General features: G+C 40.6%; 3 protein-coding genes and 2 long non-coding RNA genes across 7 annotated transcripts; 2 read left to right on the top strand and 3 right to left on the bottom strand.

The window, feature by feature from the left end:
- The first annotated feature begins 30,462 nt into the window (after window positions 1–30,462).
- plk3 (polo-like kinase 3 (Drosophila)) lies at window positions 30,463–45,655 on the top strand. 2 transcript variants are annotated; one of them, XM_060830523.1, is made up of 15 exons: window positions 30,463–30,714; window positions 33,354–33,461; window positions 35,181–35,297; window positions 35,583–35,712; window positions 37,215–37,302; window positions 37,732–37,827; window positions 38,683–38,881; window positions 39,466–39,601; window positions 40,614–40,723; window positions 41,486–41,585; window positions 41,978–42,061; window positions 42,623–42,791; window positions 43,096–43,225; window positions 43,463–43,579; window positions 43,969–45,655. In XM_060830523.1, exons 1-15 carry the CDS (start codon window positions 30,577–30,579, stop codon window positions 44,170–44,172), a joined length of 1,926 nt encoding a protein of 641 aa, XP_060686506.1. In that variant the 5' UTR covers window positions 30,463–30,576; the 3' UTR covers window positions 44,173–45,655. The 2 variants fall into 2 exon arrangements, with proteins under 2 accessions (XP_060686506.1, XP_060686507.1); XM_060830524.1 differs by lacking the exon at window positions 30,463–30,714 and adding an exon at window positions 31,695–31,753.
- Window positions 45,656–52,780: 7,125 nt separating this feature from the next.
- LOC132818529 (dynein light chain Tctex-type 5) lies at window positions 52,781–53,482 on the bottom strand. Its single transcript, XM_060829588.1, has one exon. The coding sequence runs from the start codon at window positions 53,480–53,482 to the stop codon at window positions 52,781–52,783; it is 702 nt and encodes a 233-aa protein (XP_060685571.1).
- A 13,260-nt stretch (window positions 53,483–66,742) lies between these two features.
- LOC132818790 (uncharacterized) lies at window positions 66,743–82,892 on the bottom strand. The gene is made up of 3 exons (XR_009645022.1): window positions 82,670–82,892; window positions 69,327–69,382; window positions 66,743–66,774 (listed from the first exon to the last, which is right to left on the bottom strand). It is a non-coding gene; the product is annotated as an uncharacterized LOC132818790 (long non-coding RNA).
- Window positions 82,561–234,116, top strand: LOC132818789 (BTB/POZ domain-containing protein 19-like). 2 transcript variants are annotated; one of them, XM_060829872.1, is made up of 8 exons: window positions 82,561–82,818; window positions 91,090–91,315; window positions 98,570–98,623; window positions 143,085–143,144; window positions 199,839–199,907; window positions 206,323–206,454; window positions 208,625–208,750; window positions 233,744–234,116. In XM_060829872.1, the coding sequence occupies exons 1-8, from the start codon at window positions 82,727–82,729 to the stop codon at window positions 233,876–233,878; spliced, it is 894 nt and encodes a 297-aa protein (XP_060685855.1). In that variant the 5' UTR covers window positions 82,561–82,726; the 3' UTR covers window positions 233,879–234,116. The 2 variants fall into 2 exon arrangements, with proteins under 2 accessions (XP_060685855.1, XP_060685856.1); XM_060829873.1 differs by lacking the exon at window positions 233,744–234,116 and adding an exon at window positions 212,527–212,655.
- On the bottom strand, window positions 83,078–85,106 carry LOC132818788 (uncharacterized). Its single transcript, XR_009645021.1, has 3 exons — window positions 85,067–85,106; window positions 84,853–84,946; window positions 83,078–83,318 (listed from the first exon to the last, which is right to left on the bottom strand). It is a non-coding gene; the product is annotated as an uncharacterized LOC132818788 (long non-coding RNA).
- Window positions 234,117–265,331: the final 31,215 nt, after the last annotated feature.

Below are 265,331 nucleotides of genomic sequence, written 5' to 3'. Positions count from 1 at the left end.
AACATTGCCCCTTAGGACCCTTTTAAATCTTTCCCCTCTCACCTTAACCAAGCCTTCTAGTTTTGGACTCCTGTACTCTGGGGAAAAGACCTTGGTTATTCACCCTATCTATGCCCCTCATGACTTTATAAACCCCTTTATAAACCCTCAGCCTCTGACACTCCAGGGAAAATAAGCCCTGCATATTCTGCCTCTCCCTATAGCTGAAACCCTCCAACCCTGGCAACATCTTTGTAAATCTTTTCTGAACCTTTTCAAGTTTCACAACATCCTTCCAATAAGAGGATGACCAGAATTGAACATAGTACTCCAAAAGTGATGAACCATATCCTGCACAGCCTCAACATGACCTTCCAACTCCTATGCTTAAAACATTGACTAATAGAGACAAGCCTACCAATTGCCTTCTTCAGTATCCTGTCTACCTGTGACTCTATTTTCAAGGAACAGTGAACCTGCATTCCAAGGTCTCTTTCCTCAGCAACACTCCCCAGGACCTTACCACTAAGTGTACAAGTCCTGCCCTGATTTGCCTTTCCAAAATTCAGCACCTCACATTTATCTAAATTAAACTCTATCTGCCAATCCTTGGGCCCATTGGCCCATCTGATCAAGGTTCCATTGTACATTGAGGTTACTTTCTTTGCTGTCCACTACACCTCCAGTTTTGGTGTCATCTGCAAACTTACTAACGATACCTCCTATGTTCCCATCCAAATCATTTATATAAATGACAAAACGGAATGGACTTACCACTGATCCTTGTGGCACACCGCTGGTCACAGGCTCCAGTCTGAAAAGCAACCCTCTATCACCACCTTCTATCTCCTACTTTCAAGCCAGTTCTGTATCCAGATGGCTAGTTCTCCCAGTTTTCCATGCGATCTAACCTTGCTAATCAGTCTATCATGCGGACCCTTATCAAACTCCTTACTGAGGTCCATATAGATCACGTCCACTGCCCTGCCTTCATCAATCCTCTTCATTATTTCTTCAAAAAACTCAGTTAAGTCAGTGAGACATGATTTCCCACATAGAAAACCATGTTAAGTTAAAATCCCCAACTATTCCAGCCCTATTATTCTTATATTTTTGATATCTCTCTACATATTTGTTTCTCCATTTCCCAATGACTACTGGGGGGCTTAGAGTACAATCCCATCAAGGTGATCATACCCTTCTTAATTTTGAGGTCCACCTATATAACTTCACAGGACAATCCTTTAGGAATATTCTCTAAGGAGAATAAAGCATAATGTTTTCCTTAATCAAAGGCACCAATCCCTTCCTTTTTTGCCTCCCTTTCTATCCTATCTACAGCATCTAAACCTGAGCTCCCAGTCCAGTCCCTTCCTCAGCCATTTTTCTGTAATAGCAATGATGTCCCAGTCTCATGTTCCCATACAAGTCCTGAGTTCATTGACCGCTTGCATCAAAATAAATGCAGTTTAATTATTTTCACAGAATTGAATCCCTATAGTGTGGAAGCAGGCCATTCAGCCCATTGAGTTCACACTGACACACTGAAAAGCATCTCACCTATACCCACCCCTCCCTACCCTATCCCAGTAATCCTGCAATTCCACGGCTCATCCACCTAACCTATACAGCCCTGGACACTATGGGCAATTTATCATGACCAATCCACCTGACCTGCGTATCTTTGGACTGTGAGAGGAAAACGGAGCACCCAGAGGAAACCCACACAGATGCAGGGAGAACATGCAAACTCTGCACAGACAGTCATCCAAAGGTGGAATCGAACCCAGGACCTGGCACTGTGAGGCATCAGCGCTAACCACTGAGCCACCTTGCTGTTCCTATTCTTTAGAGTTACCTCATTTTCTGATTTGGTCTTGCCTGCCTTTTCTAATTAATTTGCTCATTATCATCCATCTTTCTATTCTCACTACAACTGAGGATATACACACACACTCTTCCAATTAGATCATGAGATCCCAATGACCTAAAAATCTGAATGCTTGCAACCGTTTCCTCAGCCATTGATTTATCTGTCCTATTTTCTTATTTCTACTCTCACTAGCACATGGCACTAGACATAATCCAGAGATGACTACCTTTGAGGCCCTCCTCTTTAACCTTCTCCTGAACTTCCCATATTCATTCTGTAAAGCCTCAACCCTTTCCCTAACTATGTTGTTCTTCCCCATCGGTATGCCAACCTCTCACTCTGCCCTTTGACGATATGGTGCAACTGCTTTGATCCTGGTATCAGGGAGGCAACATACCATCCTGAATTCGTGCTCTCTGCTGCAGAACCTCCTGTCTGTGCCCCTGACAGGACAGTCCCTCATAACAATTACTGCTTTCATTCTTGACAAAAGCCCACTTAACATAAGATTCATTCTTAAGTGTCTTCTGTGTGCTTCTCAGTGGCTCTCATTGCCTTCCAGCTGATTCAAAAGATGTGATATGAGACAGATCAAAACACACTTCCTGCAGACATAGTCGCCAGGCACAGTCAACTGTTCTCTAATCTTCCACATCTGATTGGGGGAGCATACTACTCCAGAGACTGCCATAACCGCCCCTTAAAGATTTGTTCATGTGGATTTGCCTAAAAGGACCCACACTTTTCTCAAATCCAGTGTTTGTAGACTGATTACAGCTGACACACTATGGTGGGAAAGCCAAAGCTATAATTCTTTTAAAAATAAGTGCTAAAAATAACCTTTTTTTTAAAGAAAGCAAAGTACCTTTCCCTTTTCCACAGTTTTAATTTTAAGCATGCGAAAGACAAAAAAAATTAAAATCTTAAAAATCGAGCACTTAATTGAAACTCCTGTAAACAAAAATATCCTTCTCCTCAAATCCTGCATCCATGGGCTCTCAGATCTCCGGATCTGAGTAAAGGAATGTTGATCCCTGATTCCCGATGTTATTTAATATCAAAACCTCGACAAATAATTTGGAAAGGATAGGCTTCTGAGTTCCGTGAAAACAAAAACAAACACTCTGGAGCCATTGAGACCTCAACAAACACGTGGACAGGCCTCTCCCACAAACTTTGTGTAATTGAATCTCGTCTTTAGAAATATATTGCTGCTCCTTCACTGTTGCTGGGTCAAAATTCTGGAATTCTCTTCCTATGGCATTGTGGGTCATCCTATAGTGGACTGCAGCGGTTAGGTGTTCTCCTTTTTATATGTTCATAGAAGCTCTTGCTGTTTGAGTTTACATTTCTTGCCAATTTACTTACATAATTAATTTTCTTTTTTTTTTAGCTCTTTAGTGATCCATTCGGGTTGTTCATAAAATATTTCCAATCCTTTGGCCTGTTACTAGTTTTTGGCACTCTGTATGTCTTGGTCTTGTTTTTTGATTGACTTCTCTCCTTGACTGCCTTTGTTAATCACAATCTTCCTCTTTGAGTCCTTGAATAGATTTTTGCTGAGCATTATGATCTACCTGTTTAAATGTCTACCACTGCTCATGTACTGACTTCCCCCTTGATTTATTTTCCTAACCTGCTTTCGACAATTCTTTCTTCATACCTCTGTAATTGCCCTAATTTAGGTTGAGGATAATGGTTTGAGACGTGAGTTACTCTCCCTTAAACCAAATTTTAAATTCTACCATGTTGTGATCACTATCCCCTGTCCCCCCCAAACATCCTTAACTGTGAGATCTCTCCTTAATCCTATTTCAGTACACATTACTAGATCTAAAATATCCTGTTCCTGAGTAGGTTGTTCATAGATCATAGAATCATATGGGTGAAAGGGAAGGCTGGTAGGTAGAGGGAATGCTGGATGACTAAAGAAATTGAGGGTTTGGTTAAGAAAAATATGGAAGCATGTGTCAGGTATAGACAGGATAGATCGAGTGAATCCTTAGAAGAGTATAAAGAAAGTAGAAGTATATTTAAGAGGGCAATCAGGAGGGCAAAACGGGGACATGAGATAGCTTTGGCAAATAGAGTTAAGGAGAATCCAAAGGATTTTTACAAATATAATAAGGACAAAAGGGTAACTAGGGAGAGAATAGGGCCCCTCAAAGATCAGCAAGACAGCCTTTGTGTGGAGCCACTGAAAATGGGGGAGATACTAAATGAATATTTTGAATCAGTATTTACTGTGGAAAAGGATATGGAAGATATAGAATGTAGGGAAATAGATGGTGACATCTTGTAAAATGTCCATATTACAGAGGAGGAAGTGCTGGATGTCTTGAAATGGTTAAAGGTGGATAAATCCCCTGACCTGATCAGGTGTACCCGAGAACTCTGTGGGAAGCTAGAGAAGTGATTGCTGGGCCTCTTATTGAGATATTTGTATCATCAATAGTCACAGGTGAGGCGCTGGAAGACTGGAGGTTGGCAAACGTGGTGCTATTGTTTAAGAAGGGCGGTAAAGACAACCAGGGAACTATAGACCGGTGAGCCTGACCTCGGTGGTGGACAAGTTATTGGAGGGAATCCTGAGGTACAGGATGTACAAGTATTTCTAAAGGCAAAGACTGATTAGGAATAGTCAACATGGCTTTGTGCATGGGAAATCATGTCTCACAAACTTGATTGAGTTTTTTTGAAGAGGTAACAAAGAAGATTGATGAGGGCAGAGCAGTAGATGTGATCTATGTGGACTTCAGTAAGGCGTTTGACAAGATTCCCCAAGGGAGACAGATTAACAAGGTTAGATCTCACGGAATACAGGGAGAACTAGCCATTTGGATACAGAACTGGCTCAAAGGTAGAAGACAGAGGGTGGTGGTGGAGGGTTGTTTTTCAGACTGGATGCCTGTGACCAGTGGAGTGCCACAAGGATTGGTGCTGGGTCCTCTACTTTTTGTGACTTACATAAATAATTTGGATGTAAGCATAAGAGGTACAGTTAGTAAGTTTGCAGATGACACCAAAATTGGAGGTATAGTGGACAGCAAAGAGGGTTACCTCAGATTACAACAGGATCTGGACCAGATGGGCCAATGGGCTGAGAAGTGGCAGATGGAGTTTAATTCATGTAAATGTGAGGTGCTGCATTTTGGGAAAGCAAATCTTAGCAGGACTTATACACTTAATGGTAAGGTCCTAGGGAGTGTTGCTGAACAAAAAGACCTTGGAGTGCAGGTTGATAGCTCCTTGAAAGTGGCGTCACAGGTAGATAGGATAGTGAAGAAGGCGTTTGGTATGCTTTCCTTTATTGGTCAGAGTATTGAGTACAGGAGTTGGGAGGTCATGTTGCTGCTGTACAGGACATTGGTTAGGCCACTGTTGGGATATTGCGTGCAATTCTGATCTCCTTCCTATCAGAAAAATGTTGTGAAACTTGAAAGGGTTCAGAAAAGATTTACAAGGATGTTGCCAAGTTTGGAGGATTTGAGCTACAGGGAGAGGCTGAACAGGCTGGGGCTGTTTTCCCTGGAGTGTCGGCATGGATAGGATAAATAGACAAAGTATTTTCCCTGGGGTCGGGGATTCCAGAACTAGAGGGCATAGGTTTAGGGTGAGAGTGGAAGGATATAAAAGAGACCTAAGGGGCAGCTTTTTCATGCAGACAGTGGTACATGTATGGAATGAGCTGCCAGAGGATGTGGTAGAGGCTGGTACAATTGCAACATTTAAGAGGCATTTGGATGGGTATATGAATAGGAAGGGTTTGGAGGGATATGGGCCAGGTGCTATTAGTTGGGACTAGATTGGGTTGGGATATCTGGTCGGCATGGCCAGGTTGGGCCGAAGCGTCTGTTTCCATGCTGTACATCTCTATGACTCTATGACTTCCCAAACACAAAGCCAGTAGAGAATAAGTAGCAAATACTAAGCTGGAAATAGTTAATATTTCTGTCAAATAGCACCAGTGATGGTGGTGTGTGGGGTGGGGTGGTGGTGGTGCCTGCTGCTGAACACATGTTCAACTGTTTGCACTTAAGAAATAGCAGAGGCAAGTTTCAAAAAGGGAGCAGTAAGTCAGCATTATACATTGTACATTTCATTTTTGGGACTTGCTGTCGAGTTTAGTCCAGACTTTGATGCATGTTCCTTTTCATTCATGATTGTATAAATTAAGCAGATCTGAACTGTTTCATTCTAGCGATCAGATATGCACAGTACAAAATTGCCCACAACGTACATTATCTGATGCTGGATGATTCAGAGGACAGATTGTGTGGGAAATAGACATGTTAACTGATCCAGTAGGAAGTATGTTTCTGAAGTTGAGACTAACCCACATTATTCATGTTGCAGAGACAGATTTAAAAGAAACATTTGTCATCCTTATTCATTCCTGGACTTAGAGCACTTGCTGCTGATCTTGGAGGAAAAAAAATTAGAAAATAGTGAATTCCCCGAAGCACGGATCTTTTAATCAGGCTGACACAAAACCTCACCAAAAGTTAACAAATCAAAATCTACATCAAGTAACAAATTCTTAATGGTAGTTTCACTATTTTATTAATTTTACAAATTATTTTCCTAATTATTTAATTTCAACTAATTCTAACACATAGCATATTTATTGCTGAGTTTAGATTTGCATTTATTCATGAAATTTGAGATTAGGAAGCATCTTTAGACTCCTCTGCTTTACTAGTTTCTCATTGCCATCCAACCTGACCAATTTTCAGCTGAGTCTTCCAGTGTACCCTTCAGATTGATCTCCAAGGAATAAGCAGTCTACAAAACACCCTCATAATTGAAATCGCTTCCTTAACATAATGAACACATCTTTGATTTCATACAGTATTTCAACATAACCAAAAGAAAGAAGTTAGCATTTCAGTGGGCCTCAAAATAATGGTCCCACAGGTTACTTGTATCGTTAAGAAATTCAGGAAAACTTCACTAATGCCTACATTCAATTTTAGCAGATGTATGGCTTTTTTTTGGAGAGTGTTATATTGCTTTGGACTACAGAAGATTTATGCGTATCTGTTTTCTGTTAACTGTAAACCGCCTTAGAGAGTTATTTGTCACTCCAAGTTTTGAGCTGTTTTGAATTTCTGCTGCCCATAACCTGGAATATGCTCTCTTCGCTATCACCCTGTAACCTACATTGGTTTCCAGCTGGCAACACCTTTATTTTTAAATTTCTTTCAAGTCCCCTCATGGTATCATTCCCCCTGAATCTCTGTAATTACCTTCAAGTATACAGCTTCTGAGGAGAGGCAATGGCCTAGTGGTTTTATTGCTGGACTGTTAATCCAGAGACCGAGGTAATGTTCTAGGGGTCTGGGTTTGAATCCTACCACAGCACGTGGTGGAATTTGAATTCAAAAAAAATTTGGAATTATGGGTCTAAGTGATAACCATGAATCCATTGTCGATTGTCAGGAAAAACCCAACTGGTTCACTAATTTCCTTAAGGGAAGGAAAGCACCCTCCTCACATGAACTGTCCTACGTGTGGCTCCAGATCAAAAGCAATGTGGTTGACCTGTAACTGCCCTCTGGGCAATTAGGATGGACTGTAAATGCTGGCCCAGCCAGTGATGCCCTCATCCCATGAATGATTAAAAAAAACTACTGTCTTACCAGTTTAGCCTCTGGCATGTCCCTAACTTTTGTTTACTTTGCAATTTTTTTGCCACCTATTCGCCTATTCTATTATCTCTCTTTACCACATTTTGTTTAATAATCACCCTGTGAAGCATCCTTGGGCATTTGATTATGTTAAAGATGCCATGGAACTGCAAATTGTTTTTGTAGATTTCTGCGGCTGCAATGATATAAAGTGACCCACTGTTCCCACTGACTGACAATTATGGAAGCTCCTTAAGAGTGTCAAAATTCATTTAGTCAAAAAGTTTAAATAGTTTATAAAACTTAAGTACCAGTGCCTGAACATTCCTTGGTAATTTGTGGTATAGTGCTTTGATATGCTGATGAAATGTAGGTTTTGTGTTTATGTTGCTGGGGTTCCAACAGCATTATTCTGAAAGTTGTAATTCCCTTTGTGTGGGTCTTAGGTCGACCACTTCTATGATTTCTTCCAGTTGTTTCCAAACCTGTCTTTGTCAGTAGTGCTGGCCTGATTTTGTGATCTGCTCCAACTCAGATTAAGCCTCCCCATATCCATGAGTTAGGCGCTACTCTCCCAAGAACACAAAGAGAGAATTATGGTGACTGTTGTAGTGGGAGCTCTTCCCTCTAATTTGAATTGGTTACTGGCAATGGGAAGGAACCTGTCCCACACTTCCCACACAGAAGCTATTCCAAATCCAGTGAAGTACTAACTCTTCATAGAGCGTGAGCTCACCTTAAAAGGGAAGCTTCTGAGCTGGCAGAAATTTTGATTTTCTTTTATCGAGCTGATGTGTGTGGCCAACATTGCTGCCAGTCTGCAGGAGATGTGGAAAAAGTTGGTTGTTGTATTTGGGGTTGCCTGTCATTCTCTCCCAAAGAAAGAAGTACCAAGTGCCAAGAGAGGGTTGGTAGCTGAGTCAATATCATCAGTCAAATCCTTTACATATGGCTGAAAGTAAGTGCTCCCTGTTAACAGAACCAATAAAAATAGCAAGGAGTTACTCAATTTTGCACCAAGTTCTTGAGTGATCATCAAGTTTGACACAAAATGACTCAATGTTTGAGATAACATAGAGTTATAGAGTCATAGAGATGTACAGCATGGAAGCAGACCCATCGGTCCAACCAGTCCATGCTGACCAGATATCCCAACCCAATCTAGTCCCACCTGCCAGCCCTGCCCATATCACTCCAACCCTTCCTATTCATATACCCATCCAAATGCCTTTTAAATGTTGCAATTGTACCAGCCTCCATCATTTCCTCTGGAGCTCATTCCATACACATACCACTTTCTGCTTGAAAAAGTTGCCCCTTAGGTCTCTTTTATATCTTTCCCCCTCACCCTAAACCTATGCCCTCTAGTTCTGGACTCCCCGACCCCAGGGAAAAAGACTTTGTTTATCTATCCTATCCATGCCTACATGATTTTGTAAACCTCTATAAGGTCACCCCTCAGCCTTTGACGTTCCAGGGAAACAGGTCCAACCTGTTCAACCTCTCCTTATAGCCCAAATCCTCCAACCCTGGCAACATCCTTGTAAATCTTTTCTGAACCCTTTCAAGTTTCACAACATCTTTCTGATAGGAAGGAGACCAGAATTGCATGCAATATTCCAACAGTGGCCTAACCGCTGTCCTGTACAACCGCAGCATGACCTCCCAACTCCTGTACTCAATACTCTGACCAATAATAGAAAGCATACCAACGCCTTCTTCACTATCCTATCTACCTGCAACTCCACTTTCAAGGAGCTATGAACTTGCACTGCAAGCTCTCTTTATTCAGCAACACTCCCTAGGACCTTACCATTAAGTGTATAAGTCCTGCTGAGATTTGCTTTCCCAAAATGCAGCACCTCACATTTATCTGAATTAGACTCCATCTGCCACTTCTCAGCCCATTGGTCCATCTGGTCAAGATCCTGTTGTAATCTGAGGTAACCTTCTTTGCTGTCCACTACACCTTGTTACTTTTTGTACCAAATGCTCCTGGAATGGTGGTGGCGAGGCAGCTATATTGATGGCAGAGTGGGGACTCCTAGCTTTATGGGCCTGCTGTGTGGACTCCTCAAATGGTGGCAGGGCGTCGGCTGCAGCAATGGCAGAACAGGGTCTCCTGTCTGAAGTAGGCCTGGTGTGGGACCTTGCAGAAGTCCTGGAGCTGTGTTTGGGACCCTGGCCAATTAAGATGAACTCTATTTAAGAACTTTTTTTGTGGTGACTGACACATTTCACTGTATCTCCCCAATTATGTGTGAAAATAAATACATCATTCAACCATTCTTTCTCATTGACTTTTTCATTGGTCCTAATCTAGATGGCACACTTCTTTTGAAGGTTAAAAAAAATCAGCATTCAGATGTAAAGCATCCTTACTAAGGTGCTCTTTTCCAATTATGTTGTCAGTCAGGGATACCAAAAAACTGTGTTTTCTCAACAGTAATCTTCAAACTATGTGGATTCTTTTAAATGCCACAACATTAGAAGCTCCCTGGATGCTTAATGATATTTCTGTTGTCTGACATCACCTGAGCAGAGACTAAGTGTAAATGTTTTCCAAGCTCTTATGGAGTGAAAGAGCTTGATATAAATAGCTATGATGCCACACATGTACCATGGGCACTGGAGGAAGACTTGCTAGTGACTTATCTGGTGAATTCTAATGCCAGTTGCCAAATTAAGGGGGATTGTAGCTTGTTAAACACCTTATTGGAACGATCACTCATCTCATTAATTCCCAGTCTCCTATCTTACTAAATGTACCAAAGAACTAAGTATTTTGATAATTCTCAACATGGAAGTCAAAGTGGGTGCCTGGTAAATTCAGCTCACTGCTTGGTCCAAAAACCCTCTATGTACTTTGTGCCAGGCACACTCCATAAGCACTGGCCAAAAGTAGACCACATTCAAGACTTTGGCTCTTGATGTGCCAATCTGTAAGAACTCTCATGGCCCATCTACAATCCACTTACACTAACTGCTTCTGTAATTCAACACTGCACCTTGGGCTTGCACCAACAACCAGGATTATAATGTTGCAGTACACTCAGGAAGACACAGCGAAGTCATAGACTGGACTACCTGTCTCTCCAGCCTCTTCGCTCACTCTCACAGTGCTCACTCACTCTGAGTAAAAAGTGAGGACTGCAGATGCTGGAGATCAGAGCTGAAAATGTGTTGCTGGTTAAAGAGCAGCAGGTCAGGCAGCATCCAAGGAACAGGAAATTCGACGTTTCGGGCAAAAGCCCTTCATCAGGAATGAGGAAAGGTCAGGAAGAAAATTGCAGGAATCTCCACCCTACCTTTTATCCCTACCTTTTATCACTCACTCTGAGCCTACCTAGTCACATTGCCTTACCTTTGCCTTTTTACAATTTTCCCCCTCAGTAGTACAGACACATTGTAGTAGGCTGGATAGTAGTAGAGTAGAGTAGAGTAACTTTATTTGTCGTTTCTATCATATACAGCTGGTACAATAAAAACAAGACAGCGTTCCTCCAGGACCAAGGTGCTATATGAACACACAGACTACATGAGGGTACAGTTAGACACAGGGCAACATAAGCTGCAGGGAGAAGTGCAAAACACGTAAGACAGCACAGTAATTCCTGACAAGACAAGTCAGGAGGCACGGTGGTGGACAAATTACAATGTAATAATGAATGTTTATTAATGAAACATTGTTTTAGCAATAATTCAAAAAGTCATCTGAAAATTGCAAATGGAATAAAGTGTGGTCATACAGTGTTAAGGAGGCTGATGGCTTGGGTGAAGAAACTATTGCACAGTCTGGCCATGAGAAACCGAATGCTCCGGTTATCTTCTGCCAGATGGCAGGAGGGGGAAGACTTTGAATGAAGGATGTCTGGGGTCGTCCATAATGCTGTTAGCCTTGGGGATGCAGCGTGTGGTGGAAATGTCTGTGATGGAGGGAAGAGAGACCCTGATGACCCCCGTATAGCCATGTTCATTAGCACAGACATAAAGCTTGTCATGGTAATCAGCAGTCCTCAGTCAAGTCAAGAGAGATAACCTTCGTTCAGGGGTCCTGACACAGTAAGACAATGACAGTCACCGATACCAGTCTAAGTGATTAGATTTGGTCAGGCGGTTGCTTAGGGCAGTCTGAGTCAAGATTTTCTCTACTTGGGGTGAGGAGACACTTGTCAGGCAACCCACCACCTGCTTTGACTCTTTCTGTCCTGCAGGGATCTGTTTTCTTCCTGGAATGAGAGAGGAAGGCAGGTATTAAAGGAGATGAAAGTGGGTAACACAACTGTAACTGTTGGTGTAAGTGTGGAGGCTTCCCAAGTGAGTGAGTAGGTAGTGCAGAGGCTACGCAGAGTAGGCAGCATCGGGAGGGGTGAGAATGAGTGGGAGAAGATGTTGCAGGCAATAGTGAGAGTGAAAGACCATGAACCTTGGTGAGAGATTGATATAGTAGTAGAGATAGAGTGAGTGGCACTTACACTGGCAGAGTGGTGAAGGTTGACCTCCTTCCTACATTACTGTGCCTTTCTTCCCAATGGCTGAGACTCTACTAAATCAGGTGTTAACCTAAGGGCTGGCTGGCATATCCGGGGATCATAGCTTCCTCTGCTGATCCTGGGAGAGAATTGGTTTCACTTAGCCTAAACAAGTCAATGTCAGCCCTGTCTGTCCCATTCCTTACCTTGTGAGGCATGGGGCAGAGGTTCTCAAAATTGCCCCTTACATTTTCTGTATGAAATAGGTAGTTCTGGCTTGTGATTACCTTAGTTGTGAATATGTTGTTTGACAGTGTATCTTCAATAAATTTGTTGTGTTTTGTGTGAATGGCTTCTCATTTAGGGGTGCCATAAACCAGCCTTTCCAATTGTTCTCTGGAGAAAGCAATGAAAAATAGGTTCCGGTGTCAATGTGATATAGTCAAATGAAAATTGCTACACAATGTAAACAAAATGAAAGCGGATAATGTTACACAGAAGCCAAGCCATTTGAGGTTACAGAACATCTTTCTAATTATTATATTACACTTGTTGTCGGGTCAGCTGCAGGCCACAACATGTAGAAATTGAAAGTACTGACTTACATTTATACAATACCTTTTTATCTTCTCAGGATGTTTGGAAATGATTAACAACGAACAAAATTACTTTTTAAATTGCAGTTTTCATAAGTTACTTTGTACACAGCGGGCTCTCAAAAGCAGCAAGTGAATGGAGGTCTTTATTTTGGAAAACACTTTGTGTTAATGCTAATGAATATCATACATCGAGCTGAACAGACAGTTTGATCCAAAAGGTGCCACTTTTGTTCGTGTTCAAAACTGCACGGGGGTTTAGCCTAAATTATGTGGGCAATTTCATAGTGAGGCTTGAACTCAGAATCTTCTGACTGTAAGATCGGAGTATTATCAAATGTGACAAGCTGATATAGGAGGGAATTTACTGGAAACACCGAAGTTGCATCAAACATCAACTTCTTTCGGCACAGCGCTTGCCACCATGGACTATTGAGATAAATGTATTCAGAATAGTTTTCTCCTACACTGATGCTCCCACTGTGATGAAAGTGTCCGCTGGATTAATATTATTATTTGGAAATTTGGGTTCTACATCCAACAGAACCGGGTATAGCTTTATGTTCGATTTGTATTTCTATAATTTGTAGTCATAATTTAATTTTTGAATTCTGTGAGTTATCTAGATTGACTGGAAATTTATTTATCTACACTTAAATGAGGTGAAAAGTTCAGTGCTTTAGAACAAGAGTAGAACAATGAAAATAGTTGGGCAGTGGCATGCAACAAGGTGTTCAATGACATTGGGAAACAGTCAGAATCAATCCTTTTAGAAAGACAGAACAATCCAGAATGTCAGTGAGTGTGCAGGTTCATTTCAGAGGGAGAAGCAGGCCATTCAGGAAGAAAAAGGGCCTAAAATAGCATTGGTGCAGATTAGCAGTCCCCTAAACAGTCAGAGCGAAAGAAAAGAAGTCCTCATTGTTTAAAGTTATTAGGAGAATGCCTCAGAAACAGAGAATGGTAGAAGATGAACTTAAGGAACGCATATTAGTAAATAAGTGGTGTGTTATCAATTAATTTAAAGGTGTCAGGAAGAGAAATTAAATAAAGGAGTAGATTAGGTCACTGCAGCCATTTGCCTAAAAGAAACAAATTACAGCCAATTGAACAAAGAACTTTAAAATGGAAAAAATACTCTTACCTGAGGTTTGAGTATTTGCAAGGTTGTTGAGAGTAAGAGGGTAGAATCTTTATTTCTGATATGTGTAGTACCACCATTTATACTAGTTCTTATATAATATAGTTAGTTTTGTTACTCTTTTAGAGTGTAATAAAATTTTATATTCTTGTGTCAAAAGTACATTAACTGCTTACTGTGAATATGTTCCATGACAGACCACTATAGTAAGTAAAGTATAACAGCAAAACTCAAGGACTATTGAATCAAGCTTCACTCTAGTATGTGACTTGTCCAGTGTTACTTCAGCTGAGACCACGACACTACATTGAACCATAATGACTCATCATATCTTTCCACCAATTTGGCTAGTGACAGAAGACCAGCTTCAGTCTTTCCATTCTTTCTAGAGATCATGGATTGATTTCCTCTTAAATCACACTGAGCAAACATGGCATAATGATTCCTTCTCAGGGGTTTTTCCTCATTTGAGGGAATTACTTATCAGCAGATGTCCTTTACAGTCATTTGCAAAGATTCTGTGGAATTGCAGATGAATGTTTGATAATAAGATGAATCATTCCTGTCGGACATGTTCTGCAAGTTAGGCTCCAAGACAGATTGTACCTCCAGTGAAGTTAGGTCTCCACTACCATGTACCAGTATATGTGGCACATTTGTATACTTGACCAAAGCAATATCAGCAAGTTATGTACAGCTGTCTTTGTGGTTCATGTCATGGTACAATATCAAACAGAATTAAAAATCACACAACACCAGGTTATAGTCCAAAAGGTTTTTTTGGAAGCACTAGCTTTCACCTGCGCTACTCTTTCATCAGGTGGTTGTGGAGTATAACACAGAATTTAGAGCAAAAGATTACAGTGTCATACAGTGATATATAAAACAGGTGATACAATATGCAATAGATTCCATCCTCTGAATGTTCTTAGGTACTCCTTGTACTGGTGAAGCTTTTGGCCACTTTAACTCAATTGCAGCACAGTAAAAGCAATGCATGTGCAAAAACATTATCACCAACAAAAACTGTAAGATAATTAATGTGCATCCTTGAACATGCTGTCAGGGAAGTAAATACATTAAACCAATATTGTGCCAAGAGTAACAGCAAGGCTAATAATATCTACTTTATTGACCCAAGTATATGCCCAACTTACCAAAAGCTGCATGTTCAAATCCTCCAATAAGGTTTTGACCCATGCCACCTATCTATCTTTGTCATAAATACACTCAATGCCTTAGTCTCCACAGCCTCCTGCTGCAATGAGTTCCACAAATTCACCATGCTCTGTCTGAAGAAAGTCCTCATCAACTTAATTCTAAAGTATCATCCCTTCACTCTAAGTACGCTTGGGTCCTCGTCTCTCCTATTTGTGGAAACATCTTCCCCATGTCCACTCCATCCCCAGGCCTCCCTGTATTCTGTAAGTTTCAATCAGATGACCCATCATCTTTATAAATTCATTGAGTACAGGCCCAGAGTCCTCAACCAATCCTCAACATTTTGAAGATGCATGATCTTAATCACTCCTTTACTGGTGGCTATGCTTTCAGCTGCCTGGATTCAAGTTCCGGAATCTTTGTTACTCCTACAAATGCATTTTAAGGCCTAACCATTTGTCATTTGCTCTAAATGTTGGGGGTGGGGGGTGGGGGGAGATGTTTTGTTTCACTTGGTGAAACATAATGTTCCTGTGGAGTTTCTTAGGATGCTTTATGATGTTAAATTTGTTATATAAGTACATATTATGGTTCTTATTTACTGCAATTAGGCTATAAATTTACTATTTTTACATTAATTTATTTGATCATCAGTAATGTCTGTTTCATATTAAAGCCCTTCCCCATTCATCATCCAACATCAACCACTCTTTTGGCAATGATTATACCACACTCTTTGACTCCAAAGCATAAAATCTTAGGCTTCTGTTTGTTCACATTGCCTTGCATGATTCATCACTCAAACATGTTCATTCCACATTAATCATTAATCAGCTGATTGCATTAATACACCAATTAGAACATTCTCAGTTATTATCTCACCCAGTACTTCCCAGGTTGATTGCTGTGCAAATTGTGCCATAAATCAATAAACTTTCACCTCCTGCTTGACCTTCCTTGTGATAATATCTATTTTTTAAAGGTCTTCAAGATAATGTTTTTCTCATGCCTCTACAAACCATACAGCTATCTTTCACCCTGTCCTTTTAATGTCTCCACCCTCAGTATTCACATTGAACAGAAATAAAACACATTTAACTTTTTTGTAGTTGTTATGTACTAAAAGAAATACTTACAAAGGTCGTAAAAGAGGATGAGGGTGGGTAGTTGTGATTATTCACTTCACAACTAAATTCAAAACATTTCTGTTATCGATCAACAGGGGGCAAAATACAAATGTACTGTTTATTAAAAGTTACTAAGTAAAGAGTTTGCATTAGAATGATGCATTTTATTATCCTAATTAGGCTAAAAGACTTCGCTACTAATGAACTAGTTACTGAAGTGCAGTCATTCCCTCAGTAATGCACTGAACTGACAGATATATTTTGAGTTCAACACAGTAAATTAGGATATAAATTCCAAACTTTGGATTTGATCTGAAATGTCAGCCAAAACAGCAGAAGAACTTCTCTGCTTTTCTTCCAAATACTGTATGTTTTTCAGCCTGAGAAAGTAAACACAGCCTTAATTTAAAGCTCATTCCAAAACAGATTGTGACTGGCTCAGTATTGCATTGAATAGTCAGTTTTGATCATGTTTCCAGCATCAGCATTTGGACCCAAATGGCAATGCTAATATTGTTCGTGACTGATGTCCCTAGTTGAAATAGTCATCACCTTACTTTAGATTGACAGAAATGAAGTATTGATAGTCATTTCTCATTTTTCCCTGTACAGATATCAGTAATTGGCTGGTAAAATAATATAAAGACTTGTTATAATCTATAACCAGAAGGTGGCATTCAGTCACAGTCAAAAGTCATTGCCTGGAATATTATCATCGCCACTAGAGGGTAGGCATGAGACATTCCAATCAAATAAATGGTATAGAAAAAGGTGATTTGCACAAAGCTATAAAATGTCCGATACTTTATATTGAGTGATCTTTTACAATTTTTAATTACTTTTGGATGTATTTCCATTTTTAATTCATCAACTTGCTCTCTGACATTCTTCCTTAAAAAGAAAAAAAGTATATCCGTGTATGGAAATAGAGTCATAAAGGTGTACAGCACAGAAACAGACCCATCGGTCCAACTCTGGATCAGTGGTGCTGGAAGAGCACAACAGTTCAGGCAGCATCCAAAGTGCAGCGAAATTGATGTTTCGGGCAAAAGCCCTTCATCAGGAATAATGAAGGGCTTTAGCCCGAAACGTCGATTTCGCTGCACTTTGGATGCTGCCTGAACTGCTGTGCTCTTCCAACACCATTGATCCAGAATCTGGTTTCCAGCATCTGCAGTCATTGTTTTTATCCCATCGGTCCAACTCGTTCATGCCGACCAGATATCCCAACCCAATCTAGTCCAACCTGCCAGCACCCAACCCATATCCCTACAAACCCTTCCTATTCATATACCCATACAGATGCCTTTTAAATGTTGCAATTGTACTAACCTCCACCACTGACAGCTCATTCCTCTGAGTGAAAAAGTTGCCCCTTAGTTCTCTTTTATATCTTTCCCCTCTCACCTTAAACCTAAGCCCTCTAGTTCTGGACTCCCACCCAAGGGAAAAGACTTTGTCTCTTTATTCTATCTATGCCCCACATGATTTTGTAAACCTCTATAAGGTCACCCCTCAGCCTCCGACAGTCCAGGGAAAACAGCCCCAACCTGTTCTGCCTCTACTTATAGCCCAAATCCTCCAACCCTGGCAACATCCGTGTAAATCTTTTCTGAACCCTTTCAAGTTTCACAACATTTTTCTGATAGGAAGGAGACCAGAATTGCATGCAATATTCCAACAGTAGTCTAAAAAATATCATGTACAGCTGTAACATGACCTCCCAATTCCTGTACTCAGTATTCTGACCAAGAATAGAAAGCATACCAAACATCTTCTTCACTATCCTATCAACCTGCGACTCCACTTTCAAGGAGCTATGAACCTGCATTGCAAGCTCTCTTTGTTCAGCAACACTCCCTAGGACCTTACCATTAAGTGTATAAGTCCTGCTGAGATTTGCTTTCCCAAAATGCAGCACCTCACAGTTATCTGAATTAAACTCCATCTGCCACATCTACCACTATGCCCTCATCAATCCTCTTTGTTACTTTCTCAAAAAACTCAATCAAGTTTGTGAGACATGATTTCCCACACCATAAAGCCATGTTGACTATCCCTAATCAGTTCGTGCCTTTAGAAATACATGTACATCCTGTACCTCAGGATTCCCTCCAATAACTTGTCCACCACTGAGGTCAGGCTCACTGGTCTATAGTTCTCTGGCTTGTCCTTACCACCTTTCTTAAACAGTGGCACCACATTAGCTAACCTCCAATCTTCCGGCACCTCACCTGTGACTATCGATGATACAAATATTTCAGCAAGAGGCCCAGTAATCACTTCTCTAGCTTCCCACAGAGTTCTAGGGTATACCTGATCAGGTCCTGGGGATTTATCCATGTTTATGCATTTCAAGACATCCAGCACTTCCTCCCCTGAAGTATGGACATTTTTCAAGATGTCACCATCTATTTCCTTGCATTCTATATCTTTCATGTCCTTTTCCACAGTAACTACTGATACGAAATAATCGTTTAGTATCTCCCCCATCTCCTGCGGCTTCACACAAAGGCCGACTTGCTGATCTTTGAGGGGCCCTATTCTCTCCCTAGTTACCCTTTTGTCTTTAATGTATTTGTAAAAACCGTTAGGATTCTCCTTAACTCTATTTGCCAAAGCTATCTCATGTCCCCTTATTGCCCTCTTGATTTCTCTCTTATCCCAAAGCACTTTTGATATTTGATCATTATTGTATTGCAGGAAAGCCAGCAACCAGTTTGTGTAATGCCCAGTTCCATGAATTCTGGAAATTCGTTGTGTGCAAAAATGTATTGCAGGAACGGGAATAGCTTTCCATGGGGAACTTGAGACATAATTGAAAATAAAATAAAATAAAGCATGATGAGAAAAGCAGGGTGCAGAAAGAATTGGAAATTTGTTTGAAAGACCAGGCTGAGGTACAAAGGGCTGAACAGGTTTCTTCAGTGATGTACATTTTGATAAAACATTCCAAAGACAAGTGTTACATATGGAGGGATGCACTAAAAGTTGGGTCAGCTGCTGCAAGGTGCAATGGGGAATGACCACCTTCTAAGGTCTTTCTGCAGAAATTTAACAAGGGTCTGTACAGTTATCTTACCCTCTCTTTGCCTCCATGTAATCTCCTGCATGCGTAAGAATAGCACAGCACCCGCTTAACATGTGAGAGGCAATGGGATTGATGCCTACATTCTGGGGTGGCACAGTGCCTCAGTGGTTAGCACTGATGCCTCATAGTGCCAGGGACCCAGATTTAAACCATAAGACCATAAGACATAGGAGTAGAAGCAAAGCCATTCAGCCCATTGAGTCCACTCCGTCATTTAATCATGGCTGATGGGTGTTTCAATTCCACTTACTACACTCTTCCCATAGCCCTTAATTCCTTGTGTCTCTGCCTTGTAGACACCCAATGTCCCGGCCTCCACTGTGCTCCGTGCCAATGAATTCCACAGGCCCACCACTCTCTGTCTGAAGAAATGTCCCCTCATTTCCATTCTAAATTGACTCCCTCTAATTTTAAGGCTATGCCTATGGGTCCTAGTCTCCCCACCTAACAGAAACAACTTCCCAGCATCCACCCTTTCTAAGCCATGCATTATCATGTAAGTTTCTATTAGATCTCCCCTCAACATTATAAACTCTAATGAATACAATCCCAGGATCCTCAGCCTGCCATTCCAGGGATCATCTGTGAATTTCTGTTGGACACGCTCCAGTGCCAGTATGTCCTTCCTGAGGTGAGGGGCCCAAAATTGGACACAGTATTCTAAGTGGGGCCTAACTAGAACTTTATAAAGTCTCAGAAGCACATCGCTGCTTTTATATTCCAACCCTCTTGAGATAAGTGACATTACATTTACTTTCTTAATCACGGACTCAGCCTATAACTCAAACTTTAGAGAATCCTGACTAGTACTCCCAGATCCCTTTGTACTTTGGCTTTATGAATTTTTCACTGTTTAAAAAATAGTCCATGCCTGTATTCTTTTTTCCGAAGTGCGAAACTTCGCATTTGCTCACCTTGAATTTCATCAGCCATTTCTTGGACCACTCTCCTAAACTGTCTAAATCTTTCTGCAGCCTCCCCACCTCCTCAGTACTACCTGCCTGTCTGCCTAACTTGGTATCATCAGTGAACTTCACCAGAATGTCCCCAGTCCCTTCAGCCAGATCATTAGTATATAAAGTGAACAGCTACGGCCCCAACACTGAACCCTGCGGGACCTCACATGTCACCAGCTACCATTCCAAAAAAGAACCTTTTATTCCATTCTCTGCTTTCTGTCAGACAGTCAATCCCTAATCCATCCAGTAGCTCACCTGGATTTCATTCCAGTCTTGGGCAACTGTCTAAGTTGCACATTCTCCCTGTGTCTGGGTGGGTTTCCTCCAGCTGGTCTGGTTTTCTCCCAAGGTCTAAAGATGTGGAGGTTAGGTGGACTGGCCATGCTAAATAGCCCATTGTATCCAGGGCTGTGCAGGCAAAATGTAGGGTTACAGGGAAATGTGGGGTGCTGTTCCGAGGGTTGGTGTGGACTCAATGGGTGGAATGGCCTGCTTTCAAATTCCAAGGAATTCTAAGAAATACCTTTAGTTTTTGCAACTGAATATCAAACTCCGTTCGATTTTGTTGTTACGCAAAGACTGTATCAAACTGTTTTAGTCTACATAAATCTTCTCAAATCTTGCATACCCCTAAATGTAGATAAAGTTTTTTTATGAATAAAATATATTTTTTGCAATAAAAAAATGAATGTTTCTGTGATTAATCATACTAGACAATCTGCTTCATTGATTTTGGTTGAGAAATAAATTTGTTTTTGTTATTGCTAGTCAACTGTTGAAAAGTCAACACAGAAAGGTGTGATTTTACTGGAGATGGTGTGAAGGAGATACACCAGCATGCTGCATTGGTGACAGCATCTTAGCTATGAAGAGAGGCTGGATAGACTCAGGTTGTTACCTGTAGAGCAGAAGAGTCTGAGGGGGGACCTGATTGAGTTGTATAAGATTATGAAGATCCTGGTCAGGGTAGATGGGAAGCAGCTGTTCCCCTTAGTTGAAAGGTCAGTAACAAGGGCATAATTTGAAGGGTAAGGGCAGGAGAGTTTGAGAGGAGTGGAGGAATTTCTCTTTCACCCACAGGGTGGTGGGAATCTGATCTGCAGTACCTGGGAGGGTTGCAGAGGCAGGAAACGGTACAACCTCTAAAACATTCTTGGGTGAGTGCTTGAAATGTCATAACATTCAAAGCTGTGGGCCAAGTGCTGGGAAGTGGGATGTTAGTGCAGACTCAATGGGCCTCTTCTGTGGTGTACGACTCTATAGCTCCCCTGTTCTTCTTCTCAAAATGGGATATTTTACATCCACCCGAGAAGATACAGCACTTTCACAACATTGCACTGAAAGTCAGCTACAAATGTGTCATTAGTTCTGTGCGAGGGTGCGACAGTAAATTTATACCCTTTTGATGTAAAGGTGAGGCTGGTACCTTCAAGCCAGTAATAACTTCTCCTAGATTTGATTCATTCTACGACAAAGTAGCAATCTTTTGATATGACATCTATACTATTTGTATTTGACATGTAAGTATGACTAGATTATTTATCTTAGCAGGTCCTGATCTTGTTTTTAATCAATGACCATTCATGCTCATTTCCAGTTAATTGAATTTTAAGCATAATTTTCACCAAATTAATCTGTGAATATTGCTATGATGTGTTGTTCCATTATTGCTTCTTTTCCTGAGACCAGTTAACTCAGCATGATCAGATAAAAACTGGTATTTTCATTACCATTTTCATGGATTATCTTACAGCATATTTTTCAACTATGCCTCTGTTGCCCCATGATCAGGAGGAAAGCTAAAGCCCTTCACTGTACAATCTGTCTTTATTATTGGGAGCTACATGCATGCAGTCCAGTAGCCAGCTTTGAACCAGCCAGTGATTTTTCCATAGGGAAAAGAAATGTAATTCACTTGATACTTTTCCCATTATAGGAGAAAGTGAGGACTGCAGATGCTGGAGATCAGAGCTGAAAATGTATTGCTGGAAAAGCGCGGCAGGTCAGGCAGCATCCAAGGAGCAGGAGAATCGACATTTCGGGCATGAGCCCTTCTTCAGGAAGGCTTTTCCCACTATAAACTGAATTAATTTGTGATGTAGCACTTCATAAGTACTGGCTATGATCCATCAATTCTACAACAGAGCATGGAGGAACCCAAATCATTCTGTCAGCATTTGACCTCTATTCTTTTTTGATTTAAATTGTATTTTTAAAAAATCGATACCGAAATTGTGCTTGACAAGTAAAAGGTTGGCATTATGGTATTTTTCTCAAAGGAGAAAAATAGCAACCAAAAGAGTTGCAGTTACATCACACTGCAAATTCTTGCTATAAATTCTGTGTTACGATCGAGCCACTGATGAAGGAGTGTCGCTCCGAAAGCTAGTGCTTCCAATTAAACCGGTTGGACTATAACCTGGTGTTGTGTGATTTTTAACCAAAAGAGGGCACTCCAGAGTTACCTATTGATATCAAGAAAAGCGTGTATCTATTTAAGTCTTTAATACAGAATAGATCTCAAAGCAATCCAAAGGAGAAAGCAAATTGATGCTGAACCTTTGTGTGTGTGTGTGTGTGTGTGTGTGTGTATGTGTTTTTGGAGAGGTGGGGAGGGTTGGTGTGGTTAGCAGAGGTGACCTAAGATCTGGCCAACAACAGGCAATTAGAAAACTAAACAGTTGGACCTTGGAGGGATGAAAGGCAGATGTATTTAAAAGGAAAGAGTCCAGAAAATACAGGCAAGATCGCTGAAAGCTGAAAACTCTTCAACTAACGATGGAACAAATGGAGGAGAAGTTCTCCAGAGGCTGGGTAAGAGAACAGAAAGACAGCTGCAAAGACACTGTGGAGGGAGAAGTCGAATAAGTGGATGATCAACATTACATAAAATATTAGCTTACATTTAAGTAGCACTGTATGATTTTCAAGATATTTACCTTTTAGATGCAGTCACTGTTATATAAGAAAAAAACACAGACACATTGGATGCAGACAGATTGCATATATTAGAAAAATAATCAAATAATCATTTTTGATATCAATTTAGGATGGGATTTATTTGGGATAACAGAAGTAGATTTCAAATAATACATGTGTTTTGTACCTGAAATGTTTAATATCTCATCTGAAAGGCAATAATTCTGACAATGTATTCAGTGGCAAGTGAATGTCAGATCAGATGATGCAGTAACTTAACGGGGCTGAGGTCAGTAGTAAAAGATCTCTTCCATCATTTATTTATTGGATTTTCTCTAACAGCTCAGCTTGTTTGGTCCGTGAGTAAATGAACCATAAAGACCTTGGAAGATCTGAGTTTCAATGTGATTCCTGTACTGTACACCCCATACGTGGTAAGTGGCCATATGTATGAGAATGATACACCCTGTCCGTGTTCAGTTAGTTGATATTAAATATGGTAGCAAAGTTGGCATCAAAATCTTAGGGTGCTGAGGGAAGAACTATTTAGGTACACCTTAATTATCATCAAGTGAATCTTTCTGAAAGTGCCTTTGAGTGTACACTTGGGAAGAAGAGATTAGATTATTTCTTCTTTGGCTCATATCTAGGCCAGAATCTATTGCTCACTGCTAATTGCCCTGGAAAAAAATGGTAATGCATCGTCTTCTTGTCCTTATTATTCCTGATGAAGGGCTTATGCTCGAAATGTCGAATTCTCTATTCCTGAGATGCTGCCTAACCTGCTGTGCTTTGACCAGCAACACATTTGCAGCTGTGATCTCCAGCATCTGCAGACCTCATTTTTTACTTGTCCTTATTACTGTTGTTCATATGGTGCAGTTATACTTACAGTGTGTGAGTGAGGGAATTCCAAGAGCAGTGGCTGAGACCTTCCTTACTTTTCTAAAGCTTGTGAAGGCACGTCTCTCCATGTCTCACAATTTGCCTCCATTGGTCAGTATATGGAGTATATGAGTTGAGAGGTCATATTGCATCTGTACAGGACCTTGGCAAGGCCACCTTTAGAATACTGCATTCAATTCTGGTCTCCCTGCTGTAGGAAGGAAAGATGTTGTTAAACTTGAAAAGGTTCAGAAAAGATCTACAATGATGTTGCTGGGATTGGAGAGTTTGAGTTATAGGCAGAGTCTAAATAGGCTGGGGCATTTTTGTCTTGGAATGTCGAAGGCTGAGGGGTGACCTTATGTAGGTGTCTAAAAAATCATGTGGGACATGGATAGGATTAAAAAGCCAAGGTCTTTTTTGTTCCCAAGAGTAGGGGAGACCAAAGGTAAAGGACATAGGTTTAACATGAAGGGGGAATGATATGAAAGGGGCCTGAGGGGCAACTTTTTAATGCAGAGGGTTCTGTATGTGTGGAATGAGCTGCCAGAGGAGGTTGTGGAGGCTGGTACAATTACAACATTTAAAAGACAACTGGATGAGCAAATGAAGGGGAAAGATTTAGAGAGATATGGGCCAAATGTTGGCAAATGGAAATAGATCGGTTTAGGATATCTGGTCTGCATGCCACAAGTTGGATTGAAGAATCTGTTTCCATGCTGTATAACTCTATGACTGTATTTGACTACCTTAAGAGCCTTACTTATAAGAGAGTTCAGAATCTTGTCCTTGGGGCTTCGTGTCAGGTATTTCACAGCAGAAAGGCAAGAAAGGAGTGGGTTTGTTTCCAGGGCCAACTTGCCCAAGTTCCTGATGAAGGGCTTTTGCCCAAAATGTGGATTCTCCTGCTTCTCGGATGCTGCCTGACCGGTTGTGCTTTTCCAGCACCACACTCTCCAGTCTGATCGCCAGCATCTGCAGTCCTCACTTTCTCCTCTCTCCTCTTGTCACCACCTCCAATGAGGGGAACATTCCACCAATAAGAATTATGTGTAGCTTGGATGCTGTTGAGTAGTTCCTAATGACCATTGTCTACATTAACAGAAACATAATGATCACACCAGAGGGTTGTTGCCATTTTTAGAACAATACCCCAGCATTTTCAATTTTGTCAACAGAGATGAAAATGGGAGAAATTGGGGGAAATGTACAATTAAATAATGGCAACGTTTTCTATGACAAATTCAGAAATTGCTGGAGAGACGTCAGAACTGAAGATGGAACACTGGACTCCAAATGTTGATAATACTTTCTATCCACAGTTGCAGAGTTTCTCCAGCAATTTCTGTTTTTTGTTTCTGTGTTGGTTTCAGATCTTCTGCATCTGCACTTTGTTTTGTTTTCATGTTTTTCTAAGCTTGCTTTCTGTTATTTTTCTGCATCCATTCTCCACAAGTTAGCAGCAGGCCACAATATCTAGATATGATTCATAAACCATTCTAATTTAATGGATATCAGCTAGGTAGCAATAGAAGCACTATATTTTGGGGTGAGGGTGGGAAAAATCAATTGCTATTAGTAATTACCTAGTGACAACACCTTATAGGATTTTCTGATTATAATCTGATTGGGTTCAGGTTTTATACTTCTCGTGGTGAAATAGCATTAATGATTAACACTGGGACTTGCATCAAAAAAATCAATGATTCCAGAATTGAGTTGAATTGTTAAAATCAGAAAAACTTTTTCCAATGAAAAGGAAATCATTTCATCAGATCTTTTGGCTCAGGCCCAGGCTCTTTGTTAATCACGTGCATAGATTACTTTGTGGAATTCAACTAACAGTCAGTTACAAATGTGTCTACTAAAAACAAGACCAATCTACATGCTGATGAGGTATTATGAATTAATAAAGACAAAGGAAAAGATTACTGTAAAATTTGTTTGCTTTTTCGATTAGATTACCTACAGTGCGGAAACAGGCCCTTCGGCCCAACAAGTCCACACCAAGCCTCTGAAGTGTAACCCACCCAGACCCATTTCCCTCTGAATGATGCACTCACACTATGGGTGATTTAGCATGGCTAATTCACCTGATCTGCACATCTTTGGACTGTGTGAGGAAACCGGAACACCCAGAGGAAATCCACGCAGACCATTGTCTACGTTAGCAGAAACATAATGATCACACCAGAGGGTTGTTGCCATTTTTAGAACGATACCCCAGCATTTTCAATTTTTGCCTTATCTATGCCATTCATGATTTTAAAATCTCCGTTCTGGGGAGGATTAGCCCAGCCTGGTCAGCCTCTCCCTGTTGCTCGGACCCTCCAACCCTGGCAACATCCTCGCAGATCTTTTCTGGGCCCTTTCAAGTTTCACACCATCCTTCCTCTCGCAGGGAGACCAGAGTTGCACGCTGCCTTCTAGCAGTGGCCTAGCCAGTGTCCTGTGCAGCTGCGGTGTAGTCTCCTGGCTCCTGTGCTCAGTGCACTGACCAATAGGGGCAAGCATGCAGTGCCTTCTTCAGTATCCTGTCTGCCTGTGGCTCCACTTTCAAGGAACTATGAAGGGATGTGCATGGTAGGTGGGTTAGCCATGGGAAATGTAGGGTTTCAGAGATTGTGCAGGATGATCTAGGTGGAATGTTGTTCGGAGAGTTGGTATAGATTCGATGGGCCAAATGGCATGTTTCCACACAGAAAACGTTACAATTTCACCAAGCAAACTTATGAACTGAGTTAAAAAACTTCCACTTGAGACCTTTCGTTGAGGATGGATGTCTGTGAAGAGGGAAGGATATTCAATACTTGATTGAGTTTTTTTTGAGGAAGTCACAAAGAGGATTGATGAGGGCAGAGCAGTAGATGTGATCTATATGGACTTCACAAGGCGTTCAACAAGGTACCCCAAGAGAGACTGTTTAGCAAGGTTAGATCTCATGGTATACAGGGTGATCTAGCCATTTGGATACAGAACTGGCGCAATATTAGAAGAGTAAGGGTGGTGGTGGAGGGTTGTTTTTCAGACTGGAGGCCTGTGACCAGTGGAGTGCCACAGGGATCGGTGCTGGGTCCTCTACTTTTTGTCATTTACATAAATGATTTGGATGCGACCATAAGAGGTACAGTTAGTAAGTTTTCAGATGACACCAAAATTGGAGGTATAGTTGACAGCGAAGAGGGTTACCTCAGATTACAACAGGATCTTGACCAAATGGGCCAATGGGCTGAGAAGTGACAGATGGAGTTTAATTCAGATAAATGCGTGGTGCTGCATTTTGGGACAGCAAATCTTAGCAGGACTTATACACTTAATGGTAAAGTCCTAGGGAGTGTTGCTAAACGAAGAGACCTTGGAATGCAGGTTCATGGCTCCTTGAAGGTTGAGTTGCAGGTGGATAGGATAGTGAAGAAGGCGTTTGGTATGCTTTTCTTTATTGGTCAGGGTGTTGAGTGCGGGAGTTGGGGGATCGTGTTGTGGCTGTACAGGACATTGGTTGGGCCACTGTTGGAACATTGCATGCAATTCTGGTCTCCTTCCTATCGGAGGAGTGTTGTGGGACTTGAGGCGGTTTGGGGGGATTTGCGGGGACATTGCCAGGGTTGGAGGGTTTGGGCTGTGGGGGTGGGGGGAGGGGGGAGAGCTGAGCAGGCTGGGTCTGTTTTCCCTGGAGAGTTGGAGGCTGAGGGGTGACCTTATAGAGGTTTACGGGATTATGAGGGGCATCGATGGGGTGAATGGGCAAGGTCATTTCCCTCGGGTCAGGCGGTGCGAAACTGGAGGGTGTGGGTTTGGGATGAGAGGGGAAAGATATAGGGGAGACCTATGGGACAACTTTTTCACACAGAGGGTGGTATGTGTATGGAATGAGCTGCCAGAGGAAGTGGTGGAGGCTGATACAATTGCAACATTTAAGAGGCATTTGGATGGGTATATGTATAGGAAGCGTTTGGAGAGATATGGGCCGGGTGCTGGCAGGTGGGATGAGACTGGGTTGGGATATCTTGTTGGCATGGACTGAAGGGTCTGTTTCCATGCAATATATCTCTGTGACTCTATATCTTATCTTTTCCTTGGAGGAGTCCAGAACGAGAGGGCATAGGTTTAGGGTGAGAGGGGAAAGAAGAAATATTTGTATCATCAATAGTCATAGGTGAGGTGCCGGAAGACTGGAGGTTGGCTAATGTGGTGCCACTGTTTAAGAAAGATGGTAAGGACAAGCCAGGGAACTATAGACCAGTGAGCTTGATGTTTGTGGTGGGCAAGTTGTTGGAGGGAATCCTGAGGGACAGGATATACATGTATTTGGAAAGGCAAGGACTGATTAGGAATAGTCAACATGGCTTTGTGTGGGAAAACATGTCTCACAATCTTGATTGAGTTTTTTGAAGAAGTATCAAAGAGGATTGATGAGGGCAGAGTGGTAGATATAATCTACGTGGACTTCAGTAAGGCATTCAACAAGGTTCCCCATGGGAGACTGGTAAGCCAGGGTAGGTCACAAGGAATACAGGGAGATCTAGCCATTTGGATACAGAACTGGCTCAAAGGTAGAAGACAGAGGGTGGTGGTGGAGGGTTGTTTTTCAGACTGGAGTTTGTGACCAGTGGAGTGCCACAAGGATTGGTGCTTGGTCCACTACTTTTTGTCATTTACATAAATGATTTGGATGTGAGCATAAGGGGTATAGTTAGTAAGTTTGCAGATGACACCAAAATTGGAGGTGTAGTGGACAGTGAAGAAGATTACCTCAGATTGTGATGGGTTCTTAATCGGGCCAATGGGCTGAGAAGTGGCAGATGGAGTTTAATTCAGATAAATGCGAGGTGCTGCATTTTGGGAAAGCAAATCAGAGCAGGACTTATACACTTAATGGTAAGGTCCTAGGGAGTGTTGCTGAACAAAGAGAGCTTGCAATGCAGGTTCATAGCTCCTTGAAAGTGGAGTTGCAGGTAGATAGGATAGTGAAGAAGGCGTTTGGTATGCTTTCTTTTATTGGTCAGAGTACTGTGCACAAAAGTTGGGAGGTCATGTTATGACTGTACAGGACATTGATTAAGCCACTGTTGGAATATTGTGTGCAATTCTGGTCTCCTTCCTATCGGAAAGATGTTGTGGAACTTGAAAGGGTTCAGAAAAGATTTACAAAGATGTTGCCAGGGTTGGAGGATTTGAGCTATAAGGAGAGGCTGAACAGCCTGGGGCTGTTTTCCCTGCAGTGTCAGAGGCTGAGGGGTGACCTCATAGAGGTTAATAAAGTCATAGGATAGGATAAATAGACAAAGTCTTTTCCCTGGGTGGGGGAGTCAAGAACTGGAAGGTATAGGTTTATGGTGAGAGGGGAAAGATATAAAAGAGACCTAAGGGGCAACTTTTTCATGCAGAGTGTGGTATGTGTATGGAATGAGCTATCAGAGGAAGTGGTGGAGGCTGATACAATTGCAACATTTAAAAGACATTTGGATGGGTATATGAATAGGGAGGATTTGTAGGGATATGGGCGGGTGCTGGCCGGTGGGACTAGATTGTATTGGCCCGAAGGGTCTGTTTCCGTGCTGTACATCTCTGTGCCTCTAAGTTGCAACTGATTGGAAATAGTACAAGTTTTCAAGCTGCAACAAAAGTCCCCTTCTTTTAGCAGCTTTCATAAGGGAAGACCTCTGAAGAATTTCACCCGCATGAAGCCCCTCACTCCCATCACCGTAATCTGTCAAGGTTAATTCCTTTATTTAGCCCAATGACTTCAATTCACAATTCTGATCCCCACGTCCAAATATTCCGTGACCCACTCCTCCAGGTCTAAATGATTTCCAGAATTTCACGCACGGATATTCCTGTCCATCTAACAACGGGCTCCAACTTGATCGTTCAGTCGGCAACTAAACCTCTCTGGAACTTCCAGCTGCTTTGTCATTGTCTCGTTGTTTTCAAAAGTCCCACATACTGTCTTTCATGGTTCCACTTCGGGTTGACACCTCCGATTTCCCGCTGACTCCGCTGTCTCTCGGTTGATGTACAACACCGAACGTCAATGCATCCTGCTTAGGAAAACAGCGAATAAAATGTTTCAGTCGCTTAACCTACCAGAGCAACTTCTACAACAGTGTCCAAATTAAACGTAAGCGCGCTTGTGGTAGTTTCCCTACCTCTTGGTCAGAGAGTTTGCTGATCAAACTGATTAAAAATATCTACAAATTAACTCAACCAGGTATTGTATCTTGCTTCCGAGCAACACAGCTGTGTGTGTGTTGTTCTTTCAACCGGTCGAAATGTGCCGAAACATTCGTGACATTGAGAAGGGCATGAAAACCGGAGAAACCCATACTGACAATAAAAGATGACTATCGTCACGCGGGCATGGCATTTTTGTCGATGATCTAGTGGCGGTCCATATTCTTTTCCCCGAGGCAGAGCGAGGAAACTTCACGTTGTTGCATTTCAGCCGCAAATGCCAGGGGTTGCCATACACACCATTCACCAGCGAGTGGCGCTGCCGGCCGCTGACCGAGGGACCAATCAGAGCGCCGCCTGTCATTAAGCCCCGCCCCAAGGGGGGCTATCCTGCCGTTGTGACGTCAGGCAGCGAAGTCCCGCGCTATAAAGTAGCGCCCGGGATTCCCTGGCCACGTGTCTGCTCTCATTGTCTCTGCTGTGCCGTGGCAGGCATTAGTGCTGCGGCGGTCCGGGCTTGCTTTTAAACTAGAACCTATCTCTCACTGCCAGTTACAGTCGTTTGTACCATGAGTTCGGACGTTCAAAAAGCTTCAAGTGGTGGTTGTCTTCACCCTAAAATTACCCGGGAGAGAACGGATTTGAACCGGATGGTTACCGCTCCCAAGACCGGCAAATGTTACTGCCGAGGGCGGCTGCTCGGGAAGGTACGGTACAGCTCTGTCAGAAAACCTCTTGCCTCGTAGTAAGGCTGTTTGGAAATGCTGTTGCTGCAGTGCACTATCGTGCGTGTGTGCGCTTTTTTAAATTAAAATCATACACATACCTCTTTATTTCGCTCCAAGGGTTGAAAGTTCGCAGATTGCGTTTGATTTTTTTTGTGAATGGTTATCGCCTATTTCTGGACGCCCTCTTATTTAATTTTCTGAATTCCGTGCTTGGAGTATAGATGTGATGATGGTTATCAATAGGACAAAGGTTACCCGAGGGCTCTTCTATTTAAAACGGTTGTGTGACCTTCACTTTGCTAGCTCACTTGCATGTATTTTCATCGAAAGGGATATTTGATTCATTTTTAACTGAATTCAAATGCTGTCTGTGCAAATAACGGGCAAGATTTACGTGACTGAAACGACAATGAGCATACAGTTTTTTTTTCCACAAACAACTGTCGAGTAATTTATACCTGGTATTCGAGCTGAAGCTTTCTGACCGGTCATTCAGTTGACTGCATCTAAGGCTGTTAAATGAGCTAATTCCTATGAGTATGGGTCGAAGCTTCTAATTATCAGCGTCATTTCATTTCGTTTCTGTTTCGCGTTTTAATTTCTCAATGGAAACACTCGATGGGAGTTGAGTGGATCATTCCTGGGAGGGGATGGCGATGGGATGAAATACCGCTTCAGCGGGCTCCGAGGCTGTGTTTCATTGGTTCTGGCTGGTTGAATTTCTGAATCTGCATGATTCCGCATGACCTCATGTGAATGCTCTATGCAGGCAGGGGGAAAGTACGGACCTTTTTTCTCGGGTGGTGGTTGAGAATCTTTCGCGTCCAAGTGGAAATGCACATTGAGGAAGAGTTGCATCCACTCCGTTGCGGCAAGCTTATATTGCCACGTGTGAATTTCCGCAACTGGAAGCGGAAACCCCCTTCCATCACTTTTATTTTTACATAGAATGAAGAGCATATCTCAGAATATTCCTGTTGGCGTAGTATTAGACGCCTTAGACATGGCTGTCTCTGAGGTGAAAAATAACAGTTGTTTAATGCTTTTGCCTCAACCCGAAGTTGTTATACCACCTGGATTCGAACCTGAAGTTATCGAGGGTGAATAATATCATCAACTTGCATTTGTATAGCCCCTTTTTTAGAAACAGTTTAAAAGCCTTCAAGATGCAGCAGGGGAGCATTATCTGAATGAAATCTGTTTTTCCTGGGTTGACTTGCATTTGAATTAGATGTTCACAAGGTTGTTTTATTTGAAGTCCAGGCATGATTTTAAAGTGGGAGTGGGGTTGTTTGATTAGGCACAAGTGCTGAATTGGGTTGTTGAGTTCAAAGGCTTAGTAAAATCTTAGATTGCTGTACAGATCTGCCTGAGGTAAAAGGAAATTGTTTGCAATAATGAGTGAAATGAAAATCGTACTGTAGTCTGGGAAACCTGAAAATTGTCATTTTTTTCCCCCCTTCATTCTTAATCAATATAATATCGAAGATGTCAACTATTGTCTCTTGACTGTTGGGCTCTCTGAATATTACGATTGTTGATGTTTGTCTTTTAAGTGGCAGATAGCATTGCACCAGCGTCATGGTTTGGAACTGTTAGTGGGTGTACCCTGAATTTTCAAAACTTCCCTTGAATTCCCTCCAATCTACCTGCTTGTGTAGGTTGCCTTGTCGAGACAAAACACAACTGACTCTCAATGTTAGCACAGTGCTGATGACTCTGACTTTTTTTGTATTGCCTGATCCAAACTATATTTATTGATTTTTGCCAAATGGAAAAGTGCATATAAGTTGACATTTAATACAGAATAAATACTTGTTTGCATTTAACTGCAGCTTTAGTGATGTGGTCTTGCTCTTGTTAAATGTACACCCAATATTAAATAGTGGGAGTCAGAATCATGGGGTTTATTATCGCACAATCACACTTTTAATCCCTGGTGTATGCTCACACCAATATTATTGAAGAGGAAAACACTGTCATCCCCATTCATTCCTGGGAAATTTAGTTGTATCGGGGGCTGCAGGAATGTGTTCTATATTAATTTCTGCTTTTAGAATCTCAAGTCTTCCAAGGTATCCCACTTAGTATTAATAATTCAAAGTCAAAAATGAAGTAAATGAATTCATATATACCTTCTGAAAAAGAGAGTGTAATCTGGTATGGTGGATTAGTTGTCAAAGCTTTTCTTCTCAAGAGTAGCTAGTTTTAAGGAGCGTGGTCGTGATGGTAACTGTTTTAATATACCCTCCTGCATAATTCTGTCCAAACTAATGCTTTGCAGTTTTGATTTTGTTCTGATAATGCAGTTCTTCCACATTCATATCACTTTTGCCTAACCTTCAGTAATAACTGCAGATGCTGGAGGTCAGACTCTAGATTAGTGTGCTGGAATAGCACAGCAGGTAAGGCAGCATTCGAGGAGCAGGAAAATTGATGTTTTGTGCGAAAGCCTGTTAAGGGCTTTTGCCCAAAATGTCTCTTTTCCTGCTCCTCTGATGTTGCCTGACCTGTGCTTTTCCAGCACTACTCTCTCTGAAGGTTGGCCAGTTTGTGATGTGAAGAGGTTTGCACTGGATTTGCAATCTTACTAATTTTTGTTTGTTTTCATAATTTAGGGTGGATTTGCAAGATGCTACGAAATGACTGATCTCTCCAGTAAAAGAATATATGCAGTTAAAGTTATTCCACATTCCAGAGTGTCCAAGCCTCATCAGAAAGAGAAAGTAAGAACTACTTTGTCCAACATCTCTCTTTCTTTCTCTCCAACTCAATATACCATTTGAGGGAATAGTTTGATCTAATTAAGCTCCCTCTTGAAGGGAAACTTATGACTTACCTGAATTGGGAGGCTGAAAGGAACCTACTTAGTTTTAAGATGTATACATTGAGGGACCTTAATTGGTGGATGTGATGAACCCTTTTTTCCGTCCGACTATGGAGAATTGATTTCTGGTAGGAGAATTATAAGAAAGCTGAGGAATTTTTTTTTGTGACTTGGACATGGGGATCTGGGACTCGACTGAAATAGCACTAGAGGCAGAAACCCTCCAGTGTGCTCAGCCACGTACCGGGGGCACAGGACCTCCCCAAGGATATGGACCAAATGCTGGGAAGTGGATTCTGGCTTGGTGGCTTATTTTACAGCTGGTGCAGACAGCATGGATAGACTTTATTTTTAAATCATTCATGTGATGTGGGTTTGCAATTTAGACCAGCATGTTTGCCTGTCTCCAGTTGTGGTGGTGAGCTGCTGCCTTGAATAACTTGCAATCCATTTGATGTAGGCACTTTCTCAGTATTTTGGGAGAGTTCTGAGATTATTGACTCAGTGACAATGTTTTATTTTGAGGTCAGGGTGGGTGGCTTGGTGGGGAACTTGCAGGTAACGCTTCAGTGCATTTGCTGTCCTTGTCCCTTTGAAATGATTATGGTCATGGGTTTGGATAGTGCTGCCTGAGGAGCCTTAGTGAATTTCTACTATGTGTCTTGTTGATGGTGCACACTGCTGTGAACTGGCAGTGGAGGAGTGTCAATGGGATCCAGAAAATCAAATGGGTTGCTTGTCTTGGATGGTGTCAAGCTCCCTGTGTTGGGGCCGCATCAAGGCAAATAGTTCTCATCTCACTGACGTGTGCTTTGTGGATGATGGATAGGCTTTGGGAAATCGGGATGTGTAGTCACTCTTGCTTCTCTTACCACCGTAGAGGTATACGGCACTGAAGCAGACCTCTCGGTCCTACTTGCCCATGCTGACCAGGTATCCTAAATTAATCTAATCTATTGGAACTAGAATTGTTGATGGGATATCTCCTCTCCCTCCTTGACCCCCCCCCCCCCCCCCCCCCCCCCCCCCAAACCACCACCACCACCACAACCTCATGATCAAAAGACTGAAGTAATTTCACTGGGTTAGATTTGTCCTGCATTTAATGTTCAGGATATGCTCTGGTAACTTTCTACATTGGGTAGATTCCATACTTCAGCTGTACTAAAGCTGCATGAATTAGAATTCTAATGTCAAGGACCGATAGCATTTGCAATATATGGTGCCATTGGCAGAAACAGCCATATCACATGGAGTGAATCAAATTGATTGACTACATTGCAGACTTCATGGAGACTGGGATAATCATCCACTCTGCACCTAGGTGAGCATCTCCTAAAGATGGAGACATGCAGGGGAGTATCTGTGCATTATTTACTCTTCCAAAAGAGCCTGCACAGAATTGATGGGTTGAATGGCCTTCTCTGTTGTAGCAATTGCTTAAAACTTTGAGCTTCTGTCCTAAACATACCAGATGTTTTGAGGTGGGCCTCCTTGAGCGGCCTGTGAATCTTAACATAGTTTTGTGTCCTGGCAAATGGTATATAAATGAAAACATTTTCATTTGAGCTATAACTACCTCTGGAAGACTAAATCAAGTTTTTTGTTTTTATAATAGATTGAAAAGGAAATTGAACTTCACAAATCCCTGTCCAATAAACACATAGTGAAATTTTACCATAACTTTGAAGATGATGAAAATATTTATATCTTTCTAGAGCACTGCAGTCACAAGGTGGGTAGAATTGTGCTGGCAATCATGTAGTTATACTGCATGTTTACTAATTCTTTATACATATAAAGTGTGCAAATCTTTGAATCTTTAAATGTAAACTCTATTATCAATTCAATTGTCAACAATAGTTTGGAATTGCACTGAATATGTAATCTCTACTTTTATTAAAGTAGATTTTTAAAATAACAATTGCTATCTTCATTTTATTATTTGTATTGTTTCTGCTAGTTTAAAACGAAGGAAAAATCTGTGCAGTTTTCTTAGTGTTACTCTGTTGCCTTTCAGTCATTAGCGCACATCTTGAAAGCAAGAAGAACATTAACAGAGCCAGAAGTCCGGTATTACCTCAGACAAATTATCTTAGGCCTAAAGTATCTCCACGTTCGGGATATTCTTCATAGAGATCTCAAGCTAGGTTTGTATAATCTAAGTGACTTTAGATTTGATTTTTAAAAAAATTTTGGGTGGATTTTTTTTTTCCCTGAAGTGATCGGTTCAACTTCAAGAATTATAGAATCCCCAGTGTAGAAGTAGGCCATTTGACCCATCAAGTCCACACCAACTCTCCAAGTAGCATCCCGCTCTATCCCTGTAATGTTGCATTTTCCCATGGCTAATCCACTTAGCCTGGACACTGAGCAATTTAGTTTGGCCAGCAAATCTACCTAACCTGCACTTTGGATGTGGGAGGAAACCCATGAGACGCTGGAAGAAGTGCAAACTCCACACAGTTCTTTGAAGCCTAAGTACTTGCAGTTCACTTTAGTGCTTCTGGCTTGGAGGGGAAAAATTGGTCTGATATCCAATGACTAAGTGTGTGCATCTGAAACTTTACTGTTTTCTTTTTTTAAAAAACTTGCATTTTCCATCTCTATTCTGGAGGTGTCACTTTGCATGAACCTGGGCACTAATCTTGGTCAATTAATGACAATTTTGGGTTAGATGAGGGAATGTGAATAATTCCTGTTGAGAATCCCTTGTTTTCATGCCCCTCACCTCTTCAGAGACCAATGCCTAGAGTCATACAGCGTGGTAAGACATCATTCAATCCAACTATTCCATCTGAACCATGTTCCCAAATCAAACTAGTCCCATTTGTCTCTTTTTTTTTTCCCCTTATTCACTAGCTTTATCCAAAAATCTTCAGTTGCAACTGTACCTGTATCCACCACTTCCACTGGAAATTCATTCCCCACACAAATCACTCTAACGACACCAAAAAGGTGCCCCTCTTCTCCTCTTAAATCTTACCACCTTCCCTTAAATGTCTGTTAGTTTTTTTTTTGGAGTCTCCCTCATATAAATCTCCAAGGTCACCCCTCAACATCCTATGCTGCATTGAAAAAAGATAACTCAAACCTTTCATTCCTGGTGAATATTCTCTGGACCCCCCCATCACACCCCATCCCAAATCCATCTTATCGCCCTTCCTATAGCAGGGTGGTAAGTATGGTACACAGTATTCCAGAAGCAGCTTCACTAATGTCCTGTACAATCTCAGCATGATGTCCCAATCCAAATATTCAAGGTCTAAGCAATGAAGGCAAGCATGCTAAATGCTGCTTTGACGAGTCCATTCTTTGTCTACATATGATGCAAATTTCAATGTACCTGAACACCTAAGTCTGTTTAGCAATATTACCCGGGGCCCTACTCAATATAAATCTTGTCCTTGTATTGCATTTTGGTAAAATGAACTCCAATCTGCCATTCCTTGGCCCAAGCTCACTATTGGCCCGAGCCCAAGGAATGATCAAGCCCATTATTGTATTTTCTGGTCATGTATTAACCAGAGAGAAATCAGTATCACATTGCCTTTCCAAAGGAAGTAGAAAGATTTTGGCCTTGTCTGAGGTGGGTTTTAGTGCACTAAACCTGTTTTGGAATAAATGTGATTGCATGTTTTTACTTCTATAGGTAATTTCTTTGTCAATGAGAACATGGAAGTAAAAGTTGGAGACTTTGGTTTGGCAACAAAGCTTCTACCAGTTGACCAGAGGAAAAGGTGTGTGATTTTTGTTTGAATGAGTTGTATGGGATTATTATACAGTTAGGACCTGATCAGGCCAGTCCAGGTTTGGGGCAGTTGGAGAAGGGATGGTGGTAAGAATTACCAACTGTGTATATTTACAATTGGTCAGTAGCACAAGGAAGTTCTTGTGGTAAGCTGTAAAAGCTAGTGCATGCAGTTAGGATCTGTCTTTGGAGCACTGATCTTGAATGTGGCAGTTATTTGACCTAGAAATGTTTGCTGGATGTGCAGTGCTCTTTCAGGCCTTAACTCCAGAAAGACAAGTCCTGCAGAAGAAGAAAGTGTTTGTTAACTGGCTTTGCTTTAAGTTTTGAAAGTTAAATAAGCTAGACGTGAGTTAGTCAAGCTAGTTTGATAACTATTTATTCTTTATAATAATATTCTGGCTTCCTTCTTTTTCAGGACAATCTGTGGTACTCCAAACTATCTAGCACCTGAAGTACTAAACAAACAAGGCCATGGTCCTGAGGCTGACATCTGGTCTTTGGGCTGTGTAATGTAAGTGCTATACAAATAAAAAGCAAATCAGAAGTTATGGAAAAAGTGGCAAACCGCTGTAGATAATTAAGGCTATTTTTAACAAATGTAATCAATTTGGAGCAGGCATGGGGTTTATTTGTATTAACAACAAAACCGCTACTTCCTGTGCAACAAGCCTCAGTGCTGACTTAAACATCAGTTAAAGTGGTGATGTCAAGCCTGAAATGTGAGAATCTTCAGCAAACAAAGGCCTGGCCTGGCTGACTTCAGCAACATTTTACTGTTTTTTCTGATAATGCAACTTTCAGCATTCAATTTTCTAAGCTGATAAATTCCACGGTCTGCATCATAGTTCAGCTCAATATGCAGGAAACTCACCAGTAGCACTTCCTAGCTGTTCAAATCCTTCTCGAGCAGAGACTAATCTTATTTATTTTGTTAAATTAGCCACTGATACGGATTTCTGATGAAGGGCTTTTGCCTGAAATGTCAAATTTTTAAAATTTTTTTTCTGTTCCTCTGCCTGACCTGCTGCGCTTTTCCTGCACCACTCTGATCTCCAGCATCTGCAGTCCTCACTTTCACCCAGCCACTGATACTGTTGTATCTTGCTGACCGTTTGATCCTTGTTCTTATTGAGCTCAATTTGTGGAAATCTGCATATCTGAACAAAGTTGCTATGTTGCACTTAAATCAATCTCTTGTAGAAACAAAACTTGAGACACTTCACACTTTCATCTTAAGAGCATGAAGGCCTCAGTTGCAAACTATGATGCAATTGTAAATTGTTTGCTTCTCCTATGTCAATTTTACATGCTGTTTTTAAAATGGAAGATATTGCTGGGATATTAAACTGTTTTCTTTGGTTCATAGGTACACCATGTTGTCTGGCCGGCCTCCGTTTGAGACCTCTGACCTCAAGGACACCTACAGATGCATTCGAGCAGTTGAGTACAGCATGCCATCCTCCTTTTCAGCTGCTGCAAAGGATCTTGTCAGTAGCATCCTAAAGAAGAATCCAGAACAAAGACCTACGCTAGACGCGATTATGCACCATGACTTTTTTACAAAAGTAAGGATGCTTCTCAGATTGGGCTGATCATTCATGGGGGGGAGATAATAATATTGAGTCAGCTGTATTTGAGTATCAAGAGTCTGTCATCAAACATTTTTTAAACGGTTTAGAGACTACCTTTTTTGAGCATATTTTGCAATGGTTGCTCTGCAATGCTTCTCTCCAATCTTTAATATGGTTACTTTAATTTTAGTAACATTGGGAAAGGATTTACCTTTATAAAAGCAAATAACTCCATGTTACTTCCTGTATCCTGTTTAATTTGCAAAGGGAATCCCTTCAGTGACACTTGCTACAGTTGCCTGAACCACTTGTATTTGTGAATATTTTGAGTATTACTAGTCATTAATATTGTAATGGCTATTTTGAAGAACAGGATTTTTGGTTACTTTAGTAATTTTCAATATAAACTAAATGTGAATAGGAGCAGGCTGCTTGGTCCTTTTTATAGACTTCTCTGCCATTCAAGAAGAGATTTATATATAATTCTCAACATCAACTAGAGTATTTGGTTTGCTTTTGGATTTTTCATGTTTACATAAACACTTTTTTTAATCAAGGAATTTTTTTTTTGTCTGCAGGGCTTTATACCTGATGCACTCCACCCAAGCAGCTGTTTAATGGTTCCTGAACTGAATATCCCAACTCCCACTAAAAACTTCTTGAAAAAGTTCACTGAAGCTTTGTTTTTTAGGAAAAAAAACTCAAACTCAAAAGGTTAGTGAAATGACAACTTTATAATGTTGCTAAAATTCCTGGAGAGCTAAAATTAGTCTTGCTGTTTTTCACTATTACCATAAGCCTGATTGGCTGGTCACTTGTAGCCATGCAATCCTGCAGCTTTGAGATGGTTAACCGTGGCTGATAGACAGACAAGGTTAAAAGCTTTGTCTCTAGCATCAATTTTTAAAAGTACTTTGGATAACTCAGCTGCTTTGAAATAGTCTTTGTAGACACTTTTGAAGTCAATCATTATATTCCATCCTCTCCTATCACATGATTTGATTAGATTAGATTACTTAGTGTGGAAACAGGCCCTTCGGCCTAACAAGTCCACACCGACCCACCGAAGCGCGACCCACCCATACCCCTACATTTACCTCTTACCTAACACTACGGGCAATTTAGCATGGCCAATTCACCTGACCCGCACATCTTTGGACTGTGGGAGGAAACCGGAGCACCCGGAGGAAACCCACGCAGACACGGGGAGAACGTGCAAACTCCACACAGTCAGTCGCCTGAGTCGGGAATTGAACCTGGGTCTCAGGTGCTGTGAGGCAGCAGTGCTAACCACTGTGCCACTGTGCCGCCCATGATTTGGGATGCATGTAATTTAAATGGCAAGTAACAATACACTAAACTTTATTTTTTTCTTCCATATTACATAACCTTACATCATAAAGATGTTATAATTTGCTCATTCTTTAGAAAGTTAATTTGATTCTTGCACCTAGACTCAGCTTTGAAAAGCCATGTAGTCTGTAGCGATCATCATACCATTTCTTTCTAATGTGGGAATTTTTTAGCACTAGGGGAAAGCTTTTTATTTCTAAAATCAGTATTTCTGCTGAATCAAGTCCCTTGCTCTAATGGTTCAGCTTGGCCTCGATCTCTGAGCAAAGAACTATGTTCCACACAGCAATCTCTTGCAATCCTATATTAAATAAATCATCTAGTATCGTTTTTACATAACTTCTTTAGTCTAAAATTTGCATCTGGATTGCAGATACTAAAACCATTTGTGTGGAGAAGGATGATATTTCCAAGCTTGCTGCAGATCTTGTAAAGACCTCCATCCACAGACAGACCAGCTATAAAACGGAGAATGCAACTGAGGTAAGAATGACGAGACAAAAGTTTAATTGAAGCACTCTATTTCCGTTTTTCCTCCTCTCCAGATAAATGGAGTCTAATTCCCTTACATTCGTATGTTGGTTCCATCTGTTTTTAAACTCTTGCTTTGTTCCAAAATGACCATTCAGGCCTTTTCTAAACTTTTTTTCTAGCCTCTCTAATTGTATTTCTTTGTATTGTAGTAATATATTTGCATAATTTGGTAAAGGCTTTTTGCATTTATTGAAGTCCAAAATCCAATTGTAGCACCGTAGTGTCATTTCATTTCTGAATAGGAAAGTAACAAGAGTTTGATGCAATTCCTATGACAGGATATTAAAAATCTATTGCAAATATTGCAGTTACAACAGCAAATGTCAAGTGCAAAATATCATGTTCTTGAGGTCAAATGACTCATAGAAAATTTGATATGCAGGAGGAGATGAAGGAAATGCGTTCCTTTTTTATGTTGGAATCATTGTGGCTTCCTGCATTTGCACTTAACCTACTTAACTGATGTTGATCGTAACTGTGTTGCAAACAGTTTCCTGTTCTTGCATGAAGTCCTTAATCAGTGTACTTTTTTTAGTTCTGTGCAAACGCTTTTTGAATTTTCAGACTTGGATGTTGTTTCTAATGATAGCAATATCTTTGCTTCTTGAATATGCCCAAAATATTAACATAACTGTTTAGATGTTTCTGATATTGAAGAATTCTCTTTTTTGCTTTTTATTTACGCATGTATTTGTATTGTTCTATTCTTAGCCTACATTTCCAACTGGCCAAACAGCAAACACCTTTCCACGAGGAACTGAAGATGATTCAAAAAAGTTAATCACTGAAACCGAAGGTGCTAATTATGAAAGTGAGTTGGTTGCTTTAATTTTTCTTCCATATCCAGAAGTGCTCTGGCACGCCAGTGAATGGCACCACCAAATCCTGTCTTCACTCTTTAAACAGGCACCAGTACATCACTAGCTAGCTGTACAATCTTGGCTCAGTTGACTAGACAGCTGGTTTGCAATGAGTGCACCAGCTGAGGTCGTAATGAAGGACGTACCTCAACATTTTCTTTTTCCCACCCCCATGGCAACCCTCTGGTTAAACCTCATGCTAATGAGTGAGCAGTCCCATGGTCTGCTAAAACTCTGGCAACTTTAGCTTTTGTAATCTACCAACTGAACTACATCGCAATGATCTATTATGACTCTAACTGAAATAAATCCTGGATGTTGACAATATTCTTTTATTTTGTAGCTGCTGAAGATGGGTCTGTAGCTCAGCAAATGGCAGATGCTGCTTCCCACGTTCTCGAAAGCTGTCTTTCAGCCATGCCATCAGGTACCTTTTTTTTGTCTGTATTTGCATTTCAGTGGAGTTTAAATAAAAATCACTAATTGGACACAACACTTTAACGATCTCTTTGTTTTTCAGAAAATAATTCAATTTCCACCCCCCCCACCCCCATCACTTTATTTTGCACTATTTTCTATTTAAATATTTGTCTTGCATCATAGCAAGTAGTCTTTAAGTAGCCTCCTAGAAAGAAAGGAGATCTTATCCTTCTATTATGTAATTTTATAGCCAGTAAATTGGCACTAATTGCACATGTCAGAAGTCCAGCAGCATTAATAACCTGAATCACAAAATTGATTTTGAGGATTGTTTTTTTTTGTTTGCCAGGAAACATGTGTTCAATTCTAAGTTTAAGGGAACTTTTCTTTGCAGTCATGAGGGAATGATCCACAAAGTGTTGTCCCAGCTTGATGCTTGTGTGGGCCTGAGTGCTTCCCCTAAATTTTCAGTGGACAAATGATTCTAATAAACCAAAGCTACTGAACTAGATACTTGTGTTTTTCATTAGTCTAGATATACTAATTTTGTGGGTTTTTTCTTTTGCAGTGAAAAAAAGCCCAGTTGGACACAGCCTACATAGGTCCAAACCCTTCTTGTGGGTTACCAAATGGGTTGACTACTCCAATAAATATGGCTTTGGTTACCAGTTGTCTAATCGTAGCATTGGTGTCCTGTTCAATGATGGAACTCATATGAGTCTCTCTACAGACAGGAGGTGAGTCCCATTCCTTAACTTAAATTATGAACCACTTGCTGAAGATCTAAGCAACCTCTTCTCTACTCAGCCCAGGTACAGAAAGTCCTAATGGAATGAATGTAAATGTTAGCTTTGACACATTGCTGGCATCCTAACTTTCTTTAGAATCTATCAAGAACCTTTTTCTTCCCCCACCCCCAACTTTCTGAAGCATGTGTTCATCAAAGTTTACTTTTTTTTTGCATTGTCATCTGTGTGGATTTTAATTAAGCATGATTTCCCAGATACTGAACTTTCTTTTTTCCCCTCCCTCTTTTCACAGGAGTGTGTATTATTACCTCAATAACCACCAGCATTTTTCCTTCTCTGCCTCTGCAATTCCAGAGCAGCTAGTGAAACAGATGACAATTGTCCAGTATTTTGCCAATTACATGGAAGAAAACTTAATGGAGGTGAGATATGCAACCGCTTTGATATTACTGCATACCAAAACTCCCAAACACTATAATTTAACTAGTTTTTTGTGATTACCAGTTTTTAAATCAGCTAAAATTCTTCAGAAACTGAATTCCGTTCTAGATCTCTCAAACTTGTCATGTTTTGTTCTAATTTTAAATATAGACATACAATATATTGCAAATTTCAAAGGAAAAATGATTATATTAGAATTTAATAACTTTTTTTTGCAGGGAGGCAACTTGCCCAGAACATTCCTTGAAGATTGTCATGATCCATCTTTGTTCCTGTTGCAGTGGGTTAAAACTGATCATTCCCTATTGATGCTGTTCAACAATGGTACTTTACAGGTAACCTTCTTTTCCAATTTTTAAAAAGTTTGGTCGATCTAGTTAATAGCTTCCTTAGCCAATTCCTCCTTTATCCTATACAACTAAATTTGCCATTGAACATAATGCGTCATAAATATACTTTTGGGCTGCTGGAATCTGAACTGAAAATGAAAAAAGTTCATTAAATGTTAAATATTACTCCCACAAACTCATTCAGAACAAAGTCCTGTTCTGAAACTAATGAGCATTGAAAATATCTGTCCAGTGATGTAACCTCTGTTCTGATTTTTAAAACTTCTGTCCCTGGGACTAGAATGATTTGATTGATTGATTGATTGATTGATTGAACTTTTGTACATGAATATTATCAAAGTATATTAAAATTTTGTTTTTTGTTGTCTTAACAGGTTAACTTTTATCATGATCACACAAAACTTATTCTGTGTAAAGCAGACCATTCTTATTTACTTACTTATATCAACAAAGATCGTGTTGCCTGCACATACAAATTGAGCACTATAATGGAACTAGGCTGTTCACAAGAACTCCACCATCGTCTGACATATACTCTGAAACTGCTGCAACAGCAACAGAAGGCAAATCACATATGAATCATTCACTGTTTTGAAGAGGAAAATAACATTACCTCTACTATGGACTCTTGGTGCAAACTATTGAACCACCTGGCAAGAAAAGCTGCTGTTTATTTTGGAGGTGTGGAGTCTGAAGTCAGACTATTGGTGGTTTATAATCTTGTCTGTTTTTTAAATGTCACTAATGAGAAGGATATGTTCACATAAGTGAGCTGTTGTTGAAGTTATTGTTTTGTTTTTCCACTCCCTCCATGCTAGAGTTTGAAGAACTTCGGTGGGAAGTGAAATTTGCCACAGCTTCCTAACAACCCCCCCCCCCCCTCCCCCTTAAAATTGACTTTTATAAATTTTAAGCTGTTCTTCTGGTGCAGCAAAGGTTTTTTCAAAATCTCCCCATTTTTACTGGTATGGAAAGCAAATCTTTATCTCCCACTTATCGCCTGGCAAGCTTTTAACTATTTGGCTTTGAGTTTGCTAAGTCTTCAACCTCACTAAGAAAACCATGCTTCCTCTATATTGGTAAGAATGTTTCAGAATGCAGTGGGTCCAGATCCATTTCAAAACAATCTGACCTAAGTTAGCCAATGTTGAAAATGCTAACACTGGGAATGGCAGATGCTTATTGTAGATGGAGTGCAGGATAATCCATTGTTCGTTCTATCAAGATCTGGATAGACCAGAATGGATCAACCTACATTGATTTGGTTCCTTAGTGCCATGAGCAGTGTGTTGCTTTTCCCTTTTTCTTTAATGAAAGAAAACTCTTCTCCGTTTTAAACTAATCGATATGTACAGACTTCGGTTACTGATTTGTTTGTTTTTAAAGCTAGGTTCAAAATCAAAATCCTGGTTTGATACATCTGTGTAATGACCTGCATTTCCTGATTGTGTCTGGCAACAGCAGTACGAAAGTCAGAAATAATCTAAAACAAGCAATCTGCTCTGTTCCAGTAATGTCCATTTTTTTTTGTGTGGGGAGTCTGAGAAGAAGAGACTTGGTTATGACCAGCCTGGTGTTTGGTTTTTTTTTCCCCCCAGACTCTATACAGACTAGGTGTACAGCTTGTTAGGGTAAACTTTGCAACATGGAACCACAATTCCTTTATGAAGTGTGAGACTAAATTCTTACACATAGCCGTACCAAAAAGGCAATTGTAGCTGAGTTCTTTTGTTATCTTAACAACTACTTTAAGCTTTTTATTTTTGCCTGTTGATGGTTGGGAGAAGTAAGACTTCCTAATATCCAGCAGATTAAAACCAAAACTTTTTTATCCCACTGGTGTTCCTGGAAACTTGTTTCATATTAATAGAAAATTTATAAAGTGGAAAACTTAAAATTATTTGCTCTTTCAGGGTAGTGGAGAAGGTGGTACATAATGTGGTACAACTTAAGATTTAAATCTTAACGTTCAGCTCATTCCTTTATCTAGACCTCTGGTGAGGTCTCTAGATTCAAAAGTATTTAAATTTGATCTTATTTATGTTAATGAAAATATTGAATGAGCCTATTTATTTTTGTATTTATTATTTATTTCCTTATTTTTAAGGATAACAATGCAATTTAAGTTGTGAAAAAGGAGTTGTAAGACTCTTAATTATCAAAATAAAGTTCTTTTTCTTTGAATCTTTGTTTCTATGTCTTTGTGCCAATGGCTTTAGTTTTCAATGAGCACATGCAAACCATATGAATATGGATATGTAACTTGCTCTGAGCATCCATGGTGGTTTGAGTGGTTGGAGAAGGACCGAGACTTGCAGCTTCTGTGATTCCTCATGCATCTTCTGTGTCCCCTTTTACAATGACTGACTAGAAAAGCTGAGAATCAGCAAAGGGAAATTCCTGACCAGATGAATACATAAAATAAAAGTCACTTAAAAATTGAGTAGCCCTCTGTCAATACCTAGTGAGGTAGATGTGAGACTTTTCTCCCAATCAGGCTTGTTTGTTTATTTGCACTACATTTTATTCATAGTGTGTTTATGCTATTTCCATTTTAAGAATTAAGAGTAGAAATAAGCAATTCGGCCCTTGTTGAGTCGTGTCCACTCTGCCATTCCACATGATCATGCCTGATCTGATTTCAATTTTCCTTCTGGCTCCCCATAGCCCTTTTTTTTGTCCTGCTTTTCATCAGAAACACATCTATTTCTTGATTCCTCTTCCCACTGCTTGCTGGGACAGTGAGTTCCACAGATTCTCAACCCTCAAAAGTAATTTCTCAAGTTTTGAACCAAATTTGTTCTATGACCTTCCTTGTTCAAAGTGCCTGACCAGGGGGATTGTGTGCTCACCTTCTCAAATACTTTTGGCACTTTTTTTAATATACTTCCAGATTACCCCCATTCTTCCCTGCCCCCCACTGACTCATGTCTTTTTAAATTGTAATAACACTTTTTTTATATATAATCCAATCCTTCAAATAAAAGCCAAGATTCCATTTACTTTATATGCTGTACCTGCATACCCACTTACTGTAATTCATGCAGAAGGACAGCCATATCCCTCTGGACTGAGGCTCTTTGAATCTGCTTCCCTTTTAAATAATTTGCCCTCTTTTTTTAAAAAAAAAATTCCAGCCAAAATTGGTGACCTCTCATGCACATTTAAACTCCATCTGCCAGATATTGGTCCATTTTTCCTGGTCTATCAATATCCATTTGTAAACTCTTCACCTCCCCTTCACAGCCTGCTTTCCTAATTATTTTAATATACCTTAATGATTTAACTTAATATAGTGGTCTTCTGTCTGTTTCATGTAACTCTGACTCTAAGACTTTCTAAGTACTGTTCCTGGAAATCTCTTCGCATGTTTCTGTTAAGGCCTTGTCCTTCAATTCTCAGCATACTTTTGCTTTACAGTTATGGAAAAAAAAGTATGTTTGAATATACACAAATCAGCAGAATAAAAATTGAACTATCTGTACACCCTCCAGTTTGCTCTTTTTTTTTCAGAGGTATGAGCAAGGAAAGAACCAATCAGCAGTTGATCACTTGCTGCAATTTAAATGACTTGGCCGTGCCGGCAGGTACTTTGGGCCTGACATTCCCCTTTTCCTGTTTTTGCAGGATGGAGAAAGCGGTCATTCCTTTGCCCTAACTTGAAATGGTTGTCTTTGAAAACCTGCATGAAGTGTTTGTGCTCCAGTGATGGTTGCTGGTATTTAATCAAGGTTTTTTTTAGTGGTGGTGAGATCAGACTTTCAAATGTGCTCTAGTCAAAGAGCAGACACTTTTTTCTTTCTCCTTTTTTTTGTATAAATGTCTTTTTCAGCATAAGAATGCAAGGCAGTCGTGGCATTTGCTAATCATGCTTTCCAAGTCTCTCACATTTTAGGATCATTTGGTGTTTGCTTGATGGTTTAACCTGGATTTCAATATTGGGTTAGATGCATTGGCCTAAATCAAATTGATTTGAGGCAAAGTTTGTCTGAATGTAATAAGCACCCACTACATGTACAGCTGCAAATGTATGCTTTTTGCTCTCTGTATCAGTACATGTCAGAGAACCATGTCCTTTTGCAAATGACCACCTGCCACTTGTCAATGATGTCAATACAGGTTCTCTCCTCAACTGCAACATTTGTCTCTCATTTATTTAAACTTACGGGAGAAACCTGAAGGGTTGTTTTGGAAAAGCTTGTGGTGAGCTCACTACTGTGTGTAAGCAATTAAACAGTTGATTTTTTTTTTTGCATGGTTTAAAATAGGACAATGTAATTGGGTGAATGCTTGTGGTATTGCTCATGTACAAGCCTTTTGAACTGATTTTTGACAGGCAAAATTCTTTCTTGAGTTGCTCAGTACTAGAAACTCAGTTTCACCTGGAATTTACTGTTAAATCTTTGTATAGCTCTTCCCCTGTGGATAACTTGATCTGGGCATTTGATAACACCTCCATTTATAGAATGTTAGATTGGTAACGTTGTGATAGTTTGTGGTTAGTGACTAAGATATCAAGATTATTTGAGTCTTTGTTTGGTTCAGAAGAATCCTTTCTGAATAAGGAGCAAAACAAAGACAACGTCTGTCTGTCTCTCTTTTGACTAGTCACCCTAAAGTATTGTGAAGTTCTAAACCAAAGTTCAATGTTTTGTCGAGCACTAAAATGTAATGTACGATATTTACACTAGCTTTGTGGCTCAGTGGTTAGCACTGCTGATCCAGGAACTCTGGTTTAATTCCAGCCTCCAGCAACTGTTGCTGTCGAGTTTGCGCATTCTTAATGTCTGCGTGGGTTTCCTCCCACAATCCAAGATGTGCAGGTTAGATGAATTGACATGCTAAATTTTCCACTGTGTTCATGCATATGTGGATTAGGTACATTAGTCAGGGGTAAATGTAGAGTAACTGGCTAGGGAATAGGTCTGAGTGGGTTACCCTTTGGAGGGTCAGTGTAGACTGTTGGGTCAAATGGCATGTTTCTACATTATAGGGGGTCCATGAAAGTTTGCTGGTTAATGATACGGTATTTGTCTAATTTTTACACCTTTCATGATCTAGCATAGGTAAATTAACTCCACTGGAAACCTTGGTATGAAGCCATTGGTAAGATTGCAGAAATTGACATGATTGGTGTAATTTCTGCATCACGCAATCCAGAAAATTCATGATTAGCTTTGACGCAGACTATACTGTCAACTCTATTAGGAAAACAAAATACGGGAAATTGTCAGCAAGTCTGACAGCATCTGTGGAGCCTGACCTGTGGTGTCACTGATTTTTGTTTGATTTTCTAAATCTTCAATTATCTGCATGCTAGCATTCCTGTTATGTGGGGCTCTCATTCTTCTGTGGATTAAACTATTTTAAGTGTCAATTTCCTCTCCTGATTTTAATGCTGCTAATCCTACGTCTCATCTCTTTGTAGTGTTCCCGCTGCTGGGATACACACATTTTCAATTTAGAACAACAATCTAGTTTAAAGTAGAGTTGTGAAGGATAATTATTGTTTAAGTATCACAATTCTGCTGAAGATAATACAGTAATGCATTGGTAGGTGTTGTTTTTCCATCTTTAGAGAAATAGTTTTTTTCATGCATTGCTTAGTGTAAACAAGATCAAGATATAAAATTAGTCAACATTTTTTGTTAGAAAATAAATCTGAGCCTTCATTACTAGAGTTTACATAGTGATAAAGTAACCTTCAAATATCTGAAGTTCTGACACTTACATTCTGCTTTGGGTAACTGAGGGGGTCTCATGACCAAACTGAAATGAACAATAGAATAGACTAGCATACAAAAATGCACATACATTTTTATCAATTGGTGATATTGCATTTCCTTCAACTTTCTTTCATGCACTGATTCTGGCTCATTAAATAGAGTTGGAGTGCTGATCAGCTATGATCTAATTGAATGAACTGCTTAGGGAGGTGAATGGCCTCCTAGACAAAATGCCTGCATACACTGGACACATGGTAATGGTCATATCTTTTGTTAATTGTCTAATAATGACTGAGTTGGAGAAGTGAGTCTAGCCAGTTAAAGTTGAGCAGCATCCCTCTTTCATTTGGGAAAGATTGAAATCACGGAGTCAGCATGCACCATCATTTCAGGACAGTTTTTCTGTGGAGGGTGGAAGTTTGAAATGTCAAATGCAGAAACTTGAAATGTCATTTTCAAATAGATGGTTAGATTGTTTCAGAAGCTCGTGAACATGACGGTACGTTTCAATAGTCTGGTTCTAACAAAGAAATAAAACTCTGCAGAAGTCCTGTCTCAGGCAAAAAGTTCAAGTGCAGATCTATCAAAATAGACAGGTTCTTTTGATAAAATATCAAGTTTATTTGGGAACAAAGGAATGGACATGCACTTGTCTACATGTTATACATTGGACTCATAAAATCTACTTTCAATGTAGATTGTGATTAATGTTCTGATACAATTTTTTTTAAACTCTACTTTTATATACCATCTAGAAATATAATACCAGTCATACATTTGCAGTTTCCCAGATGGGTATTCTCAGTTTCCAAATGCTATTAGTTTGAATATCACTATATATACAATATTTCATTAAAGTTCAATCTTTTGAAAAGATTGCTAATTTTGATTCTTTACAAATTTTGATGTAAAAAAAATTTCACTGGTAATACATACCATGTCTGCTAAATAATTCAAAAGAATTTATTCACCAAATCAATTAAATTCAACCTATGCTTTCTTCCCTCAAGGTACTTTAATGGCTGTTAGTATTACGTCTGGCTAATGGACATTTCCTTTCATTAAAGTAGGCATTAATGCCTTGGAAACGTTTTTGAAAATTGTCTATGCTGTTCTACATGGCCAGTGAAAATTTGAATCAAGCAATAAGTGTAACCACCTGGTGCTTCTCAATTGCATAATTTTAGCAATCTTCCCCTGCAGACACATGTAATAATCTTTACAACCTAATGTTAGAATATATAAGCATGATATACAAGGCACTTATTGTAACTAGTTGAGAAGGGTATATGATTGAACTTCTTGTCCAGAACTATTGTTGAGCAGTTTGAAGCTGTGTTGCTTGAGGCAATTTTATGTTTTAAATTGTCTGCTGTTCCATTAGGATGGGCAACACTTAAACTCAGTTGGGATCTGTTCTGGCAATTCATACAACTACGGAATTAGGATTGGGTGGGGGTCACATGATAGGTTTAAAAAATTGAAGACAAGTATACCAATATGACAAGTTAGATACAGTTAAGCAGAATTTGTCAGGAAGGGACAGACTTTGGTCAATTCTTGTTAATCAGTGAATAAGGTTCATATAAAGAATAGTGCTGGAAAAGCACATCAGGTCAGGCAGCCCTTCCTAATGAAGGGCTTATGCCTGAAATGTCAATTCTCCTGCTTCTCGAATGCTGCCTGACCGGCTGTGCTTTTCCAGCACCCCACACTCTACTCTGATCTGCAGCATCTACAGTCCTCACTCTTTCCTCATACAAAATAGTAGGTTTATTTATTTTAAAATAAAACTAAATGCTGTACATATGAATGTATAAACCTTTTGTAATAAGGTCAATGAGGGACTGGTTTATTGCCATTACAAAGACATATTAGGAAAACCTGTCAGGAAAAAATGTGCTGGAGGAACTCTGGTCTCTCAGCCTTTGTGCTGAGAGACACGGTCAATGTTTGGAGGCCAATATGATTTCAGAAGTAGTACTGCAGAGTTGTACTGAACTCAATGTTTCTGCCTCCAGATGCTGCCAGCCTTCTGAGTGTCTCTAGCACTTCTGATTTTTGGTTCAGATCTCCAGCATCTGAAATACCTTGCTCTTATTTAAGTGTCAAAAAATGTTGGTTTGAGTAATTTGTTGAGATTAATTTTATAGGACTCTTCACAGTAATTGTACCATTGGATGGTACATTAAATAAATTATTATAGCTTATAAAAAAACATTGTTCTAATGATGGGCAACTTGAATGTTCATATAAGTTAGAAACTTCTGATGGTGATCCTAATACAACTGCATATTAAAATCATAGCACAACTGCATTCCATATTAAGTTTGAAAACACCGTACCCCAATCCCCAAGAAGAATTTAAATTAAAACAAAATCACTTACGTAGGTATGAGGTGTGAGCTGGTTAATATGGGTTAAGTAGACTAAAATATATGATGGCAAACAAATGGTAAATATTTAAAGAAACAATTCAAAATGTACATTAAAATATATGCCATTAAAATGTTCTAAAAAGCTAAATGAATAACATCAGTGATTTACAAGGTAAATTGAAATATTAGATTATAAGATCAACGATCTTGCAAAGATTAGTTGTAAGCCTGAGAGTTTAGAAGTTTGGAGTATTTCAGAAACCCTGGGGACACAGCCACAAAAATGTGCTTTAAAAAACAGAATGAGGAAACTAGCCAGGAATGCGAAAAAAAAGGGTTGTAAGATTTTACAAGTACCTAGAGAGAAGAGCTCAAGTAAACATTGGTCCTTTGGACAGAAATTAGCAAGGAGAGACGAAATAGGAGAGACATTAGACAAAAGTATAGATGCTACAGGCCAAAATTAAAGGGTACCTAAGGGCCAAATAATAGTAAGGAATTTAAGGTAATTAATATCAAGAGGTAAAAGGTATTGAGAAATGTATGGAATTAAAAGCCAATAAATCTCCAGCACCTAGTTGTTTGTATCCTAATGGAGGTTAAAAAAGGTAGTTGCTGAGATAATGGATGCATTGGTTATAATTTTCCCAAAATTTTCTGAATGCTAGAACATTGCCCAACAGATTGGAAATTAACAGGTGTAACACCTCTAAAGCATTCAAGAAAGGAGGGAGTTAGAAAAACAAAACTGAAGATTAGCTTTGGAAAAAATGCTAGATTCTGTGAACCATTTCTTAGCAAGTTCTTGGAAATTCAAAAATCCAACGTGGTTTACTCTCGCTGAGGATATGTGCATAGCTGTAGCTGAAATGATATCACATTGGCTTTGTAAGCAATTTAAGTCAAACAGTGATTTGCTGTGCCGTTCAGTTGCTTATGTAACAAAACAGTTGCATAATAATGCAAGATTGGGTCACATGAGCATTGCAATTATTACCATCTAACAATCACCACTGACATTAAAGACTTTAAGCAACTCAATAGATCACTTTAATCAAACGGTATAAATTCAGATAAATTAGTTATTCAAAATATATCCCATACACAGTTGCAACAGCAAAAAGTGAAGTGTTTTTAAAAGTAGCTGTTGCATAATTGTCAGTCAATGTGTCCCACAGACAACGGCTCACAATTAATATTCCCTGATCATTGAGCTGGCCCAGCACCACATTGCATACTAGCTTGTATCTCGGGATATTAATATCCTTCACTTTCAACCTGATATGGTCTGTCAAACTCTGCACTAACTGTACACTTGTTACAGGATTATAGCTGTTGTTGGCCAAGTAGTTTGAAAGAGTTCCCTCCAAGACCTTTTGGACCTTGTAGGGATCAAACTTGTAGCCTTCATCTGGCTGGGATTTGTAAGTATTTTCACATTTCACTTCCCTAATAGGTTGATATAGGGGCAATCCAGAGAAACTGACTTGACCAGAGGTCATCCAGCTCATGGAATGTCTTTTGCCTTGCATCATTGAGCTTTTGCGAGAAAAAGACGCATTGACATTATTTATAATAGAGCTTCTCCTGGAAGGAATATGAGGTCTTTCATCGATGTTCTTCAGCTGCAGGTGATGTTTGCTGGCATGCATGTCCACAGACTGGGAACTTCTGCGAGTGGAAATGGAGTTTGCACAAGGGCACTGTCCCAAGTTGTGCCCAGATAAAGCCTGATTGAATCGAGCTAAAGCTTCTTGTGATAAAGGCATCTGCTTGGCGGTCATATCAAAATGAATATTGATCTGTGTAAAGGGAAATAGATAAATCAAATTTCATTTAGGTCAAAGGCTTTAACCAACTTTTACTTTTAATGCACGTTTATCTCCTGTGATATTCCAAATCTGAAAGAATTGTACTTTGAGATTACTGTTAACACCACTCGGGTCTTTGTTTGAAATACAATGTTGGCATAATGTGAATCACTCTCCGTTGTCTCCACAGACTTAACCTGCATGTCTGTTACAGGGTCTGGGTTCAGAGCGATCCTAATTTTTTTCTCTCACTAGCTTCGAGGTTTAAAGAAACAAGAAACAAGATCCAACTAACCCCCACCCAGAAAAACTGCAAAGAAAGATAGAAAAATAAGCCAGAGGACAAAGAATGCATATTTGAGGGCAAAATTTTCTAGCAAAACTGTTGACTCTTATCCATTACGTGGTATGGTACTGTATAATATAGATTGGAAGGTTGCCAAGTTTGATTAATTTGATCAAAACCAATAACTGAAATGATCAAATAACCCTCTGTGCCCATGGGTTAAGGGGAGGAAGTAGAGTAATTAGTTAAATGCATTTTCTGCTCTACATAAACATTGCAACAGTTTTCATTAACAAAAGTGAGTTGAGGGTACAATAAGCTTCTTGTCATGATGACAGGGAGGTCTTGTGTCTCAATGGTAATATCCATTGCTCTAGTTCACAACCATTGGGTTTGAGTCACCCCCAAAAGGACACGTTGGCCATGCAATACGCATTTGTAGCATAACTAAATGGGTTGATTGCCATCTTGTGTATCCTTCCAATATGCCTGATGGTGTATGGTAAGGGTGGGAGAGTCTCCTGGTCAGCCCTCCCAAAGAAGGCAACAGGAAACCATTGTCTCACATTTCCAATAAATTATGGACAATTCAATGGCCCAGCACTTGGAAACATGGATGGGAGAAAAGACAGATAGATATTCGTAGTGACATGGCTGAGTATCTCAGCTAATGCTTAACATCAGGAGTTGTAGTGGCCAACAGGATAAGACTACTCTCCTTCCATTTGAGTAACAGCGTTGGGACCTTTTAGGTGAGATTAGCAGTGCTTAAAATCAACAAAAAGAATTGCTGGGTCTTTAAAAAGGTTAGAATATGGGGTGGAAGTTGTCTCAGGAATGATTCTTGGTGAAATATCATTGTGTCAGCCCTGGTGCAGTGACAATTCTTTCATCTGAGACTCAGAAACTCAGATTCCTAGTCACTTTCCTCTTGCATTTATCATGAGGCAATACTGCATTTGTTTTCATGAATGAAATGTTAAACCACAGAAAGTCCTGCACACTTCTCAAATGAGCATAAAATATTCTATGAAGTCATCTGAAGATACTGAAGAGAAATTCTCTTGGTCAGCATCACTCAAACTTCACCAACAAAAGCAGATCATTTTTCCTTTCATTTCGTGGCACTTGCAAATTGACTTCTGTATTTGTTGTCAATGACGATATTTCAAAAGTAATTCATTGGCTGTAACACACTTTAGAATATCCCAAGAATATTAATGGTTATAGATAAATGTAAGTTTTTTTTCTTTCTATCCATCTTTGGTAGCTGTTGGAGTGAAACAAGTATTGCATAAAAGTGATTTAGGTGAATACAGTATGTATAGAGACAGATATCAAAATTTTAAGCCCTGTTTTACAACTGGGAGCCAACACAACAATTGTGGCAGAGGAGAGAAACTATTGTTAGCTGTTCCATTGTTGCTTCATTCACTTCAAAAAGTGGGAATGCATGAGGCCTACTGATGATGGGAACCAAATTCATAACTATGCATGTGTTATGTAGTGACTTGAGCAGATCGATATTGTCTCTCAGATTCTTTCTTCCTCTTATTTGTTTTTAATTATTCTTCAACAGTTAATCTAGCAAAACACTCCTCCACTAATCATTTCATGTGCGCTTTTATGTTTTGGAGTAAACCAGTTGATACAATGCAGATTGTCTGAAATGAGAATGTGGTTTGTTGGATGAAGGAAGAAAGTTAATTCTACAGGCATCTTCAGGATGTTTGGCAGACAAACATAAAAGGATACATTTATAATGGTTTTTGTTATCTAAAATTGCATTAAATTTTTAGCTTAGAAAAATGCACAGAGATGGGTCATTATTAGAGCAAATGAATTATGCCATCCATAATGTGTACAAAACCAATAATGAGGACACAAGTAATTTCCAGCCCTAGAAATTGGGCTGTATATTATCCATCTAAGTTTGACACTCAGCAGTGTTTAAAGTCTGGTTGAAGATTTGTAGCTCGGGTGTCCGTTGTTGTGGTTCTGTTCGCCGAGCTGGAAGTTTTTGCTGCAAACGTTTCGTTCCCTGGCTAGGGAACATCATCAGTGCTATTGGAGCCTCCTGTGAAGCGCTGCTTTGATGTTTCTTCCGGTATTTATAGTGGTTTGCCGCTTCCGGGTGTCAGTTTCAACTGTAGTAGTTTGTATGTGGGGTCCAGGTCGATGTGTCTGTTGATGGATGTTCTTGCCGCTTCCGGGTGTCAGTTTCAGCTGTAGTGGTTTGTATATGGGGTCCAGGTCCATGTGTCTGTTAATGGAGTTTGTGGATGAATGCCATGCCTCTAGGAATTCCCTGGCTGTTCTCTGTCTGGCTTGTCCTATGATGGTAGTGTTTTCCCAGTCAAATTCATGTTCCTGGTTGTCTGAGTATATGGCTACTAGGGATAGCTGGTCGTGTCGTTTTGTGGCTAGCTGATGTTCATGGATGCGGATTGTTAGCTGTCTTCCTGTTTGTTCTATATAGTGTTTTGTGCAGTCCTTGCATGGTATTTTGTAAACTACGTTAGTTTACACTCAGACAACAACTCACTAGAACAAAGGACCCAATAGCCAGCACGAGCCAAACTAACGTAGCCAGGGAACGAAACGTTTGCAGCAAAAACTTCCAGCTCGGCGAACAGAACCACAACAACTCAGCAGTGTGCTGCTGAAATGCCAGAGGGGATCTGAATGAAGTCCTTCCCAATCTCCTCAACAGATCCATTAATTGGCAATCTGTTGTTGCCACAGTTCACTTGGCTCTAGCATCATATTCAGAGGCTGAAATGTGTTTGGCCACTAATCCAACATTGACTTTCCCCATTGCCCTCCTCATCCTGCTTCCCAATCCACCTTCAAGCTCTGATAAGGTTTCACCCAATGACAAACTGACAAATGTTCTTACTTCCATCATGTGACATTTTTTGCAAGTTGCTCTATGGTTGTAAAATTGGATAGATTTCCTGAGATGGTAGATGTAGTCTAACTTGTCTTCAACCATATATTTACACATCTACCCGAGTTTTCTGGATATAGTCAGACTTGTAAACCTGACCAAAATTATCTTCTACAATCAGGCTTGCTGAAGTCAATTAAAGCTGTCTGACTGCTGTTTTAGTTAAGGTCAATGTGCTGAGTACAGATCAAGGATTGAACCTAAGATTCAATTTCCTCTGCGTTTGCTTTATTGAGTTAAAGTTTAAAGGGTTGGCGAGAATATCACAAACTTGGATATATCAAAGGAGATTAACATGTTCCAACAGGTATAGAAAATGCCTTAGTAATGTTTTAACTTGTTTATTTGTTCAACAACTTCGAATTATTCATTAGAATTTAACTGTAAAAAGTCTCCAGCCTAGCAATTCCTGCCAGACCACTATACTGCTGGAACTGTGACTGGGGAGAATGTCAAAAACTGACCCTGATGTCAATTCTAATGCAAACCCCAGGTTTGGTGCATTTGTGCACTGTGAAATGGGCAGGCAACATGAGAATGAAATGTTGCCTTGTGGAATAGTGCAAAATAGAGCAACACCAAATCCACAGTCCATTTTAACAATCCACCTGATTTCATTCCTGTTAAGAAGGTAAAACACTTTACACTTTGTGATCATCCATTTTATACTCTCCAAGATCAGGAGGGTTTGAGCTATAGGGAGAGGCTGAATAGACTGGGGTATTTTCCCTGGAGCTTCAGAAGCTGAGGGTGAACATACAGAAGTTTATAAAATCATGAGGGGTATGGATAGGGAGAACAGTCAAAGTCTTTTTTTCCCAGGATAATGGAATCCAAAACTAGAGGGCATAGGTTTAAGGTGAGAGAGGAAAGATTTATATGGAATGAGCTGCCACAGGAGGTGGTGGAGCTGGGTACAATTGCAACATTTAGAAAGCATCTGGATGGGTACATGAATAGGAAGGGTTTAAAAGGATATGGGTCAAATGTTGGCAAGTGGGACTAGCTTAATTTAGGATATCTGGTAGGTATGGACAAACTGGACTGAAGAGTCTGTTTCTGTGCTGTACTTCTCTATGGCTCTAAGTTCATGCCTCCTGAGTTGCACAATGAGGGGAAGGAAAATTTGTTGTGAGACTAAGAGAGGCCATTCCATTCCCACCTTCCTGAGAAACTGAAAGTAGAACAATGGAAGGAAGCATCAAGATTTAGGAATAGAGAAGTGGTGCAGCTGCAAGCTCCAGATCTTTCGTTATTCTTGCATGCAATATGAATGTTGCTGACTGGGCTAGCATTTATTGTCCATCCCTAAATGTCATTGAGAAGCTTGCCTTGCTGTTTAATGTGACAATGGTAGTAATCACAGAGGAATTGCATGTTAGAAGAAAGGATGACAGAAAGAGTGACATGCAAGTTTTGGGCAAACAATTCTTCTGTATTTTACCTGGATATATCCCAAAGTAGGAGACAACATTCAAAAATGCTCTGCACCTTATGAAGTGAGTGCTATATTGCTGACTGTAAGTGTTAAAGAGTCATAGAGTATTATAGCATGGAATCAGACCCTTTGGTCCAACTAGTCCTACTTGCTTGTGTTTGGCCTGTATCCCTCCAAATCTTTCCTCTTCATGTACTTACGCAAATGTATTTTAACATTGTAATTTTACTTGCATCTACCACTTCCTCTGGCAGTTATTTCACACACTAACCACTCTTTGTGTAAAAATGTTGCCCCTCATTTCTTTTTAAACCTTTTCCCTCTCACTTTAAAAATATTCCCCCTAATTTTGAATTCCCCCACCTGAGGGAAAAGACATTTGTTATTCACCTTATCCACACCCTTCATGATTTTATAAACCTCTACAAGGTCCCTCCTCAACCTCCTTTACTCCAGTGGAAAGAATTCCAGTCTATCCAGCCTCTCTTTATGACTCAAACCCTTCATTCCCTGCAAAATCCTGGTAAATAGTTTCTGAAAACTCTCCAATTTAATAATATCCTTCTTATAACAGGGCAACCAGAACTGCACACAGCACTCTAGAAGTGGCTTCACTAACATCCCTTACAATCTCAACGTGATGTCACTACTCTTATACTCAAAAGTCTGAGCAATGAAGGCAAGCATGCTAAACACCTTCCTATTCCCCCCCCCTCCCAACCCCCGTCTACCTCAGATGCAAATTTCCAAGAACTATATACCTGAACCCCTAGGTCTTTCTGTTCTACAACACTACCCAGGGCTCTATTATTAATAGTATAGGTCCTGCCCTTGTTTGTTGCAGAGAAGGATGACTATTCAGCTGTCTGAAGGCTGCAGTTGGATAAGGTAACTCCTTTGAATTATTCATTTATTGTGTTGTAGCAGACCCACACACCTTATCTTCAAAATGGTTAAGGACTATAAAATCCAACAGCAGTCTTTGGTACTAATCACTCTCTCAGTGCCCTACATGTACGCAGATTACATTAAAGCTGCAATTTGGCCGTTGGGCCCTGCAAGCCTGTATGCCCATTCATTAAAATCTGACCTTCTACCTCAACTCCAACTTCCCATATCTATACCCCTTTCTTCCCCTTCATATCTAAAAATCTCCAACTTCCCTCTCAAAATATACAAAATATCCATAGCATTCAGGAATAGAGAATTTCATGACTTCATAGCCCCATGAAGACGGATATTTCTCCTTCTTTCAATCTTAAATTTCTAACTTCTTATCCAAAGACTGTGGTTTTGATTTGGAGGTTCCCTAGTCAGGAAAAAAAATTCTTGCATCTTATATTCTGTTTAGATTTTATACCTTTTCAAAGAGATCGCCTTTCAGTCTTCACATCCCCAGGGAAGACTGACCTAGTCAACTTGATCTGTCTTCAAAAGCCAATCTCTTCATCCCAGGAACCTGCAAACTGAATCTTTATCGCATCCCTTTTGGCAAGTATGTCCAAACTTCAGATAAGGTGGAACTGCACACAACTCTTCCCAATACCCTTTCTCCTATGCACTAATCATTTTGCAACAAAAGTTAACCTGCCTCATTTGCCTTCCTAATTGCTTGTTGTACCTCATTGACCTTAATTTAAGAACAAGGATACCCAAGCTCCTTGAATGAAAGCATTTCCCAGTTCCTCACCACTTTAAAATATTCTATTTTTCTCAGCAGAATGGATAATGTTATACTTTGCTGCTAGGCCAAAGCTTCTAATCTTTGTTGGAATCCCTATCTCCCACTCACATCCGTGTCAAATAACACAGTTACTTAACTCTGGTATTTTTGGGACTATATTCTAACAGCAATTTCTCTGGACCTCAGTAAGAGCAGCAATCCTCAATGGGAACTGTGCAGTAAGTTTTTGTAGATGCCATGCTTCCTATTTATGGCACAAGCTGCTATGTTCTAGCAGGTAAACTTACAAATGGCCAAAGTTATGAGAAGGTGAGCAGTATGATAAAAGGGTGAGGGGGAAAGGTGGTGGTGGGAGTATTATTTGGGTCAGGGATGGAATGGGGTAGTCAGGGGGTTGTACGATTTGGTACCAGTTAGTTCAGTTGGCTGAATGCTGGTTTGTGTGGGTTTAATTCCTGCAATGGCTGTGTTGACCATCAGGGTTCTGCCTTCTCAACCTTGCTCCTCACTTGGGTGTGCTGACCCTCAGATTAAACAACCGTCTCCCTAATAAGAGAGGTGCTGTATGGTCCAACGAGACAATGGTGACTTTACCTGAATGTGGTCAGGTCAGGACAATAGTTGGGTCAAGAGGAGGTGAGTAGTGGTGGAGTTCATGGGTGGTTGGTTTGCAGGCATCATAAAAGGGTAGTTGTAGTGTTTGAGGAGGTTGGGTTAGTTGTATAGTTACTAAGGAGTTAGAACTTTATCCGTGTAACATTTCACAGGTAATTATCCAGGTAAGTGAGTTGGAACACTTCAAACTTTTCTTATGGTTTTAGATTCAGGATAATTCTGATCAGAAATTCAAACCTGCCCAGCAATTCCTACATATTCATTGTGTTGGGACTTAAACCTCAAAGTGTCTTTTGTGAGGTACAATCCTCTCTGACTATCTGAAGACCAAAAGATCCAAGTCATTGCAGAAGATCTACTGTGGTCTTGCTTAGACATCCAATTTGCTTATATCCTTCTGCAGCCTTTTTGCATTCTCCTCGCTGCTGTTCATCTCACTAATATCGGCAGTCTTGGATACATTATATTCAATCCTTCCATCTCAGCCATTAATATAATCTTTAAATAACTGAGACCCAAGTATTTGCTGATCCTTGCAGTACCTTCATAGTCACGGCCAGCCAATCTGAAAATGTTAATTTTATTCCTACTTTGGTTTCTGTCGTGATTTTCTAAGATCTCTATTACCACATGCATAATAATGAATTCTAATGTTTTGCTTACAATCTATGTTGGGCTAATGTATACACCCCCATTTTCTATCTTCCTCTATTATTAAATATCAATTGTTAAATTATGTTTGCGAAATTCAAACCCTTCAGAACTCTTCTGGAATCTAAGGATTTCTGGAAGATCAGTGTATCTCTGCCACAGCTCAAAGTGAAGGTCACCAGGTCAATGGGATATATAACGACTTAGTCCCATTAATTTATCCAGTACTACTTGTTTAATTATACCTCTTTAAATTTTATTTATTCTTTTGTGGGGTTTGGGCATTGCTTGCTGGCCATCATTTATTAGCATGGTACTGGAAAAGCACAGCAGGTCAGGCAACATCCGAGGAGCAAGAAAATCAATGTTTTGGGCAAAAGCCCTTCATGAGGAATCCTTCATCAGGCTTTTGCCTGAAACGTCGATTTTCCTGCTCCTCAGATGCTGCCTGACTTGCTGTGCTTTTCCAGCCCCACTCTAATCTTGACTCTAATCTCCAGCATCTGCAGTACTTGCCTCCGTCCGGCCAATATTTATTGCCCATCCTTAGGTGCCCTTAAGAAGGTGATGATGAACTGCTGCAGTCCATGTGCTGTAGGTAGACCACAATGCTGTTAAGCTGTTAGGGAGTGTATTCCAGGATTTTGGCCAGGAGCTGTAAAAAAAAGGGTTATATATTTTCTACTCAGGATGGAGAGTGACTTGGAGGGAACATGCAGGTGGTGATGTTCTCCTGTCTCTGCTGCCCTTGACCTTCTAGATAGAAGTGGTTGTGGGTTTGCAAGGTGCTGTTTAAGGATCTTTGATGAATTTCTGAACTGCATCTAGCAGATTGTGCACACTGCTGCTACTGAGCTTCACTGGTGAAGGAATGGATGCTTGTTGATGTGATACCAATCAAACAGGTTGCTTTGTCCTGGATGGTGTCAAGCTTCTTGAGTGTTGTTGGAGTTGCACTCATTCTTGTAGCACTGCAACCATGATGGTACCTACTCCTGTCTTTTCAATGTGTCTCTCTGGAGCCCCTCCTGGTCCCTTGTCCACTCTCTGTATCAAAGCCTCCATTGCTGTGTTGGAAAATCTCAGAGCACAATTTTATTCTGTTGCACTATTTTCCAGAGTTCATCTTATGGAAAGGAGAAAGAAATTCTGTGAGATCCCTTCAGGTGTGGGAGAGGCATAGTCATATTATTGTGAGATTATTAATCCAAAGATCCAAGCAATGTTCTGAGGACCTGGGTTGGAGTCCATCATAGCCAATGGTGAAATTTGAATTCAATGGAAAATAAAATCAGGAAATAAGGTACTAATGACCATAAAACCACATTGTCAATTGTTGGGAAAGTAACTGCCTTCCTCAGTTGGTCTGCCCAACATGTGTCTCTGGACAACTAGAGATGTGCAATAAATGCTGGCCTAGCCAGTGACATCTACATCACTTGAGTGAATTAAGCCTTTCTGAAGAAGGGCTCATGCCCGAAACGTCGATTCTCCCGCTCCTTGGATGCTGCCTGACCTACTGCGCTTTTCCAGCAACACATTTTCAGCTCTGAATTAAAAAAAGATTGTTTTATCTGAGTTTCAATCCACCCATCAGTTATGCCCTTCTCATGTGTTCACCAACTCTGAGACAGAAATCCACATAGGAAAAGAGAAATGGTATCATAGTTTGACACAGCATTGAAGGAAGGCATTTGCAACAACTTGCATTGTTTGGCTTCCTAGTTTTCTTCAATTAATACTACTACCCTTTTTTCCCTTCATGTATTATCCAACTCACCTGAGAGAGTTAATATTGAATTTGCTTCCCCCACTTCAATGCTTCAAACACGCATTTCAGACAGTACTGCACAAAGATTACGTGTTTAGATTAGATTACTTAGTGTGGAACCAGGCCCTTTGGCCCACCAAGTCCCCACCGACCCGCTGAAGCGCAACCCACCCAGACCCATTCCCCTACATTCACCCCGTCGCCTAACACTACGGGCAATTTAGCTTGGCCAATTCATCTAACCTGCACATTTTTGGACTGTGAGAGGAAGCCGGAGCACCCAGAGGAAACCCATGCAGACACGGGAAGAATGTGCAAACTCCACACAGTCAGTCACCTGAGGCGGGAATTGAACCCGGGTCTCTGGCGCTGTGAGGCAGCAGTGCTAACCACCGTGCCGCCCAAAAGATCTATTTCTGTATGTCATCTGTTGTTCTTTCAGTCACTTAAATCTCTGTGTTCTAGCTAATTGACTCTTCTATCACTGCAAACAAATTCTTCTTGTTTATCCATCAAAACCATTCATAGTTGATCACACTATCAAATCTCCTCTTCATCATCTCTGCTTTCAGAAAAACAACAGTGTCCATTTTCCTCTCTGTAATTTAAATCTTCATCACCAGTACCATTCTAATAAGTTCTCTGCATCCTCTCCACAGAGTTAACATCCTTCTTAAAGCATGGTACCAAGAGATGAACACCATACTCCAGAGATACCTAACAAACGTTCTACAAAATACCTTGCAAGAACTGTAACAAACACTACATTGGACAAACAGGCAGAAAGCTAGCCACCAGGATACATGAACATCAACTAGCCACAAAAACGACATGACCCACTCTTACTCGTATCCGTACATACAGATGAGGAAGGACACTACTTCGACTGGGACAACATATCCATCCCAGGACAAGCCAAACAGAAATACACACGAGAATTCCTAAAAGCATAGCATTCCAACTGGAACTCTATCAACAAACACATTGACTTGGATCCCATTTACCACCCCCTGAGAAAAAGAACAGGAAATGACATCACAACCCAACGAAACCGAAACACACATATAGTGAGTGGGCTATGCCACCAGTGCTTCATCCAGAGGCTCACTGATGATTTCACCTAGTATGGTGATGAAACGTCTGAAAACAAACCTTCCAAAAAGCCAGGCGTAACTTATAATCAGAGACGTATAGCACGAAACAGACCCATTGGCCCAACTCATCCATGCTGACCATATATTCTAAAATAATCTAGTCCCATTTGCCAGCACTTGGCAAATATCCCTCTGATATCCCTTTCTATTCATATACCCATCCAGATGCCTTTTTAATGTTGTAATTGCATCAGCCTCCACTACTTCCTCTGGTAGCTCATCCCATACACACACTCTGCGTGAAAACATTATCCTGTAGATCCCTTTTAAATCTTTCCTTGTTTTTGAACTCTATTTCTCTATTAATAAAACCTAGGATAATACATGACTTTTCAACTTGTCCTGTCATCTTCATGCATACACTTCTGAAATTTTCTGTTCCTGTGCCCCTTTTAAAATCATGCCATTTATTATTAAGACACGAACACAAGGGAGATGGATGGAAGAGTGAAAACACAAACTTTCTGGGTTCAAGGAATGTCAGCCGCAGGTAAAAAACATTTCTCCAGTCTCAAGGATTGCGCCCTGTATAGAAGAGTGTTGACCAATCCCATGGAGATATGAAGGCCAATCTCAGAGGACATGAAGCAAATAGTATGGGTCATGGTGGAGTGTAATGCCATCCATTTCAGCCTGTATATTTAATTGGAAAGAGACAAGCCAAGGTTACTCAGGCAGTTGAAGGAGAAGCCTAGCCTGCCATAGACTTGGCTCAAAAAGATCCACAGTTACCTAAACCTGGCCTTAACAAACCCCAGTTTTAATCGATCCTCTACTGATGACGTAACTACAACTATCAAGGCCTGATGCTGTGGAATTCGCTCCTTGAAATTCTCACAATCTCTATTACTCTTTCCACATTTAAGATGCTACTTTAAACCTGTTTCTGTGACCAAGCTTATGGCCACATGGCTTAATATTGCCTTATGTGGTTTGGTGTCATATTTTGCGATATAATGGTTTTATGCAGCACCCTGAGATGTTTTATTGTGTTGAACGTGCTAGGTAACTATGAGTTTTGTTGTTGTCTCAAGCAGTGAGTCACTCAGCCCAAGGCATGCTGTATTTTGAAATGCATTTACAGTTATATGGACAAATACAACACTCAATTTGCACACAGAGTAAGTGAAATGCATGACTACAATCTGCTTTCATGGTTTTGGTTAAAGCAAGATTGTACTCGATGCAAGCTGTTAACTTAAAATGCAGGAATAACTGACCAAGAATGGCATGATCCACCTTTCTTCCTTCTCACTCCCTTTCCGACATGACCATCTTTGGCTTCCTCTATTGCCTCAACAAATCAACCGCAAATTGGAGGAACAACACCCCAACTTCCACCTGTCCTGCATATAGCCAGGAAGACTCAACATTGAATTCTCCAATTTCAAATAACCTCCCTTCTCATCACCCTCCTCCCTTCCCAGCCCCTCCTCGTTCCCTTCCATTCTTCTCATCAACCTTTCCTTCCAGCAACCAACTGGATTGATTCCTCCTATCGACCAACCAAGTCCTACCCTTACCTGTGTTCACCTATCCCTACCTTATCAACCTGCCCCACCCCCACCCCCCCACTTTGTCTTTAGCTCCCCTCATCCCCACCTGCAGTCCTGAAGAAAGTTATACCTGAAACGTTGACTTCTCCACCTCCTGATGCTGTTTAGCTTGCTGTGTTCTTCCAGCCTCCTGTCTGTCAAACTTTCTTTAAGCATTTATGTGCTATAGGACTTGTCTCACTGAATTCACTTGACAATACATGGATAAGTTCATGAATAGGAAAGATTTGGAGGGATATTAGCCAAGTGCAGGAAGGTGGGACTAGTTTAGTTTGGGAACAGGGTCAAGGTGGACTGGTTGGACACTAAGCTGAAAATGTGTTGCTGGAAAAGTGCAGCAGGTCAGACAGCATCCAAGGAACAGGAGATTCGATGTTTCGGGCATAAGCCCATCTTCAGGAATTATGCCCGAAATGTCGAATCTCCTGTTCCTTGGATGCTGCCTGACCTGCTGCGCTTTTCCAGCAACACATTTTCAGCTCTGATCTCCAGCATCTGCAGACCTCACTTTCTCCTGGTTGGACACTAAAGTCTACTCCCCTGCTATGTGGATCCATGACTCTATCTGAGGTTCAGAACATGGCTAAAATGTAGACAATAACAATAACAAAGCACCTTCAGTTTATAATTCTCAATGTGTAACTTTTAAGAAAATATTTACATTCTATTTGAATGTCTATAAATAGTTTGTATACTGCAATATCAAATCTGTTACAACAAAATTAAACTGCAAAACAAAAGCAATTGTATTATTCATCAAAAGAAAATGCATTTTACTTCAACTGCACACTAGAGATAACAACAACTTTTCAACAAATGTTTATGAACATTTTAATAACTTCATCCACTTGGAGGGAAATTCATAATCTAAGAATAAATTCTAATTGGGTAGGAATTAAATACACAACAATATATTTAAACAGCTTGAAAAATATGTTTACCATCAAGGGATGTAAGCAGTCTTACCCTAGAAAGAATTCAAAGGCAACAAATCTCTGATAATTTTCTGCAGTTCAAGGTAAAACACCATCAAGACTCTCCTACAACCGTGCTTGCTTTTGTGACCAAGGTACAAGCAGTCCTGATGAAAACTTTGACTATAATGATGTTTTACACTTCCATGGGGATGTTATCAGCTCCCTTTAAGCCTTTAAAAATGACTGTAAAAGGGAAAAATAAAAGTTTAATCATTCTCCCAGTGCCTTTACCACCTGATAAATGACTGACCATTGATTGAATGGCTTATTGCACCACTGCACTACATGAAGAGAAGTGTACTCAAAACTATTAAGGCAGCGCAAATCTGGGCAGCTTGCCGCCTGTATATGTTTCTATGGTGACAACTTCCACCCCGTGACAATTTTTTCAAACAGTATTAACTTCTGTTAGAGACCAAGGTATAAACCTTATCACGGCTAACATGTTTGATACCAACCCCCTTGTGCCTTTGAAGGATATAACTACTTGTTAGTTCTTGGTATACTTAGGGAGTTTGAAAAACACCTCATTGCTGAGCTAGTTTTGTTTCCTCAAAACATTAGCTACAGTCAATTTTTAAATAAACATTTTAGTCATAATTTAAGTTTCTCACATTCTTTGTAAATTTGTCACTGTGCCTCTCCTTGCCAACAGATGGACAGAATAACTTTTTTTTAGCACTCAGTAATGCTGCACTATAACTGGTGTCTAATCATGTCAAATGTGATGTGGAGCAAAGCATGACATCTGTCTCATATGCTTCCAGAGGTCAAGAACTCACTTTTCCAAGAATTATAGCTCACTAAATTACTTTTCATTGGCATGTCTAATTACTGAGTTTTGGCAGACCCTCCATGATAAGAATCCAGTCCAATCCTATCCACAACCAGTCTTCACAAAGATTTACCTTCCAGAAGCACTCATTGAATAACAATGATGAAAGAGCCTCATAATGTTAAGGCCAGGTGATATACCGTTATTGTTCCCTCAGCTGAAACCTGCTAGCTCAACACATATCTTAATGCATAATAGTGTTTTCAGAGTCTGTTTCTGACTGGCCAATCCATTGCTCTGGGCATCTTTTGTATGAAAGAAACAACTAGGTTGAAAATCTATAGTTGATATCTGCATATTACTATAGACTTGATTTTAATGATTCCATTAAGTAGCACTGAATAATACTTGTAATATGTTTGCAATTTAATTTAATCACCGTCCAAGATTTCAAGGAGAAGGAATTGCTTTTCTGTTGATTGTTAATATTGAAAATTCTCTCTCCAGCGAGTAGAATAGGTTGTGTCATTGAATATATTCAATGCTGAGTGAGACAGATTTGTAATGATGAAGGCGCATTAAGGTCACTGTTAAATCAACTATGATCTTAGTGAGTAATGGTGCAGTCTTGATGGGCCAAATGGATCTTTGCTGCTCTATCTCTTATGTACTTATGATCTACTACAGGTCCAGATGCACATTCACTTGAATTTTTTCAGAATTCCCGAGACTTGAACATAAATACCAAGGCTCAATGGGAGGAAGGAATATGTATTTCTAAAACTATTTTTGCTAGGTCAGTCATAAAATACTTTATGGAATGAAGTATTGTGCAATTTCACAACAGCACTACTTTTAAAGCAAATTCTTATAAGGCAATTAAATACCACACCAAATACACTAGTCTCCTCATTGATAATGCACAAAAGATTTATGATAAGATAAAGACTGAACAGCAGGCAGAAAGGTCTACTCTTTGAATTTGGACACGTTTGAAGGCAGTCTTACAATCTACTGCTAAAGCAGTAAACTAGATGGCAATATTTTCTCTGCTTGTTTTTTTAAAACTTCCCTTGCAGACCGTGGGACCATTGACTTCCATTTATTGACTGTCTCTAATTGCCCTTGAGAAGGTGATGCTGTAGGTAGACTGACAATACCTTAGGAGGGAGTTCTAGGAATTTGAAGGAAACTGTGTGTGTAGTTAAACATGTTGAATTTTGCTGCAGTGTTCAATTTTCCTATAGTGTGTGAACTGAACAACAACTTTCTGCAGGTGCAATTGCACATCCATATATTTTCCACTATGGATTCAATATGGTTTTAAACATGTCTACCAGTGTAAAACATGTGCTAATAAACCAACTATAAAAGATCGGATCCAACCAAATGAAACAGCAAATTAGTTCTGGATATTTTACTTATTTACTTAAAGAATACCTGAAGCCAAACAAGAGCCTCTTCATTATTTTGTAGAGGGAACATTCTTCACTAATTTGTGGCATTTGATATTGAAAAAGTATATATAGTATCACGTTCCTAACAGGACAGTGCACCTTAACTAAACTACACTATTTCACAAGTAATCACAATTCCTAACTTTTGGCTGTTATTTCAGATAAAATAAACTCACATCAAGTTTCATCAATAAACAAGAAATGTTTACAATTAACAAACTTACCCTTTAACAAGTGAAAAAACAGATGATTACTTACTAGAATGCATACTTAAACTATATCCCCTTTAAACCCAAACATTGTTTCACAGATGGGTCATACAAGACTGAGCACTTCTATGGAAATATCATGGCTGGAAAACATAGGCAAAAAGGAACAAATTCTGTGGATTAACATTCTAATCAGAAAGGCCAAATGAGGTGACTTTCTCATAAGTCGTGGTTATGACATCTGTTGTTGACCTCAGAAGATCTTTAGCTCAGTAGTCGGTCAGTTGGACCTACCTCTTTGTCAGAGGTAGAAGTTGTTGTCCTCAGAGTCATTGAATGCTGGTTTTCTTCTGTTTACCAGGGAAAGAAAAGAGAGAGATATGTTTGGCTTCCAGGTTCTCCTGAGCTCTTTTGGCAAAAGATATAGCTTACTTTAAGGGAAAGTAAATAAATACAACCTTCCTATTTCATGCAGAGAAATGAGCCATTTGGTTAATTTCATTACATAAGATTATTTAATTTATAATAAATGTCTTATAAAAATGCAAAGAAAATGGATAGCAAATCATTGTGGTTTTTTTTTTCATATATACTATAAATATTTTAATGAACTGCGGTGCCAATTTTGTTTGTCTTATATTAACTAATTGGAGGTCTTGTGGTTCAGTGAGTTGTGTCCCTGTCTTTGAGTCCAAAACTTTGGATATGTGTGCAACCCAGGTCTTTATGGCTTAGGGACTTGCATTTGTAACGTGACCAAACAGGTAGAAAATTAAGCTGCAAATAATAGCAACAGAATCTTTCGATCAAATAACAATTTCGGGGGATCTAAGATGGCGGCGATCTGAGAAGATCACACTGCAGAGCTTCGCATCGCAGCGGGAGGAGGATCTTTAACCCGCCCAACCCAGGTCATCAGGATTTCTTGGGGCATTGGAAAGATTGTGGAGCCCCAAGAAACATTTAAAAATTGACTTAACTGTATTTTCAGATGTCCAGAAATGCCTAAAAAGAGAGGAGGAGCATCTGAGGCCGGGCCTGCAGCTCAGCCTGCAGAAGCCTCGAAGCCGATTACTCTCCAGGACCTGGTGAACCAGCTCTCGAAATCTCGCAAGATGTTGGGGAAATAGATTGAAGAGAAGCTGGCTCCAGTCCCTCTCACGCTGCAGAAGCATGAGCAGCAGCTGGGAGACCTGGAGAAGAGGACGGATGAGGTGGAGCACAGGTTCACAGTGGTGGAAGCTGATGCCAGTTCATTTAAGGAAGAGATCCAAGCCCTGAAGATGTAGGTTTGTAATTTGCATGACCAAGTGGATGATTTTGAAAACAGGGGCAGGAGAAAAAACATTTGGATCATCGGTCTGCCTGAGGGTAAGGAAGGTGAGCGGCCTGCGGAATTTGTTGAAGATTGGCTTCCGAAATTCCTTGACTTGGAGACTGGCATGAGAGGATTGAAGATAGAGAGGGCTCACTGGAGGTCGGGTCTGAGTCAACGCCCTCGTCCTTTCCTGGTGCAGTTCCATCATTACCGGGATAAAGATAGAATCATGGAGGCTTCCAGACTCCAGGGAAAGGATCCAAAGGCCCTAATTTACGAGGGGTCTAAGATCAAGTTTTTTTCAGGATTTTTCAGCGGCGGTGATCCAGAAACAAAAATCGTATGATGGTGTCAAGAGAAGATTGAGATATCCGGTCGTGCTTCAGATCACCTTAGATGGATCCATGCATCTCTTGGACACATCGGAGAAGGCAAGAGACTTTGTGGACAAACTAACCTAACTTAAACAATTGTAGTATGTATAAATATTGTTGCTTGAGTATGCGTTTATCATTCTGTAAAAGAAATGGAGGAAATCAGGTTGGAGCTTTGTTTTTTCCCCTTTTTCTCCTTCTATTGATTATAATTTGGTTCAAACTATGTCTGGCGGTGGTTAAGATGTACATTTTAAATTTCTAAGTTAGGACATACCAAAGGATGGGTGGGGCATTTATTCCACTATGTTTTTATAAAAGAATGTTTTTTTATTCATACTGAGATTCTATGGGGTGTTTATTCTTTTTAGCGTGTGCTTGCGATGTGGCTCTAGCTGGGAGAGGTGAAGGTGGTTGAGATGGTTAGATGCCTATTTATGGGCAGTTCGGGATGGGTAGTTGCCCCCTCCGGGCAGGGGGTGAGTTCCCCTACTCAGCGTTATTGGCACATTATATGTTGGTTTGTTTTCTGGTTTTTGTTGTTTTTTATTTTTAATAATTTTGTATGTTTGTTTAATGTAGTGGTTTTAGTTTATGTAGTTTTTATATTTGGTGGACCATGCGACACTAAGGCTCAGCAATTTGTAGTTCGGGTTCTTCCTCATTGGAATTTAAATGTAATTGCGGAAGATTATGGCTAATGATTTGATTAAATGGTGTACCTGGAATATCAAGGGAAGTCACTCACGAATTAAGAGGAAGAAGGTACTCTTAAGGCACATTTGGATGACAAGGAGCATCTGAAATTACAGCAGAATGGCTTTGATTGAGTTTATTTTTCATCATTTAATACCAGAAGTAGGGGAGTGGCTATATTGGTAAGGAAAAATCTCTCATTTAAATTGTTGGAATGTGATAAAGACACATACGGGAGGTTTGTAATTCTTAAAGCAGTGATAAATGAGGAAGAATATGCATTGTAAATGTTTATTGTCCCCTAGCTCATCCTCTTAAATTCTTGGTAGATGCTTTTTCTAAACTGGTAAGACTCAAGTCTCGGCACATCATTATAGGGGGAGATTTTAAGTGCCTCATAGACCCCACAGTAGACAGATTGCCTAAAGGTCCCTCAATACCCTCTGCACAAACTAAACAGTTATTGGATTTGTGTGGGGAATTAGGATTGGTGGACGTCTGGAGGTGTCTCCACCCTACAGGTCAGGATTTCACGTTTTTCTCCAATCCACATAGATGTTACACGAGGATTGATTTTTTTTTCTGACCCCTACGGTAACCCTGGATCTGGTGACATCCTGTACGATTGGTAATATTGCCATCTCTGATCATGCTCCAGTGTACCTCATGGTTAAAATCAAGGATGTTACAGTGGAGTCAAGGTACTGGCGAATGGACCCCTTTATTCTCATGGACAGCAAGTTTGTGGAGTATTTCTCTAGGGAATTTCGGGCATTCCTCGACATTAACATAGGCTCGGTTGATAGCTCATGTGTTCTCTGGGAAAGCTTGTGCCAAAGAGTTAGTTATTTCATATTCCACAAGTAGGAAGCGGCAGAAGGGTGAGCAGCAACGTCTCCTTGAAGCATGGTTGAAGGCAGCCGAGAAGGCCTACTTTGACAGACCCCTCGTTGGTCAAACTACAGAGGATTATGGCACTGCGGTCGACACTAAATTCCGTGCTCATGCAGACGGCAAAGAAGGAGCTGGCTTTTGCAAAGCAAAGGTTACACGAGCATGGTGACAAGCCAGGCAAATACTTAGCATACCTTACCAGAAAGAGAAGTGCCCCACAAACCATTACAGCGATTAGGGAAAGGTCTGGGAACCTAACAAGTGATTGTAAAAAGATTAATGTGGTGTTCCAGAGATTCTACTCTAAGTTATATCAGTCTGAGAATTGTGAGGAGGGGCAGGCCAAAATGGAATCCTTTTTTAGAGATCTGAAGCTCCTGGGTGTGACTCCCGAACAACAGTCCTTTCTCAATGCCCCGTTATCAGAGCAAGAAGTTCAGGAAGCTGTGAGGCAGCTTCAGAGTGGAAAGGCACCCGGTCCTGATGGACTTCCCAGTGAATTCTATAAGGAATTTATAAGTATACCTTCAGGCCTGATGCTGAATATGTTTAATGATTCATACAGTCATGTTTGTCTCCCACCATCTCTGAGAGAGGCCAATATTTCACTTATCCTTAAAAAGGGAAGGATCCGGAAGACTGTGCTTCATACAGGCCCATCTCGCTCTTAAATGTGGACTTTAAGATCCTCTCGAAGGCCCTTGCATTAAGGCTGGAGACTGTGTTACCCATCATTATTAAAGAGGATCAGATGGGCTTCATAAATAGTCACAGATCCTCCAATAACTTTAGGAGGCTGCTTAACATAATTCAAGCATGCCAACAACAGTCAATGCAGGGATTGGTGATTTCTTTAGATGCAGAGTAGGCATTTGACCGAGTTGAGTTGCCGTACCTTTTCAATACTCTAGACCGGTTTGGTCTGGGCGATGTTTACATAAGATGGATAAAGGTTCTCTAAAGTGTACCTCTCGCTGCGGTTATTACCAACAGGGTATGATCAAGCAATTTTAATATTTCTAGGGGCAGCTGGCAGGGCTGTCCCCTTTCACCATTACTTTTTACGTTGGTGATTGAACCGTTGGCAGAGGCCATTCGTGGGGATCTCAATATATCAGCTCCAGAAGTGGGATCAAAATTACATAAGATCTCGCTGTATGCAGATGATGTTCTAATTTTCTTAACAAATCCAGCAGTCTCAGTGCTTTGCCCGATACAATGCATTCACGCGTTTGGCGCTTTTTCAGGGTATAAGACTAATTTTACTAAATCAGAGGCTATGCCTATGGGTGGTCTTACGAAAAAGTTGGCTCTTGAGAGTGACTCTAGATTCCCATTTAGGTGGTCACAGGGAGGTTTTGTGTATTTGGGCATATTCATTACTCCAGGTCTGGATTGACAGAACCAATGGGGTTCTGTCCTGGTGGTGATTGGAGGGGCGGGGCTCAAGGACGGAGCTCAAGGACGGAGGAGCAGGGCGGAGCCCCGCCCCTCTAATCGCCACCAGGACAGAACCCCACTGGTCCTCACCTACCACCCCACCAACTTCCATATACATCGTATCATTTGTCGTCATTTCCGCCACCTCCAAACTGACCCCACCACCAGGGACATATTTCCCTCCCCTCCCCTATCAGTGTTCTGAAAAGACCACTCCCTCGTCAAGTCCACACCCCCCATCAACCCAACCTCCATTCCCGGCACCTTCCCCTGCAATCGCAAGAAATGCAAAACTTGCGTCCACACCTCCCCTTTTACTTCCCTCCAAGGCCCCAAGGGATCCTTCCATATCCGCCACAAATTCACCTGCACTTCCACATACATCATTTACTGCATCCGTTGCACCCGATGTGGCCTCCTCTATATGGGGGAGACAGGCCGCCTCCTTGCGGAACATTTCAGAGAACACCTCTGGGACACCCGGACCAACCAACCCAACCACCCTGTGGCTCAACACTTCAACTCCCCCTCCCACTCCATCAAGGACATGCAGGTCCTTGGACTCCTCCATCGCCAGACCATAGCAACATGATGGCTGGAGGAAGAGCGCCTCATCTTCCGCCTAGGAACCCTCCAACCACAAGGGATGAACTCAGATTTCTCCAGTTTCCTCATTTCCCCTCCCCCCACCTTGTCTCAGTCAAATCCCTCGAACCCAGCACCGCCTTCCTAACCTGCAATCTTCTTCCTGACCTCTTCGCGCCCACCCCCACTTCGGCCTATCACCCTCACCTTGACCTCCTTCCATCTATCGCATTTCCAAGGCCCCTCCCCCAAGTCCCTCCTCCCTACCTTTTATCTTAGCCTGCTGGATGCACTTTCATCATTCCTGAAGAAGGGCTCATGCCTGAAATGTCGATTCTCCTGCTCCTTGGTTGCTGCCTGACCTGCTGCGCTTTTCCAGCAACACATTTTCAGCATTGGCTGTTCAAAGCCAATTTTACTCAATCATTTGAAAAAATTAAACAAGATCTCCAAAGATGGGAGGCACTTCCAGTCTCATGGTTGGGTCGGATAGCGCTTATTAAGATGAATATTCTCCCTCGTTTGCTATACCCTATATAGATGCTCCCCCTGATTTTCAATAAACAAACATTCAGGAGGCTGAACAGTTGGTTCAGCTCCTTTATCTGGCATCATAAACGGCCCCTCATTAAATTAGCCAAACTGCAATTGCCTCACAGATTGGGGGGAGTAGACCTTCCGGACATTAAAAATTACCAATTAAGCTCACTCTTGACCTACGTAAGTGATTGGGTTTGTGGGGACCCTCTTTCAATATGGCAAGATATCGAAGTCTCCCAGGCAAGGTGCCCCTTACCAGTTTGCTGTTTTTGGACAAGGTGAGGACAGTTAGGGAATATTGCCATAACCCAATAGTCATCAATACTGTTAAAGCATGGAGGGCAATTCAGAGGAGAGAATATTGGCAAAACATCTTTGTTTAGACCTTTAATGGGTTTGCTGAGTTTTCACCAGGTATGATAGATTCAGGATTTAAACTTTGGGCAGCTAGGGGTATATCTTGCATGGGTGATTTATTTGAGGGAGATGTAATGATGTTCTTCGATCAGTTAGTACGGAAGTACGAGTTACCTAATAGAGACCTCTTTCGTTTTTTTCAAGTTAGGGATTTTATTCAAAAAAAGACTACACTTTTGACTGATCCCTACAAATCTGACATAGAAAGAGCGGTACTAAAGGCTAAGAGTACACTCTCTGTCAGTACTCTATATCACCAATTGGGGGGTGCCACCTCAGATGAGTCTGATCGACTCTGCAAGATGTGGGAAAGATAGCTGGGTGTTGAAGTTTCTTCAGAGACATGGGAGGATATTTGGGAGAATGTAAGGAAGGTATCAATTTGCGATAGGACCCATGCTTTAGAGTTGAAGATTCTCCACAGGGTCCACTTAGGCCCAGACCGTTTGTCAAAATTTAAACCAGGGGTATCTTCAGCATGTCCCAAGTGCAAGGTCTGTACGGGTACTCTTACCCATTGTCTTTGATCTTGTGACAGGCTTCAAACACATTGGAGTGCTGTGGTGGGTACAATGGAGAGGATTTTAGGTGTAAGGGTGGAGAAGGACCCCATTTCACTCCTTTTGGGTCTACCCATTGTATTTCCTGTAGACTCGCATAAGGCAAAACTATTCAATATTCTTACATTCTGTGCAAGCTCGAATATTGCTGGGTTGGATATCAGAAAACCCCCCTGTCAGGTTGGCGGAAAATTGTTATGGTGCATATTCCCCTGGATTTTCTCACAAATATGGTACACCATAAAACTGAGCATTTTTAAAAGACATGGCAACTCTTTTTGAAATACCTGGACACACATTTATCTGCCACACTAACAAGGGCTTTTATGTAGCCATAATGATTGTGTTTCATGAATCCAATGTCCATGGAGGAGGAACTGTGAATGTATGAGTGTTTTATTTGGCTGGGCTGAGTTATTACTATTTATTTGTTTGTTGTTAGGTATTTATTTAGTTTGTTAAATAGCTAGTTTAGTTTTTTTTAATTTTATATTTCTCTATATATGTTTATACATTCGTATAGGAGGGTGAGTTGGGGAATTTTTTTTATTACTTGGGTTTAGTTTTGTACTATTTTTGTACTGTTTTGAATTGCATTCTTTTGTATTGTTGTAATTTTAAAAATCTATTTTTTCTTAATAAAAATATGATTAAAAAACATTTCAGGTATTTACGAACAGAAGAGATTCTTGCTCAGCCATGTGATGAAAATGAAAGTTGGAGCTTCCGCTCTCACTATCCACTGCTCCAGACTACAGCATGCATGTAAAAGTGTATGTTGTCACAACAACTCCGATTTCTCAAGTGGACTGTAACATAACTAATAATTTGAAGAATTACAGTTTCCTTATGATGTCAGATACAGTATGGATTGTTGCTAAGCATCTGGAGTTCCTATCATTCAGAGGATCAATTTAAAGGATTCCATGTCAAATCTAAATCAACATTTGTCCTTAAGTCATAGTCTGCTACAGAATTGTAGAATGGTCACAACACAGCTCTGTTTTCATGCCAGCTCTGTGACAGCAACTAATGTCATTCCACTCCTCACCTTTTCTACATATCTCTGCAGATCTATTCTCCAAATAATTAGTCAGTTTGTTTTGTTCATAGCCATGTTTGAATCTACCTTCACAATACATTCAGGCACTGCAGTGCAGATACTCACTACTCACTGTGTAAAAACATTTAGAATCATAGAATCCCTCCTGTGTGGAAGCAGGCCATTCAGCCCATCAAGTCCACACTGATCCTCTGAAGAGCAACTCAACCAGCCACAACCCCCTTCCCTATACCTGTAAACCTGCATTTCCATGGCTAAACCATGGACACTATGGGTAATTTAGCATGGCTAATCCATCTTACCTGCACTGTAGGAGGAAACCCATACAATCGTGAGGAGAATGTGCAAACTCCACACAAACAGCTGCCTGAGGCTGGAATCAAACCCATGAGGGAGCAACGCTAACTACTGAGCCACTGTGCTGCCCAACTTTTCTTTATTTTACTGACAGATTTCTTGTCATTCACCCTAAATTAATATCTCCTGTTTCTTGACGCTTCCATCAATAGCAGCAGTTTCTTTCCCTGAAGTATGTCCAGACCACCTCATGATCTTGAATACCGCAATCAAATATCCTTCCAAACTCCTCTGAAAATAGTCTCAGATTCTCCAAATCCATAATTTAAGTCCCTTATTCTGTTCTTGTGAATTGTTCTTGTGAATTTTTTGTCATCTTTTTTATTCTTTCACACCCTTTCTAAAGTGTGGTACATAGAATTGAAAGGAAACGCCACTTAATATCAAACCAATGTTTTATAAAGATTCAGAATAATTTCCTTGCTTTTGTACTCTATGCCTCTATTTACATAACCCTGGCATTCCTGTGCCTTAACCAGTTTTCTCAATCTCCCTGACACCTTCAACGTCCTGTGCACATTTAGCATCAGGTCCCTCTGCCTCTTCACCCCTTTTTAAATTATATCCTTTTTTATATTGTCTCTCCTTGTTTTCCTTACCAACATCTATCAGTTCACATTTTTCTCCACTAACCTTAGTCTGCACTGTTTCACTCACATCATGAACATAGTGCATTACAGTGCAGTACAGGCCCTTCGGCCCTCGATTATGTGCTCACCTGTTAAAACAATCTGAAGGCTGTCTATCCTACACTATTCCATTATCATCCATGTGTTTATCCAATGATCATTTAAATGCCCTTAAAATTGGCGACTGTATTACTGTTGCAGGCAGGGCATTCCTTGTTCTTAATACTCTCTGAGTAAAGAACCTACCTCTGACATCTACCTTATATCCTAGGAAAAAGGCTCTCACCGTCCATCCACCCTACCTAATCCTCTGAACATCTTGTATGTCTCTATTAAGTCACCTCTTCACCTTCTTCTCTCTAGCGAAAACAGCCTCAAGTCCCTTAGCCTTTCCACATAAGACGTTTCCTCCATACCAGGCAATATGCTGGTAAATCTCCTCTGCACCCTTTCCAATGCTTCAGATCCTTCTTATAATGTGGCAATCAAAACTGTACGCAATACTCCAAGTGCAGCTGCACCAGAGTCTTGTACGGCTGCAACATGATCTCATGGCTCCAAAACTCAAACCTTCTACCAATAAAACCTCCCATACTGTACGCTGGCACCCTAAAGTAAGATCCCACCCACCCCCAACAGAATTCAAAATGGTACACTTGTTATTGAGGGGGACAGCCATAGGGGATCCCTGCACTGTCTGCCTTTTCCCTTTCTGTCCCCTGCCTATTTATCCAATGTGTGCAGGAAGGTTTGCTGACACAGTATGTAGATAGGCCAACAAGAGGTGAAGCCACATTGGATTTGGTAATGGAAAATGAACCAGGCTAGTTGTTAGATTTGGGGATAGGCCTGGTATGAACCCATGTCCTCTTGAAATAACTATCCACATCACAGTTCACAATACTTCCAATTTGGTGTGATCTACAAACATTGAAATTGTGTCCTGCAAACATATGTCCAGGCCATTAATATCAATCAAGTACAGTAAGACTCCAGGAACAGAGAATAGTGAATACCTCCCACAAGTCTGAAAAATAGCCATCAACCATTATGCAGTTTCCTGTTACTCAGTCAAGCTTGTACACATGCTATTATTGCCTTTGGAGGAATGGAGGGTGTCATGTGACCTGTTCTGAATTCTACCTGACATTAAGGCTAGGTGGCTTGGTTACTATGGGTACAAGTGGGGCCCACATCAAGAGACTTGGTGAGAGAGTGCAAGATGTTCACAACCACGGGCAACAATAAGAGCATTTCTGTTTACTATGGGGAGAAACTCTTCAAGTCTCATAGGGAGGTGACAGGCTTTGTAAATTGTTATATTTTAAACTGTCTGATTCTGAGATAAAATGAAGTTAGGTGTCGAGAGGAAAGCGAATTCGAATTTCTCCCCAGATACAAGCTTCATGCTGATCCACATTGCCATATGAATGGGTTATAGGAAAGAAAAGGTCATTGAATGCTAATGTGATATTGGGTTGCAGATTTTTCTGTGATATCCCTAAATCTCTCAGTTACAAGTCAAACTGCAATAATCTGAGAGAGAAAGAGAGAGAGAGAGTGAGCCAGAGAGAGAAAGAGAGAGAAAGAATATAAAAATAGAGGCAGCTTGTCCTAGCTTCGAAGCATAGAAAAGACTTACTTTATTATTCATCATGCAGAATTAGAAGCCACGCTCAGATTGAGGAGACCAAGTACAAAAGAATTTAAAAGCTGGAATTTTGTCTCACTTAGATTAGAAAATAAATTGTATCAGACCAATAGGAATGGTAAGTAACGTGAAACACATTGAGACAGTAAATCCCAGTTGACCACGATCAGATTCTCCCTCAGTAAATGCTAACAGCAAGCCAGGACACTGCTGCCAATTGGATTCACATTTCGCTGGTAGCTGTTCATTAGGGTGATATTACTAGCCCATACTGGTATCTGGGAGCAGGCTTTTACTTTGTGCTTTGTACCATTTTAATTTACAGTTTTAATTTGATTGTTACCCCAAATTGATTTTCAGCTTTACATGCCTTTTAAATGTTGATATAAATTTTAAACTTTACCAGTGAATTGGAATAATAGAGCACAGGCTTAAAAGGGACAAAAGAGAATTAAAGACATGATTCGTGTCGCTTTTCTTTTTACACTTTTATTAAGAAACAAAAAACACTGAATTACTTATTCACTGGAGTTTAGAGAAATGAAGGAGGATTTCATGATAAACTATAAAATTCTAATGGGACTCCATAGGGTAAATACAGGAAAGACATTTCCAATGGCAAGGGAGACTTGAACCAGGGTTCACAGATAAAGACATGAGATAGGCCATATAGGACTGAGATGAATAGAAATTTCTTCATCCAGAGAGTTTCTGTCACAGAACACAATTGAAGCTAAAACATAAAATGTTTTAAGAAGGAGTTAGATATATTTTGTAGGAATAAATGGATCAAAGGATACATGGAAAAAGCAGGAACAGGGTACTGAGTTAGAAGATCAGCCACAATCATAGCACACACAAAGAGCTGAATGGCCTACTCTTAATTTCTATGTATCTTTATAACTCAACAATACCTGAAATATCTCCATTATGAAGGCAATCATAAATTACAGATTTATTTGCCAAACCTTGATTTTTACTAGCCTAAATATTTATCACCAATCACCCTCATTAACAAATTCTCTCCGTGCCAACGTGTAAACAAAACCAAGGGTTTATTAGTGGCACAGACTATATTCAGTCAAGTAACCTCTGCCTTGAAGCTTCCAAGTATCCCTTTGTAGATATTGCCAGAACTAAAATGTTCAGATATGTTGTTATACACAGGTGGGCCTTGAACCCAGGTCTCCTAGTCCAATGACAGGGACATTACTGCTGTACCACAAAAGGCCTCTAAATCAGCAGTTATTTGAACATGTCTATTTAAAGTAGAAATCCTGAAACACTTGTGACAAGAGTTCACTTCTCCTGGAGGTTTGGATTCAGTTGTCCAATCCTGGTGATTCCATTGTCTGTTTCTTTCTATGACTTAGTTTGAAACTGTCTTCCTGACACCACCTCGTGCATGAATAAGGTGTCCAGAACCAGGCACCAGATCACCTTCCCACAATATCTCTTTGTAGATATTTTCAATCAATCTGTTCACAAATGTTATACACCTCTGAAACAGGTGGGACTTGAAATCAAGTCTCCTGCTCAAAGGTGGATATATAATCACTGTAACATTTCCTGAAAATGCCTTTGCAATTTTTTTGATCAAATTGTTTTGCAAGGATCAGTACTGGGACCTCAGTTGTAATAAAAATAAATGATTTGGATTAAAATGTTGGTGGTCTGGTTAAGTAAGCTTATAGCCAACATGACAATTGGTGGAGTTGTGGGTAGTCAATGGGCGACACGGTGGTACAGTGGTTAGTACTGCTGCCTCACAGCACCAGAGACCCAAGTTCAATTCCCGACTCAGGCGACTGACTGTGTGGAGTTTGCACATTCTCCCCGTGTCTGCGTGGGTTTCCTCTGGGTACTTCGGTTTCCTCCCACAGTCCAAAGATGTGCGGGCCAGGTGAATTGGCCATGTTAAATTGCCAGTAGTGTTAGATAAGGGGTAAACGTATGGGTGGGTTGCGCTTCGGTGGGTCGGTGTGGACTTGTTTCCACGCTGTAAGGGCCTGTTTTCACACTCTAAGTAAATCTAATCAAAGGATTCAATAGGATATGGGCAGATGGAAATTTGGTTGGAGAAATAGCTGATGTGGTTTAATCAGCACAAAGTGTGGTGATACATCTTGGGAGGTTAAATAAGAGGAAAGTATACAATAAATGGCAGGTCCTTAAGAGCATTGATAAGCAGAGGCATCTTGAAGTGCAAGTCCAAAGCTCCTTGAAAATGGCAATACCAAATGGATAAGATGGTAAAGAAGGCATATGGTATGCTTGCCTTCATTGGTCAGAGCATTGGGTATAAATTTAGCAAATCATGTTGTAGCTGTATGAGATTTTAGTTAGGCCAGGTTTGGAGTATTGTGTTCACTTCTGGTCACCACACTATAGGAAGGAGGTTGAGGCTTTGGAAAGGGTGTAAAAGAGGTTTACCAGAATGTTGCCTGGATTGGAGTGTATCAACAAAAGGAGATGTTGGACAAACTTGGATAGTTTTTGCTAGAGTGTGGGAGGCTGAGGGCAGCCTGACAAGTGTATAAAATAATAGGGGTGTGTTTGGGGTGGATAGTCAAAGTCTTTTTCCCCAATGTCAAACACTAGGGACTGTAGGTTTAAGGTGAGAGGGGAAAGGTTTAAAGATATGCAAGGCAAGTGTTTCTACACAGGGGGTGGTAGGTACCTGGAACACACTAGAAGCAGATTCAAATGCGATATTTAAGAGGAATTTAATTAACACACAAACAGGCAACAAATAGAGGGATATGGACCATATACAGGCAGATGGGATTAGCTTAGAATGGCATCATGGTTGGCACGTGGTGGATGGAAGTGCTTATTCCTATGCTGTTCTATGTAATCAGGGAAAAATGCAGCAATAAAACTAAAAAGTCTGCAATGTAACAAAGGATATTAACTTTTTGTGCACTGCAAATTTTTTTGCCCCCTTTTCATGCTTTATGTATGTTTTTTTTCTCCTAGAGCTTCCTTCCATTTCCTCCTCCGCTTGTTTTACTTAAACTTTTTCCTCTATTATCTCATTCCACCCACCCCCTGCTCTTAACTCCCATTCTTTTAAACTTCTTCTCTCCCTCGCTGAGTGTGGGGGAACTCACCTCAGACTAAAGGCGCCCCCAGTTAGTTCCTCCTGTGACCCGCCGTGGTTCAGAACCATGTCTAACCCTTTCCACTCCGCTTATCTGCGGGGAAGCTTTGGCTCCTTCGCCGCCGACATGAGGAAAATGATCAACGCGCCGGAGATGAGGTGAGAGCGGCCACGGAAAGCAGGACATTCCGGGGATTGGAAGAGTACAATAGGCCCCATACGGGCAGTCTTCATTTCGAATTTGAAAATAACAATAATTACGGATAATTCTAGGAGGATATGCTTAAAAATGTCACAATAGCTTGCATTTTGATATAAAATCAGTACAGGGAAAAGTTTTCTTTAAAAATACAAATATATTTTACAAACCTCTTTTCAGTTATGAATAACCTTTAAAATAAAAGCCTGTTTTTCTACACGTACACTTCATAAGTACTTTCATTGGCTGTTTCAGGAATATGCTGGATTCGAGAAAGATTCTAACGACTTGTAACATTTAATTGATACTTTGTGAACTGCCAAAGGTGCATTACTGGTGTGTCTTGATTGAATGATCTTGCTGCTTCGGAGTTGAATTCCTGTAGAAAACTTCTTTCCAAATTCAGCTGCAACATCTCACTTTTTGATGGTCACCGTCTGGTTTTTGAGTCTGGAAATTTCTAAACATGAAAACCAGTGGGGAGTCAGATGATGTAATGAAGAATACCCAAATTCAACAGTTTGTAAAGTTTCGTGAAGTACGTTTAGGTGGTAGCCAAAGTCTAAACAGTAGAGACGTGCTTTTTGCTTACCTTTACTAATTTCTAGAAGTGCTGTATGAGTAATGATTTGATCAATGCAGTTTTGCATTTTTAAAAAATCCCAAAGGAAGTCTTTGGAACAATCACAAATTACTGTCCTGACAAATCACTTAGTTTAACCTATTTAATAAATGAAACAATAGCTGCAGAAAGATATTTTACAGATTTTGCAAAAAATTAAATTTTGACATTCCTCATTAGAACTTCCATCATGTTGCAACAAAAAGTGGCATTTTCTAAACATGAAATGAAATCATTTACATTCCCATTAAGGTGACAAGGGTATCTTGAAGTCCCCACTAATCCCTAGTACATGATGCATTGAATGGTTAATGGTTGTGGTGGAATCAAGGGAACAACAGCTGATAATTGTAAAATCAGGCACAGTGCACACTACAGTGAGGGATGTGGAATATTTATCTTATCGAAGACCTGCTATTAATGGATGAAATCAGTGAGGGCTGCAGACACAAAAAAATCCAATTAATTCAATTTTTAAGAGAGGAAAGTGAAATTTTGAACTCACCACTGTTTTACTGCAATGGCTGAGGTTGCATTGCCTCAGTGAGCCTTCCTATGTCTGCTGGCAATGAAGATGTTGCTACTGTAACTGTTACTCCAAAATTTTACCCGTTAGTCTGGAATGCAGGCCTTTCTTGGCCAGAGAAACTTCTGAAAATAACTGCTCACTGCTTCTCTCAGTTTCCTGTCACTCAGCCAACTCTTGAATGCATGCTTTTACAGTCCCCTTTATTCCACAAGTTATAACTTTCCTTTAAAAGTCTCTTGTCCAACGCTATCAAATGCCTTTTAAAGGCCATGTAAATCAAATCATATCATAGCATTGCCTTTATTGATCTCTCTGTTAAATCCTCCTCAAAACTGAACAATATGACTGAAAATAAATCTCAAATGGATCAATCATTTGGGAAAATTGCTAATCTATCTCTGTTACCCACCTATTTTTGCCCCACCCCCTTTCCCATTCTGCCTCTTGCTGTCCCACTTTTTTCACTATTACTGCCCTTACCCATTTTGGCTGTTTCCCACTTGCTTTCCTCCTTTTCCAAATTTCCCACTCTCGCCATCTCTCCTTTTTCTAATGTTAGTTTTTCTCTCTTTATCCATTTCCTCACTCTCATTCCAGGACAGATGATAGAGCCCTTGGTTCTTCCAACTGAGTGATACAGGTATTATGTCAATAGTCCAGTATTGTATTCTGGGAACTCTAAACAGACAGTTCCAAACAAATGGAAAAGAAAAACTTTGCACCTCAGGTAGACTCTCTATCTGGAAACAATGTTTAGTCCCTGTGTGCAGATTCAAACTGGTTTGATTTTTCACTGCCAGTTCCCCCACCCCCCAACATGCTCACTACAACCCCAGGTCTTACCTTTCTGTGAGGTGTTCCCTTCAGGTGAATGGCTCATCACTTCAGGCAATTGCAGTCTGCAACAAATCCAGTACGTGTGGAAATAACCTGACAACTTTAAACACATAGTATGTTGAGCTAAACCGAACAAAACAATGTTTCTGAATAGAACCATTCACACATTTACTGGATTTCAATTGTTATCACTTTCAGAGAAACTTGCACTGAAACTTACAGGATGGTCTGGTTGATTTGCTGCTGTCTTTGCCTGGCGCTATAGATACAATGCATCCTCAGTCTTGCACTTTTATGATTAAGCTTTCCTGTTTAAACATAGTAGTAACATCATCTGGCAGTTTGAGAGGCCTTTACTGAAAGATGATATACTGCACCATGCAGGCTCATGGCACTTTTTAATGTATTGCAGTCTAATAATAGCCCTGCACTAAATTACACAAGAACCAGCATTTGGCAAACTTCAAATGAGACTGGAAATTAAAATTTCCGTTGATACATCTAATTTCTAATCAAAAACAGTTACATTAATTAGCCACCTCTTTAGAAAGTAGCTGAAACTGCATTTGTTTACGACAGGAAATAAGGATATAAGGATAGATAACCTGACGCTATACAAATACACTGTTTCAATCAGAGGAGCAGGCAAAAATTGAATTAGGATTCAGCAAAGCAAATTGTGATGATAGTCTACATTAGAGTGGTGCTGGAAAAGCACAGCAGGTCAGGCAGCATCCGAGGAGCAGGAAACTCAATGTTTTGGGCAAATTTCAAGTTAATTACCAGCAATATTTTTGTCAAGTGTGTTGGTGTGGGGGGAATTTCTCTTTTTGCTAACCTCTGACTATTACTTGCCAACATGAAACTGAGTGCCCTTCATGTTAGAGATCACATCCTTCTTCTGGAAGGAAGAGGTTTGATAATTGAATCACCTTTATTCATTTGACAATTATTTTTTGACTGTGATATTTCCTGGCTGTCAAATTTCCAGTGACGTTGTTAATCATTTGAGGCCATGCTATTATTATCATTAGCAACAATAGTAACAACCCACATTTCTATGAAGCTTCTTGTTTGCTGCAAGCTATATGTATAATAAGGAGGAATGTGATTTGGATGTGGAAATTGGGAGGAATAGGGAAACAGGAATGGAGACCAATTGAAGAGGAGCGGTTTGGGGAGATTCTTGAAAGCAACATGTTCAGAATTGGGAAGATATCTGACGAAGCAAGATTGGCAGCTCATGTTAGTGGATATTTACAATGGTCAACTCATCCAAAATTGACTCAGAATTCTATTTGCTTCACTTCTGAACCCACAGTAATTACATCTGGTGACTTCCTCATATCATAAGCAAAGTATGCTTGCAACATTTGTACAGTCTTTTAACAGTCGATGTGTTGATGGGAACCATGTTTGGCAAGCCTACCTGCATTCTCTGGTAGGAATTTGTCTTTCTGTTCAATGATCTCTGTGTCTAATGGAGCATCTTCAGATTATCAGTCACCAAAAGAATCTTGGAAGCAGTCCAACCGACATCACATTTTAAAATTATGCGGCTGCTGAGGCACATGAATCAGATTTTATGTGTATGCATCATTCAGATCTTTTCCACACACTAACTCCTTTTTAACTTTGAGAGTGCATTCCTGATGATTGCGGCTTTAAGTGAAATAACTATGTGAAGAATGATTTCCCATAAGAGTCGGTGTTAAAACCAGAGTTGAATTCCCGCGGATGTTTCTTGCCTGGAAAAACTAATATAGGAGTAAATGTGCATTCTTAACTGAAGTAACTTGCAAAACATAACAGAAACATTGTAAAAATTCAGATTAGACAATATTCACCCATGGCTCAAGGATGACTTGCTTTCTGTGTGGCTGCTGAGTACAGTGTGCACACTGTAAACTCTGCCATGTGTGGCAGGTGTTGCTTGGAAAGTCAGTATCTGCTTGTGTTGGTACCTTTCCAGTAACAGTTAATGGTGTTACCGGTTCTTCTGTTCACTCTGGCACTGTGTGCTCTCTTTGTCATTTCCATGAAGGTTTCCATCACCTCTTCCGTGAGTTAGATATTCTTGCCAGTTTTTCCCTTGACAAAATGTGAGTGGATTCGGTTTCAATGCAGTGTTCCTCTTCAGCTAGAACTATGTGAAGTTCATGTTTGGCAATTCCACTCCATAGGTTGAAAGAAATTCAACCAGGTCAGCCTGATTGACTTTAACTTCTCTTGCCAATGTCATATTAAGCCTCAGGAACAGTGTAATGATATTCTTCTTGGACACTGACACATTCAGGCCACAATCTCTGCCATACATTGTCCACACATGTTGATGTGATTTCATGCAAAGCTTCACCAGTATTGTTGATGCCATATCAAAATCCCTTAACTGATGCTTTCTAACAATTTGTTCCCTTGATGTGTTGAGAAAAGGTACAATGGAGGACTTGAGTGGTGGTCTGGTATTACTCCCTGATCAATGAAGTCAAGTGGGTGCGGGAAAAGCAGCTTTACGTTTTTAGAGACTTCATCAAGGCTGATGGAAGGATTTACATAGTTATCCAACAGGGGCAAGATGTTAAAGCCAAGAATCTGGCACAATATGCATTCAAGTAGGATTGACATACAGTAAGACATTCCTGAAGAAGTGACCCCATCATCTAGGTTTTCTTTTTGAGTACCAAAAGAGGTATAGATGCTCCTGGGAGTAAGCCCTCAATGCCCTTTGGTGCTTCACTCTGGTACACGACTAAAAGCTTAAGCCTAAAATCTCCTGCAACGCTCCATGAGACCATAAGATGTAAGAGCAAAAATTGTCTATTTGGCCCATTGCGTCTGCCTACCATTCGATGAGATCACAATTAAGCAGAAAATCCTCAACTCCATTTTCCTGCCGTATCCCCATAACCCTTGGTTCCCTTGCTGATTACAAAAATCTGTCTGTCTCAACCTTGAGTATACTTAACAATCCAGCATCTGCAGCCATCTGTGGTGAAGAATTCCATAGATTGACTACTCTCTGAAGAAGAAATTTCTCCTTATTTTTATTTTAAATGTGTGACCCCTCATTCTGAGATGATGCTTTCTGGTCTCTGACAAGAGGAAAGGACTTCTCAACTGCCTGAGGTTGACAGGCATCTACTCTGTCAGGCCCTCTGTGAATGTTATCTATTTCAGTAAGGTCTCCTTTCATTTTCTAAACCCCTACACATACAATACTGACCTACTCAGCCTCTCCTTAAAAGAAAATCCCTGCATCCCAGGCATTAACCTAGTGAACCTTCCCACTAAGTAGAACTGTCAGGCGATTTTTGGCAGCTTGTACTTATTGCCTTTGTCTTCTCTGGCAAAAGATATGTCTTTTGAGGCATACCTTTACAAAATAAGGCCTCCTGCTCAATGATACTGTAAACTTGTTTGGCTGAGTAACTACCATCTTCAATGACGCTGTTCAAATGGGAAGGGAATTCATTAAATGCTTCTGCATCAGTACTAGCTGCCTTGCCTGACATTTTAGTGTTGTGTAAACAGGAGCACTTCTTGAAACTGTTGAATGACGGTCTGAAAAGTCTCACCTTACTAATTGTATTAGGCTTCAAACAGGCTATTGACTTTTTCTTGGATTTCCATTAAAGTTAGAGGCACCTGGCGCTGGTTTTGACCTTCGATCCAACAAGTCAGATGCTTTCCATGTACTCCGCGATACTGCTTCTGGATTGACCCACTCGGCTAGCATTTAAAGGTGTAATAAATAAAGAAAGAAAGACTGCAGAAAGCTACAAAGGGATTTGGGCATGAATCTCAAAAAAACCTAGCATCCAAGTTTAGTATGTACCAGGGAAACAAATGGAAAATTGGCTATTATTTTAAAGGGAATGGTGAATAAAAATAGAAATTATTTGCTAAAACACAAGGTATTAGTCAGACCACAGCTGGAATACCATGAACAGTTTTGAACAAAGAAAGTTACAGCACAGGAACAGGCCCTTCGGCCCTTCAAGCCTGTGCCGATCCAGATCCTCTCTCTCAACCTGTTGGCTATTTTCTAAGGCTCTGTATCCCTTTACTCCCTGGATCTGTCTAGATGCACCTTAAATGATGCTATCATGCCTGACATTACTGCCTCTGTTGGCAATGCATTCCAGGCACCCACCACCCTCTACATAAAAAAACTTTCTATGCATATCTCCCTTAAACTTTTCCCCTCTCACCTTGAACTTGTGACCCCTGGTAATTGAATCCCCCATTCTGGAAAAAGCTTCTTGCTATTCACCCTGTCTACCCCTCTCAACCTCCGTCTTTCTAATGAAAATAATCCTAATCTGCTCAATCTCTCTTCATTGCTAATGCCCTCCATACCAGGCAACATCCTGGTGAACCTCCTCTGCACCCTCTCCAAAGCATCCACATCCTTTTGGTAATGTGGTGACCAGAACTGTATGCAGTATTCCAAATGTGGCCAAACCAAAGTCCGATACAATCGTAATATGACCTGCCAACTCTTGTACCCAATAGCCTATCCGATGAAGGAAAGCATGCCACTTACTTTCTTGACCACTCTATCGACCTGCATTGCCACCTTCAGAGTACAATCAACCTGAACACCTAGATCTCTCTGTACATCGATCTTCCCCAGGACTTTTCCATTTACTATATAGTTTGCTCTTGATTTGGAACTTTCAAAATGCATCACCTCACATTTGCCCAAATTGAACTTCATCTGCTATTTCTCTGCTCAACTCTCCAATCTATCTAAACTTGACACTATCCAGGACAAAGCAGCACATTTGATCGGCACCACATCCATAAGCATCCACTCCCTCCACCACCAACATTCAGTAGCAGCAGCATGTACTGCCTGCAAGATATACTGCAGAAATTCCCCAAAGATCCTTTGCACAAGGGCAGCCAGTACACAGAAACATTCTCTTCCGAGCCACTCACCATCCTGACTTGGAAATGTATTGCCGTTCCTTCACTATTTCCGTGGCAAAATCCTGGAATTCCCTCCCTGATGGTATTGTGGGTCAACCCACAGCACATGGACTCTTAACAGTTCAAGAAGGCAGCTCAACCACCACCTTCTCAAGGGCAACTATTAAAATTGAAATGGTATTCAGCAGGTTGACTTTAAATTAGGATTTAATGGATGTAACAATAGTATAATTCATTTAAAAAGAACGAACTATTGGAGGTCAACGACATTTTAATAGCACTTTCAATATTGTAAAATGTCCCAAAGTATTTCAAAAGAGCATTTGATCAGATAATAAGCAGACAAAAATCAAGCCAAAGAAGGAGACATTAGAAAATATGGATCAAAGGCTTAGTTAAAAAGCTTTTTGGCTGTCTTTGTTGTCATTGCATCTTTGTGTCAAAGCATAATCTTATTTGTTTCATTTCAATCTCCTTAGACTACGATCAATGCCAGCAGAACTGTAGGATGACTGTAATGCTTCTTAGGAGCTGAACTGCAGACTGAAAGGTCACATTTTAGCACTAAATATAAGAAACACATGGCAATATCTGGCTGGTGAGGTAGGGTAACAGCTGAATGTTGGATTTGAGCAGCTAATGCTTTGTAAGGTTTTGTCATTTGTGGTTGCATGTTGGCCAGAGTTAATACATGGTTCAGTGTTTAGCTTTGTATCTTTTAAGGGGAAATCATCCACTCCTGAAAACCCATTGTCAACATCTGCTGACAATATTAGCATATATACAACATGTGGTGACCATTAGGCTTGTCAGTGAAGCATTCTACAGTTGAATAGCTTATGGAAAGAGAGTATTTCAGTGTCTAACAGTGGAATTAAATCCCTGTAAGGAATCAACACTATCAGAAGTGTAGAGGAAGGGAGAAAATTATTGTTACCTAGTGCTCCCTTTTCCTGTTGCATGCCAATAATTATAGTCCTTACTTTGTTTAATTTCCAAGTTTATGAAATTTATAAACACAATGGAAAAGTTAATAACTATCTACCAAACTATTTTGAGATACACTGTGCAGCAATTCAGATTTCTAAAGGTGCAGTTATGATATGCCAATTCTATGCATTTTCTGATGAGTCATAGGACTCATAACATTAACTCTGCTTTCTTACCACAGATGCTGCCAGACCTGCTGAGTTTTGCCAGCATTTTCTGATGTTGCTGTGAATGTTCTATTTGTTCCCCAGGATGAGCATTCAAAATATACTTTTGTGTTGTGATTAATTTTGTTTTTATCTTTCTTTTTGTAACCAGTGATGTAAAATTCATTGTCGGAGAGGAGCAGAAAGTGGTGTATGCTCACCGCTGCATCTTAGCATATCGCTGTGAGGCATTTAGAACAATGTTTGCCCAGCGAGTTCTGTCACGTGATGCCAAAGAAGCCGAAGTTCCATTTGTTCTTTCAGATGTGCAGCCAGATGTCTTCCTGGCTGTGGTTGAGTTTCTCTACACAAACTGTGTGATGCTGAGCCGCAATATAGTGAGTACGTTTGTTTCTGGGCTATGTGAAGTATTTTTAACATGAGAAGCCGACTGGTTAAGTGAACCAGCCATTTACGCCTTGTGTAGCATGGTCCAGGCCTTATTTAATGACAATACATGTACCACAGATATCAAATAGACATTCAATGCAGTTTATTTGTCATGGGATGGGCAGTAAGTTCAGTCTTGACCAGGGTGGTAGCAGGGCTAAGGACAAAATGGGCTTGTGATCACAGTTTAGGGGTTGGGTGGAGATGGTGGTGGGGGTGAACAGAGGGAGCTTACTGCATTATCTTTATAGGACTCTATGCTGGCTCCAAGAGAATAATTTAAAAGTTACCTTTTCATACCTGTTAATCATACTGCCACTAAGCTAGGAGGAAGCATGCATCAGGTGTGTTCTTGTCTGTTTTTAAGTGGTAGTCACTTTTCTTGTTGATGGATGCTGATTTTCATGTTAAAAGGAGCTTATTGCCTCATTTTAAAACAAAAGGGCCAGACCAGCAGCAGGCCCCTGTGATGGTGGCAATGTAATTGTTGGTTTCCACATGAAGGTAGGTCTATTGACGCTAATGTGATGTCTTTATCATCCATTAATGTTGATGTTAGCAACTTCAAATCACCTATTAAATATCTTTGGTATCAGTTAAATTATTGTTGTGGATTAATCCAGAACACCAGCTGGAAACATGTCTATTTTTAACAGTTGTCTCCCAACAGTGGAACCTTTAGGTCCATGTCATGAATCACATCATTAATCTAGAATGTACTGGTGACTAGCATTTTCCCAATTGCCCAGAATTCTGATGTTAAATCCCTAGTAAAATCCAACCTTCCTACAAGTGCATCACTTTTTTGTACTCCAGGCTTGAGCTAAGAATACTCCACTAGTGCACGCATATGATTTTCAAAATTCATCAATCACTTGTAATGTTGCAAATGGAGAGGGAAGATCAAGTGTAGTTTTCCAGGAAATTTCATTTGGAGGTCAGTAGAGGAGTTTACTCAAACAGTATTTAAAAAGTTACACTACATTATTTCTATATTTCCTTCCAAGATTCCTGTTCTCATTTATAATAAAGTTTTTCTATGTAAGTTTGTTATGGTATAAGTACATCATCCCTTTGGCAAGCAGTAAGTGATGATATAAGATGTTCTTCACGCATTTTGTGCATAGCTTAAAAGCAACTGAAATTTGGAAAGTGTTAAATCAAAGTTCGTTGGAATTGAAGGGGTTTTCCTGCAGTTCAAGATGAAGAGCTAAGAAACACAAAAATAAAGCACTACGTGTCAGCACTGCTGGAGGGTGCAATCACAGTATGACCAGTTTCTGTAGACAAGTTAACAGTTTCATTTATTGTTGTGGACATGTGGACATAGTGGAAAGAGTAGGACGGAAATGCACACAAATGTAAAATTTCCCTTGCATTTTAAACATATGTTTCTAAAGAATATTGTGGACAGAACTGGTTGATCGAACAAAGCTTTTCTGTTTTTGGAAGTAGTGAGGTCTATGAATCAAAATAATGCTCGTAGTTCCTTTCAAAATTTCATTTAATGCTGTGATTTAATTCCAAGTGTCATGGTTATAACTGAAAATTAAATATTGTATCAAAGAGAGAAATAACCAATAACAATAATATTTCCGATTGAGGCACTTAGTTTTCACTGTTTGTAATCCCTGTTTCAGGGCTTTTTTTTTGGATCAATTTCTGAGTCTTGATATGACATTGGAACTTTAGCTCAGATCATCAGGAGAGCTATATTTAACAGTGAAATCATTCAACTCAGAGCATTTGGTTTGCAACATACTACCCAACATTGTACTGTGAAAGATTCCATATTTATCAGTTTAAAAAACAAAATATTCTGTTTGATAAACAGATGATGCTCAGCATTTAACATGTTGCAACTTGTTTTATTTCCAATGTGCCACAGGATGTCTGTAGGATTCACACTGTACTGAAGAGAGTCAGAGTCATAGAGATGTACAGCATGGAAACAGACCCTTCACTCCAACCTGTCCATGCCAATCAGATATCCCAAACCAATCTAGTTCCAACTGCCAGCACCCGGCCCACATCCCTCCAAACCCTTCCTATTTATATACCCATCCAAATACTTTTTAAATGTTGCAATTGTACCAGCCTCCACTACTTCCTCTGGCAGCTCATTCCATCCACATACCACCCTCTGTGTGGAAAAGTTACCCCTTAGGTCTCCTTTATATCTTCCCCTCTCACACTAAACCTATGCCCTCTAGTTCTGGACTCCCCGACCCCAGGGAAAAGACTTTGCCTATTTATCCTATCCATGCCCCTCATAATTTTGTAAACCTCTATACGGTCACCCCTCAGCCTCCGACGCTGCAGGTGTCTTCCAAATCAGAAATTCTAGCTTCAAAACTTTAATTTTGTACTCCTAAAGAAATACTTTGTTAGTGTAATAGATATTTCTTTGTTGATTTTGAGATCAGGATGTCTTCTTGCTCGAAGGGTTGAACAGACTGAGAGAGTTGGAACTCCTTCAGCATTTACAGCAGAGGAGGGAACATCTAATGTGATATCACTCCTTACAGATTGCGCCCCAGAGGGAAGAAAATCAGTATAGAGTTTGCTGCATTATCCATTTTCATGGGTGTGATTTGTAGCCATTTGTTTTGTTCATGTCCTTCCCTCTTCTAAAGATGATGATTCAAGTCGGTAAGATTTTATGAGCACTGGCATCCCCTGGAAACTTTGCTTGTGTGGCCATTCTTCACCTGTGTATTTCAACATTGAGATGGTTTGTCTGTAATGACATTATAATCAAACCTCATATCATCCACACCTAATATCTGTTCCAGCATACTGTGAAGCAGGGAGAGAGATGTAGTCAAGGAATAACATTTATGTGGCATGTTATTCCTTTCCCTGCATAACTATTCTATTACACAGAACAGGAGATGAATCTGAGACCATCTCATTTGTGTAGTTCAATTACATGCTGACTTTACCAACTGAGTTATCTAGGTTAGAAAGATGCTAGAAAACTATGTTCTTACCTTTCAAAATCTGAGCAAATGTAACTCTAACAAGAAAACATGAATTAAAAATCACACAACGCCAAGTTATAGTCCAACAGATTTATTTGGAAATACAAGCTTTTGGAATGCTGCTCCAAAATAGAATGCCAATGGGACAGGATCATAGGACACAGAGTTTATAGTAAAAGATCAAAGTGTAGTACAACTGATGCGATGTATTAAACAAACCTAAGTCTTTAATCACTTAGACAGGTTGCAGGTTTCGATTCATTAGTATGCAAATCCCATGAACATTTTTCAAGTCACATTCCCGAGATAACTTAAGGTTTTATATTTTAAAAAAAGTGACATCTCAGCTCAGACAATGCATTAATGGTGTGAGGTTAGAGTCTGTCTATATTCCAACCTTGAGTCAGACTGGTTCTATTTCCAAAGTAGGAATTTATAAAATGTCACATGGACTGACTGACTGATCTCAGATTGTGTGCTTTTTGAACAATATAGAATGTATCTGTAAATACAAATCTGCAAATTCAAATTCACCCCCATAGACTTATGTGTGTGTGTGTGCGCCTGTGTGTGAGGGTCCAAGTTTGCATGCCAATATGCCGATATTTTCACGCACAAGTTTGAACAAGACTTCTTTGATGCACGGACCTTCAACCAATCTATACACCAAATATATTGATGACATTTTCTTCCTCTGGACTCATGGCAAGGAGTCACTGAAACAACTATACAGTCATATTAACAAGTTTCATCCCACTATCAGACTTGCCATGGATTAATCTTTAGAATCAGTCTCATTCTTGTACACGCGCATCTCCATCAAGGACGGACACTTCAGTACGTCACTCTACCACAGGCCCATGGATAACCTCATTGTGCTTCACTTCTCCAGCTTCCACCCTAACATATTAAAACAGCCATCCCCTACGCATAAGCCCTACGCATACACAAGGCGGCACGGTGGCACAGTGGTTAGCACTGCTGCCTCACAGCGCCAGGGACCTGGGTTCAATTCCCGCCTCAGGCGACTGACTGTGTGGAGTTTGCACATTCTCCCCGTGTCTGCGTGGGTTTCCTCCGGGTGCTCCGGTTTCCTCCCACAGTCACAAAGATGTGCGGGTCAGGTGAATTGGCCATGCTAAATTGCCCGTAGTGTTAGGTAAGGGGTAAATGTAGGGGTATGGGTGGGTTGCGCTTCGGCGGGTCGGTGTGGACTTGTTGGGCCGAAGGGCCTGTTTCCATACTGTAAGTAATCTAATCTAATCTGTTCAAATGAAGAGGAATGGGACGGACATCTGAAGGTTCTAAAGGATGCTCTGATAAGAATAGGGTACGATGCTCAACTCATTGCCAGTTCTGATGTGCCACAGTGAGAAACCATAACGACTCATCAGGAGACAGACAAGGGATATGGCCGATAGGGTGCCATTCATTGTCCAGTACTTCCCAGGAGTGGTGAAAGTGTACCATGTTCTTTGTAGCCTGCAACACATTATAAGTGAGGACGAGCACCTCGCCAAGACCTTGCCTACACCTCCATTTCTCACCTTTAAACAACCGCTAAACCTTAAACAGACCTTTGCTTGCAGCAATCTGTTCAGCCTTCAATACAGCACCAATTACAACACCATTCAACCCTGTCATGGCAACCATGCAAGACGTGCCAGTTTGTTGACGTGGATACCACTATTACGCACGGGGACAGCACCCACCACGTGCGTGGCAGATACCCATGTGACTTGGCCAGCGTTGTCTATCCCATATGCTGTAGGCAAGGTTGCCCCAAGCCATGGTACATTGGCAAGACCAAGCAGACACTACGACAATGGATGAATGGACACCACACAACAATCGCCAGACAGGGATGTTCCTTCCCAGTTGGGGATCACTTAAGCGGTCAGCGACTTTCAGCCTCAAATCTTCGGGTGACTGTCCTCCAAGGCTGACTTTGGGATACAAAACAACAGAGTTGCCGTGCAGAGGCTGATTGCTAAGTTTGGCACCCATAAGGATGGCCTCAACCTGAAGTTTGGTTCATGTCACACTACAGGTGACCCCACTACACTATATACACACGCTCTTATGTGATCCCACTCACATGCTCATGCAGACAGTCATTCATACACACGTTCTCTCTCAGACACACACCCCCACATTCTCTCACACACCCTCTCACAGGCATGTACTCCATCACACTTGTGTACACATGCACGCACATTCTCTCACTCCCTCTTCCATACTCACACGTGCACACACACATAAGTCAATGGGGTCAATTTGTATTTGCAGATACATTCTATTTTGTTCAAAAAGCACACAATCAGTAGTCAGTCAGTCCATGTGACATGTTATAAATTGCTACTTTGGGAATAGAACCGGTCTGATTCAAGGTTGGAATACAGACAGACTCTAACCTCACCCCTTTAATGCATTGTCTGAGCTGAGATGTCACCTTTTTTTAAAAAATATTAAGTTATCTCTGGAATATGACTTGAAAAAAGTTAATGGGGTTTATGTATTAATGAATCGAAACCTGTAACCGATTCTCACTGATTAAAGACTTAACAGCAATCTAGGTTTGTTCAATACATTGCATCAGTTGTGTGACACTATGACCTTGTGCTATAAATTCTGTGTCCTATGATCCTGCTCCACTAGCTACCTGACAAAGGAGCACTGTTCCAAAAGCTTGTACTTCCAAATAAACCTGTTGGACTATAACATGGTGTTATGTGATTTTTAACTTTGTCCACCCCAGTCCAAAACCGGCACCCTCACACCAAGGAAACATGAGTGATGCACACCAAAGTGGCTAATTCATTTTCTACATTCCTTATCAAAACGCTTACACAGAGATGGAAGATGGTGTGTAATTGATGAATATTTCATTACTGCAGGTATAAATATCTATTCAAGATCAGCTACTAAATTTGCAGGAGGATATTATACTATTGGAGTGATGGCATATGAAATGATAGGGAACCACATCTGACCAATCCAGTGAAAGTTACACAGGTTTTGCAATTTGTATTGTTGTAAAAAGTCTAGATACATTTTAAAAACATTTTTTCCATTTCTCTTGAATATTTTCCACCGCATTGGCTTCTCCACCCTGTTGCTATCCACCAGTCTTAAACTTTTTCATGAGCACTTATGAGGAGGCATTTTGGTAAAATGATTTGCCTTTTGAAATTCAGAGAAACTTGTGTTTTCCCAGTAGTTTTTATAATAACATTTTTAATAAAAAATCCATTGAATCATTCCAAAAAAACCATTCCACAATCATTATAGCCAAATGGAGCATATTTTAAGGCCACTTTTGGAATACAGTTCTGGTCTCCTTGCTATAGTAAGGATATTGTGAAACTTGAAAGGGTTCAGAAAAGACTTAGAATGTTGCCAGGATTGAAAGGTTTGAACTATAGGGAGTGGCTGAAGAGGCTGTTTTCACTAGAGGGTCGGAGGCTGAGGGGTGACCTTAGAGAGATTTATAAATTCATGAGCGACATGGATAGGGTAAATAGACATGTCTTGTTCCCGGGGGTGAGGGAGTCTAGAACTACGGGACATAGGTTCAGGGTGAGAGAGGAAAGATTTAAAAGGAACCTAAGGGTCAACCTTTTCATGCAGAGGGTGGTACATGTATGGAATGAGCTGCCAGAGGAAGTGGTGGAGGCTAGTACAATTATGATATTTTAAAGAAATCTGGATGGGGTAATGAACAGGAAGAATTTAGAGGGATATGGACCAAGTACTGGCAAATGGGACTAGATTAATTTAGGATATCTGGTCAGCACGTATGAGTTTTCATGCTGTACACTTCTATGACTCAATGTGATCATTATGTATTTTCAGAAAATATTCTTTTCAGTATCAGTTGAGCATCTTTGTATCCTTTAGCAGGGGGAATAAATTTTTTGTTTTGAGATATTCCTGTGTAGTCTGTCAACGCTGATGCTATTCCTGCCAGTGATGTGGAGTGAATATCCTTCAAAGGAATTTGTATAGATGTTTCATTCTCGGCAGTGGAACCCAAAACCTCACATGGAAACTGGCAGAAACGTGTTGAAAATGAGTAACACTGATATATGTGCACATCATACTTGCTTCAAGATTAAAGCATCCCTCAAAATGAATAGATGAATAGTAATCCATGATCACGATTAAACCCAAACATTCGTTTACTTGAGCCTTTTGATGTCTTTCCTTTTTTTTCAGGCTCTGGATGTACTTACATCAGCAGTGGAATATGGCCTGGATGAGCTTCAAAGGGTAAGACTTTTGATTAAAATATCAGGTTGACAAGATCAGAAGGATAACATTGCTTGTTGTGGTGGGTATGTAGAAACATAAAATATGTAGTTGACTTAACACTGGGATGGGCAGTGATTCATAAATTCTTTCACAATGCAACTTCCTAATTTCGTAATACTGCCTGCTGTGAGTCATACTTGATTATGGAATTTGCAGTGAATTGGAGAAGGAGAAACACTCCAATTTACGTTGTATTTGTAATCCGATTATTTTGGAGCCTTCTGATAATACATGCATATATACAAGATAATTTTTATCATTCTTTACATACCTTTCAGTGGATCATTTTAAATATAAATTTTCCTTCCATCAAAGAATTGTCCTTTGTCTTTTGCTTTTTGTTGCACTCTGATTCAGTTCATCAATGTATGAGGGGAGCTCTAACAAGTAACCGAGTTTATTTTGCTTTAAACCTTTCAAGTAGATGAATTTACGAGTTGAGAAAAAAGATGCTGTTATTATTTGAGAGGAAGTTGTATTGATTTTAGACCTGTGAGTAGCATAGAGCAGGAAATGTCTTCATCTGACAATGACAATATAAATCTCGGATATAGAATTAAATGAAAACCCTGCTGAAGTGAATCACCATGGTTTTGTGTCATAGGTTACAGCAACATTGAAAGGCTACTGGGATTTCTCCTCAATTAGCTATGCTAATAGTTCTAATTACACATTCCCATCTTGTTCCAATAAATGTTAATTCCCCTGGCAAACAAGAATCTATCTTCCTCTGGCTTATATACATCCAGTGGCCCTGCCTCCTACAATTTCTGTAGCAATAAGTTCCAAAGTCTCATAACTCACTGGAATCAAGATTTCTCCTCATCGCTGCCTTAAAGGGACAAGCCTTAGTTTTCACCAATTTTTGCTGATCCACAAGATGAAAACATCCTTTTCATGTCTGTCTTGTCAAGAACATTCAGGATCTTATCCACTCCAGTCAAGACTAAAGCCCTGAAATAATACACGCTACAGGCACTTTAATGATTTCATTGGCGTGTATGCAGAAGTTACAGTAGGAATTGGTAAAATGGTCTGCCAATCTGTATTGCTATTTACAGCCTTCATGGTCAGCAGTAGGATGATGATCAGTCCAGCACAGTGGTACCTTCTTGGGGTGATCTTTCCAACAATATTGAAGGGCTGATGCCTAGGGCAGCTCTTATATTTTGGAAAGTGCCATAGTGTAAATTATCTTTTTCTTAATTCCTTTATAGGATGTGGACATTTATTGCTCATCCTTAATCACATCCCTATCCTTGAAGCTGATGCTGTTTCTTCTGAAGGGTACTGGGAAACACACACACAGGGTAGTTTGCCTGAACTCCAAAGCTTTGGTGTCACAGTTGTGATTCCACCACTTCCTATCATTTATTTTGATTTGGATAGTTAACAGTGCAATGTTGTCTTTGGTGGCCCATTTTGTCATGCATAGTCATTGTGGAAGAGCTTGAGATTAAATTTTGTACATTACACCAGTAGCAGAGAATCTATCCAATTTATCCCCTATGCAGTTGGGTAGTTTTGAACGTGGATGATTTTATCACAAAGAGCTTTCATGGCCGACACTATAACATAATTTAAAAGGGATGTAGATAAAAGGTGTGGAGAAAGTGCAGGGAATTTTCTAAATTCCAAATACTGTTGCATGTTAAACTTTGTTCCTAATTAGTGTGAATCATATAGTACAAAATTCATTACTTCTAAGTGTAAATGTTATCTTTGTGATATGGTTCAGGCTAGTTTCCAACCTCAAAGGAAATATATTTTTCATTTCAACACCATGCATCCTGAATGTGTTTCAGTGATATTTGAGACAGTGGTAAAGGAACTATTGAACTTTGACAGAGCTTCTCAAATGGGTTTATTGTCAAAAAAAACATTTGTAGTTACACGGATACATAACCTTGGCAAAAATGAGTTGCAAGAGCTGTTTGCATGAAGATAACTGATAATTATGAGTCCGATACATGCAGTGGAAATGCTGCCAGTCTATGTTTAGCCTTTGACCTCTTGGTACAACACAAATTCCTTTTTATTCCACTTGTAATTTTGATGAAACTATGCCTCACACTTTCCCTGATATTAAACCCCCCCCCTTCCCCCTGCCTTCAGCTATAATGGTTACCTTTACTTTTCCATTTTATTTTTGTCTTGAAGCAATTGCATGCTTGCTGGGGGAACTCTTCATCAGGCATGCTTAATCTACAACTTTTCTTAAAGTGATTGTTCTTCGCCTGAAAACCTAGATATTGTCAGTTGTCATTTGCTGATAAGTGACATTGCAACTGAGCTGGAGCATCTTCCACACATGCACTCCATCAAAACTCCATTTATGCTGAAAGCAAGTTTTTTTCCCTTCCTAAGGGGCATTGACATGTGTTGCCTGACTGACTAAAATCTACTGATTTAGCACTGTGACGATGCTGCTGATTTAACAAGGTGATGCTGATCTTGGCTTTGTTTCAGAGAGGTCGTAAATGCAGCAATTCAGAAAAATCTAGGTGCAGGGTTTTAGGGTCAGTTTGATTATAGCTAATAGATGCTGCCTTAGTCAAAAGGCTTTCAAGTTTTAAAGAAAAACACTTATTCAAATGAGAGGGTTGGCCAGTTCTCCCAGCTCAGCTTTTCTTTGGTTTGGTTTAGCAATCTGGCTGTTCAGTCAGTTTTGAGGCTGTTGGTCCAAGAAACAGCTATATGGCAGGTGGCGTTCCATGCTGAATCTCGCGCTCTCTCTCGCTCATGCTCTCTCTCTCTTTCTCACGTGCTCTCTCTCGCGCTCTCTCTTTCTCCAGAACCACATTGCTGTGGGTCTGGAGTCACATGTACAGCAGAGTAGATAAGGATGGCAGTTTCCTTCCCTAAACAACACTAATGCACCATAGCCTTTTCGTCAAAATCAACAATGGTTTCACGGTCGTTATTAGACTTCTAATTTCAGATATTTATTGAATTCAAATTCCGCCATCTGCCATGCCAAGATTCAAACCAGGACCCCTGAATGTTACCAGGATCTCTGCATTAACAGTCTAGTGATAACTTCACTAGGCCATCACCACCTCATCTGCAATTTTAAATTTTATTAAATCCTTTATAATGGATTTTAATATTTTCCCAATATCAATGTCAGACAAACCCATCTGTACATCTCTGTTCTTTTCTCTTTTTATAATAATTGTTATATTAGCTACCCTTCAAATCATAGGGACTCTTCCAGAGTCTATACAATCTTGAATTATAACCATCAATGCACCCACTATTTCTAGAGCTACTTCATTAAGTCTGGGCTGTAGATTTTCATTCCATGGTGATTTGTCAGCCTTTAATCTCATCAATTTCCCAAACACTGTTGCCCTACTATATCTGATCTCCTTCAGCTTCCCTGTCTCACTAGAACTTGTGTTCTCCAACAATTTGGGACATTATTTGTGTCCTCCATTGTGAAGGCAGAATCATAATATGTGTATAAATAAGTTGCCATTTTTAAGTTCCCCATTATAACTTCCCCAGTTTCTGATTATAAAGGACCTACTCTTTTCTTCCACTAATCTTTTTCTCTGCTCATATCTATAGAAGCTTTTGCAATCAGTTTGTATGTTCCTTGAAAGCTTACTCGCACTGTATTTTCCCCTCTTAATCAATCCCTTTGTCCTGTGCTAAAATCTAAACTGCTCCCAAACCTCTGGTCTGCTGCTTTTTCTTTTGGGGAAATTTGTATGTCCTTTGCTCCCTAGTTTCTCTTGTTAGCGACAGTCATATCACCTCCCTTATTTAAAGTTAAAAATCACGCAACACCCGGTTATAGTCCAACAGGTTTAATTGGAAGCACACTAGCTTTCGGAGCGACGCTCCTGCATCAGGTGATAATGGCGGGCTCAATCCTAACACAGAATTTATAACGAATTTACAGTGTGATGTAACGGAAATTATACATTGAAAAATTGATTGCCTGTTAAGCCTGTTTAAGCAGTGTTTACATCACACTGTAAATTCTTGCTATAAGTTCTGTGTTAGAATTGAGCCCTCCATTATCACCTGATGAAGGAGCGTCGCTCCGAAAGCTAGTGTGCTTTCAATTAAACCTGTTGGACTATAACCTGGTGTTGTGTGATTTTTAACTTTGTACATCCCAGTCCAAATCATCCCTTATTTAATATTGTTTTCCTGTGAGGATTGTAGGAGTCTGTTATTGATATGTGCGGGTGGCTGACTTAATCTCAGTGATGTGCATGGCACTGTTGCTTGCTGGTTATGGACTTGATTAGCTGTATGTTCTCACACAGCAGATTCTGGAGAGTTTCAACAGTATGCCTGTGCTTCACACTGAGTCATATGCACAGGGTTTGTCAGCAAAGGCAGTTTTCCTGTCTCCAAGTCTTATTGGAAAATGGTCTCCGTATATGAGATCTATGTCAGAACCATTTAACAAGATTGATCGTTGTACCCTCAAAGAACTTAAGCAAATTTGTCAAACATGGTTGGTGGGATCATTGATGAGCAGGGTGGGAGCATAATGAATGAATAATATAAAGAATATTAATTGCTATGGTGATTAAGGAATAAATCCTGAATATTATATACAGTCAAATCGAAGACAAGAAGCTTAGAACTACAGAATTGTTGGTGTGGAAGAAGGCCATTTGGCCCATCATGTCTGCTCCAGCTCTCTGAATGACCATCATGACAAACAATTTTCATTCAAGTTTCCATTTCTTAATTGAATTATGCTTTTGGCTTCAACATGTAGGATCTCTGATTCAAACTAAAATTTAAAGACAAAGATCCTGAGAACAAAGTCTTTGACCATCTGATGGGACTGAATGCAAACAAGTTGCCAGGACCTGATGGCCTATTTCCAGGGGTTTTAAAGGAAGTGGTCACAGACATTATGGAGGCATTGGCCCAAATATTTTAGCACTGAATTCTGGGAGGTTTCCAAAGAATGGAAAACTGCTAATCTGATGCTCCTGCTCAAGAAGAGGAGGAGACAAAAAGCAGGAAACTATTCGCCAATTAGCTAAACATCTGTGGTTGGGAAAATGCTTGAGTCCATCATTAAGGAAGAAATAGAAACACTTAATGGACGCAAGCAGAGTCAATATGATTTGTGAAATGGAAATTATGTTTGACATATTGCTCAAGTTCATCGGGGATATAGCAATGAATCTTGTTAAATAGAAACCAGTTTTTGATTTGATATAGTTCATTTGGATTTCCAGAATGCATTTAATAAGGTTCCACATAAAACGTTGTTGGACAAGGTGGGACCTCATGGTATTGGGGATGATATATTAATTAAGACTGAGGATTGATTAACACACAGAAGACTGAAATTCAGGATTAATTGGTCGTTTTCAGGTTGGAAGTTGTAACTGGTGGAGTGCCACAATATCCTCCTCCCCACCCCCATCTGGGCACCGTGCAGTCCATGCCCACTAAATATTGAACAATGAGCATCCGGTGCTATTTCACGGAGATTGGGGAAAAAAATCAACACTCTCCTCTTTGGAAACGGAGAATGCTCCCACACTACCACGCTGCTCCCCCTTGCCACCCCCTGCACCATCCCCTTCCTGCTGCTTCCTCCCTGGTTCCAGCCTGCCTCCCCACATGCCCAAAGATGAGCCAGACGTGGGCTCAACACCTTGAGATCTCACGTTGATGAGTGAGATGGTGGATTCGTCGCTCTCATGTGTTTTTTCTTGCAGTAGCTACACGTACACATACAGGAAGGCCAGATCCTCCCAGCCAGGAGAGGTGTCCAAGAAATGGAACTTGGAGCCAGACAATGCCAGCAACTACAGGAAGAACGCTTGTGTTTGAGGGTGTTCTCCCCTCTGATGCCTTGACACTCTCTGGTGCATGGGCTTGGGGTGGAGTGTTCCTTACTCTGTGGGGGATGGCTATCTCCTGTCACCATACATGCATCCACTTCCAAACCTCGTGAGATAGGACTGGAGTGAGTTTTTTTTATCTCTCTCTCTCTCTATTGCCTTTTGCTAAAAATATCTGATCATTGTTTCTGAAGGAGCTTCTATATAACCGATCGATACAACATGATTCAATGCGTGTCTCTCTCTCTCTCTCTCTCTCACTCTTTCTCCATCCAACACTTCGCTGCGACCAGTGAAGAGAAACCAGACTTAATGTTTCAGGTCCGGTGACTCTCAGAACAGTCATCCTTACCTAGCCTGGCCTGGCCTACATGTGACTCTAGACCCACAGCAATGTGCTTGACTCCTTTGGGCAGTTAGGGATTGGCAATAAATGTTGGGCCTAGCCAGCAACGTCCTCATCCCATGAGTGAATCAAAGAAAAAATGAGCAAGACTTCTATTTTCACCCTCTGTGCTTTGAGAGGTGACAAAATGAAATCAAAGTTTGTGGTTGGTGGAGAAAGCAGAGGTGAAGGCAAAAATGGATCTTATCGAATAGTGGAGCAGACTCAAAGGGGCCGAATGGCCTAATTTGCTTCTTGCTCCTATTGTGAAAGCAAGTCGGTGTGAAACATGCCTGTGATAAAAGATCAGTAGCTAATTTTCTCTGTGCTAATCAGTGACTGTATTACGCACTGATAATATCGATTGATTAGTTCTAATGAGATCTGGAATCTTGTATTGCACTTCAGCCTTAACAATTGAAAGTGAGCTATTGTCTCCCTGATTAAACCCCCCCCCCCATTTGTAACGATACACAAATCTCCCACAAATGATCTCCAGAGTGCGAGCTGATTAATTGTTCTGTGTGACCGAGCATAGAATATTCTTCTGAAATGCTCAGCAAATTCACTTGTAAACATGGCGCGGGAGAGTGAACTTGTACTTTACTCTCTCCTTAATAATAATACTGTCCGAATCAACAAAAAATGTAATCGGGTTAATAAGACTGCATCCAGGCTCATTAAACTTTTAGAGCTGAAAATGTGTTGCTGGAAAAGCGCAGCAGGTCAGGCAGCATCCAAGGAACAGGAAATTCGACGTTTCGGGCATAAGCCCTTCATCAGGAATAAGCCCTTCTTATGCCCGAAACATCGAATTTCCTGTTCCTTGGATGCTGCCTGACCTGCTTTCTCCTCATTAAACTTTTATTAAAGTTCACTTCCAAATCCGGCAAGAGCTTTATGTGGATGTTTCGGGGTTGTCTATAATTGTGGGGTCTCCACGTTGGGAATTTTGCATTTTATTTGGGACGAGGATAAGTTCAGTGGTGTGTTTTTGTGTGTACGGGATGCCACAGAAAGGTACAGATTCCTTGGTGAGCGCTCTGGACTTTGAATCAGAGTTCAGATCCTCAGAGTACCTTGATTGCTGCCGCATCAGCTGATGGAAATTTCTGAATGACCCTGATTAATAAGGAACAAACAGTTCAATCCTTGTTCCGCTGCCACCTCAACCAGCTCCTCATATGATGTTCAGTCAGGAGCTCAGCTTGATCTGGAGCCCCTCTGCACAAATGCGTCACCTCATAATTGTCCTCATTCAGCCTCCACCCCGCCACTTATGAGACCACTCTTTGCTGTCATTTCCACATCCCTCTTGCCCTTTGCTGTCAGTGACTTTGGGTTCCACAGCCCTGTCAAGAAATATTTTCGCAGCTTCTTGCCTTGCACTCATCAGGACCTTTGCAAGCATGCTGATGTACGAGAAGAGAGTGACACTATTATATGGTGTTCACCTTGAATTGGTATTCTTGCACTGTCCCGATAACTGCAAATTGAAAATGTGTCTTTTGTCAGCAATACTGAAGACATTGGTTCAGCCAGTTTTGGAATACTGCGTATGATTCCTGTCTCCGGTGGAGGTAGGTACAATTACAAAATGTAGAAGGCTTCTGTAAGTAAGAAGGGTTTAGAGGGATATGGGAACTCACAACAATCAGAACTAGAGCTTCACTTTTTTTTTACATATTAGTGACTTTGAGGAGGGGGCAGAATGTAATGTATGTAAATTCATTGATGATGCAAAATTAGTTGGGAGGGCATTTTGTGGAGAGGTCATAAGGAATCTACTCAGGGTGGTAGATAGCTTGATCTTGGCAGGTGGAGTTTAATGCAGGAAAATCTGTAGTCATGCATATTGGTAGGAAGAATCAAAATGTGGACTATTATTTAAATGGAGAGAGGCTCTAGAAAATTGCATTGTCTATTGTTCCTGTGCATGGAACTCGGACAGTTAGCAAGTAATTAAGTAGGCAGATTGAATTTTGACCATTATTGCTAAGGAGTTGCAATTTAAATATTGGGAAGTTTTGTTACAACTGTATGGACTGTTGGTGAGGTTGATCCTGGAGTATTGTGTACAGTTTTAGTCCCTGTATTTAAGAAAGGATATACTGGCAATGGCAAGTGTTCTGAAAAGATTTACTGAGCTGATTCCTGAGATGAGGAGGTTAACTTATCAAGCATGGCTCAACAGATTAGGCCTCTATTCATTAGAGTTTAGAAGAATGAGGGGCAATCTTACTGAAGTGTGCAAGATTCTGAGGCGGTTTGACAGGATATGTGTTGAGAAAGTGTTTCCACTAATGGAGGAATGACTGGTAGTTTCTGGTAAGGTGGGATTTAATAGTCAAGGGTCTCTGCTCTTATTAAACCAATTGGCTTGTGATCCAGAGACCTTTCTGTGTGGAGGCGGAATTGAGTCAATGAACATGCCTGTCACTACATTTAACTTTCAGGTCAGAGGCTAACCAGCCAACAATTTTCATTCAAGTTTCCATTTCTCAATTGAATTATGCTTTTGGCTTCAACATGTAGGATCTCTGATTCAAACTAAACTTAAAGACAACGATCCTGAGAATAAAGTCTTTGACAAACTGATGGGACTGAAGGCAAACAAGTTGCCAGGACCTGATGGCCTGTCTCCAGCATGCATTTGTAAATATGTCTAACTGGCTACGATCACTAATGATTAAACTCAATGAAGTGTTTGTCAATATTATTTATCTTTGCAAAGATTTGGTGACTTGAAATATGAAGCTTGTCTATGTTGTGTGCTTCTTGCAGGCCTGAACCTGCCTCCTGAACATATTCCAGCAGTTCACATAAGCCCAGGGTATCGTGACCTGAAGGCTTTTAAGAGCATCCCTCATGTCAGCCAGGATGTCTTCATAAAAAAATCAAGAGACATCTTTCATTAAATGGTTGTCTGTTCAAAACAAGTGAATGTATGTTATCGGAAAGTGTTTTGAGTGAAGAACATACGTATTGAGCTTGCTGCAATGAATGTTGTGGCATATGTTGGAAATATTTCAAATGTAAACTGTTAATGCAGGATTTGAATATATGCTGGTAAGAATGCAATGGTTGGTTGGCCTCCGATCTGAAAATTAAACGTGGCGACAGGCATTTTCAGTGACTCAATTTCTCCACACAGAAAAATTGCAAGATCACAAACTTGTAATTATTATCTCTTTCCACTCATTGCACTCTGCTACAGATTGCAAACTTTATTCATTTTGCTATGTCATTTGGTGTGACAGACTGCTTCGCTTCAAAATTGGGAGTTACTGTAGTTGGAAATTTGCTGTTTTATTTTACATGGCTTCCTATAGCACTGCAATGCTGCTAGTATTGGTGCTGACTACCACTTTACAGCCACAGACTGGTTGACTGGATCTGGAGATGTGTCCATATATCACACCAGTGACCTTAGTATATCATGCACAGTATGAAAGGTCACAGTGACAGCATAGATGCAATTAATATGCTGTCTATTTTACTCTTAATTTAAAGAGGAGTTTTTTTTTGGCTCTCACCAGTGAATTTTTAAAACAAGTCTATTTTAAAGGTCCTTGAATTTCGCTAGTGGAGGAGAGTGTCCAGATTGGGATTGGGTTAGTATGTCAAATATAACTCTACTTACATATTCATGGCCAAGAGACAGTTTGAGAAAAAAGCAAACTAGCAGGAATTTAGCATAGTCCTAATTGACCTGGTGTTGCCTTGGGGCAGCATGATCTAATGGGAAGCATATTCATGGGAAACATTCCATTATGGAAAGCTTTCAGAGGATATTTTCTCACCAACATAAGAGGATTTCTGAAGTAATCATTACACCCTTTAAACAATTGGCAACAGCTGGGTTTTATTTTAAAATTAGTCACCATTAGACATTTGTTGATGTGCCCAAGATCAAAACTAAGAGTCAATAGGTCAAACTTTCATCTTTCTACACTGTGTATGCACATGTGCTACTTCACTGCAGATGTACATCATTTATCCTTTTCTTTCCGTTCTGAAATGCACGTCCCTCCTTGAATCATGTATATTTTGTGCTTGAGAAGTTGGAGTGAACTGTATTCTCCAACCCAGTGGTGAAGCTCATAGCTTCTCACAGGTGAAAGAAAAAGAAGAACTCATATTGATGTAATGTTTTTCCTGATAACAGGTAGTCCCAAAGCCAACCTTTGATATGAAGCTGCTAATGTAGTGTCAAAAAATACAGCAGCTGGTTCACTCACATCAAAATCTTCCACAAGCTGGAATGAGATAAATGACTATGTGATTCATGGCAGAGTGGTTGAGAAATAAATGACTCCAACATTGAGAATTCTCTGATCTTCTTATAGTGCTATGGGCTCTTTCGTATCCACTTCAGAGAACAGAGTTTTACTTTATTGTCTTCCCATCCAAAATATCTCATCTCCAATAAGGTCAGAAGTCTAGTCTGAGCTTTTGGAGTGGAGCTGAACTTATGACCTACTGACTCGGAGGCATTAATGCAACCACTGAGCCAAAGCTGACATGAAGGCAGATTAATCATAAACACTTTGTGCTTTTATATTACTCAATTTGCACTCTGCAAAGCTCTGTTTAACATCTTCATACACTGTGTGCCGGAAGTTAAATACTCTATTTATTGGAGCTTCTGTCCATATCTCTTTATTATGTTGTATTGTGCATCAGTGCTGCACAAATCTTTTCTTGATGCGAATTTTGATGTTGTACAGATATATATTACTAAAATTTATATTATAAAGAAACTAACCTGCTAAAAGTTTTTAAGCTAAGAAATATTTTCTCTGCACGTCTCCATTTTCAGATCCTTGCTTACCACCTCTGGCTGTTTTACTTCCCATTTTTATTTTCATGAAGCTATTGTCCTTTCCTTATGATATGGATCTGTAAATTTTGTGAAGACATCTTGTTTCATTTACAATTTATCACATTACTTGTGTTCACCTCTTTTGCTATCACCATGATACTTTACTCCACATTGGAATATAGCTCCACAACTGACAGCTTTCCTAGCTCAGGTGGTAATTATGAATGTGTGAATTTGAGGATGGGACAAGAATGTCTTGCCACAACAGTACAAGGCCATGATGAGATCACTCCTGGAACAGTTTTAGTCTTCTTATCTGAGGAAGGACGTTCTGGCTATGGAGGGAGTGCAACATAAGTTTACCAGACTGATGTCGGGGATGGCAGGATTAACATATGATAAATGACTGGATAAGTTAGGACTACATTCACTGGAATTTAGAAGATTGGTGGGGGTTAGGGATTTCATAGAAACTTATAAAATTCTAATGGGTCTAGACATGATAAATGGAGAACGGATGAACCCAATGACTGGGGATTCCAGAAGCAAGGGTCATGGTTTAAGAAGATGGGGTAGGCCATTTAAAACTGAGATGAGGAAAAATTTCTTCCCCCAGAGTATTAAATCCGTGGAATTCTCTGCCACAGAAAGTAGTTGAGGTCAAAGTATTGAATGTTTTCAAAAAGAAGTTGGATAAAATTCTTAAGACTAAAGGGTTTGGGGAGAAAGTGGGAACAGGGTACTGATTTGGATGATCAGCTTGATCATTTTGAATGACAGAGGAGGCTTGAGGGGCTGAATGGCCCACTTTTACTTGTATTTTCTGTGATTCTGTGAAGCTAAGTCATAAAAATTGGGAGGATGGTGGACAGTTGATCGGTCTTTGCAATTGAACCTGTATTCTTCACACATGCATGTGGCTTTGTTCTTTCCCACACACCCTCATGTTGCATTAGGCAGTTATTGAGCTGTGACCCACATTGAATTCTTGATTGATTTTTCCTATTCCAATTCATGATTATTGTGACCAATGGCATCTATGCCACTGTTTTTCTCCCAATTGGCTAAATTCTTTGGGGATCAAACTTTGAACTTCTGATCTGCCTGGTATAGCTAGATGTGCAGTTAGTAACTGAACCACTTGAGTGTTATTGCAGATTGTTTATTCTGTATTTTTCTGAGTCTGTTTCGTTTTTTTGCAGCAAGGGGGTTACTCGGGCAAATGTTGTTGAGCCATATTGATGTTGCTTTGAAATATTCATTGTTACTCAACCCTTGGACTTGGAGCAATTTATTACAGCTAATTATTTGAAAATATATTTAGAATCAACCTTCCTTTCACATACCACATTTTATCATCAATGAAACATGCCTTTGTGTGTTAAAATCCGAGTATGGGCAAAAGCTATTCTAGAATTCATTGTAGCAGGAAATTTAAGCAACATTCTTTCTATGATCCATTGATTTATTGTGTGTAAAAATAGGAGAAGAATTTTAGCCCTTCAAAAGGAAAAGATTGCTAAAATTATTTAATTTAAAAGATCTTCTGGCAGTGGAAATGTTTGATCAGGAAGCCATCAGGTGGAAATATAAAATACGGCTCACTACATCTTTCTTCCCACTCCACTGGGAAACCTTTTAAAGTGCTGGAATTTGTCTATGTGGCTTGTTATGGAACATTAAATACAGAATCTGGAGTTTCTTCGGCAGCTAAGCCATTGGCAATTCGAATAAATTGGTGTTTACTTTTTTTAAAAAAAATATGAAATAAGGCTACTTTTCTTAACTTAAAGTCATTAACTTTTTTTATTGACTTTTACATGTTTTAAATAAAATTATTTGTTCTTTTTAAAATTGTTTTCCTTTTCTCTCACTGGGCCAAATTAATAAAAATGTAGATTTGTATTCCCCACAGTAAGGTAGGTCTTTGTGTTAATCCTTTGGATGATATGGATGAAGATGGGTAACATTTGATGCTTTTGAACCTCATGGATTGTGCCTAGTGGGACTTTACACCTTAGGGCCTAGCTATTAGCAATATATTTGAGTGACTGGGATGAGGGCGTAAAATGTAAAATTTAAAAGTTTCCAAATGATGTATAACTAAATGGGAATGTGAGTTATAAGGAGGATGCAAAGAGGCTTCAAAAGGAGTTGGACAACGAGTGAACGTGGCAGATGGAAAATTATGTCTAAATGTGAAAGTATTCACTTTGGTGGGAAAAATAGAAGTGTATTTCTTGAATCATGAGAGATTGGGAAATGTGATGTCAAAACCCTTGGAGTTGTGTGCAGTTTTAGTCTCCTTAATGGAAGCTATACAATAGAGTGGTCACAACATTGCGTTACCAGGTTGATCTCTGGGATGGTGGAATTGTCCTGTAAAAAGAGATTGAGGATACTGGGTCTATATTCAATAGAATTTGGAAGAAAGAGTGGTGAACACATTAATGCATTCAAAATATTTACAGGATTGACCAGCTAGAAGCAGGAATTATATTTTCCCTTGGTTGGGGTAAGATGTCTAGAACCAGGGACAAAGACTCAGAATAAAAGTTAAGAACTGAGATGAACAGGAATTTCTTCATTTAGAGGGTGGTGATACTTTTTGAAATCCCGACTCCAGAGGTTTGTGGAGGCTCAGTCATTAAGTATGTTCACAACAGATCAGGAGACTTCTAGACATTTAAGAGATGAAGGCATATGGGAATAGTGAGGGAAAATGGTATTGAGGATAGTGTGGGGAAAGTGGTGTAGAGATAGAAGATCAGCCAGGATCTAGATGTTGGCCGAACAACTGGAAAGGCCAAAAGGTCGACTCCTCCTTCTCTGTGCACTATTTCACACTGCTCACTGATATTGTCAGAGTTTGAAAATGGCTTTTGTGGATTATTGAATGGGTTTGCTCACTTATGTAGAATCTTTGTAATGTTAGATTTAAAATGAGGACATATGGTGACCTTTTTGTTACGGGGGAGAAAGATATCATTGTTTTAAAACAGTCGAGGCGATTGCTTATTCAGTTATTGTTTTTTTAAGTCTTCTATGTAATGATTCACAGTATTCAACTAAATAACTTTGAAGTGAAGTGAAGTTAACATTAGCAAATGCACAATGGTCAGACTGGGAAAGCTAGTCTTAACGATGGTGACTGAGACAACCATTGTTGATTGTCATAAAACCCCATGTGCTTCACTAAGTCATAGAGACATACAGCAAGGAAACAGATCCTTCGGTCCAACCCATCCATGCTGACTAGGTATCCCAACCCAATCTAGTCCCACCTGCCAGCACCCAGCCCATATCCTTCCTAATCCTTCCTATTCATATATCCATCCAGATGCCTTTTAAGTGTTGTAATTGTCCCAGCCTATCACTTCCTCTGGCAACTCATTCCATACACGTACCACCCTCTAAATGAAAAAGTTGCCCCTTAGGTTTATTTTATATCTTCCCCCTCTCACCCGAAACCTATGCTCTCTAATTCTGGACTTCCCCACCCCAGGGAAAAGACTTGTCTACTTATCCTATCTATGCCCGTCATGATTTTGTAAACTTCTATAAGGTCATCCCATAGCCTCCGACACTCCAAGGAAAACAGCCCCAGCCCGTTCAGCCTCTCCCTATAGCTCAGATCCTCCAACCCTGGCAACATCCTTGTAAATCTTTTCTGAACCCGTTCAAGTTTCAGAACATCTTTCCGATAGGAAGGAGATGAGAATTGCATGCAATATTCCAACAATGGCCTGACCAATGTCCTGTACAGCCACAACATGACCTCCCAACACCTGTACTCAATACTCTGACCAATAAAGTGGAACCTTCTTCACTATCCTATCTACCTGCGACTCCACTAGAAAATCTACTGTCCTTACCTGATCTGGGCCCACGTGACTCCAGACCCACAGTGATGGGGCTGACTCTTAATTGACTTCTGAAATGGCCTGAGTGAGATACTAAGTTCCCAGGGCAATTAGGGGACGGCAACAAATGCTGACCTTGCTACTACCACCCACATTATCTGAAAGAAAAAAAATGTGTAAAATTGCATAGAACACATGACCTTGTTGTGGTGTCCTTGTTCCACTATGTGTGATATGTTGCGCCTTCCATGACCATTGAAGTGCTATCCTAGAACCTGAACATGCCATTTCTGGCTTAAAGGTGGGGATGCCAGCAGAGCACCATAAGAATCCTCTCAAGAAGAGAGACATAGAGTCCTTTAGCACAGCAACAGGCCCATTGGCCCAAACTGGTCCTTGCCATCCAAAATATCCATCCATGCTAACCCCATTTCCCTGCACTTATCCCATATCCAACCTTTCCTATCCATGCATTTGTTCAAATGTCTTTTAAATGTTGTTAGATTACTTACAGTGTGGAAAGAGACCCTCCGATCCAACAAGTCCACACCGACCTGCCGAAGCATAACCCACCCAGACCCATTCCCCTACATTTACCTCTTCACCTAACACTACTGGCAGTTTAGCATGGCCAATTACCTAACCTGCACATTTTTGGATTGTGGGAGGAAACCGGAGCATCCGGAGGAAACCCACGCAGACACTGGGGGAATGTGCAAACTCCACACAGACAGTTGGCTGAGGCGGGAGTTGACCCCGGGTCTCTGGCACTGTGAGGCAGCAGTGCTAACCACTGTGCCACCCAATGTACCCCCTTAACCACTTCTGCTAGCAGCTTATTCCACATGTGAATCACCCTGTGTGTAACAAAAATGTTGCCCCTCAGGTTCCCTTTTATTCTTTCCCCTCTAACCTTAAACTGATGCCCTCTAGTCCTCTCTTCCTAACCCTGGGAAAAAGACTGGGTGTATTTACTCTATCCATGCCTGTCATGATCTTATACACTTCTAAATGGTACCCCCTCAGTCTCCTATGCACTAAAGAAAAATGGCCGAGTTTGTCCAAACTTGCCCTATAACTCAGACCCTTGAGTCCTGGTGACATCCTTGTAAATTTCTTCTGCACTCTTTCCAGTTTAATAACATCCTTCCTATAGCAAGGTGACCAAAACTGACCACAGTACTCCAAGTGCGGCCTCACCAATGTTTTGTACAACTACAACATAACTTCCCAACTTCTATACTCAAAGTCCTGACTAATGAAGGTCAGTATGCCAAAAGCCTTCTTCACTGCCCAATCTGTCTGTGACTCCACTTTCAAAGAACTATGCACCTGAACTGCAAGGTCCTCTGTTGCACTACACTCCTTCAGGCTTACCATTCACCGTGAAACTCCTACCTTGAACTGACATTACAAATGCAAGACCTCATACTTATCTATATTAAATTCCATTTGCTATTTCTCATCTCACTTCCCCAGCTGGTCAAGGTCCTGCTGCAACTTCTGATAACTTTCCTCACTGTGCACAATACCACCTGTTTTAGTGTCATCTGCAAACTTATTAATCATACCTTGTAAATTCTCATCCAAATCATTCATATAGATACCAAACAGTAATGGGCCCAGCACCGACCGCTGAGGCACTCCACTAGTCACAGGCCTCCACCCCAACAAACATCCTTCCACTATTACTCTCTGCTTCTTACCATCAAGCCAATTGTGCATCTTGAGAACGTGAGGGATACATTATATGGAATGTCTGTTTAATTCAATGTGCATAGCTGCATGAAATGTAAAGCATTTCCTATTGAATGGCCAAATTGTTTATTATTTAGAACATTTCACCTTTTGAGAGTCTAACCTTTCATTTGGTCATATCTCGGCTGAAACTGAAACCAGATAATGGATATGAAAGGCATTCCAAATATTCTCTAACCTGAAAATTTAATGATTAATTTTAATTAAAGAGCAATCATTAACTTCTTCTGTGTCTGTCTGTCAGTATGTGTTTTATTTTCCAATGTATAGTTCGGTTAATGTTACAATTTAGAAGGCAACTGACAGATGCTAGACTTTATATAAGGTTGTTTTTGTTCAATGATGTTTCATTGTTTTAAATGCTTGTTCGTCTAATCCCATGATTGGGTGTGGTGTTTTGCTGTCTGGCAGTTTTATTCTGTACTCTTTGTTCCTTCTGTATTGCTCCAAGGGTGCCAAGTTTCGGTGATACTGACAAGCAGTATGATTTCTGCATCATTTATTGAATGGATGTTTCTTGAACATAGCTAAGGGAAGGCCCACAGAGAATTGCACTGGGAGCAACTACTATCCTGCAATCCCAAATGTAATATTCTGCCTGCTCAGTATTTTCAATGTTCCCACTGGAAAATCTTTCCTCTTGGCATATCTTTCACTTGTGAGTTAGTAAATCAGAAGGTAATAACCAGATTCAGATATATTTGTTTGTGGGTACAAGTTACACCTTTGTGCTAACTGCCATGTTTAAGTAGCAAAGCTAATTTCTTGGAAATCAGTATTTTGACAATAGCTTAGTGTTTGATCTTTGAAAGCAGTTGCAATAAGTGGATACATTTTGATTATAATGTAAAAGCAGCTGGTGTGAAATTCCATCCAAAACCAATTCCAAAATCTATACTTAAAAAGCAGCTGTGGTGCTGAAGTAGTTGTTTTTTTGCTTCAGTGTAGAAATATACTGTTATTCTGTTTATTGCTTTGATCCTTTTTTTCCCTTGCCCCTTAATAGCCTCTGCTTGTTTTTCTTCTGTTCCTCCCTCACGATTTATCCATCTCTCATTAACTCTCCTTCAGCTCATAATTCCTTAGCTTTATGACCCTCACCTCTCCCATTTGTTCTATCAGTTATTAACTTTATTCCCAGCCCATTTAACTAACAGGGTTGCATATGCCACTGTTGTGTGTTTATTTTCGTGATTATGCAATATTCCTGTAGGTAGTTTCTTTCCAAAACTCCCAATCTCAAATTCCATAGCATTACCTTGCATCAGTAAAGTGATTTACCTAAAATGGGTATGAAACATGCTCATTGCTTTTTAGATCATGCCGGGACAGGATTATTTGACAAATTCCTGGTGCAAAATGTGGCAAAATAAGGCTGATGTTTCCCACTCACAGCAGCATAATAAATCATTTTGTAAATTGTGTTTATGGATAGGTTGTTAGTATGAATCAACTATTAAGGTAGACAAAATCCATATTAGGAAGAATGCTATGATCTAAGAAGAGTGAAAGCTGAGAGTCTCTGACTCAATGTGTGGTATTGTCTTGCTGAAAGGTCAGAGATGTTAAATGAAAGAGCAGCTCCTGAGGGGTCTGTCTTGAATACTACAAGCTTTGATTAGAAGTGCTGTTCCCTGATCTTGAACAATCCTTCAGACGCTTGAGAAACTGCAGTGATTCTGCTTGTCTGAATTGTGACCTTCAGTGAGTCACAAGGAATTTTCACAGAATTGAATTAAATTTTTAATAAAATGGGCTGACGTAACAGCTCAAGTACCGAGATCACTGATGCTAGAAGCTGATTTACCTCAAAACCAAAACATTCAATTCATTTTTTTTTGTTGAAAGAAAAGAATTTGAAGTTTTTCTTTGAAACTGAAGGCTTTCATACTTTTTGCCCTTTTTACTGCAGAATCACAGACTTGTTTGACCCCAAAGGGAAGCCTTTTGGCCCATCATATCATAAAATCAGAGAGATGTACAACATGGAATCAGCCCTTTCGGTCTAACTTGTCCATGCCAATCAGTTATCCTAAATTAATGTAGTCCCATTCGCCTGCATTTGCCCCCATATCCTTCTAAACCTTTCCTATTCACGTACACATTACAGATGCCTTTTAAGTGATGTAATTGTACCAACCTCCACCACTTCCTCTGGCAGTTCATTCCAATGCGTGAAAAAGTTGCCCTTTAGGTGCCTTTTAAATCCTTCACCTCTCACCTTAAACCTATGCCCTTTAGTTTTGGACACCCCTACCTTAGGGAAAAGACCTTGTCTATTCACCCAATCTGTGCCCCTTATGATTTTATAAACTTCTACCCCTCAGCCTCCAACGCTCGAGTGAAAACAAATTAGCTGATTTTATTAATAACTTTCTCCTGTCTCTCTCTCTCCCTTGAATCTGCCATAATCAGCCTTTCGGTCAAAAAAAAAACCTCTTGATATTCAACCTATTATCATGATGACATGAAAAAGTTTGTTTTTCTCTGCAGAATAAAGGTGTTCAAGAAACAAACTGAATTCAGGAGTGTCATGTTTATTTACCTATCATGATGTCTGAAAATGGTTTTATTAGAATTAATTAGAAAGTTAATTTCTGACACTGTAACCAGTTTGATAGCTGGAATTGAAAGCACAAAGAATTGTTAAGAGTGCAGTGTATTTCTGTGACACTAGTAGTTATTTTAGCTCAGCCTATGGATTATTTTATTGATCATAAATAATGTAATTAAACTGTGCCTATAGAAATTCTATCTATGTCAAGTAAAAATATTGTTATCCTATTCTTTAGTTTGAATTTGTTAGTTATGTATTGGAACTACGGTTAGGTCAATGAAAGGCCTTTCACAATAATGTTACAATTTAAAATGGCACTTTGAGACCATATCCAGACATTATTTTGTTATATTCTTGCCTGACCTATTATTTAATGGTTCCACGGCAGTGCACAAGATACGGATAATGTGAAATCAAAACATGTTGTATTGTTCTCTTGAAATATTTGACTTTCCATGTCACTTTGCTTACAGTGCAAGGTAAATGTAGTTTCGGGTGTATCTTTATGCTGAGCATAATTTATTCAACATTACAGGCATAATTAACAGCATTTTCTTCTGTTTGTGTAAAACTTTATAACTCTACCATTTGAATTTTCCTTAAATGTCAGATGGGATTGCCTTCTGATAGCTCTATAGCTTCCACAAACTATTCTAGGAGTTGTCCAAAGTGTGTCTTCGAGCTGATGAGGTTTGTTAAAGGGATGTCAAGATGTGTTCCCTTAAATGCGCAATTCACTACAATCTTGTATTTGCAAAAACCAGAAGGGAATGCCATGACAGGCCAGGCCGCTGTGCAATTGGCATATCTGATTTACAGCATTTCAGCTAAACCTATTGGCACAACATTTACTGGAGTCACATTCACTGCACAGCATCATTACAAATGTTTTGCAGATTTCAGCACATTTAATAAAGAAAACCTCTGTGGTAGCATTATTGCAGGTGTGTTCTGAATAGCTTATTAAAAGCCGAGTGTCCCAAACAAACCCATCTCACAGGCCCGCAGAGACCAACATCTGGTGACAGATACAAAGAGGGGACAAGGATCTGTGCAGCTTTACCTGACTAAGTAAAAAATATTATTTTCTCACTGAAAACATGGCAAAACCTTTTGTTTTACTCATTCGCTGGATGTGGTCTCACTGGCTAGATTGCCTACACCTAATTGCCCAGAGGATAGTTAAGAGTCAGTACTGTGGCTTTGGAATCGCACACAGCTCAGATTGGGTAAAGATGGGTTATTTTGATAAATAGAATTTTTCATGGCTGTTCTCCATATCCTCATACTACCTGTAAATGTCAGTTTCAGCTGACTGTCCATTATTATTATAAATAGAAACTTGACCTGAGATATGAAATATCTGGGATAAAGGATAACCAATAAATCCTTTTAACTTTGAGAAATTGATCATCAATCAAAGTACCATGGGCTTTATATTTCTAAACTGGTGGAAAATGGCATTATCTTTTAATTACTTGCAGGATGTGGGCCATAGAGCCAAAGAGTCATATGGCATGGAAACCGACCCCTCAATTCAACTTGTCTGTGCCGACCAAGTTTCCCAAACTTAACTAGTCCCATTTGCCTGCGTTTGGCCTCTATCTCTCTAAATCTTTCCTAGACATGTACCTGTCCAAATATCTTTTAAATGTTGTAACTGTACCTGTGTTGAAATGTGTGGCACTGGAAAAATACAGCAGATCTAGCAGCATCCGAGGAGCAGGAGAATTGATGTTTCAGGCATAAGCCCTCCTGATGAAGGGTTTATGCCTGAAACGCTGATTCTCCTGCTCCTCGGATGCTGGATGACCTGTTGTGCTTTTCCAGTGCCACATATTTCGACTCTGATCTCCAGCATCTGCAGGTCCCCACTTTTTCCTTAATTGTACCTGCATCTACCACTTCCTGTGGCAGTTCATTCTATATACAAACCACCCCCTGCGTGAAAAGGTTGTCCCTCAAGTCCCTTTCAAATCTTTTTCCTCTCAGCTTAAATCTATGCCTCCTAGTTTTGAACTCTCCTACCCTCTGAAAAAGACCTTAACTATTCATTTTATCTATGCCCCTCATTATTTTATAAACCTCTAAAAAGTCACTCCTCAACCTCCTAAGCTCTTGTGAAAAAAGTCCCAGCTTATGCAGCCTTTCCTTATAACTCAAACTCTCCAATCCTGGCAACATCCTTGTAAATCTTTTCTGAACCCCCTCCAATTTAATAATGTCCTTTCTATAGCAGGGTGACCAGAACTGTACATAATACTCCAGAAGGTGCCTCACCAATGTCCTGTACAACTTCAATACAATGTCTCAACTCCTATTCTCAGTGGTCTGAGCAATGAAGGTAAGCATGCAAAATGCCTTCTTAACCTTCCTGTCTACCTATGATGCAACTTTCAAAGTTTCCACTGGCAGGTGAAACTAGGACAAGAGGCCATGGCCTCAAGATTACAGGGAGCAGACTTAAGACTGAATTGAGAAGAAACTTGTTCACTCAGAGGGTTGTTAATCTTTGGAATTCCTTTCCAGTGAAGTACTTCAGTATTGAAGTTTAGTCTACTTCAGTAAACGTTTTTAAAGCTAAGGTAGACTTTTTTTAACAATAAAGGAATTAAGGGATATGGTGAGAGTGTGGGTATGTGGATCTGAGTCTACGAAAAGAGCAGCCATGATCTTATTGAAAGGCAGAGCAGGCTCAAATGGCCTGACGGCCTACTCCTGCTCCTAGTTCTTCTGTTCTATACCCGAACGCTAAAGTCTCTTTGTTGTACACTATGCAGGGCCCCATCATTAACTGTATAAGTCCTTCCCTTGTTTGTTTTATCAAAATGCAATACCTCTCATTTATCCAAATTAAACTCCATCTGCCACTCCTTAGCCCATTGGCCCAATTGTTTAAGATCCGTTTGTAATCTCAGATTTTTTACTGTCCATTACATCACCAATTTTGTGTATCATCTGCAAACTTACCAATCCTCCTATATTCTCATCCAAATTGATTATGTCAATGACAAACAACAGTGAACCCAGCACTCATCCCAATGGAACACTGCTGATTGCAGGTCTCCAGTCCAAAAAACAACCCCCCCACCACCTCCTACCATCAAGTCAATTTTGTATTAATTTGGCAACTCATCCTGAACCCAATGTGATCTAACTTTACTAATCAGTCCGCTATGCAGAACCTTGTCAAAGGCTTTACTAAAGTCTATTTGGACAATGTCTACCACTCTGCCCTCACCTATCTTTTTGGTCACATCCTCAAAAAACTCAATCAAGTTTGTGAGAGACAACTTTCCACACACACAGCCATACTGACTATCCCTGCTTAGTCCCTGCCTCTCCAAATACATGTACATCCTGTCTCTACAAATCCCCTCCAACAACTTGCCCACCACTGATGTCAGACTCACCAATCTGTGGTTCCCAGGTTTCTCCTTACAGCCTTTCTTAAATAAGGATACAACTTTACTCACCCTACAGTCTTCTGGCACCTCACCCATGGCTGTAGATGATACAAATATATCTGCTAGGGGCTCCGCAATTTCTTCCTTAGGTTTCCACAATGTCTTGGAATGCACTTGACCAGGTCCTGGAGATTTATCCACCTTCATGTTTTTTTTTAAGACCTCCATAACTACCTCTTTTGTGATGTGGGCTGTTTTCAAGACATCAATATTTATTTCCCGAGTTCCCTCGCCTCAATTTCTTTCTCCACAGTAAATACTGATGCAAAACACTCATTTAGTATCTGTCCCATCTCCTCTGGTTCCACACATAGACAACCTTTTTGATCTTTTAGAGGTCCTGTTCTCTCCTTGGCTCTTAATGTTCTTGTAGAATCTTTTTTGGATTATCTTTAACCTTATCTGCCAAGGCCATCTCAAATCCCCCTTTTTCCCTCCTGATTTCCCTCTTAAGACTGCCCCTGCACCCCTTATACTCTCCAAGAGTAACATATACCTAACATTTGCCTCCTCATTCTTGACTGAGCCTCAATATATTTTTTCACCAATTGTCCCTTGCTCCTACCAGCCATACCTTTCACTGTAACAGGAACGTATGGGTGACCAGCATTTATTGGCTGTCCCTAGTTGCCCTTAAGGTAGTAGTAAGCCACATTTGTGAACTGTTGCAGACATGCTGGAGTTGATCTACAATAACTTTACGGAGGGTATTCCAAGGTTTTGACTGAGCGACCAGTGAAGAAATGATCATGAGTGGCTTGGAGGAGACTTGCATTTGTCCTTTTCGATGGAAGTGGTCATGGGTTTGGAAGGTGCTGTTTGAGGCTCTTTGGTGAATTTCTGTAGTCCATCTTGTATGCATTATTACACTAGTATACCCTGACAATACATACTGCTGCTACTGTGTGTCAGTAGTGGAGAGAGTGGACATTTGTCGATGTGGTGCCAATCAAGCTGTCTGCTTTGTCCTGGGTGGTATCAAGCTTCTTGAGTGTTGTTGGGACTGCATTCATCTAGGCAAGTGTCACACTCCTGACCTATGCCTTGTAGATGGTGGACAGGCTTTGGGGAATCAGGAGGTGAATTACTCATTGCAGTATCCCTAATGTCTGACCTACTCTTGTAGCCACTATGTTTATATGGTGAGTCTGGATGTGTTTCTGGTCAATGGTAACCTCCAGGATGTCGATAGTGGGAGATTCAGTGATGGTAACGTCATTGAATGCCAAGGGACGGTGGTTAGATTTGTCTCTTGTTGGTGATGGTTATCGCCTGGCATTTGTTTAGTGTGAATGTTACTTGCCACTTGTCAGTCCAAGCCTGGATATTGTCTAGATCTTGCTGCTTTTGAAGTATGGATTGCTTCAGTGTCTGATGAGTTGTGAATGATGCTGAACATTGTGCAATCATTTCTGAACATCCCCACTTCTGACCTTATGATGGAGAGAAAGTCATTGATGAAGCAGTTGAAGACAGTTGGGCCTAGAACATTACATTGAGGAACTCCTGCAGAGATGTTCTGGAGCTGACAAATCTGACCATTCTGCCAGATCAAGCAGCCAGACTAAAAAACCACTTTGTGCTGAAAGCAAGAATAGACTGGTAGATGAAGAAAAGCAAAGTGCTTTAAATGTTCTTGAAAAGGATTGCAGTTTAGCAAAATTATAACTGGGGTCCCAGCCTTTTTATATAAATGATAACTTTCTCAGTGGTTATTTTGTTTTTCAATCACAATTTCTGCAAAAGAGCTGTGATAGCACTGGAGGGCATTTAAACATGTTTTCATTCTGGGTTTCTTTAGCAGAATAAAGAATAACAAGTGCTTTATATGCTCTTGAAATGGATAGCAGTTTAGCAAAATTATAACTGGGGTCCCAGCCTTTTTATATAAATGATGACTTTCTCAGTGGTTGTTTTGTTCTTCAATTACAATTTCTGTAAAAGAGCTGCGAAAGCGCTGGAGAGCATTTTAAACATGATTTCTTCCTGGGTTTCTTTAGTACTCTGCTGAAATTGTGTTGGAAGAGTCCGGTAAACCATGTTGAAATTCACCCCTACATCCCTTACTGTTTCAAATGACTAATGAAGTTATTGATAGTACTCATCCTAATTAATCAAACCTGGTCCTCTTGAACTATATATTGCAGAAGCCAGTCACAGGAGAAGCTACAATTTTTGGCTAACAAGAACTGCATTTCCTGATATAAAATTTGACTCCATTAGATTGGCCCTGAGCATTTTGTGTAGTTACCTTTTGCAAATCAGAAGCCAATTAAATTTTAGTTGATAGTACTCAATTGAATATATAATTTAATAGATTATATATGTTATACCTTGCTTGTGGGCCATCAAGCTAAGGATTTTGATCAGCAAATCTCACAACAGCACTTCTAAACTTTCCTAGACTCATGAGTGGAAACTGAATTGGTTCTGTTGATTGAAGTTCTATTTGTAATGTCGCTCTTAATTTATCACTTTGTGATTTATGGGTTGTCCTTTTTGCTTCATATGTGGAGCTAATTTATCTCTGCAGCCTATGACATGTGTTTGATTCAGCTAGTAAATGCTATTTTTTCCTAAATGTAAATAACGTAACAAATTTCACCTGAAACATTGCCCTCAAAAATCTTTGAGGGCAGAGTTTTAAAGCGGGAAAGGAATGCAAAAGGAGTATTAGAAGTGTGGGCATTTGAAGGCATGGTCATCATTGAGAGGAGCCAAGGAATGAGGGGACGGTGGGCGGTGGGAAGCGTTAGGATTCTTGGGATTTTACATCAATGGAACTTCCATAGCAGAAGCACAATGTTTGTAAACAGGAGTACAAACCCGAACTGAGAAGATGGAAAGTATTGCATTTCAACTATTTTGTATTGAGGATTATGAAGGTTTGGAACAAACTGTCCAGATTCAATGGAAATTCAATAAACTATAGGAGCATTGAAACAGGAGTAGGCCATTCAGCCCCTCAAACCTGTTCCAATATTCAATTAGATCATGGCTGTGGTCCAACTCTATATACCCACCTTTGGCCCACATCCCTTGATACCTTTGCTTAACAAAAGTTTATCTATCTCGGATTTAAAATTAACGACACAGCAAGCATCCACTGTCATTTGTGGAAGAGAGTTCCAAATATCTCCCATCCTTTGTGAGTAAAAGTGCTTCCTAACAGATCTCCTGAATAATTTGATCCTAATTTTTAGACTCTATGCCCTTTGAAAGAAATTACTGAAAGGAGATAGAAGAAAGAATATAGTATCTTTTTCTCAAGCTTGGCATTTAATGGTTTTTCTTGTAACTTTTGACGTTCCTTTTTTTAACCACTGGTGACCATCCAACAAATTGTCTACCAGTCTTTAGGCATGCCCCACCCTTGAGCTTTGCACACCAGTCATGAGCTCTGTACAGTATAGGGCAAAATAGCTTAATTTAGCTGTGGCTGATCCCTCAATATAAGCAATTGCTACATGGTGATCAAGAATCTTGGGCAGTGTATGTGTACTTCTAAAGATGCTGATTAACTCGGGCTTCAGAAATAGAATTGCAGGAGGAAACAAGCATTGTATTGTTCTTAAATAATACAACTGAACTGTGCTTATTGATTGTAAAAATTTTAAAAAGAAGCCATTTGTTTCTGAAATTAGACTGCTGAACAGCATCAAAAAGAGTTCAATTTAATAGCATCATAGACACACAGACATATCGGAATGGAATCAAGTGAACGGCCCAATTTATTTTAAAATAAGCCATATCAGTGATATGTCCAACATTAAATTTGGAAGTGTAACCTGATGAAGCCTTGACACTCTTAGCAATCAGTGTTATTTTCTATCTGTGCCTTATTTGGTCAGCTGAAATAAGTTTTAGTCAATGGAATAAAAATTAAAATAAATATTATGCATATATAAGGCTTGTGATAATTGTTTGTTGAAGTAGGTATGTGAACACTATTTTGTGCAGTATAAGAGAAGTCTACTTTCTCAGTGTAAAAGATAATCCTTTCTCTCCAACTTCCAAAAGAGATCCCACTGTTCTGTATCCCAAAGTATAAATGTTCTTTAAAAATTTCTTGTTAAGAGTAGTGTAGTCAGAAGTCACATGATACCAGTAATTAGTCCAGCAGGTTTTTATTTGAAATCGCAAGCTTTTGGAGCAATAGTCCTTCATCAGGTGAAGTGATGAAGGAGCAGAGCTCTGAAAGCTTGTGATTTCAAACAAACTTGTTAAACTACAACCCAGTGTTGTGTGACTTCTGACTTTGTCCACCTCAGTCAACACTCAGTACTTCCCACATCAAGGGAAATGTAGGTATGACTGAGGATAATTCATCCTGTCTCCTGGAGACATGTGTTCTTTCTTTGGATGTGGACATTGCTAATAAAGCTGTCAGTTTTTTTGCACCTCTAGTTGCCGTGGGAAGGTTATTGTAGCACTGCAGTTCATATTTACGAGAAGGATCGTAAATGCTGAGTGACTTGTTAAGCCACTTCAGAAGAGAGTTAAAGGTCACTGCATTGATGTGGTCCACAAAAGCCAGACCAGATAAGAGCAGGCAGTTTCTTTCTGTAAAGAGCAATAGTGAACTAATTGGGGTTTGTCAGCAAACCAACTGCTTTGTTGCCACTTTTGCTAATACTGGTTTTTTTACTTCCAGAATTTCAAAAAAATTCAAAGTTTCAAAAGTGCCACGGTGAGATTTCACCTGCAGCACAACAGAGATCTTGAATTCAGTGTGTGCAAACTTCTCACCAGTTTGAGGACTCGTTACTTGGATGTCAGGATTACTGGTTATTTTGTACTTCTTCTTATCTACTGTGCAAGATTCATAATTGTCTGTATTCATTAAATTATTTGTGTGGTCACGTACTTCCACCTAGCTTCTTGTTATAATTTTTGATCATTTTATGGTAGTGTTGTTGTAGGATCGGCTGCAGTTGGCAACAAGTTTCTGACACTCCTACTCAACTCCTTTATGATTTTTAATATATTAAAACAATGTCTGTTCATCGGCTGACTGTGTAATGTTGTGGACAGTTTCCTAGTGAGTAGAAAGTGGTCCTTATGGTCCAGATGATGCTATTCTTTTCTTTAATATTCTTGCAATGATACATAGTTGAGGCATAAAAAGTTAATCCTCTGATAGTAATCTATCTGTTTAATTTAACATTTGTCTCATGCATCTTTTTTAAATTGTTGGTATTACAACATGGATTGAAATCTGTATTTACAAATAAATTATATGAAGTATAACAAGGAAATACCAATGAAATTAAGAAACTCGAGTAAAGTAAGCCCTTAATGAGCAGCTCCAACTTCTAATTGAGTTAAATAATGAACAAATTTGTTTCAACAAATATGATTCATGTGCTCAAATCTTCAGTATCCCTCCGGCACATTGATTTTATCAAGAACTCTGGGTGAAAGTACAATTTTGCCAAACAATTTGAGTGTAGTTTCAAATATCTGCCTTTTAAATCCATCAACATCAAAATTAACACTAAAACAAAGAACTGTGAATGCTGAAATTTGAAACTAAAACCAAAATTGCTGGAGAAATTCAGCAGGTCTGGCCACATCTGTCGATAAAAGCAGAGGCAATGTTTTGGGTCCAGTGACCTTCATTAGAACAGTTTGCAGTTTGAAGTAGTTTTCTGGGAAAGCTATTCAAAATTACTTTATCTAGTAAGTGTCCCCTTTATATGTCATTGTGTTGTAAGAAGAAACTAATAATGAACCTATTCCTATGTTGATGGACTTAAAAGGCAGATGTAACTTGGTCTTGATGGAGGTGGAGCTGGACATGAACCAAAGGAATAGAGTGAACTAGATGGGCTGATCAGCCTTTTCTGGGTATTACAGTATACTTTAAGTGTCCAAAATATTTCTTAAATTTTACATATCATTTTTTCATGAAATTTGATTGCCTTCGATCAGTGGTATTTGTTGATATTATTGACAGTGTTGCTCTTAAAAATATATTGCCGTAGCGTGAACTTGCTTGGTAGCTGATCGTCGTTGTTTGTTGAAGTGACGTTCCTGATGAAAAGCTTATGCTTGAAACGTTGACTTCTCCTGCTCCTCGGATGCTACCTGACCAGCTGTGCTTTTCCACTGCCATGCTTTTTGACTCTATTCTCCAGCATCTGCAGTCCCCGCTTTTGCATGGCATCATGATTTGGATGCCTTTGGGTGATTAAGCAGGCCAATTCTAGAGCGACAGAACTTTGGGTAGAAAGGGGAAGAATTGCATTGTGGAAAAGGAGTGGATTCATGAGCCAGCATTCCATTCCCTGTCCTATTAGTTCCGTTGCTTCTTCCCAGTAGAGTTCATGCAGTTTCTGATTGTGTTGTGCCTATGTGATACAGTTTCTGGCAAATTCATTTCTTGTGCTAATGTCAATTTGCCCCATTCAGGATGTCCTTAAAATGTTTTCCTTGTCCTTCTCAGGATTGGTGCTGTCCTTAAGTTAAGATTTTCAAAAAGGATTTGTTTCAGAAGTCTATTATTTGACAGATGGATGCATTGTCCATAATGGTAGAGCTGATTTTGTATGATCATTGTTACAATGCTAAAGGATTTGGCTTCAGTGAGGATGTACTAACCGCAAAGTAAAATTTGTGGAACAGGTTTTCAAGAACTAAAAGTGCAGAAAAGCTCTGGGAAAACGTTGACACTTTTAACAAAAAATTTAGAAATTAATCAGTTTTCGGAAGGAAATCAAACAAATTAAATATTCAGAAGTTCAAGATAACTGAGGTAACCCTTTGTAAGTTCAAAACAAATCCCAGTGGATCCATGTTTCAAACATCATTAAGAGCTGGATTTCACCAGTATTGGATCAAAATATTTGTGATAGGATTATTTGGGAATCTGTAACGCCGATACAGTGTATGAATATCTCTCTGTTGTGAAACAATTGCTACACATAATGCCTGTATCTAGACATCGTCCAGCATACCAACAAACGTAACAGGCAGTAAGTGTTCACACAATGGTGCGATGGTTCTCACACCCATGTTCATAGCAATGGCAGTGACGTTAATCATACTTTCACTGAAATTATTGTTTCTGATTTGCAGCTCTAAACTTTATACCAAATTGTAATATATCAGGTTATCCATCATTTATCAAGAAATAATTTATCACTAAGTGCAAAGATTTCCTGCATTTTCAGACTTTTAAAATCTGACACAGTGATCTGAACAACAGATTTGCTTTATGTTATCGAATCAATAAATTCTACTTTTTTGTAGTATCATCTGATATGGACTACTGTTTAAAGTTCAGCAATGATCAGTTGTGTAAGTGAACAGCCTGGTGTGACACTGCACTATGGATTTCAGAAGTTAGCTGATCTAAGCAAGTTGATTGCAATACCATTGGTTTCATCACTTCTATGTTACAGCAAGGAAAACTCAGCAGGAATTTGTGTTCCTGAATGCCAACAAGTGGTCTGGTAAAAAGTGAATTTTGGTTAAAGACAAGCTCTATTGTGACAATCACCTCAGATCTGTCAATTACACATAAATAAAAACAATGCTATGACATAAACAAAGTTGCTTCCTCACTAGAGTTATTGTTCTGGATTCTGGTGGGATGCAGATTGCCTGTGCATTACCAACCCCACCTGAAGTCTGTTCCTCCCAATTAAACAGGCTTGGTTCAGAAAAACAGATGAATGGGACTGAATCTTTGATAAAAAGCAAATGTGTGATCATTTATTGAAGTAAGCAAAGACTTGCATTTATATAGCACTTCTCATGGCCACTGGAAAGTCTTATAACATTTCATAGCCATTGAATTGCTATGTAGTTGCTTTTGCAATTTCAGCAACAGCAGGCAAGTTCCCACAAACAGCAATGAGAATAATCAGATTCTTTTTTAGGAATGGATTAACATTAGCCTAGGTAATGAAGAAGCAGCGCTTCAAAAGCTAGTGCTTCCAAATAAACCTGTTGGACTATAACCTGGTATTGTGTGATTTTTAACTCTGCACAGGAATGTCAGCCTCTTTGATTTTTTTCTGTGTTCAGGACTAAATCTTAAACTTGGAACCCTTAATGAGAACCAAGTGGGCTATTCACTGAGCCATGGCTGTGACATTAGTGCAACTGCTTAAGTTACGGTATTCTATTGAATACAATCTCAAAATTATTCCTCATCACAGCATTTGTGTTGTTTTCTCCAAAAAAAACATTAATAGTTCATTTCTTTTAAAAATGTATTTATATTTCAAGTGTTTTTTGTGTTGTTAATTCTAGGGAATAACCTCTTTCTATTTAGGCATCCCTTCTCAGCTATAAGCACCCCCAGCCACAGCAAAGTAAAGGTTTCTCTGTTCTGCCACAATATGCCATTATATTTTGGGATTTCAGCTTTGGGGAAAGGGTCACACTGTCTCTGTTGTCTAATTGCCTAATATTTTTTGTCTTAAAGCTTTGTTCATCCTAAGAAGAAATATGTAAGATGAAAAATTAATATTGATCTGTTTTGTTAAAATTGCAGGATTGATTAGGATAAATTACTGTAATGTTATTTTGCTTCATTGCGTAGGCTGTAGAACAAACTTTCAATAATAATCCAGGCCCTTGTGTAAAATTAGTTCCATGATTTTGGAGTCATAAAGGCACTATTGTTGAGCTGTGTGTTAAATAGTGGGTTTGATAAATGTTCTGGAGATTTCTTAAATTACGTTTAATGTTAGAGAACATTTTTCTATAGAAATCTCAAAGGAAGTTAAATAAGAGGGAGGTCAGATACATGATGAGAATGGAGTTTAGCTGGGTTACTGACTCCAGTTGACTCTGCTCATAGATGTGGTTTGGATCTGTGGTAGGAATGTCAGTGTGGCTTTTTTCAGTGCTCCCACTCACTATGAAGCAAATCACACGGCAAACTCTGGCTGGCACACAGGCATACTTAAAGGTGGAACTTTAAAATCTTCTCTCTGATTTCCTTTGCTTCTTCAGAAGCTTTACCACACTGGTGCCTTGCTGAATGATGCAGTATTAAAAAAAAAGAAGTGTAAAGATGATAAGACATAACAGCTGAAGTAGGTCATTAATCCCAATAAGTCCCCTCCATCATTCAATGAGATCATGAATGATCTCATAATTATCAATTCTTAACTCCATTTTCCTGCCCTTTCCAATAATCATTGATTCCTTTACTGATTAAAAATGTGTTCATCTTAGCCTTCTTTGGTAAAGAATTCCATGGATTCATTATCCTTTGAGAGAAGAAATTCTTCCTCATCTCTGTCTTAAATGTGTGACCCCTTATTCTGAGATGATGTCCTCTGGCTCTAGACTCTCACATAAGGAGAAATAACCTTTCCATACCTACAATGTCAAATTCTCCAAAATTCTTGTAAGTTTCAATAAGGTTGCCTTTCATTCTTCAAACTTCCAATGTGAATTGGCCCAATCTACTCAACCTCTTCTCATAAGATAATTCCTCCATATTTGGGATCAACCTAGTGAACCTTCTGTGGGCTGCCTTCACGTCCAGTATTTCTTTGTTGAGATAAGGGGCCCAGTTGTTTGTAGTATTACAAATGTGGGCTGACAAGTATGTTTTCATACAGTAAGAATTTTTCTGCAATAATTTTCAGTCTGTAGTGCTAAGTACATGATTCAGCTCTCCCTCCTCTGGAAGTTCACAGCATTAGAGATTCCAGCCTTCAGCCAATTCAACTCTCTAAATGATATCAAAAGTGCACTGGATGCTGCAAAGTCCATGAGTCCTGTCAATAAGACTTGTGCTGCAGAACTTGTTGCAGTCCTAGCCAAATTGTCCATTTCAGCTACAACACTGGCATCTACTTGACAAGTTGAAATTGCCCAGGTATGTCCTGTACGCAGAAAGCAAGACAAATTCAACCCTGCCAATTGCTGCACTATCAATCTATTATGGAACTTCAGGAAGGTGATGGCAGAGGTCAAGAACACTGTTTTCAAGCAGCTCTTCCTTAGGAATAACCTGCTCACTGGTGCTCAGTTTGGGTTCTGCCAGGGCCACTGTATTTCTGATTTCGTTGCTACCTTGATCCAAATGTGGATGAAAGAGCTAACACGTGCAGTGAGGTGACAGTGACTGCCCTTGATATCAGGCCTCACTTGACCGAGTGTGTCATCAAAGGATTCCGAGCAAAAATAAAGTCAATGGGATTTGGGAGAAAGCTCGTTGCTGGTTGGAGTCATATCTACCACAAATGAAGATGGATGTGGTTGATGGAAATCGGTCAGCTCAGCTCCAGGACAATTCTGCAGGAGGTACTCAAGATACGTCCTAGGCTAAACGTGCTGCTTCATCAATGACGGTCCCTCTGTCATGAGGTCAGAAATGGGGAATTTTGCTGACGACTGCAAAATATTCAGCACCAAATGCACCTTGGGAATCTGACTCGTGTCCTATTCTATTTGTGCTTCATGTGCATGAATTGACAGAAACTAACTGATTGAGGGAGAAAAAGAAAGATTCTAATGAAATGCAGCAATGAAAAAAGTATCACATTTTATAAAGAGATGTATTTTCATTTTATAATCAAAGAAGATCAGTATAATTCACTCTATTTTGACCCAGAAGTATTAGGGGTGAAAGATGAAACAAAACGCAGTGACTGTGCCTCGATGATTGAGTGTTAACTTCCTCGTTGTGCTATATTACAGATGTTTCTCAAATTTTTCTTACATCAGAATAGTACTTTGGGACTTGGGTGTCATATTCTAATGAGGGTAGTTCTTTGTTTTCTGTTGCAATCTTGGTATTGGATTGACCGTTGAATGTAGCCCAGCTCCTCAGATACTGAAGCAGTCCATGTCTAAGTGCAGAAAGATCTGCACTTTGTGCAGATCTCCAGGTTTGTGGTAACAAATAAAGTTACATTTATGTCACACAAGTGCCAGGCAATGACCATTGCCCCTTGACATTCAATGGTGTTACCATCGCTGAATCCCCCATTATCAACATCCTGGAGGTTACCATTGCCCAAAACTGAACTGAACTAACACAAGAATGTTGTGGTTGCAAGAGCATGTCAGAGACTAGGAATCTTGCTGCCAGCAACTCTCCTCCTGATTCCTGTCCACCATTTACAAGGCATATCACATGCATGTATGGGAACACTTACCACTTGCCTGATCTTTATAAGTTTACAAGACGAACATTTTGACATCTGTTTTACTTCCCTGTGATCCTTAGGAACTTGTTGGCATGACCATGTTTCCTATATTTCTGTTTCATTTATAAATTAGGTGCTTGGATTTTCAGACTAATCAATTTTTATGTGGAATTTACCAATTAATTTTTAAAGATGGTGTGTATGTATGGAACGTGCAAGCAAGGGTTAAAGTCCATGCCCTAAATAAAGATCTATTTTTAGATTAATTCTCTTTGGAAGGGTTTTTAAAATCAAGACCTCAGGGAACATTATTAATCTGTCAAAAGCAGAAGATATTGAAAGCCTTGGGAATCTGACTAGTGTCCTATTCTGTCTGTGCTTCATGAAATTCCTTTAGTGCATGAATTGACAGAAACTAACTGAATGAGGGTGAAATCCAGCAATGAACAAAATGTCACATTTTATAAAGAGATGTATTTTCATTTTATAATCAAAGAAAATCAGTATAATTCACTCTATTTTGACCCAGAATTATTAGGGGTGAAAGATGAAACCAAACACCGTGTGCCTCGTTGATTGAGTGTTAACTTCCTCCTTGTGCCATTATTACAGAGGTTTCTTAAACCTTTCATCTGGGTTGTACTTTGGGACTTTGGTGTCTTTGTTTTCTGTTGGTATTGAATTGACCATTGAATGTAGCCCAGTATATTGTCCTTTGTGAAGGGCACCGACTTCTTCCTTTGTAAGATCACTTATTGCATCCTCTGCTTCAGCTGATCTCTCATTTTAACTCGCATGCTTAAACTCTGAGTTTTGCATTTGCCACCTTCGGACATGACTATCCCGGGTAGATCTCCACACTGAGCAGGTCAAAAACTTTTCTAGATATATTTTATCCTGCATCGAGCATTCTTATCCTTGCTGAAATGATGTTCGTGTCCTCACTAACTCTGTACATCTGTCAATTGAGAAAAGGCTTGAAGGGACATATAGCCCACTTCTGCTATTTTTTTTCGACTTAGATATCTTCCTCCAGACCTATTATCCCATGACCTGAACTTTTCCAATGCCATTGACAATAACACCAAACAACGTGATGACATCAGTTAAAAGAACAGGTGTCACTGTGAAAGATGTTCACCTTATGACAAAATCAAAAGACTTTACTTCTTTCACCAATCCAAGGTAGGAGACAGAGGGTGGTGGGAGAGTGTTGCTTTTCAGGCTGGAGGCTTGTGACCAGGATCTGTGTTGGGTCCACTGCTTTTTGTAATTTATATAAATAATTTGGATGTGAAGATAGGAGGTATGGTTAGTAAGTTCGCAGATGACACCAAAATTGGAGGTGTAGTGGACAGAGGAGAAAGTTACCTCCAAGCACAGGATCTTGATCAGATGGGCGAATGGGTCAAGGAATGGCAGATGGAGTTTAATTTACCATGTAACATTGAGAAATAGCCAAATTTTTTGACTAACTTTTTAAGGTTAAATTTATGGGGTTGACTATTACATGAATACTACTTTTGAGTGGCTAAATGTAATACCCATTGAAATTCATACCAGCATAACCAAAAGTCCATTGGTCTCGAAATGAATAAAGAAAAAAAAGAATTACAGTATTCTGAAAACCCAGAGTAAAGCGCAACAGCTTGCGAGTTGGAAGCCCAGAACACAGCAGGATGACCGGCAAACTGGAAACCTGGAGCGGAATTCAATGACCAGCACACTGACTCATAAATGTTGATCTGTTATTTGTGAAGAACTAGGGTCAACTTTTACACTAGATATATGGAAGATTTCAGACTTTTTTTGGCCAAAAATAGGGAGTCAACTTTTACATGAGGTCGATAATTACTCAAGTACATACCGTCGGTAAATGTGAGGTGCTGCTTTTTGGAAAGGTAAATCAGGGCAGGATTTATGTACTTAATGGTAAAGTCCTGGGGAGTGTTGCTGATCAGAGACCTTGGAGTGCAGATTCGTAGTTTTTTGAAAGTGGAGTTGCAGGTGGATAGGATAGTGAAGAACTTGTTTGGTATGCTTTCCTTTATTGGTTAGTGCATTGGATAAAGCAGTTAGGAAGTCATGTTGCGGCTGTACAGAAAATTAGTTAGGGCACCATTGGAATACTACATGCAATTCTAGGCTCCCTGCCATAGAAAGGATATTGTGAAACTTGAAAGGATTCAGAGAAGATTTATCAGGATGTTGCCAAGATTGGAGGTTCTGAACTATAGAGAGAGGTTGAATAGGCTGGAGCTGTTTTCCCTGGAGTGTCCGAGGCTGAAGGGTGACCTTTATACAGGTTTATAAAATCATGAGGGACATGGATATGGTAAATAGACAAGGTTACTTTCCCAGGGTAAAACTGAAAGGCATAGGTTTAAGGTTAGAGAGGAAAGATTTAAAAGGGCAACTTTTTCACAGACAGAATGGTACGTGTATGGAATGGGCTGCAGGAAGTGGTGACAGCTGGTATAATTACAACAGTTAAAAGGCAAAGGAAGGGTTTAGAGGGATATAGGCCAAATGCTGGCAAATGGGACTAGATTAATTTAGGATATCTGGTCGGCATGAATAAGTTGGACCAAGCGTCTGTTTCTATGCTGTTTCTGACTCTGTAAATCTAATTATCTTCCATTACATGCTTCAAGGAAAATTAAGATTCTCCAAACCATTTACAACAGTCAATGTCAATAGTTCATCAGCAAATGTCTTCAGTGAAAAATATTCAACAAATAAAAACCTGACAGTGGCACAGAATGACAAAGAGCAATATCTGTGTCAATTATCCTCAAGAAAACAACTACTTCTACAAATTAAGATAAACTTGTAAATTCTGAGATTCTATGACTTGGGAGTGGGGATAGGAGTGGTAGAACAGAGAGTGGTAAACTTGATTTACATCTAAAAGCTTTGGGGGGATGGGTAGAGATGGAGAGATTGTCTAAGATATTTGGCTTGGAAAGGTTAATACTGAACACTTAATGGAGCTCTGCCCAATTGAATATATATATGACATGTTTCTGGCTGAACTAGTCATTCTGCCTCGGTTTGTTCCAGCCTGTAGTTAGACACTGTAGTGTGCAATCATGTAGAATAGACTTACCTGCAATCTCTTACCTCGTGTTAATGTATGGAAAGTTGTTCTACTGCACTTCCTGTCTTAGTATTGAGTAATACGTCTGTCTTATTACTCAAGCATGTGTCTCTCCTACCAAAACTTTCATGAGGTCATCTTCACCACTTAGTGTTAGTAAGCATTAGACTTGTACTTGAAGAGGGCTTGGTGCTGCTTTCTACCCACAAATTTGAAGGTGGACTTCTAACAAGGTTCTCCCTTACAACAAAGTTCCAGTTCCAGGCATCTCGATCAATTCAGTCCCCACAGAAGCCATTTCTGGTGCTCATGGCATGAGGGACTGCCAGCATCAGATTGGTGGGGCATCTTCCAGTGATCTCAATTGTCATGGCACCTGATTCCATGGCTATCCCACAGAACTGCCCACTGTCTGCCTCGGGAATAAAACCTCCATCGACCTCAGAAAATGCCAACTAGAAAGATTTTAAGGGGGATTTCTAGAACTTAGATGCTAGGCAACTGAAGACATCGCTGACAACGATGGAGTGATAGAAATAGATCTGCAAGGCACAGGATTGGAAAACTGCAGAGATCTCAGAGAACAATAGAAAGGGCAAGGGCAAGGAGGGATTTTTTAAAAAGTGTGTCAATTTTGAAATTGAAGTGTTGCTGGACTCGGAGGTGTTGTAGGTCAGTGAACACAGGATTGATGGGTGAAGGTAACTTGGGGTAATCTGGGATCTGGGCAGACAAGTTATGGTGAGGGTAAATTTATGGATAGTGCAACTTTGGAGGCATGAAATCAGAAATGCATGGGAATTGTTGAATAGAAAAGTCTAGATGTATTGATTCTTGTTCCTGCAGTTGTCTAGGTCCTGCACTCTACACTTCTCTCACCAACTCCTCTTTCTAACTTCTCCTCCGTCTTTTCAATGCTGCTTAAAATTGTATGACCAAGCTTTTGATCATTGCTTCTGATATCTTGTTCTGTGTTATACTGTTCTTTGTTTCGTGGAATGCATCATGATAAAGATTTTAAATATCCATGAGGTGTATTTGCTCATAAACGGGATGCGTGACAATGCTGTACTTCATGAAAGAGAGCAGTCTTTTGTCTGTTAATATGTTGTTTGCAGAATTGAGGATTGATATACCTCAAGAATTCTTACTGCATTTCATTAGGACAAACAGGAAGAAGGCTGCTATTTTCTGATTGCAAAATTAAAACTGCTTGAATCCGATTGTGGCTGGACTATTGCTGTTGCCTATTATGCGTTGAAATTCGAGTGAATTGTTCCAGCCGAAACAATTTGCATTTGAGGCTCTTGTCATCACGCTCCATGGGGCCATTCTAATGCCTTTGTAACTATAAGTTGTAAAGCTTATTTTGTTCAGCTGGTAGTTTTTATCTGAAAGACCACCTTTCAGAGGCCTGTTCTTCATGGTAATTAAGAGTGCAAAAAACAGCAGATTTCATGTTTTAGCAATTAGCATTATTTTGCTCTGTAACATGAGGCCAAATTAGGCAACATAAGCTCATGCAATTCATACAAAGACTTTACTTACTTACTTCCAAAGAGCATTTCATTTCCAGATCTGTGAGAAGAATTCAAAGCAGAATGGCTAAATGCTTGATTAACCACTTGAAAACTGTTTCCAGACTTTTTATTGGGCTGTATAATAGCTTAACTATAGGCTTGCTATAAATGTTCCTCTTCTGTGTTATTTTAATTAATACAACTGATCTGTTATATAAAAAATGTTCAACACAGCTAGTAAAACTGGTTTTCTGATTAAGTTACATGTGCATTCCAGATTACAGTTAAATGATGGATTGTTTTCCTTGAAGTATGTAGCATCCACATAAAGATCATAGACGGGCTTGTGTGTGATGATATGTTTTAAACAAAATAATGGACACTAGTTCAATTCATCACAATTCATCTATCTAGCGTAAATTGATTTAACACCAATTATAAAGTCATGGTTCCATTGGTGTAGAAATCTATAATTGCAATGAAATCATGTTGGTCCCGTAATGCTGAATCTCTACATCCAGCTGCATTGCTACTGAGTACCCAGCATAACCTCCACTCTCTCCTCCCCGCTTCGACCACCCTACAAAGTACCTGGGAGCATTGGCGAGTGCACACATTATTTGTGAAGATTGCTTTGCAAATTGGCTTTTCATTTTATTGGCCAAATTTGCGTGTGATTATCATTTAAAAATGTCAGGAAGATCTGGGGAGGATGCTCTTTGGTCAGTTGATGTTGACTCATTGGGCCGAATGGCCTGCTTTCACAATATAGAGATTCTTTGATCTCAATTGAGTTATATATTCTAAGCTTTTAAAGGTGAATTTTGGCTTTCAAACTGTCTTTGCTGTCTGTGTGTGGAAATCAGGTGACACCAGCTTTGACTGCTTATGAATTATGGTTGTTTTGGGTAAGTATTAAAGAGTGCCTGGAACCAATAGATTTAGAGGTCGACAGCCATATAACATGCAACTGGATCCTTTGGTCTAACTAGCCCACATCAACCATGTTCCAAAACTGAACTAGTCCAACTTATCTGCGTTTAGCCCATATCCCTCTCAACCTTTCCTATTTATGTACCTATCCAAGTGTCTTTTAATTGTTGTAACTGTACCCGCATCCTCAACTTCCTCTGGCATATTATTCCACACATGAAACACACTCTATGTAAAAATGTTGCCCATCGTGCCCTTTTTATAATATTTTCCTCTCACCGTAAAATTATGCCCCATAGTTTTCAATCCCCCCACCCTAGGGAAAAGATCCTTGCTATTCACTTTATCTATGTCCCTCATGATTTTATAAATCTCTGAGGTCAAATTCCTATGCTCCAGAGAAAAAAGTCCCAGCCTATTTTTATAACTCAAACCTTCCATTCCCAGTAACATCCTGGCAAATCTTCTATGAACCCTCTCCAATTTAATAATATCCTTTCTACAGCAGGTCAGCCAGACTGCACACAGTACTCTAGAAAAGGCCAAAAACCCCTTTGAGGGTATTTGCTCAAACTCAGCATTCTTCTGTCCTTTTTTTATGTTTTATTTTCCCCAAGCTGTCAGCATGACTAGTCTGCATAGGATGGTGGACCAGACTCAATTGTTTATTGGACAGGATGGACGTCAAGAGGAATTATGTCAATCTGTCTCTTATTTTCAAACTTTTCTACTTTGCATGCTGGTGAGAGTAAACATGCTGCCATCCTTCAATGTGACCAGCACAGAAGAAGAACTTGTAATTTTTTTAAGTTGCTTTTGTATTTATAACACCCAAAGTTCATTCTAGACAACCTGTTAACTTCATTAAGCTGAGGGCTACAGTGGTATAGGTAAAAACAATGACTGCAGATGCTGGAAACCAAATTTTGAATTAGTGGTGCTGGAAGAGCACAGCAGTTCAGGCAGCATCCAAGGAGCAGCAAAATCGACGTTTCGGGCAAAAGCCCTTCATCAGGAATACAGGCAGAGAGCCTGAAGCGTGGAGAGATGAGCTAGAGGAGGATGGGGTTGGGGAGAAAGTAGCATGGAGTACAATAGGTAAGTGTGGGAGGGGATGAAGGTGATAAATCAGGGAGGAGGGTGGAATGGATAGGTGGAAAAGAAGATAGGCAGGTAGGACAAGTTCAGACAAGTCATGGGGATAGTGCTGAGCTGGAAGTTTGGAACTAGGGTGAGGTGGGGGAAGGGGAAATGAGGAAACTGTTGAAGGCCACATTGATGCTCTGGGGTTGAAGTGTTCCGAGGCTGAAGATGAGGCATTCTTTCTCCAGGCGTCTGGTGGTGAGGGGGCAGCAGTGAAGGAGGCCGAGGACCTCCATGTCCTCGGCAGAGTGGGACGGGGAGTTGAAATGTTGGGTCACAGGGTGGTGTGGTTGATTGGTGCGGGTGTCCCGGAGATGTTCCCTAAAGCGCTCTGCTAGGAGGCGTCCAGTCTCCCCAATGTAGAGGAGACCGCATCGGGAGCAACGGATGCAATAAATGACATTAGTGGATGTGCAGGTAAAACTTTGGATGTGGAAGGCTCCTTTAGGGTATGTTGTGAACTCTTGATTGCTCCAAATGCATCAACAAATTGTAACTAAGCAATGGTCAGTGTTTTCAAGAAGGCCAATAGGCAAAACAGAAAATATTTGGGGAAGACATTAAGTTTGCAACAGCTTAAAAAAAAATTCTGACTGGCTTTTCAGGCTACCTGTTGTACTGTCAAAGCTGTAGAAAACCTGGTAGTGGCAATAGAGTGGAAACAACTCTGAAACAAAGCCAGTTACTGACTGATTGGATAATCATGGATAAGGAACACATAAGAGAAAGTGGTGGAAGGCCGATGCACAAAGTGGGGAGGTAGTGATACTTGGAGGCACATGAATGGTAACAAAATGACATAATGGAATTGGAAGTCCCAGAAGTGTACAAAGGGGAGCTAACACAAGTCAAAAGCTGTACATTTGCAGCGGAGTTTTGATGGGATGAAGAAATATGGTTTTGAACCTGTCTATCTAAGTGGGTGACATATGAAATCAGCTGAAGGTAACCTCTCCGGGACAAAGTAAAATAAAAATTCAAAATTAGAAGATACTAATTAAGTATTAGTTTTAAAAATTAACTAACTTACCTTGGCACAAGAAAATCAGAATGACCTCAAGGTCATTGAAAATCAAAGAAATTGCTCCATGGTGCTACCTGATGTACAAAGACTGTTACTACACTGATCATGGAGGATCTTGAACATTGGCCAATCTGAAGAGGACAGGCGTTTGTCAAGAACTACTGAACAGAAAAGTGATGTAACTTGACTTAGTAGCCTTCAAATAATGCTTATATTATTATGTAGCAATGCTATATTATTTACAATCCTGAGAGGTTGCTTTATTATATATTTGAAAAACAATCAGTGGTCTCACAATTTCAAAAACACTCAGCCTGTGGTTGTTGCTGTGCTGTGTGACTAGTTGAGAACAATGGGGCAGTGTCTAAAGTGCCTTAACAGTTCCAAACTACAGCCTCCGTTCTCCCAGGAGCTCATTTCACCAAAGACTCATAATTGTAGCAGGAACCAGCAAATCCAACAATTTACTTTTGTAATCTGAAATTGCTATCTGTTACTTCAGAATGAAATACAACTAACCAACAGAAATCCATTCCTCAAAAAATATGTCTATAAATTTTATCAGGTTGGTCTTACAAATCAACGATAAGCAGGATTAATGCTGGCTGAAAATGCCACTGTGGCTCGCATGAAAACATGAAGAAAATGAGCTGGAATCAGTGCTGTTGAGCTGCATTCAGGCAGTACTAAGTGTTTGGAGGCAGCCAAAATCTAACAAGTGGCTTTTAAATTAGAGGGGGTGATTAGGTGGAGAGGAACAATGAGCCTAACAAGTGGAATCACTTGAAATTGGGTGTTCCAGGACAATAAAATTCCACGTAAATCAGTTGAAAATACTCTCTTTTTATCTAAAGAACCGATGTTCGGTTCCTGGACCAAGTACAGATCATGGGAAACAAATACAACTGCAACCTTAGCTTAAATGTATGGTTTTATGATCTCTTTCTGAAACCAACCAACTTTGAATTGACAGGCACTCACCTAATGATAGAAAAGGCAACAATCAACCATCCTGGATATTAGTCCTCTACTCTCACACAATCTCTCGAGCATACAAACAAAATCATAAATATCTGAAACAACCCCCCCATTGCTGAGTTATCATCACTGAATGTGTTCCCCTCCACCACCCCCTCCCACCTGCCCGCACAATTAGTCACTAATTACTGTGTAATCTAATTAATGGTCAGTCAAAAACATGTGAACGTTAATCCCTTGTGCAGAGTATTGATATAAACTATTTATAATTCCTATCCCTTGACCAAGTCCAGAATCTATAGCAATGTAATCTTCCAACCTTTAGCCATAGGGCGGCACGGTGGCACAGTGGTTAGCACTGTTGCCTCACAGCTCCAGAGACCTGGGTTCAATTCCTGACTCAGGCGACTGACTGTGTGGAGTTTGCACGTTCTCCCCGTGTCTGCGTGGGTTTCCTCTGGGTGCTCCGGTTTCCTCCCACAGTCCAAAGATGTGCGGGTCAGGTGAATTGGCCATGCTAAATTGCCCGTAGTGTTAGGTAAAGGGGCAAATGTAGAGGTATGGGTGAGTTGCGGGTCGGTGTGGACTTGTTGGGCCGAAGGGCCTGTTTCCACACTGTAAGTAATCTAATCTAATTGTACAGTAATTCTAGGATTATGAGTCAAATTTACACATAGACCTTCCAGTTCTCACAAATTTATCTACATTTATCCTGCAGAAAATAAGCAGTGGTGCAAAGTGAGCATAGCAATTCTCACCTCCAGGTTTAAACACCACCCGTTCCCCCACCCCACTCTCTCTCACACAACAGAAATATCTACTCCAGCCACATGCCATTGTCCCAATGAGCAATTAGTGCTCCATTATGCTTATCCACAGCCCTGATGGTCTTTTGAAAGAGCTATTTAAGATTATTCTGTATAATGTACAAAGTACACCCGTTACTTATTGTTCATTTATTATTCAGTAAATTAATTGGATTTGTACAGGTCTGCCATAGGGGCTAATTTGCTTTGAAGGTTACGAGAAATACTGTTAACTATATTGAGATCTGGTTGGTCAGGGAATTTTAACATATAACAGGGTGAGTGGGGAAAAATATAAAAGGAGACTTTAGAGGCAACGTTTTCACATAGTGGGTGGTGTGTGTATGGAATGAGCTGCCAGCGGAAGTGGTGGAGGCCAGTACAATTGCAACATTTAAAAGGTATCTGGATGGGTAGCTGAATAGGAAGGATATTTGGAGGGATATGGGCCAGGTGCTGACAGGTGGGGCTAGATTGGGTTGGGATATCTGGTTGGCATGGACAAGTTGAACCGAAGACTCTGTTTCTGTGCTGTACATCTCTATGACTCTACGTCGTGGTTTCTTAAAGCTGTGTCTGAAGCTCATCAGGATCCCACTGCTGCCAGTGTGTTCAATGAAATTGCTAAATGGAATCTGCATTGCTGCTCACCATGTTCTATGAGCAATCTTCAATGCAAACCACCTTGTTGTCTGATGTTATTTGCACAATTGCTCAACCATGGTGTAGGCACATCACTATCCTCTTCTAGGATAAGGGTCTGAGGGACTAAGGGACTGCTTGGTCTGATGTGGAAAAGGAAAAGCATAAGTTTCTTTAATGAGAAGAGGATCCTGTCTGAATGAAATGTGTATAAACAACTATGCACATTGATAGACATTGCTATAGAGACTATGAGGATGAAAGGATTGCAAATGAGTAAGACCTAAGCTGTCCATCTACCTTGGCCACTTGAGACAAACAGTGGAGTGGTGCTCAATGTGCTCTTCAATGTTAACCCTTTCTGAGCCTTGTACATTATACAACATAACATAAATCTTTCTTCTAGTTAATGCCTAATTTGGGCCATCTTTTGTCTAATCATTGATGGACCTGTTTTTCAGATGTGTGTGGACTATATCAATAGTACCCTGACAGTAGAATCGGCCTGTGAAGCATTGCAGGTAAGCCCTGAACAGTTTATTTGAATCACATACATTGTTATAAATTTTCTTTATTGGTTGTCAGTGGCTGGTGATTAAATTTGTATTTTTATTGACCCATTTCCTGGTTGTGTCTGTGGAAAGCTGTAACACCCCTGTAACCTTGGGTAATATGATATTTAGAGGTTTGAATCCATTTTTAATTAATTTTTCTTGGGCCATTTCCATGTTAGCTGTTGCTTCTCAGCTTTAGCCATGGGAAACCACTCACACAACAGCTCAGGAAATAGCTAATATTTTGAGCTGTACCTGCAGAAGCAGGACTGGGTTTTCTGTACCCATAATGGAAATACTACAAACCCACCCTTCTAGGGCAGCCTTGTTTCCCACCTCCCCCCCCACCTCCTACTGTTAGCTGATGGAGAGCAGAAACTGCTGATTTTCTGTTCACTCAGAGTTTGGAATGAGGCCTTGGACTTAAACTGGGCCAGGTCTCTTACCCAGTCCCCACTGAGCATTAAAACAGTTTCTATTATTTTTCTTTCTTTTAACAGCTTTCAATTTTGTTTAGTGTGTTAATTACATTATTATTCCTGCATTTTTATGATCAAATCGTAAATGTTGCTCCAGTTCCTGCTTTAACTTTCTAGTGTTCTCAAATAGCTTTTTTCCCTGAAACTAAACACACCAAGAAAAATTTTAGAGTTTAAAATTTTGTTAAAGGTTATTGACATAGAAGCATTTATACATTGCAATTGCCACCTTGTTCCATTCCCGTGGAACTGCTATTTTTGTCTGGAATTAAAATGTTGGGTAGTCCGAATAGTTCAGTCCACCTATTAAAATGTTGCAACAGGCTTGGGTGGCTGAAAAACTTCTCCTTTTCATATGTTCCAAAGTATTCTCCTTGACTGAGGTACTGGAAGGCTGATGGCAGAGATGGAACTGCTCCCCCAGTGAAAAGAAATTGAAGGGAAGTGCTGAAGATACAATTTCCTAATAAATGACTGAAAAATAGTAACCTTCAACTGCAAACAGAAAACCCATTTCTCCTTCATATGACATTTCCTCGGTCATTTGTCAAGATGAACTGTACTTCTTACATAAGTGTCCATGATAAATTTCTAAAGGAATATAGGATCAGCAATAGACTATCCAGCTTTGCAGTCCAATTGATGGCTAGTCATCTACCGCAGTGCCATTTTCCCAGCTCTTTTTTGGATGCCCTTAATGATTGAGAATCTGTCGATCTCTGTCTTGAACACATCTGAGCTTGCTCCCTGGAATGGTAGGTCTAACATATGAGGAACGGCTGAGGATCCTGGGATTGTATTCATTGGAGTTTAGAAGATTAAGGGGAGACTTAATAGAGATGTACAAGATAATACATGGCTTGGAAAGGGTGGACGCTAGGAAATTGTTTCCATTAGGCGAGGAGACTAGGACCCGTGGACACAGCCTTAGAATTAGATGGGGTCAATTCAGAACAGAAATGCGGAGACATTTCTTCAGCCAGAGGGTGGTGGGCCTGTGGAATTAATTGCCACAGAGTGCAGTGGAGGCCGGGACGCTAAATGTCTTCAAGGCAGAGATTGATAGATTCTTGTTGTCTCGAGGAATTAAGGGCTACGGGGAGAACGCTGGTAAGTAGAGTTGAAATGCCCATCAGACATGATTGAATGGTGGAGTGGACTCGATGGGCTGAATGGCCTTACTTCCACTCCTATGTCTGGAAGGTCCTTGTGGATTGGTATCAATCATATGGATGGTCGGCTCCTAACTTGACCATCAGGGCTAGAATGCAAGCTTTCAAACAGAATGGCAGGTTTCTGCCCCATCATAACCCACCTCCTTTGCTCCTGCGCAATCATGCTGAGCATATCACTATTTGCAGTGGCAGTAGTCTCTGATTGCAAGCCGTAATGATGAGTAGAGTGGACTGTGTAAGAGCAGGACGTGGGACAGCAGGAAGCAGCACTTAGAGGATTGTGTGAGGGGAGACCCAGCAGCAGGTCCCTGAAACAGGCAGGGAGCAGCGCATCGGGAAGCGGTGAGAGGAGGGCCCTGAAACAGGCAGGCAGCAGCACCTATGGAAGCAGGTGAGAGGAGAGCCCTGAAACAGGCAGACAACAGCACCTATGGGAGCAGGTGTGGGGAGGGCCCTGAAACAGGCAAGCAGCAGCACCCATGGGAGCAGTGAGAGGGAGTCCCTGAAACAGGCAGGTGGCAGCACCTAGGGGAGCAGGGGAGAAGGAGGGCCCTGAAACAGGCAGACAATGGCACCCTAGGGGAGCAGTGGGAGGGACTTTCTGAAACAGTCAGACAGCAGCACCTATGGGAGCAGGTGAGAGGAGAGCCCTCTCCTCTCACAGGCAGGCAGCAGCACCTAAGAGAAAGTGAGGACTGCAGATGCTGGAGATCAGAGTCAAAATGTGTGGTGCTGGAAAAGCACAGCGGGTCAAGCAGCATACGAGGATCAGTAGAATCGATATTTCGGGCGTAAGCCCTTCATCAGAAATGTGGGGCACCTAGACGAGCATGTGAGAGGAGGGCTCTGAGACAGCAGTGTGAAAGAAAATCTAATCTCACAGAAAAACAATCAGTTGATTGACTGGTGAGTAACTGTTCTGAGGGAGTGTGTAAATAATTGGAGGTCAGAAAACACAAGCTGTCAAATGTTTTTATTTTATTTTACATTCTAATGGTCTACACTGTGTAGCTAATTCAAAAAGAGGTGGTAAGGAAAGGGGCTAAATAACTTTTGGAAAATGTTGACAGTTAATTATATATAATCAGCAAATAATTAAATAATTAATTAGCACACACCAAAGGTGTCAGGGCAGGTGATTGCTTGGACCTTCCAGGCACCAACTTCTGTGCATCATATTTAAAAGGCATTCGTGAGCACTTCACTCTCTGTATCGCAGGAGCATCACTCAACCTCTGGCTATCAGTTTCACCCACCACTGGAGCCCTCAGAGCCCAGGAAAGAAAACAGTGCCATGTTTTAGCAAGGCCTCCCTAGAGCTTCCCCTAAGGGCTATTGAGGGAGAAGAAAAGTAATTTTCCCTTTGAGTGACAATAATGAACCATCTTGAGTGATGCAGGAAGCTTGGACAGAATTGGAAAGAATTGTGAGGTAGCACTATGATGTGCTATTGTAGAAAGCCTTCACATCTAGGATTGGATGCCAGGCGTCTCTGTGTTCAGTTTGAATGGGAGAGATATGGGTCCATGAATAATGTGTTAACCCAAGTAAAGGTAGCTATCAGGACATGAAGGCAAACCTGGCTGTGGCGAACTGGGAAACTAAATAAAAAGTTAGGATAATACTGTTGCCGTGGTAGACAGTGAACCAAATTACCTACTCCTGCTTCAAGGTATTTGTTTGAGGTGTGGTTGCCCTCTTTGCCTCTGCCACTTGAGGACTAAGTGGAATTTCTGGGGCTGAAAGAGAAAGCAGAGGGACAAGAGTTAGTATTTACTGGCATGAGACAGCAGACAGATGGCTGGCTTCTGAAGGCAGTGGCAATTTGTCATGCATCATATGGAAGGATGACATTTAAGTGAGAAAGGAAGGAAAGATGGTTTAAATTCCTGCAATATTTTTTCTGCTGTGATCTTGACAGCAGTCATACTGCTGAGACCTGTCTCCCCTGCACATTTGTCCATCAACTACTCATCGAGCATAATTTACTTCACTCTTTCACGGAATATGGGTATCGTTGACAAAACCTGCATTTGTTGCCAATTCCCTTATTATTCTTGAACTGAGTTGCTTAAAGGCTATTTCAGAGTTCAGTTTAAGCGTCTGAAGTGATATATAGACCAGACTTGGTACGGATGGCTATTTTTTCTTTCCAAAAGGACATTAGTGTACTGTGTAGCCTTGATGAGGAGTTTGTTGAGCATATCCGTGATAGTTTTCTTGAACAATATGTAATGGAACCGACAAGGGAACAAGCTATCCTAGATCTGGTCTTGTGTAATGAGACAGGAATAATTAATGACTCTTGGAAGGAGCGATCACAGTATGGTTTAATTTGGAATACAGATAGAGAGTGAGAAAATAGAATCCAATACCAGGGTCCTGTGCTTGAACAAGTGGGACTACAATAGAATGAAGGAGAACTTGGCTAAAGTAGGCTGGAAGCAAAGATTTTATGGTGGGACAGTTGACGAGTAGTGGAGGACTTTCAAAGCAATTTTTCAAAGTGCTCAGCAAAAGTATATCCCAGCGAAAAGGAAGCACTGTAAAGAAAAAGGGGGTAATCTGCTATGGGTGTCTAGGGAAAAAAGGGAGGCTGTCAAATCGAAAGAGAAGACAAACAAAGTGGCCAATAACAACATGAAACCAGAAGACTGGAAAAAACTTCAAAGGTCAACAGAAAGCCACATAAAGAAATGTTAGAAAAAACTAGCACAGAATAAAAAGACCGATAGCAAAAGTTTCTATAATTATATAAAACTAAAAAGAGTGGCTAAAGTAAATGTTAGCCCTTTAGAGAATGAGAAGAGGAATTTAGTTATGGGGTATGATGAAATGGCCGAGACATTGAACAGGTATTTTGTATCAATCTTTACAGTGGAGGACACTAATAACATGCCAGTAATTGACAACGAGATGAAGATAGATGAGGACCTGGAGACAATCATTATTGAGGTAGTGTTGGGCAAGCTAATGGAGCTAAGGATTAATAAGTCTCCTGGCCCTGATGGAAGGCATCCCAGAATAGTAAAGGAGATGGTGGTAGAAATAGTAAGTGATAGTTTTCCAAAATTTTCTGGACTCCGGGGCAGTCCCAGCAGATTGGATTGTGATGCCACTGTTTAAAAAGGGAGGTAGACAAAAGAAAGAGAATTATAGACTGGTTGGCTCAACCTCTGTAGTGGAGAAGATGCTTGAGTCTATTATCAAAGAAGAAATAGCAAGGAATCTCAATAGAAATTGTCCCGTTGGGCAAATGCAGCATGGGTTTATGAAGAGCCGGTCATGCTTGACAAATCTTTTGGAATTCTATGAAGAAATTCTGAGCAAGGTGAACAATGGGGACCCGGCGGATGTAGTGTACCTAGATTTCCAAAAGGTCTTTGACAAGGTGCCACTCATGAGGCTGCTGCATAAGATAAGGATGCATGGCATTAGGGGTAAAGTGTTAGCATGGATTGAGGATTGGCTGACTAACAGGAGTGACTAGTGTTGTGCCTTAGGGATTGGTGTTGGGACCACAATTATTCACAATTTATGTAGCTGATTTGGATTTGGGGGGCATGTGTAGAGTATCAAAGTTTGCAGATGGCACTAAGATGAATGGCAGAGCAAAGTGTACAGAGGACAGTGAAACTTTGCAGAAGAACATAAATACATTGAGTGAGTGGGCAAAGGTCTGGCGGATGGAATAAAATGTAAATAAATGTGAAGTCATACATTTTGGTAGGAATAACAGTAAAAAGGATTATCACTTGAATGGTAAAATGTTGCAGCATGCTGCTATGCAGAGGGACCTGGTTGTCCTAGTACATTAATCATAGAAGGTTGGTCTGCAGGTACAAGTAATGAGGAAGGCAAATGGAATTTTGTCCTTCATTGCTAAAGGGATTGTGTTTAAAAGCAGGGAGGTCATGTTGCAGCAGTACAAGGTGCTGGTACTTGGAGTACTGTATGCAGTTTTGGTTTTCTTACTTGAGAAAGGATGGACTGGCAGTGGAGGGGATGCAGAGGGGTTTCACGAGGTTGATTCTGGAGTTGAGGGGGTTGGCTTATGAGGAGAGACTGAGTAGATTGGGATTACACTCATTGGAATTCAGAAGATTGAGGGGGGTGCTTATAGAAACATATAAAATTATGAAGGGAATAGATAAAATAGAAGTAGAGAGGATGTTTTCACTGGCAGATGAAGCTAGGACAAGAGGGCACAGCCTCAAGATTAGAGGAGGCAGATTAGAGAAGGAACTTCTTCACCCCGAGGGTTGTTAATCTATAGAACTCCTTGCCCAGTGAAGTAGTTGATGCTACTTCAGTAAATGTTTTTAAAGCTGAGGTGGTTTTTTTTAAAGATTTAGATTACTTACAGTGTAGAAACAGGCCCTTCGGCCCAACAAGTCCACACCGACCCTCCGAAGAGCAACCCACCCAGACCCATTCCCCTACATTTACCCCTTCACCTAACACTACGGGCAATTTAGCATGGCCAATTCACCTAATATGCACATTTTTGGACTGTGGGAGGAAACCCACGCAGACAGGGGGTGATGTGCAAACTCCACACAGGTAGTTGCCTGAGGCGGGAATTGAATCCGGGTCTCTGGTGCTGTGAGGCAGCAGTGCTAACCACTGTGCCACCGTGCCGCCCGTAACAATAAGAAATTAAGGGATATGGTGAGAGTGCGGGTAAGTGGATCTGAGGCCATGAAAAGATCAGCCATGATCTTATTGAATGGTGGAGTAGGCTCAAAGGGCCAGACAGCCTACTCCTGCTCCTACTTCTTATGTTCTTATGAGTGAGTTCTTAAGACAGTCAATGATGGTTTCGTGATTGCCATCACTGAGACAAGTGTTTACCTGATTGCAAAGCAAGATCTTCTCCCGCTGCACTTACATAAACTTCTGGAACTAGAGGCTACAAGAAAACTCTGACAGCATAAGATTTAGGAGCAGAAGTAGGCCATTCAGTCCATTGAGTCTACTCTGCCATTCAATGAGATCATGGCTGATCTGATAACCTTTAACTCCATTATTTGACTTTTCCTAATAATCCTTGATTCTATTATTGATTTTAAGAAATCCAAGTATATACTTATTGGCCCTGCCTTTGCGGTAAAGAATTCCACAGATTCATTGCCTCTGAAGAAAGAAATTTATCCACATCTTTGTCTTAACTGGGTGACCCCTTAACCAATGGATTGTCAGGTCAGCCATGGTCTTGTTGAGTGGCGATCAGATTCGATGGACTAAATGGTCTATTTCTGTTCCTATATCCTATGGTTATGATCAATGTATGACTGCTGCCTCACCCAGAAGTATATTGTTATCATAGAAACAGAGAAACATTTGATTGGTTGGCAACAGGCATTGTAAAGGTTGTTAGAAAGAAATGGGAAACACAAGTGAGGATGCTGCTACAACATTTGAAATGAGAGATATTGTTGGATGATCCCAGGAAGTGAGATTTCATTAAGACTTCTCCTGTCTAACATTTTTGAAAATAAATTAGAAATTCCTGGTCATGCTCACAGGCCATATACGAAAGAAAATGTTCATACTTTATTAGAGGAATAAAAACACTTCAAGAAATTCAGTATTAACTATCTTATTATAGATGATAATTAGTTAAGTTGTGACCATAAGTATAACTAAATTTCATTAGATGTTCCTATGTCTATAATATGCTGAACATAAAACATTAAATGTGAATTTCACTAGTTTAATTCAGTATAAGTCTACTTATTACTTTAATAATTTAATAATAATTTGGACGGCACGGTGGCACAGTGGTTAGCACTGCTGCCTCACAGCGCCTGTAGACCCGGGTTCAATTCCCGACTCAGGCGACTGACTGTGTGGAGTTTGCACGTTCTCCCCGTGTCTGCGTGGGTTTCCTCTGGGTGCTCCGGTTTCCTCCCACAGTCCAAAGATTGTGCGGGTCAGGTGAATTGGCCAAGCTAAATTGCCCGTAGTGTTAGGTAAGGGGTAAATGTAGGGGTATGGGTGGGTTGCGCTTCGGCGGGTCGGTGTGGACTTGTTGGGCCGAAGGGCCTGTTTCCACACTGTAAATCTAATCTAATCTAATCTTATGCTATTTTGAACATACTTGATGGGGAGCAAAACTATTTAGTCAGATAGGAATTCCAGAATTTTGCCACACAATGATAAGGCAAGGTTGATGTGTGATTTGCAAGCAAACGTCAAGGTGGTTCTGTTCTAATAATCAAGCTTGTTCTTAACCTTCTCTGTCGTAAAGTTTGTAAAGCTGGAAGATGCAATTGATGGTAAGTTTGGTAGGTTGTTGTAGAACATCTGTAATTAGTGACTACAGGATGTGGCAATAGAGAGGGTGGGTGGTGAGTTCGTTGGCATGGGTACAGATCAGTTGACTGTTTTTATTTGTATGCATTATTGCTATTGTGTGATGAATTGAACTTTTCAGCAAGTTCAAAGAAGACAAATTGCATTTAAATAGCAGCTTTCTTGATCATCAGATGTTTCAAAGCACTTTACAGCCAATGCAGTACTTTCAAAATGTGCTTGCCTTTGTAATGTAGGAAACATAGCAGACAATTTGTGCACTGCAAGCTTTCATAAATATAAGTGTGAGAGTGACATCCTGATGAGATTTGTAAAAACTGGAGAAGCTTTGATGAGCCAGGAGATGATCAGTGCTGTTATGGGGTACTTGGTTTGACTCATGTAACAGCATTGTTAATGTGGTTTTCTCAGTTAAGTTTTTGGTCAGTACTGATTTGCAATATAGTGACAGGGGCTGAAGAATTCTGTTGGTGCTCGAGGTCACAGAGAAGTCTTTTGCTTTTTTAATTTTGGAAGATTGGTGTTGCTCAGTATTTATCTGGTGTTCCCTAACATTTTTCAACTCAAGTCTGGATATGTCCAGATCCCAGGTGATGGTTGAAATAGATTATTCCACTATCAAAAGAGCTGTGAATGGAGGAGTCCATAGTAGTTATGTAATCATACACTTTGATAATGCTGAGCTGGGGAACAATGTACCCTTGTAAATCTATTAGAAAAATACAATCAGTAGATAAATTTTAACTTCTCTCAGCAAATGTTGGGTGACCTGCTCACTGTTTGCAAAATGTTTACTTTTATTATATCAGATCATACTAGCTGATTACAGAGCAGTGGTGGGACTCTGCACTTATTAAAGATCAATATCTAGCAGAAATTAACCTGCGCGACTTTGTGCTTGGAATGTAATGATTCTGCAGATAATAGATAATAAATGTAAGTGTCCTAGAAATGTACAGCTTGGAAACAGACCCTTGGGTCCGACTCATCAATGCCAAACAGATATCCTAAATAAATCTAGTCCCATTTGCCAGCATTTGGCCCGTATTCCTCTAGACACTTTCAAATCCTATACCCATCTGGCTGCCTTTTAAATGTTGTAATTGTACTAAAAGTCACCGTTTTCTTTTAGGCAGAGCTGACAGCTACAGTTCTGAGACTTCGGATATGTCTGACTCTATCAGTATTGTTAACATTACAGTATGATGAAGCTTCTGTGAATGCTTGAATGACAAGGGCCTGAACGTGTTCTTTATCCTGATTGGTACTGTCCTAGTTGATGCAGATTTGTTTGCATTCTTTATTCCATGGTCAGTTTATCAATCTATGTAGGGTGAGGCACAGAGATGATCCTGTTCAGGACAGTGACCCCAAAATAAAAATAACAGACATAGCAGTGTCCGGAATAGCAAAGGGGAAAGATCAGCTGAAAACTGGATGAGTAGTTAGTCTAACCCCAACATACTTGGCACATGGTTCTGTATATCTTTAACAAATTAATGTCAGTAATGTTGGATTAGATTGCTTAGAAATGGTGAATTGACATTGGGATTACAATAGTCATTTGGTAATACAGAACTTGAGTGTGTTTTAAAAATATTTCTTAGTTGTATGTTTGCATTTTTACAAAGACTTTCAGCTTGCCCTCATCAGAGCATTTCGTATTGAGACAAATTCAAAAGGGGTTAACAGTGTTTAATTCATTGATGATAAAACCGTGTTGAACTGTATTAATCAAATTCACCAAGTTACCATCCTCATAAATATATCAAAAGAAATTCCTTGAAGACAAATTTGCTAAAAAAATGGTTAAGTTTTAAATGATACTAACTTGCACTGGTTCTTAACAGATTTCATTTCTAATGATATACAAATTATTTTGTGGTGCAATTAGGGAGTAAATGTTCTCAAAACAGTGCCAATTTTGTGCAGTTTGCACCTGATTGCTGATTGCATCCACAGTGGAAAGTTTTGACCTAATATTTAATTTGCAACAGTTGATAATAGCTTTGAGGAAGTCACTGGAAAAAGTACCTGACTCTGTCAGTGACAAGTTGCTAATTTAGCATCAAGGATTAAACAAAGTGCTTTAAGGATTGTGTCATCTTAGTTGTGTGTGTATGTGTATTCCATGCAGTCAAGATTGATTCTGTTTTCTCAATAAGGTTTTGTCATCAGTACTTAATGTTTGAATATCAGCAGAAGGACACTGAAAGAAATGATTTGTGATTAATATTAATTCTTGTAGTTTTTTTTCTTATAAAAGGTGATGGCATAGAGATGTATGCATAAATAAAGGAGTTCAGAAAGTTCAAATAACTATGCAAATATAGTTCCAGCCACAGAATGTAGATGGAAAATTAATGTGGTTGGGGAGATTGTCGCTGCAAAGATTATTTTTATATGCGTGAGCATTGTTTTGTGGTGCAGATAACTTGATTACAAAATAAACTATAAAACAACATCTGACAGTAACCACACTCAGCATGTGTTATCTTTTGACATGTGAGTCTACAATTTAACTCTGGTACAGAAATGTAAGAATACCAAACACCCAGATGACCAATACTATTTTGGGCAGATTATCTAGGTCCACTTTAATTTAAAGATTTCTGAATATTTAATGTAGTATTTAAATATTTCATATAGTAGTATTCTTGCCTGAGAATCTTACAATAGATTGGGTGTGGAGAATTGAAACTGCTGCTGGATTCGATACCATCTTAAAGAATTCAGACAGAAAGAGGAAAAAAACAAAGATTGGCTCCTGCCTAGCACCTTTCACAATCATTTAATGTTCGAAAGCACATTGCAACTAATGAAATATTTTTTGAACTGTAGTTACTATTGCAAATAGAGAGCTTGGCATATAATCTTCTATACATCAAGGTTACAGAAATACTAATGATGTAATGTCCAGATAACCTGTTTTTGTGATGTTGATTCTGGGTTAAATACTGCGCACTCCCAAGCTGTCCTTTGAAATAAGGCTTGGGACCAACTAAAGTTACTTGATTAGGCAAGGGAGGCTTTAGTTTAATGTCTCCTTCAAAAGATGACCTTTCTGAGAGTGTAGGATTCCCTTTGAATCCCAGTTGTCTATGTTTAAGTCTCTGAAGTGTGTCTTGAAATCATAACCTTCTGATTCAGTGGGGCAAGTGAGCTACGGGTGGCTTAAAATATCTGAAGGAGCTCAGTTTACTTTAAAATAGATTTGGTAACACTTTCTCAGTAAGAGAGAAAACAGTTGAGAAGGTACATATGAAGGGTTCTTGTGGCACAGAAGTAATGCCCCTTTGAGCCTGGAGGCCTGGGTTCGAACCCTACCTGCTCCCAAGATGACTTATAAAATCTCTGATTGGGTTAGTTCAAAAATATCTAAAGCAATGAGCTACCACTATTGACTAAATCTCAATGAGGATTACTGCTCAAGGCTGGCTCTTGTGGAGAACTCTTATAGTGTAGTGACCCTACCTCTGAGCCAGGAGATTCAAGTTCCACTTGCTCCGAGGGTGTGTAATAATGTCTCTGAACAGTCTGATTAGAAAAGAAGACAAATCAAAAACATAGCCACAATGTTTGGAGGGGGTAAATGATGAAAAATTGTTTTCCTTAGTTGACGAATTAGTAATGGTAAGACATTTGTGATTATCACTAGAAAAATAAAGGGATGCGGTACAATTTTTTTTCACAAGTTATTGTTACATGAAAGACTTCCATTGTGTCCATGACGTGTTGGAGCAAAATAAGAGCCAGGTGGGAGTTGACTGCTTTTGAATAAACAACAGTTAGGCGAATGATTAGTTGGTGAGTATTTTTCTTTTTCTGTTCTATTTCTCCGAACCTAGACATTTGTTTAAACTAAGAAACAGGAAACAAAATATTTCAATTAGAACAAGTAACAATAAGTGAATTATTGCTGTTGAAAAGAGTGATATCTTGTTGAAGCTTTTTGTCTTGCACTTATCAGGGCAAAAGCAAAAATGCTAAATTTCAAATGATCACAATAATTTATTCCACAGGAGAAGAAGTTGTAAATTGGTTGTCAAGAATTCTGATTAGCTGAGGCATTGTTGTAAAGAAATATGGGGAGCACCAGGCTGCCCAAGCTCCCAGATACTTCAAAGAAAGATTCAAGGCTTGAACATATTCTTTAGGTTTGCAGACATTTGCAGTATGCCGTTAGCATACTTTGGATTGTACAGCAAGTGTGGCCTAATTGATTGACAAATTGCAAATGTGACAGTCATTCTAAAAAGAATGAAAAGACATTTGGCTTTGAATAAAAGTCATGTGATTTCAAACTTTCAACTCTATTTCTCCTTCTACACATGCTGCTATACTTGCAGAGTTTTGCTCGCATTGTCTATTTTTATTTCATATTTCCAGCATTCGCAGCAGTTTGCTTTCATGTGGAGCAAGGAAAGTGATTGTTTTTTGGACTAATAGATGGTGGCATTCATGTTCCCAAAGATCAATATGTCTGTGTCCAACATTGAGGATGATATCAGTTGACTGCAGCAAGACATAGACTGGCTGGCAGAATGGATAGACAAGTCCATGCATATAGAATTTCATACTGAGAAAGGTGAGATGCAGCACTTAGGCAGAAGGATAAGGATCAGGAAATATCATGTCAATAGCACAGTTCTTAAAGTGTTTGTAGGGACAGAGAGACTTGAGGGTTCAAGTGCAATGATCTTTGAAGGTGACAAAACACATTAAGAATATAGTTACCAAAGCTTCTAGACTCTTGGGATTCATCTAGAGGAATTGCATACAGAAATATGGAAATAATTGTTTTAATAACACCTGGCCACAATGAGAATAATACATCCCTTTTGTCATCACCAATTGTGGAAGGATGTGAAAGTGCTGGAGAGGAATGCAGAGGAAGTTTATTTTTAGAATGGTTCCAGGGATGAAGGATTTCATGTTCAGTTGTTGGTCTTTTTGGATCAAAGGAGATTAAGGGACAATTTAATAGAGGTATACAAGATTATGTCAGGTTTAATAAGGTAGACATTGCCTTGGTCTCCTAACTGCTAGTAAGTGAACTTAAACCAAAAATAAATTACTAAAAGAGTTTGTTTTCTATCTGGTAGACTATTGCCTATTGTAGGGTGAAAATGAACATTTTTAGTGGCCATGATTTGGAGGTGTCAGTGTTGGACGGGGTGTACACAGCCACCTGATGAAGGAGCAGCACTCTGAAAACTAGTGCTTCCAATTAAACCTGTTGGACTATAACTTGGTGTTGTATGATTTTTATTCTTGTAAGCAAGTGGCCTTGATTTTTTCAGTGAAATATGAGCTGATTCAAACTATAACCTCTCTTCCATTCCCCTTTGCACATGCAATATGCTAATTTGGGCTATAGGGCGAGGCTGAACAGGTTGGGGCTGTTTTCCCTGGAGCGTCAGAGGCTGAGGGGTGACCTTTAGAGGTTCACAAAATTATGAGGGGCATAGATAGGGTAAATAGGCAAAGTTTTTTTTCCCTGGGGTCGGTCAGTCCAGAACTAGAGGGCATAAGTTTACGGTAAGAGGGGAAAGATATAAAAGAGACCTACTGGGCAACTTCTTCATGCAGAGGGTGGTACGTGTATGGAATGAGCTGCCAGAGGAAGTGGGTAGAAGCTGGGAGAATTGCAACATTTGGGAGGCATTTGGATAGGTATATGAAAAGGAAGGGTTTGGAGGGATATGGGTCGGGTGCTGGCAGGTGGGACTAGATTGGGTTGGGATATCTGGTCGGAATGGACGGGTTGGACCGAAGGGTCTGTTTCCATGCTGTACATCTCTATGACTCTGTTATTTCTCCACCTCCAAGCGTACACTCATAATTTCTCTAAAGAACATAGTCAATTTGCTAGCATCATTAACATGGTAAGCATTCTGGAAAGTGAAAAAAATAGTTCCTAAGGTTGTACTGTTTCCTTTTCACTTCATTGCTGTAATGGAAATTGTGTTGTTAGTGCAGAAGTGACAAATTCAACATAGTTGAACATGTGTTGACTTTGAGGGCAGTCAGTCAATCAAGTCAGATATTTTAACAGGCTGAATAGAGCAGAATATAGTATGCTTGCATAAAAATGCCATAAAGAATAATGTATTTTGGCCTTTTATTTCAGTTGGTCCACGATCACTACTTTTAATTAAATTTAATGTAATTCATTTTGCGAAACTATAACAGCATCTTTCTAACTGATAGATTCTTGTGATTACAAAGTGTCTTTCTCCACTTGCTTTCTGCATATTAACAACGAAACAACATTCTGTACCCACTCAAGCATGGTAGGGGAAGATAATGATTATTTTGATTCATACTTGTATTTTTAAATTTTGTTTCGTGGGGTGGGGAAACTAATACAGCAGATTTTCTTATTCGTTTGTACTTTTCTCTTATTCATTTTTCCTTTCTCTCCCTAAGTACTGTAATTTTGCTTTTCTCATAATGTTGACAGACAGTTGTGGTTTAATTAGAATTTGAGATGATTATGTTCCCTACCTCCGCCTTAGTCAGAATGCTTGTATTTGCCTATGTTTCAGTTTTGACTTTTACTCAGCAACCTTCAAGTGAATCATGGGTCATGATTTTCGTCTCCAAGTGGAGGTGGGAATCAGGATGCAAAACATCTTTTTTTTTCAAGTTTTTTTTGCCTTCCAGATCTCATGTTATTTTTGTGTGGTCTGGTTTGCATATCAGGGAACTCTGAGTATGGATTTGATGTGCACCCACTGGATATGTTTCCATTGAGGGGCTCATAAACAAGGTCAGGTCAATATCCCACTATTCTTCCTACCCATCCTCGAACTCACCCCCGTAAGGCTGGGGGTGGGTGGGTGCCTGTCATATTTAGATATGTCATGAAAGGTCAATAAAAGCAAATTAACCTGAACAGTAAGCTGTTTTGCCTTTGTATGGTTGGCATTGGCTGGTGAGCAGTTCTTTTAAAAATAAAATGCAAAAGGCTATGAATTTTCTTTTTAATGAGGGATTGATTGATTATGTTGCACATTGGGTGTACTCCTCCTCCCTGCCCACTGAAGACAATACTCCATTCTTTCTTCTTACCTGGCTAGGCTCCAAAACAGGTGGCATACACTCCAACACCCCCCCCTGTTTAGGTGGCCAAACCCTCCTTATTCAATCCCCTAAATACCTTACCCAGGATTCATTGGGCCTTCTTTGTAGGGCTGGTTGCAGTCCCAGCAGTACTCACTGAATGGTGGAGGTGCCACTGTTCAACACATTAGCTCTCACTCAGTGTATTAAGGCCAGGGGATTAGGGAGGCTTTTTTTCTGGTGCGTTGCCTGCCCACTGACCTGCCTTCCCGATGTGAGGACTGGGCAGCAATAATGTTCAGTCCTCTTATGTTAAGACTTCTTCCAAGTTCAAGCAGTTCAAAATGTGTGAACCACAGAAAAATTGTATCTCCTTTCTCGCATCATTTACATGTGGTCACCTGGAGTCTTTGAAATCCTTAATAAAAAAAAGGGCAACTGCAATGAGTACTGCAGAAACCCTGTCATGGTGTTGAGAATGGTCTGACAAGGAAGTGTAAAATGTTTTTACACTTTTGAACATCACTAGTAGTAGTGTAGGCATACATCATTGTGATCTATCTGCAAAACATGATAAATTCACTTTTACATTGTCCAGTAATGTATAATTGTTGTCACGCATTACTGTGCATTTCTATTGTCAAAAGTGGCTTAGAAATAAAACTAGCTGTCACCCTCTACTGTCATGTTTTATGCTGTGATTATGACAATTGTAACTGTACTGAATATTTGGCTGGGTTTCAAAGACTGAAAATGACAAGTGGTCTATCGATCCAAGAAGAATTGGTGTTTATGAGGCTGTAATTACATTACTTGCCTTTTATGTGCATTGTTTATTTGTAAACACAATTGCATAACAGGAGGAATCACATTTCTTATAGCTGTGGTAGTTTTTATTCTTTCCAGTATCAATGATAGTGTGTTTGAATTCAATGCATATTGTAGTTTGTAATCTGTAAATTTGAAACAAAGGGAGGATCTTCCTCTGCTATCCCACAATGGAGAGGACATGATTGACTAGTGAAGCTGATAGCTGCCTTGGTTTCTCTGTTTATGTCCCTCACACTACAAACCCAACAGGAATTTTGCTCTTGCTTGTTTAGTACCTGGTTGCCATTTCCAATTCTGGCACATGCTATTAGCAGCAGGGGGAACTAGACCCCATCAACCCTTTTGTATCGAACCCATTTTCCTCCTGTCCACCTTAGCAGGGGATAGAATTAGGAATGAACCAAAACTGTTTCTAATATAGCATCAGTGGTCCATTGGATAACTGCCTTTATTCTGACTGATGTTGGGTTTCATCTGCTGGCAGAGATCCTGACTGAACCCCACTATAATTATTGAATGATTAATCACTCCCCGTGTGACTCCAGCCCTAAGGCCCTGTATTTCTGATTCTAGGAGTACCTCAGTTTTAGAGATTTTCCCATCAGGATAGCCTGTTATTCCAGACTTTACTAATTTGATAACATCAATATTTTGTTAGAACTATTTCAGTGACTACCCAAAGACCTATTCTTGGGAAGACGGGGAGTGAATATTTTGTCTGAATTGCTTCATTTTGCAATTTATTCTAGTTTTTATTTCTTCTCAGTCTACTCCTACATAAATGCATAGTATTTTAAGTAAGCAACTTTATACTTACAGTAAGTTATTACTCTTGGGATGTCTTGTTTCTGCTTGCCCCTTTAGGTTTGGTCATGGCTTAAGCAAAATCATAACTGGGGGAGAAACCCTTTAGCCTCACTCATCTTTAATCTTCCTATGAATCAGTTTAGTAAAGTGGAAAGTGATACTGTAGACTACATTAGCTGGTTGATGACCCGACAAGGAAAAATCAGTTCGGCACTTGAAGCATCCTTGAATAACAGGTGGGTGGACAGACAACTGTAGCACTGGGGATTTTACAAGCTAGTTCATCAAGTTCCAGAGGCAATGTTGTTCACTCAGTGTTGAAATCAAATCAGCTTTCTGATGTTACCCTGAAGGTAGTGAGTCATTCTTTAGCTAAATCTTTGTTTCAGGATGACCACTTGTAATGGGATAATGTGGATGGCCATAATGCTAATGGTCCATCTGTGTTCAGAATGATATCTACCGCTGTAATCTAATTGAATGACAGAATAAGCTGGAGGGATTGATTTTGCACATGTTCAAAGGAGTGAGGTTGTAATGATTCAGCACAGGCTATTTTCTCCAAGTGCAACAGAATAAAGCATTTTAAAATTAATTAGGTTAGTGGCAACATTATTGTTAAACATAAGTTATTTTATGCATTTCTAGAGGTGAACAATGTATTGTTGAGAGAGAATATTGGTTTTGTGGGGAGGACACCAACTGTCATTTCGATGTTAGAACCCAATCAAAAACTGGGTCAAGTGTGTTTGATGAACTGTTTTATGACTTTGAAATGTTACTATGGCTGTCAGCAAAATCTCACCACTGATTCAGAAGGTTGTGGATTCAAGTTTTGCATAATTGAGTAAAAAATTTAGGATGACGCTCGAGTCCATATGAAGGCATATTGCACCGTTAGAGGTGTCATCTTTCAGAATAGGCAGTAAATTGAGGCCCCATCATCTCTGGGTGGTGCTGTAATCATTTGAATAGGGGTGAAATGCTCCCATCTTTCCTCACTGATATTTGACTGTAACAGGTTTTTTTTAATGGTAATGACAAAGACCATTTAGCTCACAAGTGTTGAAATGATAGTATTTATTTAGCTTAACAGCTGACCTAAGGGAAAGGGAAATGATAAAACTGCTCTGACTGCGTTTCATATGTGCACTTGGGTTCACACACATACACACGTACACACATGCATACTCCCCCTCCCCCCAACCAAACACACACGCACACACACGTGCATGGGTTCACACACAAACACACATGTAAGTGACAAAGTGGGTGGAGAGGTAAGGTGTTTTTAAAAATTCTAATAAGTGTCACTGGTGTATTGATTTTGTGGACTGATGACTTGGATGGTTTTAGATTGGACTTGGTGATCTCTAAGTTTGCCATTTCACCAATTTAAAGATGCATGGTAACCAAGAACTCCAGCTTCACAGTTGGTAGTTGCAGATTCTCCAACAACATGCAAGAAAATTGGAGAGAGACTTTGTCAGCATTGGTCCTGCATTTCCTCTGATTGTAACTCGATTCTCCGATATCTTAATGCAGTGAGTCTTCAGTGGGTATCACTGTTTAGGTATGGCTGAATAAAATAGTATATCTGCCTACATATAAAGCTGTACAGCAATGAAACCTGACCCTTCGGTCCAAATCGTCCATAACAACCAGATATCCTAAATTAATCTAGTCCCATTTGCCAGCATTTGGCCCATATTCCTCGAAACCTTTCCTATTCATGTACCCATCCAGATGCCTTTTAAATGTTGCAATTGTACAAACCTCCACCACATCCTTTGGCAGCTCATTCCATACACACACTATCCTCTGCATGAAAAAATTGCCCCTTACGTCCCTTCTAAATCCTTCCTCTCTCACCTTAAACCTATGCCATCTAGTTTTGGACTCCCTTACTCTGGGGAAAATACCTTGGCAATTTACCATATCCATGCCCTTCATGATTTCATAAATGTCTTTAAGGTTGTCCTTAGCCTCTGATGCTCCAGGGAACATAGCCCCAGCCTATTCGGTCTCATCCTACAGTGCAACCCCTCCAACCCTGGGAACATTCTTGTAATTTTTTTCTGAGCCCTCTCAAGTTTCACAACATCTTTCATATAGCAGAGAAACCAAATTTGTATTCCAAAAGTTGCCTAACCAATCAAAGATCCCTACATCAAAGACTCCTCCCATCCCTTCAATGGTCTCCTTCAATGTCTTGCATCAGGCAGTAAATACAGAAGCTTGAACACACAGACCAGCAGGTTCAGAAACAGCTTCTTCCCAGACATTATTAGACCAATGAATGGACTCTCTAACTTCAAATAATGTTGATCTTGCTAAAGTAGATCCTTGAACCTCCTTGTTCACAATGATCTGCCTGTACTGCTTGCAAAACAAAGCTTTTCAGTGTACATAGGTACCTGTGACTACAATAAATGAAATCAAAACAATGCTGTGCACAGCCACCACATGACCTCCCAATTCCTATACTCAATGCACTGAGCAATAAAGGCAAATATACAATGCATTTTCTTTACTATCCTGTCTATCTGCCCAGATTTGCCTTTACAAATGCAGCACCTCACATTTATTGAAATTAAACTCGAGCTGCCACTCCTCAACTCACCTGATCAAGGTCCCATTATACTCTTAGGTAACCATCTTCAGTGTTCGCTACACCACCAATTTTGGTGTCATCTGCAAACTTATTCATCATACCTCCTATGTTTACATCCAAGTCATTTATATAAATGATGAAAAGCAGTGTACCCAACACTGATCCTTGTGGCAACCGCTGGTCACAGGCCTCCAGTCTGACAAGCAACACTCCAGTACCACCCTCTGATTCCTACCTTTGAGCCAGTTTTGTATCCAAATGGCTAGTTCTCTCTGTATTCTATGTGATCTAACCTTGTTAACCAGTCTACTATGCAGAACCTTGTCAAACATCTTACTGAAGTCCATATAAATTGTGCCCATTGCTCTGCCCTCATCAATCCTCTTTGTTACTTCTTCAAAAAAACTCAATCAAGTTCATGAGACATGATTTCCCACTCACAAAGCAATGTTGGCTATCCATAGTCAGTCCTTGTCTTTCCAAATACATGTAAATCTTGTCCCTCAGGATTCCCTCCAGCAACTTGCCCACCACTGATGTCAGACTCACCAGTCGATGGTTCCCTGTCTTATCCTTACCACCTTTCCTAAATAGTGGCACCATGTTAGCCAACCTCTGTTCTTCACCTGTGGCTATCAATGATACAAATATCTCAGCAAGGGGCCCAGTAATCACTTCCCTGGCTTCCCACAGAGTTCCAGGGTACACCTGATCAGGTCCTGGGGATTTATCCACCTCTATGCATGTTAAGACGTCCAGCACCACCACTTGTGGAATATGGACATTTTTCAAAATGTCACCATCTATTTCTCCACACTCTATTTCTTCCATCTCCTTCTCCATAGTAAACACATGTCTAAGCATTTACTGTTTTAGATCAAGGTGTATAATTGAGCAAAGTTTGCATTACTTGAAGAGCCCCTCTGATTTCTGCCTTCCTGTTTTAGGGGATGGTGGGTTCATGAAGGTAGGTTTAATGATTTGAGTGACTTGCTTGTGATCCTTCTGTTGGATTTAGTAGCATTTTGGGCATTCTGCGTATACATGTTTTATTTTGCAGAGAGACAATCTAAACCTAGTGCAGCAGGTGGCTCAAAATTGGCACTGAAATCATCAATACCTTCACGTATCCACCACAGCGGTAGGGACCCGGCTTCAATTCCACCTTTGGGTAACTGTGTGTGTGGAGTTTGCACATTCTCCTTGTACATGCATGCGTATGCTTCAGTTGCTCCAGTATTTCCCACAATCCAAAGATGTGGAGGTTAGATGGATTGACCATGCTAAATTGCCCAAAGTGTCCATGGATGTGCAGACTAGATGGATTAGCCGTGGGAAATGCAGGGTTACAGGGATGGGCTGGATCTGGGGGGGATGCTGTTCAGAGAGTCAGTGTGGTCTCGACAGGCCGAATGGCTCGTTTCCACACTGTAGGGATTCTATGATTCTATGTTGATGGATGTTTAACTTTTCTGTTGATGACAGCAGCTGCTGTGGTGATTCTGAAAACAGTGCCTTCAGTGTGTTGATGGTCAACTAGCAGACCTAGCTAGAATTTACAGGCTGGGTGGAAAGAGAGAGAGAGAGAAAAAAAAACTGGTTCGAGCCATCCTTCTTCTTCTTTGTCTCTTTTTCTTCTGTTCTGTGGCCTGAAGGGAGAAAAAAACGTTTCTTAAACATAAAAAAGTGGGTTTGTTGACTCATGATATTATCCTTTCTCACTCACTGACCAGTCATTCAAACATGATCATAGTGAGTAGATTGCAGCACTATGCTTTTTACATAATTAGATTATGACAGCAGTTTCTTTCCAAGTCAGAGTCCCAGTGTTCAAAGTGATTATGTTTAATGCTTGTTACCCAACAGATGAATCACAGCTGAATGTATATTTTGTGAATGGGTCAGGAGATGCTCCATGCACTGCCCTCCAAGGTAATTCTGTCTGATAGGTTTTTCTTGACAGGCTGACAATATTTTAATTTTTATTGGAGTTTCTAAAATATGGTCATGCAAATTGTTTGGCTTTCTTAGAAGCTGGTGTTTTTAAAGCATTGGAATATTGTTGTCTTTTAAAACTCAACCCGTGGTTTCAGCCTGACAAATAAATAAATTTTCAAAATCGGATGGATGTGAAACAATACTGTCAAGAATGTCGCTGAACACTAATCCCTAATGTTGTGGTCAAAGATTATTCATCATCCTGCGTCTCAAGACACAGTCACTACTGTTCAGTCATTACTGTTTGAAAGAGCTGGCTATGTGTGAACTTTCTAAATTATGACAGTGCCTACTGAGTGACCTCGATTCAACCAGTGTCTACTTGGCAAAATATCTTGGGACATCCTGAAAGATGCTACCTGAATGCAATTCTTTTTTTTTAAAATAAGAGTAGACTTCTCATGACAAACATGTAGAATATTTTGACTGTTGCCGGAGTTCATACTAAAAGGCATTTACTTGAGTGATCACAATGTCCTGACTGCCTGACTATTAAGGAGAAAATATCTTTGATCTTCCAAGAAAATTTGTTCTTTGCAGATCTGTAGAAATTTGAGAGAGATTTCTGGATCATCCATGTGTTACTACCAGGACCTAATTTCATGGCAAGTTTTCACTTTGTGGTAGCATAACTACTTTGTAAAGGAAATTGTTCACAATGGTTTGCTTAGATCAGTTCACAATGTTGATAGAATGACATCTAGATACTCAAATCTCAGTGTTTTGAAATAGGTTATGCTGTAAAGTTACATATTGCACTGCTAGTCTATTTCTGTGTTTTTCTGTTGAGATCTGTATGTAATTCAAGAGCTTCTAAATGATTGATATTGTTAGTATTAGTTGAAAGATGGTGATCTGGCAGCATGGCATCTTTTCTCTTTTACCGCCAGCAGGAAGACATAGTGTATATCGTATTGAATCCCAGATGCGTGATGCTATGAGAAGGAGAGGTATTTTGATGTGAAGGTGGGCCAGTTCATCCCAAACTTGGCTTTCAATGGTTAGGAAGCATGTGTCTGCCCATGAACTGAGTTAAGGATGTTGGCATAAAACTCGTATTGTTAAAATACTTGCAAATGGTGCAGCTAAGGTGTCATCCCATCATTGTAGCTTGGAAGAAGAAAGAGTAACCGATAATCTCCCAATAAAACTGCTAAAGTATCTGCATCAGTGAAATTGAAGTGGTGATAGGTGGCAAGGGACAAAATGTCACAACAATTCTGGAAAAGTAATCTGAATGATTAAATTTGTTACCCAACCTGTAGTGGTAACTGAGAATGGGGCATAGTTCTCCGTAATATTTAAACAATCGAGTCAACTCTCTGTCTAGTTGTACATATAAATAATGGCTACCCTGTGCAAGAGTGGAGAAATTAAAAGTAAAATGATTGATTTTAGTTTGAAGCTCAATGCATAGAATATTTTGCAACAGTTTGGATGTTGTAAAGGAAGATGTACTAATAAAGTGGAAAAGGACAGAGATATTTGAGGGTGTAGTTTGGTCAGCAGTGTTGAGAAGCCAAAAAATTGATAGTCATACAGAATGTTGTTAATAAATTTAAACATTTGGTTGTATTGTCATGTATGGGTAGAAAGGTATTGGAAGTCCTCAAAAGAGACTAATACAAAAGGTACAAGTGTAATTTTTGATTAACATTTTGTTTCCGGATTTTAGATAGTGGGAAAGGCTGTGGCTGGGGCAGTAGCTGTGAGAAGAAGGATGGTTTGAAAGTAAGTTTATTTTTGAAGCAATTTTGAAGCATGTAGGAACCTAGTCAAGGAGCTATGATCATGACACCAACAGAAGTTTGTTGGGGATTCAGGACTGTGCTTGAGTTCAGAGTGACCAGGAGCAAGGTGTTTGCAATAGCTAAATTTAGAAAGATGAGAGGGTTGAGGTCAGTAAGGGTGGAATAGATGGAGTAGTGGAGGAGCTTGTTTCAAGAGAGATGTTGGTGTGTTGAAGATTTCAGAGGAGGCAGATGCAGCAAAACGGATGGCCATCAGTTTTGACACAAAAAGTCACGAAGGTGGCAGTTTTGTTTTATTCTTCAATGGAGTGTGAGCATGGCTGGCAAAGCCAACGTTTGTGTCTATGCCAGTGGCCCTTGGGAAATGGCAGTGTTGCAGTTGAATGCTTTCTGGAGGAAATGACATCGTGTTGAGGAGGAGATTACAGCTGAAAATGCAGTGATTAATAGTGCTATTTTGAGGTTGTAATTAGCTTGACATTTCTTCTTGCCATCATTTTGCAATTCTTTTCTCATCAGTAATGATGTAATGTATTGGAGCATTATTGTCTGATGCATTATAGAATATTATCTCTGATGATTTCATTCAGAAACACTTCTGCATACTTTATTTCTGAAAGGCACTGCTTTAAAAATAATTTCTACTGAAACAGCGGTGTACAATCCAAAGAATCATTTTGAAAATCTCAGAATTATTGTTTTAAGATTATGACTTTTAGAATTTTGTCAAAAGGGATGACTTGAGTAATGCAAGTACTGAGAAAGTCTTTGAGTGCAGTTTTTGCAGCTTTCACTGTGGAACGTAGGTGTCAGTCCTGTTAATTGCATGTTATCTTCGGAGATCCAGTCAGTTTAAGAGGCGATCGTTTGGGGCTTCTGTGACAGAGTCATAGAGATGTACAGCATGGAAACAGACCCTTTGGTCCAACCCGTCCATGCTGACCAGATATCCCAACCCAATCTAGTCCCATCAGCCAGCACTCGGCCAATATCCCTCCAAACCCTTCCTATTCATATACCCATCCAAATGCCTCCCAAATGTTGCAATTGTACCAGCCTCCACCACTTCCTCTGGCAGCTCATTCCATACATGTACTACCCTTTTGTGAAAAAGGTGCCCCGTAGGTCTCTTTTATATCTTTCCCTCTCACCCTAAACCTCTGCCCTCTAGTTCTGGACTCCTCGACCCCAGGGAAAAGATGTTGTCTATTTACCATATCCATACTCCTCATAATTTTGCTAAAAGGTCACCCCTCAGCTTTTGATGCTCCAGGGAAAACAGCCCTCGCCTGTTCAGCCTCTCCCTATAGCTCAAATCCTCCAACACTGGCAACATCTTTGTAAATCTTTTCTGAACCCTTTCAGGTTTCACAACATCTTTCCGATAGGAAAGAGACCAGAATTGTATGGAATATTCTAATAGTGGCCTAACCAATGTCCTGTACAGCTGCAACATGACCTCCCAACTCCTGTACCCAATACACTGACCGATAAAGGAAAGTATACCAAATGCCGCCTTCACTATCCTATCTACCTGCGACTCCACTTTCAAGGAGCTATGAACCTGCATTCCAAGGTCTCTTTGTTCAGCAACACTCCCTAGGACCTTACCATTAAGTGTATAAATCCAGCTAAGATTTGCTTTCCCAAAATGCATCACTTCTCATTTATCTGAATTAAAAACTATCTGTCACTTCTCGGCCCATCTGGTCAAGATCCTGTTGTAATCTGAGGTAACTCTCTTTGCTCTCCACTACACCTCCAATGTTGGTGTCATCAGCAAACTTACTAACTGTACCTCTTATGTTTGCATCCAAATCATTTAAAATCCCCTAGTATAACTACCCTATTATTGTTACAGATAGCTGAGATCACCTTACAAGTTTGTTTTTCAATTTCCCTCTGACTATTGGGGGGTGTATAATACAATCCCAATAAGGTGACCATCCCTTTCTTATTTCTCAGTTCCACCCAAATAACTTCCCTGGATGTATTTCCAGGAATATCATCCCTCAGCACAGCTGTAACGCTATCCCTTATCAAAAATGCCACTCCCCCTCCTCTCTTGCCTCCCTTTCTATCCTTACTGTAGCATTTGTATCCTGGAACATTAAGCTGCCAGTCCTGCCCATCCCTGAGCCATGTTTCTGTAATTGCTATGATATCCCAGTCCCATGTTTCTAACAATGCCCTGAGTTCAGCTGCCTTCCCTGTTAGGCTCCTTGCATTGAAATAAATGCAGTTTAATTTATTAGTCTACCTTGTCCCTGCCTGCCCCGACTGTTTGACTCACTTCTGTTCTCAACTGTACCAGCCTCAGATTGATCTCTTTCCTCACGATCTCCCTGGGTCCCACACCCCTACCTTACTAGTTTAAATCCTCCCGAGCATCTCTAACAAATGTCCCTGCCAGTATATTAGTCCCCTTCCAATTAAGGTGTAATCCGTCCTTCTTGTACAGGTCACTTCTACCCCAAAAGAGGTTCCAATGATCCAAAAATGTGAATCCTACTCCCATACACCAGCTCCTCAGCCATGCATTCATCTGCTCTAACGTCCTATTCCTGTGGTGTTATGGTAATGTCCCTATCTCTGAGCCAGAAGGCCTTCATTCATGTATCACCTTCTCCAGAGCTGTGTCAAAACACATCTGAGGAGGTTGATGAAAAATGCCTCAGAGGAGGCAGTATAAACCTCTGACAAGATGGTTGGAGAGTTACAAATAGGTTGTTTTTTATGAATTGAATTTGATTTGTTTGAACATTTTTAAAAATATGCACAGTGGTATATTAGTATTATTTAAATTTTAATAAAATGTAAGAGTGTTTGTGAGAGAAATTTTAGGCCATATCAGTTTGAGCTATGAAGAATTGTTGATTGTATGTTTGGAAATGTGGATTTGTGCATTTAACTGATGGTGTGAAATATTGGTATGTTACTGGGAGTAGTGACCTTCAGGTTATGAATTAAGGGTAAAAACAAGAAAAATACTCATGTTTAATAGCCAAATACAGTAAAGAATTCTTACTCACCCAAGCATAGTTTTGTTACTTGTCCATTGTTTTGGTTTGAATGATAGGAAGAAAGTAATTGTGCTATTTCGATGTGAGAGTCCTGTGTAAAATGTACTTGTGACATTCTCAATTCGTTTTCTGTTGATTAGAAGTTCACTGCAGAAAACTGTCATAATGTGTTACTAACTAGCTCCTAATTAGTAGCCTGACTCTAGTAATTAGGCCAATTTTGACGGTATTTGACAGGAACTTTCAAAAATTGACTGGGGGAGGTTATTTGCAGGTGAAGGGATGGTTGGGAAGTGGGACGTCTTTAAAAATGAGGTAACAAGAGTTCAGAGACAGTAAGTTCCTGTTAGTGTGAAGGGCAAGGTGGTAGGTGTAGGGAATACTGGAGGACCAGAGAAGTTGAGGCTACGGTCAAGAAAAAGAAGGAGGTATATGTTATGGATAGATAACTGGGATTGAGTGAATCCCCAGAGGAGTATAAAGTGAAGGAGGAGTACACTTAAGAAGGAAATCAGGAGGCCAAAAAGCAGACATGTGATAAGTTTGACAAATAGAGTTAAGGAGAATCCAAAGAGATTGTATTAAGATTTAAACAGGACATTTTCACACAGAATGTAGTACTTGTGTGGAATGAGCTGCCAAAGGAAGTGGTGAGGTGGGTACATTTACAAGGTTTCAAAGGCATCTGGATGGGTGTATGAGTAGGATCTGTTTAGAGGGATTTGAGGCAAATGGTAGCATATGGGACTAGGTCAGACTGGTATGTCTGGTCAGCGCAGATATGTTGGACCTAAGGATCTGTTTCTATGCTATATGACTCTATGACTGGCTGATATGTGAAATAGAAACATCTCTAGAGTACAATAGAATTAGTGGAGTTTGTTTTCCTTCCAGTTAACAAGGTTAAGGAAAGTCCTAATTAGGAGTGGCTTCAATAGTTTAGAAATGAAAAGGCAGTTGTGGTGCAGTGGTAATATTCCTACCTCTGAGTCAGGAGGCCTTGATTCAAGTCCCACCACCAGAGATGTGTAGTAACAAGAGGTGCATAATAATATTTCTGAGCAGGTTGATTAGAAAATATCTAGATTAAGGAGAAGCTGGTCCCAGTGGTGACTGAGTCAGTAACTGAAGGACATATATTTAAATAATTGGGTGAAGAATCAGAGAAACTATACAAAGGTGAGTAGTGGGCTACATTGATCTGGTAGCTGGATCTGGAAACTGATTCAATAGTAACTTCTAAAAGGAAGTTGACTATTTACTTGAAATGACTTTAGTTTATAGGGCTATGGGGAAATGTAGGAAAGGAATTCTAATTGGATATGTCTTTCAGAGACCTGGCATAGGCAATGTTTGGTACATTTGTTCATGAGATGAGGGTACTACTGGCCAGGCCAGCATTTATTGTCCATCCTTAACTGTCTAAGAAATTAGATTAGATTAGATTAAATGTTTATTGTTATGTGTACCTGAGTACAGTGGAAAGTGCACAGAGTCATCATTCTCTGGTGTCATTTTAGAATAACAGCTAGAACTAAAAACAAGCGCCAAATTTACAAAACAGAAGGACAAGGAAAAGAAAATGAATAGGTCACCTTTGCGGCCACATGTGTCTTGAGCTGGGGTCACAACGCCACCTGTGCTGGTCCCACCGCCACTTGCCGCTGCCAACATCGAAGTAGCCACGCTCTGGCGCTTTCACTTGCCGCTGGGCTCAGCTCGCTGCCGCTGTGTGAGCTCCCTAAGTGCCTGTGCTGTAGGGACACCCACAATGTTGTTAGGAGTGCAGTTCCAGGATTGTGATCCAGTGATGGTGAGTGGGACAATTGACCTTCTACCTATATTACCAGGTTCTATCATTGTATGAAACATGTAACACAATACAGTGCAGCACAGGAACAGACCCTTTGATCCATTAAGCTTGTGCCAATTCCTAATCCTTATTTAGACCCACTGTTTATTGCCCATGTGTGGTATCTGTCCCTTTTTTTGCCTCCTGTTCAGGTGTGTTTCAAGAGGCACCTTAAATATTGCTAGCGTGTACGCTTACATCATCTCCTCTGCATGAAAAATTTTCCCTGTACTTCTCCCTTAAACTTTCCCCCTCTCACCTTGAACCTGTGGCCCCTTGTAGTTTGCTGTTCCACCCTGGGAAAAAGCCTGTGACTATCCACCCTATTTATGCCTCTAATAATTTTGTAGATCTTTAACAGGTCACCCCCTCAGCCTCTGCCATTCCAGTGAAAACAATGCAGGTTTATCCAATTTTTCTTCATACCTAAAACCCCTGAGAGCAGGCAGCAAACTGATAAACCTTTGAGGCATCCTCTGTGAAGCATCCCTATCCTTCTGGTAGTGTAGTGACCAGAGCTGCATGTAATATTCCAAACATGGCGCAACCAAAGTTTTATACAGCTGCAAAACTACTTGCCAACTTTATATTCAATGTCCTGCCGATGAAGGCAGGTGTGCTGTGTGACACTTTGACCATCTAATCCACCTGTGTTACCACTTTCAGGGACATGTGGATCAGCACACCCACATCCCTCTGCATGCCAGTGCTCCTAAGAGTTCTGCTATTTATTGTATATTTCACACCTGAATTTGATCTTCCAAAATCACCTCACATTTATCCAGACTAAACTCCATCTGCCATTTCTCTGCCCACTCTATCTACATCCCGCTCTATCCTTTGACAATCCTCGTCACTATCTATGACTCTGCCAATTTTGGTGTAATTCACAAACTTACCAATCAGCCCACCTACATTTTCCTCCAGATCATTTATATATCCTACAAACAAAAATTGTACTAGCACAGATCCCTGCGGAACTTCGCTAGTTACTCATCTCCATCCCAAAAGCTACCCTCTATCTTCTATAACCAAGCCAGTTTTGTATCCCTTTAGCTCACCTTGGATCCCATGAGACCTTACCTTTTGTATCAGCCTGCCATGAGCTATCTTATCAAGTGTCTTACTAAAGTCCATGTACTACTGCCCTTCACTCATCAATCATTTTTGTCACCTCTTTTAAAAAGCACAATCAAGTGGGTGAGGCATGACTTTTCCCACATGCTGACTATCACTAACAAGTCCATTCACTTAAAAATGTGAATAAATCATGTCTCTCAGTATCTTCTTCAATCGCTTCCCTGCCACTGACACCAGCCTTACCTGCCTATAATTACCTGGATTATTTCTGTACCCCTTCTTAAACAAAGGAGCAACATTGGCTATTCTCCAGTCCTCTGGAATCTAGCCTGAGATCTAAGAGGACACAAAGATATCTGTTAAGGCCCCAGCTATTTCTTCCCTTGCTTCCCACAGTATCCTGGAATAGATCCATCTGACCCTGAATGTATTTCAAACACTCAACATGTCCTCCTTCATTATGTTGACCTGCCTAGTGTATTCACACACACCTTTCCCCAACCTCAACATTCCTTGTGTCCCTCTCTTTGGTGAACACAGATGTAAAGTATCATAGATGCAGTGTAAAGAGTGTTTCACCCTGACCAGAGTGCCTGCTGCTTGAAAGGAAGAAGGAATCTTGGTGGAACTGTATTAATTACATAAAAGGATAGGATGACTGAGAGTACAGGAAACTCTGAGTTGCATCATTGATTGTGAGGAGTGAATCATTACCTCTGAATCAAACTATAGCAGAATAATGAGATTATTTTGGTGCAGAAGCCTTGTAGCTGATAATTCATGTTTATTCGCTTGATTTGTTTTTTGTAATTTTTATCTTTGTAGTCAGAAATCTATTGATCCCTGTTTCTTACAGGGGTGGCTTAAAAATCGGACCTTTTGATAAACCACTTTCTTCAAACCAAACGTGGCTATGATCTACCAGAAGTAAACTGCATTTTGTTTTATGATTCTGAAGGAGATGTTTCATGTATGAATCCTGCCTCTTGCTCATTTGGAATAGACTATAGCATTTTTGCCAAGATCTGAACCTTAGAAAGGTCTCTTCAATAAAATGTTTATGATCACCAATTTTATGAACCTTGCAGTGTTGTTTTGTTACTATTTTCTGTGTTTGTGTTCCAAATAGACAGTGATCTGATGAAATTTATTAAAAACCTAAAATGAAGGTAATTTTTAACCAACTCCATGATCTGAGGTGCCTTGATTGACATTAGTTAATGACGGACAAAGCTGATGGGAAATAAGCAACACTTAGCAATTCTGCCTGGGGGATTGGAACAATTGGTCATGTGTGCCTAATGAAATTTATCCCTTCTCATTCTGCACATCAAACCTGTACATCCAGGGCCAACAAGACAAGGCTTAGTGGTGTTTAGAGAATGTTGGCTGAGAGCATTTTGAACAGAATTTTTGAGATGTCGTTTACAGTACCAGACCGTCAGAAAACTGGTGGCCAGGTGAAGCCCTGGTTTTCTTCAGGGTATACAGATTCCAGTTTAAGTTAAAGAAATAACTCATTCAAAAGACAGCACAAATTTCAAATTTTTAAGCATGTGACTCTTCTTGTCAGTAACTTTTGTGACCTTTTTGAAATAGTTTTAACTGGCAAAGACTTGCAGAACCATTACTGTCAAAATTAATCTCTTTATTGCAACTAAACTTCTTTAAATACAAGGTTTCTACTTATTTGCTTACTAAATACTTTAAGAAAATCAAAGCTTTGCACTCTGAAAAAAGCTACATTAAGCTCACAAAGTGTAAAAAAATGCCTAAGAATATAAATATGAATTTTGACAGGAGTCTGGCCTTGTGACATATTTATAACCATAGAATATGAAAGTTTGATTGGGAACTGTTCTCTCCTGAGCTAACAAGGCAGGTTTACGTTTAATAGGCTTAATACTATGTGAGGAATAAATATTCTTATTTTCCTGTTATAATTTCTGTACCCAGCAAAGATGAAAATGGCTACCAAATTACCAACCATGTTCCAAAAAAGTACTTGTTTAGAAATTAAAGTTTCATAGCAACATTACAACTGTTCCTTCATTGAGTCTAGATTTGTATTAGAGTCAGCCTGCAGGGAAACTCTGGAGGTTATAGACTTATTGTTAATTTTGTCTTTAGAATTAACGTTGATGTCTTCTATTTAAGTGCTTGACAGTTTTCCAAAAAAATCTTTTTAACTTAAATCAAGTAAATCTTTATCTTAAGCATAGAATTATAGGGTGCACTAAATAATTGTCAGTACCATTTTGTAACAGTTAACTAATTCCAGTATCTCATCCACCTCTTCCAGGCTATCCTATCCCATTATTCTATTTAATCTCTCCCATGCCATCCTCATTTTACTCTTGTCATGGCCATTCATCCAGTCAATCCCATCCTTCTCAAAAACACACTCTCCAGCCAGAGCAGCTTTGTTGTTGGATTCCTTTGATGTTTTGTCATCGCTGCTTGGTAGTCACAAGTGTGTCACATACTCCAGTTCATTATATACTCGTGTGTGTCTATGTGTAGAAGATGCCGCTTACCAAATGAGCCCCATCCTTCAACTGACCGAAATTGACCTGAGATCATTTAATAATTTTCGTGATAGAAATTCTCTGATAAAGCAACAGACTTGGCTGTGATTTTTGAACACTGTGTGTCCTTCTCTGATGACAGACTATGATTGGGAAAAAGAGAAGGTAGATAATTATCTGATGTGACCTCTGAGTTATATGGATGACAGTGTTGTGATTTGGTGAACTATAACCGTAACTTTTGTTTAATATTCAGATGCCAAAGTTCCATGAACTTGATAGATAAGATGTGCAATTTTTGATGGTTTGCGTAGTATGTGTCATAACAGTAGTTCGTAGCTCGAACTCAGCATAACAAAAGATGGTTGCCTCACAAAAACTAACCTAAACTTAGTAGTTTCTAAGAATACAAAATACCTCATTAATGTATGGCAAAGATTTAATAAGCAGGTACAAGAGCTCCCCATGGTTTAATATTTAGTTCAACAAGTTAATGATTTCAGTTGCTACACACAAAGAACATTGTTCCTGATTGTGGAACTGACAGAAATCTCTATTAACAGAAGAAGTGGTCTGTGAAGCAAAGGCAGCTTTGGCACAAAATATTGTGATGTGGTGACACTATCGAGGTGAAGGAATATATTGCCTCTCGCGTGGCCCAAACCCCTCTGTCAGTAGATTGCAGCTGAGCTGATTCCTACTGAATTTAATTTTACCAATTGGACATCCATGAGAATTTATACACACTGCCTCTCCGCGTAGCGAGTGTGTTAGACCAAGTTCGAATGAAGCTGCAGATAACTTTGCAGCATTAAATTTTTAAAAAATGTAAGTAGCAACGCTTGGCTCGTGAAGGAGATGAGAAAAATGATCTTTGGATGTTTGGTTGCCAACTTTGTTACCAGCTCTGTTTCGGAATATAGTTTGATGTTTGATCATGTGATGTTGGATGCATAACATCTGATCATGTGGCTCCTGCAAATGTTATTGCATTTACCACAGAGGTACAGCTTCTCTGTGGCTGGACTTCTTTGCTTGTGATTTTGGAGCAAACAGCTATTGTGAGAGAGGTTCTGAGAACTAGGAGGACACTTCCAGCAGGTGACCAGGAGAAACCAAGGACAGAGAAAGGATTTGCAGAAGAGAAATTCGAGGTGGAAGGGACTTTGGTCCATCAGTAATTTAATAACCAATGTCTTTCTGTCTGTCATAAGTGTAAGGATATTCACTGATTATTGCATAATGTTTAGTACTTTTCAAACATCCTTAGAAACTGAAATAAAATAAAGAACTGTGGATAATCTGAAACAAAAACAGAAATTGCTGGTGAAACTGTATAGCTCTGTCAGCATCTGTGGGGAGATAACAGACTTAACATTTTGAGTCCATTGATCCTTCATCAAAACAGATAGTGGGGAGAAAAAAGTGATATTTATGCTGAAGGTGAGGTTTGGGTTGAGGGGGGGCGTTTAGGGGAGAAATGAGCAGGTGGTTTGCGACAGAGCCTAAATAGATGAAAAGGACAGGCAGATGAAGGGATTTTTGATAGTAGGTTGAATAAATGATAATGAGAAATAGGAGAACATGGGCTGGCTGTGCTGAAAGCAACACATATCATGACAGGACCACAGTGTGCAGTGGGTAAAACACATGGAAGGATGGAATCAGGCTCTAGAGTTATTGAACTCAATGCTGTGCCCTAGATGCTGCAGGCTTCCCAAGGTGAAAATGTGATGTTGTTCTTCAAACTTGAACTGAGGCTCACTGGAATACTGCAGTAGGCCTGAGTCAGATATGATGGCGTGGGAGCACAGTGATGTGCTGAAGTGGTAGGCAACTGGAAGCTCAGGGTCATTTTTATGGACAGAACGTAGGTGTTCTGCAAAGTGATCACCCACTCTGCATTTCATTTCCCCAATGTATGTGGAGACCACTTTGTGAGCAGTCAATGCAGTGGACTAGGTTGAATGAAGTGCAGCAAAAGTGCCGCTTCACTTGGAAGGTATGTCTGGGGCCCCAGACAATGAATATGGGGGAAATAAACAGGCAGGTGTTACACCTTTTGCTATTGCATGGAAAGGTGCCGTGGGGATGTGAGGAAGTGTTGGCTATGGAGGAGGAATTGACTAGGGTGTCCCAATGTTACTGACTCCTACACATCTGTCCACCATATACAAGGTACAAAGCAGGAGTATGATGGAATACTGTCCATTTGACTGGAAGAATGCAGTTCTAATAACATTTAAGAAGCTTGATCGACGCTCTAGCCAACACCTTTAACATACATTTCCTCCACCATTAATGCACATTTGCAGCAGTGTGTGATATATAAAAGATGCACTGCAACAACTCACAAGGCTCCTTTGATAGCACTTTCCAAATCTGCAACCTCTACCTACTAGAAAAACAAGACAGATCGATGGGAATCCCACCAACTGTGAGCAACACTCCCTGGCCATTCCAAGACCGTACACACACTGGTCAGTTCCCAGCATTGATTTCTGGTTTCCAAAGTCACTACTATGTATGGACCTCTGAGGTCCACACTGAAGGACGAAAATTAGAGGGAGCACAGCCTGCAACTTTCCCTTCAAGGTATACACTGTCCTGACTTGGAAATGTATCAATGTTTCTTCAGTATTGCTGAGTCAAAATCCAGGAAATCTCTTTCTAATTATCAGTGTACCTGCATCACATGGAGTGCAAGGCTTCTAGAAGGTAGTTCATCATCACCTTTTCAGGGGCAATTATGGACAGGCAATAAATGCTTCCCTAGTCTTGAAGCCTACATGATGTGAATTAATAAAATAAAATAAACCTTTTCATGGAATTTTAGAAACTACTGCAAAAGAGGAAGTCATTTGATGTTGTGCAGGAGCTGTCATTCATTCCAATATTCCCATTCCCATTCCCACCCCATCAATCCTTTTGTATTTCTCCTCTTCAAGCACTTCTACTCAAGTGTTGCTCTAATCTCTGCCTGTGGTGAAGCTGTCATCATGAAATAGTCCTCTGTTTAAAAAACATTCCGTTGCAATGTAATTTGATCTGAAATAAGTTATTGGATAAAAGATGTCTAAAGCAGTCAGCATCCAAATAACCACGATATTATTATTCATTGAATGGTAGGGCATGCATTTGATAACAGACGTATGCTAAAGTTACAAGATTTACTACTTAGTTTAGGATGAATGTATCTCCTAAATTAGAGAATGAATGTACTGTAGTAGGGATGGGACTGGGGTCTAGATTGGAGGTGTGATTAAATAAGGAAGTGAGAGCTGTGAGATGACCATTGAAGGGAGTGTGTGGAATTAGAATGAGTCCTCGATTAAAACTTCACTTAAAAATAATTATAATACTGATAAAGATTACAGTTAGGAGAAAGTGAGGACTGCAAATGCTGGAGATCAGAGCTGAAAATGTGTTGCTGGAAAAGCGCAGCAGGTCAGGCAGCATCGAAGGAGCAGGAGAATCGATGTTTCGGGCATGAGCCCTTCTTCAGGAATGAAAGATTACAGTTACTCAGCGTATGTATATTTATAAATTTATGGTACAAGCCTATATCCCTGTGCTCATATATTCCTGTTACTAGACAGAAATGAGATATGATCCGTGGACTGACGTCATACATTTGACACTTCTGTTTTAGCAACAAGCTGGAAGCACAAACACAAATAGTAAGCTCTCAGCTTGCACTCTCGGCAGGCTGTTTGTTGGGACTGTCCCTTCAGTGGAGTCTACTGTAAACATACTCTGAATTACTAGTTTGAGTTGTCTTTTGACTTAAAAACAGAAGTGTACACTCCTGAATTGTCAACTAATCCTCAGTATCACAGAGGAATACATTTGCATATTAAGTACTGTTTCTCACTTTCCCTTTGTCATCTAGTTTTACATTACAGCAAATGTTTTGAGTACAGTGCCTTCTGATAAGTAGGTGTAAAGTTCCATTACAGTCGTAAAATGGTGACGGTACCTGGGCAGTGGGCAGCACTTTCCTATCTATATGTCATAATGTTTGAACTCAATCATAAGACAGTTTAAGTAATCTCTCACCCACACTGTTACATTCTGTCTACGAAAAAGACCCAGATCTTCCAATTGCCTACCACTTAAACACACCGCCGTGTACCCTGGCCAATATCTCTGACTCAAGTGTGCTGTTGTGCTCCAGCAGAGCTCAGTGCAAGCTGGAAGAACTACACGTCGTTTTCTGCTTGGGAACCTTCTGGACTTGATATAGTTTAAATTAGATTCCTTACAGTGTGGAAACAGACCCTTTGGCCCAATCAGTCCACACCGACCCTCCGAAGAGTAACCCACCCAGACCTATTTGGGTATAGATAGGGAGTCAGACCTATCTCCCTCTGACTAATGTCATCTAGCATTATGGGCAATTTAGCATGGCCAAATCAGCTGACTTGTACACCTTTGGATTGTGGGAGGAAACCTGAGCACCCGGAGGAAACATGGGAAGAATGTGCAAACTCCACACAAACACAGTTGTCCAAGGCTGGAATCGAACCTGGGACGCTGGTGCTGCAAGTCAGCAGTGCTAACCACTGAGCCACCGTGCCACAGTTCAACAATTTTTAGGGCTTGAGGCACCTTCTTCCTTACCCCATTCCCCACACATCAGGCTTTGTCATCACATGGGCTGCGACCACACACAACTCATTGTCATCTTCTAATAATCCCCATTAGCAGCTAAGTTCCCCCCAGACTGATCTTATCCATTCTTTTGTCCTACAGTTTTCTCTCTGTCTTTGGGCTCTGTCTCCATCTATCATTTACTCCCCATCCCTACTTCTGCTGAAATATCAACCATTTCTTAGCTACCATCAGTTTTGAAGAAGGGTCACTGGACCCAAAACATTGATTTTGTTTTCTCTCCACTGTTGCTGCCAGACCTGCTGAGTTTTTCTGGTAATTTCTGTTTTTTCAGCATCTGGAGTTCTTCAAATTTTCTGACTGTGCCTACATTCCTTCTGTGGATTTTCTTCTTCTCTCTTTTCGTGACAACCTGAATTGTTTAGTGTACTGCCCAAAAATGATGTGCGTGGGAACATCAACTACAAGTCTTATTTTCTAGCTTTTGAATCAAGGTATGATTGGTCGCTAACTGGCCTATTAAGTTTTAAATATGGCAAGCAGAAAGGGTGGACTCATTTTCATCTAGATGTGCGCCATCAATGATACCAGTGATGCAAAAAGAAGATCTTCTCCACTCATGCCTAAGGTGGGCAATAAATGCTTTTTGCATATGCATATAAGGAAGCCAGTGCCTGTTTGAGGCTCACACTATATGAAGGATTCCTCATTCACAACTTTGCCAGCTGTGCTCATTAAAACAAGGCTCTGGGATCAGTTCTGACCACAAGATAAGGTTTTCACTTTTTCTTTCACTTCTTTTTGCATTTTCTTATTCAAATATGGAAACTAACACTTAACAAAAGCTTGATAACCCTTTCCCACCAATGACTGTTGTGATCCCCGAACTACATCCCTCCCAGCACCCCACCCAGCAGCTTCAACCAACTGTACATGTGCCCCTCCATTCGAGGCAGTAGAGGTTTCTGCAAATATATAAAATGGAAAAGAGTAGTTAAAGTGAGTATTCTTCTCTCGGAGGGTGAGCCTGGGAAATTAATAAAAGAAAACAAGCAAATTGCAGAAATGTTGAATAAGTATTTTGTAGAAGACACAAAAATTATCCCAAGAAAGACAGAAAAGTGAGGGCAAAAAGGAGGGAGAAATTTAAAAATGTCATGTTTGCTAGAGGAACCCCCCCAAGGAAAATATGAGATGAAAAAGCTGACAAGTTCTCTGGACCTGATGGCCTGCATTTTAGGGTCTTGCATGAATTGGCTGTAATGGATACAATACTTGTAATCTTCCAAAATTGCTTAGATTCTGGGAAAGTCCCAGCTGGTTGGTAAACCACAAATGTAATGCCAGTATTTAAGAAAGAAGGGAGACAGAAAGCAAGTAACAATTTGTCTAACATCTGCCATTGGGAAAATGTTAGAGTCTATTACGAAGGAAGGAATGTCAGGACACTTACAAAATCATAATGCAGTCAGGCAGAGTCAGCACAGTTTTGTGAAATCATACCTATCAAATTTATTAGAATTCTTTATGAATGTAACAAACAGGCCAGGTAAATGTAGACCAATAGATGTAATGTATTTAGATTTCCAAAAGGCCTTTGATAAGGTGCCATGTCAAGCTTACTACACAAATGTGATATATTAATATAGACGATTGGCTAATTGACAGGATGGGCGAAAATGGGTTATTTTTAGATTGATAAGCTGTAATTAATGGGGTGTCACAGAAGTCAGTGCTGGGGTCTCAAATCCAAAACTAGAGTACATAGGGTTAAGGTGAGAGGGGAAAAATTTAAAAGGGACCTGAGGGATAACTTTTTCACCTGGAGGATGGTGCATATATGGAACGAGCTGGGAGAGGAAGTGGTGAAGGCTGGTACAATTACAATATTTAAATGGTATCTAGATGGGTACATGAATAGAAAGGGTATGGAATGATATGGGCCAAATGCTGACAAATGGGACTAGATCAGTTTAGGAAATCTGTTTGGCATGGACAAGTGGGACCAAAGGGTTTGTTTCAGTGCTTTCTGTAACTCTATTTACGATATAAAATTAATGAAATGGATGATGATTGACTGTATTGCAGCCAAGTTTGCTGACTATATAAAGATGGGTATGAAAATAAGTTGTGATGAAGATGTAGAGTCTGCAAAAGGATATATATATAATTCAAATGAATGGGGGAAAAGAATTGGCAGATTGACTATAAGTGGGAAGGTGGGAGATTGCTCACTTTGACAAGAAGAATCAAAGAGTGGATTATTATTTTAATAAAGAAAGACTGCAGAATTCTTCACTGCAGAGGGATTTGGGTGACATTATACACAAATCATGAAAACATTAGAATTCAGGTACAGCAAGTGATTAGGAAGGCAAGTGGAATGTTGGCCTTTATTATAATGGGGATGCACTAAACAGCAAGTCCAGAAAACTTGACTTTAAGTGGAATAATTTCAAGTGAATTGTGGGTTCACAATAGAAAACTGTTCAAGTTGGAATTAAGTTTCTTTGGGCATTTCTCACTTGGAAAACCTAATGAATAAGTTGAAGTACTGTTTCATGTGTTTGCAGCACTATACATTACCACATAAAATAACATGCACAACAAAATAAGTTACTGAACATTGAAAAATACTGTGTAAGTTGAAAGGAAAACATTGGAAAGCTGTGGGGAAAGAGCTAGTGAGTGAAAGTATATTCTGTTGGATAGCTATTTCAAAGAACCAATACAGACATGATAGTCTGACTGGCTTCTTTCTGGACTGTATAATTTGATTATTTGATAATTAAAACCTGAGGTGAGGCCTTTAAGTTCTTTCACCATCTCCTGAAACTCCACAGAAAGTCTCTGCCATATTTTCTGTGAAATTCAGAAATCTTGTCCCCCTCAAGCCTGTCTTTAGCCAGCTCTCCAGTTTTACAGTTAAATGCGTTAAAAATATTTCACTTGATAATTTTCCTGTCATGAAATGCTGCATTATGTTTCCCCATCTCCATTTATCTCTGCAAGTTCAACTCCCCTTTTGAATAAACCGTTTAATCCTGTGTCACAGATGGCTACCCAAGCCTTTCAATCTCTCTCAGATAGGTTTCCAGTATTCTTCTTCTGAATTTCCTCAGATACCCTTCAGTAGGATTCTGCTCGCAAACTTATACACATGTTACAAGTCATCATCACGCTGATGCACAACATTGACACAACATGTAAATAACCAACACAAATTGGATGAATCATAGAAGCCCTACAATGTGGAAGCAGGCCATTTGGTCCATCAAGTCCACAGCAAACTTCCAAAGAGCATCCCAAACTCAAACCCCCCACCAACCCTTGTAACCCTGCATTTTCCAAGGCTACTCCATCTGGCCTAGTCATCCCTGGGCACTGAACAATTCAGCATGGCCAGTTCACCAAACCCGCATATCTTTGGACTGTGGGAAGAAACCGGAGCACACCTGGAGGAAACCCATGAGGAGAATGTGCAAACTCCGCACACATTCACCCGAGGGTGGAATCGAACCCAGGTCCCTGGTGCTGTGAGGCAGTAGTGCTAACCACTGAGTCGCCATGCTGCCCACAGACCAGACAGAATAAACAACTTTAAAACAATGTCAAGGGGAGTGACTTAAAACAAGAATTTACTATATAAAAGTAGAAAATCTCAGTACAACTATGCAGGTAGTTAATGAGACAACACCTAGAGTACTGTATACAGTTCCAGTCTCCTTACTACAGGAGGTATATATTTGCAATAGAAATAGTGTGGATAAAGTATATTTTTTCAGTAAAAAAAGTTCAGAAAGGCTCATTAGGCTGATTGTTTGTCATTTGAGGGAATGTTTTCTAGGATTGAGCTATACTTCATGGAGTTTAGAAGAGCAAGAGGTAATCTGATTGAAACAGTAAAGATTCTGAGGGGACTGGATAGGGTAGATGCTGAGAAGATGATTGCTTTTGTAGGAAAGTCTACTACCAGAGGACATGGCTTAAAAATGAGAGCCTCCCAATTAAGACCAAAATGAGGAGTTTTTGTCTCTCACAAGATCATTAGTCTTCTGCAGAGAGCAGTTAAGATTTGGTCATTGATCGTAGTCAAGGCAGAGTTAGATTCTTAATCAATAAAAGTGTTGTGAATCATGAGAGAGAGGCATGAAAGTCCACAATCAGCCTGACCTTGATCTTAAGATGGTGGAGCAGACTCAAAGAACAATACAGCACAGTGACAGGCCCTTCAGCCCTCCAAGCCACTACATTTTTCCCTTCCATACTAAAACTGTTTTCACTTACAGGATCCGTATCCCTCTTTTCCCTTCCTGTTCATGTATTCATCCAGGTGCTTCTTGAGTGCTGCTATTGTGTTTGTTTCCACCACCACCTCTGGCAGCACGTTCTCATCACCCTTTGTGCGAAATCCTTGCGTTCACATCTCTTTTAAACTTTCCCCGTTGCACCTGTGTCTCCTAGTAATTGACCCCTCCACACTCTATCTGTGCCATTCACAATCTTACAAACTTCTATTAGGTCTCTCCTCAACCTCCTACTTTCCAGTGAAATCAAACCCGGTCAAGCAAACGTTTCTTCATACCTAAAATCCCCCGTACTAGGCAACATCCTGGTGAGCCTTTTCTGTACCCTTGCCCAAACATTCACATCCTTCTGGTAGCATGGTGACCAGAACTGCATGCAACATTCCAAGTGTGCCGTAATTAAAGTTCTAATGATCTGAATGGCCTACCCACGCTCCCTTCTCCTGCAAGAGGGGAGACAGTGTGTCATTGAATGTCAGATAATGTGCTTGGCTGATGTGGCTTCTGTGGTTGAATAGCTAGCAAGTGAGATGTGGGTGTGAGGCTCGCAGCTGTTCTAGGTATGTGAGGGTGCAGTGGAACATATTATTGTGAGTCTTGATTGAAAGGCATTGATAGTTGGTGAATAAAAGGAGTGTGGTAATTTGAGCAGGATTTGAGGCTATTTACATGGTTGGTAGGATGTGATATTTGAATGTGCTGTCACTATACTTTTGACACCATTGAATTTCTTGTTTGATTGAATCCAGCTCCTCAAGGCTATAATCCAAGCAGTGACTTCCACAGCTTTTGACCCCACTGCCATGTAAACGTGTATGCGGAGGCCCACCTGGCCCCCTGCAGGGACATGTTACTTCTCCTCTGTTTCATCACTTCCAACATACCTTCCAGTAAAGTATTCATGCTACACAAAAGAAAACTCAAAGGACTGCAGCTGCTGAAAATCAGAAACTGCTGGAAAAATGCAGCACCTCTGGCAGCGCATGCAGAGAAAAATCAGAGTTAATGTTTCGGGTCCAATGACACTTTTTCAGAACTGATTTTAATTAGGAAAGGTTGGCATATGTGCTAGAGAAGTGGGGAGGAGGAGAGAGAGAGAGTGACACAAAAGTAGTCAGTCAGACAAAGGAATGAGTAAAGGTCAGCCTTGGGATCAAACGTTACAGAGTAAAAGCAGGAAATTTGGGTTGGAAAACCTATCAGCCATGATTGAATGGTGGAGCACACTTGATGAGTCAAATGGCCTAATTTTCTGCTCCTATGTCTTATGCTCTTATGAATAGCTACTAATGGGGCCCATTAGTGGCTGACAGTGGTTGTTAGTAGAAGCAGCCTATGTGATGACAATTCTTGGTATGTGGGGGTTTCGATAAGGACATGGGGGAAGGTGCTTAGGCCCTAAAATGATTGAACACAATATTGAGTCCTGCAGTTTGCAAAGTTCCCAAGCAGAAAATGAGGTGCTGTTCTTCCAGCTTGCACTGAGCTTCACTGGAGCACTCTAGCAAGCCTGAGATAGAAATTTTGGCCAGGCAACAGGATGGTGTGTTGAAATGGCAGGCACCAGAAGCTCAGGGTCATTTTTTCCGATAGAATATAGTTGTTCTGTAAAGCGGTCACCCAGTCTGCGCTTCATCTCCCCATTGTAGAGGAGCTCACACTGTAAGCCACAAATGTATAGTCTAGGCTGAGTGAAGTGCAGATGTTTCAACAGGAAGGTGTGTTTGGGGCTTCGGATAGTGAGGAGGGAGGAAGTAAACAGGCAGATATGGCATCTTCTGTGATTGCATGGGAAGATGCCATGGAGGTGTGAGGACATGTTGGGAGTGAAAGAAGAATGGACCAGGATATCCCGGATGAAGTGGTCCCTGCAGAAGGCAGACAAGGGAGGGAATGGGAATGTATGTCTGGTAGTGGTATTCTGCTGGAGTTGACAGAAATGGCAGCTAATAATCCTTCAGATCAATTCATACAGTATTCATGCTCTCTTATTTTGGGCTTTTATCCAGAGTTGCCAATGACTTCCAGAGCATGCTCGCACCACAATGCATCACCTCATTACAAGGTATCGGCTAGTTTTGTGATATTGGCTCCTGGTAATGTGTCCCATCAATAACCAACATGGTTCTTACTATTAGACACTGAAATCAGTACTGTTGTGAGAGTTATATTCAAAGACTCTGTTTCTGCCATCCTTTCAGAAATAAACTACTAAAGACTCATGACCCTTGAGAGAAAACAAAACTTGTCTACCTCTGTTTTAAATGGGTGACTCCTTACTTTTTAAAGTAGTATTTGGCTTCTCCCATAAGAGGAAATATCATCTCTACATCTACCCTGTCAAGATCCCTCAGGATCTTTTATGTTTTATTCAAGTTGCCTTTTACTTTGTTTAAGACTCCAGCTTGTCCAACCTTGCCTCTTAAGATAATCTGCCATTTCAGGTATCAGTCTCATAAATGTTCATTAAAGTGCTTCCTTTGCATTTTTATATCCTTCCTTAAATTAAGTGACCAAAACTACATACAAATATTCCAGATATGTTCTCATAGTGCCCTGCATAATTGAAAGTTGACCTCATTCCTTTAATGTTAAATTCCCCTCACAATAAATAATAACATTTTGTTCACTTTCCTAATTATTTGTACTTGTAAAGTTGCCTTTTGTAATTCAAGTACTAGTACACCAAGAATCCTCGGTGAATCAGAGCTCTTCAGTTTCTTGCTATTTTGGTTGTTTTTCCCTTTCTGCCAAAATAGAAATATGAAATTGACTTACATAATACTGCAGTTTCCAGATCTTTGTCTGCTCACTTAACCTAGCTATATTCTTGTAGCCTTCTTGTGCCACCTTCACAACTTACATTTCTACCTATCTTTATGTATTAAACAAATTTAGCAACCATTTTGGAAGTTCTGTCTGCCCTGTCAGATAGATTTAAAATAGCCCATGGCACTAGTTGAAAAACAGTGTAGTTTGCTTTTGTGGTTTGACATTTTACAGTAAGAAATGAAAACATCACAGTATAAATATCATTTATAGTGTGATAACAGTTTAGATTAGATTAGACTTACAGTGTGGAAACAGGCCCTTCGGCCCAACAAGTCCACACCGACCCGCCGAAGCGCAACCCACCCATACCCCTACATTTACCCCTTACCTAACACTATGGGCAATTTAGTATGGCCAATTCACCTGACCCGCACATCTTTGTGACTGTGGGAGGAAACCGGAGCACCCGGAGGAAACCCACGCAGACACGGGGAGAACCTGCAAACTCCACACAGTCAGTCGCCTGAGTCGGGAATTGAACCCGGGTCTACAGGCGCTGTGAGGCAGCAGTGCTAACCACTGTGCCACCGTGTTGTGAGAACATCATGCCTGAAACCACAATTCCTACTCAACAGTCTTATAGGAAATGTATAGATCATGTTGAATCTATATGATCATCAAATTGAACAAATATTTTTAAAATTGGTAACCTCAAATTAATAGGCACTAAATGAATTATAAATAGAGACCTTATAGTGGATAGTGTCCCTGACTCTGAGCTAAAAGCTCTGGTTTTAGTCCCATTCCAGAACTTAATGTCGAAGGAAAGAATATTCAGAATATGGCCATAAAGATTGTCGACCTGTAAGCTCCTCTACTATGCCTATGACAGAAGATAAGAACAGGACGATTTCCTGCTCTTCCAAGCTTGATGCAGAGCAATGCCCCCCCCCCCCCCCCCCCCCCCCCCGCCCGCCCAATGGTCTTTGACAGGCTAGTGACCATTTCCAGGAAAAGCTAGCAATTAGCACATGGTTTGCTAGTGAGTTTTGATATGTTTTGTATGCCTCATGTATCACTGGCTGTACAAAAGCTACAAATGCATTATGAAACATTTGAACAGCTTTTTCTGCCATTACTATAAAAACTAACATTCTGGTGATATAAATTAACATTAACGTTATGGTGCTTGATTTTATCTCTGGCACTTAATGGTACTCAAATAGTGCTTGACTCCAGATATTTTGGAGAATTATTTTTAGATTGATAGAATTATTATAATTGTCTATACAAATAGTTCCTTTCTGGAGCATTTCAATGCTCTTTATAAAAATATGTAACTGGGTAATCATATAAAGGGCGGTAACAGGTTTGTCATTGAATATTATTCACATTCAGTAGTAGAAACATTCAGCATATTATTTTTTGGAAATTTAGTTGAAGATGTGAGTGAACTTTATCACATTCTGAGGGGATGCACTGGTAAAAAGATTGAGAACCCAGAACTTAAACTCATATCCACTATTGACTGTATTGTCCACAATGTTTGTCTTGTCTCAACAGAAATTGTGCTCTTTACTCCTGGGAAGATAAAAATTATAATGTAATGCAGTGAGACAACACTTGTCTTATTCTGAGAATTCACCATGGAAACCAGGGTTGCAGCCAACATTAAAAAAAAGTCTCAAGTATGGAGCATCTGGTGATCTGGCACCACTAAATTCTGACAATGTCAAGGCAATTTACTTGTTCAGGAAAGAAAAATGATTAGACACTCAATTCCTTTAAAAAAAAATGTTTTCAAAAACTATCTTTTCTTCATTTAACATTTAGTGAGGCAAAAACACTACATTTTGTCATTATTTCAGTTAATGTCAGCCTGAGATGTAATGAGTCACTCCGAGATTATTTTCTTTTAGTTTGCAAACAACATGTTTAGAAATGTTATTACATACCTCTGGAGCAGGTGGGTTTGGAACCCAGCCTCCTGGCTCAGACATAAGGACATTACCATTGCATCATAAGCACTCAAAGATGTCATTTTCTTATTATTCTAGGGATATGGGCAATATATAGGGTGTATCATCACCAATTGTCTGTGAAAAGATGGTTGTTATCTTTTGCAGTTAATGCAGTTCATGTGCTGAGCATACTCCCATGATGTTTGCCATGATCAGGAATTATTTGTTTAAGTCAGAGTATTGAGTACAGGAGTTGGGAGATCATGTTGTGGCTGTACAGTACATTGGTTAGATCACTCTTGGAATATTGTGTACAATTCTGGTCTCCTTCCTATCAGAAGGATATTGTGAAACTTGAAAGGGTTCAGAAAAGATTTACAAGTTGCCAGGGTTGGAGGATTTGAACTATAGGGAGAGGCTGAATAGGCTAGGGCTGTTTTACCTGGAGCGTCGGAAGCTGAGGGGTGACCTTACAGACGTTTATAAAATCATGAAGGGCATGGATCAGGTCAATAGACAAAGTCTTTACCCTGGGGGTGGGGAGTCCAGAACTAGAGGGCATAGGTTTAGGGTGAGAGGAGAAACATATAAAAGAGACTAAGGGCAATTTTTTTCACACACGGGGTAGTACATGTATGGAATGAGCTGCTAGAGAAAGTGGTGGAGGTTGGTACAATTGCAACATTTAAAAGACATCTAGATGGGTATATGAATAGGAAGGGTTTGGAGGGATATGGGCCGGGTGCTGGCAGGTGGGACTAGATTGGGTTGGGATATCTGGTCGGCATGGACGAGTTGGATCAAAGGGTCTGTTTCCTTGCTGTACATCTCTATGACTCTATGGATGCTTGTTTGGGGTGGGGGGAGTTGGGGTCTTCATAACAGTCACTTGTATGTGCTAATCTCATTCTTCTGTGTGGTTATGGCTGTGGGATATTGCTGAAGGAGATGTGCAAGTGACTGCAATGCATCCTGTAGATGGTACACATTGCACCTGTAATAAACGTAAAAGGTAAAGTGACCATAGTCCTACCAGATCATGAAGCTGCTTTCTGTCATTAGAGAGAGATGACTGGGGGTGGTTTAACTTAAGACTCACCACACTAAAGGCAAGGGGAGAGGTTCAGAAGGAGACCCTTTCATGATAATCTCAGCCAGTGCAGGAATTGAACTCACTCTGATTAGATTAGATTAGATTAGATTCCCTACAGTGTGGAAACAGGCCTTTGGCCCAACATGTCCGAAGAATAACCCACCCTGTCCCATTTCCCTCTGTCTAATGCACCTAACACTATGGGCAGTTTAGCGTGGCCAATTCACCTGACCTGCACATCTTTGGACTGTGGGAGGAAACCGGAGCACCCGGAGGAAACTTCTGTTGGCATTATTTTATATCACAAGCTAACTGACTCCAGGGTCAAGCTGCAGCACATGATGATAGGCAGGGAGGATGTTTAAGCTCGAGGATGAAGTAATGAGCTGGCAACTGCTTTATCCTGAATCATGTTGAGTTTCTTGAATGTTGTTACAGCTGCTCCCGACCAAGCAAGTGGAAAATATTTCATCGTACATCACACTTGTGCCTTGTGGGTGGCAGTGAGGTGTTTGATTTTGCTTCAGTCTATGAAGTGAGAGCCTCCCAACAGCTTGCAGTGGAATATTACAGCCCACTGTCAGTGTAAATAAAAGGTCCAGGCTTGATTCTATGTTCTATGATACCCAGTTTGAGCTGAATTCTCTGATATCCCCTTGGCTTTACAATTGCCTTCAATGCCCATGGGTCTAGGGGGCAAAATCAAAACAGCTGATGAAAAATCACAGGAACATGACCATAAAGTGACATGGGGAAACAGCAGGGGAAAGTTCAATGAGATCGTCAACTATGAATCTGAGAAGGACAAATCAGAGTATGTTTTAAATGGTGAGAAGCTCGGAGTTGGGTAGGAGTAAATTGGCCAGGGTACCCTTGTACACATAACCTCAGCACCTTATGAACAGTACAAGCATTAATTGAAATGTCCAATGGAATACTGCCAATTAGCTCAAGGGAGTTATATTTTAAAAGTGAGGAAGTGATGCTCTGCTTGCACATAAGCTTAGTCAGCTTTACACTGTTCAGTGTGTACTGAACCTCAGGGAAGGTATTTTACCCCAGGAAGAGAAATATTGAAGATTCTCTGCAATTATATTTGGGCTTTAAAGAGTTAAGAGATGAGGCCAGGCTGCATACATTTGGCTGGTATTTGTTTGAATTTAAGAGATGATCTACTTGAGGGTTTTAAAATGATGAAAAATGTTTGATAGAGTGAACAGATAATTTGTTTCCAATGGTAGGGGAATCCAGAACAAACTGGCATACTCTTAAAATCAGGCTAGGCTGTATAGGCATAAAATCCGAGAGCATTTTTCACCTGGTCAGTGTGTCATTCTGGAAGTTGCTACCCTGAAACACTGTGATTGCTGACCGTATTTAAATGTTCAAGACTGAGATCAATATCAAGAAATATGTAATAAAGGGAGGTAAGTTGAGGTACAGATCAGTGAAGTGCAGTTTTGAGAAGCTAAATGGCATACTTTTTCCCTGCTGGAAAATATATATGTGAATACTATTTGGGAAGATTCAGATTGGCTGTTTTGACCAAGTTTAGGAATTTTGTGATACTCTCTTGCTCGAACAATGATAAGATTTGGTGGGATTGGGCAGCGGTAAACATCGGTCCCTCTAGTGATTTGATTTGCCTCCTGCCTCAAGTATCATACACTTCTCAAACTTTAAGAAGGCAGATGGAGACAGACTTGCTAAATCCACCCACAAGAGGCAGAAGCATAGCTAAATACTGATATTTTCTGTAATCTGATTTCTCCACTTGCAAGTGGAAGAAATAATAAGGTAAATGCCCAGTCCTTTCCATGGGCTCACTTCCTTAATTTTCTTTCCAGGCAACATCTTGCCATAAAAACTGATCTACATTTTTGGTTTCCAAAACCAAACTAAAGTCTATATCTCACAATTCTTTGTTGAAAACCTAATGTTGCTTGAACAAGGGATTTGTTCCATGTTTCTGTTCATTCTAATTCCAGGAAGTAGAGAATCAATATTTTTGACACCTTCACATATAGTGACTTGCCAGTATGTCTGTGAACTACTGCCATCAGTAAAACAGATATCCTGGCAGGAGTACACTCCTTAAAAATGTGTTGCTGGGAAAAGCGCAGCAGGTCAGGCAGCATCAAAGGAACAGGAGAATCGACATTTCGGGCATAAGCCCTTCTTCAGGAATGAGAAGGGTGTGCCAAGCAGGCTAAGATAAAAGGTAGGGAGGATGGACTTGGGGGAGGGGCATTGGGAATACGCTGGGTGGTACACTCCCTAAAGATATTTAATGTTTCTAGGATTTGTCAATAGAGCGTATAGATGAACAGCTATGATGTTGTTGATTGATAGAGTAGGCTTCAAGAAATCTATATCCTACCCCTGGTCATATTTCCTGTTTTTTTTTTGCTGTCCCCTCTTCTATGGGATATTTGTTGACCACCAGCTAATATATCTGATTAACTCAGATGATGAACCTCAGAAGAAGCAATAGAGTTTCACTTTATCTGTTTGGAATAGAAGGATCCCTACAAGTGTGGAAAGAGACCATTTGGCCCATCAATTCTACACAGACCCTCCAATGACCAAACAGACCTGATCTTCTCTCTGTAACCTTCCATTTCCCATGGCCAATCCACCTAATTTGCACATCTTTGGACTGTGGGAGGAAACTAGAGCACTCACGGAAACCCAAGCAGACATGGAGAGAATGTGCAAACTCCACACAGTCACGTGAGGCTTGAATTGAATGAGGTCCCCGTGAGGCAGCAGTGTTAGCTACTGAGCCATCATGCTAACCTCAGTGTCCCTCAAAGTGGCTTGCTTGGCTTCAGTAATACCTCTGTCTGGGTCATGCAAATTGATTTTAAAATTATGCCCGAATCATTAAATATACCGCAATGTTTTCCAGGAAAAAGTGTCCTAAATATTCTAAATGTCAAATATTCCAAAATATGACAAACTCCACATAGAGAAGCTAAGTTCATGCACTCAGCAAGAGGGTGCCTGGTGCCTATGGACCTATACCATTCGAAGAGTTAGACTTTTCAAGGGAAGAGAAATTGAGATAGGAAAATGTGGACATACGTTCTTATACTCGAACTGGAACAGTTCTGAATGGGCATTTATTGAGTAGGGATTGATGATCAAAATCTCTTTTCAATCAATAGCATGGTGTACTAGAATGGCAAGATGCTGCTGTAAATACAGATCCTCACATGATAATTTCCAAAGCTCAATTGGCGTATGTCAGGGAGACACTGAGCTGTAGAATATTGCAACAACAAACGATGGAAAATCTCTTTTTGAGCTGCTGTTGCCTGGGCAACTGATCATTTGGCTATCCTGTACAATTACAAATAGTATGGGTAATGGAAATATGAGGAGGCAACATACCTGAAGTGTAATTTACTAAATGTGCATGCATTCACTCAACAGGTCTATAACTTGCTTTGTCTTTTTAATAATGTGTGGGGAAGGCAGTTAAAGTATAGGTTTACACATTCCTGAGGGCACATGTTTAAATAGGTTCTTACATTCTTGTGGTTTATTGTCAGTGAACACTGAATTTTCTAATTACATTTACACAATTTTGGTTTTGTGGACACCTGCCAGTGTCTGTTGCAGCTTGAGGCTATTTCTGTCTGACATTCACAATAGACCTAAGACTGTCTGTCTCCTCCCTTTCACAGAAATTTTAAAAAACACCACAAAAGCAAGATCTTTCAAGTATATACTATGAAGTTTAAATGCAGTAAATACACAAGGTTTTTGACGTTTGCTACAATTTATGGGTGGAAAAAAATGAGGAAATTCTCGCTATAATTTAAAAGACCACGTTCCCAAAATGAAACAAACAGTCCAAATGCATTTAATTAGATATTAATTGAGTGATTCAATTAAACTTAAAATAATATTGGTTCTACAAATGAATTTCACTTCTTATACACTTAAATGCAGCAAAATTGTGGATAGAGCAGAAAATATTTATATTTTGGGTAATTCAGTATACTGGAGCTCTCTTTTGTACTTGGGATTTATGTGCAACTCCAGCTCAGACAAATTGGATGAAAATCTTCTAGGTCTGATGATAATAACTGGTGAATATTGTTAGAACATCTGCCTTTTGCCTCTTTGACCATCACACAAATTTATTTCAGTCGCTGAGATATGGTCTCCTACATCTTAGGTATTATATAAAGGTATACACAACTGTGTCAGTGAAAATTGAGTAAACTCAAAGTATCGAAATAATCAAGAACAAGGGAATAGGTTATATGGTGAGTTGGTACCTTTTCCACCTGTGCAAACATTTCACTCTCTCGGCTCCTCTGTTACTCATTTCTAGCCAGCTTTCTAAATTCTGATTGCAGGACCACATCCCCCTTCCTATCTATCTAACTGACACTGGTGTGGACCATAACCTGCGGCTCTTCTCCCCAGAAGAATGTCTGGTCCTAGCAGGTTCAGGTGAAGACTGTCCCAGTGGAAACAGCTGCCACTTTCCCAAGTCCTATTATCAGAATTGAAGCTTTTTTTCCTCCCACACCAGACTACAAGCTGCACATTGATTTCTCTTGCTTTAATTATCCTCTGTCACTTTGCTGATGGTTCAGGTTGTGGTCTAGAAATTATCAGCTTTGAACTTATACATTATAAGTTAACTCATTGCTGTCCACAATCCCTATGCAGACCCTCTATCCTAGTTCTCTTTGTCATTTGTACCCATATTGACCATGACAACCAGATCATGCCCCTTCTCACTGCGAGTATCTCTCCACCCCTGAGAAGATGTTTAGAACCCTAGTACTGGGCAGACCACATATCCTCCAAACTCATTCTTGGCTGTAGAAAACTGTGTCTATGCCCAGCCTATGATCTTCCCTACTACGTTCCTATTTACTTCTTCCACAGCCTTCGTTGGTTAGAACATTGAGATTGGAGTTGCGACATCATGTTACAGCTGTACAGGACACTGGTGAGATCAATTTCAGAATACCATGTACAATTCTGTTCATCCTTCTCTAGGAGTTCTGCACCCCCTCAAGTTATTATGGGAAGAGGCCAGTTAGGCTGGGGCTTTTTTCCTGGGAGCATTGGGGGCTGAGGGCTGACCTTATGGAAGTTTATAAAATCATGAGGGGTATGGAAAGAGTGAATCACTAAGGTCTATTTCCTAAGATGGGTGAGTCCAAAACTAGAGGACATATGTTTAAGGTGAGAGGGGAAGCATTTAAAAAGGACTGGTGGTGTAGTTTTTTTTCAAATAGAGGGTGGTACGTGTATGGAATGAGCTGCCAGAGCAAGTGGTGAGGCTGCTACAATTACAGCATTTAAAAGGCCTCTATGGTTTCCTGATGATGGTACCGTGGACTGTTTGCTAATCAACCTTCCAAACCCCATTAATATCTATAGAATGACAAAACGTTATGGGAGTTCTTAAAGGATATTCTGAAGAATGCAGATGCAGGAATTCTGAGGAAGGGTCACTTGACCTGAAACATTAACTCTGATTTCTCTCCACAGATACTGCCAGACCTGCTGAGCTTTTCCAGCAATTCTCATTTTTGTGAAAGATGCAAGCAAGTTGATTCTGAAAGTTGCTAAGTTGGTTTCAAGCGGCAATCTAAATGATCAATTTATAATTTGCTGCTCAAAAGTATTATTATTGTACCCTAAACAAATGAGCCCTAACCCATTAATTAACATAACACACTTGAAATCCATTTGAAAATTAAAATCTACTAAAGGAGGTACATCTTAATTAATAATATACCTCAATTCCCATGTATAAATTTTCAGTTGAATAGCATTTTAACACTGCTAAGGTCCAAGACTAGACCACCCAGAATTATGTTACAGTCTGGCTAGGGACCAAAGATTGAGATGCCAGATACTTACTAACAAAACGGAGGCACAAAATAAACACCACACTTCACTAAACTAAATTAGAACAGCAACGGAATGTAAAATATATTTACAAATGAAATTCTAATGCTGGAATGAACCTGAAGGTATGGATAACAGATCAACTGTGGTTGAACATTTCACCAAGCATATCAACTGACAAATACAGTCAAGACGGATTCTATGAATTTCACAGCAACCACCCTCCCCCATTGCGCACAGCAATACCAACACCCTGGGCCATAAGTTACTATACCTTACAAACAATTCCAATTCTTCTCTTTCAGAGACCATTCTTTGGAATCTCTCCAAAAACCAGTCTGTTATGATCTGTCTCAGTGATTGTTCACATTTTTTTAGTTCACCCTCATTTCCTGGGACTCCACTTTCCTGGATCCTGCATATTCATTCCAGCACACTTCACTGCCAACTCCAGCTTTTTTGTTGACAGCTAGCTCCCACAAGCTGGTATTCACCCTGGATTTATCCCACTTCTAATGCTTCTTGAACAACTGCTGCTTGTCTTTTGGGCTTGTTCCATCCCATTCTCTGCTTCATCCAAGTCTCCAACCTCTATCACCTGCACACAAGGGCTTCTCTTGAATTCTAACTCCAACACTTAGCTGCATCTACCGCTTCTCAGGACTTTTTCTGAGTCCTAACTGTATCAATTAACTACACCTAACAGCTCCGAGGGCTTCTTGTCCTGAGTCCTAATTACATGGAACTATCAAAAGGCTCTTAGGGCATCTTCCTGAGCTCCAAGTACACATAACCAATGGCCTTCAGTCACCTTTTCAGCAGCACAGCCACCAGTGCACCTCCTGCATGGTGACTGCTTCTCATTTCCCCCATCTCTCTCTCTCTCGCTCTCTCTCTCGCTCTCTGTCTAACAGACTAACTCCAAATGAAACCAAAAGAGAAAATGCTGGAAAATCTCAGCAGGTCTGGCAGCATCTGTCAGGAGAGAAAAGATGTTTTGAGTCTAACTGACCCTTTGTGAGCTTCGACAAAGGGTCAGTTAGACTTGAAATGTCAGCTCTGTTCTCTCCTTACAGATGCTGCCAGACTTGCTGAGATTTTCCAGCATTTTCTCTTTTGGTTTCAGATTCCAGCATCCGCAGTAATTTGCTTTTAACTCCAAATGAATCTGTTTATCTGTTCTTGAGTCCTCCATGAACCTTCTTGAGTGGCCTTTTGAAAATCTTGCAGCAAGTACCACACCGGTTGATAGGCAAAATTGAATTACCGAGTTCCTTTTGTGTTGCAATTTTCATAATCAGCTGGCTTACATAGTACAACATGGATATAAAAAATGGACTTCATTGCAACACACACATGCAATGCCTCAAGTTTGATCTCTTTGCCAGAGGAAACTTAAAGAAAAACTTGTATTTATATAACTTTGTTTATCACCTCTGAATATAAAGCATTTTGAGACAGTCAATTAAATATTTTTGCGCTATGGCAAGTGTTGCCATTTTGGATACAGCACAGCCATACTGAGTGTAAAAAAGGTCCACAAACAGCAATTTGATATTGACCAGATAATCGTTTTATCCCATAAAGTCTGCTTATCCAAGTTAATCTGTTCTTCTGCTTTAAAATGGTGAAAACTAAATACAAACTGAAATGAAATGGTATTTGCTTTGGCTTGGGACCTACAGAGCTATTTTAGAACTTGAGTGACTTGCTCATTAAGAAATATGTTAGGCAAGATGCACATGGAGGCAAAAGGTCCTCTGATACGAAAGAAACAAATGAACTATTGGGCTCTTACAACAATGCAGCAATTCTACCACACATGGATCAAACTCTCAATAATGTTTTGTGGGTGAAAGTGAACTGGACTGATGACTACAAAATCCATGCCTTCCTTACATATATATTAGCTAGGATGTATTCATTTGTAAATCTGTCTCTTGTTATATTTCCCTTGGTCAACATCTATATCGGTTCATGTTTCTATTCATGTCTAACTGTCTTTATGTTTATTCAGCTGTCTATTTATGTACATTTACATTTTTCCTGTTTCCATTTAAGTCATTCTTCATTTTGCTGAATAAGTTCTTGGGACGTTTTAAGGCATTGGAGTTTTGTACACTTAAAATTGTTCATGCATGAAATCTCTAAAGGTAGCATTACTTGAGACTGAAGTATTGCACTTGTCTTTATCTCCTATTTATGAAATGAACTTCACATGGAAGAGAATATGACTGAACAAGTTCTGACCTTCAGATTGTGTGTGGTTTATACCACTCGTGCAGGTCATTTGATCTGACTCAGACTAGATTCTGATCAAAATGATAATGGATCACCCACACCTTCACAGTTCATCAAAACTGAGTGAAACTCAATTGACCATTGACCCATTTAATAGTTATAAATAGATCATACACTTAAAAATTATGCTACTATCTTTAAAGGTTAAGAATCAAGACTCTGAGATTTAAGCACAATGAAGACAATGCCCAAAGAAATATCGAATTAAAGCAGCAAAATACTTTATTAAATATAAATAAATTTTAATTTTAATGTTGCTTAAACTTCCTTATGGAGCTTTTTTCTGGAGATTATGTAACTTTTCAGTGAGAAGATAACACTCTGGCCATATCTTCCATTGCGAGTAATTGAGTAGAAACAGCGTGCTGCTGAGAATAATGATAGTTGCACTTAGTCTTGGCTGAGTCTAAAAGCAAAAAATGGCTGAGAGAGGAAAATACCTTTCATAATAGCTCACTTTTCTTACTGGGAGAAGTCAAATCTCTAATTATCATGTTGTCACTTAATGCAGCTTAGTTCAGTAGTTTACTGCATTCAAAGTTGCTGTGCATATACTCTCCTGTAAAATTACACCTTTCATCTTCACTAAACTTCGACTCATTCAAACTGTACTGATTACATTCTAATTCTCATCACTCCTATTCACTCATCACCTCTGTGCTTGCTGACCTATATTCCGGCCTATCATTGTTTCAATTTTAAAATTCTCACCTCGCTTTCAAGTCCCTCCCTAACTCTTTGTCTGCTTCTCCAGCTCTCCAATTGCTGCTCCCATTGTTACTTTTTAAATGTGCCCAATTTTGGGCAAGTTACTTTTGTCCCTGTGCCAAAACAAAATCTGGGGAAATGAGTCCGCTGCTTAACTGTACTGAGTTGAAACTTAATGCTTCGATAGGTAACAACAGTGCTTCTTTCTCTTTTCCTTTCCTGAATATGTAAGCACTTACTGGGTCACCAGCTCTCTATTCCCCTCACTGTTTGCTTCTCTGGGGTAAATCTAACTGTTTAACAAAGTGAGCAGAATACAGTATAAGAGTAGCCAATTGGTTGACTGACAAAAGGCATGGAGTGGGGACAAAAGGGGTCTTTTTCAGGATAGCAACGGTGAGGAGTGGAATTCTGCAGGGGGTAGTGTTGAGATCACAACTATTCATGTAATACATGAATGATCTAGATGAAGGAACTGAGGGCATTGTTGCTAGGTTTGCAGATGACAGAAACATATTGGAGAGACAGGTAGTGCTGAGGAATCAGGAGTCTGAAGATGGACTTGGACAAGCTAAGAGAATAAGCAAAGAAGTGGCAGATGAAATACAATGTGGGAAAGTGTAAGTTTATGACTTTGGTAGGAAGAATAGAGGCATAGACTGTTTTTTAAATGGAGAAATCTGAAGCACAGAGGGAGTTTTAGTTCAGGATTCTCTTAATGTTAACATGCAGGTTCAGTTGGCAGTTAGGAAGACAAATGCAATGTTAGCATTCATTTCAGCAGGTTTAGAATACAACAGTAGCGATGTATCACTGAGGCTGTATAAGGTTCTGATCATTTGGGATATTGTGAGCAGTTTTAGGTTCTGTATCTAAGGAAGGATGTGCTGGTATTGGAGGGGTCCAGGGGAGGTTCTCAAGAATGATCCCCGAGATCAAATGACTTGTAGTGTGAGGAGAGATTGAGGACCCTGGGTCTGTACTTGATGGAGTTTAGAAGGATGATGGGATAGTCTGATTGAGACTTATTGAAAACTGAGAGGCCTGGCTAGAGTGGACGTGGAGAAGATGTTTCCAGTAGTCGAAGAGACTAGGACCCAAGGGCACTGCCTCACAGTGAAGAGCTAACGTTTTAGAACTGAGGTGAGGAGAAATGCCTTCAGCCAGAGGGTGGTAAGTTTGTAGAACTTACTGCTGCAGAGGACAGTGCAGGCCAAGCTATTGAGTGATGGAGATAGATAGGTTCTTGATTAGTAAGGGGATCAAGGCAGCAGACAGGAGAATGGGGTTGAGAAACACGCCAGATTGATCAACTGGCAGGTCACGCTCGATGGGCCAAATGACTAAATTCTGCTTCTGTACTATAAGGTCTCATAAAGGGTGGGGCGTTTGAGGTTAAGAATGAAATCCTGAGTCACCTTCCACCTGCATGAATAGACAATTGTCTCAAGCAATCAAACTGTAAAATAATCATTATTTTGTATCTCCCCAGGCTGCAGTGACATACAGACAGACCAACATGAAAGACAAATGCCTAGCTTTCATTGAGGGACACACCAAAGTGAGTACTTGAAAATGGCTAATGTATCTGATGACTTCTTTTTTAGACTCTGCTGTCAAATGAAATCTATTGAAACCAAGCTCAGGCCACTGAACCCACTCATGCAGATCAAAATATCCATCAATTGTGTGGTCCACTAACTGTGAGAATTAGCTGTGACAATTAGAAATAAATATGTTGCCGATTGATATATGTTGCCACAGCAGCAAGATTTATTTTTTAAAAATCACCGGTAGTTCTTCTATAACATGATGATTGTGTTTTTGTGCAACCCCGCATTATAGAAAACCATACTTTAAAAACAGCACTTAATGTGTTGGTGATGTAATCGCATTGCAGTCAACACATGTATAAAAAGTTCATGCTTTAGAAACAGTGTCCCCAATTTGTCAATCGCATTACATTGAATTCATATTAACAAAACGTGTTATAGTAGAACAACCTGTACAGAAGTCTATTCCGATGAAGGGCTTTTGCCCATAACATAAATCTTTCTGCTCCTTGGATGCTGCCTGACTCACTGTGCTTTTCCAACACCACGCTGTTGACTCATCTCTAGCATCTGCAGTACTCACTTTCGCCCAGTACAGAAGTCTATTTCTGACAGTCATGAAACTTAGGCGCTGCTTTTTCCAAGATGAGGGTAGAGTTGTAATGTTTTAACAGCAGATAAGTGATAGATTGTGTGCAGGTTTATCAGTTGTACTGATACTAATAGATATGTTGGAGTCCTGTTCCCTCAATTCCATTTTTTTTAAACAATTTATTAATCAGGACTGAGTTTGATTCACTCAGTTGACTGGATGGCTGGTTTGCGATGTAGAATAATGCTAACAGCATGGGCTCAGTTCTCACATTGGCAGAAGTTACCATGAAGTACTCTCCTTCAGAATCTCTTTTCAGCTGAAGTGTAGTGACCCTCAGGTTAAACCACCACCTGTCATCTCCCTCTAATGTGAGTTATCTGGTAGGACTATAATGATTTTACCTTTTTGTTAAACAGAGAAAACTTTCAGACTGGTCAGAGATGTTACTACTCACCTCTGGTATTGGGGTAAGGATGCTAGCACTGCACCATCAGAGCCGTCTTCTGTTTGATGGCAATGAGTAGGTGCAGGGATCACTTGTAACTCCCTTTCCCCTCTATGTGCATCACAATCTAGATGTATGGGTTGGCATCCATATTAGAGATTTAAATCCTTTTTTTCAAATTTCTTCTTCAACAACTCATACTTTAAAAAAAAAAATTCCTCACTAATATTTTGCTGTATCACTAGCAAATCTCGCAACCATTCCATCCCTACAATTTAGAATTCTCTTCATAAACCTTAACTTTTGCTTCCCAATCTTTAAAATCCCTTTAAACTTACCTTTGGACTTCCTCTATTAACTTTGATATTTGTTGCAGCCCATCTTGATCACCATCCTGAAATATTCTGTTTGGAAAGTTGCAATGAAGTGTACATTTTGACTATGCCACAAGCTGTGTATATTCAGCAAGATACATATGTGAGAGCTTCTTTTCAATAAAAGCTTTTCCTTACCAATTTTCTTCTCTTGTCCTCCATGCTGACTGGCTATTGAGCTTTGGTGTCATTGGAGCCATTCTAATCTTGTATTCCTTGAGCCTTAAATTTAAACAAGGCTTGTTCTAATCTCTTTGTCTGGTGTATAGAAAGTCCAAATGACTGTGTTCCTCACCTTTCTTGATCCTTATACCTTATGCAGGAATTTCAATCTGCTCCTGAGAGGTAGCCATCAGATGATAATGGACTCTCCTTTAATTATGCAGATTTGCCTACAATGGTGTCACTACAATTTTGTTACAGGTAGGGAGGGGTTGGCGTAGTGGAGTGTCACTGGGCTAGTGCCCAGGATAATGTTTTGGGGACATAGGTTCAAATGCCACCATGGCAGATGGGGAAATTTGAATTCAATAAAAAGCTGGCCAAATGACAACGATGTAATTGTTGTTGATTGTAAAAAATAAATCCATCTGGTTCACTAATGTCTTCCAGGCAAAGAAATCTGTCATCCTTACTTGGTCTGGCCTGCATATGACTCCAGACCCATAGTAATGTGGTCAACTGCCCATTCGGCTATAAATGATGGCCTGGCCAGTGAGGCACACATTCCATGAACAAATGAAAAAAACCAAGGGTTTTTGCAGACACCATTGTAGCTTGTCTAAATACCAAGTAGTGGCAAGAGGAACTGAGACTGAAATAAGCCCAGGCAGATGAGTTAGTTTTATGTTTTTTCTCACCCGGTGGGAAAGGAGAAGAAGTTCAGAGTCTTTCATGTCCAGGGTTTCTTCCCCGTTCCCACCACTCCACTCGCTTGACTGATTTTTGTTCTATGTACTTTAGATGGCATCTTACCATCTGAGTGAAACCAGCATGCCAAATACAGCTAGAGTCATAGAATCCCTACAGTGTGGAAGCACGCCACTCAGCCCATCAAGCCCACACTGCCGGTCCGGAAAGCATCCCACCAGACCCACACCCATCCCTGTAACCCTGCATTTCCCATGGCTAATCTACCTAGCCTGCACAATCCTGGGCACTACTGGGCAATTTAGAATGGCCAATCCACCTAACCTGCGCATGTATGCACTGTGGGAGGAAACTGGAGCACCCAGAGGAAACCCATGCAGATGATGGGAGAACGTACAAAGGTGCCTGAGGCTGGAATCGAACCCAGATCTCTGATGCTGCGAGGCAGCAGTACTAACCACTGAGCCATGGTGCCACCAGAGAGCCAAGGTCGCTCCGGTCTCATGTTGCTGTGGGCTAGATCCTACCTGCTTGATTGACGGTGGAGTCAAAATCGAGCTTGGATTGTCAGCAGGCTATTTCACAGTGTGTCACAGCTGAATCATGTTGCTGCTGTCACCGAGATACTTACACATGCACTTCCAGCAGGAAGTCGCAGACTGGAAATCCTGACAGATTTTCTGTTATTGAAGCTGACTCCCAACTGGAACGTTTTCTATTGGCCAGGGCTTGAAATGTCACGTCTGCTACTAAACTCTGAACCATCTCAGAAGAGACTTCTTATAAGTTTTAATGTTCTTATGTTTTATTAAAGAGTGTAAAAATATTTGGATTGTGTGGTTTTGCAAAATTCTCCAGGTGCAAAGTGCAATCAAGTAATTTTTGTTATATCAAAGCTTTCAAACAAAGCTTATTTGAGTTAACAAATACACAGAATTGGGCAGCAGGAAGAGACCATCTGGTTCTCCAAATCTGATTCGCATTTGTGATGGCTGTAGCATCTTGATGAGATGTTTCCTGACCATTGTCCCAGTAAATGGCAACAAATTATGATGCATGCATACTTGAGCTGGAGTGACTGAAGTATTTTTATGTTAACATTTGTTCAGCAAAGATCACTGAAAAGCTGCATTTGAGAACCAGGCCCGTCATTTCCACTGTCAATCCTGGCTTTCTTATCCTTGTAGCAGAATCAAACACCCACAAGAATGTAAATTTGCAGTTCTGCTGCCAGGATAAGGGGTGCGGCCCTTCCAGACACAAGCCAAATGAAATAAACACAGGCACAAAAGTGCATAGAGAGATTGCAAAGTGAACTTTCTGCTGCTACACTAATCCTGAATGATCCATGGAATGGAAAGGCTGGGATCATTATGTCAGCAAGTCATTCTGGTTAAACTTGTGTTATTTCCAACTGCATGCCTGAGCTACTGGATGTGACTAATTGCTTCCGCTTGCCTGATTATTGCACTAAGAATAACTCGGTCACACTGATCTTTTGTGACCTTTGTCACATGAAGTAAAATAGGAGTTTAAAAGGGGAAGCTGCCATAGGAACAGATTCAGTTAACCTTTCTCAGTTCATCTTATTGTCATTTGTCCTCTTGTCAACTTTCCGATTTTAAAAGTATTTTTAGAAATAACAAATATTTTAGATATCACACTTCTTTCCTGGTTTGAAATCATTACCTATTTGAAGCTGAATAGTAAGACTGTAAATGTATCAGCCAGCTTTGGTAAGGACTTCCCCAAATTTTACCCTCTCGAAACTTGAGATAATGTTAAACTCTATTATTAGTTTCTTAACCCAGAGCAAGTCTGGTTCCCCTGACCACCCTCTGATTGCTGATTTACATTGGCTCCCAGTCTAGCAATATCTTGAGTTTAAAATTCGCATCCTTCTTACAAATCTCTTCATAGCCTTGCCAGACTTCTCTCTGCAATCTCGTCCAGCTCCACAGTGCTTAAAGAAATCTACACTCCTGCAGCTCTGTTTCTTGCGCATCCCCAATTTTAATTGCTGCAGCTTTGTTGGTTGTACCTTCATTTTGCCTAGTCCCCAAGCTCCCTATCCCTCTCTGGGTTGCATTCTCCTTTAAGGCACTTCTTAAACTTCACCTATTTGAGCAAGTTCTTTCACTTGACCTGATGTTTTACTGTGTGGCATGACATCATATTTTGTATTATAATGCTGTTGAAAAATGTGTTGGGCAGACGATCTTGGCACAGTGGTGGTATTGCTGCCTCTGGGATGGAAGTTCTGGATTTGATGCTATGACTTGATAGGCATTGAAAGCACACTGAAATACGGTAAACATGTTGATTATCTCCCTTTAAATCCTTCCATTAGATCTATGGCAACCAGTAGGGGCAGGAGAGTCCATTGGTCTGCCAACCTGCAGAATGAAATGGCAGCCTGTCGAACACCTTGCCCTTAAAATCCATGGTCCAACCCTTAGGAACTGGGGAAAAGATAGATAGACAGAAGTGCCTGGGAATGATTCATTATGTTAAAGTTGTGATGTAAGTACAAATTGTTGAACATAGGGCTAGGAACCTGATCACTCTGCTCTGCTTTTGGGTATATGTTCCTACCCTATACCAAAAGTCTACCACCTACCATCTTAAATCACAAATATGACGTAAAATACAGGTATCCCCTACTTTTCAAACATTTGCTTTACGCAATTTTGCTTTTATTAAAGAGCTACATTAGTACCTGTTTTCGTGAATCTGAAGAGGATTGTCGCTTTTACGAGAAATGGTGATACTCTTTCCCATTTAAGTCACACCTTCGCTTTACACGATTTTTAGCTTATGAAAGGTTCCCTGGAAGTGCTCTACTTTCGGATAGTGGGGGCTACCTGAATATAAATGAGTCCTGTGCTAGTTATAGGAATCCATTTTGTGAAATGGGTTTGCACCAATACCCGATTCCCCATGTGACATGTATTACCGACCAATCATTGGCACTACCTTGCATTGGCTTCACCCACGTTTGGTTACTGGTTTCTCCTATTAGCTGGCTAACTTCTGTGCCTTCTCCTTGGAAATTTTTTCTGTTGTATAAAGTTTATAAAGTTTTGTTAGGCCTGTCGTTGGTGCACTATGTTGGGAACATGTTTCATCCTGGGAAAAATTAACAGGAGCTTATTTTATGGAGTCAGTGCCACTCTCCTGACACTGCAGTTCATTACCCCTACTGCTCTGTGCAAGAGTGAGGGAGTGAAGTGATGGTCCTCAGGGTCCTCTCCATGATATCCTTTCAACATTGCAGCCACATCTTTGGAACTATACTTCTGGCATTGACATCAGAGACATCTTAATGTTATAGGTTGCTGAAGAGTTATAGTGTGTAGTATAAACCAAGCTTCCAGTTTAATGCTTAGTTAGTTTCGTTGTGCGTTTTGGTTTTAGTAATTAGCCTGACCATTTATAAAGTATGGAGTGTGAAAGCGGTCAGGACTGCTACTCTAGATTGCCATCTAGGGAGCTGAAATGAATAGTGCACATGTTTGTAAAGCTGAAGAAAAATTTGATCTTAGCTAGATGAGCCTGGGTAATTGAATGCCTGATCACCTTGTACATTCTGAAGAATAAATGACAGAGGACAAAGTTGAAAGAAAGAACTTGCCTATCATGCATCCCAAAATACTTCACAGCCAATGTAACTTTTCTGAATATTAGCCACCAGTACAATGTAGGGAAAGCGTGGTTACTCGAATAGACTCAAACTCCACATTGAGTTTAGTCATGGGCATGTTTATGGGAACGTGTGAACCAAAAGCAGTGTTTTCTCCAAACCTCTGAGCAGAATGCTTTGACTAATGTTGACTTGGGTCTATAGTGGCTGAGAGAAGTTGTGTGTGAAGATAAGGGGATTTTAAATAGAGCATTGACACTTTTTCAACAAACCATATGTTCAGCAGAGAAAAGTTGATCAGATGAAAGTGTCCAATGACTCGATGCAATTGAGGAAGTCAAACTGTAAACTATTCCAAACATGAACAATTCTTTTGGATATACAACCCTTAACATTCATATAAAATGAACCAGGCAATCAGTGTGTTCAAATATATTATTTTCTTTGGAATTATACAGCCCATTTTAATAAGATGAATCATCTGGTCTATCCTCAGAGTATTGTGAAGACCCGAGGCTTCCATGAACTTTCTGACCTTGCCTTGCTTGCTATTCTGCAGAGCGACATGCTGACTATCGATGAACCGGATTTAATTAACTTTGTCAGAGAATGGGCTCATGTTAACTCAGTAAGTCTAGACGTGTGAAATCTGGCTTAAATCCATTGATACCATCACTAAAGTGTGTCCTGTGAAAATAAATCTCTGTGTATTATAGATCTAGTGTGTGACATTCAAATCTAAATTACTGTACTTTTTTATATGTGTATATTTTCACAATGTAAACTAAAATTAGTGCAAGGGTTAAAGGTAGCACGTTTCAAAGTGTTAACATCTGAATGCATTTATCTGAACTTTTCAGAGAGAGGTGTGAAACTCTAATCCATCAAATACTTGTGTACTTGTACAAAATTACTATATAGAATGGGGAGTTAAACGTATGGTTCGTATTCTGCTGTCCCAAGTCTCCTCGACACACCTTCTATTAGGTAACAAGAACTTTGTTTTTTAAATATCATTTGTAATATTGGAATACCTTTTTCCTGACTTCATACTGTCACTGCTCTCCTCATTTCCATGAGCACAAAACTGACACTCGGTCAGCAATGGTTGGAGACAGAACTGGTTGAGGTGGCGAGAGGACAGAGTGACCAGAAACAATAGGGTAGGTTGTTAGAATTCCGAGGGGGAAGAATTCAAGGGATTGAACCACAGAGGAAGAATGAGGAAGTGGTAGTGGGGTGTTGGAGTGTGGTAGTTCATTGTTGCTGGGGGATCAGGATAAAGGGAGCAAAAATTGAGGTGACAGGGGACTGGTGTTGGGGAAGGATTGACAGGGAGAGTATAGCAGGACTAGGGCATAACAGTGAGGAGGAGACTGGTGAACAAATGTTAGGAGATGCCTGGAGGTTTTAGGCTTGGAATTAGGGGTTGGGAATGGGGTCTGAAGAGAAAGGAGGAGGTTAAGGAATTGGGATTTGAGAAACTGAAGCAAGGGTCATAGAATCGTAGAGCTGTCCAACCCGTCCATGCCGACCAGATATCCCAACCCAATCTAGTCCCACCTGCCAGCACCTGGCCCACATCCCTCCAAACTCTTCCTATTCATATACCCATCCAAATGCCTTTTAAATGTTGCAATTGTACTAGACTCCACCACTTTTTCTGGTAGCTCATTCCATACACGTACCACCCTCTGCATGAAAAAGTAGCCCCTTAGGTCTTGTTTATATCTTTCCCCTCTCACCTAAACCTATGCCGTCTAGTTCTGGAACTCCCCCAACCCAGGGAAAAGGATTTGTCTATTTATCCTATCCGTGCCCCTAAGGAAGTCAGAGGAAAACAATGTATTATGCAGTTTGAAGTTCAGTAGATGTAGAAGAGAGGACTGGGAAATGGGATGGGATTGTGTGCACATAGGACTCTACTCCTTTCAGAGAATTGAGTTCAGCTGCAATATAGTGAGTCAAAGTGGTGCCTTACTCGAACTGTTGCTGCTAGTTGCTCACAATATTGTTAATCCAGCAGTGTGGAGACTGGTCCATGCTGACCAAAATGTACATCTACGCTAACCCCATTTCCCTGCACTTGGCCTATATCCTTCTAATTATTAATTTGTAAGCACCAAGGACAGTGAAATGAAGAAGGGTTGAGTACAAACTGGCAGTGGTCCACAGTAGTGCACTGAAGCCAGGGCAAGCAAATCTAGTTCTCCATGCTCAGTAGAACGGGTGTTAAATAGACTTTTCTTATCATGTGTTCTTGACTTAAGAGCCAAATAAAATGCTTGCAAGATGCATGCTTCACCTAGTTTTGCACAGGTTTTGAAATAGGATTAGGACCTATCTTTGCATATTTACATAATGTAATTACTGATTTCGGGCTGCTGCCAGATACACCTAGAATTAGTAGGTTGTGCCTGCAATGTTGCACATCTGTAAATTGGCATATGTTGCAACTAGTTTACCTTTTCAAAATAGGCAAAAAATGCAATCCATTTTCTACGTGAAATATCTTCAATTGAATATGATGGAAGCCCAAGTGCCAAGGTACTAAATCAGGCCCACCATGTAACCTGAATCTGGTATCACTGTTTTATAGCATTAAGGCCAAGATAAAAATCCCCTTTGCCCCTCTAAAATCCATGACAAAGTGTAAACTACACTAATATTCTATGTTATTTGCAAAATTGGGTAGGGCAGCCGATTACACCTCCAGGATATCAAGTTAGAACATGTCTGCTTTGTTCTAGATCAAGCTAAAGGATATCCTCTTTTGCCATTTTTAATTTCCAACATAGGTAGTTCTGGACAAACCGGTACCTGAAATAGCAAAGGACGTTATCGGTGAACTACGGCTTTTTCTGTTGAGCCCTGAAGAACTGACAATTCTAGAAGCTGAAAACATGAAAGATAACCTCATTCCTGTAAGTTTATCCTGCAGGTTTGTTAAAGAGATTGACTTTAATGGGGAGAAAGAACAAACCTTTATACTTGTGCTTGTGAAAACATAAATAATGACATAAAACATTTGAAATACATTCATTTGTGATGAGTAAATCACAATGGAAGTGATATAACCACTCTGCCAATGACGGGCTGTATTTTGCATCCAGCAAGCAGATGCCACAAGCAGATATTTAAGTGGCTGTATCTTTTATTCCCATCCAGGCTGATAACCCTACAGCCATTTAATGTCCATTGAGACATTCATTTTCTTGAGTTGAGAGTTCCTCCCAAGTTTCATTTCACCATCTGGCTGGTCATCAGCTCTTAGAACAAATTTCCCTGTCCCCATGGTGCCAGTGGGAGGATGGCCACCATTGGGACTACATTCAGCTTCCAATTCATTCCCTGTAGCAGAATGCAAGGTATGTGGGGCAGTGGGATATGATCAGATCCGGGCTGGCATGCACTGGCACAAGGGGTCTGGACTGGGAAAGGTCAGTGGTAGGCGGGTAAGAGTGGGGTTATCTGGAGTTTGAAATGGCGTGAGGGTTTGGTGAAATTCGGAGTCAAGACAACAGGTGCATCCACCTCCCCAATTTCCCTCTAGAGCCCAAGCAATATTATTTGCCGCATTTCCGATTCATCCCCTACCTCAGCCTCTCACCAATGAGAGAGAAGCAAAGGAGGGAATGATCCTTAACTGCCTTAACTGACCATTTAAGGAACTTTAATTGGCATAGTTATTGGTCTGTGACCTAAATCCTCTCCCTATCCCATTTTTCGTAAAATTGCAGCAGGTACAGGGGCAAGAGGATAAGTGGCAGGAAAGGGTCAGTCGCCATCTTATGGTCCTTTCACTTGCCAATTCTCTGCAGGGGATGTAAGATTCTACCCAGCATTTCAAAACCAAATTGCAGAATCAATTGAACGAATCTTCAGGTCACCTTTTGCAAATCACAAGAGCCTTAAAATACAATCTCCTCTGAAATGATTCAGTACTTATGCATGAAAAGAGTTGTGTGACACTTTTAATGAAAACTTTGGTCGCAGGATAAGCCCTAAGTAACAAGTTATTTCGGGGTGATTGTTTTAAATATGACCATTTATAGAATTGCTCTGTGGAGTCCTGTGAATGTTCCATTTTAGCCTTTAAACTATGGCTGTTCTGTTTATGTAACAAATACTTGGCAGAGGGTGAAAGCAGATGCCTGCCTGATCAAATTGACAGCTTTACAAAGAGGCAGACAGAGCTTTAAGAGGCTCCCATGATTAAACCACCCCCCCAGTATAGCAGAAACAAGTTGGCATCACTGAATTAGAGATTAAATAAAAACCCACAGAGGTGCCTGGAAGTGGAATGATGTTTAAAGCAAACCTAAATTGTTTTTAATAAAAAAAAATTCAGCTGGGGGTCAATGCTGTCCCTTTTCATTACTAAAGATGCACAAATGCTTTTCTGCACAAAGCTGAAAATGTGTTGAGTTCCTGATTGAATTTCCATAAAATTTTAGAAGTATCTGTTCCAGCACAGCATTATAGACCTTTAGCAGGGAGGATGGTTTCTCATGTAATCTGAGTCCAGGGATTGCATTAAGATGACTCACCATGCAGTCCTTGCCATCCAATCTCTATCACATCTTTGACTTCAGTTCAAAATCACAATCTCTACATAAATTGAAGCAGATCAGTCTGGTTTTAGTTTGGAAAGTACAACATTTCTGGACATAGAGTTCAGTAATTGAAACATTTTCTTTCCATATTTAATTTATTTCCTTATCACCTTGGCCTCATCAATTCATCTGTGTTCTTCTGACCCTTATCTATCTTTCAGTATTTGACTTTTTTCCTTCTTATTCCAAATAGAGGCTTGCACTAAGATATCATCTTATTTCCTTTTCTCAGCCTCTGCACTGCATGAATCATTACTCTTCATGATCTCCATTTATGTCTCAAAGCAAGTTGTCTTCTTTTCTTTGATTCTGCCCTCCCGACCTTTCTCACCCTATGTAAATACTCCCATCGAGGTCAACCATTTGCATCGCATCTCCTCCCCTTAGCTCTGCAGTGCTGATTATAAGCAAGACTGTCCCTGAACATTGTTTGGAAAGTTTGATGACCCTCAACCTACAGCTTCCAATCTCACTTCATTTTGCATCTATCCTTGGAAAATGCTTGCACACAAATGCACTAACACACTGCCAACTGGGTATTCATTGGCCTTCAATTTGCTACATTACTCCTGTGGCTTCATCCCTTCCGAACATTTATCTTCAATGTCCTTGTCCCCAGTAAAGCTTAGATGAAAAATGGGAACAGGAGTTGGTCATTCAGCACTTCAAGACTGGTTTGCCATTCAGTGCGACCTTGGTTGATCATCTAATTCAGCACCGTGTTCCTGCTATTTCCCCACACCCTCTGATCTCTTTAGCCATAAGAGCTATACCTAACTCGTTCTTGAAAACATTCAGTGTTTTGTCACAACAGCTTTTTTAGGCAAAGAGCTCCACAGGCCCCTTCTCTCTCTGGGTGAACAAATTTCTTCTCTCAGTCCTAAATAGTCTACCCCACATCCTGAAACTGTGACCCTCATGCTGGAATCCTATTTGTGAAGATATAGCTGCAAAATGACATCTGTGACAGAGAAAATATACAAAAGAGGAAACCTGAGTAGAATGTAAGAAGCAGAAAGTTATCGAGTCATCGAGATGTACAGCACGGAGACAGAGCCTTTGGTCCAACTCGTCCACGCCGACCAGATATCCCAACCCAATCTAGTCCCACCTGCCAGCACCCGGCCCATTTCCCTCCAAACCCTTCCTATTCATATACCCATCCAAATGCCTTTTAAATGTTGCAATCGTACCAGCCTCCACCACTTCCTCTGGCAGCTCATTCCATTCACATACAACCATCTGCGTGAAAAAGTTGCCCCTTAGGTCTCTTTTATATCTTTCCCCTCTCACCCTAAACCTATGCCCTCTAGTTCTGGACTCCCCCACCCTAGGGAAAAGACTTTGTCTATTTATCCTATCCATGCCCCTCATAATTTTGTAAACCTCTATAAGATCACCCCTCAGCCTCTGACGCTCTAGGGAAAACAGCACTAGACTATTCAACCTCTCCCTATAGCTGAAATCCTCCAACCCTGGGAACATCCTTGTCAATTGTTTCTGAACCCTTTCAAGTTTCACAACATCCTTCCGATAGGTAGGAAACCAGAATTCCAAAAGTGGCTCAACCAATGCCCTGTACAGCCGCAACATGACCTCCCAACTCCTGCACTCAATACTCTGACCAATAAAGGAAAGCATACTAAATGCCTCCTTCACTATCCTATCTACCTGTGACTCTACTTTCAAGGAGCTATTAACCTGCACTCCAAGGTCTCATTGTTCAGCAATACTCCCTAGGACCTTTCCATTAAGTGTGTAAGTCCTGCTCTGATTTGCTTTCCCAAAATGCAGCACCTCTCATGTATATAAATTAAATTCCATCTGCCACTTCTCCGCCCATTGGACCATTTGATCAAGATCCCGTTGTAATCTGAGGTAACCTTATTCACTGTTAGGGGGATCCTGAAAATTTTGTTTTTCAGGGAAGACCTGTGTACATTGGATCAACAGATGGTCATTATTATGAAGCTGTAGTCTATCTAAGTTGTTTATTAAGACAGTGATAGACAAGCATGACAAAACTTATAGTTCTGAGGTAGGGTCACTCAACCTGAAATGTTAACTCTGATTTCTCTCCACAGATGCTGCCAGACCTGCTGAGCTTTTTCGGCAATTTCTGTTTTTATTTCTGATTTAAATCATCCGCAGTTCTTTCGGTTTTTATGAAACTTTTATAGTAACTGTTGATTGCTCATGATCCCAGTGTTAGTATCAGCCAACTGTACGTTTATGTAACATAAAAGATTGCACTACTGATGCAAAAGTCAGTAGAGGGAATATGACTTAATAGTGTTAATTGACAATTCTACTCAGATTTTCATACATTATAACAAAATCAATGAGCATCAAAGCTCGGACTCTCCACTGGTTGGAGTCATAACTAGCAGATAGGAAGTTGTGAAGTTATTGCAGCTTCATGACACCTCTGCAGGAGTTCCTCAGGCAAGAGTCCTAGTTCCAACCATCTTTAGCTGCTTCATCAATGACCTTCTCTCCACTATAAAGTCAGGAGTGGGGAGGTTTGCTGATGATTGTATGGTGTTCAGGACTGTTCATGACTCCTAAAATACTGAAGCAATCAATGTTCAAATGCAACAAGATCTGGACAATATCCAGGTTTGGACTGACAAGTGGCAAGTAACATTCACACCAAACAAATGTTAGACTATGACCATCACCAATGAGAGATAATCTAACCACCACCTCTCAACATTCAATGGTGTTACCATCACTGAATCCCTTACTATCAGCATCATTGGGGTCGCCATTGACCAAAAACTCAACTGAACTCACCACATAAACACAATGGCTACAAGAGCAGGTCAGAGGCTGGGAATACGGCAGTGATTAACTCACTGCTTGATTTCCCAAAGTCTGTCCACCATCAACAAGGCACAAGTCAGGATTGCAATGGAATATTCCTCACTTGCCTGCATGGGTGCAGCACCAGCAACACTTATGCAGCTTGACACTATCCAGGACGAAACAGTACGCTTGATTGCATCACATCCACAAATATCTGCTCCCTTTAACGCCAATGCTGAGTAGCAGCAGTATGTACTATTTACAAGGTTCCCTGCAGAAATTCACCAAAGATCCCTAGACAGCACCTACCAAACCCACAACAACATCCAGCTAGAAGCACAAGGGAAGACATACATGGGAACACCTTCATTTCAAAAGAAAAGGAGGAAAAGCGTTGAATTAATGTTGTTTCATCTTTGATTGCATGTTGTTTAATTGTAAGAGTAAAAAATGAGGTCTGCAGATGCTGGAGATCACAGCTGAAAATGTGTTGCTGGTTAAAGCACAGCAGGTTAGGCAGCATCTCAGGAATAGGGAATTCGACGTTCCGAGCATAAGCCCTTCATCAGGAATGAGAGAGAGTAGCCAAGCAGGCTAAGATAAAAGGTAGTGAGGAGGGACTTGGGGGAGGGGCGATGGAGGTGGGATAGGTGGAAGGAGGTCAAGGTGAGGGTGATAGGCCGGAGTGGGGTGGGGGCGGAGAGGTCAGTAAGGAGATTGCAGGTTAGGTGGGCGGTGCTGAGTTGAGGGAACCGACTGAGACAAGGTGGGGGGACTCAGATTTCTCCAGTTTCCTCATTTCCCCTCCCCCCCACCTTGTCTAAGTCGGGTCCCTCAACTCAGCACCGCCCACCTAACCTGCAATCTCCTTACTGACCTCTCCGCCCCCACCCCACTCCGGTGTATCACCCTCACCTTGACCTCCTTCCACCTATCCCACCTCCATCGCTCCTCCCTACCTTTTATCTTAGCCTGCTTGGCTACTCTCTCTCATTCCTGATGAAGGGCTTATGCTCGAAACGTCAAATTCCCTATTCCTGAGATGCTGCCTAACCTGCTGTGCTTTAACCAGCAACACATTTTCAGCTGTTGTTTAATTGTAAAATGTTTGCTATGTCTCAGGAGCTTCAGCTAGTGAAATAGGTTAACAAATATTCCTTGAACCTCTTGGAATAGGTTTGAGTCTGACAGAGAGGGGTGAGATGGTGTTTTAAAGGATCTTCTGTGAAATGGGGTACATCAACCCACTTCCATTGTAACAAATATTCACACAGGGCTTTGTTCCTTACAGACAAAAGAGCTGTGTCCCCACATTGCATCTTTTCTTTAAATTATAGACTTTGAAGGTGGCCAAACTCTGGAGCATTCCCAAGGCAATGCCTAGGTCACTTGGAGTGGCCTGTCTCTTTTGAATTTAATCAGTTAACTAAGTCACTTGGCACTTCCTGTAGTATGTCCATGCCAATCATATTTCCCAGTAAGCAGCACCCTGTTCCTACAACATGTAAATTATTGCTTGCTTCTAGAGTAGTTTTTTTTCCCTCCATTTAGACAGTTGAATGCAAGATAAAATGTTTTGATTTCAAGTCTCTTTTTAGAAGAGTTTACATTTTTTTGCAAATTACCAAGTCCATAAAGTGTTTTGTATGGGAATTGGAAAGAAAATGCTTTTATCATGTAATCTGTGAATAATATTTCTCTGTATAAGGCGATGCTACATTGATCAGAAAAACACACAACACCAGGTTATAGTCCAACAGGTTTAATTGGAAGCACAGTAGCTTTCGGAGCGACTTCATCAGGTGATAGTTCAGAGCATCACTCCGAAAGCTAGTGTGCTTCCAATTAAACCTGTTGGACTACAACCTGGTGTTGTGTGATTTTTAACTTTGTACACCCCAGTCCAACACCGGCATCTCTAAATCTTGATCAGAAAAGATATGGTTAGCCCATACTTGTCTCTTAAGAGGCAAAGTTCACCATTTACATAATTAAGCAACAAGCAAGGCACCAGATAATATCAAGATTAAAGAAAAGGCTTATACAAATACAATGAATGATATAAATCCTGCAGACTGGGAGGGTTACAAATAGCACAAAGTGAACAAATAAATTGTAAAGAATGCAAACAAAGTTATGAAAAAACTTCAAAGGGATATTAAAGTTAATGACAAATGTTTAATAAATATTTTAACAGAAGGAGAGTGCGAAAACAGAATGTGGTTCATGAAGACAAATGCTGATGGAATACAATACACAGTGAGATTTTGTCAGTCCTATTAAGTGAGTACTTTGCATCCAGTTTCATAGATGAGGGAGAAGAAAGTTGAAATATTTTCATAATGTTGAGACTGGAGCTGTGAAGGAGAATAAAGGAATGCAGAATATAACCTTCCTTTTAGAGGTTTATAGAAACAAGAATAGGGTAAATAAACAAGGTCTTTTCCCTGGGTTAGGGGAGTCCAGAACTAGAAGGCATTGGTTTCAGGTTAGAGGGGAAAGACTTGAAAGGGACCTAAGGAGCAACCTTTTCATGTAGAGGGTGGTGTGTGTATGGAATGAGCTGCCAGAGGAAGTGGTGGAGGCTGATACTATTACAACATTGAAAACGTATCTGGATGGAGATCTGAATAGATTAGATTCCCAACTGTGTGGAAACAGACCCTTCAGCCCAACAAGTCCATACCAACCCTCCAAAGTGTAACCCACCTAGACACATTTTCCTCTGACTAATGCACCTAACACTGTGGGCAATTTACCATGGCCAATTCACCTGATCTGCACATCTTTGGACTGTGGGAGGAAACCGGAGCACCCGGAGGAAACCCACGCAGACACAGGGAGAATGTGCAAACTCCCAGGCTGAAATTGAGTCCCTGGCACTGTGAGACAGCAGTGCTAACCACAGAGCCACCGTGCCACCAAATAGGAAAGGTTTGGAGGGATATGGGACAACTGCTACAAATGGGACTGGATTAATTTAGGATATCTAGTCAGCATGGATGAGTTGTACCAAAGGATCTGTTTCCATGCTGTACATCTCTATGACTCTATGACAGTAAAAGCTAGTGCTGAGATAAAAAAAAATAGCAGCAGAGAACAGAGGGAGCTGGGCGGAAGTGAGGTCGGAGCACAGAGGTTGTTGGGAAGGTTAGTGAGTTCTATTTAAGTAGGTATGGTCTAGGCCCCAGGTCCTACACAATGGGGCCTCCCTACCACCCTCCTCCTCTGACCTAAAGTAAGAGTCCATCAACTTGCAGCAAAAAAAGGGTGTCGAAGGAAGTGTCTGGTGAGAAAAGTGCGAGTCTTTGGCTCAGGAGTCTTCTGGTGAAGAGGCTGAGTGAGGAGATTATGCCACACTGAAGAGGGTGAAGACATGACTGCCAAGCTGTTTCAGGGTGCTGCATGCATGATGTGGGAGATCAGGGACACTGATGGTATCTCTGGCTCCTAAAGCTGTGAAAAGTGTGTACACATTCAGCTTCTGAAGGGGCACATTGCAGCACTGAAGAAAGAACTAGATGACCTCAGGCACATCTGAGAGAACGAGAATTTTCTGGACCGGACCTTCAGCGAGGTCATTACACTGAGCATACCAGAAAAGAGTAGAAGTGAGATGACGATGAGGAAGGAAGAGATGATTCAAGTAAAAGAGACCCCGGGGGAAGTACCTCTCATGAGCAGGTTGAATTTCTTGGAAACTGTTGAGACAGACGACACTGCCAGTCCGAGAAGCGGACAGGTCAGCCATTCGAAAATTGGCCTGGAGGCAGAGCCAAGGAGTCAGACATCATGCAGAGCCGTGGTATTAGGGGACTCCATAATGAGAGGGACTGAAAGGGGTTTCTGCGGCAGCAGGCAGGATTTGAGGATGATATGTTGTTTTCCTGGTGCAAGGATCCAGGACGTGACCGACAGAGTACAAGGGCGAAGGTGAAGAGCCAGAGGTGGTGGTGCATGTCCACACAAATGATATTGGGAAGTAGAGGGGGAACATTCTACAGCGGGACTTCAGAGAACCCACAAGAAGGCTGAAAAGCAGGACTTCCAGGGTGGTTATCTCCAGTTTGCTGCCAGTGCCTCAGGCTGGAGAGGGCAGGAACAGAGAGATAATGGACTTGAATGTGTGGCTGAGGAACTGGTGCAGGAAGCAAGAATTTAAATTCTTGGATCACTGGAGTATGTTTTGCGGTAAGGATAAATTATACAACAGGGACGGTTTGCACCTTATAGGTGGAGGACCAGCATTCTGTCAGGCAGGTTTGCCACTGCAACACAGGCATGTTTAAACTAAGAAGTGGGGGGGGGGAGGGGGGAAGGGACAATATGGAAATTTAAGAAGGAAGTTAAAGAGAAAGTGAGAATAAGAGAACTTAAGGAAAACAACAGAATCAATGGAGCAGAAAACTCAAGAAGGGTTCATACAGTATGGTCAAGTGAAATAGTGATTGGTCAGAAGGGTAAGGAGGGTAACAAATTAAAAATATTATATATGATTGCACGAAGCATAAGAAATAAGGTGGATGAGCTTGAGGCTCAGTTGGAAATTGGCAGGTACGATGTTGTGGGGATAATTGAGACGTTATTTCAAGTGGACAGGGCCTGGGAAATGAATATTCAGGGCTATATGTGCTTTTGATAGGACAGACTGACGGGCAGAGGGGGTGGGGTGGCCCTGTTGGTGAGGAATGATAATCAGTCCCTTGCGAGGGGGGACATAGAATCAGGAGATGTAGAGTCAGTATGGATAGAGCTGAGAAATTCTAAGGGTAGAAAGACTCTAATAGGAGTTATCTACAGGCCCCCAAACAGTAGTCTGGATGTAGGGAGTGAGTTGAAATTGGCCTGTCGCAAAGGTAGTACTACAGTTATTATGGGGAATTTCAACATGCAGGTAGACTGTGAGAATCAGGATGGTTCTGGACCCCAAGAAAGGGAGTTTATGGAGTGCCTCCCAGATGGATTCTTAGAACAGCTTGTACTGGAGCCTACCAGGGAGAAGGCAATTCTGGATCTGGTCTTGTGTAATGAACCGGATTTGATCAGGGACCTCGAAGTAAAGGAGCCATTAGGTGGTAGGTGCACTTTGAGAGGGAGAAGGGAGAATCGGAAGTGTCAGCATTGCAGTTGAGCAAAGGGAACTATGGAGGTACGAGGGAACACACCAGATGGCCTCCTTCTTTAGAGACCACAATTTCCCTTCCCACATGGTTGAAGATGCCCTCCAATGTATCTCATCCACATCCTGCCCCTCTGCCCTCAAACCCTACCCCTCCAACCATAACAAGGACAGAACACCCCTGGTCCTCACTTTCCACCTTACCAATCTTCGCATAATCCACATCATCCGCCGACATTTCCGCCACCTCCAAACAGACCCCACCACCAGGGATATATTTCACTCCCCACCCCTTTCCGCTTTCCACAAGACCGTTCCCTCTGTGACTACCTGGTCAGGTCCATGTCCCCCCAACAAACCACCCTCCCATCCTGGCACTTTCCCCTGCCACTGCAGGAATTGCAAAACCTGTGCCCACACCTCCTCCCTCACCTCCATCCAAGGCCCCAAAGGAGCCTTCCACATCCATCAAAGTTTTACCTGCACCAACATCATTTATTGCATCCGTTGCTCCCGATGCAGTCTCCTGTACATTGGAGAGACTGGATGCCTGCTTGCAGAGCGCTTAAGGGAACATCTCTGGGACACCCGCACCAATCAACCCCACCGCCCTGTGGCCCAACATTTCAACTCCCCCTCCCACTCTACCAAGGACATGCAGGTCCTGGGCCTCCTCCACTGCCGCTCCCTCACCACCCGACGCCTGAAGGAAGAACGCCTCATCTTCCACCTCGGAATACTTCAACCCCAGGGCATCAATGTGGACTTCATCAGTTTCCTCATTTACCCCTCCCCCCACCTTATCCCAGTTCCAAACTTCCAGCTCAGCACTGTCCTCATGACCTGTCCTACCTGCCAATCTCCCTTCCCACCTATCCGCTCCACCCTCCTTTCTGACCAATCACCTTCATCCCCACCTCCATCCACCCATTGTACTCTTTGCTACCTTCCCCCACCCTCCTCTCTGACCTATCACCTCTATCCCCATCCCCATTCACCCATTGTACTCTTTGCTAACTTCTCTTTCCCCCCCCCCACCCCCCCACCACTTTTCAAGAAGGGAGTGAGAGAGAAAACGGAGAACTATAGACCAGTTAGCCTGACGTCAGTGGGTGGAAAGATGCTGGAGTCAATTAGAAAAGATGAAATTATGACTCATTTGGATAGCAGTTGCAGGATAGGTCAGAGTCGGTATGGATTTACGAAAGGCAAATCACGCTTGACTAATCTTCTGGAAATTTTTGAGGATGTAACTATGAAGATGGGCAAGGGAGACCCAGTGGATGTAATGTACCTGGACTTTCAGAAAGCCTTTGATTAAGTCCCACATAGGAGATTAGTGAGAAAATTTAGGGCACATGGTATTGGGGGCAAAATACTGACTTGGTTTGAAAATTGGCTGACTGACAGGAATGGCAGGCGGTGACCAGTGGGGTACCACAAGGTTCGGTGTTGGGACCACAATTGTTTACAATATGCATTAATGATATAGATGAAGGCACTAAAAGTGATATCAGCAAATTTGTTGATAACACAAGGCTGGGTGGCAGGGTGAAATGTGAGGAGGATGTTATGAGAATACAAGGTGACTTAGACAGACTAGGTGAGTGGATGGATGCGTGGCCGATGCAGTTTAATGTGGATAAATGTGTGGTTATTCATTTTGGTGGCAAGGACAGGAAGGCAGATTACTGTCTAAATAGACTCAAGTTAGATAAAGGGGAAATACAACGAGATCTAGGTGTTCTTGTATATCAGTCATTGAAAGCAAGCATGCAGGTACAGCAGGCAGTGAAGAAATCTAATGGCGTTCTGGTCTTCTTAACAAGAGGAATTGAGTATAGGAGCAAAGAGGTCCTTCTGCAGCTGTACAGGGCCCTGGTGAGACCGCACCTGGAGTATTGTGTGCAGTTTTGGTCTCCAAATTTGAGGAAAGACATTCTGGCTATTGAGGGAGTACAGCGTAGGTTCACAAGGTCAATTCCCGGAATGGCGGGACTATCATATGTTGAAAGATTGGCGTGACTGGACTTGTATACACTTGAATTTCGAAGGATGAGAGGGTATCTGATCGAGACATATAAGATTATTAAAGGATTGGACACTCTGGAAGCAGTAAACATGTTTCCGCTAATGGGTGAGTACAGAACCTGAGGACATAGTTTAAAAATAAGGGATAGGCCGTTTAGAACAGAGTTGAGGAGAAATTTATTCGCCCAGAGAGTGGTGGATATATGGAATGCTCTGCCCCAGAAGGCAATGGAGGCTAGGTCTCTGGATATTTTCAAGAAAGAGATGGATAGAGCTCTTAAAGATGGTGGAATCAAGGGTCATGGGGTAAGGCAGGAATAGGATACTGATTGTGGATGATCAGCTGTGATCATAATGAATGGTGGTGCTGGCTCGAAGGACTGAATGGCCTACTCCTGCACTATTCTCTATTGTCTAATAATTGTAAAATTAGAGTTTTCTTTACAGAAAAGACATCCCTTATTAGTGTTACAACACACTTGAAACCCTTATACTACATTCTCTGCAGAATTTCAAGGTGGAATTTTTTGTTTCATTGAGCAGTATGGACAATGGCAAGAAATGTGGGAAAAATACAGTAATGGAAAAATCAGATTCTGAATATTCAAATTCCAAATAATGTCTGAGTTTCTTCCCTAAGGGTTTAAATGCTGAATTCTGGCCGTAGCTAATGAGCTGGGATGACCTTCTCCCAAGCATTGTTGCATGAGGAAGCTCACCTATTTTCTGTGCTGCTCTCAATTCTCCTCTCTTCTCTGAAAAAATGGATGGTGCAGATTCCCGAATGAAAGGGCGCTTACTTCATAGAACATAGAATAATACAGCTCAGTATAGGGCCTTCAGCCCTCGTAAAACCATGAAACACTTATTTCACATAAAACTGTGAGAATCTGGAACTCACTCCCTCAAAAGACTGTTGGGCTAGTTGAAATATTTCTCAACCATTTCATGACATGCTGTTTAGGCGGATGGTATTTATCCTTCTTTGTTATACAGCAAATGATCTGAACACTTTCTGTACATCCATATTATTTTCTCACTTACAAGGATTAGCAGAAAAACATGGAAGATTGTAATCAGCAACATAGAAAGTTTGCCAAAAAACATACAGGAAAAGCTGAACTGTGACATGGAAGTAATTGATCAGTAAGTCTTTTGTTTAACCAAAAAGGACTGAACTTGATTAAAGCAGCAAAAGCACCTCCTAATTTCTCTCTTCTCCCCCTACCCCCTCCTACTCCAGCAAACACACACATATACATACATAGAAGTAAATTGTAGATTTAATTATTCTGCAATTGGCAGCATGTAATTTTGATAATTCTGGAGACCTGGATTGCTGTCAAAATGATGTCACACTAATTACAGTCTCGGATTAACATAGAACTGTGTTTACTGTGACTTGTTTTCAGATGCTGTTGAGAACACTTATATAAAGGGTGATTTTACCCTGGGATGAAAGTGCAGTTCTATGCTGGGACAATAACTATGCCATAGTGATGGTTCTGTTACAGATTTTGACTTTGCATTAGATAGACTTCCACATTCAGTATCAGCGGTCTTTCACATAAATGGACATCAAATCCCTTACAACTAGGAACTTACCTAGGCTGCTAATATCTAAATATACTATGTGATAATCAAAGGGTGGGAACAATGAATCCTCATGTTGTATGAGCCAATTCTCATAATCAACAACTTTCTGTAGTTTTATTCATTTTATCGTCTAGTCCGTGGGTTAATACATGCAAATGAATATAAGCTCATCATAAAATTCTGCCCCGATAGCTAATGGTCTTAGATTGATTGGTTTTGCATATGGTATGTGAAAGAAAATAACATCAACTGTGAACATTAATCAATCTAGTAATTATCCTTTTAACATAAAATGACAGAGGAGAGTGTTTTTAGTCACTTGCTAAACAAAGATGTTACCATCTCCATAGACTGATTACTTTAGAGAAAAGATTACAATTTCCAGTGAACAATTTAAAGGGACTACACAAGATTCCAAGTTTTAAGACTTCTACTGTACCAAACATACTAAAATCAACATCAGCTAAGGCTGAGGATGCTGAAAAATAGAAATTGCTGGTGAATGACAATAGGTCTGGCAGCATCTGTGGGACGCAACTGGAGTTAATATTTTCTCAAAACGTTAAGTCTGCTTTCTTCCCACAAATATTAGCAGATCTGCTGGGTTTTACCAGCAATTTTTGTTTTTCTTACAGAAAAAACATCTCTTATTAGTGTTGCAACATACTTCAAAGCCCTATACACTGTACTGCATTTATACTTTACGTTCTCTGCAGAATTCCATGGAGGAATTTTCTGTTTCATTGAGCAGTATGGGCAATGGCAAGAAATGTGGGAAAATGCAGTAATGGAAAAATCAGATTCTGAATATTCAAATTCTGAATGATGTCTCGTTTTCTTCCCTAAGGGGTTAAATGCTAAATTCTGGCTGTAGCAAATGAGCAGAGATGACCTTCTCCCAAGTATTGTTGTATGAGGAAGCTCACCTCTTTTCTGTACAGCTTTCAATTCTCCTCTCTTCTCCTTTCCTCCTGACAAAATGGATAGTGCCAATTCCTGAAATGAAAGAGCACTTACCTCATAAAGCATAGAACAGTGCAGCACAGTACATGTACTTCAGTCCTTGATGTTGTGCTGGCCTTTATCCTATGTTAAGATCAGACTAACCTACATACCCTTCATTGTACTAACTTCCATGTGCCTATCCAAGCGTCACTTAAAAGTCTCTAATGGATCTGACTCTACTACCACTGCTAGAAGTGCATTCCACGCAACCACCAAGATCCGACTTCTGATATCCCCCCCAAACCTTCCTCTAATTACCTTAAAATTATGCCCCTCATAATAGACATTTCTGCCATGGGAAAAAGTTTCTGGCTATCCACTCTATTTATGCCTCTCAACTTCTTGTATACCTTTATCAAGTCACCTCTCATCCTTCTTCATTCCAATGAGCTTCCTACCCGCTCAACCTTTGTTCATCAGACATGCCCTCTGGTCCAGGCAGCATTCTGGTAAATGTCCTCTGCACCCTCACTAAAGCTTCCACATCTTTCCTATAATGAGGCGACCAGAACTGAACACACTATTCCAAGTGTGGTCTAACCAGGACTTTACAGAGTTCCCCTGCTAATGAAAGCCAACTCACCATATACCTTCTTAACAACCCTATCAACCTGGCGGCAACTTTGAGGGATATATGGACACAGACTCCAAGATCTCTCTGTTCCGTCACACTGCCAAGAATCCTGCCTTTAACTCTGTATTCTGCATTCAAATTTGACCTTCCAAAGTGAACGTTATCACACTTTTCTGATTGAACTCCATCTGCCACTTATCAGTCCAGTTCTGTATCCTGTCAATGTCCTGTTGCAACCTACAACAACCCTCCACACTACCTATAACTCCACAAAGCTTCATGTCATCAACAAACTTACTAACCCACCCTTCCACTTCCTCATTCAATGTGGAATATCACTGGGTACTGAGCTCCAGGCAGAATACTTTCCATCTACTGCCACCTTCTGTCTTCTATGGGCCAGCCAATTCTGTATCCAGACAGACAGGTTTTGCTGTATCCGATGTCTCCTTAATTTCTGAATGAGCCTACCATGGGAAACCTTTTCAAATGCGTTGCTAAACTCCATGTACACCACATCTACTGCTCTATCTTCTTCAATGTGTTTTGTCACATCCTCAGTAATTCAGTAATTTGTGAGGCATGTTCTGCCCCTCTCAAAGCCATGCTGACGAACTCTAATCAAGTTATGATTTTCCAAGTAATCATAAATCATGTCTCTCAGAATTCTCTCCAATACTTTGCTGACCACTGATGTAAGACTGACTGGTCTGTAATTCCCAGGATTATCCCTATCCCCTTTTTCAACAAAGGAATAGCATTTGCCACCCTCCACCCATTTGGCACTACTCAGTGGACAGTGAGGATGCAAAGATCATCGCCAAAGGCACAGTAATCTCTTCCCTCACTTCCTGTAGTAACCTTGAGTATAGCCTATCTGGCCCAGGGGACTTACCTCTCCTTATGTTTTTCAAAATTTTTAGCACATCCTCCTTTCTAACATCAACCTGTTCTCGCAAACCAGCCTGTTTCACACTGTCTTCAGAAATGTCAAGGTCCCTGTCAGTAGTGAACACTGAGGCAAAGTATTCATTAAGGACCCCTCCACTACCCCCTCTGACTTCAGGCGTAAATTCCCTCCATTATCTCTGATTGGCCCTACCCTCATTCTGGCCATCCTCTTCTTCCTCACGTAAGTGTATAATGCCTTAGGGTTTTCCTTAATCCTAACCGCAAAGCTTTTTCATGCCACTTCTAGCTCTCCTAAGTCCATTCTTCAGTTCCTTCCTAGCTACCTTGTAACCCTCTTGAGCCCTGGAAAAGCATAGCAGGTCAGGCAGCATCTGAGGAGCAGGAAAATCGATGTTTTGGGCAAAAGTCCCTCATTCCTGATGAGGGGCTTTTGCCCGAAACGTCGATTTTCCTGCTCCTCGGATGCTGCCTGACCTGCTGCATTTTTCCAGCACCACTCTAATCTAGACTCTGATCTCCAGCATCTGCAGTCCTCACTTATGCCTACCCTCTAAAGTCCTGTCTGATCCTTGCTTCCTCAACTTTAAGGAGAAAGTGAGGTCTGCAGATGCTGGAGATCAGAGCTGAAAATGTGTTGCTGGAAAAGCGCAGCAGGTCAGGCAGCATCCAAGGACCAGGAGATTCGACGTTTCGGGCATAAGCCCTTCTTCAGGAATGAAGAAGGGCTTATGCCCGAAACGTCGAATCCCCTGCTCCTTGGATGCTGCCTGACCTGCTGCGCTTTTCCAGCAACACATTTGCAGCTTCCTCAACTTTAAGTAAGCTTCCTTCTTCCACTTGACTAGATGTTTCATATCCCTTGTCATCCAAGATTTTTCACCCTACTATCCCTTCCTTGCCCCAGTGGGACAAACCTGTCCAGCACTATCAGCAAGTGCTCTACCTTTCTGTTGTGCATTTCCTGGAAAACATCTGTTCCCAGTTCAGGCGTCCCAGTTCCTGCCTAATAGCATTGAAATCTCCCCTCCGCCAATTAAATACTTTCCCATACCGTCTGTTCAAACCTCTCCCCATGAGTGTAGTAAGGGTCATGGAGTTGTGATCTCTATCACCAAAACTACTCTCTCACTGAGAGATCTGATACCTGATGTGGTTCGTTGCCAAGCACCAAATCCGACATGGCCTCCCCTCTAGTTGGCCTGTCTACATATTGCGTGAGGAACCCTTCCTGGACACGCCTGACAAAGACTGCTCCATCCAAACTATTTGAACTAATATTCCCCAATCAATATTAGGGAAGTTAAAACCACCAATGACAATAACCCTGTTACTTCTGCACCTTTCCAAAATCTGCCTCCCAATCTGCTTCTCCGTGTCTCTGTTGCTTTTGGGAGGCCTGTGGAAAACTCCCAATAAAGTGACTGCTCCTTTCCTGCTTCTGACTTGCACCAAAATTGACTCTGTAGATGAACCCTCTTCAATGATCTGCCTTTCTGCAGCTGTGATAATATCCCTAAGTAGCATTGCCATTCCTCCCACCTCTTTCACCTTCCTCCTCCTCCTCCTCTCTCCCCTCGCCCCCCTCTTCCCCCCCCCACACCCACATCTAAACTCTGGAATATCCAACAACCATTTACAGCCCCTGTGATATCTAAGTCTCTGTATTGGCCACAACATCATAGTTCTGAGTACTGATCCATACTCTGAGTTTATCAACCTTATCCCGGATATTTCTTGCATTAAAATAAACATACTTCAATCCATCACATTGACTGTACGTTTGCCCTATCAAGTGCCTATCCCTCCTCACAGACTCTCTGTACACTGTATCTGGCTGTTCACTACCTACTCCAACATCTGCTCCATAGCTCATGTTCCCACTCCCCTGCCAATCTAGTTTAAACCCTCTTGAAGAGCTCCAGCAAACCGCCCGCTCAGGATATTGGTTCCACTCCAGTTCGGGTACTACCCGTCTTTCTTGTACAGATCCCACCTTCCCTGATGGTATCCCAATGATCCGTATATCCGAATCTCTTCCTCCTACACCAGCCCTACAGCCATGTGTTCATCTGCACTCACTCTCTGTTCCTAGCCTCACTAGCACGTAGCACTGGTAGCAATCCTGAGATTATTACTCTGGTCATCCTGCCTTCTAGCTTCCAACCTAACTCCCTATATTCTCTTTTCAGGCCTTCCTCACTTTCCCTACCTATGTCATTGGTACCAATATGTACTATGACTTCTGGCTGCTCTCCCGCCCCCTTAAGATTCCTATTGACGCAATCTGAGACATCCCTGACCCTGACACCCAGGAGGCAACACACCATCCCGGGAGTCTGTGTGCGACCACAGAATCTCCTGTCTGTTCCTCTCTATGGCAAGCTTGCTTCTCTTGGCCTTCAGACAACTCCAGCTTCACCATCATTGCCCTGTGTACTTCATGGACATCATCCTTCATCATTCTTCAGTCCCTATTGGGCATCTTCAAATCACCAGCCTCACCACATTACCTTGACTGCTCCTGGATTGACTGACACACCTCTTCTTGAGGACTTCAGTTTGGAGCTCAGGTACACCTATGATTCAAATTCTTCTGCCAGTTCACTTTGCATACAGGAACATACATGCATTTACACATGATATATCTTCTGTCTCTTAGTTTCCTCTCTTAAAGATCACTCACTTTGCGTTTGACTGAGGATTGTCAATGCTTGTGGCTTTCATTGCTTTTCACTACACAGCCTCTTCAGTTCCAACTCGCCAGCTGCCAGCCACTGTGGCCTGCATTACATATCAGTACGCTGGGAGGTGCAGGCAGCTTGTTACAGGGGGAGCATTGACTAGTAGGGGGGGGTAGACATATTGCTGTATGGTGAAATGAGGACTGCAGATGCTGGAGATTAGAGTCAAGATTAGAGTGGTGCTGGAAAAGCACAGCAGGTCAAGCAGCATCCGAGGAGCAGGAAAATCGACATTTCGGTCAAAAGCCCTTTGTCAGGAATGAGCCATGCTATGTCAATACTGCACCCTAAAGGATGTGCCAACTCCTGGAGTGGCAAACTCACTCAATGTATCTCAAGCAAATGATCGTGTCTTAAAGTAAAAAGGGAACAATCCTTATTTGGGTCAAGGATGCTATGGTCATGTGGGAGGGAGCCACTATACCCAGTCAAGGGACTTGACGATTCCACTCCAGGGATTGGTCACTGTCAGTCAGGCACTTGGTCCTACCAAAGTCCAGGGTCAAGTGCAGCCAGCCCCGGGATCACAGGTAGGTCAGTCAGGGTGCTGTGCAGGCATTAGTCCTGGAGCTGAGCCATTCTCAGATGAGTTACTTCTTCAAGTCAGTCTGCTGAGGCGATCATAACCAGTCCTGGGAGTTTGGACCTTGCTGATGTGATGGGCAGGGAATTATCAGGATGAAGTCTGTTGAGTCCCAAGAAAAGCAGAAGTGAGGTTCATTGACTGAGTCCCTGAGGGAATGATTCTAGTAGAATGCTGTTCGTGATAAAAAGGTTAAGTTTTCAAGGAGTGTGTCAGGGGAGCAGGGAGTAGAAAGCTGAGGGAGGATTTTGTTCACAAATGACAGACTATTTGGCTTCAGCAGGGTACAAGTGTATGGGCAACAAGGGCATGCCAATTTGCAAATCCATCAGCTTGGTGTAATTTGGGGACCCTAACAACAAAGAAAAAGGTTGAATGGAAACATTGGGAAGCACTATAAAAGGGAACATGAAGGATGGGGTAATCCTCCTGCAGCTCAAGTGGAGCCTGTCAGTCCAGGATTTTTAAAAATCAGACTGATGGGAGTCTGATGGTCTGCACAAAGTAAGCGCAGTTGCCTCTTTCTTTAGGTTCATGTGTGAAATATGGCATTTGGGATTCAGTGAGTCTTTTTCAGAATCCCCTGTCTCTATGGTAACCAACAGCTGGCCTATTGCCAGGTAAACCCTAATACAACTTTACACCATTCCATGTTTCTAAGGCATCCTGTTTACCTTAAATTGAAAGAGACAGGTTAAAATGTAACCATCTTATGAAATATCACTTTGATAGTACACTTTTCTAACTGGATATGTCTCTCGAGATGGTCATTTAAGCAAGTTTCCACTTTTTCTCAATCAGATTTTTGTTACCTTTCTTTGCTGACCAAATTGCCACACCCCATTAAGAATTAGAATGCTTCCAGTGTGGAAACAGGCCATTCAGCCCAACAAGTCCACACCGACCTTCTGAAGAGCAACCCACCCAGACCCATTCACCCACCTATGTTTACTCCTGACTAATACAGCTAATATTATGGGTAATTTAGCAAGGCCGATTCACCAAACCTGCACATCTTTGGATTGTGGGAGGAAACCGGAGCACCCAGAGGCAACCCACGCAGACACGGGGAGAATGTGCAAACTCCACACAGACAGTTGCCTGAGGCTCGAATTGAACCGGGGGTCCCTGGCGCTGTGAGGCAGCAGTGCTAACCACTGAGCCCTGTGCTGCCATTAATTTCCCATGAAGGAAGTCATTTCGGCATTTCGTACGTGAATATTTACTGAATTTCCCTTACTAAACTTATTTTGTCTCAAGCTGACATGCTACCATTATTCCAAACAATTGGTTCATGTGAATTTAAGTTTGTATCTCCAGGGACTGCAAGCAGTGGATTTGATCTTTTGTGAACATAACTTAAGCAAAGCTGAACCGAACTAAGCAAGTCCTAAAACTGAAGGGAATAAACTTAAATTCACAGCAACATTGAATTACCAAATAAACTGAACCAAGAAAGTGCTTAGCTTATTCTGGTAGTCCTTGTACAGGAAATTCTCATTCCATTTTTGTTCCTTTTCTGTTCTAACACCAAGTTTGTTTGCTTTTCACTGAATTTCGAATCTGTGGCATTCCTTTTCGAGTGCATCATCCAAATTTGCATATGGTGCTTTTGGTAGTCTTCTGTTTTCTGTTCCTTATGCTTATAGCTCTTAAGTGAGAAATAATTGCATTCAGCTCAATTTTTAAAGTTTCCTATTTATTGTAAATATTTTAAATTTAACCAAAATTTTAATTATACAGAATATGGGAGTCAAATGAGATATCTGCCAATACATAGGCACATGGATCCTGATGCATGATGAATCTGCTCCCACTGAATGAAATATAGGCAGCAAGCTCACGTTGTACTATCTGCTCACTACAATGAATTCTGCATTCACCCAGTCCTCCCCGTGCTGATCGCATTCACAAGTGGTACAATATTGTTAGTAACCTACGTTGACTGCACCTCTTATTGGGGAAGTTGCATTGTTGCTGGAGCAGCTGCTGGGAGTTTTTAAATGACCATGGAAAAAAATAGGAATGGTTGACAATGGAAGCGAATGAGCACATTGTTTCCAGAAGCTGCATTGGAAGTCATGGAGGGGGAAGTGGAAAATTGCAGCGATGTCCCATATCCTCAAGGGGGTTTGGAATAATCTCCAGACACAGTGGAAACAGATCACCATGGAACAGGAATATAGCCCCAAGAACGTGGATGCAATGCCTTAAGAATTTAGATAATTTCGCACGACTTGTCAAGATCAGCAAATACATTTTCAAATGTTATATCCTGTCTACTGCACCATTAGCCACAGCCACTCCTCAATTCACCATACACCCATCAATCAGCTACCACAAATTTCTATCAGCCAGAACTTATACGTAGTATTCATAGGTTTTTTTTAAATCATCATACAGTGTTACAAGCCTCTCTCTTACTTCTCAGAGCTTGCATAATTGCATGACAGCCACATTACTCAAACAGATTGCAATACACTCAGTGACACACTTCCGTCTTTCATGCAGGAGACATTCTTGCACAATGAGAGGCAGTCAGAATTAAGCAGATTGAGAAGCTACAGATAGTTGAAGCATGCAGTGCTTCTTATCTCCTCTCCCCCCAATGTGAGCCTATGTTTTTCCCTTGTTCCTTTTGAAACTCAATAATTACATCTTGCTAAAGCAGTGGAGGAAGAAGACAATGTAAATGAACAAATGTGGACACAGATTTCATAGTCACAGCAAGCAGCTCAGATACTGGCACTGTACATTATTTAGAGGTTGTTATAAGGATAGACTATGCATGCAGTAAGACAGTGCAAAGCTATATTGGGGAAAAGAAAAACAAATAACCGCAGCTGCTGGAAATCAGAAACAAAAATGGAAATTGCTGGAAAAACTCAGCAAGTCTGGCAGCATCTGTGGAGAGAACACTGTGTTAACAGTTTGAGTCTGGTAACCTGTCAGAACTATTCTGAAGAAACAGAGCTGGACCTGAAATGTTAATTTTATATTCTTTCCACAGAAGCTGCAGACACGCTGAGTCTTTCCAACAATTTCTGTGTGAGTTGTATTGCAGCTAGATCAGGAAGAAAGGACAATGCACCAATTCTGTCCTATGCAAAGGATTCTGGCGATGACTTTATTTGGCCAAATTAAAGAAGCAGGATTGGGTGGACAGACCAAAGTACTTGGTGCTGAAAATGTGTTGCTGAAAAAGCGCAGCAGGTCAGGCAGCATCCAGGGAACAGGAGATTTGACGTTTCGGGCATAAGCCCTTCTTCAGTTTCCTGAAGAAGGGCTTATGCCCGAAACGTCGAATCTCCTGTTACCTGGATGCTGCCTGACCTGCTGCGCTTTTTCAGCAACACATTTTCAGCTCTGATCTCCAGCATTTGCAGACCTCACTTTCTCCTCGAAGATTTTAACCTACTGCGAATCCTCTTGCAAGGATGCCTTCCTTGAAGAAGCTCTCTTCCTCTCTCTACAAGGATTTTAGTGAGTCCCTCTCTCACTGCACACCCCAGGTCATCTCCTCTGCACAGAAAATTCCTGAAGAAGGGCGTATGCCCGAAACATCGAATCTCCTGTTCCCTGGGTGCTGCCTGACCTGCTGCTTTTTTTCAGCAACACGTTTTCAGCTCTGATCTCCAGCATCTGCAGACCTCACTTTCTCCTCAAAGTACTTGGTGTACAGGAAAGCCTGTGAATAAACTGGCATTTAGTGTCAAGCAGTGTGAAGGTATTGGCACCATCTTGGCACTTGGATTCAGCCAAGTTTGAACCACAGAACTTCCAACATAAATCATCTAAATTCCATTGATACATTTGTGGAGCCAAGCATGATTCAGTTTCTGATGATTGATGTCTCAGGTTCCAACGCAGCACAAGCAGCAGCTACATCAGCATGTGAGTGCTGCAGTGAAATCTTAGACTGTTATTGCATTGGTTCTAGATATCAAAGTACAAAGAAGCCTCCAGGGCATTAAAGCAATCTGTTTTGCAATTGATCTGCTTCATAAAGATTCTGTAAACCAGGGCACTTGCTGATAGCCATTCGTCAACATCTCTTCTTCCTCTTTCTAGCAGCCTCTATTATAGAGACAGAGCATAAAAACAGATCCTTTGGCCCAACACATCCATGCTGACCACGTTTCCTAAACTGAACCAGTTCCACTTGCCTGCATTTGGCCCATTTCCCTCAAAATCTTGCCTATCCATGTACTTGTCCAAATGTCTTTAACATGTTCCAGTTGTACTCGCCTCTACCACCTCCTCTGGCAGCTCATTCCATATATGCACCACCCTCTGTGTGAAAAAGCTGCTCCTCAGGTCCCTTTTAAATCTGTACCCTCTCACCTTAAACGCATGCCCTCTAGGTTTGGACTCACCCACCATTCTACATGTTCTGCACGGCATCTGCTCGTTGTCCCAATCATATTAAGTGCTGAGACAATATTATCTCAAAGCTACTGTTCCGTGCACGAACCTTTAAGTAATTAAAAAAAAGTACTTCAAAACATCAGCCAGACTACTCTCTGTAGATGATTAAAACTTTTAACAAGTTCAGAAATCATACAAGCTGTTTAAAATTGCAGCAAGATCCAGTTTAACTAGTCCAGTAACTGACCTACAAGTAGGTGGTAATGCTTATAAATAATAATGCTGGAATTCCTTCATGCTATTGAATGAGTGTTTAGCAATGGCAGGTTAAGAGAGGTCTAGTTTCATAATGATGATACTGATGTTATACTTCTGACTAATATCATGATCTGTCTGCTCTGCTTTGAACTGCTAGGTGATGTTAGGTGCACATCTACTAATCCCTTTGACAATATGACATTCTTCAGAACCTAAGATGTAGAAGCAGAAGTAGGCCATTCAGTCCCTGAAGCCAGTTATAAAAGATCATTATTAATTTGCTCCAGACTTCTGCCTCTTTCGTGCCAGCTCCTCATAGCCCTCAGCTGCTTGATGTTTCAAAATACCTCCTCTTTCGATACTTTCAGTGATCTAGTCTCAACTCTGAGTAGAGCATTCTGGATATTCACCATCACCTCAAAGAAAAAAACTCCTTTGCATCTCAGTTTTAAAGTGTATAGCTTCACACTTTCCTACATTAAACTCCATATGCCAATGTTTTGCGCACTCGCTGAACAGTCTGTGTCCCTTTGCAGATTCCTTATATCTTCATCACAACAATCCCTACCACCTGTTTTTGTGAGTAAGACATCAGTGCACTTCTCATTAGAGGCATGTCCGGAAGCAATGGGCAGCATTTTAGAATATTAAGAAACCTTATAGGACTGACAAAAATGGCCATTCCTGAGCCCAACTTCATTTCCACGGTTTCCAAATTAATCTTTCGCCTTATACTGATAATGTGATTAACCTTTCTAACAAGCGGTTATACAGGAAATGTTTATCTACCGTTTTTTAAAAGATTCCGATTGACCAGTTTTGTTTATATCTCTAATTCTTTCAGGTTTTCTTCATATTTTAGTAACATGTTTTGAATACCCCAATATGAAGGGTGAATTGGGGACTTTAAGAAGATTAAATTTAACAGCTAAAATCCGGGGTTAAGTATTTCAAACTGATTATTATCTGGCCTCAGTCAATATACTTTTGTTGTATTGGTGACGTGTTGATACCATGGGTTGGTATGTAATATTTTATACTGATGGTGAAAGGATGTGGGCTTTAAATTATTATGTTCCTCTCGCAGTGTTTTTCTTATCGAACTCAGATAAATGGAGAAAGATATAAAGTGAAGACAGCTTAACAGGCAAAATTAAATATCATGCACCAACAATTCTAGAGCACATCTTGCATTATAAGGATGTCACAAATCCTTCACAGGACGGCCGACCAAAATAGGAGAGAGAAATGCTTTGATGTTTTTGAAAGGTTAGAAGTTGAATCCTCTTTCCTTTTGGCCTTATAGATGGACAAAATAGCTGAAGTATGGAAGTTTCATGCATTAAAGAAACCAAGTGGGATCGCAGCACATCTTCCTCGGAGACGGAAAGGCACTCGGCTTCGAGAACATCACAAGTATCTCAACCTCTACCACAAATAGAGGTCAATGATACACAATAGTACTTGAAACTGTACTCTATTCTTAGATCAGAGGAATTCATCAGCTGCCATAACCTCTACTGAATCAAATCAAACTAGTATGTCATGGAATATGGTACAAGCCCTTACAGTGGAGCTGTATTCCATCTAGCTTCTATGATGTAGGATAATAAAACAAAGAACTACAGATGCTAGAGATCTGAAATGAACAAAAACAAAAATTGCTGGGGAAACTTATCTGTGGAGATAAAATAGAGTTAATATTTTGAGTCCTGTGACCTTTGGACTTGAAATGTTAAATCTGTTTTCCCTCCAAGATGCTACCAGACTTGCTGAGTTTCTCTGGCAATTTCTGTTTTTGCTTGTTTTGGCAGAGCAGTAAATTGATGGAATTATTCTGAAATCAGCTATGTTGTGTGTTACATAGGCCAGTTTCATATCCGAAGTCATACTGATTATACTTTGTAATTTGAGAGTGTGGTGCTGGAAAAGCACAGCAGGTCAGGCAGCATCTGAGAAGCAGGAGAATCGATGGTTCGAACAAAAACCTTTCATCAGGAATGAGGCTTGTAGGTCAGGGCCGAGAGATAAATGGGGAGGGGGTTGGGGTTTTGGGGGGGGTCGGTGGGGGGGAGGGGCAAAGGTAGCTGAGAAGGCGATAGGTGGATGAAGGTGAGGGAGAAGGTGATAGGTCAGAGTGGGCAGTGATGGACGGGTCCAGAGGGCGGTGCTGAGTTGGAGGCTTGGGACTGGAACAATGTAGGGGGAGGGGAAATGAGGAAGCTGTTGAAATCCACATTTATCCCGTGTGGTTGTAGGGTCCCAAGGCAGAATATGAGGCGTATCTCCTCCAGACATCGGGTGGTAATGGATTGGCAGTGAAGGCGGCCCAGAACCTACATGTCGTTGACGGAGTGGGAGGGGGAGTTGAAGTGTTCAGTTACAGAGCGATGGGGTTGGTGGGTACGGGTGTCCCAGAGATGTTCTCTGAAATGATCCGCAAGAAGGCACCCTGTCTCCCCGATGTAGAGGAGACCACACCGGGTGCAATGGATGCAGTAGATGACATTGGTAGAGGTACAGATAAATTTCTGATGGATGTGGAAGGATCCCTTGGGCCTTGTACGAAAGTGAGGGGAGTGGTGTGGGTGCAGGTTTTGCTCTTCCTGTGGTGGCAGGGAAAGGTGCCAGGAGTGGGGTGTGGGCTGATGGGGGGCATGGACCTGACAAGGGAGTCAGAGAGAGTATGGTCTTTTTGGAACGCTGATAGGGGTGGGGAGGGAAATATATCTCTGGTGGGGTCTGTTCGGAGATGGTGGAAGTGGAGGAGAGTAATGTGTTGTATGTGGAGATTGGTGGGGTGGAAGGTGAGGACCGGGGGGGGTTCTGTCCTTGTTCTGTCCAAGGAACCCCACCACCCCATGGCTGAACACTTCAACTCCCCCTCCCACTCTGTCAAGGACATGCAGGTCCTGGGCCTCCTCCATCGCCAAACTGTTACCACCCGACGCACGGAGGAGGAATGCCTCATATTTCGCCTTGGAATCCAGCAACAACACGAGATAAATGTGGATTTCAACAGCTTCTCATTTCCCCTCTCCCTACATTATCGCAGTCCCAAGCTTCCAACTCGGCACTGCCCTCTGGACCCGTCCATCACTGCCTCTTTTGATCTATCACCTTCTCCCTCACCTTCATCCACCTATCACTTTCCCAGCTATCTCTCCCCAACCCCACCCCCTCCCATTTGTGTCTCAGCCCCAGCCCGCAAGCCTCATTCCTGATGAAGGGCTCTGACCTGAAATGTTGATTCTCTTGCTTCTCGGAGGCTGCCTGACCTGCTGAGCTTTTCCAGCAACACAGTCTCGACTCTGATCTCCAGCATCTGGAGTCCTCACTTTCTCCCTGTATTCTTTTTAAGTAACAGTTACTATTGGGACTGAGTGATCTGGTTGGCATACCATTCATTCATCACCAGATCCTGGATTTGATTGACCATAAAAATCCTAAATAAAGTTTAAAAAAAACAAAAGAAAGTGGATGCTGGAAATCAGAATCAAAACAGAAATTGCTGGGAACAGTCAGTAGGTCTGGCAGCATCTGTGGAGAGAAATCAAAGTTGACATTTTGGGAACACTGACCCTTCTTTAGAAGCGTCTAAATAAGGAGCTAAGTTAGCTTGTTTGAGTCTGAACACATCCGTGGCTTGGAATTCTCCACAATCCAATACTAGTTTGCACTTAATTCAATAGGTTGACTCAGACTGGAGAAGAACTTCTCAGCCAGAAGTACTTTGTTCATGTGCACTCCACGGGTTGATGGTCAAGAAAATGCATTGTAATATAGCCAAGAAAGATTGATTATCAACGTGGAAGTCACTTCTGGCAGGCAGTAAGAACTGGAGACTCCCCCAGTCAGCCAAACTTTATGTAGAAAGTGCCCCTCAAACTAGTCTTTGCGCCCTATTCTAGGATAAACTAGCCATGGAACTGGACATCAACATATGCTGATGTGAAAGCCTCTAAGTCTAAGCTGAGTGCAGTGTGAAGGCACTGTTAACTGGAATGTGATGCTGCTATTGCCACATAAAACACATAAACTCTGTGCCTTAACAGGTGTTCAGCAAGCAGCTTTATGTGGCTTCAGAGAGTTTCCCACCAGAAACCTTTATCATGTTAGTCGAATTGTACAACAAAAGTAGAATTGAAATTGTCATTTGTAAGCCGTAGGCCAGCACTTTATCATTTGTCTCCCAGAATTATTTTGCTTTTTTTTATTATGTCGATGTTCCTAATCACTATTGATTATGATGACAAAAAGTGGACAATTCCTTTCTTTTTCAATTGAATGTCCATGGCTTGAATAATCGAGGTGAAGTCTTATTTGAGATTCTGAAAATTTAGAATATAATTCAAGATCTGTTTTCGTGCTGTACATCTCTATGACTCTATAACAATGAAGGAGTACAGAGGAATGGCAGAAATAACAAGGCCTAGGTCATAGGAATGCTGTCTTTTTTTCAAAGGCATGTGATTTTGTTAAAGTCATGGCAAAGGCAAACTATGCAGTACCATGAGGTTTTAATTCTGATCATATTATAAATTGTTGTAGTGTAATTTATAGGTCTGTAAACAGAGGGTGTAAAATCTGAGGCCAAATCAAAGTTTTGAAACTGAGATTTCCATGGAAGCTGTTAACAGTATTTTGTCCATTTCTCTCATACAATGTTTGTATTCATCGCTGTTACTTCATGATGTTTTATTTTGGGCCTCACTCTATTTTTATTTGGATCAAAGACAAGCAAACAGACTCTGGAGATATATTGACCAGAGAATGACCAGCACTTTGTAAGTGTGGGAATGTAAGCAATCTTTTTCTTATTTATGTTTGTTGCTTTGTGTAGCATTTCGGCAGTACATCAGTTGTAGATCCAGGAACCAAGCAACAGAAAGCAGGGTGAAAGAATCTGACTTTTCCTACTCATTCCGTAGAAGTTGAATCTTGTGATGGTCTTAAAGAAAGAATAATACAAGTCTGGCACTTTGACCAGGTCTGCATTAGAAAGAGAATATCTCAAATGGAGGAAAAAATGGGAAACATCACAAAACAAAGCAAAGAGCATCCATCGACCTTTGAACAGATGGGTTGCTACGTAAAGCTTTAAAGAACAACAGCTGGCACTGTGATTCAAGGTTGTATAGTGTGGAACAGATAATGGCATATGCCATATGTCTGAAACATTTTTTTAAATTGGAAGTGTTGGAAAAACTGAGCAGTTCATGCAGCTTTCATGGGTTGTGGCAATAGGCTTGCTTTTTTGGGAGGTGTGCCTTGTTATTATGACTTTTTTCTGCTTCCTTCAGCTCAGAATTGACTTATGCTGTAACTTGATTTGAGTGCAAGCTGATAGCAACATGGCAAAGGCAACAATGCATCTTGGAACCTCAATGGTGGGACTAACAGAGTTTCACCTTAGACATTGAGATTCCAGGTTTCAGAAAGAAAAACCAGAGAAGGAGGGTGACTTACAATAGGCGATGTAGAGTCCGATTGCATGGAAAAACCAAAATAATGAGAAAGAAAGTTTGAATTAAGAGATAGAGGGAAAAGCGGCAAAGGACAAGAAAGATAAAGAAAAATTAACCTTGAAGAACAATTCAGCGCAGAAGAAATGAAAGTTCACAACTGAGGTTATGTAATTTCTGGATTGGAAAAATTGATTGGCATTTATCAATTATCATCGCATGAAAATGGTTCTTAGTTAACAAACATAATATTTTTGTTGCACAAGCATGGCTTATACAATGGCCAAGGCTCTGCACATATGCACACAGGTCTGGTGATGTTGGTTGGTATGACAAGCTTCAGGGATGCTTCAGTGCATACATTGCTAACTGCACCACATTGCAGATGCAGCAAAGTCAACATCAGTGCATTTTCACCCTGTCTTGGCATCAGCCAAAATGAGATAGGGAGCGATGACAGCTTTTACATAACTAAAGATGGATTGGTATTTAATTAACAAGAATTGTCATAATAATTATCAGTGCACATTAGGAAATCCACTGGAAACTCCAAGTGTAAAGTTACCTTTAACAAAGTAGTTAAAGCTATCAGATGGTTGATAGTCAGGTGGTTTGGCTAGTTGGTGGATGTGTTGTGGTCCTAAGGGATGACATCCTCTCATCATTTATCCTGTCAGACCCCCTCAGGATCTTTCAACCTGACCAAACCCCTGAGAATCTTAGTTAATTTCAAACACTCGCAGTGACAGAGTTTTCCAGAGACATAGCTGAACATTGCTCTATGTAGGTGTAAAATTAACTGTTTATCTGTCAGTGTCTGTGGCTGGATGCCGGTGCCATTAGGCAGTCCCAAGAAACTGGCTGCTGGTTCCTGTCACTTCCACATGATGGTGACTTCCTCTTTACATATGCACTGCGTAGAGGTACCATTTGAACCATTTGCAGCCCAATGTTTATAGGTTTAGTAGACAACTATCATGCAAATTTAACAAGCTCTTAACAATAAGAGTAAACCATGTGTCATTTTTGCAGCACAATCAGCACAGTGGTGCAAATAGACCAGCAATTGTGAGAGACTTGTAAATTGTGGTAAACTATATTTCTTAGTCCCTTGATTTTGATGGCCAGTTTTCATTTGTAGTCTATACTTATTCTTAAAAGTGCATTGTTCATGCTGTATTATTTTTATCTGAAGGTCTGGGCCAAAACTATTAAAACAGAATGATATTCTAGGCAAAGTGTGAGATATATTTTGGGAGGATGAACAAGGCATGGGAGAACACAATGAATGGTAGGACCCTAAAAAGTACAGATGACCAGAGAGACCTTGGTGTGCATGTTCAGTTCCTTGCAGGTAACAAGGGAGATGGATAAGGTGGTTAAGAAGGCATACAGGATATTTGTATTTCTGACTCAAGGCATTCAATACAAGAGCTAGGGGTTATGCTGGAACTGTATAAGATCATAGTTATGTGTAGAGTTGTGATGTGGAGCTGCCAGTGCTGGACTGTGGTGGACAAAGTCAGAAATCACATAACACAAGGTTCTAGTCCAACAGGTTAATTTGAAATCACAAACTTTCAGAGCAGAGTCCCTTCATCAGATGTTCGCCTGACAAAGGGGTTATTCTCCAAAAGCTGGTGATTTCAAATAAATCTGTTGGACTGTAACGTGGTGTTGTCGTGTGATTTCTGACTGTGTTCTGAGTTGCCTCATCCCAAAAACTGGGATAATCTCATCCTTTTCATGACTGCCTCCTACTTTGACCTTAATAAATTGATTATTGCCTAAACAATAAGGACTTAGAACTAAAGTAGTTCACTGGTTCCGAAATGAGTTTGGATGGCCTCAGGACTTGAAAAGTGAATCTGTATGAAAGTGCTATCTTTTTTTTTAACTTTTTCACCCAGTGGTTTTAAAATGATTTATTCCTTCATGAATAGGATGACTCTCACATCAACACTAAGTATTTTAAATTCTTGTCAAGCTTTTCTTTCAATGAAAAATCTTTACAATAAAAATAAGCTGAGCTCCAGTAGTGACGTAAATGTACAATATTGATCTTATTTGTACTGGCATGCTATGTGCAGTTTTGGTCGCCGCATTATAGGAAAGATGTGATTGCACTAGAGAGGGTGCAAAGGTGATTTAGCAGGATATAACCTGAATTGGAGCAATTCAGCTACAGAGAGAGAGACTGGATAGACTGAAATTATTTTCCTTAGAGCAGAGAAGGCTGGTGTAGGACCTAATTGAGGTGTACAATATTATGGGGGGGCATAGATACAAATAAATTTTCAATAACAACGGGGCATAGATTTAAGGTGAGGAATAAGAGGTTTAGAGAGGATTGAATGATGAAGATGTTCAATAGAGGGTGGTGGAACTCACTGCCTGAAAGGGTGGTGGAGGCAGGAACCATCACATTGTTTACGAAATATGTGAATCATCACTTGAAGTACCATAGCATACAAGGCTATAGGTTGGAAGATGGGACTAGAATATATAAGACCTTAATGATCATTGTGGACATGATGAGCCAGAGTCCCTTTCCTTGTTGTAAAAATCAATGGCTTTAATATAAGCATTATAACAGAAAATGAACAATGGGAATATTGGATTGGAAACACTATGAAATTCAACATGAGTGAAGTTGTTGGACAAAACAATGCTTTGATGCCTATTTGGTTACATTTTGCCAATTCCTGATTTAGTCAGATGAGGGGGATTTTGCAAGTGAACTAACACATCACATATTTTTCTCTGTTTTTTTGGATTTGTTCAACTGGTTTTTTAATGAACTGCGAATATGCACATTTATGGGCTTAATTTTCTCGTAACCCTGAGCAACCATCAATGGCTTCCCATTTTTCAGCATGTTGACATCAAAGTCCACTTGAAAATGTTAAAATAATGTTCAGAAGTCTTATACACAAGAGTTCTGTCAGAAGAAATTAGTGCTTTACTGGGATTAATTTTTCATTTCCAGACGTGGAAGTTCAATCATTAGCAGTTTTCTGTTTTCTTCAGTTTTAATGTTTTGTCTTACCACAGCTTGTTTACATTCCAGGGTTATGAAGAAATAAAAATGATATCATATGTTTGCATCACTATTGGAACACAGGTTTTGTGCATCTTTATTGTGAGGATTTTTCATTGAAAGCAAAGTTTTAAATACTGTTGGTGTGAGAATCATCCTATTCATGGAGGAAAAGTAATTTCAACTCAACTGGGTGTAAAGATTAAAAAAAAAGGATAGAACTTACATTTAGATGTCACTTTTCATATCCTGAGACAATCCAAATTCATTTCAGAGCCAGTGAACTACTTTAGTTTGAAGTCTTTATTATTTAGGCAATAATAAATTGGATAAGATTGAAGTAGAAACCAGTCATGAAAGGGGTCAGAATTTCCCTGGCTTTTGGGATGAGGTAACTCAGAATATAGCAAAAACATTGGAAAATTACACACTGAGGCATGTCTGGAACCTTGCAGCTTCCAATGATGATTTCTCGAATTGTGGTACTCTCTAAATTGTTAATCATCTCAAACCTTGTTACATTGTCAACTGACAGGATCTTAAGTCATTTAACACTGTCAGGATCAATGCACTTTAGAAATAGTCAAATAGCTCTCATACCATTCATGTGACATAAGGAGTAGTTGATGAGAAACTGGCTGAGTGAGCGGGAGGCCAGCCTAGAACCTGCCAAGTTTTAATAACTAGGCATTCTTTATATCTCACTGACACTCAGTTACATTGCTCTGGGGTGGATGGGAGACCCAGATGTTGAGAGGATGTGGTAAGTGGCATCACAGAGCAAGGTAGTATATGAGGAGCACTGCTGTTTTTCCATCTCCCTATAGGGATGTTTAATTATTACCTGGCCCAGGACTCTTACTCCTGTAGCCAGATTTCATTACATGACACGTTTGATGAGGTTCCAGACACTCAAGGGTTAAAATGCCATTAGTGTTCATAATTGAACCACACTTTGCCTAAACATGTGTTTAATCTTCAACTCAGCTTACCTTTTTGGATAACTTCAACCTAGCCTTTGCTCATAGTTTTTCTGTTCACAATTCTTTTCCATCTGTTTATGTTACAGATGGTTTCAGAAGCAACACTTCATTATAATTTATGCTGCTTGAGAGATTTAGGCTCCTGCAAAATATTTAAATTGTAAAAAGGATTGTACAGCAAGAGGTTTCAGTTGTAATGTAAACTCTCACTGTGAACTTTATATTCAGATTATTAAATAAATTATATTTTACCTGATTGGTCTGGTTTGCGTCTTTTTTTTATTTTAGATGGAGTTGAGTGTTTATTTTCACTGCACACTTACATATGCCATGGATTTATTATAATCCATTATTAGGTTTGCAAAGAGAAATGGTCCTGAGGAACACAAATAGGTAGACCAACTAGGAAAAAAGAAAGGCTTGTATTTATATATCACCTTTCATGACTTCAGTTTGGTTTACAGCCAGTGAAGTATTTTTTAATATATAGCTATGATGTGGGGGGATGTGATTGTCAATTTGTGTAAAGAATGCTCCCATAGAAAAGTGCAGAACAGGCCCTTCGGCCCACAATGTTGTCCCCGGGATTAATCCTAATCTAAAACAAAATAACCTAATCTACGTACCCCTCAATTCACTGCTGTCCATACCCATATCCAGCAGTGGCTTATATGTCCCTAATGACTCTGCTTCCACCATCACCACTGGCAACGCATTCCATGTGTTCACAATTCTCGGTGTAAAGAGCCTACCTCAAATGTCTCCTCTATACCTTCCTCCTAACACCTTAAAACTATGATCCCTCATGGCAGTCAATCCTGCCCTGGGGAAAAGTCTCTGGCTATTGACTCTATCCATACCTCTCCTTACTTTGCACACCTCGATTAGGTCACCTTTCTTCCTCCTCCTCTCCAGAGAGAAAAGTCTGAGCTTAGTCAACCCCTCTTCATAAGACAAGCCCTCCAGTCCAGACAGCATCCTGGTAAACCTTTTTTGCACCCTCTCCAAAGCCTCCGCATCTTTTTATAATCGGACAACCAGAACTGGACACAATATTCCAAGTGTGGTCTCACCAGGGTCTTGTAGAGCTGCAGCAAAACCTCACGGCTCTTCAACTCAATCCCCCTGTTAATGAAAGCCAAAACACCACATGCTATCTTAACAATCCTATCTACTTGGGTGGCAACTTTGAGGGATCTATGTACTTGCACACCCAGATCCCTCTGTTCCTCCACACTGCCAAGAATCCTGTCTTTAATCCTATATTCAGCATTCAAGTTTGACCTTCCAAAATGCATCACTTCAGATTTATCCAGGTTGAACTCCATCTGCCAGTTCTTAGCCCAGCTCTGCATCCTGTCGATGTCATGCTACAGCCTGCAGTAGCCCTCGATACTATCTTCAGCACCTCCAACATTTGTGTCATTGGCAAATTTACTAACCCACCCCTCAACCTCCTCATCCAAGTCATTTATAAAAACTACAAAGAGCACAGGCCCAAGAACAGAGCCTTGCGGGACATCACTCACCACTGACCTCCAGCAGAATACTTTCCATTTACAACCACTCTCTGCCTTCTGTCAGCCAACCAATTCTGAATCCAAATAGCCAAATCTCTCCGTGTCCCATACCTCCTGACTTTTTGAATTAGTCTACCATGGGGAACCTTATCAAATGCTTTTCTGAAGTCCATACACAAAATATCCACTATCGACCTTTGTCAACCTGTCTCGTCACCTGCTCAAAGAACTCAATAAGATTTGTGAGGCATGATCTGCCCCTCACAAAGCCGTACTGACTGCTTTTAACCATGCTATGCTTTTCCCAAATAGTCATTAATCCTATCCCTCAGAATTCTTTCCAAAACCTTGCTGACCACAAACGTAAGACTGACTGGTCTGTAATTGCCAGGGATTTCCCTATTACCTTTCTTGAAAAGAGAAACAACATTTGCCTCCATGCAATCCTCCAGTATGACTCCAGTGGAGAGTGAGCAAGCACATATATTCACCAGTGGCTTAGCAACCTCCTTTCTAATTTCCTGGAGCAATCTGGTTTGGCCTTGCAGACTCATCAATCTTAATGTTTATCAAAATTTGCAGCACATCAACTTCCTCAATCTCGATTTGTTCAAGCCTGTTTCCTGGTTCCTCAAAGTTCTGAATCACAACAAGGATCCTTTTCTTAGTGAAAACCAAACCAAAAATCTTATTTAGGGCTTCCCCTATCTGCTCAGACTCCACGCACAAGTTCCCTATGGTATCCCTGACCGGCCCTACCTTTCTCCCTGATCATTCTCTTATTCCTCCCGTGCAAGTAAAATGCCTTTGGGTTCTCCCTACTCCTTCCCGCCAAGTCTTATTGTGACCTTTCCTGGCTCTCCTCCGTCCATTTCTAGTAAGCCTGTAATCCTCTAAAGCTGTGCCAGATCCTTGCTTCCTCCACCTTACATAAGCTGCTTTCCTCCTTTTGATGAGAAGCTCCTCTGTTGTCATCCAAGGTTCCTTAATCTTACCCCTTGCCTGTATCAGAGGAACAACTTTATGCATCACTTGCAACAACTGCTCCTTAAACAGTCTTCATATGTCTGCTGTGTCCTTTCTGTGGAACATCATAATTTCCTTTTCCTCAATTAAATATCTTGCCATGGTAACTGCTCCTTTCCCTGTCCAAAGCTATGGTAAACGTGAGGCAGTTGTGATCACTGTCACCAAAGTATTCTCCCACTGCGAGATTTTTCACCTGTCCTGGCTCATTGTCGAGTACCAAATCCAAAATTACCTCTCTCCTCATCGGCCTGTCTACATACTGAGTAAGAAAACCCTCCTGAACACACCTGACAAAAATGACTCCATCCAAACCATCTGCACTAAGGAGGTTCCAGTCAATATCGGGAAAGTTGAAGTCACCCATAACAACAACCCTGCTACATCTGCATTTTTCCAGAATCTGCCAGCCTATGAGTTCTTCAATCTCCCTACTGCTTTTAGGGGGTCTGTTGAAAACTCCCAATGAGGTGTTTGCTCCCTTGCTGTTCATAACTTCCACCCATATGGACTCATTTTTTTTTGCTTAAAGATGATCATTTTTCATAATGATCATGTAATCTGATTGGAGGATAAATAGTGTCCAGACAGCAGGAAGAACCCATCTCCTCTTCTTCAAAATAGTGTCAAGAGATATTTTGTGCCCACCTGAGGGAATGTACAGGGGCCTGACTTTACTATCACAGTCAACAGTGCCATACTCCCTCAGTACGATGAACTGGGGTGGCAGCCTGGAATTTCCTGTGAAACTGGTTCAATAAATAACAAATGAAAGAGAATGGAATGCTCCTCTGGCCTCTAGAAACTCAGTCAATGACAGTGATAGTCAGCCATGGTGGTGGATGGAATGACATTAATAAAATAACAATTCTAATATGTGGTGTGAAGGCAGCAGAAGACTTACGATTTGCTAGGTAAAAGAAAGAATTGCATTTTTATAATGCCAGTCTCCTCATTTCAACCCAGAAGTCAATGCGTCTGTTTTGGTTTGAAGTGTAATCAATATTGTTATGGAACTTTTTTTCTTCCACCAGAGTCCCACAAATGGCAAAACTGCTAAATGCCCAGTATTTTCTGCTGGTTTTGCTTGAATTATACCCTTTGGTCAGACACAGTTATGGAGGTGTACTGTCCTGCAGACCAGTATCTGTACTGTGGTTCGACGGAATGTGAACCAGGAGATCCAGTCCTTTTTAAGGACCAGGCCTCATTTACAGCAATTATGGCATCTCTGTAGTAGGAATCCAAGCACCCTTGGGAAGCTCACCGGTTTTCTGCCTGCATAATGTCAGCATCTCACCTATGGGTTTTTGGAAGAGGCTAATCTCCATGTGGAGTGGCTGACTATCACTGTCATTGGCTGGGTTTCTAGAGGCCAGAGGAGCATTCTTGTTTTTGAAAGCATGAAAGATACTCACCAACAGGGAGCTCATTGGCTGTGTCACCACTTCTAATTGTCCATCTAGTTTATATGGCCAGCTGCTGCAATTTTTCTCAAACGAAAAAGAAATTGCTGGCAAAACTCAGCAGGTCTGGCAGCATCTCTGTGGAGAAAGCAGAGTTAACGTTTTGAGGCCAGTGACTCTGGATCAGAACTGATAGCAGGATACAGTGAGGCCTGCAGATGCTGGAGATCAGAGTTGAGGGTGTGTTGCTGGACAAGCACAGCAGGTCAGGCATTTCCCAATGAAGGGCTCTGGCCCGAAACTTCGATTTTCCTGCTCCTCAGATACTGCCTGACCTGCTGTGTTTTTCCAGCAACACATTCTCAGAACTGGTAACAGCTGCAAACACCTAGTATTAAAGTTGAAAATAAGTTTGGGGGTGGGGTGGGGGGGGAAAATGTGTGATGCAGGAGAAGAGGTGATCAGATAGTTGGAGACAGAGCTCAGAGAGAGAGAGACGAAAGGAATAGGCAAACAAGGGATTATTGATAGTAAAGGCTGACAGAACAGAAACTGACTAAGTGACAATAAGATCTGAGAGTAGGAGGGAATGAGTAGACTGTGTTGAAAGTAACCCATGTAATGTGCTGATAAGATTAAGAGTGGGTGAGAATGGGTGACTGGGCTAAAAGCAACCCATATCATGATAGGACCAGGGTGTGAGGGCGGGTAAAAAAAATGGAAGATTAGGAACAGACTCTCAAGCTATTGAACTCAATGTTGAGTCCCAGAGACTGTATGGTTCCTAAGTGGAAAATAAGATGTTTTTTGAGACAGAAATGCTGGTGTGAGAACATGTTGGAGTGGCAGGCAACTGGAAGTTTGGGGTCATTTTCACGGACAGAACATAGGTGTTCTGCGAAGTGATCATCCAGCCTGCAATTGCTGCAATTTATCTTTTATTCTCTGGAAAATGCCTGCTTATCCCATGAAAAAGAAATTATTTAATACCCATCCTTCCCAGACTGTCTGAAAGTGGAGGTGACCTCGCACTCTTCTTTACACAGCAAGCAGTGGCCAACTCTCTCGGACGTATTGCTGGATCAAGCTGCCAACTCTCTGGGCTAGCAGTGTGATGTAAAATTATAGCTCAGGAAGAGCAAAGAAAACTTTCTGTGGTAACATTGGTAAAGGATGTTAATTTTAGGCCCTGGAACAGGATATTGATAAGAATGAGGCGCCTACAGTTATGCGTACCAATCTATCAATCTAAAGTTAGAAAATGTCTGGTAAAGTTTAAATTCAACAATGTATGCTTCTATTTAAAATTGGATAAATGCAAAACATAAATGTATTTAGGATTAGGTTGAGGTTATCTATGTTGGCATGAGAGAATTTTTTTTTAATTTCAAAAATATACTTTTTTCGTAAATATTCATAAAATAATTTGATACACTGTACATTGGGTAATGCCATACGTATGTTCACATTAACATACACAGTTTAGAATTTTCCTTTTTACATGCAGATCTGTGCATTTCTCGCTCCTATGCCCATATATTGGGCTGAGGCGTCAGCAGAGCCCAAATGACTACACGGGCTCCCTGATCTTCTTTCGACAGGCAGATGTTAAACGGTGGTCTTTCCCCACCGTGCCTTGGCGGCAGCTGCCCCAAGCTTCAGCGCGTCCCTCAACACGTAGTCCTGGACCTTGGAATGTGTCAGTCTGCAACACTCAGTTGGGGTCTACAATCAACAGGAAGGAAATCTGTGAATATGCAGGAGTAGTGGAAATGATTGCTACACCTATCCTCACTGAAACACCTTCAGATGACAGAAATCAGCAAAGTTTGAGTAGAAGCAATACTGACAACAATAATGAGCAGTACAATCTCCACGAGCTCATTGAGAAATCTTTAACTAAATTCGCTCTGGCAACCCAGCCATTTACTGAACAAAAGGTTGTAACAGATTTAAATTTGATGTCAGATGATGAAATGACGCAAGTTCAAGAGACAATTTAAATTCTTTGTCTTCAAAAGCAAAGTTGTCAGTACCTGTTATGATAATGCTAAGTAAACAGCAATCCATTAGGACCAATACTAAGAGTGGGAAAATATCTGGAGCACCAATACAGCCATCATGAAGGGTAAATAAAGATGTCCAACTTAAGTTGAAGTAGTAAGTTTATTTCCTTCAATGCAGATTGAGAATAAACACTTTCTTACACACAATGAAGATGAGCTGCATTAGAGTCCATGGAAGCCAACATCCACAAATTCAAATTTGCTGTAGGGGAAGTGATGAGGCCTAGTGGTATTATCACTGCACCATTTATCTAGAGACCCAGGTAATGTTCTGACAGCCTGAGTTCAAATCCCATCACAACAGATGGTGGAATTTGAATTCAATAAAAATCTGGAAATAAAAGTCTAATGATAACTACTGTCGATTCTCATGAAACAAAAAATCTGGTTCATTAATATCCTTCCGGGAAGGAAGTTGCCATTCTTACCTGGTCTGGTCTACTTATGGCTCCAGACGCACAGCAATGTGGTTGACTCTCAACTGCCCTCTGGGATGGACTATAAATGCTGGTCTAGCCAGCAATGCCACCATCCTGCGAATGAAGGAAAGAAAAGGTGACCAAAAAAAAGAAAGTATCTGGCTCAGAAATCCAAGATACTACAAAAAAGAAAGTACTTGATTCCACCAAGAGCTATCCTCCTTGAGTTGCCTGAGTTAGCAGGAAAGTGTTGCCCTGTGAAATAAATATAAGACACTAAGTGTTGTCCTGATAAGGTAATAGACCACTCATCTGGCTTAGTGTAAACAACATCCTCTGCGAAGAATATCCAAAGAAAAAGGGCATCCAGTGGAGAGACCATGCAAAGTGAAGATCAGAATTGAGATCAACAATCCTCAAGCCAAAGACCTAACGATCTTTCAAGTTTGAAGGCAACACATCTGGAAAAATTGTAAAAGCTTGAATTTGGAAAATCAGATGCTTGGCGGATGGCGGGGGGGGGGGGGGGGGGGGGGGGGGGGGGGTGGGGAGGGGGGAGGGGGTGGCTAGGATACTGTTAACTGTATAAATGTTAACTATGGGGAGATAAAAACTTGAGATAGGGGATGTTTGAGAAGATAATGGTTCTTAAAGTGTTAGGATTGGAAACTACATTAAGCTCCACCCAATCTGATGATGTCATACATGCTTGGATGGAAATAAGGCAAAGCATCTAAGGACTGTATTGAATGCAATCCACAGGTCTCCTCATATTTTTAGTAACAATGTATGACAAACTAAAGCATCTTGTGCCTAATTGCTATCATGCCATAAGCAATATATTGCTAAGTGAAGGGTCTCTTCTTGTTAGGACTCATTGATAGCTATTTCTTCAACACTGTAAATCAATTAGACCTGTCAAGGAAGGAGATCTGGAGACAGGATCTTTTATTCACAAATATCACAGTTGTCTGTAGCTGTAGTAAAAGAATGTATGATATCCATTGTTATGCAGGGAACAAATTAGTTTTAATTCCACTACCCAATTAATGTTGCCAGATTCAGGAGAGTGAATGTAAGGAATGGCAACAATGTTTCCACTTTCATTGCAGGAGTAACCTTGCTAATTAGTGAATGCATTCTGCGGGTTATCCTAAGTTCCTTATTTCGGCCTCTGTTCTCTGAATAGAAAAGCCATTGAGGTGAAATTGACTTTGGCCAGCTGTGTAAAACATGCTAGTGGCAAACTGGCAACCATTTTCTTTACACTCTACCTACTCTTTGCACAGAAATTCATAGAATCATCATTCAAATTCTTTTTAGATATATAGCTGTTATTGGTTTTACTTTAAAAGAAAAAAAAATGAGTTGGCATTATTTACAAATAAATGCTAATTTGTTATAGGCCCATTTTGTTACATTTATCTTCCCAAAGAAAGACGATTCATAGAAAGGTGCATCTGTATTTAATAGTGGTACTAGGTGAGATACCTGCACCAAGGCTGGCACCCCGTCACCAATTCACCCTTTATTTATTTGTGCACAAAACACTGACTATGACCAGCCAGCTTGGAGTCAGTCCCTGAGCTGAGGAGATTGTGAATTCGCTGTTTATATTAGTCAGCCAGAGCTTCCTGGTTGGCCCAGGTTAAAAACCCAAATCAAGGATCTCATAGTCAGCAAGATCCACGTGGTTCCAATCACTACAGTAGAAATCTGTAATGTGGACACCCAGACTGCAAGCAGGCAGAGCCTAATCCCTGCATTTACTCTGCTGGAACAGTGGTCCGAATCTAATGGCTGATTTACAGACACATTTTGAGCTAATACTATGCTGATTCTCTGCAGGTCCCATTCTTTATACTTTTTAAAGTGCTGTTGATGCCAGTAACCCTTTGTATTGCCCACTAATTGCATTGCAAGTGTAAAAGGTATCTCTATTATATACACCTTCTCCTTTCAGAAGTCATTCTGTACGAATCCATTCCTCATTGGATTCCATTGGCTTATACGGTGGAACAGATTTTGGAGCTTTATTGTTTTATGGCCTGAGGGTTTCCATGGGGAGGCCAGTATTTGCTTCCAATGTATAAATGTCATTGAATTGAACGGATTGCTTGGCTATTTCAGAGAACAGTAAAGAATTAACCACATTGTTGTTTTCCTGGAGTCCCATGTAGGCCAGTGTATGCAAGGATGACAGATTTCTTTCCTAAAGGACATGAGTGAAGCAGGTAGGATTTTGCAATAATCAGCATTAGTTGTCATGGTCACTATTTCTGAGACAACCATTTATTAATTGAGTTTAAATTCCACTAGCTACCACAGTGAGAATGAACCCATGACCCCAGAAAATTAATATAAAAAGAACAGAAAGAGAAACCCAGCAGGTTTGGCAGCATCCATGCTGAGAAACAGAGAAACAAAGTGAATGTTTTGAGTCTAATTTCTCTTTTTTAAAATTTCAGTTGGAAACCCGCTGAGTTTTTACAGCACATTGTTTTATTTATAATCTCCAGCATTCACAGTTGTATGCTTTCATTTCTTCCCAAGCATCCAACTGTCCTGCACGATTACTATTACATCAACACCTCCCCAAGTAGAAATGCTAAACGACTGCAAGTATGAACCTTATGTGTTATTTAAAAGTTGTATTCTAATTTTTTCTCTTGTGGATCTTTCCAAATCTTGGGGAGAGGCTCATTTAGACCACAATTTGCATTACTGGTTCACAGAGATGTGCGGGACTCCACCTGAGGTGGCTATTTACATATGCTGTCATGGATGCTTAGAAAAATAATATCTTGAGATAATATTGCGTGTATTTGTGGTTCCAACACTACAAATTGCTATTCGATCATTTGCTGGGAATTTAGTGCAGATCACTTTTAATTTTTTTTAAAGATGGAGCATTCGCCATTTTTATTTAATTGTATATAATGGGATATTTTATAACCTGATTAGTATCTTATTTCAAAATGAACTTTGACCATGTTTTCTCAATGATGACATGATGGAATGAAGGTTAAAGAAAAGTGAAAAGTTATCAGTATGATAAGGAGACTGAAATCTGGAACTTCTGCCACCAAACATAGCCTTTACCATGTTTACATGGGTGGGATTTGGGGGTGGACTTAATTTTGCACATGCAAGTCTCACAAAGACAGATGTCTACATAGATCAGCAACAACTTCCTCTGATTTTGGTTACTAAAATAAAAAAAGAACTGCGGATGCTAGAAGTCTGACGTTCTGACGAATGATCACTGGACTTGAAACGTGAACTGCTTTTCTATCTGTAGACGCTGCCAAACCTGCTGAATATCTCCAGGCCTTCCTGTTTTGTTTCTGAGAGAAAACAGGCCTTGCATAATTTAGATTTGGGAGAAGTAGGTCTAAACATTGCATAATTCTCTGGTAAGGTGGGGTATTCTTTTGTATATAGTTTCAGGTCATGCAAGCCATGGTACATTCTTCACAAACAGACTTGGAAGTCCTCTAACATTTGGAAAAAGTGAGTTGCCCTTTGTGAGAATTCAAATGCCCTTTGGAGTGGTAAGGTGCCCATTAGTATTGCTGGAAATACTGTGTAAAAACTGCATAAACCTATTAACTTATAAGCTGGTTGGCACTGTTAAAAGGAACTTTGAAACTGTCAAGTCATTTAAACGTCCTGACCTTTAAATCTTTAAAGTGAAATGTCTCGAGTGTTTCAAAAATAGTTGTGAGGAGGATGGGGGGTCCATGAAGTGGCACAGCTTGGTGTGGATGATGAAAGGAGAGTGGGAGCTGTGAGGACAGTTTTATGTTTAATTTTCATTTAAAACGTCATCACTGTGCCAGAGTGTCAAGGTAAGCCTTGTGTGCAGCCTGCCTCCCACCTGCCAATCTCCACGTGTGTTCCAGGGCCAGCTGGCCGGATTCCCAGAGAATCTGGCCACCCTGAATGTTAATCTCAACTTTGAGGGCACTTTCGCCCCCACCAGGTTTGTGGAACTCGGATGTGATCCAATAGGTCAGGAACAAAATTTCAGCTCTTGGTGTTTCATTCTTCACAGATGCTGCCTGACTTGTTGAGTCGTTTCAGTCATTTCCTGTGAGCACAGGCAGAAAGAAATTAACCTCTCACACCACACTTAGCTTGAAAGAAATGAAAATAAAACAGTGAAAGGTCACTGTTCAAGTCTACATTTATTTTTAGAGTGTTCAGAATTTCTTCCTCAGTTAACAGAGGAATGCTAGCACTATGGAAATGAAAATTAGATTCAAAAGAATGTAAATAAAAATAATCTTGATTTTTATATCCTTCAGCCACCTGGACAGTGGTGAGGATTTTGCAGATTCATAGGGGATCTCAGTCACCAGTTCAAAAACTCATCAGTAAGAGACTTGCAGCTTCTCATTTTACAAGTGTCAGCAGGAGCTCTGGTTGCCAGCAGTAACACAGCCATCAGAGGGCCAGGAACACAGTGCACTCCCAGAAAACTAAAGGTGAGTGACAGCAGCATGGAATTTGTGGGGTGGATGTTGCAAGAGAGAGGAGGCAGTGAGGATTGGACTGTTGAGTAAAGGGCCTTTCACTGTCACCATTGCCGCTTCCCAACAATCAGTTGTTTGACGGGTTGAAGACTGCCAGATAGTGAGGGGACCAATCACTTTCCCCAACTCCCCATCCTTAAGAGAGTGCTGGGCTCAGGGATAATGAGTATCCATCGACTTATTAATGAGCCAAATTGTCATCCTGCCAGTGGCAGCCTGGAATCTCGCTTAAGCTGCTTCTGCCCTCACACTAGTCGGGAAAGGTTTTGCCACAAGTAGGACACTCACCCATGGCCTCCCTTTAGGGGTGAGGCCAACCGTCATCTTATCAAATTTCGCATCTGCCCTTGTGTTGTCTTCTCATAATTCTAAAGACTTCCAACGAAACAATTTGAAATGGCTTTGTTTCAACTAAAACTGGTGCATTCAAATATCTCCTCATATTGGTATTTCCTCAAAGTCCAATTTCTTGAAGCCACTAAACCTCAGCTATGACCTCACCAAGGTTCTATCTAAATTCAACATTATATTTTGATGTTTATGTTCTATGAAACTCAATATCCTATTTGTTTTTAAAGGTCTTACTTACAAGTGTTGCTATTTCAATGATTTGTCAACCAAGTACATTTCCATTGTGATGGTCCCACGATTTTTATTTTCATTACCAATTTTTTTCAAAGTATACATCTTTCTATTTCCACTGCCAGTATAGACCTCTGTCATGGCTACTTTGAATATGCAGCAACAATTTGTATTTATATAGAGTCCTTAACACGGTAAACCATCCCAAAATGCTAAAACACACTGAGAAACAAAGCAGACATTGGATAAAAAGCTCTGAATGCCTGTTTTAAATGGGATTCATGATTTGAAGGAGCTGATGTTGGACTGGGGTGGACAAAGTTAAAAATCAACTATGAATACAACTCTGAATATGACAACTCTAACTTCAATTTTCTCCCCCAGCTGCTGCTCCTAAAAAGTATTTACTTCTGTAGAGCTGAGATGAGGCTCTAAATGAAGTGGAAAATCAATCCTGCATTCCTGCACTGTTTTTATATATTAACAGCTGCATACGCTTAAATTATAACTTATATGGAAGTTGGTTTTTCTGTAATGTGTAATTTAAGAAATGTCCTTTAACTGAGTTGTTAGATGCTTTCTGGTGATTATGTCAGTGAGTGTACAGACACATCTACTGTTTAAATTAATTGATGTTTTCAAAGAAAAATCCAGATGCTTATGAATGTGGACAGCTGGTTTGCAGGCGTTCCATTCTCAGCTATGTTTATGGCCTTATATTGGTTTCCTTTTGTTTCATGGATTTAAAAATAGTTCCTAATGAAGTTTCCAAATGAACTTCCAAATGATTTCCTAATGAACACCAACAGCTGGTAAGCTCCTGACCTTTTTGTCAGCTGTAAGATCATTGTACCATCACCACTATTCCATCTGTTGTACTAACAATGTAGAAACCATCATCACATAGTCAATCCCACTTAAGTTAAAAATCGAATAACACCAGGTTATAGTCTGGAAGGTTTATTTGGAAGCACTAGCTTTCGAAGTGCCGTCCACCTGATGAAGATACAGTGCTTCGATAGCTAGTGCTTCCAAATAAACCTGTTGGACTATAACCTGGTGTTATGTGATTTTTAACTTTGCCCACCCCAGTCCAATACCAGCTCCTCCAAATCATGAATCCCATTTTAAAAAGGCAGTCACAGCTTTTTATCTGAAGTCTGCTTTGTTTCTCAGTATGTTTTAGTGGTTTGGGATGGTTTACCGTGTTAAGGGTTCTAAATAAATACAAATTGTTGTTGTCCAATGAATTATTAATGAGATAGAACTAGATTGTTAATTTTAAAATGAAAAAGAACTAGAAAAAAAGGATATTGGAAAACCTATTGAGCGAATCTTCCCAGCCACTTGGAATCTGTTTTCGAGGTGGGGTGAATGTGTAAGGAAGATATTGGAAAACCCTAATGAGATGGCACTCTGATATTGTCCTGGCTTTGGCTGAGGTGGGCTACCATGTGAATTGGAAACCTGTATCATGCAAAGACAGCAAATCCAAGCAAGGTCCTAGTCAGGAGACTTTGTCTTCTCTATATAGCAATCTTTTGACCAAATAGCAATGTTGAATCAGATTGCCATCTATCCAACTGCAATCAGTAGACATGGTCCAGGCCAAGGATTGAACCTGAGACTTCTGGTCTGGCCCAGCTATTCACTGAAGAACTCAAAGGTTTCAGGGGGCACCAATACTGAGTGACAGGATGGGCTCTTCATTCCTTTATTGCCTAACTTTATTTTCTCAGCAAAATGCCTACCTATGTTTTAAATATAGTCAATGCCAAAATTGAGGGAATTATATTGGGTCTTACAGTAGTGTAAGACCTTCAGAGCTAAGAGGCCTGGGTTCAAGTTCCACCTGTTCCAGAGGTGTGTCATAAAATCTCCAAACAGATTGATTTAAAATATCTACTTTTCAATTGTATGACTAAAATTGAAAAGTTGTGAAATGGGCACTGACAGGCTTTTGTCTTAAGGCGTCACGTGCTGAGTTGTGCCTATGCCTTATTATGGTCGTTCTGAACTGTTTTAAAGACAAGGTTGCAATCAAGCAAATTAGCAAATAAGATTTTTGATTACTTTAAGAAAAGATTGTTTACATGTGCCCAAAGATCCAAAACTAATAATTTTTGATGGTGACTTATATTATTCAGATACAACTCTTTTAAATGCAGTTATTCCATTGTTCAGGAGTACAAAGTTTTGAAGAATACAACGAACTTTGGGTGACATTATCTTACTAAAGCTCTACACACCAGTGATTAATTCAATTCTTCCACTGTTTTAGGAATTCATTCACTGCTGGATATATCTTTTACAATTAAAGAAGAGCAGTGCAATTACAGAGCAATTGCAAAAACTACAGAGCAGTGATAGTGGGTGACTTTAATTATGCTAACATAGATTGGGCTATTGTCAAGGGCAAATGGAAAAAGAGCTTCTGAAATGTGCTAGGTCTGATTCTGGGGAAAGAGTTGGTCAAATGGATCACAGTACTCTTTGCATCAGAACATTGCACATCTGTCACACAAAGGTCATTGCACACATGTCTTGCTAATACTCAGTGAAATGTAACAATGCATATCATAACCAGAACCCTCCTCTCAACACCCCTCCTCTGTCTTCCTGTCCTTGCAAGCATCAGTCCTCTACACAGTCGTCAACTGATATAAACCCACAAGTGTGGTTGAAACCATCCATGGTCCACCTCACTTACCATGCCATGATGACATGTTCAACGCACATTATTTACTGACTTCTACTTTAGCTCCCCATCTGAAGCACCTTCATGACAGCAAGACCTAATGTCAGATGTCCTTTTGAGAAAGGAATGGAAAATGCAAAAAAGTTACTGATACATTTGTTGTGATAAACCCCATACATCAAATGGCAAGGCCTGATGTTTGCTAAACAGGTTCAGGACAGGTCAGAATCCCTGAGCAACCAACCTTCAATGCTGAAGTCTCAATACAAATTCCTTGAGTATTTATGTAGAGACACAAATAATGGTTCACATTAGCAGAACTTATCCCCTCAATACAAGAAGTAACAGGCTATTCACCTTAAATTCAACAAATGAAGGTATTTCTTGGCTTTGGGAACTTGCTATTTTATTATTTAGTGAATATAAATCCAACAGCGGTATGAGAATATTTAGGGAACAGAGATCAGAGTAATATTAAAATTTTGCTTTGCTGTGGCAAAGAAATGGAAACAAGCCAGAATAATAATACTTAATATGAGGAGCATCATTTTCACTGAGGTGGGAATGGATCTGTTCCAGGTGTGTTGGAGTTGAAGATTGGCAGGCAAATCTGTAGGGAACAGTTGTTTACTTTTCTAAAGGACACAGTTCAGGCACATTCCCAAGAGGAGGAAATGTAGAGCAAACAAATTCAGAGTTCCCTAGATGACAAAATAGATAAAGAGTAAGATGGAGCAGGAAAAGGCGTGAGCATGATGGATGTGAGATTAATAATACAAGCAAGAATCAGGCAGAATGTGGAAAAGGCAGAGAGGTGAAAAAGGAAAGAGAGACAAAGAAAGACAATATGAGAAGAAACTGGCAGACAACATAAAAGGGAATCAAAACCTTCTGTAGGCATATCAATAGTAATAGGGTACTGAGAGAATGGGAGCTGATACTCAGCATCTAAATGCAAATATGTGCGTGGTGTCAGAAGGTATGGTTGAGTATTAAATGAATATTTTGCATCCATCTACCAAGGAAGAAAATTCTGCCAAGATCTTGGTGAAAAGAGGAACAGTTTAGGTACTGGATGGCATAAAATTTATCAAGAGGTGGTAAAATTTATCAGATGTATCCAAGGATAGGGAAGTAAAGAAAGAAATTGAGGAGTACTGGCCATTATCCTGCAATCAGCTTTGGATGGATACAAAGGTGTTGCTGGACCATTTATTGTATTTACAACTCAAATACTTTCAAGTTTTCTTCTGCAAATTTTGAAATTTCTCCTGCATTTTCAAATCCAGGTAATTAATATATATCAGGAAAAACAGTGATTTTATTATTGACATGTAGGGAACACTACGGCATACCTTTCTTCAAACTGGAAAAATAGCCATTTGAGCGGAAATAGGCTTGTAGAGTAGACAGACACAGGGCAAATTAAATTTAATGCAGAGAATTGTGAAGTTTTCCATTTTGGTGGGAAGAAGGAGAATAGTAATATAAAGTTATGTATACAACTCTGAAAAAAAGATACAGAACATCAGAGAAATCTGAGGTATAAATCATGGAAAGTGGTGGGGTAGGTTCAAAAAGTGTTATAAGAGGAATATAAGATCTCTGGCAATATAAGTAGAGGGATAGAGACAAGACCATTGAATGTATAACGAAACACTATTTTGGCCTGAACTGAAGTATTGCATCCAGATCTGAGCACTAAACTTTAGTAATGTTCCAGGGATAAGACACTTTAGTTGCACAGATAGTTTGGAGAAGCTGTGACTGTTCTCCTGAGAGAAGAGATGGTTTGTTTTGAAGAGGTTTGAGAGTGATGTTCACAATCATGAAGGTACTAGAGTAGATAGAGCAAAACTGTTTCCATTGGCAGAAGGATTGTGAATCAGAAGACATCATTTGTCTTCTGCAGTAAGTCATTAGTACAGGCTGAATAGCCTCCTTCCTTGCTGTTACTGTTTGTATGATTTTATGATTCTTGACTGCCAGCAGACTTTGACACACACCAACTCTCCACTGTCCTCCAACTAGATGGGACTGCTCTCACTTGATTCAATTCATTTATCTATTTAATCGTTGCCAGAAAATCAACTGCAACACCTTTTCTTCCTACTCCTGCACAGTTGCTGCAAGTGTTCCTCAAGGATTTATCCCTATTCCTCACTTACAGGCTGTAGTTTGGTTACATCACCTGAAAACACATCCATATGTATACAGGCAACCCTACCTCACCACCATCTGTCTGACCTTTCCATTGTCACTAAATTATCAGACTGTTAGTTCACATTCAGTATTGGAAGAACAGAAATTTCTTCCTACTAAATATTGAGAAAATCCAAAGTCATTGCCCTCTCACTTGCAACTATCTTAGGGTGATCAAGTCAATTTGTGATCTTCATGATATAAATTACCAAAAGTTAAGTTTGCAACAATATATCTGTGACATCTCTCAAACGACATGTTTCCAACATTGTAACTCCCTTGAATCCATTGTTGCCTCAGCCAATCTGCTGCTGAAGTCCTCAGTGTCTTTATTACCTCTACATTTAAGCATTCCAATATATTCCTGACAAGCCTGCCATGTTCTGTACTCCAAAAAATTGTCATTTAAAATTCTGCTGTCCATGTCTTAACTCAGACCAAGTCCCATTCCAACCTCTTTCTTCTGTTTTAAGATGCTCCTTAAAACAACCTCATTGTTTAAGCTTTCGATCATCTGCCTCATGGTTTAGGTGTGGTTTGCTGTCAAATGTTGTTTTCCAAGCACCTACAGAAGCACTTTAGGATGTTTTAGTACAGTAGAGGCATCACATGATATAAGATAGTGTTGTCATTTGTCATTGCTGTTATTAATGTCACTTTACAACAAATATTGTCCATCAGGATATCTTAGTTTGTTGTTGTACTAACACCTGTAGTTGCAGTCAGTTTGCTTTGAATATCAGAATTAGAGACAGATGATGGATTAATGTAATGAAATCCTTTATTTTCTCAGTGTGTTGTGGATTTATATTAATAGATGTAGGCCTGCATCTCCTGTGTATAAACAATCATCATTATATTGGCCATGGCCATGAATTGGCCATGGTAAATTGCCCATAGTGTTAGGCGCATTAATCAGAGGGAAATGTGTCTGGGTGGGTTACTCTGCGGAGGGTCAGTATGGACTGGTTGGGCCGAAGGGCCTATTTCTGCACTGTAAGGAATCTAATATTGCTACTGTATTTGAAATTTTGATCATCCTGATGTTCCTTGGCTTTTCTTGCTGGGCCTTCCAAGCCCAGTTTCCTCTGAAAGTACAATGAGCCTTTAATCAGAGAGGGCTTCATTGCAACACTGAACTATTGAGGCGAGAAACCAGGCATGTCCCCTTTTTAGGGCACTAGCTACTGTAAAGGACATTTAAAGTTTAAAAGGCTTGTGAATGAGCAAATGAGTAGGGTGATTCAGCTGGGTAGTGAGTGAGGTAACTAGGATAGTAGGTAAAGTGGAAGATGGAAGAGATGGAAGGTGTATGGAATAGCAGGTGGATAAGATGTGAGTGGGTAGAGTGTTTTTGGAGATGGGTGGGTGATTTGGGTAGGTGGATCAAGGGGTAGTTGGATCACGGCATGGGTAAACAGATGGATAGGAGTTAGCATGGTCATAGGGGAGTGGGATTGGGGTGGAGTGGTCAGTTGGTGGGGAGTTAGCATGACTGGGAGGGGTACCCAGGACATACGGGGTCAGGAGGTGGTAGACAATTATGCTGGGGAGTAGACAGAGGGTTTAGAGGTGGGTGGTTGATGTAGTGATTGTAATGAGGTCAGCCAGGTAGACCTCATAGAATATGAGTTCCCTGGTTGAGCTGTTAATATAATCCAATCAGGGAGCTCTGGCTGACAGATATAAAAGGAGTGGTAGAGGTTCTATTAACTCTGAGGGCTGGCTATGATAGAACTGGGTCAGTGTCATTTTCATGTGTAAATAAAGGATGACTTGGTGACAGGATACTGGCCTCTGTGGAGTTATTTCTGTTGAGTTTCAATGTACACTTGAAACATTTGGAGTGTAGTTGTGTGCTTGGGGATAGGGAGGTCAGAGGTCAAAAGGGCCAGTCACGTGGTCTTGGTGATGGAGTAGGAGCATCTGCAGAATCTGAAATTAAAAAGAAGAAAATGTTGGAAATTCTAGGCAAGTCTGTCAAAGTCTGTGGTCAGAGAAACAGGGATAACATCTTGGCTCAATAATCTTCTGACAAAATCATTGACCCAATAAAAATATAATTAATATTTTTGTATTAATATCAGGGAAAGCTTACACTACTGAAATCCAACGAAAGGTGATTTATATCTAGAACAAATCTTACCACGCTAAAATCACACAGTCAATGCTACTAGATGCACAGGCAAAATTTCCTTTGGCTGAAAAGTATCCTTATGATTAAAATGCCTTGTAAAATGAGCCTGTACTCTAGTGGAGAACATCAACACTCTGTATACCATCGTGTCATGCTAATGCAGTGGGAGGTAGTCTTTTTGAAAACATCATGTTGAAGACTCTTTTGATTCAGAGATTTTAAAAATATGACCTGCTTTGATTTCTATTTTCGAGCATATGATACACAACTCTGCCAAAAAGAAAAGCAGGCACTGCTTCAGCTATTTCCAGTTACATATTTCTTTTCAATGATGTATTTGTGGGTCATGCAATTTCCAATCCTTTGTGTACCTTGATTTGTTTTTGAACTGTCTCAGAACTGAAAGGTAAATAAAATTTACATTTGAACAGCGTACAATAAATTTTCCTGGTTCCGAACTTTTCCTCTTTATTAAAATTGGGTAGAGGGGTATAAATAGACTCCCAGAGATAATTATAACTGAGTCAGTGATCCTCTCCATGTCAGTACCAGTAGAAAACTAATAGGATCACAGCAGATATCCAATTTGAATCTCCGTTTTTAAAATGTCTATATTCTGATTCCAGCTTTGTTCATGTGTGGCAAAACAACATTTTCTACCCATATCCCAGCTTCCCTAAATGCAAAGAGAGTGAACAGCCTAAGGACAGGTCCAGATCTGGTAGATGCAACGATTCTTCTTCCCTGAAGAACTTTAGTGAACGAGTTGCATTTTAAAGATAAAATTTCATGGTCATTTTTGGATTCTAGCTTACAAACTACCAAATATATTGAGATCAATTTCCAATATTCTTGATTCTAGCAGCCACTCCCACATTCATATCACTACTATTTCTAGTAAGCAGGCTAGCTTCGAGAAATATATCTCCCAACCACTCCATTTGTTCTTTTAGAATAGAATAGAACAGAATATATTTTATTGTCGGGTGTACTCAAGTACAGAAATACAGGAGGATAGTGAAAATGTCACCTCTAATGCCATCTAAGGTACAGATACCGAGGTACAAATCTTAAATACAAAAAGAGGAATAAAAAAGAAAAGTAATTGCATTACTTTACAGTAATCTATAGTAAAAGTTTTAAAAGATACTTAGTTAAAAGGATAGACAACACAATCAGATAAACAAATTACAAATAAACATTACATTGCAGTAGCTCAGCACAGCGTCTTCCACATGTGGTCTGACCACCTGCGCCATCCCCAGTCGAACAACCATCCTCGCACTGCCCCAAGCCTCCAGTCTGCTTTGCACCAGCTCTCAAATCCTCCAAGGTAAGTTTTCACCAGGACTGCTTCTCCATCCCACCCTCTACTCCGGGACTCACTTCCCTGCACCGGCTACCATTCCAGGACTCACATCCCCACACCGGCCTCCACTGTGGGACTCACTTCCCTGCACCAGCCTCCACTCTGGGACTCACTTCCCTGCACCAGCTTCCATTCTGGGACTCACTTCCCCACACCGGCCTCCACTCTGGGACTCACTTCCCCGCACTGGCCTCCACTCTGGGACTCACTTCCCCACACCGGCTTCCACTCTGGGACTCACTTCCCTGCACTGGCCTCCACTCTGGGACTCACTTCCCCACACCGGCCTCCATTCTGGGACTCATTTCCCCACACCAGCCTCCACTCTGGGACTCACTTCCCTGCACTGGCCTCCACTCTGGGACTCACTTCCCCACACTGGCCTCTACTCTGGGACTCACTTCCCCACACCGGCCTCCATTCTGGGACTCACTTCCCTGCACTGGCCTCCACTCCTGGACTCATTTCCCTGCACCAGTCTCCACTCTGGACTCACTTCCCCACACCGGCCTCCACTCTGGGACTCACTTCTCTGCACCGGCCTCCACTCCGGGACTCACTTTCTTACACCAGCCTCCATTCTGGGACTCATTTCCTCACACCTGCCTCCACTCCGGGATACATTTTCCTGCACCGGCCTCCACTCCGAGACTCAGTGCTCCGCACCAGCCTCCACTCTGGGACACATTTCCCCGCACTTGCCTCCTTTCTGGGGCACATTTCCCCACACTGGCCTACAGTCCAGGACACACTTCCTCACACAGTCCTTCACCCCTGGACTCACTTCCTTACACCAGCCTCCATTCTGGGACACATTTCCCTGCATCAGCCTCCACTCTGGGACTCAATTCCCCGCACTGGCCTCCACTCCAGGACTCACTTCCCTGTGGCAGCCTTTGCTCCGGGACTCGGTTCCCTGTGCCAGCCTATCCTCCGGGATTTGCCTTCGAGGCTTACTAGCTCCTCCATTCCCCTCTGGGTATGTTCAAGTCATCATTTAATTTTAAAAAATGCAGAAAGGAGGGAAAAAAGATGACAAAGAAAAAATATTGCCGGAGCAGAGGTGCTCTGCTTCCAACGTCTTACTCTGCTGCATTCCTTTGACAATCAACTTCCATTTTCACCCCCTCCCCCTTACCACTCTAATTACCAAATGAAATAAATTTGTCATGTTTACCCAAAGAACCCTTCAAAACTGAAATTATTTATCAGATTTCCCTTAGCCTTTTTCATTCTGATCTAAATATCCCAGTTTCTCTTGTCAATCTTCACACCAAAGGCCACTCATCCCTGTTGCCATGTATAGGTTATCAGAAATTTTGAGTGTTTTTCAGTACTGCCTGAAGAAGGGCGTAAGCCCGAAACGTCGAATCTCCTGTTCATTGGATGCTGCCTGACCTGCTGCGCTTTTCCAGCAACACATTTTCAGCTCTGTTTTTCAGTACTGTAAGTTTGTGATGCAACTTTATCCACAGAGATTTTTCTCATTTCTAAAACTTATCTTGGACATTTTCTTCCATCCATTGTTGGTGAATCGGCATCACTAGAAAGTTTGACATTTGTTGCCCATTCCTCGTTTTTGAAAAGATAATGGTGGGAGTTCTGCTTGAATTGGATTTCATGCCATGAAGGTATTCCAATAATGCATAATGAAAACTGAAAGAACTATGGATGCTGCAAATCAGGAACAGAAACAGAAATTGCTAGAAAAGCTCAGCAGGTTTGGCAGCATCTGTAGAGATAAAGCAGAGTTAACATTTTGGATTGAATGAGGGTTCTGAGGAATGTTGGACAGGGTGGTTAATGGATTAATGGATGAGGTGTTGATTCATTTCCTTCTTCCATCCTCACCTACTGTGCAGGCAGTGTGCATTTCCTGCAGATGCCCCATTGAAAGAATATTGCCCAGGTACATTATGGTCTAGGACAGCAATTGCTCTGCCCAGGACCCTAAGAAACTACAGAATTTTGTGTGCACAGCCAGAATATCACAGAAGCCAGCCTTCCATCTTCCAGCCTTACACAGCTTGCTGCCGCGGAAAGGCTGCAACATCATCAAAGTCCCATCACATCCCGGTAATGCCCTCCTACAACCTCTTCCATCAAGCAGAAGGCACAGAAACCTGAACACACACTCAAGCAGGTTCAGGATCAGATTCTTCCCAGTTGTTATTAGACTGATGAATGGACTCTCTAGCCTCTAATAATGCTGACCTTTCTAATGTTGATCTCAGCTAGTGCCGGCCCTGTGCAATGTAACCTGCATGCCTCTGTCTAAGTCTTTTTGATCTGTACATCCTTGCTTACAATGATCTGCCTGTACTGCTTGTAAACAAAACTTTTCACTGTGCTTCGGTACACGTGATAATAATAAATCAATCAAGGTGCATTGCAGCAACTCTGTGATTTGATCGTAAATGTGTTGTATTCAGACAAACTGCATACTTAATCATTCCTTCTATTTCCATTTATCCCATTTACTGTTTGAAACTGCTTTATAGTGGACTCTTGACACAGTTTTATCTAAATATTGAATGAACTGACATCTTTGAGTAGGGAATGCTGACCATTAATTGAAGTCAACACTTGTTGACATTATATTGCTTATCACTTCAATTCTTCACTTTCCTGCTGTTAGCCTTCAGCTGTATTGAGCAGAACTGTGTTTGTGACTATATATGTGCATAAAGATATTTATGAATGAAGTATAATTTGAAATAAAAATTGTCAATATATGCCGAGGAATAGCACCTCATTTTTATGAGACAGTTTAAAGTTTTCTGAACTTAGGTCATGACCTCTGCCCCCATTTTGTTTCCTTTTCTTTGCTGGTTATGATATTCCTCTCTTGTTTATCTCTCACAGCATTCTAGCTAATGTAACAATGATAAAGTGTTATGGGTAGAGGCTTGGAATCAGGTCTCAACTGGCAATCCAGTCCACAGAAAAATGGTCAATTACAAGCAGAATAAGAGAATTTGTTTTTACTTAACTCATAGGGCCTGGCCATTGCTGGCTGGCCAGTGTTTATTGCCCATCTTTAGCTGTTCTTGAACTGAGTGGCTTATTCGGCTGTTTCAATGAGCAGTTGAGAGTCAACCACATTGCAGTGGATCTGTAACTGCATATAAGCCAGAGCAGGTGAGGATGGCAGATTTCCTTTCTGATGGCGGTGGTGGACAAGTTGTTGGAGGGAATCCTGAGGGACAGGGTGTACATGTATTTGGAAAGGCAAGGACTGATTAGGGATAGTCAGCATGACTTTGTGTGTGGGAAATCATGTTGCACAAACTTGATTTGAGTTTTTTAAGGAAGTAACAAAGAGGATTGATGAGGGCAGAGCGGTAGATGTGATCTATATGGACTTCAGTAAGGCGTTCGACAAGGTTCCCCACAGGAGACTGGTTAGCGGAATACAGGGAGAATTAGCCATTTGGTTGGAG

The sequence above is a fragment of the Hemiscyllium ocellatum genome, chromosome 9 (genome assembly GCF_020745735.1).
Source record: "Hemiscyllium ocellatum isolate sHemOce1 chromosome 9, sHemOce1.pat.X.cur, whole genome shotgun sequence".
In the NCBI taxonomy this organism is placed as follows: domain Eukaryota; kingdom Metazoa; phylum Chordata; class Chondrichthyes; order Orectolobiformes; family Hemiscylliidae; genus Hemiscyllium; species Hemiscyllium ocellatum.
Note: the sequence above shows the minus strand (reverse complement) of the source record. Positions and strands in the feature narration are given on the sequence as shown.

Excerpts from the sequence above, each read along its gene's own strand:
- plk3 (XM_060830523.1), top strand. The coding sequence starts at position 30,577 with ATGAGTTCGGACGTTCAAAAAGCTTCAAGTGGTGGTTGTCTTCACCCT. Across the intron at positions 37,303-37,731 it reads CCAGTTGACCAGAGGAAAAG|GACAATCTGTGGTACTCCAA; the intron begins GTGTGTGATTTT and ends CTTCTTTTTCAG. Across the intron at positions 37,828-38,682 it reads TGGTCTTTGGGCTGTGTAAT|GTACACCATGTTGTCTGGCC; the intron begins GTAAGTGCTATA and ends TTTGGTTCATAG.
- LOC132818529 (XM_060829588.1), bottom strand. The coding sequence starts at position 53,482 with ATGACCGCCAAGCAGATGCCTTTATCACAAGAAGCTTTAGCTCGATTC.
- LOC132818789 (XM_060829872.1), top strand. The coding sequence starts at position 82,727 with ATGTCTAACCCTTTCCACTCCGCTTATCTGCGGGGAAGCTTTGGCTCC. Across the intron at positions 91,316-98,569 it reads TGATGCTGAGCCGCAATATA|GCTCTGGATGTACTTACATC; the intron begins GTGAGTACGTTT and ends CTTTTTTTTCAG. Across the intron at positions 206,455-208,624 it reads AATGGGCTCATGTTAACTCA|GTAGTTCTGGACAAACCGGT; the intron begins GTAAGTCTAGAC and ends TTTCCAACATAG.